A 288,358-nucleotide genomic window follows, 5' to 3' on the forward strand; every position below is an offset into this window, starting at 1 on the left:
TCCCTTTGGGTACCGGTTGCGCAGTGCTGATTTCAACCCCCGTGAGTTCACCGGGGTTCAGTGGCGAAAGTCCGCACCTACTCACAACGCACCCCCGGAGGGCCGCATACGGCCAGACGGTCGGGGTGCCTCTGAAACCCGCCGAGCGTCGCAGCAACAAGCATGGCGATCTGTGCGCTGCTTTAGCTGTGGCCAAACTGGTCACATAGCCAGAAACTGCCCCTCGAGATCGAGAAACGAGGCAGGCCGCCGGTAGCAGCACCGGCGGAGGCTGAAAACGCTCGGAAGCCTGTACCCGTCATGTCCGCATTCAAAGTTGGAGAGCCAACTAACACGCCAGCGCCTTTTGTTGACCTCGCCGTAGCGGGAGCAACATTTAAGGCACAGCTGGACACGGGTGCAAGCATTTCGCTCATTGGAGACGCGGTCGTTTCCCAGCTCCGACGGCGGTCCGTTCGGATGCGACAGCGAACAACGCCCCTCCTGCTCGCTAGCGGAGAGGTGCGCTCCTGCGGTGACATTCGCCTCGTAGTGCGCTTCGATAAGCGTGTACGCAGAATGCGTTTTGTTCACCTGCCTGGCCTGACAGTACCAATTATCCTAGGCCGAGAGTTCTTGGCTAAAACTGGACTGGTGATCGATATCGCCAGTGGGGATTATCGGGAGAGCCCGTGTGCCCCGCTCAGGCCATTCGCCGAACCGCCGGTTACAACGCAGTCGTTGTTAACGCGCACGGCCGATCCGCTCGCAGACGGGAGGCATGCCTCCTATGAGCGCTGTTCGCCCCCCCGACCGAGCTCGGTTAGGGCGGCCCGTCTCAATGCTCCCTCTCCGCAGTCGGAGAAGAAAACGCATATAACCCCGGCCACTGCCGGCGAAAAAAGAGACAGTGGGTTTCCATGTCAGTTGCCGCGATCGGCAGCGGCGGCCTGTCAGCACGCTTTTCATCCGCATTCGGAAAAGAAAATGCAGAGATTGCTGCCCGATGCCGGTGCGCTGACAGAGCACCAACGTGACCGACTCTTGTCGTTGCTACACAACTTTGACGAGATGTTCACAGACCAGCCGGGATGTACCAATCTGGTGCAGCACCGCATAAATACGGGTGACGCGCTGCCCTGGAAATGTAACCCAAGGCCCGTCAGCGCTGCTAAAAGGCAAGCGATCGATGAGGGGCTCCAGGTCGATGCTGGTCTTATATGCCGTTCTCAAAGTCCATGGGGGTGCCCAGAGGTGCTCGTTCCAAAGAAAGACCGCACTTGGCGTTTGTGCGTGGACTATCGGCATCTGAACGAGGTCACGGAGAAAGATGCATACCCCTTTCCGAGAATAGACGAGATTGTTTCCAATCTTGGCGGCGCTCAGTTCTTTTCGATATTTGACGCCAGCAAGGGGTATCTGCAGGTCGAAATGCGACCAGGCGATGAGTACAAAACGGCGTTCTCATGTCACAGAGGACTTTTCCACTTCAAAAGAATGCCCTTTGGATTGTCCGGCGCTCCGAGCACATTCCAGAGACTAATGGACCGCGTACTCGGCGATGCCCGATGGCAGCACGCCCTCGCCTACCTGGACGATGTGATCGTCTATTCCTACACATTCGAGGAACACCTCGATCACCTCAGAGACGTTCTGGGAAAGCTCAGGTCCGCTGGCCTTACGCTCAATCCCGCAACGGCGCAGATATGCCAGGCTCAGGTGAGCTTGCTTGGATATCGAGTTGAACGGGGGCAGGTGACTCCTGATCCAGAGAAACTTCGGGCGATCCTGGAGTTTCCTGCGCCTACAGATGTCAGCGCTGTTCGCCGATATCTCGGTATGGTGGGATACTACCGACAGTTCATTCCAAACTGTGTACGCCTGCAAGCGCCTTTGGCACGATTGCTAAGAAAGTCTTCCCGTTGGCAATGGGGAGATGAGCAGGAAAGGAGCTTTCACCAGCTCTCGCACGCCATCGCTGAGACAGCAGCTCTGAAGCTGCCTGACCTAAACAAGCCATTCGTTATCCAGACCGATGCCTGTGATATCGGAGTGGGCGCTGTACTCCTCCAGATGGATGGGGATCAGCTGCGACCAGTGTCGTTTGCGAGCCGCGCGCTCTCGCCGGCAGAACGCAATTACTCAGCGACGGAAAAGGAATGTTTGGCCATTATCTACGCACTGCGACGTTTCGAAATGTACGTAGAAGGAACAAGGTTCACGGTCGAGACCGACCACATGGCCTTAACATGGCTGAAACGCCTGCGCGAGCCCAGCGGTCGGCTTGCGCGGTGGGCCCTGACACTACAACGCTTCGAGTTCGAAGTGCGCTACCGAAAAGGGACTGCCAATGCAGTCGCGGACGCGCTGTCACAGGCGCCGGTCACTGACACCCAACCGGCAGGCGAAGACGAGGAGGAGACGGAAGGGCAGCTGTCTCCCCCTCTGCGTGGGGAGCGCGCAGCGGGCAGCACCCCGCCTGCGGAGCCCCGAAAGCACGTGCGCTTTGTGGGAGCAGTAGTCCCCCTCGAAGTTGCGTTCAGCAGAGAAGAGCTTCTCGAAGCTCAGCAGGAAGACTCGTACTGTCAGGAGTTAATCAATTGCCTTAGCGAAGAGACGGATGCTCTGACAACTCAGGCCAAATTGCGCTGTGAAGCCACTGGTAGTGTGGTTGGCGCTAACTCTAGTGTAGCTGGTATTGCTACGAGTGAGTTGGAGAACTTCCTGCTGGACTGTGAAGGAGCTTTGCTAAAATACGTGCCAGACAAAGAAGCCTCCAGTGAGTGCTTTAAAGTTGTGATTCCGCGCAAACTGCGCCGCGCCGCTATGCGGCACTATCACGACGCCGACGGTCACGGGAGCGCCCCAAAGACATGGCGGAAGCTTTGTCGGTTCGCTACCTGGTGCGTATTAGCAAACCATATCCCGTAGGAGCACTCGAGCAGACGACGCTCTGGCGCGTGATTCCTCTGAGCAGCGCCACCAGGCGACAAATAGTGGATATATTGTCTAAATGAATAAGAATACATTTAAAGGCTACCGCTCCCATCGTTTTGGTGGCGCAATGAATTAACACCACGCATCTCTTCACTGATGCTACTTAAACATGCGTTCGACTCCTGTGTTGTTGTTTTTTCTGTTTGTTTCTTTTTTTACAAATCGCCTTCACTGTAATTATATCGTGCCTTCAGTGAGTGTATGTTACCTTTAGGTTGCGTTTACAGACACCTTTAAGTAACAATCGGTACGACAACAGTTACACTAAGCAATTACCTTCCCCATAATCATTTCCTGCCTCGGTGAGTGCGTGTTACCTTTAGGTTGCGTTCAGACACATCTTTCAGCAACAATCTCCGTTTACAGTGAGTGTATGCTACCTTTATGTTGCGTTCAGAGAGATCTTTCAGCAACAATCGCCGTTTAACTCGCTGAAGGCGTCGTCTGTTCCAGTGCGCCTACGGGATATGGTTTGGCAATACGCGGCCCGGAATGAAGGCTGACGTATGTCGTTACGTGCGAACATGCCACATCTGCCAAGAGAGGAAGCCTCGAGGTGGCAAACCACCTGGCTTACTCCAGCCCATCATAAGCACGAAGCCATGGCAAATCCTGGCGTGCGATTTGATGGGGCCGCTGCCGCGCAGCAAAAGGGGGTACAAATACGTGCTCGTCGTTACGTGCCATTTCAGCGCTTTCGCTGAACTGTGCCCGCTGCGGAAAGCTACTGCCCGGGAGATCTTGGGAAAGCTGTCGGAGGTGTTTTGTCGTTTTGGCTTTCCAGAGCGACTGATAACCGACAACGCCACGTATTTCACGTCGAAGGTGTTCCGTGATACGTGCGCGGCAATGGGTGTACGGCAGCAGAAAACCACGTGCTATCATCCCCAGTCCAACGTGAGCGAACGCCGCAATCGGGATATCAAGCCGCTCCTGGGCGCTATCGTGAATCACGGGTAGCGTGGTGTCGGAGTGGGGAACCGCAGTCAAATTGACGATGGGAGACGTAATTATGAAGAACAAAGGAAAATAGCTTTATACATCTATTTACAACATGAACAAAGAGCACTCGGAGAGCAGGACGGCAGCCTGCCTCCGTTGACAGCTTCTCGAGCAAGTCTCTCGTCGCTTCTCAACCTTCTCGTCCGGAAACACCCTCACATTCCTTCTCCTCTGGCCCCGCCCACACAATCACATTCCACTGTCAGGCCGCAGGTGGTCAGGGTGCAGCTGCAGGTCTCAATGTCGCAGGAATGGAGCCGCAGATCCCGGGACCTATCTTGACGCCGATGGTAACAAGCTGCGCACACTGAAGCAGTCAGGCTGGTTTCCTATCCCCCGCTTGCCGAGGTCGCGTTCCTCCCGAAACCGCAAACGCAGGGGGAGAAGAACAAAGGCCATCCCGCGACACGGCGGCGCCACACAGCCCGGTGACGCGGTGAAGCTTGGTCGGCCCAAATGCCCGAGGGCTTTAGCCTGCCTGGCACAACAGCGCATATGCGCGGTCGCATAATGATTGGGATGAGCACTTGGACGCCATATCCTTCGCTCTGCGCACGAGTGTAAATCGCTCGACCGGCTTCACGCCGGCTTTTCTCATGTTTGGCAGGCAGCTGAACACGCCAACGGACACGGTTCTGACCCATCGGTCGGACGATGTTCGCAAAGTCGAGGCCAATGTCGACGACTACGCACGGCGATTACGAGAGCGTTTGGCCAATGCCATTAAGGAGGCGAGCCGCAGCCGTGAGAAGGCCAGGGTAAGCCAAAAGGCGAGCTACGACCAAGCCCACAGGGACCTTGAGTTCCAGTTGGGAGACACGGTTCTGAGGCGAAATCATGTTCTCAGCGATGCATCCGCGGGATTCGCGGCCGGCCTTGCGCCCCGATGGGTCGGGCCCTTTGTGATCGCAGAGAAACAGTCGCGGCTTATTTACCGACTGAAAGACCCGCACTCGGGCCGAATAAGCGGACCCATTCATGTGGGAGAGCTGAAGCAGTATTTCCAGAGAGATGCTGCGGAAGCGGAAACGCCTCTCGCTCCGGAGAGCGCCGAGGCGGGCGATGCTGAGAGCAGTCTCTACCGGCATCGCTATAACACCCGCAGCCAGCGAAATCATTGAGGCCGCATGCGTGAGAGCGCACTTGCAGGCCTCAAACACGGTCCTTGCTTGCACAGTTCGCATTCGAGCTGTTGAAGGAGGAACGCCAGACGCGCGAGTTCGCGCGCAAGCACATGCAAGGGAAGGCAGTCCTTTCCGCGATGTTACAGTGCGGAAGGTAGGCGAAGTCGCCTAATGTAAACCGCAAGGGCACGAGAGGTCTCGTGTTTATCCGGCGCGCGTCGATACACAAGCCGGCAGTGTTCCTTTACGCGAAGCCTGTGCTGAGCACGTTCAGAGGGACCTAGCCCGCCGACTGGCCTTATTTATGACACCGGCACTCCGGGCGCATGGGCCACGCTGTCTGCGTTCAGGCGGCGATGAACGGCGAAGGTGATGTTTAGTCTGGCAGCCCAGTGGCTGCGCAGTCATACAGTGGTTCCCGGAACAGCTCGCATTCGAGCTCATTCTTGGAGAAGCTTGCATTCGAGCTCGAACGAATATATCACAAGCGGGAGGGCGAGGAAATGCTAGTGCACTTCGACCCTCCCAGCGCAATCCCGGAGCTCGCAGACGGAGGCCCGCCAGCTAGACTCGAGCTGGAGATGAACAAGAACGCACCTCTTCGAGAGCAGAGCGGCAGGGCTGGTGTCGACGGCCATCGGCGTCCCGCTGTCCAGCGATCCAGGGATGGCCGGGGCCGCCACAGCAGCCGGGCTGCCCAGCCAGGGCAAGCCCGCAGCGGCCCACGCTCGCAGAACACCAGCGCGGGCCAAACGGGTGGACCCCGCCGGTTTAAACGCCGCCAGCAGAAGGAACGATCGTCTTCACACCAAGGCGCTCGCCGGGCTGGGGACCGCCCTCGCTCGCAGAACACCAGCGCGGGCCAAACGGGTGGACCCCGCCGGTTTGAACGCCGCCAGCAGAAGCAGCGATCGTCGTCCCGCAGCGTGGCTACGTGGACCTCCCAGGAGGTGGGATCGCCGCCGCTGAGCTACTACAGCGACGCCCCGTGGAAGGTGCAGCGAAAGGTGGAAGCCAGGCTTCCCCTGCACGCCGTATCCCAACCCTTCCGCGGGCGCACCTTGCGGGACCACGAGAAGGCGTTCCCGAACTCGGGAATGGCACCTGACGCTGATGCCAGATACTGCGGCCAGTGTGGAGGGCTGCTGCTCTCTAAACGACGCCACCAGACCTCAGAGCTCCACACCGACGGGCGCCCAGCAGTGGACGCCGCCTGCGACAACGGGCAGGCGGCGGAGGCCGTGGCAGCCGCTGCTGCCTACACTGCCCCTGCGTTTACGGACGACGCGGACCCCGTGCATGGGCCTGCCAAGGAGTTTGCTGACATGGATGACCTTCTGGCCGATCTTTAATCGCGCGCGGGGGAGGCGTCCTAATTAAGGTAGGAGGGGTGTGGGAAGGCACGTATTATCCCCTCCTGGCTATATATAGCGAGGCGGCGAGGGTGAGGCGCTGCATCTCCTCTCCACTTCACGTGGCAGTCTTCTCCCCCCCCTCTCTCCCTCGACTGCGGTGGCGAAGGAGGCGTGCGCTGTGTGTGAGTGTGGTGGTGTGCGGCCTGAACACGGAGAGCGGACCGAACGGGCCAGCAGTGCGGACGCGTCCGGAAAAGACTGGAACCAGGTGAAGTGCATTGCTTGATCGCGCGTGCGCGACTGAGGAAAACAATTAAACCGGTTACCCTTTGGTCCTCGGTATTCGTGTTGTTCTTGGGGGCCACCACTGTGGTCTGAGCTAGCGGAGCGCTGTTTGCTCTGAGAGCGGAGCCGCAGCCCCGTAGAGAATCCCGCAATCTATACATTAAACAGGTTCGAGCTGTGTCAGTGACACTTCAGCTTTTCTTTGAGGCTGAACAGATATTTCTCATACCTGCTTTGATAAGATTGGTGCTGTTTTCCTGTTGCCTTGTACATGTGCACATCAGCAGTGAAAGCTATGCATCGACTGCTTTCCCCTAAATAAACAGTTGTAGTAAGTACACGTGGTGTCTTCTTTCTTGTGTGTGTCTGTGTTATGCTAAATACCTTTTTTATTTCTGAAAACCAACTATCTCAGCAGTTACCTTCCTTCTTTTTATACCAGCAGAATGTGAAGAGCAGCACCGTGTGCAACACTGAATTTTATTCTCTTTTTTTTTTTGCTGTGCCTTCTGTACTCCTCGCAAGCTGTTTGCTGCACTACAAAAGGTAAGGGCAGTTCGTGTCATCATGGCTGGTTCATGCTGCCCTTATCTTTTGAAGTGCTGCAAACAGCTTTTGAGATGGAATATAGTGGTTGGTATGTACAACGACAGGGATGCAAACCTTTTGCGCCTTCCTTTTTTTTTCCTTATGGTGCCTTCTAGTGTTTCTTGTAGAGTGATGTATGACCCTTACCTGCTACCTTTTCCTTAGTGCTTTTTAGTTATGATAGTAGAATATAACTATGACAGGCATGCAGCCATTGCATTTTTTTTTTCAGTGCATTCTAGTCATGCTAACAGGAACAGCAGCAGTGAAGCAGTCATGGCTTCTTTTTTTGCAGTGTAGTTTTTTAATGGATTTGATGTCGTGCCTAATGCTCAAGTGCTTATACAGTTTCTACAAGATGTATCTATGACCAGCATTCAGTTGGTGATACACATATAGTATTATGAAATGCAACACTGTATACTGAAGCTTTTTCATTCGAATTTGTTGCTTTGTTTTATTTTGTACAAACATTATGCAGATAGTTCGTTTAACCACTCAACCAGTCTTGTACACTCTTACATACCTATCCCTGTTTATTTCTAGTCATTTTCTGTTCTTGTTTGGAGTATGGATGTTTTCATTGTTTTGGTAAAGAGATCATTTTAAGCTTGGAGAGAACTGCATTATTATTTTGTCATTTTCATACCACTTGTAGTGTCTAGTTTCTGTGCTTTTAACTTCGTAGTGCATTGTTGAAAAAAAAAACAAATATATGATTTGCACATTTTGTTTCCCTAGCACCTTTTGCAGTTATTGCCGAATCTCCCAAAGAGCACCCAATCATGGCTGTCCACCGTGCAGTGTGGCATGTTTTGTAACAAAGAATGTGTACAGATCTCACTTACTGTTCACAGTTTTAATGTCTGTGAGAATGAATGACAATGTGCATCATTCTTTACATGTCATGTGTTCATGAGTTGGCTCTTTCTGGTGTTTTCTTCCTTGGTACAATATTAGGCTTCAGAGAACCACATTTTTTCATTTGCATACTGTTGCTTGTGGCTTTCTTTGCTTTTAACATGCGTGAGATTGTTTAAGTTGCCTATTTGCAATGTATAATGTTGAGGAAATTAAAGAATTCTGTATACTCATGTCATTTTCTAGCATTGGGTGCAGTTACTACCAAACTTTCCAAAGAGCACCTGATGGCCATTAACACTGAAATGTGGCACGCTTTGTAATAAAAAACATACAGTTCTCATTACTAGACAACAGTTGTAGTGCATGAGAATTAATGATTTACAATTGTACATCAGTTTAGCTTGCATCATAACTGAATGTGTGAAAGAGCACTGTGGGTGTGTGACGGCAATGCAGCTTTAGTTGTAGTAGCATCTGATGTGACTATATTTCATGTCTGGCAGTGGTGTTGAAAACCTGCAAATACATAAGCATTTCAGACAGTTTTGCGAGAAATAGCAGGGAATAAATAATTTAGAGCATTGCAGGAGATTCTAGAGCTCATTTTAGACATTCAGAATCTATTTTAATGATTTCTAGATGACAACTTGCAAGACGTCTAGCAGCTTAAGAAGGTGGGTGCATTAGCTGAGCTAGAAGGCAGCTACAAGATGTACCAAGACGTATAAAAACGTCCTTCATATCTTGTCAAAGCATCTTTTAAATGTCTATCAGCTGTCTCGGGTGCCACTTCAGATGTCTGTAAGGTGACTTGTTTATCTTGGGCAAGATGCCTTATAGTTATCTGCTAGACTGACTTACGTTTAGTATGTTATTTGTCTTCCAGATTTCTAGGAGATATCTTGCAAGACATCTTGTAGCCTAAAAAAGTGGGTGCATTAGCTGAGCTACAAGATCACTACAAGAAATATCAAGACATCTGGCAATATCTTGCATATCTTCTCGAGACATATTATATACGTTTAGTAGCCATCTCAGAGGTCTACTGAGACATCTATCAGGCATCTTGCTTGTCTTGGCAAGACAGTTTATAGCCGTCTCATAGATGGGCATAGTTTTTCAATTAATAAACTACGGTCAATAGTATCGACCGGTTTTTTGAGATCTAAGAAAAGCGCTAGTACGATTTTATTACTGCGTATGGCTATGTTCACATTCTCCGCAAAATCTTCATGTGGTGGTGCTTTTCCCACACACAAAACTATGCTGAGACATAATGAAGTCATGCGCTTATATATTTCTTTCTCTAGTACGCATTCTAGACACGATAGAATGGCTGTAGGTCTATGATTTAGACACTGTTGCTTGTCAGGTACACAATGACGGTGTACCTCCTTCCACTCGTCTCTGTTATTTTGCGCTGTTGCATAAACATGGCGTTGACGGACCAGTCCCAGCCCCGTATGGCCAGGAACAGCCACCCTTCAACCGAAATTGGCACACCTAGTAGGGAATCCTAAACTGAGTCCAGCCGGTCGAGAGCTATCGCGCGGCATCTCTTCTTACTTTCTTTACTTTTGTTTTTTTCGGAGGGGAGGGGTATATGGGCTATATCGTGTGGGTTTCGTAAACCCCATTTGTCGGAAGGTGACGAATTTACGATTATCAGTTTCGAAACCGAAAGGCTTTAGGTGTTTCTTGCTCCGTAAATTGTGCTATATGCATAGCAACATAGAAATTATACATAATAAAATCATAAAATAGTCTCTCTATAAGAAAGCCAGAAAAGGTATTAAAATCAGATTCAATTTGTATCGTCAGTTTCGAAACCGAAACTGTTGAAGACCGAAATTAGAATTATAAGGTTTCAAAAATTACTGAAACAATTTCAAACCATTAAATTGAACATGCAGCGAAAACGTTTTAGATAAGTTTTCAGTTATTACAAAAAGGTACCTCGAGTAATTTCCATTTTGCACAAAGCCAACAAGAGCCATTGTCATAGACATGGTCATAGATGTCTGCACAATAACAATGCAGCGTGTTTACGGCGTGAGCCGTCTCATGCGTCGCATGCATTCCATTTAAATAGCGAAGTTTACTGTTTTAGTTCTCGATCATCAAGTGCCCGTAAAACTGAAGTTTAGATTTCGTTCACCAGCTGCGCGGGAGGAGCGAGAAGGATGCCACGGACACCGAAGCAGAGCGCGGCCTGCCGTGAATATTCCATTGAGCAATGGGTAAAGTTCTGATTCATTCTTGTACTTGATTGCAGCTGATATGCGAATCTGCAGTCCTTCTTATAGCCAGCGTTCACTAAGTTTGAACATTTTGTTTTGTGCGACGTTGAATCGATTCCTTGGCAGTTAATAAGAAAGCAGCGCTGGTGAAAGAATGATCAAAACTTCTAAACACTCTTCCCTATGAAGCTGAAGCTGATAATTCCTTGATTTTATTAGATTCCTTTCGTTCTCAAATCGTTTTAGTAAGTAAGATATGTAATAAGCAACGCCAACGAGGAATTCGCTGAAACGACATTTGTCGTCGCTTTGTTTTGCGCTATATGTATGCGTCGACAATTTCGTGACTACGCGTTAACGTACAATGGCACAGTCAGGTAAAATAATTCTTGATTCCATAAAGTATAGCCAGCTTATGTGCAGCTGGAGTATGAACAGTAGAAAAAAAAAAAAAAACACGTCGGTACTTGAAGCAAAAACTACCTTTGCGTGCGCGCGTTAAAGCACAGCAGGGCTCGTGGTTTCACGCAATGAATACTGTAATTTTCCTTCTTCTTTATTCACAGTATGATCGCTTTTAGGTATTGTTTTCACACATACAGTTTAAAAACGACTCCAAAATATAAAACTGTTCGTTCAAGGTGTGGTCAGGCCTAGAGTTTCACATCGAAAAGAGTGAAATCCAAAATTCAATTCCTGGTTTTGTATAAATTACTGCATAACATTTCACTAAATTCCGATGTTAAGTTTAACTATTTAATGCACCATATTCGCATCAGCTGGCTCGAATGGTCACCGTGTGAAAAAAAAAAAAAAAGTACATTGGGCATCTCCACAGTTTAATTTTTGATGGACTTAATGGAACTGATGATGAACTGGCCCGAATGGTCATAAATATATAAAAGATATAGGTTGAGCATCTCCATAGCTTGTGCTCGCAACTATCTTTCACATATTTTTCAGTTTAATTTTTGATGGACTTGGCTCACTTCGAAAAAAAACAAAATGGCATTTTGCTTAGACAAACTGCTGCTTTATATATTTTTTTCCATACCTTTGCCATCAGACATAGCGAAAAATAGAGCGGGAAATAGGAGAAAGGTAGAAGTAGTGCATAGTGGTCTTTCTTAAAAATTTGAAAAGTTCCCGATAAACTGATTATCTAGTGTCTACTTGCGGTAGTCACTGTCACACGGACACGGCTGAACTCCTTTCAACTCCCTTCAACCAAGGTAGCCATTACCTCGAGGGAGATACGTGCCGTGTCACACGGCAGTCCATTATGGAAGGAAGTTAAATGGAGTTTTGAAGCAAAGGAGATCGACGATCTCCATTGATGGGCGAAGGGAGTACTCTCGTTTCCAATGTGCTTTGCTTCCGAGTCATTAAATAACATATTTCTTCAATAATGTAATTTTTACTCCTAAATATATTAGTTTTATTGCATAAAATTGTATTCTAACTCGGTTAGTTGCGTTTAATTGTCGCGACACTGCACCACGTATTGCACAACGCCGCGCATGGTGTCCAGCAGAGCGGAAAAAATGGCTATGTTTAGAGCATGGTCGTTGTTTTCAGCAAATGTGTGTTCTTTTATATTGATATGACTAAAACTAATTGCATTTTGCGAGGAAAATAGTAGTATAAAAAATATTTCAGTTTGTTTTGGACATTATTTTTTATATCTTTGTGCAAAATAAACAGCGCCTAATGGCCCCCTGTTGGCTGCTCTGAGAAGCTCGTTGCAAGCCGTGTGACACGGGGACAACTCCTTTAAGGCGAAACTCCCTGCGACTCCCTTGCGCTCCTTTAGACCAAGGAAGTTCAAGGTAGTTCCGAGTCGGCCGTGTGACAGGGATATTAAGGACCCACCTCAGACCTGCTTTCCTTAGGTACCACTGTCGCATGAATGCCATAGCTGCACAGGTCCACAGCGGATGTTTCATACTGCACAGTTCCAGTGAAGCACCAAAATACGGGCATTTGCTCCAGACAAGCTGAAAAGGTGACAGGCTGCATCCAATCTGCCGGTAAAGGTAGATTTCATGTGGGCACTCAGATCCAAATGTTTATAAGCAATTTTTTAAGGACTTGCTGCTCATTTAGTTATTCCAATGTAAAGCTGTGGCAGCAGCTTTTTTTTTTCCCTACTAAACCAGTGCGTTACATGCAGGCGCGGAATAGTCGGAGGGATTTGCAATGCGGGTGTTGGGATCTGTGCTTTTTCATACCTAAAGATATCAAGATACAAAAGGTGCTGCTCTTTGTCACATTGTAACACTGCGGAACAATTACAGTAGAACATTGAGCCAATTGGTCTTGTGACATGATGAAACACGCAGCTGAATAGGCGACAATGCACAGAAGAGGCACACACACGTAGACAAGGACGATGCTGCACTGACAACTAGTGATGTATACCCACACTCCTTCTTTCTCTTCTTCTTCCATGTACTATCGGCGTCAAGTGAAGCGCGAACAGCGGAACGCGTGGCGATAGGCCCAACTGAGGCCGCCTGCCTGTCGTTATCATAGAGAGAGGCGAATTTCTGGTTCGCTATAGTTTGCTTCTATTTTCTTTGCCGTTCGTTTTCTTGTTTTGCCACTGGAGTGCCACATTCATACTTACCACCGATCGCAACTGCAGTAGCGCGATTTCTCTGGCAAAAGAGGCTTATCAGAAAACAGAGTGATTAAAAAAGTCACGTCGTGCACCAACCGTTCCCGATCGGCCGCCTGTGCTGTTCGCATCGCAACCAGATGCTGATAACATGGCATTGGTGGAAGCACAATCAGACCTCCATGCAAGGTGTAATCGGTGCTAAGTATGAATGTGGCACTCCAGTGGCAAAGTAGAAAACAAACACCAAAGAAAATAGAAGTAAATTATTGCGAACCGGAAATTTGTGCCTCTCTCTGATAACGACAGGCAGGCAGCCTCAGTTGGGCCTGTCACCACGCGTTACACTGTTCGTGTTTCATTTGGTGCCGATAGTACACCTCATGTCATCCGTCACTGTCCTCCCAGTGATCTAGGAATTCCTTCTCCTTCTTCATTAAGGAAACGGAAGGCATACTAACATATTGTTTAGCAGCCACAGTTATCGCCCAGGCTTCCAAAATCTCTCTTGTCAACTTATCCTTGTTCTTTCTCAAAACCTCTTTGTTATGAAGGTTGTTTTTTTGCATAAGCTAGTCTTCACAGTGGTGCGCACCATAAGGTTGATTCATACTTGTCCGATATTGCAGTGTCGTGTTCTGTAATCCTGTCGCTGAATGGATACATCCCCCAGTCTGGTCAATGTATTTTCTCTCACAGAACAGAGGAATCTCATATGCTATCCCTTGGATGCATTCTGAATATCTCATTCGGGGCACTGTTTTAAATCTTAATTTATTATTTTCCTGTTCACTTGCGCAGAAAGCTTGGTGTTGCAGAAGAAGCAAAAATGAATAGGGAATGGACAAGTGATGCAGAGGAAGAAAAGATGTTTGGTACCCTATGTTCGTGGTTTTACCCACAACTTGATGAAGATTGGTCAAAAACACGGCATTCAGATCATTCCTACGGCTCCCAATAAAGCTAAATGTATGTCTGCATGAGTGAATGGGAACAATAATAAATTAAGATAGAAAACAGTGCACCGAATGAGATATTCTGAATGCATCTAAGGGATAGTATATCAAATTTCCTTGTTCCGTGGCAAGAAGTACATTGGCCAGATGGGGAGATGTATCAACGATAGAATTAGAGAGCACGCCACTGCAGTAACACAGCAGTTTTCAGAAAGAACAAGGATAAGTTGAGAAGCGAGGTTTTGGAAGCCTGGACGGTAACTGTGACTTGGGAGAATATGTTAGTGCACCTTTTGTTCTCTTATTGAAGGAGAGAGAATTTTTAGATCATTGGGTGGACAGTGAAAGATGAAGTGAGGTGTATATGGGAGGAGTTGAGAAAGAAGAAGGTGTGCGGGCGCGAGTATTAGTTTTCAGTGCAGCATCGTCCTTGTGCCCATACCAACATTTCCTTAAACCTTTCAAGTTCACAGATAGTTAACCTAACAAGAAGACCATTACAGTCTAGGCTGAGCAAATAGTTTGTGGTGTAAAAGTGAGTTGGAGTGAATTTTCTTAATACTAATGCTAGGTGAATGAAACCTGTACTACTCAGAGAAACTTAATCTGCTGGTACTGTTCCTAATACAGAACTTTATCCCCTCCAAATCAGTTTTAAGAAAGGTGAGTGTTTTCATGTTCCAATGCAGATTAAAAACACTGCTTAGTTATGGAGCCTGTGGACATGGTAGCAAAAAGAAGTTTGTCTTTTCGCTACCACTCTGCTGGGCGCCACTGAAGAAAATTAGTGTCATTCCTTTATCATGGACAGCATTGAGATGATTTTATATCTGATGCACTGGTTCTCAATGGCCGTTGCCTCAATATTCATAATATTTGGAGCCTTGAAGGTATACTCATTGCACTAGAGTCTATGTAGCTACATTCTATACACTTCATAGTTATGCAGTGCCAACTTTATGATTTGATTAAAATCATTTGATTAAATTAATTTGATTAATTTGTACAGAAAAGGCTTGGCCCATAATAAGAAGTTCCACAAAGCATGATTAAAGGTTGTGAAAAGGTGTAGTGGAAAGCCTGTCTTTGGCGGTGAAAATTTTATTTTATTATTTCATGAGAGTGTGAAGCAGCAAAGATAGCCCCTGAGAGAAATGCAGGCCTACCAGCTTGCACAAGTGTGGCTGAGGATGATGCCATGACTAGTCGTATTATGCAATATATCTGTGCGTGCGTGCGTGCGTGCGCGCGCGCGCGCGCGCGCGTGTGTGTGTGTGTGTGTGTGTGTGTGTGTGTGTGTGTGTGTGTGTGTAAGCATGTGCAAGAGGAATGAAAAACAATGAAAAACACAGTGTCAAAACAACAAGACATATTTTTAAAGCAGCATGCCATTTTTCGATGTGCATGTCCCCTTATGTCGAGGTAACTCAGTCAATGTCTGCACACATAAAAGCATTTTAGCTGTAAGAATAAACTAGGGAAAATATGCACTGAGATTTTATGGTTCAGTGTAAGAGCAAGTAAGCGGGGTGGTTTGCATAGCCTTCACTGCAAAGCTGTGGCATAGTTGGTGCAGTTGAAGTGAGTTATTTTTTTAGTCACTTCTTGGTAATGAATTTAGATTCTGAGCACATGCAGCGGGTGTATGCTGGGAAATTTCTGTAATTGTTTTAGCCAGGGCTGTTATGACTGTCATTCATATGAGGAGTGACTGTTGAGTACAAGATAATGTTTGGGTACTACAACCTGGTTTCATGCCACTTTCACAACCTGTTTCTACCCACACATGGAAGCCATATTGCATCTCACCATGGGACAAGTTCTTGTTTCATTTTTCCAGCAGGGCTCAGCAAGGCCTCGGGGGACATCTTTCAGAATACAGTTGTCTTTTTGCACTATCCTAATCGCACCATTCTTCCCGCTATTAAAGTGTGCAAACCCCCATTCTATGTCATCCCTGTGCAGAGGGCACTCCTGGAGCGCCTCACAGCCCCATCTGGGCCCCAGCCTGCTTCACGCTCTGCCACAGCAGAAGGTACGTCCAAAGAAGTGTGGCTGAGGACCCTGCTTCTGCTTTACTCTGCAGGCTGCCTGGCACTGCAATGATGCTGTCCTGACTGCCCACAGCTCAAATTGTTCTTTACAGGCATGTTTCCTTAAAAGTGGATGGGAAATTAAACACTTATTTTGGCGCAAAGTGCTGTGCCCCAATGTGATGGCTCATTGGTTAGGATGCTCATCTGCCGAACCTAAGGATGCCACATTTCGATGGAGGTGATTTGCAAGGTGCCCGTGTACTGTGTGACGTCGGTGCGGTCACCAGCTGGTAAAAATTATCCGAAGCTATCTGCTATGGTGTCCCTCATAGCCTGAGTCACTTTAAGGCATTCTACCCTGTAAACTAAACTAAAGGCAGAAAGTACCACAATTTACTTACAGATATTTTCCTTCATCTGAGCATCATGGCCTTAAGGAAGCACAGTTTGATATTTTTAATGAATTTTAATCAAACTGTTTTGGCGTGTCAATAATGCTTTTAAAATGAGCTGTACAAAGGTTCAGCAATGTATACAATAATTTTTCTTTTCTTCTCACAAATCCTTTCTGTTCAAAGACACTGTGAAAATCCTTGAGACTCAACGAAATGCTGTAAAAGAGAGAATTTGAATGCATGCTAAGCGTAATGACAGTATTATTTTGTTTTTTGGAGCCACAAATATTTGTGTTTTATTTTTTCGTACTGTAATTGACATAGCCAGGCCTAAACTGTAAACAAAGTATCACTCCAAGATTGCCAATCCATCAAAATGAGAAATCGAGATTGGCTGTGTATATATTGATGCTTTGTGAATGTGCTAAATTGAACGGCCTCAAAACAGGCTAGGTGATCATGGAAAAATCCACTTCGCAGGGTTAGCATGGAGCCTTCTGAAAACTAGAACATGAAAGAAACGGCAGTTTTTTTTTTTGTCACCGCTTTCTCACCATGCAGTGTAATTGTGGCTCTAGAAACAACTTTTCCTGGCATATTTCTCGATGGATTTGAGCAGTGAAACTTCGGGGCAGTGTAGGAAACGAGGCCTGTGAGGAGCCATAACCATTTTTTAAAATATGGATTTCTTTTTGCCTCTTGAGCACTGTTTGAAAGCCTCTTCCTCCCTTAAGTACTGCTAGGGAGGTGAAACTTGTGTGGTGGAGCTCTGTGGTGGCAATGGATGACATGATGGTGCAAGGTATAATTAGTGCTTGATCTCAGGAGATCTGCGTTTGCTAGACGAGTCCGTGCTTTCTGCTCTCAATTTGGTCTGCATAATATCGCAGCTCACTTTCCATGTATATGGTGCTATAATTGTTAGCAAAGATAAAGGGTTTCCTTGGCGGTGCAGCTGCTTCTTTCACTCAAGGCGGAAAGCTTGGCTAGTTGGTGTGTCATCATTAATAAAAAGACTAGCGCATGTAACAAGCAGACAGACATAGAAGAAGACAGGGTGAGTGCTAAACATCAACTCAGGTTTTAGTACTTACACAGAAAGGTACATGAAAGCACTTCGGTGGTGCATGCGCACACTATGCCAAAACCATACATGCAAAAAGTAATCAGAATGTGGCAAGAGTGCTTTTATGTACCTTTTTGTCTAAGATAACCTCAGTTGATGTTTAGCGCTCGTCCTGTCTTCTTATATGTCCGTGTCCTTGTTACATGTGCTAGTCTTTTTATTAATGATGCTTCTTTCACTGCAGGTTCAGTTAGCTGCTTAACTTGTTCTGCACTCTCAATATTTAAAGGAAGTGTAGTCTTCTCCTTTCATCTGAATTGTCAATTAGTAATCACTATTACAGGGAATCTGAAATGTTACTTGCAATAATATTTAAATGCTAGAAATTCATACTGGTAGTTCCTCTAATTTCCAACCAAGTTTCAAAAAGTGCTCTTGGCAATCGCTTGCAACCAATTAGGGCGACACCTCCCCATGCGCCCCCTTCTCACTGATGGCAGGTGGGCTCCCTGGGTGTGCTCACTCATTAGATGCTCCCAAGTGATACCAGCAGAACAGGGCACAGTGCTTTCTTAATTTTGCTTTCTTGCTCATCACCGGGCACTGAGATTGGTGTTAGTGGCGTTAGGTGTAAAATGCCTGCATTGCGAAGAGAACTGATGGATCGCAAGGAAAAGCTCATGCTCTTTTTCTGTTTCTAGTAAATAAATAGCTTTTCATGGTCCCTTTACCTATACTGTGGGCACAATGGAAAGATGCTCCCACTGTGTACTCATACACTTATAATTCTTGCAAATCATCTGTGTTCGAAGCAGAAATGCAAGATATTGCAGATAAAAGCATTTTGGAGTGTCGGGGACCAGAAGACTGTGTGTTTGTGGTGTGCAGAGGAGCGGCGGGTGACCAATGGTCGTGCGTGCCTCCTGGCACGGCTGGTGCAGCGCCTCTGTTGCCAGTACCAGTGGCGGACGGCTGCACAAGCCCTGGAGGTGCTGCTGGCTGGACGCTACCCGGCCGACCAGTTCTGCTACAAGGTCTCAAGCTCTCTTCTGCCTCGTATCAGTCGTAGAGCCACTCTTAGAGGTCTAGACCTCTCAGCTGGATCTTGGCTTGTGGAAACTAGTGAACAGTGATAGTGGTCATGAGCTCTTCATTTAGCTTTTTGGGAACACCCGAGCACTTTCACGTATACATTGAGGACGACTGTGTGTTTGGCTCTCCCAACGGTCGGAAGCAGTGGTTTTGCCACCCACCTATCCAACCATCCTCCAACCATCGCCCACCTCTCAGGCCTCCAGTTTGCTATACTCGGAGACAACAGTCTGTAACTGTGATGGGACCAGTCACACCCTTTCAGACACTACAGTGCATGTCACTGGCCTTTTATTTTTATATCGAGACAGCATCATGCCATTCTGATGCCTGCTCATATTTTTATGTCTTGCATCTACATGCTTCCTCCACTCTTTGAGTACCCTAAGTTCACTGGAACCATTGTAGCAATTTGAAGGTGCTGCACCTCATGGTATACGGTCCCTGTGGTGAAGCATACTCAAAACTCAGTGAGGCCATTTGTAACGAGGCCCCATTGCTACAGCGTCACATTGCAAAGAGGGCTGCAGTTGAAATTGTGATCTTGAAGCGATTCTTCGACAGTCCGGACAGTGTGCGCAAAACAAAGCACTCAATGAACTGACGAAAGATCGTCACTGTAGCTTACCTTTCATCTCAAATTTTTAAACAACCACATTCCAGGTGTTCATCAATATTGGCTGTGGTGCAAATAGTTTTCGGCAGTGTTTTAGGGCAATTGAATAATTTGAACATTTTTCCTGAATGCTGAATCAATGAGATTTTACTGTATTTGCCGTCTGGCTGGCTTTCTTTTCTGACCTGATTCCATTATGTGTACGTTTCTGAAATTTTTCTTTTCATACAACACTACTTTCTTTCATCATCATCATCATCAGCCTGATTATACCCACTGCAGGGCGAAGGCCTCTCCCATATTTCATTTCATTTCATTTATTTGTCCCTTAAAGGCCCGAAGGCATTACATAAGGGGGGGCGTACATACAGGTTGGAGGGTAGTAGCAGAGAACACAAAAGAAAGAAAGGGGAAAAATACACGGGGTACCAAAAAAGTGTAAAATAATATACAAACTAAAAGCAAGAAATAAACATACAAAAAGAAAACAAGGAACAGTTGGCACTTCGGTGTCGCAGTATGAATATGTTTATGAGAAGTGATTAGCCAGTTTCTCGCGGAAAAGGCGGCGATCGGAGCATGTAATTACGTTGTCGGGAAGGCCATTCCAGAGCACTATGGCGTCGGGAAAAAATGAACTGCTCATTGCGGAGGTGCGGGTTTTAATGCGTGCGATTGGGTTACTGTGGTTAAGGCGGGATGACGTACGTGGGGGTGGCTGAAGCAACAAATGTCTTGGTGAGCGATAAAAGAAAGAGTGAAAGAGGCATAGCCGGGAAATAACACGGCGAGTTGCTAGTGTTTGAAGGCCGAGGGATCGTTTTAGTAATGTTACGCTGGTATTTCTTGAGTACTGCGATGTAATAAAACGGGCGGCGCGATTTTGAATGGCTTCAAGGTCTGAGATGAGATACGATTGTGATGGATGCCAGACAGATGACGCGTACTCCAATTTAGGACGTACGAATGTTATGTATGCCAACTTTTTTACTTCAGGTGATGCAGATTTTAGATTGCGCCGGAGAAAACCAAGTGTGCGTGATGCTTTGGAACAGATGGTCTGAATGTGTGTTGTCCATGACAGCGATGATGTGATGTGTACTCCTAGGTATTTATAAGATGATGTTCTCGTGACGGCGACCGATTTTATGTTGTAAGTGCTATCAATAACTGTGTTTTTGCGGGAGAATGATATGTATTGGCATTTATTTAGATTAAGAGGCATGTGCCATTTGTCACACCACGCTGAGATAGTGGTTAGATCCTGTTGAAGAGCGGCAATGGCGCTAGCGCCGTGGATGGGGGTGTAAATTACGCAGTCATCTGCGAATAAGCGTAGCGTTGATTTTACGTTGATCGGTAGGTCATTGATGTAGATGAGGAATAAAAGAGGTGATAAGCCTGCACCTTGAGGTACGCCGGATGTTACGTCGGAAAAAGCTGAGCGACAGTTATTAACACAGGTGAACTGCTTACGTCCTTTAAGGAACTGCTCTAGCCAGGAGAGCAAGGTTTGTGGAATGCCAAGCGATGACAACTTAAAAAGAAGAAGATTATGAGAAACACGATCAAATGCTTTTGAAAAGTCGAGAAAGATAGCGTCGATCTTGACAAGGTTATCTAAGTATTGTAGAATGTCGTGGGTGAATTCGGCGAGCTGGGTCTCACATGACAGCTGCTTCCGGAAGCCGTGTTGATTCGGATAGAAAAAGTTCATTGATTCTAGGTGGGTCATAAGATTGGAAAAAATAATGTGCTCAAGTAGTTTAGACGGTATACTAGTGAGGGAAATGGGACGATAGTTGTTAGGGCACGTGTGGTCATCCGCTTTAAATATGGGTGTAATTTGAGCTTTTTTCCAATCGTCAGGGACAACCCCGGTATCTAAGGATTGCGTAAAAATTAGATGCAGTACCTGGCTAGACAATGAAATGGTATTTTTTAGTAGCTTGCTGTTAATTTGATCTCAGCCGGCAGATGTAGATATTTTCAGTGAGGCAGTAAGCTTTGATACACCATCAGGGTTAATTTCGATTTTTGGCATTTCTGAGAGTGAGATTTCTGGAATGTGTTCATTAGCAGTAACGTTAACAGCGGAAAAAACTGACGTAAAGTAATTGTTGAGCGCGGTCGCACAGTCATCGCTTTTGATTGGTTCTCCATCAGCATCTAGGAGTTGTACATGGCGATCTTGTGGTTTATTAGATAGCATGTGCCAGAATTTGTTGGGGTTAGAGTGAAGGATTGATAGTAAATCTTGAGAGTAAAACTTATCTTTAGTACTTGTCAGTTCTGTGGTATACTGTTGGGCGGACAAGCGATATTTTTCCCATGCTAAGTGACTATTTTGAAGTTTTGCTGTTCGATACAGGCGCTTCTTTTTGCCAAGGAGAGACTTGAGGCGTTTGTTAAACCATTGATTCTTGGTATCTGATTTAATAAGTAGTGTTGGAACGTGCTTACTTTCCAAATGTAGTAGGGTGTCTTTGTACAAATTTCAGTTCGAGTTAGGTGTGCGATTTAGATAAGTGCAACGAAAGTTGTCGAAAAATTTTTCAAGATCATTGTTCATAGCATCAAAATCAGCCCTTTTGTAGTCTTTTATCAGTTTGCTGGTTGGTAATCTCTTCTTTAAAGGTAGCGTCATAGAGATGTGAACAAGGTTGTGGTCGCTTAATCCAGGAAGGACAGTAATGGATTTTACGTCGTCCGGGTGACTTGTGAGCAAGAGATCTAGGATGTTGTCTCCTCTCGTTGGACTTGTTATCACTTGCTGAAGGTTAAAGTCAAGGGTTAGTTCTAGAAAAAGTTTCTGTTCGTTTGCAGGTGTCGAACTTAGTGTCGAGATCAATGACCAGTTAATTTGTGGGTAATTGAAATCACCAAACAGAAATATGGGTGCATTGGGATACTCATTCCTCATAATCGTTAATTCATGGCGTAGGGAATCGGGGAATGATACGTGACTGTCTGGGGGTCTATAGCAGACACCGAAAACTAGCTTTCCGGAGGCGTTGTGAAGGCATACCCAGATCATTTCTAGGATATTATTATGCCGGATAATCGAGGACTGCAGAGTGTTACGAACGGCTATTAGAACTCCTCCCCCTTTTCGGTTAGTGCGATCTTTGCGGTATGTGGTGAAATGGAAGTCTGAAGGGAACAATTCGTGGTCTTCTATCTCTGGGTGCAGCCAAGTTTCTGTGAGTATGACCATGTCGGCGTCTGTGACTTCAATGAAACTGAACCTGATGGCGTTTAGGTAGAATACTCCGTGTATTAGTAAAAGCGATGTTGATGAGTGCGGGTGAATGACGATTGCTTGGCGGAATCGGTTCATGCAGTTCAGTAGAGTGTCACTTGGCTTGCTCTGAGGCCTGCTGTGTATTGTCCTGTGCTCCGTATATCTTTGCCGCGGGCTTAGTGTTCGTATCTGTTTCTGTTATGGTATCAGAGGCATGATCGTAGGTGTAATATTTCTCGCCAACGATAAGTTTATCATATCGAAGCTTAAAGCGACACCCTCGGGGCTTAATGAATTGAACCAATTTGGAGCAAGCGAGTCGAGTGGCGAATTCGAAGTCTTCTCGGATAACGTAAGGTGTTTCTTTCAATTTACGACCACATGCAAGCACGCTATCTTTTGCCTTGTAGTGATTCATTTTAACTATTATTGGTCGCTTTTTTTCCGTTGAGAATTGACCAATGCGGTGGGCGCGTGCTATTGCGCTTGGTTCTAGATTCAAATCTAGTTTTTCTTTGCACAGCGCAATAACTTTTTCCTCTGATTCAGTCCACGATTCTTTGTCGCTATCATCTAAGCCGAAAAAGAGCAGGTTGTTTCGGCGCATTCTGTTCTTTGCGTCTATGTTGGCGGCCTTTAGTTCAGCGATGTCCTGCCTAATCTGGCTAGTCTCTACCTGTTTTGATGGTGATACTGTTTTACGCTCGTCTAATTCGAGCACTGCTACTCGGTTTTAAAGTGCAGCTAGTTGTGTTTCATGGCTGATTTGGGTTGTTTTCAATTGATCAAGGTCGGCACGCATGGCTGCATGGTGTTCTTCTAGCCGCTTGAGAGCATCTAAAACATCGTTAAGTTTGGTTGGTCCGGGGCCAGGATTAAGTTCAACATCTCCCGAAAGCAGCAGCATTAGCTCAGATAGCAAATCAAAGGCAAGTATGTCACATAACACACGCAGCGCAGTGCACCATTTCAAGTCGTAGGGGCACGACACCGCGAAAAGACAACGATCGCTACTACGAGTCTCCTTAGCGTAGTCTAGGTAACTAACCTGGAAGGCCAATACCGGGGTGAACATCGTGCAAGAGTCGGTGTCGTGCCCCGCCGAGCTGACGGTGTGCCGCAGATTAAATACTGTTGCCTCTGGCCATGTGATTAATGACATAGTCGATGGCGGTGGTTTCCAGGCGAAGGCGTCGAGCGGCGCCAAATATGGGCGGTCAGGTCCGGTTGATACAGCAGATGACTGTTCAGGCATCCACGGAGCCAAAGAATCCGGGAAGTGCAGTGTAGGTGATGGGCAGGGGTCCAGGCCACGGTGCGTACCAGTAGAGAGCCAGTACGACAGCACCTGGAAGGCCAATACCGGGGTGAACATCGTGCAAGAGTCGGTGTCGTGCCCCCATTTCTCCACTTAACCCGGTTCTGTGCTAGCTGCATCCACTTGACCCTTGCGAACTTCTTAATCTCATCCGCCCACCTAACTTTCTGCCGCCCCCTGCTACGCTTTCCTTCCCTTGGAATCCAGTTTGTCACCCTCAGTGACCATCGGTTATCCTCTCTTCGCACTACATGTCCTGCCCATGTCCATTTCTTCTTCTTAATTTCCACTAGAATGTCGGTAACTTGAGTTATTTCTCTGACCCACTCTGCACGCTTTCTATCTCTTGATGTTACCCCTACCATTTTTCGTTCCATAGCCCTCTGGGTTGTCCTCAACTTAAGTAGAACTCTCTTGGTTAGCCTCCACGTTTCAGCCCCATAGGTGAGTACAGGCAAGATGCAACTGTTGTATACTTTCCTCTTGAGCGATACCGGTAAGCTGCTAGTCATAATCTGCGAGTGCTTGCCAAATGCACACCATCCCAATCTTATTCTTCTTGTTGTTTCTTTTTCATGGTCCGGATCTGCGGTTACTACCTGTCCTAAGTAGACATATTCGCCTACTACTTCCAGTATTTCGCTACCTAATGTAAACTGCTGTTCCTTCCCGAGGCTGTTGAACATTACCTTAGTCTTCTGCATATTGATTTTCAAGCCTACCTTTCTAGTTTTTCTGTCTAGGTCATCAATCATTATTTGCAGTTCATCCCCCGAGTTGCTTAGCAAGGCAATGTCATCAGCAAATCGCAGATTACTGAGGTATTCTCCATCTATCCTTATCCCTAACTGCTCCCATTCCAAGTCTCTGAATACTTCCTCTAAACAAGCTGTGAATAGTACTGGGGAGATTGTGTCTCCTTGCCTAACACCTTTCTTTATGGGAATTTTGTTACTTTCTTTATGCAGAATTATGGTTGCTGTGCAGCCACTATATATATCTTCCAGCACTTTCACGTACGGGTCTTCTACCCCCTGATTCCGCAATGCCTGCATCACTGCTGAGGTTTCAACTTTCTTTCATACAGCTCCTACTTATGGGGCACATTTATGCTTTCAAAGCATTCCATTCTTCACTGTGGCATGGTGCCATTGAATGTCTTACATTCTGAAAAGGCCAAAGTAAGTGTGGTGGTGCATAAACAAAGCCAACAAATTATTTTGAGTAGTCCAGCCCTCCCCGTCTTCGAATGTCCACCTTTAATATTTTCTCGGGAAAACTCTGACTGAGGCCATTTTTTTCTTGGCATAGTGAGATGCAGTTCAGGTGTTCAGTGAAGCTGTGCCCACATTTGTGACTGCCACGCACTGTTTCTTCATGGTTCGACAAGCTCAGTTGTTGGACGAGTTGGTGACAATGTTTCATATCTACAGTGTCGTTATATGTTTTCTTTCTTGTCCCGTTTATTGCACTGTAGATATGAAATATTCTTCATGGTGATTGAATGTGCTGTTACAGCTTTTCTTCTTGCTAGAGCGAAAAATTGAGACAAGGATAATTTGAAGTTTATTTAAAGTGGTGCTCCAGCCTTTGGATCATGGGCCTTTTGTTGCCAACTGCTGTCTCCTTAAGTTGCACGGAGCATTAGTAAGATCAATGACTTTTGTTTCCTTATGACCCTCTGGACAGCACTCGAAGGTGCATGTAGCTCTGAGAAGTTGGGAGACTGAATCAGTCATTTCTGATGCCATTGAACATAATATTGAGGCACTGTGACCCCTTGCTGGATGTCAGTGGCAGCATAGTCTATGCTCCAATACTTGCAAACTATCATATTTACACGATTGTAAGAAGTCAACCCCTTTTTTAAAATTCGAAAATTCGAAGTTGGGGGTTCGACTTACAATCAAAACAAAGCATGGCACTGCTAACATGAGCAAGACAAAACCCACACCAGGAAGGTTACGGCGAATTTGTTTGCTCTACGGTTTTATGTGCTACATTCAGTTACTAAGTGTGCTTGTCTGGAAGAATTTTACTTTTTAAACTTTTATTGTGCAGCACGAACTGCAGCTGCGGCAGTGTCGATAGTTTACGGAAGAGCCGCTGTTCGAATCGCGGCGTTGTTCCCCTTTTGCACATCAGTCACATTGGGTGACTTGACACAGTGGCACTTCCAGGGAGTGTCAATAGTTGATGGAAGAGCCGACACCGATCATTCGTTGAGTTCGCGCTCATTTTGCATTTGCACTTTTGACTTTATGACCGGCTACATGCTTCGTCATGAGCTCTCCAGTCCGAAAAGCACCCGGTGCTTGTTCCGTGCAGCGTTCAAGGCGGCGCCTATCATTTATGCCGAAGCAACAACTGCGCTGTAGGCCGCAAGTTTTAAGCTTCTAAACGGGTTCTAAGGAGGTGGAGGACAAGCTTGCCGCGTATATCGCCTAATTACGTGATTTGAAGTGGCGACGAGTTGTACAATCGGGCAGTAAATTTTCGTTGCCGAGAGCATCCACTGCGGACATGCGATTTGGGGGGTTCGTACATTCGAGTCGACTTACAATCTGTAAATACGGTAACAGTTGCTGCAGTTTTCTTTTGCAAGTAGCCTCTGGCAGGGGTGCTCATATATTTCTTTTCTTTTGCTGGTTTTGAAGCTTCTTTGCTTTCAAAGAGAGAGAGAGAGCTTTCAGATAAACTTCATTCTCAACTACGCGAACCCCAGTGATCAGTTGAAGTTGTTCCAAATCAACAGATTATTGCTGTCAAATAACAAAAAACCTGTTTTCGCTGGAAATGAAGCCGCTATGAGCCAGATAAGGATGCTAAGTGAAAGATTGGTTCTCTCACCTCAAGCCATTCAAGCAACTGAATGGCATTCACATTGCGGGAGACTTTTTCTATTACTTGGAGGAGAAGATAATGATCATGGGCCACTTGATGATTGACACAACCTTTTCTTGCTATCTGCTGGCGGGCAGTGTTGTTCAGCAACTAGGACGAAGCACAAAACACGAAGCAGAGCAGTACCACCCAGTGTCACAGGTATAAATTGGACTGGCAAGAGAACAATATTTCTTCCTGAGCATAAGCCGCTTGCTACCAACGAAATGTTAGCATAATTGTGAAAGACCACTCTTAAGATATTAACAAATTTTATTGTTTATTGGGTGATCGGACATCTGTTGCAGTTATTGTGCAATAGCGTTTGATTTTATTTTGTTTTATCCGACAATTCGCTATATCCGTGTTCAGTATAACGAGGTTCGACTGTACTGACAATGAACCCAGAGTTTGATTGGTCTATGGTTTATTTCTATGGGAGTTCTTTCTGTATAGCGAAAGAAAAATTTAAATACTTGACGTTAGATCGGTTATAACGAAGCAGTTTTTTGCATTAAAACAAAAAAAGGCATAAAGGAGCCGGAAAAAAACATCAAAAATGCAATTTTTCAATCAATAGAATCGCCCGCCGCAGAAGTTTGTTTAAATCGGCCGCGCGCTCACGTGCCGTGCCATTTAGCGGCGGCAACAAAAACTACCGCCAAAGGTTTATCGCCTTCGAGATCACACCCCCGCATGCTGTGATCTCGAAGGTTATGGTGCCACGGCCCGACTCGAGTGGTGCTGCCGAAGTGTGTTTAAATCGCGTGCTCATTCGTGTGCTGCGTCATCTAGTGGCAGCAACAAAAACCAGTGCCAACGGCCTATAGTCTCTGAGATCTCATCTCCACGAGTAGTGATTGCGGAGGTCATGAACATGAACGACCATAGCCATACTCGAGCGTAGCCGCCGCTGTCGCCGCTGCTCGAGTCTGGCCATGCAACGGCTGACAGGCATGGGACTAGCATTCCATCACCATTGCCTCGCCATGGAGTGAGCCCCTACCGCGCCTCTGCCACTGCAACCGACCCGTGTGCGTGCCCTACACTGCCCGAGCCCTTTGGCTCTGTTGTGCAAATTGTGCGTCGAGGCAACATCCCAAATTAGTATTCATTTTTGCTCTCAAGGTTTCGGGCTTATATCCAGTTTTTAATTTAAAAATTGTGCGTTTGTGCACCTTTGTGTTGTCCATATTAGTGCGCATTTTTCGTTTTATTACCAAACTTATTTACAGGAACTTGGGCGCACACTTTTATAACGAATATCGGATATAACAAACAAATGTTTACGAGGTTCGACTTTATTGCCTTGACTCTAAGCTGATGCACCTCACACTTATGACAGATATTACATAGAGGTGAAGGTGGGCAGTGCGTGTCTAGTGTGGAAATGGGGTGGAGAGTTGGGGAAGGCGGGGGGGTTGTGCTATCGATTCTTAGGAGTGGGGAGCTGGCTGGCGCTTCTAATCAATTCAGCCTGCTTAACCATAATGCGGGCCAACTAGCCGAATGATTGCTGTTATCATGTTTCTGCCCAGTGTTCAAACTTGTGTGTGTGGCTTTGCAGGACAAGCAAATAGACAAATTGACTTTCAGTAGCTTCACCATCAACAAACAAGCCATTTCAGTGGTGGCTTCCTTTGTTCTGCCTTTGTGCAGGCGGGGATGCTGCTGCATGAAAACCTGGCTTCACCTGAGAAGACCAATTTCTTCATCAGGTACTTGTCTTACATGTCCACAGTGGTTCACTGCAACCATTATTCACTGGGCACATGCTGCTGAAGTGGCTGGAATGTGTGAACATGTGTATGAATGGTGAAGTGTTGGTTTATGTGGTTTGCTTTCCAGTTGTGCAGTGTAGCACTCATCGCAGCTGCGCAGTTCTAAATCTCTTCGCTTCACCGAAAACCCTTGCCTCACCTTTTAGACCATTTTTCTCTCAAGGGTGCAAAGTACCACTCGTAACAGCTGCAGTTGTCGCAAACACTTGTTTACGATAAAAGTGGGTTGGACTACCATCAGAATATGCTAACTGCTCGCAGATACATTGTACAATCGTAGTCGCTCACTGAGTTATCTCTTTCAAGACCGTGAAAAAACGGGCGCTTCTGAAGGTGTATTTGTGTATTTGAACTACAGTGGTTTTCAGTCATGCACTATTAGCGAATGCATGCTTATTGTGCCTTGTCTTGGTGTTTGTGAGTGTGAAACACTTCAGTGGGTTTCCTTGTTAACTATGTTTTGTGTTTTTATAGTACGTTAATTTCATTAAAAAGAGAAGAGCACTGGTTGCCAGTGGCACCAAAAGGGTTACAGCCTTGCACCAGTGTGTACCACTTAGGTCAAATTTTCGGTTTTACAGCAGAACATGCCAGAGATCTTTTGCTATCTTCCAGATCTTTTTCTGTCCTGAACAGTTAGCAATATGAAGAAAGTTGGAATTATTTTGTTAGCGGTAAAAACAAGGACAGAAATAACACGATACACAAGGGACACTAGCGGGTGTCCCTTGTGGTGTCCCATGTGTATCGTGTTTTTTGTGTCTGTGTTTTTAGCACTAACAAAATAATTCCAACAAGAAATTACCAACTAGCCCAACTTGAAGTTGTAACAAAGAGAGTTATTGAAACACCCAATTAGCTGAATTTGATTGTAACAAAATTCTAGACATTGAAATCAAGAAGAAGAAATGGGCTTGGCCAATACATGTAGTATGAAGAGAGGATAACCGATGGTCCATGAAGGTAGCAACTTGGGTTCCAAGAGAAGGGGAGTGCAGCAAGGGGCGGCAGAGAAAATAGGTATTTAGATGAGGTTACTAAGTTTGCAGGTGTCACGTGGATGCAGCTAGAACTTGTTCTAGCTGCATCCAATTGAATTGGACAAATGTGAGAGGGGCTTTCGCCCTGCAGTGGTTATAGTCCGGCTTGTGATGGTAGTAATGTAACGAACTTTCATATACTGAATTTCTCAATATTACAAAGTTTCTTATTTCCTCAATGCTGCCTTCATGGAGGTTCCTGTATTTGAAAACTGTATGTAAGAAACGTGTTGCAGCAGTAGATATCGATATGACGAACTTGCCACGCCGCAACCGTCTGTCATTCAGTGCTTAGGTAATGCTTATGTGGTAGAACCAGGGAAAGTTTCATGGCACTAAAGCATGAACTGACATGAAAGGAACATATACAATTACAACAACTGACTGCTGCTAATAAAACGCGCTGTGCTCCATTGCCAACAACGCATCTACATGGAAAACGCAGCACCTTGGCACCTTTTAAATGGGAACCGAGCCAAGCAGCCCGATTTCGACATTAACCCAGCGCTCTCCCGAGAAGACAAGACCGGATTCGCACTCTTCTTGAAAACTACAGCGAGTGCTTTTCTTCTGTGTCGAAGGTGCAGCAAACTCTGTTGGCAAAGCATCACATCATCACGAACGAAAACGCTCGACCGCTACGTCAAAGCCCCTACCGTGTATCGCCACGTGGACGCCAGGCCATACGCGATCAAGTTGACGAAATGCTGCGTGATGACGTGATCCAGCCATCAAACAGCCCCTGGGCGGCACCAGTCGTTTTGATGAAGAAGAAAGACGCCACACTTTGCTTCTGCGTTGATTACCGCCGCTTGAATAGTATTACTAAGAATGATGTCTACCCGCTTCCCTTCATTAACGACACCAACGACCGGCTCTGCAATGCAAGGTACTTTTCATCGATGGACCTGAAGAGCGGATATTGGCGAATTGAAGTCGACGAAAGAGATCGCGAGAAGACCGCATTCATCACACCGGACGGTCTTTTTGAGTTCAAGGTGATGTCATATGGCCTCTGCTCCGCACCAGCCGCGTTTCAATGAGTAATGGACAAAGTCCCAGTGGGCTTGAAGTGGCAAATTTGTTTGGTATATTTGGACGACGTTGTTGTCTTCTCGTCAAACTTTCAAGACCATCTAAAACGACTGCAGACAGAGCTGGAAGCCATCAAGGACTAACGCTAAAAGCAGAGAAGTGCCACTTCGCCTACAGAAAACTGCGGTTCCTAGGTCACATCATTAGCAAGGATGGTATTCACCCATACCTGAAGAAAACAGCTGCAATCGCACAATTTCTACCGCCTGCCAATAAGAAAGCTGTGCGCCGATTCCTTGGGCTGTGCACTTATTATCGACGATTTGTTAGAAACTTTTTGCGCATCGCCGAACCGTTGACGCAGCTTACAAAGGCTGACGTACCCATTCTAAAACAGCGCAAAAGAACAGGGACGAGAGAACAAAACGTACAACACGAGCGCTGTGTTGTACGTTTTGTTCTCTCGTCCCTGTTCTTTTGCGCTGTTTTAGAATGTATACATACCAACTCGCCCAGGCTTCTATTTTGGCTGACGTACCTTTTAAATGGGAAGCGTCGCAAGGAGAAGCCTTCAACGAACTTAAGCGCCACCTGCAGTGCCCTCCTTTACTTGGCCACTTTGATGAAAACGCTGAAACCGAAATTCACACCGACACGAGCAGTGTGGGCCTAGGAGCCGTTCTCGTTCAGAAGAGTGCCGGACAGGAGAAAATAATCGCGGACACTAGCAGGTCCCTCAAAAAAGCCGAAGTCAATTACTCGACGACTGAGAAGGAGTGCCTTGCGATCATCTGGGCAAGTTTCGTCCATACCTATACGGTCGACCATTCAATGTAGTAAGCGACCATCACGCGCTCTGCTGGTTGGCTAATTTGAAAGATCCCTCCGGCCGCCTTGCCAGATGCAGCCTACGACTTCAAAAATTTGACTTGACTGTAGTCTATAAGTCAGGCCGGAAGCATTTCGACGCAGACTGCTTATCCTGCGCTCTCATCGACGCTTCACCGAAGGGTGATGACGACGGTGCCTTTTTGGGACCAGTAAGCGCCAGCAGTTTCGCAGAACAACAGCGATCAGACCCTGAGCTGAAAGCGCTAGTCAATTACTTAGAAGGAAAGATCGCTTGCCCTCCTGCTGTGTTCAGGCGACATTTATCATCATTCGCGTTAAGCAATGGCCTCCTCTGGAAGAAGAACTTCGCACCCAACAGGACCGCGCAGCTTCTTGTAGTGCCTAAAAACCTCCGGCAGGAAATTCTGCAGGCGTTGCATGATGAGCCCACAGCAGGCCATCTCGGATTCGCACGCACATTGCATGGAATCCAGGAGAAGTACTACTGGCCGCGACTGCCTGCCAAAGTTGCCCACTACGTGAAGACATGTCGTGAGTGCCAACGACGCAAGACGCTGCCCATCAGACCAGCAGGACTATACATCCGATTCCGCCCCCAGACCTGCCCTTTCAACAAATTGGGATGGATCTCCTCGGCCCCTTTCCAGCTTCGTCTATGGGTAACGAGTGGATCATCGTGGCCACTGACTACCTTACCCGTTACGCCGAAGCAAAAGCACTGCCCAATGGTACCGCGGCGGAAGTTGCCAAATATTTTGTCGAACAAATTCTCTTGCGACATGGCGCCCCAGAAGTGCTCATCGCGGACAGGGGAATGGCTTTTACGGCCGAGTTGACGCAAACCATTCTGAAATACAGTCATACAAGCCATCGACGAACTGCGTACCATCCCCAGACCAAGGGCCTTACGGAGCGCCTGAATAAAACGATCGCGGACATGATCGCCATGTACGTCGACACTGAACACAAGACCTAAGACACCATCTTGCCGTATGTGATCTTCGCGTATAACATGGCAGTCCAGGAGACGACCAGAGTGACCCCCTTTAAGCTTGTGTACGGCAGGGAGCCCACGAAGGCGCTCGACGCAATGCTGCCGCACGTAACCAACGAGGACAACCTTGACGTCGCCGCCTACCTGCAGCGTGCAGAGGAAGCTCGACGACTCGCACGGCTGCGTATTAAAGACCAACAGCGCACCGACAGCCGACGATACAACTTACGACGCCGCCACGCAGAGTACAAGCCAGGAGACCAAGTGTGGGTTTGGACACCGATTCGCTGTCGCTGACTAAATGAAAAGTTGTTGTGTCGATATTTTGGGCCGTACAAAATCATTCGCTGCGTCGGACCATTGGACTATGAAGTAATTCCCGACGGTACGTCAACATCACAACGGCGACGCGTACATCCAGAAATTGTACATGTTGTACAACTAAAGCCGTATTACTCGCGTTAAAGAATCTGTGGTGTTTAAACTTTGCAGTGTTTATGTTTAAGTTGCTTTGTTGTGTTTATGTTTAAGTTGCGCAAGTCAGCCCAATTAAGAACTAAGCAACTCGGCGGTGCCGATAGCGACAAACGTGCTCGTCAATTGTCGAACAAAGAATACCCGTTGCACTCGTAAACACTCAATTTAAAGGCTGCTCTGAAAAATCTAGATAATGTCGCAAATAGTTACCAGCCTAGGCTGGAACATTGCAAACAGACACACGAGGGGCCGGAATCTTTGAGACAGATCTCAGTGCATCTTGCGCTACAACGAAACTGATAAAGGTGTAACTCGCGACATCGAGCATTAACAAACAAAGAATACAGAACTGATATGCGATCCAGAATCAGAGTGATAAGGCCGTATGCTGGCGGCTGTTAAAGAACAACAAATACAGTTTTGAAGGTTTCGCGGCAATATGACCTGTGATAGATCGCAGTCTATAATTAAATAAATAAAATTCGAGCCTAAGTGCTCGTAAATGCTTAGAAGGGCTGTATTGCCCATTGAAATCCACATGAGCCTGCTTGCTTTCTTTGTCTGGCACTGTAAAACTCGCTCACACAGACACCCACTTTTTTAGAAGTATATTGATGGTCACTAGGGTCTGCTTGTGAAAATGGTGGCCATACCTGTATTCAATTTTTTATCCATACTTGTAGTACAGTGCCTAGAAGGTACTGGCTAGTGTGCTGTGTGGCAGCAGTTCCCCATAGAAAAGGGTGGCCTTTTTGCAGTGACTTCCACCAGTTGCCAATTGAGGACGCCGCTCACAGTAATTGTGCTGAAGCACCATCATCATTGTAAATGAGCACAAGTTTGGTATAAAAGGTTTTATATTTCCTCTCTATATTTTTTCTGTGGCTTAAACCTAGTACTTTATAATTTCTTGCTATAAAAGGGAATAGCCATATCAGCCTCAGCCCTCAGCAGGCGACCTTGCTTAGCAGACGGATGTCGCTTGTGCAGCTGGCATTGCCGTGTGCATGAGTACATAGTTATGTCATTTCTTTGATGTGTGTCTTATGTGATGTGCATTCATATGGGACAGTGATTACTCATCCAAAATGCTACATCGCAAGAATATCCAGGTAAAGTAGCCTTGCAAAGAATGGGCACGTTTAATATGAATGTGCAGAGCAGATTCCTTTTGAAGCAATGGAAATGTGTCCTTGTTCACGGCCCCGCTTGCCGCTGCACGACTTGAAGATTGGGTAAAGGCATTAGCGGGCAGATCGAAGATGTATACATGCTGAAGGAGTCGCATGAGTCGAGAGTGCCTCAGCCGATTTCCTGGTGCACACGCACACTCCTAAAGCTGCTGTAAAAACCTTCTGCACACTCACTGTCAGCAGTGCCCCCTTGCGGCAGCTGCTGGCAGTCATTGCTTACAATGCCACCTCAGCGCCCTCGGCCAGCACACTGGGTGGTATACTCTAAACAGTGTAGTATTCACGATTCCAGCAATCCATGTGGCACCTGGTGCAAAACCATGCAACGCGCCAAAGAGGTCCAGTAGCAGACGCCTCTCGCTCGCGCTATGTTGTTGTTGTTGTTATGAACTTTACTTTTCCACCGATGTAGGAGGCCCCCTACTCCCCGCCCCCGGCACGCAGGCCTATGGGACGGAGGCCGGGGCCTCCGCGACTAAACACAGGCGAAGTGACAGTGTTTCTTCGCGGCTTCAGCCGCCAGGCGGACAGCTTGCTGCTGGTTGGCGGGGGACTTGCTCCGCAGTAGCAGTTCCCAGGCTTCTCTACTATTTATGTTTTCCTTGGCGCCAGGGGAATCAAGGCATTGCCAGATTATGTGATCCAGAGTACCCCTTTCTCTGCAGGTTTCGCATTTATCGTCCGCCTTTTCCTCCACTTGCGTGTGGAAAAGCCAGACGGGACTTGGGAAATTCCCAGCTTGCAGGCGCCGCCAAGCGACGGCCTCCTTGTTAGCGTTCGGTCCGGTGGTGGCAGGGACCTTCTGCTAAGTCTGTAGTGTTCTAAAATTTCCTTATAAGTTTGCAGCCTCTCGTCCATCCCATCACAATCAGGCGGCTCTACGGCTGCCCGGAAGTAGCTCGTGCGCCGCCTCGTTGCCGGGGACAGACTCGTGCGCGGGGGTCCAAATAATTCGAATCTTTCTTTCAAGTTTTCCTTTCTCTAAAATTTTGGCTGGCTCCGTCAAGACCCTCCCTTTTCCAAAGTTCCAGACAGCTGTTTTGCTGTCACTAATAACTATGCTGGCTTCCGTTCCAACGCAAGCGAATGCTATTGCAACTTCTTCAGCCGTGTCTACATTTCGGCTTCTAACGGACGCGGCGGCGGCGGGCACGCCGCGGCCGTTGACGACCACAGCCACCGCCGCTCCCGACTTCCCGCTAGCCGCGTCCACGTAGGCGACCTCCCCCGGCTTCATTTTCCCCGTTTTCTTTGCGAGCGTCTCGGCCCTCTTTTGTCTCCTCTCCTTGTTGTACGTAGGGTGCATGTTTTTAGGTAGGGGGGCACTATTATATATTCGCGACACTCTCGTGGAATGAAACCCGCTAGCACAGCGCTCGCAGCACCGCGAAAAAGGAAAAATGCCAATGGAAAACCAATTCAGCAGCGTTCTACAGTGCATTTCAGCACAGTGGCACATAGTTTTATGTATTTCCTTCGTGCTCCAGCGATCGGTGCCAGATAATCGATGCATTTCCAATCTCCGCCGAATGCACTGAAAGTGCCGTCGACAATTTATATATAGCCTCGTCAGTTTTCGTTGTACGATTTCTGGTATCAACTGCCTTCTACAGGCACGGAACACCTACAGATAAGTACCAGTAAACAATACGTACTGCGCAGCTCGACTTCTCGCGTCTTGTACATAAGTCGATATCAGCGCACGTATGAACAACTGTTAGTTGTGACAGCTTGATCATGGCGCTTTTAGCCTCTTTCTGCTGCGCGTAAGGGAGCAGTCTACAACGATGGGCTGAATTCTTCGCCGCGTCAAGCAGGCGTCTTGAGATCTGTAGGCCACGCAGCGCGTGACACTGTGCTCAATCTTGGACGGCGCACGTTACGAGAATTGGGCCCGTTGCGGGATCATTCGCCTATTTTGGCTGCTCACTTTCCGCGTCGTAGCTTATCACACTTGAATAAGATCTCTGAATCGGTGTAGTTTTGTTGGCGACAGGTCTGTGACGACTGCACACGGTGAACCGATCGAGCCGTGGCACCTCTTTCTTTTTTTAATGTATTCTCAAATAAACGGTAATTCGCCAGGGACAAATCCCGCTTCTGGGCACTCATTTGGTCAAGTGCCCGCATGCGTATCACACCTCGCCAATTACCAAAGGAGCAGTGAATGTAGTTATACATGCATATACATACACACATCGGATCCAGAATTATCTTAATTACTATATTAATCAAACAATCAAGGGATCGTTGAATTAGCTCCAAGTTCCTGATGGCCCTTCATACGTCTTGCCACAATCAAGTTTAGTTCTAGTAAAAGTGAAGTAAACATTGCACATTAAGAAAAGAATATCAATAAAACAAATAAATGATTTTGCAGGTATATCCACACATCACCTCGTCAACTGTAGCATAAATAACCCCAGTGAATAAGTGAAAGTGAATGCAGATTAGCCATACAAAACTTATGCACACAACCTTCCTTGCATATACGTAGAGTGTGCTTTCTTGGGCACCTAGCAATTAACTGCAAGAAGCGATTTGCAGCTGCTCTAAAGGCTGTCTCATAAAACAGCTATTAAGTAGAGTGTTATCAGCTGTACGAGCAAGCCAACATTCTCATTAGTTTTTCATGTTTGATGACACACTATTAAAGGAGATGGCTTTCTCGACAGCAGCTAGTATTTACTTAATTCCACAACTTCTTGAACGTTTTTCTGCATATGCAGTGCACAAGAGTATTGCAAGTGTGCATAAGCACTCACCCGAATGAGGGGAACATGTATACACAGTATCAAAGAAAACCAAACAAGGTTTGAGCATGAGCCTCAGTTTACAAGCAAACATTTCAACAACAGGATCGGTCTTCACCTGGACGAAGAGAAGTCCTCTTGTTGAAATGTTTGCCTGTGAACTGAGGCTTCCTCTCAAATCTTGTTTTTCTTTAATACTAGATGTCCAACGCTTCCATTTGTCACTTTTCTAATGCTCTATTTTTGCACTGCTAAATACAAGGTTAAAGGCACCTCATCTGGCACAAGCAGTAATTGCCGTGTGCCTCCTGCACCTGATATCAGATTGCTTGTTCTCTTTGCAGCAAAGCATTTTCAACATTTACACCCAGCCGCACATTCCGCTGCAATATCCTGCTAAGCGCTAAATAAGCCACACAGTCTCGACAGCAAGTTAGCTCCGAAAGGTGTCACAAACTGCTTTCAGTAAACTTGCACACTTGTGTTAACAAAGCACGATTGCATCAATGTCTAAATAGTAGCGACATACTGTACATGACTGTGTCTGCGCCCGACATATAGTTCTCTTGAAACGTATTGCTTTCTGCACCATTCTCACTTTTCCAGTGTGCATCTTTTGAAACTATGTAGGCAACAGCAGCAAGCTTGGCATTGTTCGAGTTGCGTGAAACTATAAATGAGCATCAGGTACAGAAAGAACATGAGATACGGCAGCTATGTACCATAAAGCATAAGTACACATTATTAGTTGCCCTACCGTGCAGCTTATATGAAAGGCAAAACTACTTACCACATATAGACAACATAATCAGCACAGCCCTTGGCTGGAACATAGTTTTTCCATTGTCACTGAAGCCACACTTCATGCTTTCACTTGGGGTTAGCACATGAGTATTATCTATCAATGTTTAATTTTTAGAGCAGTGTTTTCCTGCTACAACTCCGTCATTGCTGCGATCAGCTTGCAGTGAGCAGGAACTGTGTTGTTTTCTCATGAGAATGCACACTCAGACATTACACACGAAATATTTTTATTACAAACCAGGGAATGATAAACTAGTTTTCTCCGTGGCAGTTGCACTTTTCTTCTGTGTCCTGATCTTTGAACAGCTATGACAAACACATAAAGTGTCTTCACTTTCATCAAGGAGCACAGTGCTATTCAGTGTCAAAGGTGTTATCTTCAACAAACACCAGAATACATATCAGTTGTGTAGTTCAAAATGGAAGACCAGGAGGCATGCTTGGAAATGATGGTAGCAGAGCATATATTTAGAGCATAATATATATTCAGAGTAAAACTGGAAGGACCAAAAATGAGTTAGCAACAACAACTACTTTCTGCTACTTAACTGGTTAGGACCTAAGCACCTAAATGGTTACAACCTAACCATGTTACATGACTAAGCATGGAGTCCAAGCTCAGAGTGGAGTGAACGACCCTTTCTTCAATCACTTCGTTAACAAAGAAATAAGGGCAGCAATTTCCAGTGGCCTGGCCTACAAGTCAACTCGTATTGCTAGCCTGGCCCTACCCAGGGCCCCACTATATGAACTACTTCAAAAACAAATACAACAGCACTTTCTCCGGTAAGGTATAGAACCCTTTCCCATCGGGAGGCTGTCTTCCCACTTGCCTCCTGCACCGTGTAGCCCCATCGACACACGTGTTGCTAGTTAAATTCAATTCCTATTTTATTTCCCAGAATGTTATGGTCGGCTGCCTGGGCTAAAAGCTGCGAGTAAACAGCTTGACGAGACCCACGCAGCTGTTATAAGGCAGGCAAGCATACAATAAAATAATATACGTACATATCAAGAAGCAAATACTTTTTTTTTCATGTCTTAAATGCAACTAACCGGATCACTAATGTAAGTAATGCAATGGAAATATAGGTATATCACAACAGCATCTAAATATCAGTTCTGCAAGCAAAACAAGCTAGCAAATATATTCACAGAATCACCAAAAAAAATGACCACAGATATTGCCAACTTTAACAACGCTTTAAGTGCGAAATTATAACAGAGGCCATGAATGAAAATAAGAGAGAACTTTATAACTGTGGAAGATACCAACGGGTTACATAATTACAAAACACTGATGCAGTGCAGCTTTAGTGGACTGATTTATGTCTTTTAATTAATTTAAAATTGAGGTAAGAGTATATCCTAATGTCTGCAGCCTATAGTCCATGCAAAAAAATGGTACCAGCCACTTGTCTGTGTTACGTGTGTTCACTAGATGCTGATTTTCTTTCAGCAAGGTGGCATCTTTAATCAGAGTTCTGAAGCTGGAAGGAAAATAATACAACATAACAACTGAACTCGAAATTCATACTTATTTTGAATCCTTACTACATTATATGTCTAGAGAGCTTGTCGAGTATGGGCTAAGTAACCAAGATTTGCTATATGGCGAATGGTTTTCTTTTCAAGGAGATAAATTTTCTGTATGTTTGTTTTAGTAGTTGTGAGTCAAACTAAAGAACAATAATTCATACGCTAGACGGATAATGCATTATATATCTTAAGTTTTATTTTAGAAGGAAGAAAAGTACGGCAACGAGAAATTGCACTTGTCACTGATGAGAGCTTATTAACTCCTGAACATACGAATCCCAGGTCCACTGATTCTTTCCACTGATGTGCTTCCACGTGCCATTTATGATTGTATTCTGCCAAAAACAACATAGAGGGCTTGGAGCAGGAGAGGATGGGAGATTCTAGTTGCCATGCTTTGTACTATGCCAGAGTGATGTTTCAACTGGTTCCTCAGTAACTGTCGCCTCATCAGAGAAGGTAAGGAGAATGCGCATTTCCTATGGCACTTGGTTGTATTGTTACGAAGACACCCTTGTTACAAAGTGCTATTACGTACCCCTGAATGGCACCCATGTTAGTCCATGCAGCGGCAGGGGTGGCTGAACGCCTTCCCAAAATTAGGACGGGGGAGGGGTGGTTTGCTCATAGTAGAGGAAGTTGCATAGGCAGGTACTGGAGACATGCATCTGTATGTTGTTGTTGTGGCTGTAGGAAGAAGGAAAAGAAAACGCACGAGCCTGCTACTGGCTCTGTAGCTGAGCCACCTCCGCTGCCTCGTGCAGACAGAAGAGAAAATAGAGAAGAAAGAAAAGGAAGAGAGAGAGAAAAACGCGCCGCAACAACAGCCGCCATCCACCACCGAAACGGTGGCAGATGCAATGACGGCCTACAACAGATAAAAATTCTGTGGCAGGCTAGCCCCTGTCGCAAGTGGCGGTGACCTGCCTGTTCCAGCCCCATCAGGGGATACTCGCTTGCATGCATCTGTATGTGAGTGCAGACCTGCAGAATCACTACTGCACAACAATAACATATTAATTGGAAAAATATTATTACACTCACCAAAGTATTGTTTTACGAATGAACACCAATCTCCATCAGCAGTAGCCATGCAATATTCGTGAAAATCCAAGCACAAAGAAATGTCAAGAGGATGAACTACAGTGTAAACTTCAATGAAGCAAACCTTTGCTGGGCTTATCAAAGCCAACAGCAGAAGGTTTGAAGGAATTGAGCTAATTATTTGAACAATATATGAAATGCAGAAGAGGTTTGCAATATAAAAACGTATGAAGCCTGCTTATCTTCATAAATCATTTTTAAGTTAAGAAACCAAGCTTAAGACCATAAGCTACAATTTGTAGGGTACGTGAGGTACCAGAAAATGTTTAATTGAAAAATTGTCACTGTATGTCCTACAGATTTAAACTTTATGTGGAGTGAGGCTTTAATGTACAATGTTGTGAAGTACTTACAATGATAGATAAGCACAATACTGAGTTCCAGAGAGACTAGTTTGGCAGTCTAACAGTTTGTGAACTACTTTACTGAAGATCCGGTGCCCAAATAAATATTTTCACCTCTTCCCAGCATCGACTAGGAATGCCTGACAGCCTTTGTGAAAGAACTGTGATAATTTTTGCATAGTACACTTTTACAAACAAGTCTTTGGGTGCCTAGAATGCAGCACCATCATAGCATAGATTCACAATATACAATAATCATCACTGGAAAAGGCAAAGTCGACTATTTTAGATAGCGTTCAGGCGAGTTGTGTCACCCACTCACCATTCAAGTGCTCCATAATTGAATTTAATTTACCAGCTTCATATGTACAAAGCGCCCAGTGATAGGAAACTGGAGTGACGTGATGCCTATCTTGTGTATCACAACTCAAGACAACTCAGTGCATATTACAAAATTTTCTTTTGGCATTCAAGCAATCGTGGTTAGAGTACAGACAGGTTTACTTTTAAGATTCGAGTAAGCAATGGATAAATGTCTGATAAAAATTTTGCATGAAATGTGTTTGCACAGGCTGCAGATGCATAGTTTGTAAAAACTGACAAAGCATCAAATTTTATTTCTAAGTCATGCAATACAGCACCATGCTACCTCCAAGCTCTAAACTTCTACAAGGTAAAGAGCACCCTTTTCCTCAAATTATAAGGTGTTCTAGTCTTTGGGGGTGTTATTTGGCATACACTAAGTGGCTGAGAAGCAAGCCTTGTTGCCTGGTAAAGATGGTATGTGCGATAATTGCAGTGATGCAATCGTTTTGGTATCTGAGTCACTCAAGAGAATGTTTAGTGTCATTGACGACTGTTTTCCTGTCGCCCTCTGTGCCGCATGTTCCACACACAGGCATCCGCCGGTCCACTTCAGCGCAATAGGTTGATGTGGACGGCAGGCCTTTTCAGCTGCATTGTTAAAAAACAATTAGAACAATGAAAAATACTAGCACTAAATGAAACGAGCAAAATGGTTCATAGAAATTGTATAAACATAAAAATATGGTGAAGAAAGCCTCTGCAAACTGAGTACAAATAAAATAACTTCACAAAGGAGTCGGCAACTAAAATTGGAGAAAAAAATTGCTCTGTTGCTTTGCTAATGATGTAACATCTTAAGAAACATGTTTAAAACAACAGATTAAAATAACAATCATATGCTGTTCCACAGTGTGGTAAAAAGGTCTACCTAATTAGAGAAAGGACAAGTCGCTCTTATATATTAGCACCAAAAATGCGTAGAAGCATATTCTTCCTCAAGCAGAACTTTTTCTCTCCTGAAATGTCTTCCTAGTGGTACTTGCAGCCTATAGAGAACAGATTATATATCATGTAACCAGAAGAGTTCCAAACTTAGAAGCTGGTGCCATAAATAAAAAAAAATAAAACCTCTTGCCACCCATCCTACACCAGCGGTGCCATGCTCCCCCTGAAACCAGGCCAGTGGCAAAGTAATGGGTGAGATACCATGTAACACATGTTATGATCCGAATGATTTAGGCACACCGATTTAGGCATCTGCATGAGAAAGGCACACACATCCAGGGCTTGTGCCTTGCAAGAACTGCTAACTACTTTGTATAGTGCACAGTAGGGGAGCCAAAGGGGCCACAATTACTTCATTTTCATTTCAGTTGTTGAATCACTTTACTGGTTCAAGCATCAAAGGAGCAGGACGAAATTGAAGGTGACGAACCATGCAGGCCAACAGAAAGCAGTTTTACGATTTACTTTCCTGTCTGCCCTTTTAACAACTTTCTTGGCAACTTTTTTTTTTTTTAACCCTAACTGGGCTGGAAGTACATCATCGACAGGTAGACACAAGCCAGGCGGTCCGAGAGCGGGTGAATACGACACAATACGGAATTTATACTAAGAAACGTCTCGATCACAGACTGCCTGAGGGAGCGAAAATTCTCGAGGGCCTCGCTAGAGAATGAGTTTATAATATCCGGTAGCCTAGATGTAAATACACACGCGAAAGAGGTGATGCAGCACGCAAGCTTTTCGAAGGCATCACTTATTACGCTCGCACTCTCGAGAAAAGCAAATGCATACGTGCACGTCACACAGACAGTCGGCGTAGCGACATAACACGCAAACACAAGACACCTGCATGCTCAAATTGACACCTAGCAATGCAAGCGGCACCATCAATCACGAAAGAATTGTTGCACTAGTTCAGTGAAATGCGCTGTTAATTTAAACTGCACTATTGTGCGCAAGCCAAATCTCATCAGAAACAAAATTCGTTTAAATAATCATGACGACCCTTCTCGTCACTAATAGCTTCTTATTGTCACATTAGGCGGTGCATACGCATAAGGAAAGAAGAAGAAGACTCTCGTGAGTTTTAGAGAAGACGACGTTCAACAGAGTCGGCTGGTGTCTGCAGAAAACGTCTGTTTGAAAGCCTTGTCTTTCGTGTCCGCCCTCTGCTCCAAGCTGAACTACCCCGTAACAGTATTATTCTTGGAAACGATAACATACCGCAGACTGGAAAAAAAAAGTAAAAAAGGTTATACTACTGATCGCTGTCAAAAAGCGGCAACAAGCTCGACGACCGTAGGCTCGTAAGATGAGCGTGGCGCCTTTCAATTCATGCTGAATAATTGTGAAATCGTTGCGGTCCTTACCTGTAGTAATATGTAAACACAGTGCAATGCCAACGTGCTTCCGTAGAAGCATCGGCGATGCAGTAGCACTTCGCTTTTCTCTACGGTAGATTTCATAAACACGTTCATCAGCTGATCACTATTTCTTGAGGATCTCCAGCGACGGCGGCATCTGAACTTTGGTCTGATAGTCCCTAGGGAACTTGGGGCATATCAGAATGAAGCGAGAACCATCACAAATGCGACCACTCTTCACAAAACACCACAACTTTCGTCACAAGCAAAGAACAGCAATACATTTTAAAAGGACAAGTTGTGCGCAGACCTCAGTACTGCCGCCATCTTGCCCAGTGTGGCCAGACTTCGCAGCGCCCCCTGTTGTTCATTAGAGTTGCGAATAGCTTTGAAAAGTTCTATATCTGAGTGTAATTAGCTTCACCAGCAGTGATTCTTTGAGGCACTGCACTCCTTTTAGGCACCTGCGGTGCCTCCTGGTGGCTGACAAGAAGGAGCTGGCCCTGGAGTACATCGTCTACTGCCTCAAGCGAATGCACCACGCGCACCTGCGCACCTTCTTCCAGGTGAGGATTACACTGAAGGGGGATGAAGCCTGATGGGACGAGGTTGCCGTCCCAAGATGAAGAGCAGAAATTCAGTCAGCCTGCACAAATTGTGTAAATGCAAACACCTAGCTGCACTTTTCGAAAATTGCAGAACCTGCGCCTATCATGCAAATTCTTTTGCCAGTCGCGATTGCGGAGGTGTTTGCAAACATTCCTTATTAGGGGCTATTTTCATACACCTTGTTTTGTAGGGGTGTGAATAGGGCGTGAATGCTGGAGACTTCATTTACAGCCTTCTCGGCCGGGAAGTCAGCTTTCATCTGGAAAAAAAATGCTGGTAGTACTATACATTCCTGAAGGGTAATCTGTCATTCTAGTATAGCTGCATGCATTTGTAGTTGTTTTTTTTTTTCTTTAGTTTCCCATTCAGTTTTGGCACCATAGATTGCTTTGATGGTGTCATTTTCTCTGAGCCTTCTACGGCTGTGTTGTGCAAATATGGCTGCATTGTGAATTCTTAACAGTTCCTGGACGTGGTGGCCATTGTTTGATGAAGGCAAAAAGCAAGGTGCCCGATTGCTGTGCGATATCAGTGCACATTAAAGAAACCCGGATGCCAGGCTATGAGAGACGCCACAACGGCGTCTCTCATAGCCTGAGTTGCTTTGGAGTGCTAAAACCTCCTAAACCAAACTAAGCCAAACTGTTGCCTTCAGAAATTCTGCCTGCCCTACACCCCGGGACGAGTTTAGAGCTGATCCCCCTAAGGGGATCGGTTCACCCTTGTGTCTTACTGAACAATGGCATTGTCAATAGCAAGTTTTAGTTAAGGTATTAAAAATTAGTCGCATAATTGAATGTGTTAGACAGTGGATTTATTTTATACACTGTGTTGTAAAGGTTAAGTTAGGGATTTGTTGATATTAGTGTAGCTGTTCAGAGAACCCGAAAGACACTTGAAGGAGCCAGAGTATTTTGGAGGAGGTAGTAACTCATTTTTTGAGAATCCCTGTTGCAGACATTGCTTTGACCGTGTTGACGTGACATCTATACGGGGCACAATTGAGAGGTGCAGTGGCAGCAGCGGATAACTTCCTAAATTGCCAGTCCACTCTTACCAGGTACAGACTGCTTGAGAGGTGCATGACGTGCCTGGTGGCTTCAAGTGCATGCATCATGTCCATGTGTGTCTTCTGCAAAAGCAGTTTCCTTCTGCTTACTGGATTACCTTTCCATTCTATGCCATGATAATCAAGTCACCTTGAATGTTTTGATGTCAAGAACACAGCTTTTGCAAGCTATTAATAATAATGATAATAATAGTAATAATAGTTGGTTCACAGGAAGGGAAAGGCACAGTATCTGTCACACTTTTTCCTGTCGACACCTGCACCACACCATAAGGGAAGGGAGGAAGGTGGGAGTGAAAGTGGATAGAGAGAAGAGGAGCCGTAGTGGAGGGCTACAGAGTAATTTCGACCAGCAGTGGATCTTTAACCTGCACTGACATTGCACAGCACAGGGATGCCTCTCTGTTTCACCTCCATAGAAACGCAGCCACCGGCGGTCGGTATCTCGAACATGGGTACTCCGGCACAGTAGTTGGGCATCTTAACCACTGCACCGCCGCGGCGGGGCCAAGCCATTTTCATCATGCTTTTTCCAACATGCCTTCTTGTATGCCCTTTTGTATTTTGCACATTATTTCCTGCACTGAATATCTTTCTAAGTTATGCTAGCTTGGGTACATCACTCAATATTACATTTAGACTGACATTATTGATGTATATTTATTGAGAAATAATGTGGAGCTGCAGTGTTGAGCAATGATTCCTTTGCCAGCAAGTTCACTACTTTGAATGCATTTTAGAGAGTGCCCATGCAGAATGCTTCAGACTTGGAGGAGCTTGCAGGTTCACCTCATTGTGAAGGTGATGTCTGCTTGGCTGCAGTCTGCTTTTTGTTCTAACGATGTGCAGGAGCACCTGAAGGTTGACCGGAAAGTGCTTCGGCCCAACGAAAAGCTGGATGCCTTCATCAGGGGCTACCTGGGCCTTCTTGACTACCTCCAGTGGCTACCTCATTCTTCACGCTCCCGCTGCAATGATGTCACAGGTAAGATCTTTGAGTGAGTGAATACAGCTGTTCCTAAGCACCAGCGTTACAGACTTTGGTCTAAGAAAGACCTTGGCATAGCAAAGTGCGTTACTTTTCGTGACCTCTTATTCGTAGAGGGACCTTCACCATGATGAATTAATGTTGCTACGCTCTGAGCACAGCAGCTTTTTGGTGGCTTTAGAGGGACCCGAAGAACTTACTAGAAGTGCACTGCCAGCTTGTGTGGTGGTTTGAAGGGAGCTTGCAACCAAGAGGTGCCTGGAAGGTCCTTTGGTGGACCTGCACCACCTGCCGTGCCATCACAAGGTTGCCAAACGGGGTGCTGGTCATAAGCATTGGCTCAGTTTGGGCCCAGCCGGGGTGGTGCGCCTGCCTCCGAGGTGGGTGCATGGCTGGGCTGGCCACTCTGGCAGCATTAGTGGTGGCGAACGCCAACACCTCAGGAAAGGTGACCATAGCGCAGTACACTTATAACAATATATCAGTTAGAACGATGAGTTGACTTACAAGTACCAATTTTTGCTTGAACTTGTGAGAAAAACAACGACATAGCAATATGTACCATATAATGATGCAATAATTACAACTATTTTTGCCTTCTGCACAGCGTATTTTATGTTGAGCATGACATTCGCGGCGCTAAGTTCCTTGAACAATGTCGAGTCAGGGCGAGAATTTGTCTTGCGCGAGTTCGCACCTGCCGCTGAGTTTCTTGCGCTCATCAATTGAAAAAAGCCATGTAGAGCAAAATCATTGAGAGTTGGCTTTGGCACTGCAAAGTGGCGCCACTTGCTTCGAATCACCGTCTCTGTATTGGCTCCGTTACATGCGGTACATAGGGTAGAGGCAAAAAAAGTGAAATGGGGCAGCCCTCACCCGTGAACCTGTACAATAACAAGTGCGAAAGAAGAGGCAGTTGAATCAATTTTCAGTTTCTGTCAGTTTGCTCAGCTTGACTAAGCAACAAATTTTGGGAAATTTTCATTGTTGGTTCAAAGTGAGCACCCTCACAAAGAATCATGGGCAATCATGATATTGTTCTGGAATGGCAACAAGGCCATCGACAAAAGAAGAGACTGGGATTGCACTGAACTGAGCTCTTGTAAAAGAGTTCTCTGTTCCATTCTGTGTGTTTCTTTTGTCTTGTGTGTGTTTTGTACTCAATGATATTGCCGCATAGAAGACGACGCAAAAGAGGACGACTATGGCAACACAAGCGCGAGCTGAAAGAAGAAGGAGGAAGCTTGATCGCAAGACTCGTTCTAGGCCAATAATCAAACCGTCTTATATTTCGACCCTCCTTGGCGTTCTGTCGAGACGTGACACTGGTGGAGCGCGCTGGGGTATGCATAAGACTCCTTCCGGCAGTCCACAGCGGATCCCAGACATCGACACTCCTGTCCATCGCACTAGCCGCCGCCTTCTAGGCCTAGCCCCGGAGTACAGCCATCTGCCGAACGACTCTTCTTCAAACGCCCAAGTTCGTCAGGTCCCCCAAGCCATGGCACATACCAACCTTACGCCGGTGACTCTTCAGAACACCAAGGTACCAGAGTGCTTTCGCGGGGACGCTTTTGAAGATGTCGAGGACTGGCTTGACCAGTTTGAGCGAGTGGCCAAAATCAATCAATGGAGCGCAGACCAGAAGCTGTCCAATGTCTATTTTGCCCTTCAGGATAATGCTAGAACGTGGTTTGAAAACCACGAGACCAGCTTATCCACATGGAATGACTTTCGCCGCCAGCTGGTAGATACTTTTGCGAGAACGGATCGACGAGACAATGCGCTGCGCCTGCTTGAAGTGCGCATCCAGAAGCCGAATGAGAGCGTGGCTATGTTTGCGGAAGACATGGCTCGCCTTTTTCGCCGTGCCGACCCTGATATGAGTGAACCAAAGAAGCTACGGCATCTCATGCATGGTGTCAAAGAACAGGTGTTTGCCGGCTTAGTGCGCAACCCACCTAAAACCGTGAGTGAGTTCATTAAGGACGCTACGGCTATAGAGCGAGCCCTCCAAGATCGGTGCCGCCAGTACAACCGACCAGCCAGCTGTGCCCCGACGACTGCGGCGACGCTGACTGCAACAGATCAGACCACTCTTCGAGACATGATTAGAGAAATTGTCCTTGAGGAGTTGCAGCGAATTACGGTTACGAAAGCTCAGTCGTCAGAGGCTCTCGTGCAGGCTGTAAGGAATGAAATTCGGTGCTCCCTATCACCGTCTGCCCAGTGCAACGAGTTTCATCCAGTGGACAACGCGGCAGCCATTTCCGAACCACCATACCACGTTCCACAACCGATCAACTACACGGCCAACATTCCTGCACCTTATCACGAGCCACAAACTGAGAGCTACGCCGCGGTCCTACGTCGCCCGCCTCCAGACCACGCCTCACCGAGCTCACCAAGCCGTCAGGAGACGCGATTCTTCCAGGGGCCTCAGTGGGCGCCTTCCAGGCGCTCTCAACTACGCCGAACGGACAGGTGGCGCAGTTATGACAGCCGGCCACTCTGTTTCTACTGCGGACAACCTGGCCACGTATATCGGTACTGCCGTTACCGCGAAGAGGGGCAGGCCTTTCCGTCTGCTTCTGCTCGCCGCCGCTTCGACGCTGACACTGCCCAAACCGAGGACGGCCTTCCGGTCAGCAGGGAAACCGAATCCCCGGGCTTCCGCCGCCGCTCCTCCCCATCGCCACAGCGTTATTCTCCGCCGATGCGTCGTGGCAATTCTGACGTTGGCGGACGGCGGTCCCCTAGCCCTCACCGGGGAAACTAACAGCCGCAACCTCGCGAGGGGAGGTTGCACACAGTCTAAAAGTGTCAAAACCCTCACCACCGCCGCAAATGCCGACACCCCGTGCTTCTGACGCTGCCGTTAGTATTGACATTGCCGCACTACCGCCGAAAATGCCGACTACATTACCACCAAAAATGCCGCACCAGATGAGCAGCCCCGACGACGAAGCTGACACCGCTGACCTTGCCGCACTTCCGCCGAAAATGCCGAAAGAGACGAGCAACCCAGATAACATTGTTAGCGCTGACCTCGCCGTTTCCATTGATGGGCTGGAGGTACATGCTCTGGTGGATACCGGGGCGGATTTTTCAATTATTAGCCAGAAACTGGCTAACACGCTGCGAAAAGTAAAAACCGAATGGACTGGGCCAGTAATAAGAAGTGCTGGGGGCCAGCTACTGGCACCGACAGGGAAGTGCACTGCCCGGATAGGAATAGGAAACGCGGTGTTTGTTGGCAGCTTCGTTATTCTCCCTGACTGCTGCAAAGACCTCATCTTGGGCATGGACTTTCTGCGTCTTCATGGGGCTGTAATCAGCATCCGTGACAGCATCGTTGCCTTCACCAATAACCATGAAGACCTTGGTTATGCGCAAGTACCACTATTGCCCTTACGCGTCGCCAATGAGACGGTGACATTACCTCCGAGATCATGTTCTCTTGTTGAAGTGAAATGCGACGTGGCGCATACAGGCGATGGCGTCGCCGAACGGGCAGTTACCCTGGTACTCAGCCGAGGTGTTTCTATAGCTCGAGGGCTGGTCAACTTGACCAATGGGCATACCGAACTGCTGCTGACAAACTTCAGCGACGAGCGTCAGCAAATTCCGAAAGGCACAACTGTGGCCTTTTTCGACAGCCTCCCAAATGCGCAGCACTGTTGCTTACTGCAACAGAGAGGATCAGTGTGCAAGACACCCGTAACCATCGTTGATGTGAGCCCAAATCTGTCTTCTTCAGAGCGGGACCGCCTTTTGGATCTCATAGATCAATTTCGAGACTGTTTTGCTTCAGAATCGCGGATCGGCCAAACGCCTTTGACAAAACATCGAATTATCACGGATGACTCGATTCGCCCGATTCGACAAAATCCTTACCGTGTGGCTCCGAAAGAACGTGAAGCCATTCAGCGCCAGGTGGCCGAAATGCTTAGAGACGACGTTATCCAGCCGTCACAGAGTCCCTGGGCTTCCCCCGTGGTACTTGTTAAAAAGAAAGACGGCAGCTTACGATTTTGCATAGACTATCGCAAGCTCAACCAAGTGACCAAAAAAGACGTGTACCCTCTCCCTCGCATCGACGACTCCTTGGATCGCCTACGAAATGCACGTTACTTCTCGTCGATGGACTTGAAAAGTGGATACTGGCAAATCGAAGTGGATGAGAGGGATCGGGAGAAGACAGCATTCATCACTCCCGACGGATTGTATGAGTTTAAAGTCCTTCCGTTCGGTTTATGCTCGGCGCCAGCAACATTTCAGAGACTGATGGACACTGTGCTTTCGGGACTTAAGTGGCAAACATGCTTGGTGTATCTTGACGACGTGATAGTGTTTTCGGCTACATTTGAAGAGCATCTACTCCGTTTGCTAGCTGTGTTTCAGGCCATACAATCTGCGGGCCTCACATTAAAACCCGAGAAGTGCCACTTCGGTTACGAGGAGCTGCAGTTCTTAGGCCACGTCGTCAGCCAAGAAGGTGTTCGGCCGGATCCTGAAAAGCTCTCCGCAGTCGCCAAGTTCCCAACACCTACGGACAAAAAGACATTGCGGCGCTTCTTGGGTCTTTGCGCCTATTACCGTCGGTTTATTGCTGGCTTCTCACGAATAGCCTGGCCATTAACTTCACTGACTCGTGACAACGCTGTCTTTCGCTGGGGTGAAGAACAGCAACAAGCTTTCAATGAGCTGAGGAGGCGTCTACAGACACCACCTGTCCTGGCGCACTTTGATGACGACGCCCCTACACTGCTTCATACGGATGCCAGCAACGTGGGCTTAGGTGCTGTGTTAGTGCAGCGCCAGGATGGTGTGGAAAAGGTAATTGCTTACGCCAGCAGGACCCTATCTAAAGCAGAAGCGAACTACTCGGCAACCGAAAAAGAATGTCTTGCAGTGGTATGGGCGGTTATGAAATTCCGCCCTTATTTGTACGCTCGCCCCTTTCAAGTCGTCAGTGACCATCACTCTCTCTGTTGGCTGACGAACTTAAAGGACCCTTCAGGGAGACTCGCGCGTTGGAGCCTTCGATTGCAAGAATTTGACATGGCAGTTATTTACAAATCTGGAAAGAAGCACACAGATGCAGATTGCCTTTCGCGAGCGCCGCTCGAACCTTCCACTATGACCGATGAAGACACTGCGTTTTTAGGTGTCATAGATGACGCAACGCTTTCCCAACAGCAGAGAGAGGATCAGGAATTGCTCCCTCTTATTGATTTCTTGGAGAAGCGAACTACGGTTGTTCCGAAGATTTTCGCCCGAGTAATCTCTTCATTTTTTATTCGCAACAACGTCCTTTACAAGAAGAACTTCCGTCCTGGGGGAAACAGTCTTCTGCTCGTCGTCCCATCGGTTCTCCGCACTGAAGTTTTGCAAGCGTGCCACGACGAGCCAACCGCCGGTCACCTAGGCTACACCCGCACGTTGGCTAGAGTACAGCACGGATACTACTGGCCAAAACTGCCGGCGACAGTGAAACGCTATGTACGTACGTGCATTGACTGCCAGCGCCGTAAATCACCCCCTGTAAAACCAGCTGGCCTACTCCACCCTCTTCAAGTGCCAGCGACACCTTTTAAGCAAATTGGCATGGACCTCCTGGGACCATTTCCGACGTCTACAGCCGGGAATAAATGGATAATTGTCGCCACTGATTATCTGACCCGCTACGCGGAGACCAAGGCTCTGCCAAGGGGTACCGCCGCCGAAGCAGCTAGGTTCTTCATTGAGAACATTGTCCTGAGGCATGGCGCTCCGGCACTTATTATAACTGACCGAGGAACTACATTTACGGCCGAACTTTTGGAAATCGTTCTTCGCCTCAGTGGTACCAGTCACCGTAAAACTACTGCCTATCACCCTCAAACCAATGGGTTGACGGAACGCCTCAATAAGACCCTCGCAGACATGCTTTGCATGTACGTCGACGTAAACCACAAGAATTGGGACGAAATACTTCCCTACGTTACGTTCGCCTACAATACGGCCCGCCAAGACACCACTCGCATGACACCATTCAGCCTCCTTCACGGGCGACCAGTAACAACTATGCTGGATGCAATGTTGCTCCCGAATGCCGACACCGATGATCTCGATCAGGACGCCGAGGAATTCGCTCAGCGTGCAGAGGAAGCTCGCCAACTAGCTCGTGTGCGGATTCAAAATCAGCAGGAGCACGATGCACAACGCTACAATCAGAGACACCGGCATGTAATGTACGAACCTGGCGACAAAGTGTGGGTCTGGACACCTATTCGCCGCCGTGGACTCTCCGAAAAACTATTGCGACGATACTTTGGACTCTATGTTGTTCAGCGACGTTTAACCGACGTCACTTATGAGGTGATGCCAGACGGGGTGTCGACATCAAAGCGACGCCAGCACCAAGCTGACGTCGTCCACGTCGTGCGTATGAAGCCATACCACTCAGTCTGACCTCAACCTCCTACTTCCTTTTGTTCTCATCGGGACGATGCTTCCTAAGGAGGGGGGCAAATGCCGCATAGAAGACGACGCAAAAGAGGACGACTATGGCAACACAAGCGCGAGCTGAAAGAAGAAGGAGGAAGCTTGATCGCAAGACTCGTTCTAGGCCAATAATCAAACCGTCTTATATTTCGACCCTCCTTGGCGTTCTGTCGAGACGTGACAATATTATTATAATGAACTCTTTTATTGACCTTGGTCGCACCTGGAAGAGAACTAGGCAGACCGGAGTCGGCGATAGCAGCAAGCATGCTCGTTGGTCATCAGAACTACGAGTGCCCACAACAGCATTCGCAGTGCTCAATATAAATTTGGCAAAGGAACATCCAACCAAAGGAAACTGGAAAAGCCTGGAACAATACGGAAACAGTTCTGGTTGCCTACAATCATTTGAAGCTGATTTCAGTGCATCTCACGCTTCAGAGAGAGTGAGAAAGCCGCATCTTGTGACATCGAGCATGAACATACAAAGAGCACATGATCATTCCATGTGCTACAATCATTGTGATAAGGTGACACTGTTAGCTGTTGAGAACAGCAAATAAAAATTGCAATGGTTCGTGGCAGTATATATTGTGAAAGTGGGGAGTGCAGCAATCATGAAGGATGGAGCCAGCAGTCATGTCAACTAGCGGAAAAGGGTCAGAGGCCCTATGTGGAGTGATATTTGTGCCAGTAGTTCCTCACTACCTGCATGCAAAATGCATTCATCAACGGGGACAATACTGGCTGTTAAGGCAAAGGAGTCCGCTTATTTTGGAAAGAGAATTTCGAGCCTGATGGAGACTGAATTGAGTGGTTTGAAGAGCGGCATGTCATCTCTACAAAAGTACGGTATTAGATATGGAGGAAAAGCAAAGAGTGGCTGCGAATGAAGACGCCCACCTTGTTGGAGCGCTGCAAGGAAAGAGCCTTATATAGCTGCAGTGAAATGGAACTTTTTTTTTCTCTTCAAAATGCTGTTGTAGAAGGCCCAGGCTCTTATAGGCGATCCATGTCCTGGCGGGAAGCACTTCCAAGTGATGGTTAACAATATGTTTTGCGCCAGCATGGATGGCAGTCATTTCCTCAAGCCCTTCGTGACAGGGCGATCTAAAATGCTGAAATGCCTTAGAAACGAGTACACACTGGCCGGCAATCGCTGAAGTAAACAGCAAGAAGGCCTGGATGACTCGCAACCTTTTTTGCGGAATGAATGCATTACAACATCAAGAGGCAAGAACACAAATTGGTTTGGCTGCTTGACAACTGCAGCATTGCTAGCACTTGAGCTGATGGTGCTGCTGCCCAATACTACAGCAGGCCTGCAGTCGTTGGATGACAGCATCATCATCAGTTTCTAGGTTTGGTATCAGTGCATGCTGGAGGGGCTGATCTTAGCCATCGGGCCTGCTGAAGGCTGTGCACTTCGGTATTAAGGCAAAAGCCTTTAATGGCTCATACTGTCATTGACAAAACCTGTCCGCGCGAGCGGCGTACCTGATTGGTCGACAGAGAAGTGACGTCACCGGCCGCCAAATTCGAAGCGACCAACCAGAAGTCTCATCTTCTCTAGCATTTCCGCCATCTGCAATCCCACACTTGAACGCATGCCAAGGAACACCACGCGACAGGAGCGATGGTGTACCGTCCAAACGCACACTTGTCGGAAAACGTGTGAAAGATGCTGCGTCTTTCCTTTCCTGTAAACCAATTATAATTATATATAGCACTGCAGCGAACGCAGATAAAAGGCAAACAATGAGAGGCAAATGATAGGCGAGGTTCGTCATTCTCCTCTTAAGGGGGGACACGGCCCTTTGCGGCCGACAATCGGTCTAAAAATCTATTTTTTTATTTCTTAATTTTTGCGGTCCCGAAAAGTTTCCGCAACTATCTGCAAATTTAGGTTGAAAAATACCACCTATTTCGCAAGTTACAGCGCTCCAAAGCCGCAACTATCTGCAAATTTAGGTTGAAAAATACCACCTATTTCGCAAGTTATAGCGCTCCAAAGTTGCGAATCGGAACGTTTGCCCCTTTAAATTGAAGTCAAATCGCGCCGAGTTTTGATCGGACGCAGATCGAGAAATGCGCGCTCCACCGGCATCGTTTTGGTCTTGTTAGAAAGATCGTGATTCAGGCTATTCCCATGCCATGATCGGCATCTGCGAGTGAACACCCGAAGCGGAAAACAAAGTGACAAATTTGCGCGAAACGCACGCTGCTATTGGGCTCCAAAAGCACGTGACCCAAACGACCACTTTTGTTTGGCTGCCGGCGTCAGCTGCTTGCGGCTTGGCGCCATTTTGAAAAGGTCGCGTAGTTAGGCCTAGCTGGTTTAGCGACGTTTCGTCGTCATGACCACGGCGTAAAACGGGGAAAATTTAGGTTCGAGCGTCATATTAGCCTAAAAACCAAAGAAAGGTAGAGAAAAGAGCCGCGCCGGTGACGTGGCATCCTGTTATCAGCAATCAGTGACGAAGCACCGACGCTCCACGATGGGCCGATAAGGGCGAAGCCGATGGTGCTTCGCACAACAGATAAGAGAGCAAACAATTTCCTCGAGGAGATTCCTGCCGCGTGTAAACATCGTAATCACGACAATGCAGATGAAAAAGTGGTAGCTAAGCAGTTTTCATGGGCGCGAAAGATCGAACACTCGAAAAAGTTAGTGGCGCGGCGGCAGCGGCAGTCGCGAAACGGCATCACGCACGGCATGCGGAATAGCAAACTTTGTCGAAATAAATTTGCGTCTGGGTTGCAGGGGCAATTATCTCAATGGAAAATGGTGCATTCACACCAATAACCAGTCATAACTCATTTTATCGAGTTGCTGTTAGCCTTAGTAATTCAAAAATATGCCCAAAACGTTTTTCGCAGATTTCTCAAAATTGAATTTTGGACACAGTCAGTTCAGTTCAGTCGTGTCCGACTCGTCGTGACCCTATGGACCATGTCACGCCACGCTTTCCGGTCTCTCACTATCTTCCTAACATCACATAACTTCTTCTGCAGTGCCTCGAGGATACCATCTAACCATCGCCTTCGCTGCCTACCCCTTCTCCGGCGACCCACAACCTTTCCCAATATCAAATCTTTCTCCAGCGACTCCTCTCTTCTCATCAGATGACCAAAGTAGCTGAGCTTTAACTTTAGAATTTGACCCTCCAATGAGCAGTCAGGGGTTATGGTCGACAATATCGACTGATTTGATCTTCTGGCAGTCCAAGGAACTCTCAAGAGTCTTCGCCAGCACCACAATTCAAACGCTTCAGTTCTTCGGCGGTCAGCCTTTTTCACAGTCCAACTCTCGCATCCATACATCACAACTGGAAAGACCATAGTTGGCAGACTAATGTCTCTGCTCTTTACTAGGCGGTCAAGGCTAACCATTGTTCTCTTTCCCAGAAGCAGGCGTCTCCTAATTTCATGGCTGCAGTCTCCTTCTGAGGTAATCTTGGAGCCCAAGAAGAGAAAATCTGTCACAGCTTCCACTTCTTGTCCATTGATGCTCCAGGACTTGATAGGGCAAGACGCCATGATCTTTGTCTTTTTAATGTTCAGTTTAAGCCCAAACTTCTCACTCTCTTCTTGTATGCGCATCAGAAGTCTCTTGAGTTCCACTTCACTTTCTGCCATTAAAGTGGTATCATCCGCATATCTAAGGTTGTTGATACGTTTTCCAGCAATCTTCACTCCAGCTGAAGACTCGTCCAGACCGGCCTTCCTCATGATGCACTCTGCATATAGGTTAAATAGGCAGGGCGACAGTATGCAGCTTTGCCTCACTCCTTTCTCGATCGGAAACCAATCAGTAAGACCATGCCCAGTTCTGACTGTGGCCTCTTGCCCTTCATACACGTTCCTGAGGAGACAGATGAGGTGAATTGGAACTCCCATCTCTTGGAGAGCTTGCCACAATCTGCTGTTATCTACGCAGTCAAACGCTTTCGCATAATCAATAAAGCAGAAGTAGATGGGTTTCTGGAACTCTCTTGCTTTTTCCATGATCCAGCGAAGGTTGGCAATTTGGTCTGTAGTTCCTCTGCCCTTGCGAAACCTAGCTTGCACGTCAGGAAGCTCCCGATCCACATACTGATGCAGCCTACCTTGGAGGATTTTCAACATCACCTTGCTAGCATGCGAAATAATCGCGATCGTGCGGTAGTTGGAACAATCTTTGGCACTGCCTTTCTTCGGAATGGGGATGTAAACTGACCTCCTCCAATCCTGTGGCCACTGCAGGGTTGTCCAAATCTTCTGACATAATGTATGCAGTATGTTAACAGCGTCATGGTTGAGGTTTTGAAGCAACTCAGCTGGAATGCCATCAATTCTGCTAGCTTTGTTCTTAGCAAGACTGGCTAAGGCCCCTTCAACTTCACTCTTCAGGATGCCCGGCTCGAGATCAGTAATCACAACCGTCACAGGCAGTGGACACAGTCAGCAGACCATTATTTTTGGTCCTGCTCTTGCTACAGTTATTTTCTTTTGCTAGAAAGCTAGCCTCTGTTATCTTTTGACACCAAGGTAAATGTAATAACAGTAGGGGAAAATTTACTGAAAAGATTGTCTTGGCACCAAAATGGACTGCCTTTATTTTGAGTTTTTTTTTTTATGGTGAACTTTGACTCAAATTCGGATAGAACAATAATTTTTGTTTTAATTTACTTTCCAACCATTTCTGATCATACACTGATATGTCAGACCTTGCCATAATTTAAATCTACATGTTCTGAAATGTTTTTTCCTTGTTTTCTCAAAAACAGCATTTTTGATGGGGCTGCAATTTTGGAGGAGATCAATATCTCCGGTCCTGTACTTGCTATTGCTATAACTTTTGTTTTTTTTAGAAAGGGAATCCTGCCACTCTCATGAAACCAAGTTAAATGCAGTGACCACAAAGGAAAATTTACTGAGTAGGTTATCTTGTCTTGGGCACCGAAATGGACCTTTCCTTCAAAACATTTCCTATTGCACAGCTTTGGCTCAAATTGGCATAGGCCATTAATTTTGGCTTTGGATCACTTTCCACTTGTTTCTGATATTATTGTAATATCAGTCATTGACATAATTTACACCGACATACTGTGAAATGTTTTTCCTAATTTTCTCAAAACTGCAATTTTGAGGATGCTGCAATTTTGGAGGAGAGATATCTCAAACTATTTGTGATGCAGCTCTCATTCTTGTCTTGTTAGAAAGAAAAACTCTTGTACAGTGCAATAGGACTAAAATATGTACAGTTATTATGCGGCAACATTTACAGAATTAATTATCAATTTTAGGTGCCAACTTGGGTTTTTAGTCATAAAAGTTTGACTTTGTGTAACTTTGGTTCAAATTCTTCTAGCACGTTAATTCATGGCTAGCGGCACTCTATGATCCTTCTAGATCACTCTGGCAGGTCTATTGTCATTAAAGTGTTTAGTAATTAACTCACCTCCAAAAGAAGAACATGAATTAGGTAATATTTTGAAAACTATTTCGTCTACAAGAAAACTAATCAGATATTTGAAATCAGCATGCAAAAATATATTAACCGTGCAAGTTTCAATCAGATCCACCCATAAATAAGGAAACAAGTTTTAGGAGGGGCGTCCTCCCTTAACAGACATCTAAAAGACCCTCTAATTTTTGGTGCTTGGTATAAGGTTAAGGCCTCCGCCATAAGGAACTGCTATAACTCTTTCCCTATCGGGCCCATTGAGCATCGTTAGCCCGCTAACGTTGACTTCGCGTGCCGATTTTGAATCCTTCCACATCGCTAATGGACACGCTATTATATCTAGTGTGTACTCACATATCTAAACTTTCGATTTTGGTGCTGTGTACATTTTTCCTGGGAAGCAGCTATTTTTGAACGCGCTCCAAGTACGCGGCAGCGTCGGAGTCGCATGCGAGAATGGCGGCATCCTTATCGACGACGCGGCATCCGCATCGACCACGGGTGCTTCAAAACGTCGCAAAGCTCATGATTCCGCACTGTGTACGATCGATTTTATCGGTGACCCGAGCAGCAGTGACTCTGAAGATGCTTCCTTATCGTCAGAATTCAGTTCCGACTCCGATGACGAGGAAAACCAGCCCGGAACATCGGTGGTCACACTTTGTTGGCCTGTTTTGGATGCGTCTGGGACCGCTCTGGATGTTTTATTTTTGTTGTTGCTGTCATTTATCTCATTCCCAGGGTATGAACATCATTTGGACGTGATATCTTGCCTCTTGCAAAACAGAGAGTGGCGTTCTGCCCAAGAAGGGAACCGGGCATCCATTTCAGCATGGCGCTCTGCAGCGGCCCTCGTTGATTGCTCATTATGCATCAAAAATACTATTCAATACTGCACTTTTATTTTTTCACAGGGAGTGACCAATATAATGCTCTGCATTTGGTATATACAAAAAAAAATTTTTAAATATTTGTTGTTTCATTTACAAGTGCATTTCGTCAAGTTTTGTTCAATTTTTTTCTAAAATCGGGTTTTTAAGAAATTATATTGTGTTACCACCCACAACTTCATATTCAAAGTTGTATGCCTAAAAAGCAAATCTATTTAGCTTTCTTTTCGTGTATTGTATACAATTTCTTGAAGTGATAGTCTTTACAGAAAAAAAAATCAACTGAAACCTGCAGAAAACGGCCATTTTGCCCATGGTAGGGAAAGATTAAAGAAGGCAGGCCTTTATGTGCCAAGAAGACCTTTCCCCCTCTCTCTCTCTCTCACTTCATGTGGAAATCGACACGGTGGAAGCTGCAGACATTGCCTGGGGACACGCTGAAGATGACGAAAGAAATGCGTTCATGGAGGAATTCCGCAGCAAAAACATAGCTGCTGTTTTCTCCAAAGAGCATTGCTGAGGCAATCTCCAGGAATGTGTCACAGAGTGCAGCATTGTGCGATGGCAACATCTCAACGACAGCGATGATGAAATTGATAATGGTGCACGTTTGGCACCGATAACCATGCAAGGGGTGCTGTCTAAGATTGAATTGCTCATCGATTTTGTGGATGCGAAATGTTTGCTGCCAGTGTGCACACAAGCCAGATCAATGCCCACAGCAGTAGGGAAACTGCAGCTGCTGCACAAGCAAGCGTCCCTCTCGAACTACTTTAATGCACCTAACACTTGAGGGGCTTGTTAAAAGTCAATGAATAGACGCTTTGCTTCTCAAGGCATCCATTTTCATGTTTTTCAGCGCTAGTGGAATTTGAGTCTGGAGCTACACTCATTTTTTATGGCAGTTCAGATATGACGATGATTGGTTATAATGATACTTTCGTTCTTCCTTGACTACAGTAAAACCTCGTTAAAACGTACCCGATTTAACAGTAGTTTCGTTTTAAAAGCAGTAAAGTCAAGTCCCCGACTCGGCGCCTATCGTATCATTAGCACGTACCATTTTCACATTTCGTCGTACAATTCACAGCGGTAGTCATCATCATCATCATCATCAGCCTGATTATACCCACTGCAGGGCGAAGGCCTCTCCCATATTTCTCCACTTAACCCGGTTCTGTGCTAGCTGCATCCACTTGACCCCTGCGAACTTCTTAATTTCTTCCGCCCACCTAACTTTCTGCCGCCAACTGCTACGCTTTCCTTCCCTTGGAATCCAGTTTGTTACCCTCAGCGACCATCGGTTATCCTCTCTTCGCACTACATGTCCTGCCCATGTCCATTTCTTCTTCTTAATTTCCACTAGAATGTCGGTAACTTGAGTTATTTCTCTGACCCACTCTGCACGCTTTCTGTCTCTTAATGTTACCCCTACCATTTTTCGTTCCATAGCCCTCTGGGTTGTCCTCAACTTAAGTAGAACTCTCTTGGTTAGCCTCCACATTTCAGCCCCATAGGTAAGTACAGGCAAGATGCAACTGTTGTATACTTTCCTCTTGAGCGATACCGGTAAGCTGCTAGTCATAATCTGCGAGTGCTTGCCAAATGCGCTCCATCCCAATCTTATTCTTCTTGTTATTTCCTTTTCATGGTCCGGATCTGCGGTTACTACTTGTCCTAAGTAGACATATTCGCCTACTACTTCCAGTATTTCGCTACCTAATGTAAACTGCTGTTCCTTCCCGAGGCTGTTGAACATTACCTTAGTCTTCTGCATATTGATTTTCAAGCCTACCTTTCTACTTTTTCTGTCTAAGTCATCAATCATTATTTGCAGTTCATCCCCCGAGTTGCTTAGCAAGGCAATGTCATCAGCAAATCGCAGATTACTGAGGTATTCTCCATCTACCCTTATCCCTAACTGCTCCCATTCCAAGTCTCTGAATACTTCCTCTAAACAAGCTGTGAATAGTACTGTGGAGATTGTGTCTCCTTGCCTAACACCTTTCTTTATGGGAATTTTGTTACTTTCTTTATGCAGAACTATGGTTGCTGTGCAGCCACTATATATATCTTCCAGCACTTTCACGTATGGCTCGTCTACCCCCTGATTTCTCAATGCCTGCATCACCGCCGAGGTTTCAACTGAGTCAAATGCTTTTTCGTAATCAATGAATGCTATGTATAAGGGCTGGTTATATTCCGAGAATTTTTCTATCACCTGATTGATGGTGTGGATATGATCGATAGTAGAGTACCGTTTCCGAAACCCTGCTTGATCCTTTGCTTGATTGCAGTCTAAGGTTGTCCTGATTCTATTAGCGATTACCTTAGTAAATACCTTATACGTAACAGACAGTAAGCTGATTGGTCTGTAATTTTTAAGGTCCTTAGAGTCCCCTTCCTTGTGAATGAGGATAATGTTCGCATTCTTCCATGGTTCCGGTACCGTCGATGACACCAGGCGCTGCGTATACAGCGGTAGTACTGCCTCACAAATGACTGTTTGACTAGCATTGTGACAAACCTCCATAAATGCGACCAATGTGATAGCAAGCTACGTAGCCAATAACAAATCGGAGCAAAGTTTACCAAATGCAGCTGCGATGATGATGATAATACAACTAGCGCCTACTTGCGGCGAGCACGCCAATCCAAACCGTAAACTAACTGTGGCCTCTTAGCGCCGTGCCGCCGGAGCTGATCACGGAGTCATCCACATACTCCGTCCTCCTCCTAGGGGGCCCTATTTTGGACCAGTCCGAGTGACCACCTCTTCTTGCTCTGTGCCCCTTGTACACCTAGGTCTTGGTTCACTTTCTTTCGCACGTGTGACGAGGTGACTTTGAGCGGTGCGCATCGCGAGTTCTTCATCCGTCTGCATCATGCCGAAGCTTGGACAGAAACATCAGGTGCTTAGTATAAACGACAAGGTGGAGATTGTCTGTGCCATCGAGACAAGGGCAAAAAACTTTGTGCTGGCACATGAGAGAGACTTGCCGCTAACTACTGTGTGTGGCATTTGGAAATGCCAGGGAAAAGCTACTCGGCAGTGCTGCCGCGAATGCAAAGAGGTGTCGAGTACGAGGATCAACATTTCTGGATGTGGAGGAGGCACTGGTGCGATGACTGAAAACAGATTGGTCGGAAAACCTACCAGTTAGCGCACCTCTCCTCGTTGAGAAAGCCCTAGTTTTCGCCTCGCAGCTCAACCATGACAACTTCGTGTGCAGCAATGGCTGGCTAGCCAGATTCAAAGCAAGGCACGGAATAAGCACGAAGACCATAGCTGGAGAAGGTGCCGCGGCTAACACTGAAGGCGCAGAAGATTGGAGGAATGGCCAGCTTGGACAAATTTTGGAAGACTATGCACTTGACGACATATTTAACTTTGAAGAGCTCGTGCTTTTCTTCAAGCTGCTACCGAATAGAATGCTTGCATTCAAGGGAGAACCGTGCACCGGCTGCAAGCATGCCAAGGACCGCATTTCAGTTGCATTCGCATGCAATATGTCTGGAAGCGAGAAGTTGCCACTTCTCGTCATTGGCAAGTCAGCCAAGCCAAGGGGCTTTAAAGGCGCCCCACTGCCATCAGGATTTATTTATAGGAATAGCATCAAGGCATGGATGACTGGGAAGCTTTTTGAAGAGTATGTGTGTTTCATTGACTGCCGTTTTGAAGCGAAAGGAAGAAATGCTGTTGTTATCCTTGACAACGCATCAGCGCACGCTGCAGTGGATGGCCTCAAGGCGCTGAAGCTGGTGTTCTTGCCACCAAACACCACAGCGATTGCCCAGCCCTTGGACCAGGGCATCATTAGAGCTGTCAAGTAGCTCTACAGGAAGAACCTGCTGTGCAAGATGCTGCTTGCACTGGAATGTGGCAAGATGTACGCCATTGACCTGCTGGGTGCGATTCACCTGCTGGAAAACTCATGGCGGCAGGTCGAGTCTGCTACCGTGCAGAACTGTACACAGGTTTTCGCGAAGTGTGCGCGGGTGACGCAGACGACGCAAGTGATATCACCGGAGTACCAGACCTAACATGTGAGAGCCTGCTGACCGAAGTACTTGAGAGGGAAGGTTCTTCAGAAGGCATTACCTTCTCTCAATTCAGGGACGTCGACAACGAAGTGGAAACTTCGCCAGACATGTCGGATGAAGCTATCATTGCCTTAATGGTGGCGGAAGTGGCTCCAACTGACAGTGACGACGACGACACAGAAAGTGTAGAAGACCAGGGCCCAACAGTGGCAGAAGCTGCGCGCGCTGTGAGGGGACTGGCCGAGAAGCTGGCTCGTGGCCTGAATGAGTCTGAAGCTGCGGTTGTCGCTGCTAGAGCACCGCGGCGTCAGACTAAGATTACCGACTTTTGCAGTGCAAAAATAAAGGCTGCATTTTTTTTTCTTTCAGCCTACTGCCCGTTTCCGCTTATTTTTTGGCAGGTAAGTGGGCAATTTTACGCTACTCCTGTTAAGCCGTAGTACCATTTAGTACGTTCTTTTTCAGAGTTCCGGCCGACTACGGCTTAACGAGGTTTTACTGTATTTCAATATCATTATAACTGAATTTCACTGCATATACAGTCGAACCCGGATATATCGAACCCAGATATATCGAATTTTGGTTATATCGAACTCACAGAATATCCCCTTGAAAATCCCATGTAAAAGTATAGGAAAGCCGCATCATATATCGAACTCAATTTCACCGATATATCGAACTTTGTACCACGCACTAGAAAGTGTGCCTTCCCCAAAGACTATCGCATCACCCTCGGCCGTTTGCTGCGTGACGTTTTCAAGCCACGCGCGGAAGGAATGAGAGGGACAGATAGGCGACCGCTGGTCTAGGGCAGCGCCGCACCCATTCCTCCAGGGCGCGTGCATCTGCGATTTTCGTTTCCGGCACGCCAGCACGTGACGTTTGCAAGCCATGTGCGCGAACGAACCACCTAGAACCAGTGGGAATGAGAGGGGGAAAAACGTGACAGAGCGAAGCGCAAGGGTGTGCCCATTCTTTTGCCGAGATCTCTCCCTCTTTCCCGGCCTTCGTTCGCAGTAGCACGCGCTACGCATGTGCCAAGCCAGCTCAGCCCGTTTTCAGACAGAACGTCGGACGCTTTCTCCAGCGTGTGTTGCGAACTCTGTGCGCGGCGGCTGATGTGCTATGGCGCCTGCGGACGTTAAAAGCGGCAGTTTTTTTTTTTTTTTTTTGCGGGAGTCGTTCGCTCTTATCGTTGGGCTGTATGCGCGGCGTAGCGTAAGATATGGCGTCTGCGCACGTTAAGAAGCGGCAGTTATTTTTTTTTTTATTTTTTTTTTGTGGGAGTCGTTTATTCTTGCATGTATGAACCAACAAAAGCACGCGGTCAGCTGCGATCATGACACTGGCTTTTAGCATTTTTTGCTTCAAACCGCATTTAGCTATCACGCTTTCCAATGATTTTGCGGAAGTGGACTACGCCCGCCCCAAGCGCGGCGTGATAAATCGAACCAGGCTTGTGCAATCAAGCCATCACGGGCACTCTGCCAAGTTCGCTCCCCGCCGCCGCAGGAGCTATCAAAAGATAAACACGCCCTGACATTGCTGCGCAGCATCTTGGTGCGCTGCCAAGAAGTGAGCTGTGGATGAGACGACCGAAACCGAGTGGCGCGCGCCATCGACATGCAAGCGAAAATGGTCGCGATTTCTGCCGCGGCGAAACAGAAACCTTGTTTTGAGCTGTCGCGGTGGCTCGAGCTGCGAGAGGGACGCAGTTCAAAGTTGGAAATTTTTCGCTCTGTCGCTGCCGCTCGTCGCTGAGATCGCTCAATCGCTTGCATGTGGGCGAGCTGGCCTTGACGTTTTCTTTCTTTTTTTTTCTTTTTTTCCCCCCAAATTCTCGGGTGCAAAAGTGGAGGGCGGGTTCATTATGGGAGTGGGTTGATTACGCAACAAATATGGTATCGTTTTTTTGCATCATAAGTGCCGTCACGAGCCAATTTCTGTATATCGAATTATCGATATATCGAACTATTTCGCGATCCCCTTCGAGTTCGATATATCCGGATTCGACTGTAGGTACATATTGAGGAACCAATCTTGAACAGCGAAAAGAAGAGAGCTGTTGCTGCTTGATTTGGAATGCTGTCAACATTGTCTTGCTGCATTTTTGGAGTTGCTCTCGCCTTCCTGAAGGGGGGAACAAGCCCCAAGTTGAAATGGTTAAAAGATGCTGTTCAAAGTTAAGCACAAGTCCTTGTTCTTGTGGCTCTGCCTGGCTGGTGCCCTTCAGCAGAACAGCAACATTTTCATGTGCTCGCTCTGATTGCCTGCAGCGCATGAGTTCCCGGTTTTAGCAGATAACGGGTCCACACTGACCTTTGCTTTGAAAGTGACAATGCAGGTACAACACTCGATGATACGAAATTTCAGCCTTGCTTTTTACACTGCAGAAAACTTGACATCTGCGTCATCAGCAGTCTGAGTGAGAATCGTGCATTCGTTTTGTCTATGATGCAGTCCCACAATCCACAGTGCTTCCAGTTACCTAGCAGCCAATTGGAGAAGATTTAGGAAAACTAAAGATTAAACATGCTACTTTTCGATTATTCTGTCATACAATGCAATTTGCTCTGCACTTCTCAACATGAATAGCAATAGTTCGAACCCCGTTGTTTTGTTGTTGGTTTTCTTTTTTTTTTTGTTAAGGGGTTTGTCATGATCTCAATGCTGTAGGAAGTTGCAATGCACCAGATATTCCTGGCAGTGCCTCCTGCAATGTCACCTTAGCAATAGAATAAACCATGATAAAATGACAATTGATTGCCATCTTTTACTGGCAAGCTTTTTTCAGAAGGTGTTTTCTGTCACGATCTTGAGTTGCGTCCTCACTGCTAGTGACCTGACAGTCTCGTGAGCAGGTGGTTGCCAGAGGGAAGGGATGTTGTCATGAGAGGCCCTCTTCCTGGAGTGGGGTTGACGGGGTTTGGTGGCAGTCATTGGCTGCATAAGAGCACGTTTCCACATGAGTCTTGATGTGCTCAGATGTGGAGGGCCACGAGGTGGGCGAGTCCTACGAGGAGCTGACGAGCGTTGCCAGTGCCCTGGACAAGTGGCGGCCACTGTTCACCACGGACGAGGAGTCTGCTGCGAGGGTCTCCCAGGAGACCACAGATATCTTCCTCACCAAGACTCTCGAGGTGAGCATCTCTGCAGTTGATCCCGTAGCCTGGAGGAGCTTTGCCTAAAGGGGTGGGCTGATGTTCAGTTCAGTTCAGCTTTCAGTTTTTATTCCTTAAAGGCCCCCTTTTCAAGGCATGCTACATAAGGTGTGGGAATGCACTTGAAACATTAAAAAAAATAGCGATGGTTATTTAACAGCTCAGATGATCGGTTTAGTTCTTGAAAAGCAGGTGACGATGCGATGACTACGATGTTGTAGGGTAGGCCGTTCCAGTCTGTAGCTGCTCGCGAAAAGAGGGAAGAAGTAAAGGTGGTAGTGTGTGATTGTGGGCACGCAACTTGAAGTGGATGACTTGTGCGGTGAGATGTGTGTGCAGCGGCTTTTATGTATGGTGCTTCATTGAAAGGTGAATAAAAAACTTGTGAAAAAGAGCAAGGCTTGCAGAAGAAAGAAAGAAGTGGCAACCTGGATTTTGCTTTCAATGCTGAAACACTGGTGTCATACGAGTACAGTCAACGACTGATTTTTCGGACTCTCAACAGACCACGAAAATGTCCGAAAAATTGGGCAGTCCGAAAAAACAAATGTGCACCAAAAAAGCTCAATTTATTGCCTATTATTCACTTTGAGGCCGGAAAAAGTCATGAATGCTTTTCTGCACCACGCTCCGCTTCCATGCTAACAGGTCCACCTGAATTTCGCTTGCATCAGCTCAGCCTGCGTCGGCTGCGCTGCTGCAGGTGAGTCATCATCGCCTCGCTCTCAGACTCTACAAGCACTTGGCGAAAAATTCCTGTATCTATGAGCCCAGCGCACAGTTCCAGCTGGTGGTCCATGTCTGTGAACTATGAAAACGAGACGGTCGATGGAATTTCGACACCAGCAGTGCGAAGGTCGTGAATGAACTGCTCGCTGCCTGACAACTGCTCGACGACACTCTCCTCGTCCAAGGCAGCCGACCCGTCATTCAGCACAAATCCCGCGTCGCGGAAGCAATTGCGCAGCGTTGTGGGTGCTACAGACTTCCACGCATCGGCGAGGGTACTAAGTGCTCCAAGCAAATCGACAAAGTAGGTTTTCCCACTGTCGAGGCACACCACAACCACCAAACACTGAATCATAACACCGACTCCGTTGAATGCCTTCTCGCTGTCGCGTTGCACGAAAAAAAAAAAAAATCTAGGCCTACACGGCAAACACACAGAGGAACAGGCAGTAGAAGCGATCACGCTAAAAGAAAAAAAAAAAAAAGGCACTCTGGCAGTGACGTTGTCCCGGAAATCGAGGCTGCTAGGCAAATATTATAGCCTCGATCCAGCGTTATTAGCTAAAGAGCGGCACGCAAGCGGCACCGGTTTCGAGGCTATCGAAGGAAAAAGTAAACAAACAAGATGGCGGCGACACCGCTCAAAATGTGTGGCAGTTGGCCCGGCTGACGCTTGGAATGTCCAAAAAATCGAATAGCCCTCCTTAGAGTATCCGAAATTTTGAGCAGTGTAATACATTGACTTTATAAGGTATGTCCTGGGGCCGGGAAAAAGTCCGAATAATTAAGCATGTCCGAAAAATTGGGTGTCCGAAAAATCGGTCGTCGACTGTATAAGGAATGATTGAAGTGGACGACACAATTTTGAACAGATTCCAGTGCAGTGATTAGATATGCTTGATGTGGGCTCGAGGTGGTAGATGGTATTCTAATTTAGGTTTTTCAAGCGATTTATATGCGCTCAATTTTACCTGAGATGGAGCAAGGTGGAGGTGGCTTTTAAACCTAGAATGGTGCCGGGAAAAGCATTGTAAGGGGATGCCCGTGTGGAGCGCTGAAACATTTCAACCACGGTGGAAAAGGCTGTCGTTGCTAGGGGCAGCACATGTAATTCTCCCTGCTGATTTCACTGGTCTGCCTATGGAACAGTGGCACGCACACTGAAATTTTGCCATCTCTGTCAGCATTCAAACACCCTACCTTTGACATCTAGTAATACTGCCAAGCTTTGAATGAAGGCCCCTGGCAGGGGTGGGCATTACATAAATATGATGTAGGAAGGAAAACCTAGAAAGGCAGTAATGTGCAAGGAAATGCAGTAGCCTGATGCCGATCAGGAGCATACGTGAAGAGAGAGAGAATGCATCTTACACAAAGTCACACCTTGTATACAAGTGACATGTGCAATGTGCACATTAGTAATGGCATTGCAACAATACAACACAGGCACAGAAAGGCATGAATAGCCAGTGTCATCATGTGTTCTCAAACCTCATAGAGGGACGACAGGTAACCGTAAAGGGGATCCCGGGCCTCTGTTGTAAGTGGTCCATATTTTGCTCAAAGCCAGGTGTTTTCAGCTTCAGTATAACAAAGGAAATTTGAGTGCACTTTCAATGTACCAACCAGAGGGAAAGTTGTACTGTGAGTGTGCACCAAAGCCTTCTAACAAAAAATATGTTGTTTGAATTAAGTGAATATCATACATCGAAATCAATTGGCAGGCATGTTCCTAGAAGTGCCAGCATAGTGAGTGAAGTCCTCCAATGCCCTTCTTGCAGCCGTGCTGGGTGTAAAAGCTGCACAAACTGGCTGTGCCTCGAATCGTCATCAGACCTCCCATATTTCTTTCACCTGAAGCATTTCACCAAACATAAGTGAGGGAAGTTGCGTAAGGAACCTCTTTGGAAAAGGTGTTATTCCATGTACGTTATGATTACTCACTTCCAAGCAAGATTAAATGGGGCCTGTATGGTGGGGAAGGAAAACAAGCGTTATTCAGACGCTAGCTCCTGCACTGCACTAAAGGACAAGCACGAGGAGGCCATGCCACTGTTGTCTTTAATTGGTGGTAACTAACAGCAGGCTTATCTTCAGAGATGCATAGCGCATTTAATGCAGAATCAAAGGCCTCCTCTGCATTCTTGCTAGGTTACTTTCTGGCCTGTATGCCATCTGTCATAGCAGGATACTGTGACTGCCAGAGCAGCAACTCAGGCTAGAACAGTGCATCCAGCTGACAGGGGGAAAATGCCCCACCCCCCTTAAACTTTTAAGAAATATAAAATTTTCTTGTTCACATGATAGAATGTTCCCTCTTCTTTCTGAACAACATTTAATGCTTAGCTTCCACACCAACAAATTTTTAGCACTCAAATATTGACAATTTCAAAAACTGGGCTGTGACTAAGTATGATCCGTTTACAACCGTGTCCGTGTGTTGGGCCGAAAATAAATAGCAGAAGAGGTACAGTGATTATCTTCAGGTTTAGAGAGGGATTGTCAGTGTTCATTTGGCAACAAAGCATGCCTTTATGGCATTTTGTTTTTAGGGAATGATGTTAGTGAATTAATGGATGCAATTGACCCTAAATGCACACTTCATTATTACGCAGATTCAGCATGATTTCATTCAAAATATTGATTGTTTATTCTGCTGCATGGCTCTCGTGTAACAGTTTTTGGAAAGACATGCTGAGGAAGTTGTTAGGGGCACAATGATTCTGTGCTGAGAGAGAAAGGTTTTTAATTGAAGGAAAAGGGGAGAGATCAGTCGGTGGTAAAGAGAGCCTGCTACTCCACAAAGTTCTACACTAACCAGTCTGTGGTGACCATTATGGAACCGTCACAATGCTGCCAAATTCAGAATGCCACTTTTAGTATATGGTCGCTATTTTTAACACTTCTCGATGTCAGTAATGTGCACAGACAAGCTAAAGGTGACTTTGTGAGCTTGATTGTACCATAACTATACCTGAGCTGGGTGGCAAAATGCATGCAAAGAGTGTTGGTTTGCTTGCCTTGGGATCGTGTTCTTGGTGTGCATGTGACTGTTTAGGCTGGTCAAGTCCGTGGCTGCAGGCCTGCGCATGCTTTATGGCTTACTCATGATCCTGTCCATAACGATGGTAATGAATGGCGTCCATTGCTTCGAGGCAAAGCATACGTGGCAGAACAAGAGGACAGGTCACGATGAATGGGCCACATACACCAAAAGTGGGACTCGTGCTAACAGAGCCTACAACAAGTCAGTGACCAGTCTGACACTGGCAGGCACTAGGAGCCACCCAAATATGAAGAACACGTGTGGAAGCTTAAAGGGACACTAAAGAGAGAAAGGAAGTGGGTTTGCATCGATGGAATGCCAGTTCCTGATTACAAAAAAACCACTCTTACTGAAAACAGAGCTGTTATAAGGTAGTAAAGAAGAATAACAGAAATACAGGTATCGCCACCACAGCCAAACGGCCGAGGCTCACAACTACAAATCACGTGACGCGCTAGGGATCCCGGAGGCTGACAAATGCGAATTACGTTGCATGTTTGAATGCGGTAGTACGTTTTTTCTCAAACATGATAACACGCTTTTATCATACGTAAACGACGGCGAAAAGACAACGTAAACGTTGCAAGGCAAATACAAAAATATACTTGGAGGCGCCACAGGCGCCCACTTCAGTTTTGGTTATGTTTCGGCTCAGGCATTTCGTGCACACTCGGATAGTTTGTTTGAACCTGCAGCACCTGAATTACGAGCTTGGAGCAGCAGATGGGCCTTGATGGTTTCCATTTGAGCATTCGGAAGCACGAGCGAGCGAAATCCGCTACCGCTGACACGCTCCTTCGTTCACATTTCTGCGCCAACATATCGCCGCCGTTGCCGCTTCGACTGCTGCCTGACCGCTTGACTGCAGCTACGTACGCCACGAAAAGCGTACATATGCTAAGTACCGAAGGAAAAACGCATTATCATTCAATTGTTCACTAAATCATGGCACATCTGACCAACATATACTGCGTCAACAAGACCTTCAACGTGCTATTTGCAGGCGTCGTAAACAAAAGGGGCATACTTGCTGCTCATACCAAGGAGAGCGTCGATATATTGCGCTCTTCGCCCGGCGAAAAAAAGGGCCTCGGGTAAAAAGTAAAAACTAAAAATAACGAAGCACCAGAAATACATTACAAAAGGTTAAAAAAAAATTATTTGTAAAAAAAAATAAAAACACCGCCAGTAGCGGTAAGACTCGAACTCGCTATTGCTTGCTCCGTAACGTTCGGTGCTAACCGCTCGGCTACGGCGCGCCACGGGAACCGTGGAAATCTTTCTAGTTTTTATGTCATGGCCCCATTTGCAATAAAGTGTTTCTGCTGCCGGTCTAAAAATTAGAACTTCATCATCGGCGCATGCTGCCTGCTCTCACGTCTTGCAACTATTGTTCTGGATGCCTATGCGCACTATATTGTGCGCTGGATCCATTTTAACATGTGGAATTTCACAGCGCTGGCAAATGTAGTGGCGCCGGCACTTCAGTCATGTTCTGCTACTGTGGACGTAATTTTCGCTGAACACGGAGCTGTAGCACAAACCTTGAAGGAAAAAAGTGTGACGAAGCTTCAAAACTGACAAGCGCAGCAGCGAGGACACTATTTTGCTGGTAACGAAATCTTATTTGTATGTAAACATGTCAGGAAGCGTTGCAATGACCGAGGGCTCGGTTTGTTTATACACAGTGCAAGAAGGAGCGCAAAAGCTTGAGAAACATGTAAAGTATTGTGCATTACAAGCGCTCTATGTTTTTTTTTTTCTTCCTTTATGGGCCCATCGCTCGTTTTATTTATTTCGGCTGAGGCCGTTATTGCGAGTACGCTGTTGCCATGTTGGCCCATGAGGGATGCGACGCCGCGGGCCGCGCCGGCTCGCTAGCTATCACGTAGTCTCCTCTTACGTCATAGTGTGCGTCACTCAACTCCGACTACTTAGTCGGACGGCAAAGTTTGAATTCGACCGGCGGGAACAAGAAAAAAACCTCAACTTCTTATCGCAATATCTCAGCAATTATTCGATTTTTTGCTGCCGGATATGCGGCGACAGTGTCACCAAATGTAGTTTATTAGATTTTCATACCATCTTTGGCTGTCTTTAGTGTCCCTTTAAAGACAGAAATGTGTTCAAATGTGAAACAATGTTATTGCTATAAGATGTTTCAAGACATTGCACGCAAGCAAAGCACTCCCTCTTACTCGACCGCTAACTGAAGCAGGCTGGCAACCCAGTGGTTGCACTGAAGATGATGAAAACAGCAGACAACTTGCTGCCTTCATTTTTGGCAGCGAACACACCTTCAAGATGGATAATTCTCATGTGTTATAGGTTGTGTGCTTCTGCAGCCTTGTCATTACAATTTTTGTGATTAATGGTGCACTTTCTTCTCATAGCTTGCAGGAGACAAGGTGGCCACAGAAAAAGTTGCTTTTTTTGCCAGCCACGAGGCCCTAGTTAACCTTACATCAGCGCACTACTAATTGTCTTTGTTTATGATGCACAAAAGAGATCTTGGTTTTGAGACAGGCTTTTAGCACAAGTCACACGCTTTAAGAAACAGTGAGAACATGCAGTATATAATGGTGAATGGTTATAGTCTGAACCACATTTACAGAAATATATGAAATGAGAACAACATGCGGTTGATTGGGGATATCGACTCACATATCACTGTATACTGTATCAAATAACATTCACATGCCACTCTTTAGATGTGCCATAAGAAATAACTCACTTGTACTGTTGTGGCAGAAAATTCACAGATACGATGCGGCTGGAGAGGAAGCTGAGGCCTGCAATCCTCAATGCTCGCATTCAGTTAAGCTTGCTTGAAAGCCTTGTTCAGTTCAACATGAGCCAGCCTGTTGTGTCCACTTTACGTACTGTGAGGAACCAGCATGTGAAATAAATCAAGGCATGGCTTCTTCATTAAGGCCTAAATATGTATACAGTGAAATCTAGTTAATTTGAGCCTGGGTAATACAGGCAATTTGAATCTGCCTTTTTCACAAAATGTGGCACCCTCTGAGAGTGGTTGAAAATTTTTCTTCTAGTGCTTGAAAACACCCTTGGGAGACGCAGCCAGCTGTGAAATGGCAATGTGTGTTCTTGACAGCTACCACCATCTGTCGCACACGTATGCCATGAATAAAAACTGCATATGGCCTCCGAGATAGGCTCAGGTAGCGCAGATCGCGGAGGCTAAGGACTGCGCATGTGCAGCTGGGGTTGGTGGTTTTTTTTCAACCAGGGGAGAGGCGCGCATGCGCATAGCAGCCTTGTGTAAAAGACTGATTAGGAGCGCTGTCCTCGCCGCCATCTATGTACGTCTGTGGCTTTGGACGCTCCTTAGTTGGGACAGAGGCAGGCTCTCTCTGGTTAATTAGGGCAGGGTACACGTGTTGAGGATTGACCCTTGTAGCCAGTGATTTCCCAGATAGACCTCCTCAAACCTGAATTACATGGAACAGTGGTGCCCACATACAAATTGAACAACAAACTTATTACACTCCTATTCGAAATTTAGAGTATTTGCAGATTCTTACACAACATGCAAATTATCCAATTTTCCTGGGGTTTGTGTGTGAAGGGTGTGCTTATTGGTCTTATCGGATGGTGAAAACACTCAGTATCAATGTGGCTCCCAATTTCAATGGTTGCAGCAATCTCCGTGCGGATATTTTCAAGCCAACTGGTGTTCCACCAGGTTGCTCCACGGTGCAATGGTTGCCCAGGGTGAACCAGCAATGGCTTTGCTTTGTGGAAAGGGCTACACAGTTGATCACAAAGGATGCCTGAATATGAAGCGGAGCAATGACAAATAATGATTGCAGAGATGAATACCTGGCTGGTGGTTATTGGAATCCTACACTAATGACCATTTGTTAAGCATATATTTGTAGTGCAGTTTTTTTTTCTTCGCTTTAAAGCTAATTATCTCAAAGGACAAATTTTTTCAACAAATAACCTGTTTTCTCAGGAAGCACAAGTATTAGAAGCATTATTTTCACCCAGTACCTAGTGTAAATAATGACAGTGGTTGCTTGCTCGCAGCTCTTTTTCTGCAGTGCTTGGACTCACCCGTGCAAGCGACACTAACCCATTCAGTTTTTATATTTTGTAAATAATGTACAAAGCTCTGTGTGTCCTTTCTTGCTATCACTCCCTTCTGTACTTCTCCTCGTTATCCCTCCTCTAATCCTTTTCTTTCCCACCGGCCGCAGCTCGGGTGCTTAAGATATTCAAAAGCAATTGCTGGCAACATTCTTTTCCTTCCATTTTGATTATTATTTTAATCAAAAACTCTCCATCACCTTTGTTAGGTGATGGGGAGTCTACTGGAAACTTTTGCAGGAAAATTTGTTGCACAAGGTGTTCATTGCCAATTTGGTCCTGAAAATTAAAAGACTTCACTAAGAAACTCAAGTAAAATAGCAAACTTTTTCCGAGCAGTGCTCCTAATCCAGTAAGAAGAGCACAAAGGGCAAAGATAATAGTGTGTCGGCTGAGGAAAAAAAGAGGTCACAAATATATCTGTGGGAGTGTATAGGTGCAGTGCCTAGGATATGCTGACTAGTGTGCTGGCCCTAGGTGGTACCAGGAACAGTGACTGCCAGCACTGCGGGCATTCAGCATGCTAAAGGCTTTCACACAGGCTTGAGGAGTGTGCGTGTCTGGCAGGCAGTCTTCCGAGGCACTTTCATTTTTACCGTGAGACCCTCCTTCAACATGTGTGCAGCTTCTGTCTGCTCTGCTGGTTGTGAAGGGTCCGGCAAGGCCTTTAACAAAGGCAGGTTTTCGCCGCTTGAGCGATATCCACCCAGGCAAATTGGTACGGAGCATGTCCATTCTTCGCAAGGCCACTTTATCTGGGTATTTTTGCAATATGGCATTGGGAGGAGTAATCACAATGTAAATCATATGACACGTGCCAGAGAAATGCACCAGTGAACTTATGCACACGGCACCACCAGCTGCGCTAAGTCGCCTGCTGAGGCCACCATTCTTCTTTGTAGCAACTAGCCGCGGTTTGCAGTGTTGTAGTGGTTATGGCGCCTGATTGCTGAACTTGAGCATGCAGCATCGACTCCCCGCATCTCGGTGAAGGCAAAAAATAAGACACCCGTGTGCTGTGCGATGTCAGTGTACCTTTCGAAGAAAAGTTACCTGCAGCTGGGGCATCCCTCATAGCATGAGTTACCATGGGGTGTCCAACTCCATGAAGCCTAACCAAACCAAAACCACACTCATTCCTCTTGTGCCATGCTTTGCATATTCAAGCTTCTCGTCTTGGTCAACAGCTGTGATTCACTAACTGCAGCTCATTACGAAATGAGCCACAGTGCGCATAATGTGCCAGCACTGAAGGGAGGCCCTAATTTCATGAAGATAGCTACATTAGAGTGGGGTCTAAGAAGCTCTGCTTTGACAGCCCTGAAAGTGGGGTGACAGTGTCAGCATCAGCCAAATTGGAGAACCTTCATTAATATACTCTGTGCGCTTTTTAATGACAGAAAAAAACAAATCTTTGGTGAAAGTACTTTTCTGTGTTCTCGGTTGAAATGGTAACATGCCTATGATGTTATCGTATGGTGCTGGATGCATAATTTGGGTGCTTCTTACTGTCTTAAGAGCTATCTGCTTTTACTTGATGCTAACTAGTGCCTTGCATTCTGTTACTATTGTGCTATGTGCAAAGGCTAATTTATCACCTAAGACTGTACCTATGCCTACATTATTTAGCTCCACTCCGTAGCCAGTCTAGTATTGGCCATTGCCAGGACATTGCCAGTTTTCACTTCGTCCGCGATAAAAATTTTATGGGACGCACCATGAGCACAAATGATTGATTTCATTGCCACCTTTGCGCACCACTTTGAACGGATCTGTACAACCTATTTTTGACCTCCTTATAAAGAAGAGAAATCAAATTCTGTTTTCAAAATCGCTTTGCCTAAAATCTTGACAGCAGGTGCTTTGTGGGCAGACAGCTCTTTTGCCACCAGTTGGCCTCTGAAACCTCGCTTACCTCTGTTGCTTGTACTGCATTCTTGGAACATTTTGTTCTGTCGCTGTTGTGAGGAATTTGTCATGTTCTCCGCCCTGGGCTGAGAACCATTCATGCTGTGTTTTTGCAGCTTCTGCTCCGGTACGACCGCACGGACGAAGCAGAAGACATTGTGGAGGGTTACTTGGACAGCCGGTCAGATGACTGCCTGCACGCTGCCCTCTTCGCCCAGGCCCTGTCTCAAGGTCACAGGGACGCACCCAAAGAATCACCGGATTCTCGGAGGCTGGAGATTCTTGAGGTGCCTTGCCTTCAGTGTACCTTGCGCACAGGGTTTGGGGCTACCTGCAGAAGATGCAGAAGGCCTTGCTGTAAGGGTAGCCTTTATAGCTGCTGGGGTTGGTGAAAGTCCATCTCTTCTGATCAATCAAAATAGCAGCATTACCTCATGGCTTACTGCAAATATATACCTTTCCACCATGGATATTGTAATTGGGAATGGCCAACTAATCTCACACTAGGGAATTTCACAACTAGGGAACCCAGCCGAAGACAAGTCCACTTGTCGAAACCTTGGCTCAACCTGCAAACTGAGGCCCCCCCACTTAACCCTTGTTCAGTGCTCCTTCATACCTAGGGAACTTTGGTTATTTTTGGTGCCATAGGTTCCTCGTGTTCAGTTTAGGTGTTTTTCGAAAGCTGCCAATCATTGAGACCGCCATTCTTACTGATGCTAATTAGGTACGGCCAAATAGTTGCGCCGATGTGGCAGTGATCCGTTCCGCCATCGGACAACAATAAGCCCGCCTCGCGCGGCAAAAGCCCATTATGTGGCCCTTTTTTTTTTTTTTTTTCGTTTTGTTTTTTTAGGACTGCTGCAGCTGAGGCTCTAAGGGAGCACTTCAGGTGAGGGTCAAAGGAAGTACCTTTGCAAGACAAACAGAACCACCTTTGCAGGCTGCGAGGTTCGAAACTGGGTTTGGGCCCACTGCGGAGGAGGGGCGCGCAGCGGGGTTTACGGAGCTTCTCCCAAACGCACGCCCCTGTAAAAGCCGAGCACCAGGCCGGGGGACGCTTGTACCCATTTTTACCGGTGGGTGTCCGGCGGTGGGTTTCGAACTGACCACCTCCCGCAGCCGAGACGGGCGCTCTAACCACTACGTTTATCGCCTGGTGTTTGGCGCATTGTGGCCTTGGTTGCAATTGTACCACTTGGTAATTGCCAATTGAAGCTGCCAGCGTATGGTCCACACAACTCATAACTTATGCAGCCATGTCACCACCGAGCTCTGATCAAACGCAGCTGCTGGCCAGACTGTTGCCATGGCACCACAAAAATAGTCCGATAAGCGGGGTCTGCTGTGTAGGTTGTCTGTTGGTCTATTTCTGTTGAGTGCCACTTCTGATCCCGTGCTCAACGTGCAATGACACTGCATCTAGCACTAACTGGGCAAATTAGGCGAAGCTGTTTCATTCATGGCAGGCGCTTCCTTGGACAATGATTTGATTAACCACTAGTTGCATAATTAGATGCAAGGCTAGAATTTTCTGAGTCATGTAGTTGTCAATAAAACTTATTGCCGGGCTAGTTGGTGATACACTCTTAGTTCGTGTTTGTGTCCCTTCCTCCGTGCTCGTCCTTTTGCACTACCTTTTATTCTAAGCATGTAGTGCTCATGCTGATAAACCTCGGAAAACCAGGCGGGGTTTGATTTGTGAGCCTCCATGAAATGAGGGTATATTGGAGCAGACAGTGACTGCGCATTTGGTTGTGCTAGACAATCCGACACTGCTCACAACTGTTCCTCAGGAGTGGCATTTTACTACAGAAATTTTGGCTGCCTAGGCTGGCTGGCTGTTTCCACACAGCATGAAGTGTTCCAGTCTAGAGGAATGACCACTGTCTCTTCACACTGAGTGCTTTTTGCAGCAAATGTCACTACTAAACTGAATCATGTGACACTGCATGAGTCATGCTGAAGATGAATAGGATTTGCTAAAAGGGATGCTAACAAAAAAATGCTAGCTGTAATTGTGTAAAGTTTGTGCCATAGATTGAGGAATTGGTATGTTATGGAGATGCACAACATATCCTGCCTTTTTTTTGTGTGTGTCTCATGCACATAATAATAATAATAATAATAATAATAATTAATAATAATAATTGGTTCACAGGAAGGGAAAGACGCGGTATCTTTTGCATTGTTTCTGTGGACACCTGAACCGCACCATACGGGAAGGGAGGAAGGTGGGAGTGAAAGTGGATAGAGAGAAAGAGGAGCTGTAGTGGAAGGTTACAGAGTAATTTCGACCATCTGGGAATCTTTAACGTGCGCTTATCATGCACGTCTCAATTTCGACTTTCAGAGAATATGTGAAGCTGACCCGACCAATCCACAGGTTCTGGAATATGTGCAGCTTATCGAACACAGCGGTAAGCATTGGATTTTCGCCTTTTTCTTTCTCGGCTACTGTGCGCATTCGGCTAAGGCAACTTCCAGCTGTGATGGGAGCAGTTGCAGAGTGGGCACCTTTGCTGTCTGCCTTGCACCTAGGCACGACAGAAGGCCCCGAAAGTGTAAATTAAAGGTCCACAGAAATGGTCACCAAGAAGGGTAAATAACGCCATACCACTAATAGATATTGAACCACCCATCATTCTCCCGCAAAAATTTTCAATCTAGCTTCTGCAACACCAGATATTGGCGATTAAAAATGTCCCTTCCAATTTTCCCTCTCAGCTCGTACGCCGAAGGGAGTCATAAAAAAATAAAGAATACAAGCAAGTTCAAAGCTCCACCCAGAAATATGTCACTTCAACGAACTTCTGGTTGCCGCGCGCGCGCTCGCGCGCTGCTGGTGTACTCAAGTCAACCCGTCCTCGCTCGCACACGCCTGAGGCGCCTGTGGAGTTCACTAGTTCTCCTGTTACACGGGCAGGGTTAACCACGGTTAGCCTAACCGCGGTTACATGGTTACCCATGGTTACACCGCTAACCGCGGTTATCTGAAACCGAGCTTGGCGACCTCGGTTTGCGTCGCTAACCGAAGTTACGGTGGAGTCTGTTGACGAAGGCTACTCGTCGGCGCCCGAGTGTGTGAAACGTACGGGCGGGTCTGCTTCACAAAGTTATTCATTTGCCCACTGTATCACGCTTAAAGATCGATGTATAGAATATGGTGCCGCCCGACGTCTTCAATTACGGCCGACAGCGCAGCGACTGCGTACTGAAGCCTTGTCTTGCCTGAAGTATCATTTGCACAGCTTGTTGCTAAGCAGAACGTCAAAAAATGCGTGGACTTAGCTGTAATGAAAGCACATGATTTTGCAGCGCTTGCTGCACTGGATGCCGCAAGCAGGCTGAGGTATGTTACACCTTACCGCGGGGGTAGGCCGCGCGAGCGCGGCGAATGACGGCGCCGTGCGTGACCGTCCCTAGTCTTCGCTAGGCCTAAATTGTTTCGCTTTGAAGCTGCGGCGGTCGGCGCTTGGAACTGATCAACGCTGTCGTAAATCGTCTACTTATGAAACTGCCTTATTGTGAATCCTATCCTGCCATAGTAAAAGAATCATAGGATTAACTCTAGCGACTAATTAATCGCAGAGCTAGTATGAGCAGATCAGATGAGCCGAAATGCACCGGCGGCAGCTGGCTTGAGCAGAAACTTGCTTGTATCACGGCTATCGCTCTTACCTGAAATTTGCTGCTGGTCAGCGATCCTCAAGAGGGCTTCATAGTTGATATTCGGCTCAGTATTCCAAACGCCAACAAATTTTAGCACGCTTTATTTCGAACATCGTTACTAACGGTACGCCGTGTCGTTCGCATACGGTATGCCGGAGGAGGGGCCACAGCGGCGGTGTTTATGGTGGTCGAGGAGGTGCTGCCATCGTGTGGTGCTTGACCGTGCTGTTGACGCCTCGTCGGACGACACTCCTATACTCCTGAAACCACGTTATATAAACAAGATATTTGTAAATGCAGCTTCGTTCTGCCGATCCCTGCGATGCTTCGGTTGTTGCACTTAATGGGCAATGGCCACCTAACCGATAAGGGCGGTGAGCTGTGTAACAACAGCGAACTGCGCAGCGCATGAGCAGACGACTTTTGCAGCTACCGGAAGTGTGTTCGTGACGTCATGGCTGCAGTGGCCGCAGCGAATGGCAGCCTCTAGCAAGCCTTGCCAGTCAACTCACCCTTGACGTCACGGGTTAAAGAAATAGTTCCATGCGACACCACCAAGCGACAACCTCTCTTACCCGCGAATTTCAAGAAATGCTGTTGTTAAAAATTAATAATAAATCACTGGCTTAGTTTCAAGGAGTTATACTTTGGGCTAATGCTCAAGAGGATTCATTCTAAATAGTGAACATGTTTATCAGTGGCTTCTTGGTGGCTGTTTCTGTGGACCTTTAACAGTGCCTCTGAAAATCATCCTGCACTTGCTGTTGATGGTTCTTAGCTTAATTAGCATAAGTGACTGAAAAATAGGGAGGGGTGTTTTGCCTGATAGCATTTATCATTCTGCACTATCCTCGCCCCTGGCAATGCACTTGCACCATCTACAGTTTGCCCCTCTCTCAAGCAAAATACTATACCTGCTATTCACACAGTCACTTAGCAATGCCAAAGTTCCTCATGATTGAAAAAAAGCAAAAATATTTCCCGTTTTTGAATCGGGATAGATCAAAAGACAACTATCGACGAATTTGTCACCTTGAATCGCTCAACCACTTTTATCCACTTCAACAGGGCTTTCGTAAGTTTCTATCATGTGAAATACAACTCTTGGAATCCACACAACACCCTTCAGTACTTGACGATTGGTTACAAATTGACGCCATATTTCTCGACTTTTCAAAGGCATTTGACCGTGTTCCGCATAATCATCTACTAGTTAGACCTGCCTCACTTGGTATTTTGCAGACATTACTCATCTGACTTGAGCACTTTCTTAAAGGGCATGTACAGTTTACGTCCTCCAACTGTCATAATTCATCATGAATTGACGTAACATCAAGTGTCCCTCAGGGTGCTGGATTGTCACCATTCATTTCATTTCATTTATTGCACCCTCAGGGCTTTCGCATTACAGAGGGGGTGGGAGCAGTGAAACAAACAGAATCAAGTACAAAAGGAAGCATGACACAAAACAATACTGTTGAAAATAGCTCAAAACGAAATTAAACAAAAAGGAATATACTAGTATACATGGGTCAACAAAAAGCAACCAAACAAATCTCATCTGCAGAAACAACCTCTCAGCTAACATAGAAACAAAACTTTGACTTTTCGTGGATGACTGTGTCGTTTATAATGCTATAAATGCCCTGAGGACATCATTAGGCTACAAAATGACATCACCACAGTTGTATCACGGTGTGAGCAATGGCACATACCACTTAACCTAAGCAAATGTCAACTCATGTCTTTCTCTCGTAAGCACAGCCCTGATAACTGCACATACCATACCAATTCCACTCCGATTGTTCGAACTTTATCCTACAAATACCTTGGCGTCCACGTGGCATAAATTTTATCTTAGGTTACTCACACTGAATCAATATGCTCACAGGCTTCACATACTCTTGGTTATCTACGAAGAAACCTACCATAAGTACCACTCTAAATCAAACAGCTTGCATTTCGAACCTAAAACTAGAATACACTTCATCTATCTGGTGCCCTTCACAAGCATACCTTAGTAATGAACTAGAAGCCATCCTAAACTGTGCCGCATGATTTATCATGTCACAGTACTCAAGTGAAACCAGCATCACAGCACTAAAACATAGTCTTTCCCTCCCAAGCCTTCACTCACGTCGTATCAAGAGGAGGACACACACACATGCGCTCTGTCGTCTGCTATAGCGCTCTTTCTCTGACAATGAATAACCAACTCGCCCAGCAACATACCCTGCTCTTCCTCCTTCATTGTTTTTTTTTACCACCCTCATAGCCGGCACCCTCCCCTACAACCTTCGTCAAGAATGTCCCGTTGCCTTAACCATAGTCATGCGATAGCTCTGATTTTTGGCTGCACTTCAGTAATGAAGAACTCTCTATTTCATATACAATAACAGAATAGAATGCTTTACCAGATGATATTGCTTCATGTAAAGATTTCAAACTTTTCTAAACTCAAGTAATGAGTCACATTCAATGTTCTATCTGAGAATGCCCACTAGTAGTCTGCTTATATATTTTGTTCCTCTTTGTTTTGTTTCTTGAACTGGTGCGTTGATATGTTGTTTTACAATGTTATTGCCCTTGCCTTTTGTTATGCCTTCTGGCCTATAAGGCTTCCAGTTTGGTTCCTTCTTGAGAGGTGACTCAAGAGTGAGCCTGCAGTAGCAGGCAGCCTCTTTGCTTGCTCTTCCTTAACACGTGGCAGAGTCCATTGGTGTGTGCGGAGGGTAGCGTTCCCGGTTTCCCATTCACTGTTGCCCCTGTGAGTCAGATGAACCATGACTGCATGTGTTCCCTTTTGGAAGGATCAATTTCCACAGCCAGGGTGCTCAGCTCCTCAAAAGCGATTTTGTGGTCCATGTGTTCGCAGTGCTCGGCGAGGGGGTTGCTTTCCGAGTTCATTAACCGGGCATCAATTTTGTGTTGCCTGATTGACAACTCTGTCGGTAGACGCCATTTTTGATCATGAAAATTACAGTGACCTCTGGTGAAATTGAGATTTTGTGCCTGACAGCAGTGTCATTAGACATTTTCCTCGCTTGAAGAGTGTAATAATGACTGCCTTCTAAATTGATAGAGCAGCATCACAATGCTGAACTTCTTTCTTGAACCGAGATAGGATTTTTCCAAACAGTGGCAGAGGCATCAGCACTGTGGAGGCTTCGACGAAGCTGCAACAGCTGTTACTAGCAGCCAGGTGTTGAAGATCAAGCTGTGTCTCACTGCGGTAGCTCTATGGTATGGGTGCTTGATTACGGAGTTGGGCAGTTAAATTAAAATAAAGTTAAATTGGTTCACAGGAAGGGAAAGGCACAGTAACTGTCACACTTGCTCTGTGGACACCCGAACCGCGCCGTAAGGGAAGGGAGGAAGGTGGGAATGAAAGTGGAAAGAGAGAAAGAGGAGCCGTAGTGGAGGGCTACGGAGTAATTTCGACCACCTGGGGATCTTTAACGTGCGCTGACATCGCACAGCACACGACGCCTCTTCGTTTCGCCTCCATCGAAACGCAGCCGCCGCGGTCGAGTTCAAACCCGGGTACTCCGGCACAGTAGTCGGGCGTCTTACCACTGCACCACCCCGGCGGGGCAGAGTTGGGCAGCCCAGCTTTGGTTCCGGTGTCCACCTTTCGCTGAAGTTGGGGCCAGTGTGTACACACGTTAAAGAACCACAGGTGGTCAGAATCATTCGGAGCCCTCCACTGCGGCATTCTTAATCTGAGCCACGTTAGGAACCTAACCAAATTAAAACCCATCTGTGGGACCACACTCTCATGCTTGGCCCCAATGTGCTGTGTCTGCAGAGCAAGGGGAGGACAGTGTGGTGGAGTGCCTGCGTCTCCTAGCAGACTTTGTGGACTGCCCGGACAACAAGGACAGTGTGGTGGCCTGGAGGCTGCTGTGCCGAATCACACTAGGTTCCAGTCACAGGTGATACTCATGGATCAAATGAAGTAACTTGGTGCAAAAAGTGGTCTGACGACAGTTGGCAATGCGAAATTTGAGTGCAGCTATCCCAGTATTCCAGTAAGATGAGGTAAAAACCTTGAGGGACACGTTTCTATATGTGTGCAGTTTGAGCCTAGTCAGTATTATTGTCCCTCGTAACCATTGTGCCAATGGTACTGAGTCCTTACTCATTTCTTGATTTTTATGCAGTAATTTCGTTTGTGGATCTGCCCCTCTATCAAGATGTTACGGGGAAGATCCACAAGCGATAGCGCTTTGTACGTTGATGGCAGCTCAAATCTGTCCACTCTCAGCATTGTTGTTTTTAGGCCAGCTGTCGCACTTCATCATCCTCTGGAGCATGACCAGAGAATACCGCTAAGTTACATTACGTTTACGTAGGCCCCTCTCCTGTTAATTTGGAAATTGGGTAATTCGAGCAGTCCCGGCTGACACTCATATAAGTCCATATATGTCCTAAGGTATACAGACTCATTTATAACTATAATTAAGAGTGTTAATGTTTTAAATAGAATAGCGAATAAATAAGCTAAATAAACCCAGTAGTACTATCTCAGACAGATGCCAACAACCATTTTTGGCTGTAGCAGTGCTGCCAGTGGCAGCACAGCTACAAGTGTAGCTGCAGCTACGGTTGTAAAAGAATCTCCTCTTTTGAAAAAGATCGAATTAATATGGACCCCAGCTCATGCGGGGAATCTAGGAAATGAGGCTGCCCACCAATACGCTCTAGAATTAGCCGGCCAGGCGGTGGCGCAAAATCAGGAACCGGAACCCTTCGATGAGCAAGCCGTATCATACCACGAGCTCACTGCATATTACAAAGCAATAAGAAGAGCACTCCCACCACCCTATAAAACACTGACCAGACAACAACAAGTCATATGGAGACAGCTACAGATGGGGACCCTCCCCAATCGAAACTACATATCAAAATTTATAAATAAGGATATGAATCCCTTCTGCCGGTTTTGCGGGGAGAAAGACAACTTCGAGCATATGATGTGGACTTGCAAAGCCCATAAGCCTCCCTCAGAACTCTTGCCTGATCTCTGTAAAGAAGTTGGGACAAGCTAAGGTCCAGCGATGACCCTGGTATTCACTTCAAGGCCGTCGAATGGGCTGGCGCTGCCTAAAGTCCCCACAGCCTGCAGCATGCTAGCTGACTTCCCCTATTCCTCCCACTTATTGGGAATAAAGTTTTATCAGCCTCAGACAGTCTCTTTATGCATTCAATGGACATTTTTTCTTGTCCCATGAATGCTGAATTAACGAGTTTTGTCCATTCAGTAGTGATAGTGCAGCTGCACCCAGTTCCATGCAGGCCTGACCTATACAAAAAAGCGGTTTACAGAACTCTGTAAAAATTTATACCAGATTTTTCAGCAGAGCATGCACTATTTCATTGAATATACTAAATGTGAATTCTTAAATAAGGTGAACAATGTTTGCTGCTTTTTTAATTACCATTTTCTTTTTTACTGATCAGATGTTCTATACTCAACTTGATAGTCAGAGGCATTTTTGTTTTCTGTATTTGTATTCGATTCATATTTGATTCATATTCGAAAATTGCAATATTTGCATAGCCTTAGTCCATATGAAGCCTTGGCATAATGTTGAAATGTAGAATAACTTTGGACACTCTGGGCTGCTACCGCGGTTGCTGCAGTGAACATCACGGCCTGGCACCATCATCCGCTCAAATCTGACTTTCTCGATCAATTTAAGGTATAAATTGCTGCCGTAGCTGCGATTTCTTCTGTCGATACTGCCACCAAATGGTAAGATCTACCAGAAATATGTGTTTACAGTAGTCTCTGGCAGCAAACTGTTCTGTTAACTTCACACCATCCCGCAGCTGCCATTGGGCATGCACATCAGCCAGTCATGCCACTTTGAGTGCTCCTTGGCGTGTTTCTTTTCTTTTTTTTTTCTGTTAAGGTGTTGTAATGATGTTCTAAAGCTATGCAGGTATCCCTCGCATGCATCCACATGCTGCTGTCAGTGGGCTGAGAGTGTGCGCTCGTCACGCGCAGTTTCACCGAACTGTGCACTTCACTGCGATGCTTTGCCGCGTCGACTGTGCGATGAAGCATCCTCAGAACACGGAGAGGTGGTTTCTGAAGAGGCACCGCTGCGACTGTATCACACTGTGAAAACTGTAGCTGCATTCTTTACCGTCTTGGAGCAGTTCCCGAATGTTTCCACGGTATGTGCACAGCAAAGCACCGGACAAAACTGTGAGAAACCATCGTAGTTTCATCTCAAATTCATACAGCCATCATGCAGGTGTTCATTGGGTAGAATTACGGCGATGCAAATGGTTTTCAGCAACTTTTGGTCTATACAAACATTTTTACTGGTCTATTGAAGGCCAAATTAACTAGAGTTTACTGTACAGAAGGCTCTTTTCTGACAACTGCCAATGCTGCCTCTACATTCCGGTGACCTTGCCTCAGATGGAGCGTGAGCAACATGGGCACATGCCTTAAGCTCTGCCCTTAAGGCTCATTAATAGCTCCCATCTATGGCTCCCCTTTCTGATTTGCATTCCTGCTAATGCACGTCCCTGGTTGCCATATCCTTACTCCTTTAGTGTGTGCCTCTGTTACATCGCACCTTTATTCTTTATTCAGTAAGAAACCCCCAATACGGCATTATTCCGGAAGATACAAGTCTTTATAAAACAAATGCGCCGTGCTTCGTCTCACTACTTCACTTGGCAATACATTCCATTCCTTGATGGTTCGTACAAAAAAAGAATACTGGTCCTTGAGCTATACGGTCGCGCTTTGTGACTATCAATTCATGAAGATATATAATGCGGGAGGTGCAAATATGCTTTGGATGAAACTCCTGTTTGACTATGATAGATTCTATAAAAGAGCTTTAAACGTAGAGCCCTGCGGCATTCACTCAATGAAACCCAGCCCAATTCCTTTTTCATTTTACTTGTGCTAAGGAAGCGGTCGTAGAGGCCTAGGATAATCGCGCAGCGGCAGATTTTATGCGCTCAAGCATCTGTACATGAATACTCTAAACCGGATCCCACACAGGGCAGGCATACTAAGATGGGTCTGACGTATGTTTTGTACACCGCCTCTTTAGCATTCCTATGTGCGTGTCTTAAATTGCGCTGGAGAAAACTGAGGGATTACCTGCATTTCTTGCTAAACTATTGACATGCGCCGACCATGTACCATCCCCGGACAAAATAACAACTAGATACGTCGCTTTTGATTGAATTTATTCTTTATAGAGGGAATACATATTGATATAACAATTTATTTTTATTTTGCCTGGTGAAGCAAGCGTGACCGCATTTTTTACCATTTAGGGTATTGATGTTGCACCAACTCTCAGTGCATCTGAGGTCATCCCTGAGCTGTGTGAAATCCGTTTCACATGACACTCTGGTGTATAAGGCACAATCGTCCACGAACAACCGCACTCGAGACTTAATCCTGTCAACAATATCATTTATAAATATGAGAAACGACAGTGGTCCTAGGACAGATCTTTGGGGCACTCCCGACGTGATTGCCACAAGACTAGAGCACTTTCCGTTTACCAATGCCCACTGTTTCCTGTACTTTAATTAGTCTTCGATCCAGTTATACACGGAAGGGTTAATATTTAGTCGACCAAGTTTTTGTAGCAGTGTTGAGTATATAGCATACATTTTTAAGCTGCCACATTATGGGAAAGGCTCCCTGACTGAACTATAAAGGCCCACTTTCACTAAACTATCCCAATATTTTTATGCAGCCTAGAGGCTGTCCGACACAAGGTCCAAAGGTGCTGGATTCAATTTCCATGTCACCTTGCCATCTGAAAGCGGCCTTGTTGGCACACGTGGTGCCTGCACTGCAGTGACCTGTCAAAGGCATGCTCATGATTTTTTGCTCACTATGCCTGTGGCACTTACCCTCCTTCTGTGCTTTCCATCTTCCCTTTTCTGCCCACCTCACTGTCCCTTTGCTGCAGCAGCAGTGCCATTCACAGTGCTTGCAATAGGGTGCTCACCCAAGCCATCCTATGCTGGGTGCACTTCAGCTTCTCCTTTGCATGTAAGACGCAGTAGAGGGTCCCTCAGAGTCCCAACACTCCCATTCATGACACTGTACCAGCAGACTGCGGGAGGTGTACCAGTGTCAAATGTGCCCCTGGGCCAACCTATAGGTGAGTGGCAATGCCACTCAAGGCAGGAGAGGGCACCATACAGTTTTGCTCTAAAAAGAGAGAAAAGTGCTGAGGACTGCCACCTCCAATATTGAAGCTCACCCATGTGTCATCATCATCAAAGGCCTCTGCCATATCCTTCTAAATACTACCTCATCTGCACGCCTAACTTTCTGCCGCCCCTGCTACGCTGTCCTTGCCTTGGAATCCAATTGGTTACCCTATGCAATGATCAGTTATCCTCTCTTCACACTACATGCCCTGCCCATGCCCATTTCTTCTTGATTTCCACTTGAATGTCAATAACTTGAGTTATTTCTCTGACCCACTTTGCACGCCTCCTATCTCTTAACGTTATCCCTACCATTTTCCGTTTCATAGCTGTCTGCATTGTCTTCAACATAAGTAGAACACTTTTTGTTAACCTCCACGTTTCAGACTCATAGGTCAGTACCAGTAAGATGCAGTTGTTATATGCTTTCCTCATGAGTGATACCGGTAAGCCGCAAGTCATAATCTGCAATTACCTTCCAAATGTGCTCCATCCCAATCTTTACCTCCTTGTTATTTCCCTTTCACGGTCCGGATCTGCGGTTACTACCTGTGCTAAGGTGGCATTCGCCTACTACTTCTAGTGCTTCTCTACCTAATGTAAACTGCTGTTCGTTCCTGAGGCTGTTTAATGTTACCTTACTCTTCATGTTGATTTTGGGCCTACTTTTCTGATTTTTCTTTTTAAGTCATCAATCATTCTTTGCAGTTCATCGCCTGATTTACTTAGCAAAGCAAGAGCAGGCAGGGGAGTTGGCGTGCACACGTGCGCATGCTGGGTGTCCCAGTTAACTTGTGCCAAGAGTTAAAAAAAAAAATTAAATATTTGAGATAGGCCAGAGAAACTAGTTGCATACAGCTTCCAGGTGTCTTTCGCACCAAAGAAACCTCTTTTTTAACAGGCATTGTACAGTACAGTCCACTTATTACGATACGAGATATAGCGATATATCGCTTATAACGATCAAATTCCTGAGATTTGTCGTTTTTCCAATTTTCCCCTATGTAAAAATAAACCAAATATAACGATCGATTATCGGCGGTACATCGGATACGATAGCTTTATCGCCGCCCGGTAGGTGTTTACCACGAAAAGTTGACTGATTATTCAATAAAAGTTAAAATATTAGGAAGACAATGACGTGAAAACTCAACATATGTGGAAAAAACTGAAGGAAATGAGGACTATCATCACCGCAATTGCTGCCGCGCAAAGGGTGCTGCTGCAGCCATATTGTCATCACCATCGCCGATTCTGCATCTGTGGAAGATGGCAGCGACCACATTGATGGACGGCGCGATGGCTCACGTGATGAAATGGCAGATTCTTCAGGATTTTTGGTAGGGTTTCAAGGGTGGAAGCCTCGTGACAAAATAGGGACATTCGCACTCTACGAATTTAACAATCATCAAGGCTGGGGATGTCCTTCAGTTCTTCTAGTTTCTAATTGGTTTAGTGCACGCAAAAGGACTGCCGCCAGCGTACACGCTACTGGAAGTGATACTCACGGCGATTGTCAAGCTTCAGCTGCTGTTGAAGCGAACACAAATGTCCGATTGCTTTAAGTATGCTAAAGTTATTTTACGGCTATTGATGTGCTCTTCACGATGATTAGCGTGTTCAACCAGATTTACTCATGGCTAGTAAGTAGGCAAGCCCACAGGCATGGGAAAATACCTGGGTGTGTTTTGTTTTGTCATTTTTCTTTTTTTTTTTTTGCCAGTCCAGATATAACAATAATCGGTTATAACAATTAAATTTTCAGGTTTTCTCAATATTGTTGGACTGCACTGTATGTAGAAGACAATCGGCTATGAAGGACAAGTTAGCCTCGACTTCTTGTACTCAGTCTCGCTTGTAACAGGCATTTTAACATTAGATGCGGCCCATCTATCTCCAGGTTCAGTTGCAGCCACGGTGAAAACAAGCGAGAGACATCTACGCTGTCATTATTAATTACAACCTCAGCAAACAAAGAGTAGGTCAGTCAGCTATGAAACGACTAAAAGAAGCACCTGCAGTGGGAAATGAAAAGTAGAGGAGCTCTTAAGGCTTGCCGCAAAGAGCACAAGCGCGAATGCACATGTGCACGAGCCTACTGGGAGCGCGCGTTGGGTACTCCATTGAGTGGAGCTTTGTATGAAGAAGCACCATAAGTATTCTGTCTGCTAGTCTGAAGAATACAGCAGAAATTGTCTATTACCCTACATTTCAGTATAAACAACAAATCTATCCGGTAATTGTGAAGAAAGTGATCAGCTGGTGATGCAAACAAGCCATTGTGCCAAGAAAGCAAGATATAGCCAAGCCAAGGCCAAAACAAACGACATAAAAACAGAAGTGGTTCTGCTTTGGCAAGGACAAATAAATAGCTCTGCTTGCTATTCAACCACTTCCAACTCCATTCACAAAGCCTTATTTGCTTTTTATTTTTTGTCAGAGTAGCAACATTCACAGGCTTGTTACTCACAGCCTCTGTTACCATTTGTCAAACAAACATAAATTTCTGACCGATATTTCTGCTGATGATGTTTCATAGTTTTGGCTGCTTCTGGCACCTTGGTGGTAAGCTGGCTACTTTTATGATTTCAAGGCACTTGTTTTCTTGTAGTGTTACCAAACACATAACGTTTTCCGTAACTGCGAATCGCTAGTTGTGGGGCCACTTCAATTGTGATGGCCCTATACTACAATCGTTGCAGACGCAGTTTACCAACATGTACAGCTTTGGCCTAGCAGCCATGAGGCTCTTCGCCTGATTGTCAAGCTCGAAGAAGCTGTATTGAAAAATAGCATCAATGTAGGTGTGAAGCGAATATTTACAACTATTTCAAAGCAAATCAATGTAAGAAAGTTGCGAGGTGTGTTCAGTGTGTGTTAGTCCACCAAGCAGATGCGATATGCTAGTGAAAACTATAATAACACTTTTGCTATAGGATATACCCTTCTTTTTTACGTATGTTAGCCATAGGATGCTTAGTCGAAATAAGCTCTGGTTAGCAAACTGGACTGTGGTACCCTGTTTATAAGGGGCCTCTCATGTAAGAGACAAAAACTGCTTCCCAGTGCATGTCCTTTATAAAGGGGTTCAACTGTATTTAATGTTTTAACCCTTGGCACAAGTTAGCTGGGAACCTGGTATAATTATTTATTTGATATCTCAAAGGCCCCTGGCATGGGGCATTACATGAGGGATGGGCATGACAGTTAAACAACAGTGGTCTTGATAGCGTTCTTAAATTGGATGGCGTCGACATGATGTATGGTGTCCTGTGGTGGATCATTTTAGTATCGGAATGACGTGACGAAAAAAGATCGAGAATGAGCGGAAGTTCTTGAGGAGGGGGCGTAGACGGTCTTATGGCGATTAATACGGTTTGAGAGGCGATAAGCAGGTGATATGACTGATTCTCCTAAACATGAATGATAAAACACATGAAAGAGGCACAATAGAGAAATTTTTCATCGGGTTTCAAGGCTAGGTAAATTGGCTCTAGATTTTAAAACAGACACACTAGTATAGTATGAATAATGAGATTAATTGAAACGGATAGCACGATTTTGTATTTTTTCTAAGGTTAAAGAGAGCTTAGGCTGGTGAGGATCCCATATTGCTGAAGCATATTCTAGTTTAGGACGGACAAAAGTTAGGTATGCTAATGATTTGATGGATGGGGTGGCAAAACGAAGATAGCGCTGTATGAAACCAGGGTTACGATTAGCCTTATTAGCGATGTTCATGACATGAGATAACCATGCTAAGCTTTGTGTTACAGTGATACCCAAGTACTTGCAGGAAGAGACGGATGACACTTCAGAACCAAAAAGAGCGTATTTAGAAAGAGTATGCATCTGCCGACGATGAAACGAAATCAAACATGTTTTGGAAATATTAAGAGACATTAGCCAACGTTTGCACCAAGCTTCGATTTGGTTAAGATCTTGGCAAAGAATGACAACGTCAGTACTGTTAGTGATTGGGCGGTAAATTACACAAACGTCAGCAAATAAGCGGATAGTAGAGGAAATATTGGAAGGAAGATTGTTAATGTATATCAGGAAAAGCAAGGGTCCCAGGACTGTACCTTAAGGAACACCTGAAATGACCGGGCTACGAGGGGAAGAACAATTGTTAGCATAGACAAATTGCTCTCTGTTAGTCAAAAAGTTACACAGCCATTCTAATACTAATGGGTTAAGATTTAGGCACGATAGCTTTAGTCTTGTACGCGTTACTTTATCGAAAGCTTTTTCAAAATCAAGGAAGAGAGTGTCAGCAGAAACATTTCGGTCAAGGTTGGAGCTTAGGTCGTTAATAAAGAGAGCCAATTGGAAGTCACATGACCGTCCTTTCAAAAAGCCATGCTGGTTAGTATAGAAAAAATTTACGGAGACAAGGAATTTCACTATGTGCGAATAAATAATATCTTCTGTTAGTTTCGAACAGACGCTTGTGAGGGAAATGGGGTGGTAATTTTTACATGAAACTGATGAGCTCTTTTTGGGGACCGGAAGAATCTTATCAACTTTTCTATCTTGTGGAAGGACACCTCTTGGTATGGACTGTTGAAAGAGGCGGCACAATATAACAGTTACAATGTTTTTAATACTTTTTAGAATTTTAGGATTTATGCCGTCAGCACCAGATGAAGATGTAAGTTTCAATGAGTTTCATGATGCCGTTATCATCAAATGTAATCTGTGGCATAACTGGGTGGCTGAGAGCTGGGAATTCTGGTAAGTCATCATCCAGTTCACTTGTAAAAACTGAAGAAAAAAAGTTGTTAAGAGCATGGCTAGATCCGTGTTTCGGGATAAGGTTGTTGAAGTCGTCATGTAATGTTAGAGGCTTAGAATGTGATGGGTTTATAGCTTTCCAGAACTTGGGGGGGTTGGTGCGTAACATGGAAGCTAGAACAGACGAGAAAAATGTACGTTTAGTTTTGCCTGATAAGGATAAGTATGTTCAGATCGCAGCAGTGGCGTAGCGGTAGAACATCTGCCTCGCATGCAAGAGGACCGGGGCTCAAATCCCGGTGCCATGCAATTCTCCACCGGATGAAAGAAAACAAAATAATCCGCGCGTCGATGGAATCCGCCTTTTGTGGGAGGATGTGGCGCCATCATGCGGGAGCGGGCGACAAACACATTGGACGACACTGTAGCAGGCGCGAAAGCGCACCATACGAAATGGCCACGGCAACGCAGGTAGAAAGCGAAAGCTCCCCCTTTTTTGGCCTCGGGACGGAAAGTAGTAACAGTGATTGCCGTATATCATGTTCACGCAGTATGGGGGAATGTTAAAGCGTTTTCACAATGCACTCATAACGCACGCATATACTATCTTCGTATTGTAAGAGCGTATAGCGCGGGCTGTGTTCGACAGGACAGAATGAGACGCTCTCAGCGTGCAGGTTCTCGACAGACAGGAGAGCGCGGGGGTAGAGAGAGAGAGAGAGGGATCTCAAAGGGCAAAGCAGCCAGGGGTTTGTTGATACTGCAGAGCTAGGTGGAATCATCTCCTGTGACTTACAAGCGGCGCATGACAGGCAGGACAGGGTGTTGTTGCGGGCGCACCGTGGCTTGGCGTTCTAGTTTGCCTCTGATGGTAGTGAACACAACGGTCGTAATGTAAATAATGTAAATAGTGTAAATAAATTCATCAGTATACTCATTCGTGCCAAGAAGTCTGCCCATCTGTCTCATCTCCTCTGCAACGTGTCGCATGCCAAATGGACCGCTCCTCCATCCCGAGGACCTGACGTTGCAAAAGGGCAACAAAGAAGAAGGAGACCAACGAAGATTAACTGGAGCAGTTAGGGATAAGGGTAGATGGAGAATACCTCAGTAATCCGCGATTTGCTGATGACATTGCCTCGCTAAGTAACTCGGGGGATGAACTGCAAATAATGATTGATGACCTAGACAGGAAAAGTAGAAAGGTAGGCTTAAAAATCAATATGCAGAAGACTAACGTAATATTCAACAGCCTCGGGAAGGAACAGCAGTTTACGTTAGGTAGCGAAGCACTGGAAATAGTAGGCGAATTCGTCTAACCACGTAGTAACCGCAGATCCGGACCATGAAAAGGAAACAAGAAGAAGAATCATACATATTGGGATGGAGCACATTTGGCAAGCATTCACAGATTATTACTAGCAGCTTACCGGTATCACTCAAGAGGAAAGTATACAACAGTTGCATCTTGCCTGTACTCACCTATGGGGCTGAAACGTGGAGGCTAACCAAGAGGGTTCTACTTAAGTTGAGGACAACTCAGAGGGCTATGGAACGAAAAATGGTAGGGGTAACATTAAGAGATAGGAAGCGTGCAGAGTGGGTCAGAGAAATAACTCAAGTTACTGACATTCTAGTGGAAATTAAGAAGAAATGGGCATGAGAAGGACATGTGGTGCGAAGAGAGGATAACCGATGGTCGCTGAGGGTAACAAACTGGATTCCGAGGGAAGGAAAGCATAGCAGGGGGCGGCAGAAAGTTAGGTGGACGGATGAGGTTAAGAAGCTCGCTGGGGTCAAGTGGATGCAGTTTGCACAGAACCGAGTTAATTGGAGAAATATGGCAGAGGCCTTCGCCCTGCAGTGTGTATAGTCAGGCTGATGATGATGATGATGTTTTTTCTGCAGAATAATATCTTTCCTATGCATATGCGGTGTCAAAACGTTTTGCGGATCGAAAAAGATTTTTCTTTTTGTTTCGGAGGCGTTTCAGCTCTTTGTTGAACCATGGCGACGATGGGATTTCAGTGACGGTGACAGTAGGGACGTGTTTATAAGTTGATGCATCTTGCTTCTGAAAAGGGACCAGTTATTTTCATTTGATCGCTGGGAAAATTTTTGGAGAAACCACATGCAGAAATCAGTTAGTTCGGAATTAATGGCTGCATAATTGCCTTTGTTGTACAGTGTTAATGTTTTTCGTATTTTTTTTTTTTTTTGTGCATGACAGCTGGCAGGAGTAGGTGGCTTGAATTACGGAATGATTACTGAGTCGGTAAATGAAGAAGTGGCGGAACCTTATCAGGGTGAGAAGTTAATACGAGGTCGAGTATGTTGCAGGAATGATTGCTTTGCCTTGTCAGGTTTGGTACGGGTTGGGACAGACCAAAGGTTAGACAGTTCAGTTCAGTTCAGGCGTTCAGTCGTGTCCGACTCTTCGTGACCCTGTGGACCATGTCACGCCACGCTTTCCGGTCTCTCACTATCTTCTTAACATCACATCACAAGGTTAGACACGTGTTAACAAAATCGCTTTCAATGTTATCTCTACATGTTGTGGTGGAAAGGTCGGACCAGTTTATTGCAGGAAAGTTAAAGTCGCCGAAAAGAACAATCGGAGTATGTTGATGAGCCGCGGTTATCACACGAAGTGCTTCGTGGAAATTAGCAACAAAAGAATCGGTTAAATCTGATGGATGATAGCAAACGCCAATGATTATGGAAGGAAATAAAGCATGTGAAATGTGGATTTAATAGCTGGTTCGAACGTCTAGCGCTGGCAGTAATTCGGGCACAGCAGGATCGAACTACCAGTCGCAGGGCACAGCTTCAGCGCGAGAGAGATGGGCGCCGGAGACAAGCGATGATGATGGCGATGCCGCAGCGTTGTTTGTTCTTTGTCTTCTTTACATTTCCCCTGCGTGAAGAAGTCGCCATCCTGGCGACTCACGGAGAAGAGACGACGAGAGGGTCGTAATACAGCTTGAGGCGGCTAACGTGGACAACCTCACGGCCACGGCGGCGGTGGTCGGAAGAAGGGGCGACTGGCTCGATGATGTAGTTAACAGGGGATGTGCGTTCCAAGACGCGATAAGGTCCGTGGTATTTTGTTTCTAGTTTGCTGGTGGCAGGAACGCCTTGAGTGTTGAAGGTAAACGTGCGAGCTAGCTGACGGCATTCCTCGGCCTTCTGTACAATATCGGACAAAGCACTGTACTCAGAGGCATCTGGATTGTATGGCAAAATTGTGTCCAGAGTGCAAAATGGTTCACGGCCGTATAAGAGAAAGAAGGGCGAAAAACCAGTTGTTGCTGGGGGGCAGTGTTGTACATGAACGTTACGAATGGCAGTACCTGGTCCCAGTTGGAGCTCCCAGATTCAGATGTAACATACATTGCGAGCATGTCCCCAAGCGTACGGTTGAAACGCTCCGTGAGGCCGTTGGTTTGCGGGTGATACGCGGTTGTAGCCCGATGTATTGATTTGCAAGACGAGACTACTTGGACTACTTCGGAAAGAAAGACACAACCTCTATCACTCAGTAGCTCGCAAGGGGCGCCGTGTCGAAGAATGAAGTGGTGCAGAAGAAAATGGGCTACCTCTCGGGCTGTCGCTGTGGGAAGTGCAGCAGTCTCTGCGTAGCGGGTCAGGTGGTCGACGGCGACGATTACCCATCGATTACCGGCGGTACTCCATGGTAGCGGACCATAAACGTCGATTCCTACGCGATCAAACGGGCGAGCTGGACACGGTAAAGGCTGGAGAGGGCCAGCGGGGTGGCTAGAAATCTTGCGTTGTTGACAGGCGGTACAAGAGCGAATGTAACGACGTACGAAATTGTACATTCCCTGCCAGTAATACATCTGACGAATTCGATCATAGGTTTTCAGGACGCTGGCATGAGCGCTTTGCGGGTCAGTGTGATGGTGTGCACAAACCTCGGAGCGGAGGTGGCGCGGAATGACAAGAAGCCACGTTCTGCCGTCTGAGTTGTAGTTCCTTCGGTAGGGGAGGCTGTCCCGAATGGTAAAATGGGAGGCCTGTCGGCGGAGTGCCCGAGGATGCATAGCCGCAGAAGTAGTGCCTAGGATATTTAGCAGGTTAGAAACCCAAGGATCTTGTCTTTGCTCGAAAGGCATATCCTCAATGGTGAGTGCTGACAAGGATGCTTGAGGAGGGGATGATGAGTTAGGCGAACGTACCGGTGACCGAGAAAGAGCGTCGGCGTCAGAGTGCTTGCGTCCAGAACGGTACACTACACGGATATCGTATTCCTGAAGCCTGAGAGCCCAGCGCCCGAGACGGCCAGACGGATCCTTGAGAGACGCGAGCCAGCAGAGAGCGTGATGATCTGTAACTACCTCGAAGGAGCGGCCATACAAGTAAGGGCGGAACTTTGTTATAGCCCACACGATTGCTAGGCACTCCTTTTCGGTAACGGAGTAGTTGGACTCGGCTTTGGTAAGAGCACGGCTTGCGTAGGCGACAACGTATTCGGAGAAGCCAGGCTTGGGCTGGGCGAGGACAGTGCCGAGGCCGACACCACTGGCATCGGTGTGAAGTTCTGTAGGTACAGTAGGGTCGTAATGGCGAAGGGTTGGCGGTGACGTCAGAACATTGCGCAGTGTCGCGAATGCATCATCGCAGGCTGGCGACCAAGAGGAGAGGTTAGGGGTGCCTTTCAAGAGCTGTGTAAGGGGGGCTATGATGGTTGCGAAATTCCAAACAAACCGATGAAAGTACGAGCAGAGGCCTACGAAGCTTCGCAGTTGTTTCAAATTGGTCAGTTTCGGAAAGTCAGCAACGGCGCGCAGCTTCTCAGGATCAGGCAGAATTCCATCTTTGCACACATGTCCGAGTATTGTGAGCTGGCGGACACCGAAGCGGCACTTTTTGAGGTTCAGTTGAAGACCGGCGCGGGTTAGGCAGGTGAAGACCTGGCGAAGTAGGAGTCAGGTGGGTCGGGAAGTCGGTTGTAAAGACGACAATATCATCATGGTAGCATAAACAGATGTTCCATTTCAGGCCACGCAGTACGGTGTCCATCATTCTTTCAAATGTGGCTGGGGCGTTACAGAGTCCGAATGGCATAACATTAAATTCGTATAGTCCGTCTGGAGTAATAAAGGCGGTCTTAGCGCGATGCTCCTCTGCCATGGGCACCTGCCAATACCCAGAGCGCAAATCAAGTGAGGAAAAGAATTCTGCGCCTTGAAAGCAGTCTAGGGCATCGTCGATACGTGGGAGGGGGTACACATCATGACGAGTAATTTTGTTGAGGCGGTGATAATCAACACAAAATCTTATGGAGCCATCCTTCTTCTTAACTAGGACGACAGGAGACGACCATGGACTACAGGATTCTCTAATTACTCCGCGTTGCAGCATGTCATCGACTTGTTGGGCAATAACACGGCGCTCAGTCGGGGACACCCGATACGGCCGCTGATGTAGAGGTGGGTGAGCGCCAGTGTCGATGAGGTGGGAAACGGTCGTCGTGCGGCCCAAGGAAGATTGCGGAATGTCGAAGGAGGCGCGGAATTGGTGTAGAAGGTCAAGAAGTTGCTCGCGGTGACGCGGTTCTAGAGCGCTGTCCACAGAATGGTCAAAAAGGTCCCGCTGTAGTGGATCTGAAGTCACATGAGTTGGAGTCAAGGCTTCAACTTGGCAAACAGGGAATGACACATCATCAAAGGCGAACAGAAGGTCCACGGGCTCGATGCGGCCGAGGCACTCCCCTTCGATCAACATAGCGGGAGATGCAATAGGATTGGCTACCAGAAGTGTGCAAGCGCCGTTGTTCATGTCAAGGACGGCAAACGGCAGCGGTAAGTGGCGGCGGCGGCAGACAACGTTAGAGGGCACAAAGAAGACTGTAGTGGTGGTAGTAAAAGAGGCAGTGAGGGGAACTAGAACAGCGCTAACGGGTGGGATGGTTGTGTCATGAGCTATGAGGAGTTTGGCTGCAAAATGAGGATGCGACTCGTGGAGCAGGACATCAGACGGTGCACTTGGTTCAATGAGCTCTACTTCAGGATTGGCGCAGTCAATAATAGCATGATGCTTGGACAGAAAATCCCAGCCGAGAATGACGTCATGAGAACATGTGGGGAGAACGACGAATTCGATGATGTACTAGGCTGCAGCAATGACGACGCGAGCAGTGCAGACAGCTGTCGGCTGTACGCTGTGAGCTGATGCGGTACGAAGCGATAATCCCTCGAGAGGCGTAGTCACCTTTCGGAGGGAGCGGCAGAGTTTTTGGCTGATAACTGATACAGCGGCACCGGTGTCAACGAGCGCGAGAGTATGAACACCTTCAATGATGACAGCAGTAACATTCGCGGGATTAAGACGAGGACTTTGAAATTCTGTCGAATACGCAGTTCGTGCCTCGCGAACTGCGGCGGTTAGTTTTCTGGCTGAGTAGCGGGTTGTCGGCACATTGGCGAAATGGAGCGGCGACGTGGTGATGGCGAACGACGAGGCAGGAAGTCCGGAGGGTCAGGGGGTGCTGTTGGAGGACCCGATAGGACGGGGAACTGGGGGGCCAAATAAGGTGGCGCAGGCCGTGCAGCAAAGGCCATATTTATTCGGCGCCGGCAGTAGCGTGCAGTGTGCCCAGGGATGCCGCAGTGGTAGCAAATAGGCCTGTTGTCTGCAGTGCGCCATGGAGATGGTGTCTGACGCAAGGGGGGAGCAAAAGCTGTTGGTGCCGAACGCATAGGGGGCGAAGCATAGGCATATGCTGGCTCAGGAGGTGGACTTGAACTAACTTCGGCATACGTGCGACGCAATACATGAGGAGGAGCCGGCGCGAATGCTGGAGCGTAGCTCAGTGGCGCAACGCCAGACGAAATTGTGGGCGTGGGGAACGGCATTGAGGATGCGACCGGAGCTGATTGAGGAGCAGGATTAGGAACGACTTCAGATACATGTTGCTGGATTGCACGGCGAAGCTCCGGAACAAGGCCAGTTGGTGACGACTCCTTAACATATGGCTGCAGGGACAGTTGTCGCGCGACCTCCTGATGTACAAAAGCCTTGATGTCTTCAGAGAGGCTAGATGACTCCCTCTCCGCGGCTAGTTCAGCAAGTGATGCTTGAGACTGGCGAATCACGTAGCTCCTTGCGGAGTTCGTCGTAGCTTTGACAGAGGTCGTAGATTTCCTTGACCGTAGTGGGGCCTTTGGCAACGAGCATGTTGAAAGCGCCGTCATCAACTCCTGTGAGGACATGACGTATCTTAACGGCCTCGGTCATGGTCGGGTCAACGCGGCGACTCAAATCAACAATGTCCTCAGTGTAACTGGTGAACGTTTCACCGGGCAGTTGCAGTCGCGACCGAAGACGCTGTTCCGCGCGGAGTTTTCGGATGGCGGGGCGGCCAAAGACATCAGAAAATTTGGTCTTGAAATTCGGCCAGGTGATAAAGTCCGATTTGTGGTTTCGAAACCACAGATTAGCCATGTCGCTCGAGTAAAAGATGACATTATTGAGCTTACGATTGTCGTCCCAGTTATTGTGACGGCTGACCCGCTCGTAAGTAAACAGCCAATCGTCGACGTCGTCATCGCTGCTTCCACTGAAGGTAGCGGGGTCCCGTTGACGAGGGGCACCTGTGCAGGTGACTGGCGGAGGTAGGTGCAGTGAAGTAGGCTCCATCATTGGGGCAGTCAACGTTCTGCTGCGAAGTTCCAGGGCGAGATGGGTACAGGGAACTTCAGATTGACCTCCACCAAGTGAAATGTGGATTTAATAGCTGGTTCGAACGTCTAGCGCTGGCAGTAATTCGGGCACAGCAGGATCAAATTACCAGCCGCAGGGCACAGCTTCAGCGCGATAGAGATGGGCGCCGGAGACAAGCGATGATGATGGCGATGCCGCAGCGTTGTTTGTTCTTTGTCTTCTTTACACATGGCTCTGAATGCACGATATTTCTAGAGGGGATGGAATTTTAATTTCAGAACAAAGAAGCGAATTGTGGGTTTCTATTAGCACGCCTCCTCCCCGTTTATCTGTTCTATCGCGACGGAAAACAGTGTATAGTTAGGAAAAACGGAAAATATTTCAGTCATGTACTGATGATGTTAGCCAGTTAGTATGATTATGTTGCTATCAATTGTGCGCGCAAGACTTTCAAGGGCATTAAGTTTGGGCAGTAGGCTACGGATATTAAGTGTAAAGGAAGGACAAGGAGCAGAGCTTCGGACTGACAGGAGGTTCATGCAGTAGATATGGCATGTGGACGGAGGGGGGTGGGGGGTGGCAGGGAACAACTTTCTTTGAGGAACGGTTGAAAATTTAGACAGTGTTATCAATGATTAGTTTATCATGGCGGAGTTTGTATATTTTTGGTAGAAGTTTTGCAAATTCTAGTAATCGTTTCCTGATAAAGAGAGTAGGTTTTGAGTAGTCTACCGAGATTCTGTAGTCTCAGTTTTTTAGTTCCTTAGCGCAGGAAAGGACTTTCTCTCTAGTTTTAAAGTGAGCGAATTTAACGATGATCAGCCGTTTCCTGTCGCTTTGAAACTTTTCAAGCCTGTGAGCTCTTTCAACATTCATGGGGCTGATTGTGACGTCGAGTTTGTCCCTACATATTTCTGAAATCCACTTTTCAGATTCGGCCCATGTTTCTTTGTCAGTGTCTGACAAGCCGAAAAATAATAAATTGATTCTGCGTGATCTATCCTCAAAATCAGCCATTTTTCAAGAGAGATTTGCAATTTCATCCGAGTTTTGCTCCGCAAATGTTCGCACATCGTTAACATCGTCCCGAGTTGTGGGAAATGATACACAATCTTCAATTTTGACGAGCCTTGTTTTAATTTCTTCGAATGTTTTATCATTCAAATTTAATTTCGAATGAATGCCTTTTATTTCGTCTAGCAAAGCTGCTTGCCCAGAACGTAATTCGTTCAAGGCTTCCACGATTTCATCAGTAGAGCGGGTATGTGGAGGCCCGGGATTTTGCTCGACGTCACCTGCCAAGATTAGTAATTGATGGATGACACTGAGAAAGTCATAAGCAATCGTTAAACAACATTGTGGGCTTTGCAGCACAAGCAACGCAGCATGACTAGTACAATAATAGAGTCGAACATTGAGCTAGTTGGTCACACATCTCTTGGAAGAAGGTAGCAGAGCAGATAACAACACAAAGCACACACAAACTGACACACACAGATGACTGGTACGCTTTGTAAATAGTTGGTAGCAGTAATTTACCTGAGCAACAAAAAGGCGACGCAGGTGAGCAGATGTGGCCATCGCTCTTAGGGAGGTATCCGTAATAAGAAATCACAGAGGAAAACCACACTATGATTATAGGGTATGTGTTTTTTGTGCCAAGTGGTGGCTAGCAAAAGCTGAAATTAGACCTCACTTTTCTGAGCTGTGGGCGCATACTCTTGGTCACCATTGCTGAAATATGTGGTGCGGCTTGGTGCATGTAGTGATCTGTGATGCACTTGACAACATCTCATGGGTAAATGGCTGAACTGCTGCTGTTATGTAAGCACTCTGGGAAATGTGGCTTTGTACGTGTCACAAGTTGCAGAGGGAGTTTCCTTCACAGCCATTTACTGCAAAGCATGAAACCATGCGAGAGAAGTGTCATCACTTGGCCATTTGCACTTTCTAATCTCACTCCTGTAGTGTCCTGCACTCAAAATGAAGAAAATTGAGCATCTGATTGGGGCAGCAGGGATTTTCCTCACATGTCTGTCTGTGGTTACGCAACAAAAATACCTCCAATAGGCACTGTGCATTTCTTTGTTGCACATTGTCCACACGGTGAATTGCTGTATGAGTGACTCTTAAGTACAGTAAAGGAGAAAGTTTCATCCCCTCAAAAATTATCCATAATCTGCGTCCTCTGTAATAACAGGGGTCATACAGTACAAACTATGTGTGTATGCGTGTGTGTAAATACGACTTGTAAACTAAGTTTTTCAATAAAAGGAAGCAACAAAAAAGCGTAAAAGAATGTGGGCATCAATAATCAATTCAAATTTGTTGTTCCAAAGATAAAAGAATTCTCAAGCAGTACTCTAGGAAGTCTATGAATGGCAAAAAGGACACCAGAGTGGAATTTGCTTCTGGAAAACATGAATGGGGAAATTCTGGGATTGCGTCGGTTCGCAACAGCAGAATTGATATAGAAAGTACTTAGGATCCAATGTAACTCTACTCATCATTTTGCAGCAAGACTTGCTCAATTCTACGTGTGGTTCTTAAATTTTGAGCAGGTTTGTTGAAAGAATAAGTCATTTGACACTTTGGAAGAAAAAGCAATATGCACTGGCTTTCAGTGACTGGTTAACACTTCTGCGGGAGAGAGGCTTCACATGCCACTGCCATTTTAAGGGAATTCCCCTCTTACAGTTGACGCAGTAAAGCTGTCTTGATGAGTTTACAGTTTGCTTGTGAAGTTGGCATGTGGCAGTCATACCTGTATTTCATTTTTTGATCCTTGCTAGGTAATGAAAGCTCTGTTTTCTATTAATGTAGTGTATTTCTCTTCTATATGTGTTGATCTATTGGTGCAAGTCAACTTTGGTTTGTTTTTGATTGTTGTGCAGCCAAGACATGGCGATGTCCACCTGTGGCAGCCGCCTATGGCATGAGCGTGGCGACTACTGGCTGCCCTACCACTTCTCCCCGCTGCTGGAGGGTGACCCGCCAACTTGGCTGCTCAAGGCCATCTTCTTACATGCACTGGGTCAGACGACTGGCAAGGCTGGTGCGTCCTTCATTTATTTCTTGTTTCCTTCCCCAAAGGTTACCACAAATGCATTGGCAGAGGCTCGCTGCTACAGTATGTGTCAGGCATGCCAAAGAAACGCAAAATGACTAGAGAAAATAATGTGCTACACATGAGATGATGGCGATGTGCAAAGGCCCTCTACTCTGTGGCTGTGTATTGTTACAGAAACTATTGACTGAAGGAGCAGCTGTGCTCCCATGTTCTTTCGCCGCAAGAACTGAGCTCTGCTTTTGTGGCTCTTTTGGCCGTCCTGAAGGATTATGCAGACCTATTCAAAGAGACCACTGGTAGCATGAGAGGACCACCAGTGCATATGCGTATCAAGCCAGGAGCATGACCAAAGTTTTGAAAGCCAAGGAAAGTACCTTACAGATTTCATGGCAGAGTGTCAGATGAATTGGACATGCTTGTGGCATGTCCAATTCATCACTCATGCAGAGTGGGCCTCTGCTGTTGTGCTAGTTCTGAAGAAAGGTGCATAAGTCTGCCTATATGAGGACTCTAAAGTTACGCTGAACAAAGCTTGCGAAATGGAGCATTACCTTTCCCCATTGATTGGGGATTTATTGCTCAGTTGGAGGAGGCAGCAATTGAGCATACTGGACTTTCATGATGCGTACAATCAGATGATGAATCCTGCTAGCTGGCCATTATCAACGTCCAGGAATGTCTGCAATCACTTGCATCTTAGAATTGTGTGTGTACCGGCCATATTTCAAAGGCGTATAAAAACGATTCTGCAAGGCTTGCCTGGCATAAAAGTGTATCTGGATGATGTCCTGGTTGCTGAAAGGGACAGTGATCAAAGTCGCACCTTCAGGGAGGTTCTTGAACACTTCCGCCAGCATGGCATCAAACTGGTGTCGATTTAGCGAGTCAGTGGCTTATGTTCCACACACGCACAAAAAAACAACTTTTCATGTTAGCCCCTGCTCCCCAAGATGTGAGCTGTGCACTCTTTCCTGGGCATGGTAACATTTTACAACAGGTTTTTGTCTGACATGGTGTTTCATAAAATGTTATCAAATGACGGAAGCAAGTGAAGCCACTGAAGGTTGTAAAACTTCAAGGTCACTCAGGCTATTCCATTCAGTCACCATTCTTGGAAAAAATGAATGCTTATAACAGCTATTACGAGGCTGAAATGGAGTTATAGTAAAAGCATGCTTTCTTCTACAGTCAAACCCGAATATAACGAACTCGGATAGAGCGAATTATGTTTTATATTGAACACTCGAATTTCCGCTAGCATTATGCATATAAAATGTATTTTTTATAACGAACTACACATCGGATATAGCGAACTCAGCGCGCGCGATCGGTCGCCAAACGCCCGCCAACGGGCGGGCCTTTGTGCCGGCTCCGAGTTCTCTCCGGGCAGCCCACGCTGCCGGGCCGCAATACTTCTAGCGCATGCCGTTGTCAGATGGGAGGGGGATTGGCGACGGCTTCGTTCCCCAAGGTCTCACACAGCGCATACGTCATCACGCGCCCGCTAGGGTGCTTCTGCTGCTTCTGCGCCGATGCCACGCTTCCGTAAAACGCAGGAGGGGCTCTCTACAGCAGCTTCCAGGAGGGACCCTCCTGTATGCATGCGCGGCCGTCGCCCTGAGTAGCGTGAGTAGCCTTTAAAATCCGCGCCATCGGCCAGCCTCTCTTTGCAGCGCTCCTATTTGGCAGCTGCCTACCATGTGATCAAAGACGTTCGAGCAGCTCCGGACCTATTGCGCTTCGAGAAAGAAGCAACACCGGCCAGAACTGGTTTCAAGTTTGGGCGAAGGGAAGGCAGCCTCCGAACAACGAACGCGTCAGTGGCGAACTTTCCCGCATCCTCGGAGCTTTCTTTGTTCGCGTTTGCAAGTCGTGCTGCTGCTATCCTCACGATTCCGGACGTGCCTACGTTGCTGCTGGCTTGCATTCCGGCGCTACATCCTGCAAGATGACGACGAAGCAGCGGCGTGCCCTACCGCTTTCCGACAAGCTGGAGATAATTCGCCGCGTTGGCCGCGGCGAAAAAAAGTCTGACGTTGCCGCGCATTTCAAGATTCCGCGGAGCACGTTAAGCACCATTTTGAAAAACCAGTTGGCCATCAGAGGCAATGCACAGGAACGACCGAATTGCAACGACCAAATGGTGACGGCTTTCGCCACCGCAAGCCGGCTTACGACCAAGTAGAGAAAGCGCTGTACTAATGGTTCTTGGACGTTCGCGCGCGAAATCTGCCGGTCTCTGGCCCCGTGCTACAACAGAAGGCAAAAGATTTTGCCTTCGTCCTGGATGTCGAGGGGTTTACAGCGGGCAGTGGTTGGCTCCAACGATTTAAAGACCGCTACTCCATCACCGGGAAGGTGGTTGCAGGTGAAAGCCAAGCAGTGGACGCTGAGAGGGCTGAAAAGTGGGTGCAAGACGTGTGGCGTGCTGTCACGGAGAGATACGAACCGTGCAATATTTTTAACACCGACGAGACTGCCTTGTTTTGGCAACTGCTGCCGAGCAGAACCTTGGCGCTAAAGAATGAGAAGTGCCATGGCGGCAAATTGAATAAGGCCCGAGTCACCGTTCTTCTCACGACAAACATGGACGGTTCATCAAAGCTGCGGCCGCTTGTCATAGGCAAGTTCAAGTCTCCTATGTTCCTGCGAGGATGCACTTCACTCCTAGTCACATACAACTCAAATTCTAAGGCCTGGATGACCAGAACGTTGTTCGAAGCGTGGCTGCGTGGCTGGGACGAGGAACTTGCAACGAGCGGGCGAAAGATTTGCCTCCTCCTCGATAACTGTTCTGCGCACCACTGCGGCGTCACGCTCAAGAACATCGAGCTTTGTTTCCTGCCACCGAACGCAACAGCGGTTTTGCAGCCCCTCGATCAGGGGATCATCCGCGCTTTCAAGCTGGGCTACAGGAAACCTGTCGTTGAGCGGCTGTTGGTGAAATTGCGGGTTAACGACGAGCTCAAGATTAATTTGCTGGCCGCAATAGAAATGATTAACCGTGCCTGGCAAGACGTGACGCAATCCACAATCCACAACTGCTTCCACCATGCTGGACTATGTCGAGAGGATGCAGAAGCTGCTAGTGAAGCGCGCACTGTGCAAGATGACAGCAATGTTGCCATGCTGTGGGAAGAACTCGCTGATGTTCCGGACGCTGTGCCCGAAGAAGTTGCCCTGGGGGATTTTCTCACTGTTGACGACAACGTAGCCGTGACAGCGAGCCCGTTGGACTCGGAAATTGTTGCCGACATGCTGGCATCTGGTGCGAACGAGGAGACCGAGGAGCCGCCGCCGGAGGACGATCGCCCTCGCCCGACGTTGCACGAAGCCCTCGCTGCTACCGATCTGCTGCGCCGATACTGCTCCGGAATACAGGGAAGCGGACTGGAGTTTGTGGAAATGATGTCGCGTGTGGAAAGTGCGATTCTCGCTGATGGAGTTAAATGCAGTGTTCAGGCGAAGATCACTGCCTACTGCAAATAAGTGAGCATTTATCTGCAATAAATTTCTTTTGTAGATTCATGGTGAGTGGCACGGTTTTTCTTTAGTTAGTGTGTTTTCGCTGCGCTGTCTGGACATCGTGTATAACGAATTTGGTACTGAAGTTCGTTATAAACGGGTTTGGTTATAGCGAAATACTTTATATAGCGAACAAATTGCGTTGAATTACGCAGTTCGTTATAACCGGGTTTGACTGTAGTAAAATAGCCAGTTGAGAAGGAGATAGCTTCAGAGAGGTCAATTTTATAGTGTCCTTTAATTAATTGAAATAAGAAATAAGCATACTTTGTGAGCATAAAGTAAGTGGTGCCGGAAGACACACATTTGAAGACCATGCATCTTGCGTTTGGAAGGAGCAAGTGTCACACACCCAACATGAAGCACGGTTCGACGTTGGTATGTTCAACCGTGCCGGAGGAAGATTGTTCGCAGCTACGGCGAGCATCGCCTGCCCGACGTTTGACCATGCCGGATGATGAGTGTTCCAAACCACAGCAATCGTCACCTGTCCCATCGCCTACCCTTCGACCATGCCGGAGGAGGATTTTTCGAAGCCTCGGCTACGTGCCACATCCTTGCTACAGGATTGAGCCTTGATCCCCCTGCATGTCTTGTCGACTCGGAGATCGCTTGTGTACGGAACATGCAGTGCAGCATGGATTCTAAGCCGGGAACAGAGCGCAAATTCGGTCTCCTTGAATTTTGATCTGGTGCACTCAGTAACTGAACTGGGGTACTAACTTTGTCAAAAAGGACATGGCTGTGCTGAAGCAGCTTTTTGCGGAAGTGTGCCAAGTCCGGGTTGGCTAGGCTCGATTTGAATAAGTCCGACAAGCAGTATGGACTATAGCAGTAAAACTGGAGGCGACTTTCTCGGCATGCTACTATTGTGCGACATTTTTTGTTGCCAGGGGCTAAAGGATCTGCCAGGTTCACACCTTCACACCTTTTGAGGTGAACTTGAGGGCCTTGAAAAAAGTCCAGAGTATTGTAAAAGACGGCTCAGCTCTCTATGATTTCTGTGCTGGAACAAACCTGTCTCACAGAGGTCTCCACCAGAAAATGCTTAAAGCTCGTCTAAGGAAAATGGTTGAGGCTTGGGAGGTACTGCAAGCAGCCTCTGAAGCTGCTAGTGTCAGTGTCATCGAGGACAGATGCAAATGCCTTTATCGGGCTCCTAATGACATTGATGTCCATGTTGTCCTTTGTTACTTTTGTCTTGGATGCAACTTTGGCCCTAAACCTTGTGGGGATTCACAATCCCCTTCCTCCATTATCACGCCCGCGCGTAATTGACAAGCATGATTATGCGCGCTGGTAGAGAGGTTGGCTGAGGAGAGGGTACGCTGGCCACCCCCTGCCGCCTCCCGGTCTCCTGGTGAAGCTGCCGCAGACTTCCCTCTTTCCTGCCAGCGTAACTCCTTTCCCGTTCCCTGTTGAGGAGTGCGACTGTAGCAACTCGCTCGGGGTTCTTCGGCGATTGGGCACACACGCACACGGTTCATGGTTTCCGCCGAGGAGACCACCGCCATCACCGAGAATCGCCCATTGGCCGTAGACACTTACCGCAACGGGATGTGAGCGCGAAGCCGTGTAAGGTGAGAAGATTCTTCCTCTCACCTCGTTGGCGCGCTTCCCCACTAGGTGGTTTTTATTGCACCCCCGTACGCAGCGTTCGCTGGCTACACGGCGGTTGTATTTGTGTGCTGTTGATTTGCCGTGTATAATTACTCGGACAGATTAAAGCTCGTCCGAGTGCGCAACTCGTGTTTGTCCCCTCTGGCCCGAACCCGCCGCAGTGGCGATTTCTCGCACCGCGGGTTGGGGGTCACAGCTCTGTCTGCTAGGGCTGGCACGTCAGGGCTAGAAGGCGACTGTAGCGTCTAGCCTTGCCGTGGTGCATTCTTGCGAGAATTAACCCCCATAACCTTCAGAGGAGGACTGGGCAGCAGAGTATGAGTGTCGATTGCAATACAGGGCAGCCCTCCTGGTGTGCGAACATTCACTCTTCAAAAATGGGCTGTGCCACACGACAGTGGAGACAGCAGCACATACTGCGCCTTGCAGGCAGAAAACTTGTATGGATTTGTTTCCATAGTAAAAAAAAAAAAAAAAAGGATTCCCTTAAGTATGTGCTCAAGCATATGGGCACAGCATTACAAAGCTTTGTGGGGAAAAAAAGCGCCCAGGCCGAAACACACTGAGACCGAAGGAAATCAGCCATAGAAAAAAAAGAAAAAAAACATTTCTCTATCTGCTATGGGTACGCCATCTTCCGCAGCCACACACGACGGGCTGTGAATGAAAAAGGCAGTGCACACCATGCTTCGACATTTCTTCGGCAGACAATATTCTTGGGCACATCTTGTTGTCTGATGGCTCGAATTTGTGTTGCAAATACAATCGCACTATTGCGAATGCTGAGGAGCTCACAAAGATGCTTTATCAGCCTCCGTCTGCACAACAGTAGAGGCAGTGTTTGTTCGACTGAACGATGATGCCTTCTGGAGAAGTGTGCAGATGCCAAGGCACAGAATTCCAGTGAGTGGCTGCGCTCTGTGATTTGGCCACAAGGGTCCAACAAGGGCTACGCATCACTGCTCAGCATGACTGGAGCAGCTGCTGAAGCTTTTGCAGCATTCAACCAAAGCAGGAGAGGAAACAGAGTGTGGCATTAGCCAGAGCCTCAAAAAGGGCCTGATGAGGCTGAAGAGATCCATAGTAGCCTTCATGAGCAACAAATGTCTCTCTTGGAGGCACGAGGGAGACAGATGTTCTGACCACAGCCCTGGACAGGTGTAAATCGCCGTCAACACAAACCACTCCAGACTACAGCCCAGGAGGGGGGTAAATCGCCACTAGCATTAACGAGAGCTGTTTATTTAATCATCTTTTGCAGTGCTCGTGCAATAACTGGCAGGACGCTATCAAAATATTTCTAATTTATTGGCTACACTTGAAGCCCGCAAATAGTTTTGCTTAATTGACATAGCCAGAGTCCAAAGTCAGTTTCAGAAATGGGAAGAATATGTTATTTTTGGTGTGAATATCACGCTGAAGTTACCAACCATTCATCTTATAACATATGATCAAACTTCAAAAACAGTTTTCTCACTATTTTTGGCTGATCTCAACCTTACGCAGAGTTCTTTTTGGTTCACAAAAATAACATCGGTATCATTTTCTTCGGAATGTGCCCGATGATATTCTTAAGTTTAGAACATGCATAATAGCAGTTTTTAATTAGCTTAATGAGTTCTGGTGTCAACTGCTGCACCCTTTTACTCTTGACATAGGATATCAGGGTGACATGCCTTTAGAGAAAAACGACTGTCATAGGGTATGGAATTTCGCATTTAATTACACGCCGCAAAATGCAATGAGAAATTTCATTAAAGGTGCCTAAGAAATTGCCTTATTACACTGTAGACTTTGTAGGGTAACTTTTGGTCTAAGAACACCAGCTGAGTTATGATTACATTTTTGGAATCGGGAGATAAAAATGCATCTCTGTGCATTGTTTCGCGAGATTCTACCCACAAATAAAAAGTTAGTTTTTAGACTCTCGTGCCCCATTAAGAGTGAATAAAAGAGGGTGTTTGCTATGAGGAACAAAGTATGTTTGCAGTGGTTTGAAGCAATTTGATGTGGTTGACTGCCTGCTAGTGTATTCAGACCTCACTTTTTGCAGTGTGTGGTCTACAGTTACATTACATTTTATTTTTCATGGTGTCTGAGGCAGCTCCTTTGTGTTATGCATGTGTTTGCACAAGATACATGAAACCCAGTGTTTTGCAAATAATTGCACTGCAGTTCATCATTGTGTAGAGTTTTTCTCTACAGCCAGTCTGTAGTTTATTATTTATTTATTTGCAAGTACTGTTAGCCCTTCCGGGCTGTTACAGGGTGGGCAATGTACATTCAAGCAGCACAACAAATTTCCAACTCTTTCTCAAAAGTTTCTAAAGAACAAGTTTTTTCAAATACGCTTTGGTCAAGGTTGCTCCATTCAATGATTGTTTTAGGCAGAAACGAAAATTTAAATACATCAACTCTTGGCACATACGACATCACTGCAAAGGAATGATTAGTGCGAGATGACAGTCTCCCGGGCGGCCCCAAGTACAAGCCGGAATCCAAATTGAGTTTATTGTTATAAAGTTGATAAAGGAACTTGAGCCTAGCAATATTTCTACGAATAGCCAAGGTTTGTAGCTCAGCAAGTGAAATAAGTTCGGTTGCGGACTGTGTTCTTCGATAGCGAGAAAACACGAACCTCACTGCTAATCTCTGAATCCGTTCAAGCTTATCTATGAGATATTTCTGGTTTGGATCCCAAATTATGCTCGCGTATTCCAGACTTGGCCTTACCAATGATTTATAAGCTTTTAGTTTTACAGCCGGTGGCGCATCTCTTAACTTTCGCCGTAGGAATCCAAGCTTTCGTTGGGCTGCCCCACAAATATTCTGTACATGATCACTCCAGTTCAAATCGTGAGAAATCGTAACACCTAAATATTTTAATCTATTGGAACGTTTTATTTCAATGTTTTATAATTGTATACGGAAACACTAACGGGGTTTTCTTGTTCGACACAATCATAATTATTGACTTTTCAAAATTGATTTCCATGTCCCACTTAACACACCATTCATACACAACTTTTAAAGAGTCATTCAAAGGGACTTGGTCTTGCAGGCTTCTTATGCGGCAGAATAATACGATGTCATCAGCAAATAATCGAGCTTCAACGAGAGGGTGTATGTCCTTTACAATGTCATTTATGTACAACAAAAATAATATGGGACCAAGAACGGACCCCTGCGGTACACCGGATGACACTGGTGATGTTGATGAGTAAACATTATCAATAGCCACAAACTGTTCTCCGTTCAACAAGTAAGCCTGAATCCAACTGATAATTTGCACGTCGATACCGAACTCTTGCAGCTTGTGCAAAAGTTTCGTATGACACACTCTGTCAAATGCCTTCGACAGGTCCACTGTAATCACATCAATTTGTTCTCTGGAGTTTATGGCTGTCGCAAAGCATGAGTAATTTCAAAAAGCTGTGTTATTGTCGATAGACGACTCCGGAAGCCATGCTGCTTACTGTAAAAACGTCTATTGCTTTCAATGTATTCTACAAGATATTTACATATTATATGCTCAAGCGTTTTGCATGCACAACATGTGATAGATATTGGACGATAATTGGAAACAACAAATTTGTCGCCAGATTTGAAAACCGGAACAACTCTTGCTAACAGCCAGTCACTCGGTACAGTTAATTATTCCCTCTGGCATGTTTTTATGAAACGCCTCGGCGTCTGCATTACTCTTTGCAAGCATAGTTGGTCAGAAAGGGACTTGAGATTTGCTGGCATTGTCTGAAATCTGCAGGTGTACTCCCAGTGCTGAAAACATTGTGTACTCATGTAGCACTAGTATTTCTCTTCCTATGATAATTGCTTCCAGTATGGTTTTGTACCTGGCCACTGTCACCACTTTGCACTCTCCCTCGAGCCACAGCAGCCATTTCTGGTCGTGAAAGTAGTCCTGCCACATCTCTGGTTCCTTTGCTGTGGCTTTGCATTATGGGGCAAGGCCACACATTCAGCCCTATTGTCACCACTTCTTTGGGAAGAGTGGCCTCCTAAGCGCATTTCCAGGGTTGAATATGGCACAGCACTGTTACTTCTGGGGTTGTAGAGAAGGCTATTGAGTGTGAACTGATGCCAAGATCTGTTGCTGCAGGTAGAATACAGAACCAGTTTTTCCACTCTGTGTCATCTGTGATTACCAGGGCTTATCCAAGATAAACGCATGAACAGTTTGTTCCCAAGAGGTAGGCCAAATGGATCTGTTTTTCAAGAGAAGCATTATTAAAGCAGGTTGTTTTACCTCCCATCTTGGGCATCATGGCTTGGGATGCTCTAAGCAACATCTGATGCATGTGGCATACTGTGATGAGTTTGAGTGCGCTGTGGTTTTCTTAGCAACCATTGCACGTGCTGCTGGTTGGGAAAGGAGAAAGAATGGACTAGGTAATAGCCTGTAGAGTGTCCCCGCTGTGTGTCCGTTCCGTTCCATTCCTTAGGCACTTCCTCGCTTGCCTCGCGTGATTGGCGCACGTGCTCCATCAGTTGCGGCGCTTTGTTGTCATTTTCGTGTGTGTGGTCTGAGCGCTTCGTCTGTCGGGCCTGAGTTGTATAATTCGGGATGGCGGACGGGAATTGCCTGCCTCCAGCGGTCACGAAACGAAAAGCGCTGGACATGGCAACGAAGCGAGCAATTGTGACGGAACTGTCTCAAGGTGCTAAAAATTGCGAGCTGGTGAGGAAGTACGTGTCGAAGTCAACCATCTCGACAATTCTGAAGAATAAGGAAAAGATCGCCAGCTCCGACGCCAACACAGCGGACAGAAAGCGCCTGCGGAAGGCCACCTATGCGGACGTAGAGGATGCGCTGCTGAAGTGGTTCGTCGACGCAGTACCGGATGTCGGGCCTGATGCCTCCGATGATGATGATTCCGACGGCGATTTGTGGCAGCGCGTCGTCGACTCCGACGTGGGAGGCCCTGGTATTGGTTGGCAGGATTTTATTTCTGTGGATGAAGACGCGAATATTGCGGAACCGTGCACGGACGAAGGCATCGTTTCTGAAGTGCGGGCCGAGAGCGACGCGGAAGAATCAGATGAAGATGAAACGTCTGAGCCGGCACCCGTAAGCACATGCATCTGCACTGCAGAAACAGACGAGCATCACAGACTTTTTTTGCTAAGAAATAAATTTCGTGTTTTGACCGCCAACTTTTTTTTTTTTCTTTTTTTTTTAGTTTGTGGTCCAGTTACTACGAACTTCGGGATATAACGAACGGACACACACCGCGTGACGCTCAGGTTCGTTATAAGCGGGCTCGACTGTAGTTCAGCTAATATAGTAGGGTTATTATCAGGATCAGGATTACTTTCGACGTCACCCGATAACATGAGTAAGGAATGAATTACATGAGCACACTCAACAGCAATGGCAACACAGCACTGTGGGCTCGGAAACTGCACCAGCATATAGTTACCCGAGTTTTTAGCGAAGAGGGCATATGGTTTATTGACCTGCATTGCACGTGCTTTGGCCAGAACCAAGACACTATTTCTAATTTTCCAGTTTTTTTAATTAATGAGAGGTGAATTAGCTAGCAGGAACTTCCATTATAGTACTACCACAAATGCCACCATATTTCGTAGGAACAGTTTATGTGATGTGCAGATTCCAGGCACAGTCTCTGCTAGCAGCTTTCAGTCTTTTCATTTTGTTGCTACTGCGCTTTAAAATGCTCCTATAAATACTCTTAAATTAAAATAAAAAAGGCTGTAATATGAACTCTGTGCACTTTCTCACAGGTGGCTTCATGTCGGCAGTCGAAGGCAAGCTCCTGGAGCATGACATTGAACTTCTGGAAAAGTTCAAGGAGGCCCAAGAGCAACTACTGCGTGTTCCCGGATCCAACAGCATCCTTGAGGAGGTTGTGCTCATCGCTCAATGTTTAAAGAGTTGACAACCATACGTCTTCTGGTTATCTCGTTGGCATACATGTGAGGAATATACTCTGGTCTCGGCCTGTAGTGACTCTCCACAGGAAAAGTTTAGCAGATCAGGTGTGGGACTAGGTTTTTAAGAATATACGACCATAGGCCTGGCTTGAAGCTGGTGGTTGATTACACCTCTGATGAGTAGTGCCAAGCCCCTCTGTGGGAAGCATAACACTCAAGCACTTGTTAGAGAATAAAGATGATAATGAAGTTGACTGGCTATGAAATTTTTTAGTTTTTACACACATACACATGCCTGCCAACCATCGCGATTTGCCCAGGACACTTTCAATTCTTAAGCAAGAAATGTTGGAGGGCTGCGTTGCACATTGATAAGCAAGAATCAGTCCTACTGAAAGCTTCCACTAACCTTGGCCGTCATGAGCCACGCTGATGTCACGTTAAATGGAAGATGTTTACCTTTGCTCGACGCCACTAATCACGTAAATTTAGAAATATAACATTGCAGAAATGCTTGCAAATAATCTTCTCAGGCTTTGTAGTGTCATGGCTTTAAGCATGCCAGAACCCTAACTTTACACTTTGCACTGCACACAGGTGGCCTAGCTAACCCTAAAATTCATGCAGGCAACAGCAAACATGAAATGCAGTGAGTTAATGCAATTTTGTGTTTGTTGTGAGGGGCAGCCAGTTTGGAACATGCTTTGTGCAAAACTGTTCCAGCGGATTTTTGAAGCTAGCAATGTCTGCTATGGCAAGGTTTGTGCAAAAGGACTCTTGACTGACACCGCCCTATCCTGTTGACATGAATGAAAAAAATCCTGATTTTTAATATTGGCAGGCATGCATACACTGCTGTCAGCCTTCAAAGGTTTTGACATCGTTTATTTTCTAGAAACCAGTTTCCTCCTCATCACCGCGGCCGTTCACCACCACCCGAGCAGCGTCATGGCAGCACCGGCTGGGAGAGGAAGTAATAACCTACCCTGGGGGAAAGAGAACCAGGAATGGGTGCGCCATCAAGACGTTTAGGCAGGATTCCCCCGAGAAGACACGGAACTTCTGGATCCAGCCGGCCCCAGGTGAAAATATTGAACTGGTTTTCAGCTGGTTCAGCTGGAACCATTTTAACTGGGTTATGGAACAAACCTCAGCTGGAACCAGTTGCTAGCTAGTTCCAACTGGAACCAGTTTGCTTCTAGTCGCCTAACACTACGACATTCCTTATTTCCACTGTCGCCAGTTGTAGCTTTTCTTTTTAGTTGAACGAGTAAAACTGCGCGAAAAAGACTGGACGTTTCTGCCTGTGTGTTTCTTACGTCCCGTCTTTTTCGCGCAGTTTTACTCATTCAGTTAGCATGAACCAACTAGCCCTTCAGAGTGTATTTATTACTTTATTTTTAGCTTTTTATGCTTGGTCTGTACATAATGGTCAACATCACTTTAAACCACATAATGAGATTACATGCATATGTAATTGGTGCAGAAACAATCACAAAAGGCACTTTTCACAGAATACAGTGAAATAATTTATTAACAGAGTTAAGAGCGCTACAAATATGAGCACTCGGCATCAGCAGTCCTTGGCTTTATCCCCGGGGGGGACGAGGTTTAATGGCTTTCTTTGCTTGTGAAGATTTTGAATGAAAAAACTAATAGCACTACATTCTATTGCAATATTCGACACTAGCGACATAACATAGCCAACACATACAGGCTGTCGATTGTTGAATGGCGGTTTTCTTTTTATAGCTGCCGAACATATTTTGCAAAGTCCGAATTTATGGGGAGTGCACTCAGTTGACACTTGAAAGAACACAAATGTCATCAGTGTTGAGCTGTGATGCATGGGATTTTATTTTTTTGCCATATTTCAAAACAACAAACATTATTTGCAAGCATCAATTCAGGGAAGTAGTAGAATGTACCGAGAAATTGGCATACAGAAAATGTGATGCATAAATTTATAGGGCTGGGTATTTTTAGACAAAATAAAGTTGGAAGACACGTGTTTGCTCATTCTTGTTTTTACTGTGATAGCTGCTGCTAAGTGCGATAAGGCTCGCTACAAACGATATCGCTTCGTGGATAGTGTCAAATGGTTAATAGTTTCAATCCCTACCTCATTACACTGTTTTGATGGTGCGCGCCATGAAGGTTAAACGAAATATGGCATTATTCAGTAATATGGATGGGAGACAACAAAACTGGCATAGTCCAAATTCAGGCGCAACTCTTTTCGATGCACCTCACATAACTCGCAGAGAAAAAACTCTTGCACTAGTAAAATAAACAGCTCGGTGATGGCCGTCACTATAGCAACAACGATCATGCGAACTTGCGGTAGACGAGAGCAGCTAAATGGTAGAGGCAGTTGCTGCCACGTATACTTTGAGTCATTTCTTTTGCAAGTTGTGTTGTATAGATGCATCTCGACAACTGAAGCCTGGACGTAGTCAACTATATTCAATTCATTGATTAATCGGATGCTTAAAGACATTAAAATATTACGCCGGAATTTAGGAGAACAGTCTGCCGCCATTGAAATGCTGAAATGTGTTCTATCTGGATACCTGGACGTATACATACAGGCAAAACCTGTTGACAGTTTGAAACCATAAAAACTGGGATGAGTTGGCGCAACAAGGAAATTTGCTGATCTTTTATGCAAAAAGGTGATGCGCAGTCCCTCTACAGGCAAATTAAACACACCGTGGGCGATATATTTCGTCTGCCTTAGTCCCGAGTATGATTTTCAATCTTCCAAAGCACGCTAAATAAGATGCCATTTTGCCATTCAGGCGTGCCATTGATTGAAAGTGTGCGCGACAACCACGCGAGAGCAGATTAACATAAGCCTAAAAATAATCTCAAGGGATATAACTTGCTGCTTCTTTTCTTCTGCACCCTTACTTTAGTTTTATTATTATTTAATATTATCGGCGACAGCGAGCATTAAGGCAGCCTGCCATGCAATCCCCTACTGTGCCGCTTGCTGCTCTTCAGTTCAGCTACCCTTAAACATAGCGGAAACGCGCGCGGTGGCCGATCACAGCACCACATCATCACCATCAGCCTAACTATACCCACTGCAGGGTGAAGGCCTCTCCCATATTTCTCCACTTAACTCAGTTCTGTGCTAGCTGCATCCACTTGACCCCCGCGAACTTCTTAACCTCATACGCCCACCTAACTTTCTGCCGCCCTGTGCTACACTTTCCTTCTCTTGGAATCCAGTTTGTTACCCCAAGGGACCATCGGTTATCCTCTCTTCGCACTACATGTCCCGCCCATGCCCATTTCTTCTTCTTAATTTCCACTAGAATGTCGGTAACTTGAGTTATTTCTCTGACCCACTCTGCACGCTTCCTATCTCTTAATGTTACCCCTACCATTTTGCGTTCCATAGCCCTCTGGGTTGTCCTCAATTTAAGTAGAACTTTTTTGGTTATCCTCCACGTTTCAGCCCCATAGGTGAGTACAGGTATGATGCACCTGTTGTATACTTTCCTCTTGAGTGATACCGGTAAGCTGCTAGTCATAATCTGCGAGTGCTTGCCAAATGCGCTCCATCCCAATCTTATTCTTCTTATTATTTCCTTTTTATGGTCCAGATCTGCGGTTACTACCTTTCCTAAGTAGACATATCTCCTACTACTTCCAGTACTTCGCTACTGTTACGTTTGGGGGTCGCGAGTGCCGGGGTAGCGTACCGCTGCGGCGCGCGACCCCTCGGTAGCGTTGGCCTGGCGGCTCCGTGGACGGCGGACGGCATCAAAGGTGCCAGCAAAGACGAGGCGTCTTTTAACGAAACAACCTTTACTGTAACATCAGGAAGAGACGGGCAGTGAAGCTGACCCGGAGAGATTACAGACACTCTCACACAGCTGGTGTCTAGCGTCGTGACAACGGCACGTCAAAGTAGTCTCTGTCTCAGCGGAGTCGGCCGCTGCTTTTTATAGGTTTTCCCGTTCACAGGGAAAGGGTAAACCCTCACAGGAAAGGGAGAGCCAAACATGTTGGTTCACGACGAATGACTCAATCGCAGATGGTCCGACCTCATCTCCTCCACCTCCTGCAGATAGGAGAGGGCGACGCACTTTCCCTCGAGCTCCAGGCTTGGCCAGCTTTTGCACACACACGCACGCACACACATTTGGCGCGTGGCAGGAACACGCTGAGACTTGTCGGCGGGAGGAAGCGTTGCGCGGCCGATGAACGGCGTCGAAATGGCCGATCCGCTCGCTGTTCTGCCTGTTGCTATGCGGTGGCCGCGTCAGCTGTCCCACTTCTCAGTGGAGAAACGTAACACTACCTAATGTAAACTGCTGTTCCTTCCCGAGGCTGTTGAACATTACCTTAGTCTTCTGCATATTGATTTTCAAGCCTACCTTTCTACTTTTCCTGTCTAGGTCATCAATCATTATTTGCAGTTCATCCCCCGAGTTGCTTAGCAAGGCAATGTCATCAGCAAATCGAAGATTACTGAGGTATTTCTCCATCTACCTTATCCCTAACTGCTCCTGTTCCAAGTCTCTGAATACTTCCTCTAAGCAAGCTGTGAATAGTACTGTGGAGATTGTGTCTCCTTGCCTAACACCTTTCCTTATGGGAATTTTGTTTCTTTATGCAGAACTATGGTTGCTGTACAGCCATTATATATATATATATATTCCAGCACTTTCACGTACGGCTCGTCTACCCCCTGATGTCGCAATGCCTGCATCACCGCCAATGTTTCAACTGAGTCAAATGCTTTTTCGTAATCAATGAATGCTATGTATAAGGGCTGGTTATATTCCGAGCATTTTTCTATCACCTGATTGATGGTATGGATATGATCGATAGCAGAGTACCGTTTCCGAAAACCTACTTGATCCTTTGCTTGGTGGCAATCTAAGGTTGTCCTGATTCTATTAGTGATTACCTTAGTAAATACCTTATATGTAACAGACAGTAAGCTGATTGGTCTGTAATTTTTAAGGTCCTTAGAGTCCCCTTTCTTATGAATGAGGATAATGTTTGCATTCTTCCATGGTTCCGGTACCGTCGATGACACCAGGCACTGTGTAAACAGGGTGGCCAGTTTTTCTAGCACGATATCCCCCCCATCCTTTAGCAATCTGTGGTTATCTGATCATCTCCAGCTGATTTCCCCCTTTTCATAGATTCTAATGCTTTCTTGACCTCGTCCTTCGTCACTGGTGGAACGTCTGACTGTATTTCCCTGCCGCTAATCCCGTTACGGTCCTGACTACTTTGGCTGCTATAGAGATCACTATAGAACTCCTCGGCTACTTTGACTATATGGTCCATATTGGTGATGACGTTGCCCACCTTGTCCCTTATCGCACACATCTGGTTTTTGCCTATGCCCAATTTCTTCTTTACCGCTTTAAGGCTTCCCCCGTTCTTTACAGCATGCTCGATTTTCTCCATGTTATACTTCCTTATATCAGCCACCTTGCGCTTATTGATTAGCTTTGATATCTCGGCCAATTCGATCTGGTCTGTTGGATTGGAAGCTTTCATATTCTAGCGTTTCTGAATCAAATCTTTCGTCTCCTTAGACAGCTTACAGGTATCCTCTCTAACTATCCTACCGCCTACTTCTACCGCACACTCCGTAATGATATCTCTGAAATTATTGTTCATTGCTTCCAGGGTTTGATAGATGGCAGCAATTTTGCATAAGGTCTCCCTGTACCACCTCTGTGGTACAGGGAGATATGGTCTGGGCATCTTTCGAAGTGCGGGAACATCAGAGTAAAATATTATATGAGGAATGCCTGAGGAAATTGGACAATAACAGATGGGCAGCTAAAGTATTTAAATACCGATACCTAAGAAGCATCGACTCACAATGGAGGAAAAGAACTAGGAACTAACCAGTAAGTATGCTGGTCACAAGGACAAAGAAATAAAGAGCGTTAAGCAACAGGTGAAAAACACAGAAGGAAAAATTGGATAAATTCGATGGAAAAGAAAAAGAGTGTGGAATTATACTGAAAGTGGAAAAGGCAGATCAGAAAGGAAGCTTTATTTGATAGCTCAAGAGGCAGTGCCCTACTTTCTGAAGCTAGATCAGGGTGCCTTAGAACACGCAGCTACAAAAAGAAATTTAACAATGAAGATGACGCATGTGCTGTATGTGGTAATTCCAGTGAAACAATTGACCATAGTATTCTCGAATGTAATGGTATCCCTCTGGAAGTCGATGCAGGCGCAGTCACTCTTCCTGAAGTTCTGGGGTTTAGAGATACCAATGGCCGGGTGAATGAACTGGCAGTAGAAGCTAGCAAAAAACGACTGGAAGATTGGTTGCTTAAAAGCAGAAACGTGACAATGTTAGTAATGTGGAAAGAAAAATTCAATAAATGAAATGATGGTATAGTTAACCAATCTAAAACAATAATTAAGGTATAGAAAAATGAGCATGATAGTGACTGCTACCACCCCGTTTCAAAGGGGATGCTCCTATATTTCTTCCATCCATCTATCCATCCGTCTATATAATGGCTCTTAGTTCAACTTTGAGCCACATGCTTTACATGATTTCTATTTGCCAAGGACCTGTTCTTCGTTTGGATCGGCTTACGTTTGCGAAATAAAATACCAGCTCAACTGTTTGCAACGAGGTACCGTTTGCGTAGCTCCGAAATGAAAAGGAGTGAAATCCCAGATATACTACTTGAGAATAGTGTTACTTCAACACCCCAGATTAAAAAAATATCTCAGTTTCGTATATTCCGTATTTAATGCCGCGACCTCTCGCAGCAGTTTGAAGTTGGAACGCCTTCCTATCCCATCCTCTGTACAAACACCGCGCGTATGTTCTACTGAACAACAAATGGGTAAGAATATATATCAAGCCAGTACCCAAGCTCAGCATAAAATCACACTTCTATAATATTATTCATGGCAGTCAGCGAAATCGAAGAAATTTTTAGAAAAATATATAATTAACTCTGTCATCATTAAAGGAATGGTTCGCCAGAGCTTGCAAGATTTCTTTTGATACTCGCATTCAAAAATACATGTAACACATCATCTGAAACACCGTAAAGTGCTTCAGGAGGCCGTGTCTAGCTGCGACCCCGGTGCATTGAAAAATGAAAAAAAAAAATGCAGCATCTGTTGTCTCTTGTCAGTGCGCGCTTCGCGGGGCACCAGACAAAAGCGCAACCCACGCTTTTTTTTCCTCTCTGTGCTCGCACACCGCCATCTGCTATGTCACGTGAGAGAAGTGAGCGTGCTCACTGGTCCGTGTTTCGTAAGACAGAGTCTGTCGCTTGCCGGACAGCGGCACTGTAGGGCAAAACCTCACGGCGCCGGCCACCCGATTTCGGGGAGTACTGGCGCCATTAACTCCCCTCCTCCGTCAAACGCCGGTGCGACGGAGACGACGGAGGAGAGAAAAACCGGCTGTGAGAATGAGGCCCCAGAGGTGCATTCGCCGCGCTGCGCATGTGTAGTGACGTCATTGCCCTTCCGATACGCCGGAGCTACTGCGCATGCGTGGGGTGTATATATGTGGCGCGGTTAGCCATGGAGAAGCTGAGCTGAGGAGAGGCTGCGAGCAAACCTTTGTACTTCGTTGCTTCCGCAATTCTACTCGGGATGACCATTGGTCATACCACAGCCAATTTTTTCGAGCGACGACCTGTCGCAGTGAGGCGTGCAATCTCGTAGGTCACATCACTGATGCGGTTAATAATCGCGTAATGTCCACCATAGTGAACCAACAATTAATTTCTGATAAAGGCCATGCCTTCGTAGTGGTCGCCAAAGCCAGGCAGCATCGCCCGGAGCGTAACGTGCCATCAGCGCTTATAGCAGCGTTCCTTGAAACGCTCTTGCGAAGCAATGGTCCGCAGGCGCGCCAGTCGCCGAGCTTCTTCTGCCAGGCACAGGGTCTCGGCGATGCAAGGTTGGTTGGTTTGTGGGGTTTAACGTCCCAAAGCGACTCAGCCTATGAGAGACGCCGTAGTGGAGGACTCCGGAAATTTCGACCACCTGGGGTTCTTTAACGTGCACTGACACCCCTTCATGGATCACTGCCTTGTCGTGGCGGAGGGGCTTGCGAAACTCGATGAAGTCGTGAGCTCTGCTGTGTAGGGCCACCCAAGATATACAGGTCACGGCAGAGAGTTCTGACAAAAGGTGATTCACTGGAGAAGGTAATGGCAACCCACTCCAGTATTTCCTGCCAAGAAAACCCTATGGCCAGTCACAATACCATTAAAGATATGGCGCCGGAAGATGAGCCGCCCAGGTTGGAAGGCGTCCCACATGTTACTGGGGATGAACAAAGGGCGATTCCTAGTAGCTCCAGGACGAATGAAGCGGCTGGGCTAAAGCCAAGAGGACGCTCAGTTGTGGATGTGTCGGGAAGCGACCGGAAAGTCCGATGTTGCAAGGAGGTATATCACATAGCAACATGGAATGTAAGATCTATGACGCAAGGTAAACTGGATGTCGTCAAGCGAGAAATGGACAGATTGAACATTGATATCTTGGGTATCAGCGAGCTCAAGTGGACCGGAATGGGACAATTTAACTCCAGCGACCATTATGTCTTTTATTGTGGGCACGAATCCAAGAGAAGGAATGGTGTCGCTCTCATAGTAAACAGAAGAATGGGCAAAGCAGTGCTAGGGTACAACCCCAAAAACGACCGAATGATTTCACTTCGGATCCAAGGTCACCCTTTCAACATAACAGTTATCCAAGTCTATGCACCGACCACTACTGCTGAAGAACCTGATGTTGACAGATTTTATGCGGACCTACAATGCCTTTTAGACCGCACCCCATCCTCAGACGTCGTTTTTCTCATAGGAGACTGGAATGCTAAGGTCGGGAGTGAAGAAATATCCGGAATTATAGGCAAGTTCGGTCTTGGCGAGCCAAATCAAGCTGGGCAGAGGCTAGTAGAGTTTTGTCAACAAAATAACCTGACCATAGCGAATACTCATTTTCAACAGCACAAGAGGCACCTGTACACATGGACTTCACCGGACGGTCTGTACAGGAATCAGATCGATTATATTCTTTGCCAGCAAAGATGGAGAAGCGCTATACAAGCAGTAAAAACAAGGCCTGGGGCCGATTGTGGCACCGATCACCAGCTTCTTGTTGCCAAAATTTAGCTTCGATTGAGGAAAACGCAGAAAACTAGAAGGCCTTTCAGGTATGATCTGGATCAAATTCCATTAGAATATGCTGTGGAAGTGAGGAATCGATTTCAAGAATTAGATCTAGAAGACAGAGAGCCCGAAGAGATGTGGACTGATGTTCGTGATATAATACAAGAAGTTGCTACTAAGGTAGTTCCAAAGCAAAAGAAATGCAAGAAAGCAAACTGGTTATCTGAAGCGGCTTTGCAAATAGCTGAGGAAAGGATGATGGCAAAAGTTAGGGGGGAAAGAGAAATATACAAGGTTCTCAATGCGGATTTTCAGAAAATAGCAAGGAGAGATAAGAATGCCTTCCTGAACATACAGTGCCAAGCAATTGAGGACAACAGCCAATTAAGGAACACAAGAGCTCTGTATAAGACAATCAAAGATATCAAAGGAAGCTTCTGTGCTAAGCTGGGCGTGATAAAGGACAAACTAGGCAAGGAGTCCTCACTGAAGCCTCAGAGATAAAGAAGAGGCGGCAGGAATACACAGAAGAACTGTACAAGAAGGACCCGAATGTGCAAACCCAACATAAGACGGTTGTGATTACTCATCTCGAGCCGGGCATCCTGAAGAGTGAAGTTGAATGGGCCTTAGCCAGCCTTGCTAAGAACAAAGCTAGCGGAATTGATGGCGTTCCAGCTGAGTTGCTTCAAAACCTCAACCATGACGCTGTTTACATTCTGCATACATTATGTCAGAAGATTTGGACAACCCTGCAGTGGCCACAGGATTGGAGGAGGTCAGTTTACATCCCCATTCCAAAGAAAGGCAGTGCCAAAGATTGTTCCAACTACCGCACGATCGCGCTTATTTCGCATGCTAGCAAGGTGATGTTGAAAATCCTCCAAGGAAGGCTGCAGCAGTATGTGGATCGGGAGCTTCCGGACGTGCAAGCTGGATTTCGCAAGGGCAGAGGAACTAGAGACCAAATTGCCAACCTTCGCTGGATCATGGAAAAAGCAAGAGAGTTCCAGAAACCCATCTACTTCTCCTTTATTGATTATGCGAAAGCGTTTGACTGCGTAGATTACAGCAGATTGTGGCAAGCGCTCCAAGAGATGGGAGTTCCAATTCACCTCATCTGTCTCCTCAGGAACCTGTATGAAGGGCAAGAGGCCACAGTCAGAACTGGGCATGGTCTTACTGATTGGTTTCCGATTGAGAAAGGAGTGAGGCAAGGTTGCATACTGTCGCCTTGCCTATTTAACCTATATGCAGAGGGCATCATGAGGAAGGCCGGTCTGGACGAGTCTTCAGCTGGAGTGAAGATTGCTGGAAAACGTATCAACAACCTTAGATATGCGTACCACTTTAATGGCAGAAAGTGAAGTGGAACTCAAGAAACTTCTGATGCGCGTACAAGAAGAGAGTGAGATGCTTGGGCTTAAACTGAACATTAAAAAGACAAAGATCATGGCGTCTTGCCCTATCAAGTCCTGGAGCATCAATGGACAAGAAGTGGAAGCTGTGACAGATTTTCTCTTCTTGGGCTCCAAGATTACCTCGGAAGGAGACTGCAGTCATGAAATTAGGAGACGCCTGCTTCTGGGAAAGAGAGCAATGGTTAGCCTTGACCGCCTAGTAAAGAGCAGAGACATTAGTCTACCAACCAAGATCCGTATAGCTCGTGCTATGGTCTTTCCAGTTGTGATGTATGGATGCGAGAGTTGGACTGTGAAAAAGGGTGACCGCCGAAAAATTGATGCGTTTGAATTGTGGTGCTGGCGAAGACTCTTGAGAGTTCCTTGGACTGCCAGAAGATCAAATCAGTCGATATTGTCGACCATAAACCCTGACTGCTCATTGGAGGGTCAAATTCTAAAGTTAAAGCTCAGCTACTTTGGTCATCTGATGAGAAGAGAGGAGTCGCTGGAGAAAGATTTGATGTTGGGAAAGGTTGAGGGTCGCCGGAGAAGGGGTAGGCAGCGAACGCGATGGTTAGATGGCATCCTCGAGGCACTGCAGATTAAGTTATGTGATGTTACGAAGATAGTGAGAGACCGAAAAGCGTGGCGTGACATGGTCCATAGGGTCACGAAGAGTCGGACACGACTGAACGAACGGACATATCGCACAGCACACGGGCACCTTGCTTTTCGCCCCCATCGAAAAGCGGCCGCCGAGGCCGGGATTCGATCCCGCGTCCTTGGGAACAGTAGTCGAGCGCCGTATAGCCACTGTGCCACCCCGGCGGGGTTTGTCGCTTAGAGAAAACGGCAATATATATGGTGCCCAGGGTGTAGCGTGGTGGCTGGGCGACCAGAATAAAGGGCTGTAACTTGTAATCTCATGAGTCGCTGTATTAAAGGCATATGTGACAAAAGGCAGGATGGTGTTCCAGATCTTGTGGTCCGCAGCCACTTACTTTGAAATCATATTTGTCAATGTCCTATTTATGCGCTCTGTGAAGCGGTTCGTTTGTGGGTGATAGGTAGTGGAGTGGCGAAAATTCGTTGCACATAAACCCAGAAGCTCCTCGATATCCGCAGTAAACGGATAGTCTCGGTCACTTATTAAGGCGAAAGCCTCTAATGCCTCATCGTTATCGACAGAAGGTGTCACACTTTCGAGGGAGATAGTTAAAAATAAATAAATAAGCATTGTCTCCACCAGGAATCCAACCTAGCTCTATCACTTGGATTGCCAGCCGAGCGCTTTACCAACTGCGGTACGACCCGGATTTTTTTTCTATATTGCCTGGGTTTGACACACGACATAATACGAAAGGAAACTCCGATCAAAACATGCAAAAGACACAAGGCATTGTACATGAATGATTGTCATGATCAGCCAGTGTCAGACTGGCCTCGTCACTTTAAAACTTCCGCAGTGACAACAAAGGCTCTACCCTTTAGAGCCATTTGGTAGGTTCTGCAGCCACTTTTATTGCGAAAGCAATACTGCTAGCACTTTTCTGCCGTCGGTGGAGGTCGTTCCTTCGCTCCGGCGCATCACGTGACAGCGTGACGTCACGACCAGAGGAGAGCAGCGGCCCAACTCGTCTCTTCGGCCGTAGTCCTTCCTTCGCTCGGCACAGCGGCTAGCACGTGACAGCGGGACGTCACAACCAGAGGAGAGCAGCGGCCCCAACTCGTCTCTTCGGCCCTAGTCGTTCCTCGGCGCGGCGGCTACCACGTGACGGCCTCCTCGGCCCGCCGCGTGAGGGCGCTCGCTAGGAGAGGATTAGGTTTTAACCTGTCATATAGATTAGGTGGAAAGGCGGTAGAGCAGCGCCTCCCCGGTTTGATGTATGCAGACGATATTGTGCTGCGAGCTGAGAGTCTGGAAGAATTGCAAACTCTAGTTAAGTATTGCGGAGACGAAGGGGACGCTCTAGGCTTCAGTTTCAGCGCCGTTAAGTCGGGTCTGATGATTTTCAACGGCTCAACTGATCAGGGTCTTAAAATACAAGGCCTTGAAATACCTAGAGTAGCAGAATATAAATATCTGGGGGTATGGTAAACGAAGGATTGGCATAGACTGGAAAGCATGAGCAATCACTTAAGGCCAAAGGGCGAAGGAATGCCGGAATAATGAAGCATAAGGCATTGTGGGGATACAATAGGTATGAGGTTTTGAGGGGTATTTGGAAAGGAATTATGGTGCCCGGACTTACTTTCGGAAATGCGGTTTTGTGCCTAAAATCAAAGGTACAGTCGACATTAGAAACAAATCAGAGATCCGTTGGACGACTAGCACTAGGTGCCCACGGCAAAACTACAAATGAGGCGGTACAGGGAGATATGGGCTGGGTATCTTTCGAAGTACGGGAAGCTCAGAGTAAAATATTATATGAGGAACGCCTGAGGAAATTGGACAGTAACAGATGGGCAGCTAAAGTATTTAAATACCTGTACCTAAAAAGGGTTGACTCACAAGGGAGGAAAAGAACTAGGAAACTAACTAGTAAGTATGCTAGTAACAAGGACGGAGAAATAAAGAGCATTAAGCAACAGGTGAAAAACACAGAAGGTAAAAATTGGATAAATTCGATGGAAAAGAAACAGAGTGTGGAATTATACCGAAAGTGGAAAATGCAAATCAGGAAGGAAGATTTCTTTGATGACTCAAGAGGCAGTGCCCTACTTTTTGAAGCTAGATCAGGGTGCCTTAGAACATGCAGCTACAAAAAGAAATTTAACAATGGAGATGACGCATGTGCTCTATGTGGAAACTCCATTGAAACAATTGACCATATTATACTCGAATGTAATGGTATCTATCCGGAAGTTGGTGCAGGCGCAATCACTGTTCCTGAAGCTCTGGGCTTTAGAAATAACAGTGGCCGGATGAATAAACCGTCGGTGGAAACTAGCAAAAAACGACTGGAAGATTGGTGGCGTAAAAGCAGAGAAGTGACATAATGTTAGTAATGTAGGAACAAAATTTAATAAATAGAATGGTGGTTTAGTTAACCATTCTAAATCAATAATTAAGATATAGGGAGAAAAATGAGCATGATAGCTATGCTACCACCCCGTTTCAAAGGGGACACTCCTATATTCCATCCATCCATCCATCCATTAGGTGAAGGCCAAATCACGTGGGAATTCCGCAACAGGCAGACGACCATTGACTATTGTCTAATGTCGCAGGAAATTTATGGCAAGGTCACAAAAATGGAAATAGACAAAGAAGGGGAGTGTAGTCTGGGAAGTGATCATAAACATATTAGTCTGCAGATGGGGCCCTTGATGAAAAGAGCAATGGAACTTAGACAAAACGTAAACGCAAAATTAAACGAGGATCAAATAGCGCAGATAGCAGCAGACATAGAGGAAGCAATAGAGAAAAGCCCCATGGAAGACTGGGATTATGAACAGGTAGAGCTACTCATAAGGAGGAAAATTAAGGAGGTTGAAGTAGCAAACCGCTGGAATGGAAAGAAGAAGCCACGGAGCTGGTGGAATAAGGAAATCAGGGAAGCTATTGAACAACGACGGGCTGCTTCAAGGGAACACCGAATGGCAAAGAAAGAACAGGTATCTTAGGAGGAAATCGACCGAAAATGGGAATCATATCGACAAAAGAAACTTCAGGTGCAGGCCTTCGTCCAAAGTAAAATAAGACAGTCCATCGATCGCTGGATGGCTGATATACACGATGCCTCTAGAGGCGGAGCAAGAAAATTTTGGCACCATATAAGCTGGCTAGGGAAGAATCAAAGAAAGCAGAATCGGTTTCAAGATAACGAGGGAAATTGTTTAAAGGGAGATAACGCAGTGAACTACGTTACATCAGTTACAGCCTAGTCATTTAGGAGCGACGATAGGGTAATCTCCGCAAATCAGGAAGCAACACAAGGTAGCAGAATACAAAGCAGCTTAGAAGTGACCAATCTAAACTGGAAAAAGGCAGAAAAAAATATTCCTAAAAACACATCTACAGGAATAGATGGAATTCCAAATCAAGCTGATTAATGAACTCGGTCCAAAAAGTAAGAAAACGCTGTTAAAAGCTCTGGAAACAGTCATAACGAATAAGCAAATTCCGGATAGCTGGCGGCAGAGTAAAATGAATGTGATTTATAAAGGGAAAGGAGACAGGATGCATATAAAATCCTACAGGCCGATTACCATAACATTTGTTATGTACAGGTTAGCCATGCAGGCGGTGAAATTAAAGGTGCAGCATGGGTTGAAAGTAACAAGATACTCTGAGAAATTCAGAACGGCTTTAAAAATGGTAGGCGCTTAGATGATAGCCTGTTCGTGCTTACCCAATGCATCGAAATATCTAGAGTGAAAAATAGACCTTTGTATTTGGCCTTCCTGGACATAAACGGGGCGTACGACAACGTAAGCAGGGAACTCCTGTGGAACATATTAAAAGAAGAAGGCATCGGTTATGAGATAATAGAGTTCCTACAGGAAATATACCGGGATAACAAAGTAGAAATTACGTGGGAAGGGATAAGAAGTACGGAGGATGTCAAAGTATGCAAAGGATTAAGACAAGGCGGTCCTCTATCACCGCTGTTCATGCTTTATATGATAAACCTGGAACGGAGGATACAAGACACTACCCTAGGTTTTAACCTGTCATATAGATTAGGTGGAAAGGCGGTAGAGCAGCGCCTCCCCGGTTTGATGCATGCAGACGATATTGTGCTGCTAGCTGTGAGTCTAGAAGAATTGCAAACTCTAGTTAAATACTGCGGAGACGAAGGGGACGCTCTAGGCTTCAGTTTCAGCGCAGTTAAGTCGGGTCTGATGATTTTCAACGGCTCAACTGATCAGGGTCTTAAAATACAAGGCCTTGAAATAGCTAGAGTAGCACACTATAAATATCTGGGGGTATGGGTAAACGAAGTATTGGCATACATTGGAAAGCATGAGCAATCAATTAAGACCAAAGGGCGAAAGAATGCCGTGATAATGAAGCATAAGGCATTGTGGGGATACAATAGGGATGAGGTTTTGAGGTGTATTTGGAAAGGAATTATGGTGCCCGGACTCACTTTCGGAAATGCGGTTTTGGGCCTAAAATCAGAGGTACAGTCGACATTAGAAACAAATCAGAGATCCCTTGGACGATTTCCACTAGGTGCCCACGGCAAAACTACAAATGAGGCGGTACAGGGAGATATGGGCTGGGCATCTTTCGAAGTACAGGAAGCTCAGAATAAAATATTATATGAGAAACGCCTGAGGAAATTGGACAGTAAGAGATGGGCAGCTAAAGTATTTAAATACCTGTACGTAAAAAGCGTTGACTCACAATGGAGGAAAAGAACTAGGAAACTAACTAATAAGTATACTAGTAACAAGGACAGAGAAATAAAGAGCATTAAGCAACAGGTGAAAAACACAGAAGGTAAATATTGGATAAATTCGATGGAAAAGAAACAGTGTGGAATTACGCCGAAAGTGGAAAATGCAGATCAGGAAGGAAGATTTCTTTGATAACTCAAGAGGCAGTGCCCTACTTTTTGAAGCTAGATCAGGGTGCCTTAGAACACGCAGCTAGAAAAAGAAATTTAACAATGGAGATGACGCATGTGCTGTATGTGGAAACTCCAGTGAAACAATTGACCATATTATACTGGAATGTAATGGTATCCATCCGGAAGTTGGTGCAGGCGCAATCACTGTTCCTGAAGCTCTGGGGTTTAGAGATAACAGTGGCCGGGTGAATAAACCGGCGGTGGAAACTAGCAAAAAACGACTGGAAGATTGGTGGCTTAAAAGCAGAGAAGTCGCACAATGTTAGTAATGTAGGAACAAAATTTAATAAATAAAATGGTATAGTTAACCATTCTAAATCAATAATTAAGATATAGGGAGAAAAATGAGCATGATAGCTACTGCTACCACCCCGTTTCAAAGGGGACGCTCCTATATTCCATCCATCCATCCATCCATTAGAGGACGGTCCTATATTCCATATACAGGATAAAAAAGGCGCAGCATCTCCATTCTCCGGGGACAGATGTACCATGATTTATTTATAGGAAGGGAAAGGCGCGGTAACTGTCTCACTTGTTTTCTGTGGACACCACAACCGCGCCGTAAGGGAAGGGAGGAAGGTTCGTGTGAAAGTGGAAAGAGAGAAAGTGGAGCCGTAGTGGAGGGCTACGAAGTAATTTCGACCACCTGGGGATCTTTAGCGTGCGCTGACATCGCACAGCACACGGACGCCTCTTCGTTTCGCCTCCATCGAAACCCAGCTGCCGAGGTCGGGTTCGAACCCGGGTTGTAAAGCCCGGGTTCGAACCCGTAAAGCCTCTATGTTATTGAATACCTGTGTAATTGCATGCTTAGCGTTTGTTACTCTGTGAACCTCTCGTCTGTGCATTTCAAGTGATCTTGTTTGTTCCTTTGTATGTCTGTTGCTGTGCATAAATTGTGTTTTGTTTGTTACTTCTGACTCCGATCCTTTCTCTGGTTTGAACCGGCGACCGCTGGGCACCAAACGACCTCCCCCTTCTGTCACTACAAGGTAGTTGAATTCCGGCTGAGCTTGCCACGTAGGTCGAGGGCATCTCCTTTGCGACCGAAACAGGTACCCCCACTCACTCGAAGGGTGTCTGGGAGTGTGCGTACCGTTAAGGGCGCATCGTTAATAATACCCCCTAATTATTAACGAGTGACAATTATTCTGGCGTCCGCGACAGGACGTTTGGTGCATTCAAGCTCAGAGGACGGAGAACGAGTTAGAAGAGTTTACGTAGAGCTCGTAAACTGTGTAGCAGCAGAGCGGTAGCGAGAGGTAGTGCCGCGCGGAAGCGTTTAGGCGAAGTTCGCTAAGCAGTGTTTAGGCTACACCCAGACGGTTCGCGCTTCAGATATGAATCTGAAAGAGTTGATTGAGGCTGGCACCCAGCTGGGGTTGTCCGGTGCCGAACTGCGCAAATGGGTTAGCCAGAGAGAAAAAGAAGAAAGAGAGAAGAAAAGGAACGAGAGAGGGCTCGAAAGGAGCGGGAAGAGGAATTTCAGGGAGAAAAGGAATGACTTACTATGAAACTTCAGCTCCAAAACTCAGGGAACAACAACGGATTAACTGAAGTGCATAGCTCCAGTGAAGGACATAGCAGCTTGCGGATAGACGCAAGTAAATTGATTCCGAAATACGACGAGAGAAGAGACGATCTCGACGCGTTCCTCTTGCGTTTCGAAAGGATCGCCATAAGTGCAAATTGGACAGGCAGTGAATGTGCTACCATCTTGAGCACCTGCCTCAGCGGCGAAGCATTAAGTTGTTTGGAAGACTTCCTCCTGAGGATGCAGGCAGCTATAACAAAGTGAAAGCTGCATTACTTAAAAGGTTTAGATTTACGACGGATGGGTTTCGTGAGAAGTTCAGGACTGGAAAACCTATGGACGGTGAAACGGCAACACAGTATGTTGCGCGACTGAGTCATTATTTCGACCGCTGGACTGAACTCTCAAAAATTAAACTAGAGTATGGCGCACTTCGCGAACTCCTAATTAAGGAGCAATTCCTGGGCAGCTGTCACCCTGGTCTGTCGCTTTATTTAAAAGAAAGAAAAGCGAATAGCCTGGAAGAAATGATGGACAACTAGGCCATCATGCACCTAACTGCCGCAAACTCGCAACCAACAATTCAGGCTCGTGTTGGAAATGCGGACAGAAGGGCCACAAAGCAATGTCGTGTCCCGACGCTGACAATACAGCACCGCAAGCGGCAGGCGCGAGGACTCTGTCAGAGTCGGAATGTCGTCTGGAGGAAGAAGATGCCGATGGCTTTGTTGAGCTTAAGAACGGCAAGGAAGTCCGCGTGGTGCACGGCCAAGAGGAGGAGGAAGCAGAGAGAGGGGTTAATCGGAAGGACAAGAAAATCCGGGTGGTGAACGCCGTAGTACATGCACAACCTGGATCTGCGGTGAATCGGATGCCGGTTTCGAGGGGAAAGATAAAAGGAAAGTCAGTTTCAGTGCTACGAGATACAGGTAGCAGTGCCGTAATCGTGAAACGAAGTTTGATTCATGAGAATGATCTGACTGGCGAGAAATGCCTTGTGAGGCTGATTGACGGCTCAATTCAGCTGCTACCTGAGACAAAATTGGAAGTGCAGACGCCATATTATTCTGGAAAACTGACAGCCCTGTGCATGGAGCGTCCTATCTACGATTTGGTGTTGGGAAATATCAAGGGCGCAACATTTCCCGAGGATCCTGAACAAAGTCCCGCGCCTGTGCGTTGCAAGGAATCTAAAAAGAAAAAGGCAAGGCGAGGAAAGCAAGGCCATGAGAAGCCGGAAGAAAAGCCTCGAGACATGAATAAACAAAAGGAAGCCTCTCAAGAGGAAACCGAAAAGAAAGGGACGGCTCAGAAAATTAAGTCAGGAATGCCTAGGCCGTCGTTGATGCAGGTAGCCCAAGTATTTGTCCTACTTATGGGGGCGTTACTTAGGATATTTCACCTTCAGCGGAAGGAATACCGGTGCCTAGGAAAGAACACTATTACAGTGATTCTTTTTGTTGGACTGTGCACGTTGGCACAGGTTTCCGTATATCCGTCGGCGCTACTGCTTGTAGGGGCAATTATCGGCACACATTGGCTGTGTGATTTGCTAGAGGATAAGTCATGCCTCAGGGAATTTTCAGTAGCCCGATCGGGGAACATAGAAGCGTCTCATATGCGAGAGCCTAGAGCGAAGGCAGAATCCCTGGCGGACAGAAGCGTGTCACGCACTGATCGCGGGTTGTAATTACGCTCGGAATTTAGGTTTGTGCGCTTCGCATTTGAAAAGCGGTGTGTTGTTGATTCTTATGTGTATCTGACGACAGTGTGGTGCTATGTTTGAAAACATCATGGCATTGATGTGTGAATTTTGTAATGTGTTATCGCAGTTTGTGAAATTTGTGCACTGTGTGTGATGTGGACATTTGCCCATCTATTTGTGAGCGCATGCACGAGCGCGCGATGTTCGTGGTTGTTGTGAATATTGTGGGACAATATTCTTTAAGGGAGGGGCAGTGTCACGAAATCGGCGCACATTTTCGTCAAGCCGGTACGGCGCGATGCCCGCGCGGCGTCGCGTGGAAAGCATGGAGAAAATAAGCCTCCTTCCCCGCGCGGGAGAGCGCGTAGCTTTGTACGCGTTACCGTCACTCTCTTTCCCATTGCCCGGGGAGGACGGTGGTTCATCGGACTGGAATACGCCAGAAAATTCCGGAATCTTCTATGGGACCTAGCCAATGACGACGCGCGGCTCGACGGGAGGAAGAGAGAGCGCTCTAACCAGCGAAGCTAAGTGTGTGTGCGCGCTAGCTTTGGCGCGTGTTAACAGACAGACGCGGCGCGCCCTATTTAAAGAGACCGCGCCGCTTGTGAGTCAGTCAGTCAGTCAGTCAGTTCGTCCGTGTTTTGCGACGTATTCGCCTGTGCTTCGGCTGGACTCCCGGGGATCACCCGCTGGGCAAGCCCACGGACTTTCAAGGGAGCGGCGCTCGTCTCGTATGGCGGCCACATCGTGACTCTTGAGGCGTCGGACTGCAACAGTGCCCGGTGAACAATTTGGTGTTTGTTTATGTAACTCTCTTTGTATCGTCTCTTGCTGTGCATAAATTGTGTTTTGTTTGTTACTTCTAACTCCGATCCTCACTCTGGTTTGAACCGGCGACCGCTGGGCACCAAACGACCGCCCCCTTCCGTCACTACAAGGTAGTTGAATTCCGGCTGAGCTTGCCACGTAGGTCGAGGGCATCTCCTTTGCGACCGGAACAGCTACCCCCCACTCACTCGAAGGGTGTCTGGGAGTGTGCGCACCGTTAAGGGCGCATCGTTAATAATACCCCCTAATTATTAACGGGTGACACCGGGTACTCCGGCACAGTAGTCGGGCGTCTTACTACTGCACCACCCCGGGGGGGGGGGGGGGGCACATGTACCATGCACGCCGTGAAGGAAGGAAAGTGGGCGTGAAAGAAGAGAGGGAGATGGAGGTGCCGTACGTGTAGGGCTACGATCCACCGTTCCTCGGCGGCAGCTTTTCGGTGGAGGCGAAAAGCAAGGCGCCCGTGGGGTGTGCGATGCCAGAGCACGTTAAAGATCCCCAGGTGGTCGAAATTTCCGCAGTCCTCAACTACGGCGCTCTCATAGCCTGAGTCGTTTTGGGACGTTAATCTCTTTCCACTTCCACTCCCACCTTCCTCCATTCCCTTATGGCGCGGTTGAGGCGTCCACAGTGAGACCTTTCCCTTCCTATAAATCAATCACCCGGGAACGCGCATCGCATCAGCGTCTGAAGGGCCACACTGTTAATTGGTTTACTGGAAAGGCATATATGTTACACTGTTTCTGTGGACACCTGAATCGCTCTGTAAAAGAAGGAAGGTGGGTGTAAAAGCGGAGAGAAAAAAGGTGCCGCAGTGGAGAGCTATGGAGTAATTTCGACCATGTGAGGATATTTGAAATGCACCAACTCACACAGCACACGGACGCCTCTCCGTTTGTAACACTGGCTCCTTCTGTCGATCCTTGATATGTATTACAATCACACACCCGATTATGTATTTGTCTAAGGGCACCTGCCCATGCATGGAGGGGACCATTACTTTTCATTTGTCAGAACTGAAATGCATGATCCACATCATTCCTGTAATTCAACTGCCTGCTATTTGAACTGTCCAGCATTGATGCAAGTTTCAAAGAACTGCAATAAGTAAATTATTCTAAGCAGGAAACCATGCCAGGAACTACTTCGGTTTCGTCTGGAGGTTTTTGACATTATTATAATCTAGTAAAATTTTTACTATTAATTCTCCTCTCCGTCCTAACGCGTTCTACAAAACTTGGGTGCCGTACGATCATCCGTTCGCGCGCAACACGACTATAGTGCTCTAGAATATTGGGCAGTGTGACGACCGGCGCCGGAGAGCGGGCCGCTTTTGCGATGACAGGAACCGACTACCGCGAGAGGGCGCGACGTGCAACAGGGGTGCCACGTTCGCCGCTCGGCGCGTAGCGGCCGCGGGGATAGCGGGGGTACAGAGGAGGGGTGCGGTTCTCTTTGGAGCTATTTTGACAAGCTACGCAAATGGTTTGGTTTGGTTTGTGGGGTTTAACGTCCCAAAGCGACTCAGGCTATGAGAGACGCCGTAGTGGAGGACTCCGGAAATTTCGACCACCTGGGGTTCTTTAACGTGCACTGACATCGCACAGCACACGGGCGCCTTGCTTTTCGCCTCCAACGAAAAGCGGCCGCCGAGGCCGGGATTCGATCCCGCGTCCTTGGGAACAGTAGTCGAGCGCCGTAACCACTGCACCACCCCGGCGGGGGCTACGCAAATGGTGCGATATTTAATAAAGGGGCTAGTTATTACAAGTGCTTAAACTCATCCCTGCCATTCCATTACGTTAATCTGGAGACGCCGTGCTCGCTTGGGCAGTCCTACGGAGCAGCGCGCGATGTTTGAATCGCTATTTCAAACTCTTTCAACATTTGGAGATATCTCTCTGGAGATATCTCTCTGGCTCCAACCAAGGCATAAATGGAGTACTAATAAATGGCACTTTAAGCTGTGAACCGAAGTCAATCGCTGAAGCCTTTAATAGCTTCTTTGTATCTGTATTTACTCCAAAAAGAGACGAACCTTTGATGAAAGCGTCAGACCGGCATTACAGTGATGGTATTGTCATATCACGGGAAGGTATAGTCTCCTTGCTCTAAAAGCTGATTCAAAGAAATCACCTGGTCCTGATAAGATTCCTAATGAATATTTGAAGCGTTACTGTGAATGGGTTTCCTATTTTTTAGAAAAGATATTCGTAGCATCGTTACGTGACTGCACTGTACCGAGTGACTGGCTGTTAGGAAGAGTTGTTCCGGTTTTCAAATCTGGCGACAAATTTGTTGTTTCCAATTATCGTCCAATATCTATCACATGTTGTGCATGCAAAATGCTTGAGCATATAATATGTAAATATCTTGCAGAATACATTGAAAGCAATAGACGTTTTTACAGTAAGCAGCATGGCTTCCGGAGTCGTCTATCGACAATAACACAGCTTTTTGAAATTACTCATGCTTTTGCGACAGCCATAAACTCGAGAGAACAAATTGATGTGATTACAGTGGACCTGTCGAAGGCATTTGACAGAGTGTGTCATACGAAACTTTTGCACAAGCTGCAAGAGTTCGGTATCGACGTGCAAATTATCAGTTGGATTCAGGCTTACTTGTTGAACAGAAAACAGTTTGTGGTTATTGATAATGTTTACTCATCAACATCACCAGTGTCATCCGGTGTACCGCAGGGGTCCGTTCTTGGTCCCATATTATTTTTGTTGTACATAAATGACATTGTAAAGGACATACACCCTCTCGTTGAAGCTCGATTATTTGCTGATGACATCGTATTATTCTGCCGCATAAGAAGCCTGCAAGACCAAGTCCCTTTGAATGACTCTTTAAAAGTTGTGTATGAATGGTGTGTTAAGTGGGACATGGAAATAAATTTGGAAAAGTCTATAATTATGATTGTGTCGAACAAGAAAACCCCGGTAGTGTTTCCGTATACAATTATAAAACATTGAAATAAAACGTTCCAATAGATTAAAATATTTAGGTGTTACGATTTCTCACGATTTGAACTGGAGTGATCATGTACAGAATATTTGTGGGGCAGCCCAACGAAAGCTTGGATTCCTACGGCGAAAGTTAAGAGATGCGCCACCGGCTGTAAAACTAAAAGCTTATAAATCATTGGTAAGGCCAAGTCTGGAATACGCGAGCATAATTTGGGATCCAAACCAGAAATATCTCATAGATAAGCTTGAACGGATTCAGAGATTAGCAGTGAGGTTCGTGTTTTCTCGCTATCGAAGAACACAGTCCGCAACCGAACTTATTTCACTTGCTGAGCTACAAACCTTGGCTATTCGTAGAAATATTGCTAGGCTCAAGTTCCTTTATCAACTTTATAACAATAAACTCAATTTGGATTCCGGCTTGTACTTGCGGCCGCCCGGGAGACTGTCATCTCGCACTAATCATTCCTTTGCAGTGATGTCGTATGTGCCAAGAGTTGATGTATTTAAATTTTCGTTTCTGCCTAAAACAATCATTGAATGGAACAACCTTGACCAAAGCGTATTTGAAAAAACTTGTTCTTTAGAAACTTTTGAGAAAGAGTTGGAAATTTGTTGTACTGCTTGAATGTACATTGCCCACCCTGTAACAGCCCGCAAGGGCTAACAGTACTTGCAAATAAATAAATAAATAAATAAATTTCTTCCTGCGGACAGCCATAAATCGTCCAGATGAGCTTGTACTTAATGTTTTCAACGAAGCGTGTTGTTTTGCATTCGTTCTTCCAGTAAGGGAATAAAGGCTACTGCCGAGGAGCGCTATTAACACGCGGAGAAAAACAGTATACATGTGAATCAAAGCTTGTGCTTCGTAAGGTCTCTTAGGAACAGCTTATTTTTTACGAACCTTATTTACGAACACCTGCTCACATTTTGCAGCTTGTGCTTATTAATACATGACAACGTTTATCATAAATCGTCAGTAATTTGTAATATATCTCTTTAATAGGTGTTCTTTTTGTGCCTGTAATCACCGCTTATAGAAATTACAAATACAGTGTGCGAGCAAAACACATTTATTTATTACCGTTCTAATATAAAGCACTGCGGTATTTAGCAGCAAAAAGAAAAAAGAAAAGAAAAATATACGCGACTCAAGCATTTATTCTCTGTTCGTGATTAACAAATACATATATCGCGGACATTTGTTTACGTGCCGCTGACCAAAGGGTGAACCAGCTGTTTAGATTTAAAAAATGTCATACTTCAGATAAAATATGAGAAATTAAACCTGTCACATACGTATACAAGGGAATACGTTCATAGTGGGCACTTGAGAGCGGACGCTTTGCTGGCATCAAATGGTACAGAGCAAAAAAACAAAAACACTTACAATTGCGCGTCGTATTGGCAGATATGATGCAGTTCTTGGCGCGCACCGCAAGAAAACGAAAAACGCGAAAACGGTAACGGGCACCAAATGCACATGCGATTAATATAAGGCCGAATTCAGATGCGGACACTAATGCGTGCTTATTCTTCGAGTGGGTGGTATGAAATGTGAGTAATCGACTGGATACGCTCGCCATTTACTGCTTGCCGGATTATAATCGGGCTACTTGTTGCGGGTACTCTTTGCAGAACTAATCAGGCTATAATTGTTAACAAGGTTGATATTACACGTGGAATACTTCCAAGAGAATTCAATTATTCCCTTTGAGTACTCTTGTCGTGGTTCGCTTACTTTGCAAAGAGCGAAGCCACAAAAACACATGAAATTTCATTAACTTCAAGTGTGAGCTTTCTGGTGCTCTAAGTAGGTAAACTTTTTGAACCTCCACATTTTAAATGAAGGTTGCAAAATCTGAAGTGCAAAGGCGTCCAAACAGATCGTACACTCGAGCCAAATTTTTGGGTAAATTGCGACTATAGCTTGGAGCCTATGGCGCAGTTTTTGTTCGTGGCGAAAAACCGTGCCGGCCTCACACCCTCTCTTTCGCTGGAGGATTATGTAGCGGAAGCGAATTAGGCGTACAGTATAGCCTCTGCGTCCTCTATTTTCCATCGTTCTTTTTTTTTTATTTTATATGTGCACCAAAACAGGACTAAAGCGATCTTCTGGGGTCAGTGACTTGCATGTTACCGGTTGCTTGAGCACGCACAATAAAAACTACCTAGAAGGAAAACATTTTCTGGGACATTTGAGTCATTGTCAAACTATATTGCACTAAGATTAAATGTCTTAAGTATAGCGCGCATCTTTGGGTACTTAAAGCTACCCGTTACAACAATGTTGCAATTTATGAAAAGAAAATAAAATGGTTTGTTCTTATATTAGTGTACAGTTTTACGAAGTTGACTTAAATTTCGACGCTTATATCTACGCGTTCGATTGCAGCCTTTTTGCGCACTGCTTTCTTCTTAATTCCCAGGCCTCCATTTGGTTCTTAAACTCGATTGTTTCCCTTTTTTTTTTATTGCCTGTCATATCTCTCCATTTTTCTTCGTCTTTATGCCTGCTTTCTTCTCCGTCGTGCGTTTGCCGCGCCGCACGGCAATTCCAAACCTTTGTTGACATTCGCGGTCGCTCTTTTCACGGCGCTGCGTGCCTCCTTTCTCCCTCCCTTGCAGGCGACAGGTTTCTTTTTTTTTCTGTGCATCCTTTACTTCCCACTTCTTCCACCTTTCCTGACCTACTGTGTTTAGTAGCCGTTTACCTGGTGTAGTGTCGTTCGTTTTTCATGTCCCTACCTCTATGCGGGGTAGTCCATATTTAATTCATTCGAACTGAATGCCGACTTTTCTTGTGGCTTCAGGTAACTTACTGTAGTCGGCATAGTCTGCGCGTGAAACAACGGAATATACCATTTTTCACTGTTTTGATAATGGGATTACTGTGGCCAGCTTTAGTCAGCGCTCGAACGCACATGTTGCATGTTTGACTTCTTCATACATATCCTGTCTCCACACTGCCCTCTTTTCAAAACGAGTGCATTTCTGGACGTCAATTAGGTGCTTTAGGAATGCTAAAGCAAGCTGTACGGCGAGTGAAGCGTGGTGTGCGAGTCTGAATTTGTACGCCCTCTCCAAGCTGTTTTGTCATGTTGCTTCTGCGAGGTGTTGCCGACGGCCAAAAGGGAAAATAAATTAGGTGATTGCTAACAGTACTGAGCCCCATTAACCGGCATATTTATAAAATCTTGTTGCGAACAACTCGAGACGACGCGCAAGCAAACAAGAACGTACAGTGCGCGCGGTATTCACTCTGCTGCACAGCGCGCATACGCAGGCGCCCGGACGGCTGACACACCAGTTGCTGGTGGCGCCCTCTGCGTTGCGGCGCCTCCGTTATAGTGCTCTAGAAGATTGGGCAGTGTGTCGACCGCGCCGCGAAATGCATGGGAGCGAGGGGCCGCTTTTGCGATGACGGAGGCGCCGCAGCGCAGAGGGCGCCACCAGCAACTGGTGTGTCAGCCGTCCGAGCGCCCGCGTATGCGCGCTGTGCGGTGGGGCGGGTACCGCGCGGACTGTAGATTCTTGTTTGCTTGTGCGTCGTCTCGAGCTGTTCGCGACAAGAATTTACAAATATGCTGGTTACCGGTGCTCAGTACTGTTAGCAATCACCTAATTTATTTTCCATTTTGGCCGTCGGCAACACCTCGGGGGTGTAACATGACAGGAGTTGGCTCCGAAGAAAAAAGCTTGGAGAGGGCCGGCGTACGACTCGCACAGCACGCTTCACTCGCCGTACAATTTGCTTTAGCATTCCTAAAGCACCTAATTCACGTCCAGAAATGTAGTCGTTTTGAAAAGAGGGCTGTGTGGAGGCAGGATGTATGAAGAAGTGAAACATACTACACGTGCGTTTGAGCGCTGTCTAAAACTGGTCACAGTAACCCCATTATCAAAACAGTCCAAAATGGTATATTCCGTTGTTTTTCATGCCAACTATGCCGACTACAGCACGTCACTGAAGCCACTAGAGAAGTCGGCATTCAGTTGGATATGAATTAAATGTGGACTACCCCGCATGGAGGTAGAGATACAGTAAAGTAAGGACATGAAAAACGAACGACACCACGCCAACTGGCTACTGAATAACGGAACACAGTGGGTCAGGAAAGGTGGAAGAAGTGGGAGGTAAAGGTTTCACAGGAAAATAAAAAGAAACGTGTCGCCTATTAGGGAGGGAGAAAGGGGTTGGTGGAAGGCACGCAGCGCCGTGAAAAGAGCGACCGCGAATGTGAATAAAGGTTCAGAATGTTCGTGCGGCACGGCAAACGCACGACGAAGAAAGCAGGCAGCTAAAGACGAAGAAAAATGGAGATATTAAAAACAATAAAAAAAAAAAGGAAACAACCGAGCATAAGAACCAAATGAAGGCCCGGGAAGAGGAAAGCAGTGCACAAACAGGCTGCAATCGAACGCGTATAAAGATATAAGCGTTGAAATTTAAGAGACAACAATTCGTGAAACTGTACACTAATCTAAGAACACACCATTTTCTTTTCTCTCCATAAGCTGAAACATTGTTGTAACGGGTAGCTTTATAAATACCCAGAGATGTGCGCTATACTTAAAACATTTAATCTCAATGCGTTATATTTTAACAATGACCTAATTGTTCCAGAAAATGTTTCCATTCTAGGGTGCGCAAGCCACCGGTAATATGCAAGTCATTGCCTCCAGAAGATCGCTCTAGTCCTGTTTTATGTACATACAAAATAAAAAACAAATGAATAGCTTTGAAAAAGAAATGACGGAAAATAGAGGACGCAGAGGCTATAGGGTACGCTTAATTCGCTTTCGCTAGATCATCCTTCTGCGAAAGAGAGGTTGTGAGGCCGGCACGGTTTCTCACCACGAACAAAAATAGCGCCAGAGGTTCGAAACTAGGTCGCACTTTACTCAAACATTTGGCTCGGATGCACGGTCCTTTTCGACTGCTTTGCGCTTCAGATTTTGCAAACTTCCTGTAAAATGTGAAGGTTCAAAACGTTTACCTACTTGGAGCTCCAGAAAAGCTCCCACTCCATGAAATTTAATGTATTTTTGTGGCTTCGCTCTTTGCGAAGTAAGCGAATCACGACAAGAGTTCCCAAAGGGAAAATAATTAAATTCCCTTGGAAGTATTTCACGTGTAATATCAACCTTGTTAACAATTATAGTCTGGTTAGTACTGCAAAGAGCATCCGCGGCAAGTAGCCCGATTATATATAGTCTGGTAAGCAGTAGTTGCAAGTATATCCAGTCGATTACTCATATTTCCATACCACACACTCAAAGAATAAACACGCATTATGCCCGCATTTGATTTCGGCATTATATTAATTGCTTGCGTATTAGGTGCTCGTCATCTTTTTCGCATTTTTCCGCTTTCTCTCGGTGCGCGCCAAGAACTGCATCATACCTGCCAATTCGATGCGCAATTATCAGTGCTTTTATTTTTGTTTGTTTGTTCTGTACCATTTGATGCCAGTAAAGCGTCCGCACTCAAGTGCCCACTATGAACGTATTACGTATGTGACGGGTTTAATTTTTCGTATTTTAGTTGACGTAATGTCCTAGCTGTACTTGACTTTTTTTTTTTTTTCATCTAAGCAGCGGGTTCACCCTTTGGTTCAGTTCAGTTCAGGCGGTCAGTCGTGTCCGACTCTTCGTGACCCTATGGACCATGTCACGCCACGCTTTCCGGTCTCTCACTATCTTCTTAACATCACATAGCTTCATCTGCAATGCCTCGAGAATGCCATCTAACCATCGCGTTCGCTGCCTACCCCTTCTCCGGCGACCCTCAACCTTTCCCAACATCAAATCTTTCTCCAGCGACTCCTCTCTTTTCATCAGATGACCAAAGTAGCTGAGCTTTAACTTTAGAATTTGACCCTCCAATGAGCAGTCAGGGTTTATGGTCGACAATATCGACTGATTTGATCTTCTGGCAGTCCAAGGAACTCTTAGGAGTCTTCGCCAGCACCACAATTCAAACGCGTCAATTCTTCGGCGGTCAGCCTTTTTCACAGTCCAACTCTCGCATCCATACATCACAACTGGAAAGACCATAGCACGGGTTATACGGATCTTGGTTGGCAGACTAATGTCTCTGCTCTTTACTAGGCGGTCAAGGCTAACCATTGCTCTCTTTCCCAGAAGCAGGCGTCTCCTAATTTCATGGCTGCAGTCTCCTTCCGAGGTAATCTTGGCGCCCAAGAACAGAAAATCTGTCACAGCTTCCACTTCTGGTCAATTGATGCTCCAGGACTTGATAGGGCAAGACGCCATGATCTTCGTCTTTTTAATGTTCAGTTTAAGCCCAAACTTCTCACTCTCTTCTTGTACACGCATCAGAAGTCTCTTGAGTTCCACTTCACTTTCTGCCATTAAAGTGGTATCATCCGCATATCTAAGGTTGTTGATACGTTTTCCAGCAATCTTCACTCCAGCAGAAGACTCGTCCAGACCGGCCTTCCTCATGATGCACTCTGCATATAGGTTAAATAGGCAGGGCGACAGTATGCAGCCTTGCCTCACCCCTTTCTCAATCGGAAACCAATCAGTAAGACCATGCCCAGTTCTGACTGTGGCCTCTTGCCCTTCATAAAGGTTCCTGAGGAGACAGATGAGGTGAATTGGAACTCCCATCTCTTGGAGAGCTTGCCACAATCTGCTGTGATCTACGCAGTCAAACGCTTTCGCATAATCAATAAAGCAGAATTAAATGGGTTTCTGGAACTCTCTTGCTTTTTCCATGATCCAGCGAAGGTTGGCAATTTGGTCTCTAGTTCCTCTGCCCTTGCGAAACCCAGCTTGCACGTCCGGAAGCTCCCGATCCACATACTGCTGCAGCCTACCTTGCAGGATTTTTAACATCACCTTGCTAGCATGCGAAATAAGCGCGATCGTGCGGTAGTTGGAACAATCTTTGGCACTGCCTTTCTTTGGAATGGGCATGTAAACTGACCTCCTCCAATCCTGTGGCCACTGCAGGGTTGTCCAAATCTTTTGACATAATGTATGCAGTGTGTTAACAGCGTCGTGGTTGAGGTTTTGAAGCAACTAAGCTGGAATACAATCAATTCCGCTAGCTTTGTTCTTAGCAAGGCTGGCTAAGGCCCACTCAACTTCACTCTTCAGGATGCCCGGCTCGAGATCAGTAATCACAACCGTCCTATGTTGGGTTTGCACATCCGGGTCCTTCTTGTACAGTTCTTCTGTGTATTCCTGCCACCTCTTCTTTATCTCTGAGGCTTCAGTGAGGTCCTTGCCTCGTTTGTCCTTTATCACGCCCAGCTTAGCACAGAAGCTTCCTTTGATATCTTTGATTGCCTTATACAGAGCTCTTGTGTTCCTTAATTGGCTGTTGTCCTCAACTGCTTGACACTGTATGTTCAGGAAGGCATTCTTATCTCTCCTTGCTATTTTCTGAAAATCCGCATTGAGAACCTTGTATCTTTCTCTTTCCCCCATACCTTTTGCCATCCTCCTTTCCTCAGCTATTTGCAAAGCCTCTTCAGATAACCAGTTTGCTTTTTTGCATTTCTTTTGCTTTGGAACTACCTTAGTAGCAACTTCTTGTATTATATCACGAACATCAGTCCACATCTCTTCGGGCTCTTTGTCTTCTAGATCTAATTCTTGAAATCGATTCCTCACTTCCACAGCATATTCTAATGGAATCTGATCCAGTGGCACGCAAACAAATGTCCGCGATATACGTAATTGTTAATCACGAAGAAAGAATAAACGCTTGAGTCGCGTATACCTTGTTTATTATTTTTTTTGCCGGTAAATACCACAGTGCTTTAAATTAGTACGGTAGTGAATAAATGTGTTTTGCTCGCACTCTGTATTTGTAATTTCTATAAGCGGTGATTAGGGCACTTAAAGAGCACCGATTAAAGAGATATATTATTACTGGTGATTTAAGATAAACGTTGTTATGTATTAATAAGCGCAAGCTGAAAATGTAAGCGGGTGTTCGTGAATAAGGTGTGTAAAAAATAGGTGTTCCTAAAGAGGCCTTACGAAGCACAAGCTAATTGATTCGCATGTACACTGTTTTTCTCCGCGTGTTAATACCACTCCTGGGCAGCAGCCTTTATTCCCTTACGGGAAGAACGAATGCAAAACACCACGCTTCATTGCGAACATTAAGTACAAATTGCTCATCTGGACGATATGTAACTGTCTGCAGGCAGAAATGTTGAGAGTTTCAGATAGCGATTCAAACATCGCGGGCTGCTCCGAAGGACTACCCAAGCGTGCACGATGTCACGATGTCTCCCGATAGACGTAAAAGAATGGCAGGGATAAGTTTAAGCACCTGGAATAAGTAGTAGTGGTTGATTTATTTTTTTAAATAATCAAAAAGAAGGAAAAGAGTATTGCCGGCCGCGGCAACTGCTATCTAAAAAACTGAAGCACTTGAGCTGCGGCCGGCGGGAAGGAAAAGGGGATAGGGAGAGGATAGCGAGGGGAAGTAGAGAGGGGAGCGATAGGAAGAAAGGACAGGGGGAGCTTTGTACATTATTTACAAAGTAAAGGCGGTCAACGAGTTCGCATCGCTCGCGCGCAAGTGTCCGAGCACTGTCCACAAATGCCTGCGCGCGAGCGGCCCCTGCAATTGTTTACAAAATATATACACATATATATGTAATACCATTGATCTCTTTATTATTTATCACACTAATTGCGTAGCGTCTGAAAATAGCTCCAAAGAGAACCGCGACCCTTATCTTTACCGCCACTATCCCCGCGGCCGCTACGCGCCGAGCGGCGAACGTGGCACCCCTGTTGCACGTCGCGCCCTCTCGCGGGAGTCGGTTCTTGTCATCGCAAAAGCGGCCCGCTCTCCGGCGCCGGTCGTCACACTGCCCAATATTCTAGAGCACTATACCTCCGTCATCGCAAAAGCGGCTCCCCGCTCCCATGCATTTCGCGGCGCGGTCGACACACTGCCCAATCTTCTAGAGCACTATAACCCGACTTTAAGGTATGCCGTTTTCATGGCTTAAGTTGAGACTATTTCTGCGGGCAACACTGAGTTTCTGACGTCACAAACAGTATACCGGCCTTACTGTCCACTTCCCGCGTGATTATGAAATTGTGAGGCTTATATTGAACTACCTCACATTTTATGCTGTGCGTCATGATTTTCATGCTTTATTTTCACCATCCGACGCACGTACGAGTGTTTTTATAATACCGAGTGGGACGTCACCATTTCGTCAACTGGGACGTCGTTTTTGGCACTGAAGCAGTTTCGGTTCCGATTTGCTGTTTTTCCTTTTTAAAAATACTTTTAATTGGAATTTCGAAAAACGGTATCTTGTGTTGCAGTCAGGACGTGCCGAGGAATGTAATTCAACCAAAAACGTAAAATGATGAAAAACCACCGGAGTTGCCTTTTAAACCACACAAACCAAACCAACACAACTGCGCTATAAAGGCTTTCGCCTCATCGCACTTTAGTGGTCCAAGGTGCCCTCTAGAATTTTTATAATCCGCGCGTAGGATCACTGAACGGAGCAGAAAGAGCGAGATTTGGTGTGCTGTAGATGGGATAGTCGCTGTTTCGCAGAACCGCGTAAGATAATCGGTGCAAACAACAATCCAGCGGTTGCCAAAGCAAGACTTCGGAAATATACCCAACAGGTCGATGCCGACTTGCTCAAACGGCATGCAGGGAGGTGACACAGGGTGAAACAGCCCAGCGAGGGCAAATGTAGGGTGTTTGTGGCGCTGGCATTGTGTGCAACTGGCCACATAATGCTCGATAAATGCCAATAAAAGCGTTCCTGTGCACGGCGGAGCATCCGAGCTGATCCCGCGTGATCGGCTCGGATGCTCCGCCGTGGTATCGTCACGTGGGATCGTCATGCAGCACGCGCAAAACAGACTAACAGAGGGTTTGGGAACTACACGTGGTAAATGTGGGCCCACTGAAGAATGCTACTTTTTCCACAGGATATCATCAGTTACTCAGAACCGGCCGGCACATCGACGGGTCAGCGGGGCGATGTAGAGAGTCGTGAAGCCCTGATCGCTTTGCTGTTCCGATTTAAACACTTGAAGGTCCGAAAACTCTGTAACCACAACCTGGATGTAATCGTTGAAGGTGTCCGCGTCGTACTCAGGTGTAGCTAGAGGAAGACGTGGTAGACAGTCTGCGTTGGCCTGACGTCGGCCGCTCTTATACACCACCTCGAAAGTGTATTCCTGGAGGCGAAGGACCCATCGCACTAGACGACCATTGGCACGACCGCTTGATCTCCCTTGGGAGCGGCCCGCCGAAAGCGCCTCGTGGGCTGTGATTGCGGAAGTGTCAGTTTGAACCACCAAGGCGGCCGTGGCGCTGGGTGTCGGTGAAGGATAAAGCCCGTGAAGGACAGAGCACGGCCGATCTCGAGGGAGAGCTCGCTTCTCTTTTCTTACGGCTTCTCCAATGGGGTCTGTTTCCACCGCCCCACTGCTGCTCCTCCGCTACAGCCGTTCACGCGCAAGGGGAAACGCGCACTCGCTTTTAGCTTCGCCCGCGTCGGTTGCAACCGGCAGGTCCTGACATTTCGCCCCTTATGGTTTATACAAAGGCCGTAATCAGCATCGAACATTTATCGTGTACGAGGAATAAAATACAGTCAACAATCCGCTTATGCGCGCCTTCGCCTATGCGGCCGTACACGGTCGAATGAAAGCTTCGGGTACACTTCAACATTTTTTACCCCTAAGTTTTGTACAAAAATAAATTTACCAGGCTATGCAATGTGCCTTTGAATGTTTTAAAGGGCCCATGAAAAGCTTGAAGCCGTGCTTAAGAAAGGCGCACGAGCGGTCGGCGTGCCTTCACTAGTCAGCAAAGCGCAAAAAAATTTTAGGCTAACATCTTTAATAGCGCAGATATTCCATATTAAAAATGACGCTCCTCCTCTCCCGTCACTGTAGCCCTCAACTCATACACGCCGATGCGCCGGCCAAAAAAAAAAAAGAAAATGTCCGGGCCGACGCCCCGCCCATAATGCGTCACGAAGTGACGCCACCGACTCTCGGTTTGTTTACTTCCGGTAGTGCTCCGATTTCTTCCCCTTCGTGTTTGCGGCGGTTCGCGTGTCGGTCGCCATGGATCGCATGGATCCCGAGCTCGAAGCGAGGCCTGCGTGAAGCCGCTGCCGAGCTGGACTTTGATCCATATGATTATACTCCGTTTCGTGATCCGCTAGACAGCGACGACAGCAGCACGCCATCGACTGGCCCTTCTGAACCACCCGCTGGCAACGGAGACGACGGCCTACCATGGTGCGTTCCGTGGCGCACTCGCCACTGCACATAAGTTATTACAACTTTCTTACTTCACGAAATGCCGTTTCGTGTTTGCTTCGCGGCCTTTTCACATTTTACTTATGCGCAGGTGCCGCTGCGAAAGCATGCCCACACCTGAAGAAGATGTGTGCTGCCGCAGCATGCCGGAGGTGCTGGTGGTGTGCCGGCAGGACGGCGGCTGCATTACGATCCACCCAGCGTTCCAAAGCGTGTGCCTAACGCCCGAAGTCCTTCGGGCTGTGCACATTGCACTAGAGGAGGAGGGAGCGAACATCGATGGAGACGGAGATGTAAACAAGCAGGTAGTGCGGAAGCGTCAGGTGACAGATTCGCATTATTTTTTTTTTTTTTGTGTGTATGATCCGTTTACTGTAAAGCGTGGTATTTTCAGGCAGCACCGCTTCATAGCCTACCGCTTGTTTACCATGTGGATTTGGGGCAAGCTGGGCGAAGGCAACAGGGTGGTCCTGCCAGCCTGCGTCGTTTGCCGGGTTCGGCGTGAATTGCCGTCGGCGAGCTACGTGGGATTCAGGCACCCTCCCCTTTAATCTCAGGTGATTGTCGCTTCACTGCATGCTGTATTCTAAACTTTATCACGTGTGCCAGGCGCACTGCTTCGAGTGGTGCATGGAAGTGCGTTTATTTTTAAGGTGGAAAAATAGAGAATGCTATTTTATGAACGCCAAGTTATGCACTGCGTCAAGTGTCTATTTTGTGGCACTGTTTAAGAACAGACATCTCAGTGCCAGAACTTGTAGATATCTAAGCAAGAAAGGTGTAGAACTGATAGTAAGTGAAATATAAAGCCTGGGAAGAAAATTCAAATCCTAGTAAAAAAAAGATACACATCCAAAAACAATCCAGAATGGAGGACAATGCTGAGCATCGCCAAGTCTGCTTGAGCACATGCTTCCAAGCATCTACCATAAACATTCATTTATTTGGAATGGAATTTTATAGAAAAAAAAAATTAAACTCGAAACACAGAATGCTTGTGCCGAGGCAGCACAAGCATTCTGTGTTTTGATTGATACCGAGTGTGTGAGTGCTCAATACTGACACAATGAAATGAGTGCTTGAAGGTTTGTTTATTAATACTCCTAGCCGTGAATACATGGCAACAGATCGCAGAATACATCCATTCCAGCAGTGGAGTAATACAGGTGAAGCACAGATCAAACCACAACTCTTGTTCCTGCATTTGCTGATCTGAATTATTAATTTGAATTTATTTACAGTCTAATATGCTTGCAGAGTGTTACATTTCTTATCTCCAAGCTGCAGTAATAGCTGGTCCCTTTCAGGTGTGTTTGCCAAAGTGTAGGGCCAGCACTGCATATTTTCAAAACGTTGTGCAGGTTCAACCGTCCTTGAACCAAATTTCATGAGCGTTAGCCATTGGCAGCAGTCACAGTTGCTGCTGCCACTTCGATCTTGGCTCGCTTGCACTCTTGCTCAGCTTTTTGGCAATGGGCTAGTCTGGCTTCTCTTTGTTCAATGGTCTCGGCAGGCTGTCTGGCATGGTTGCAACCTCCGTCTATAGTGAGGTGGCGTATGTGCATGGTGTATTTCCGTAAGTTTAATGAAGGAGAAGGAGTAGATGAAACATTAAGACGATGATCATTGTAGCGCACGAAAATGTCTTGCAATTAGAAATTGATAGAGGCGATGTTTACTGTACAGTGCGAGAGGGTGTTGTAGTTTTACTATGAGGTGTGATAGGTTGTGGCAATAGCATAGTGCTCTCATGTCTAAGCTATAAAGATGACATTGTTTGCTGCACAGCGTGAGAGTTCAAAGTCAACATTGCATTCACTTTGAGGTTTGTGCACGGGAGAAGTAGAGCGAATGCTCTAAAAGCCTTATATTAGCTGTCTCGGCTATCACCAGCTGTCATGCCTGGACATAATCCCCTATTTCTTGATTATCAGCTGTATCTAACTGTGCATTACATCGCTCTCCTTTCACAGTGAATATATGTACACAAATTCTGCCAGCTAAGGTAGCCACTGCTTCTCATTTTGTGGCCTGTACCGCAGGAATCACTTAGTTGGGCTGGGAGACCTTGTCATTGCCTGTTCTAATATTGATCCCTCTGGCATTTTATAGAGCGAGGAGCTTCTTTCATGATTCATTCATTTGGCACTGTTGATAAGGATGTTTTTAACTTGTTCTCTTGCAATTTCTGGGGCCTGAACTTTGTCGACAGCTTGGCTTGTTATCTTGCTTCCTTGAGATCTGTGAATATGTTTCTAGTTTTTACTGTCGCTTTTCTATCCGCATATCTCCTCTTCTGTGGCTTCTTTTCATGGTCGCTTTTTCCAGTGTTGGTGTTTACATTTTATTCATCTGTGCAGGATAGTCAAAGGAAAACGAAAGGCAGTATAGAACAGAGCACCAGATAGAAGGAACAGAACTGAAGAATTTACAGCTTTGCAGAAAAAGACCACGATGAAATTTGCAAGGAGAGAAGAAGGGAGCACTTATCCAAGGGGAAGAGGTCACCTGCCTTGGGGCAGAGCATTCCGACCAGTTACGTGGGTGTGTGATGGTGGGCTGTCGGCTTTGACGGTTCCAAGCGGCCTCCACTGGCTTCTGCTTTGGTTATGTGGGCTGAGGCATTCCCCGTCTACGGTACGAGCAATGCACTTTGCAACACACTCTCATGCTGTGCAGTAAGCATCATTCTCTTCATCTAGTTCAAACTACAACATACTGTTCAGCTGTGCGGCAAACATTGTGATCTTCATGAAGTACCATCTGCACCACTCCTTCATTTAACCTGGGTAAATATGGCATACACGTACGCCATCTGGATGAGTGCGGCCGAGGTTTGCTAGCGTAATGTCGGACCAATTTAAGCAGTGTGACATAATTCGCAGTGCTTTCACATTACTGCACCTAAGCAGAATTGAGTGCACTCATGCAATTTCTTTGGGGGGGGGGGGGGGGAGCAGTTCTTTTCACTGAACTAGAGTGTGCAGGTTGTGCCACAAATTTTTCTCAAAGTTGGCAAATCCCATGAATCCTTGCAGCTCATTGACCTTTTTGTAATTTTTTAGCATATGTAATACCTTTCCTGCAGTTTTGGTCTGTTCTATATTGTCACAAACCCCGCCTTAACGATTAACAGAGGCGCGGGATCCCCTTTACGGTTACCCGTCGTCCCTCTATGAGGTTTGAGAACACAGTTAAAAGATAGGCCGGTCGACCAGTGAAGTGCGTGTGTTGGTGTGTGATCAAGGAATAAATTTATGCGTCACTTTTTTAACACACAATGGGAACATATATAGGTAGTAGTCCAAATTACACTGCATAAAAAAATTAATAAAACACCAGGACATGATAGTAATAAAAAACGACTCAATAAATGACAAGAGAAAAAACCGACAATGAACAAACGCTGCGGTAAAGAAGACTATAAAATAACAAAACAAGTATTCCAGAGATAGTAAGTAAGGGCGAGAGTTACACAAAAACACAGCGTAAAATACTAAGCCAGGTCAAGGTTTAAACAAAGGCAAAACGAATATTCAATTAACAAAATACTAAGCCAGGTCAAAGTTTAAACAAAGGCAAAAAGAATATTAATTAACCGACAGTCTGTAGCAAAACGGATTCTCACAGCCTTCTTATCTAATGAGGTATCGTAATCGCAAAGTTGGTCGGTAGCGGCGGCCGTACAGGGAGTGGGGACGACAAGTTGGTCGTGGGCTCGGTGAAAAAAACAAGACACTTTCCTGGAGCAAGCAGCCACGAGAGTAAACTTTTTTGTATAGCAGGCCATCACATAGGCATAGGCAAAACTGGCTGTTCGAGGTTGGGCCTTGAGCAGCAGCTAAGAACGACTCCAGATGCTGATCGGTGTGTTCCTCGGTTGAAAAGGTATGAGTATTTGGAAATCTCTGAGATAAAGCAGTGACGTAATGATCAAAGTTGTCCGCGTCGCATTCCGTCGTGGCAGGTGGCAACCAGGAAAGGCAGTCTCCATCTGCGTGCCGTCGGCCACTTTTGTATGAAATGCTGTAGTCGTATTCTTGCAAGCGAAGTGCCCAGCGGGCTAGGCGACTAGACGGATCACAGAGATTGAGTAGCCAGCATAGGGAATGGTGATCGGTTACTACTACGAAAGGCTCTCCGTACAGGTAGCAGCGAAACCGCTGCACAGTGAAAACAACCGCGAGACATTCCTGCTCGGTGATAGTGTAGTTGTGCTCAGTCTTGCTTAGAGTCCGACTGGCATAAGCAATCACATGTTCACAGTCGTCATAGCTCTAAACGAGGACAGCACTGAGGCCTATGCCACTTGCGTCCGTGTGCACTGAAGTTGGAGCAAAAGGGTTGAAATGCCGTAAGATAGGATGTGATGTTAGGAGGAACCTCAGTTGTCGGAAAGGACTAGTCGCATTACCTCACCGACTTCAACTTGTGCAGTGTGCAAAATGGCTCCATTCTGCACAGCTAGTACACTGCAAGTCATGTACTTTGCGCTGTAGCCTGGCGAGTCACAGCGATCATCCCCTGCCAGGTCTGTTGTTGTCCCTACAAGCTCACTAGCAAGTTCTGCTTGCCTTTGCTGAAAAAGCTGCAAAGAAGGAGATGTTCAATTTAGAGGCTACAAACTTGCAGTCATGTGGTTGCCTTAATGCATATTAGGATGAGGGGGGCAGGTTTCAAATGCTGCATTGCTTTTCACTTTTCTCACAGCACATTTACTAAAAAAATTGCAAAAATTATGCCTTCAGTACTAGAGCATGCAGCTGGTCTATTAAACATGTAGCCAAAGGCAACAGAGATGTGCAGTAGCAGGTGCATTGCACTGCAATGCCTCCGCTGTTGCATATATGCTGCATTTTATATGTTTTATATGTTGCATTGTAGCTTCAAGTTGTTGTCATGAAAGGATGCGACATCTAGTTATCGAGTTAATGACATATACTTTGACTTGAATGTTGTATGAGAGATATCCTTATTGTCACACCTCATTTCTGGCAGGTAGCAAGTATGCCCGTTGGTAGTTGTAGTTGGTCCTCTCTGTGATGCCTTGCACCCCAATGGATTGCAGGAACCGAAGAACTGAAGCTATACCGCAGCCAGAGAACAAGATGCCTGCAGCCAGGAGGACATTTCTTGCTGCCTTTCCTTCAACCAGTGGTTGGCTTTTCCAGAGGAAAGAATGCTGCAGTGAGCATGTCCCCTTCACAGTCACAAGGCTTCCCGCTATGCTAAAGTAAAGGGTTCTTGTTTGCCCGCACATTGTTCAGGTCTCAAGAAGCTGCCGCAGGCAACCCTCGAACACAAGGAATTTTCGCTCTTTGTAGAGGGGTTCCTCAATCGCTGACTGGGCCATTTCATCCTGATGGTCGCTGAAAAAGAAGTGCAGTGATGTCAGCGATTGGTGCCATGTGATTGTTAATATTATGAACTAATACGTAGTAGCCGTGGATATTCATCTCGGAATGTCTTGGCTGTAAAATGTGCTAAATAAAGCTGCTGTCAAAGTTTATAGTAGGTATGCATTTTTTTTTTTTCATTCTATCAACAGGGAACAGAAAAATGCCATGGCAAATTAGGTACACTTTAGGGCTACGCAACCTATATTTTTTTCACAACAGAATCAAATATCCTTGTGCATCTTAGTGACTTGTTCAAATATTTGTGCAAAATTAAACTTCAAAGTGCATGTGATGGCTCCGTAGTAGCTCTAAAGACAGCACTAATGTACACTAGGCAGACACAGCATGACCATATTATGTAAGGAAAAATTGCCCTTTTGCTACCTGACGCAACTGTGAATATCCTAACACCACGTCCGAGATTAGTGGTGTGCAAGGTATGTATGAGTCATGGTCTCTATAGACTCATCAAGGCAATATTTGTTGACCCATTGTGAGTATTACCACATCCTTAATCATGTCAAGCCATGCATGAGAGTTATGAACGCTATCATTCGAATGGACTGTGTCACAGGGAGGGTATATTTGCAGGTTTGAATGAGTGAATATGTGACACATAGGTGACGTATTTCGTTAAGTTTTCTTTTTTTTTTTTGCCTAATGAACAGTGCTTAAATGACAAATTTTCTTGCCTGGCATAGCCAGCAAATGCACAAAAGTGGATGAAAGAAGTTCTGTTCTAACGAGCGGCCAGTGATAGCAGTAACTGGCCAGTGATAGCAGCCTGCCACCGACTTCTCTGGTGGCAGGCTTCTCTGTTTGAACCTTGGTGCTGACTAGATATTTAAGTACAATGGACACCTGTGTGCCTGGAAAAATTTCATATATTTAAAATTATTCGCAAGCACCCCATCTACGTTTAATGTAATCAATCATATAGCTCTTTAATACATTTTCACAACACTACAACATCTTTATTAATAATGACTTACCAACAGAATGGCACTCCCACATTGTGTTGCCACTGTATGCGTGCGAGTAGTTGAAGGCCCTGCTGGTGATGCTTCCTGCAGACAGATATTCATAATTATAATGATGGTTGCACATTTGAAATTTTTCATGCTTTCATTTTCAGGTGCTGTATAGAGTGAACTGCCCGTAACAAAATGCAAACATTGTCAACTTGCTACACATACACAAATATTCTGAAAGTGGAGAACTGATATGACTAAAAAATTTGCACAGACAAGCTGTAGTCTGTGGAGTTTCAAGAGCCCTGAAAAATTTGGAGGCATGTTAGCAGCACAAACAAAAGACGCAGTGCAGGACAATCGACTAATACACTGTTCCATGAACCAATCCAGCAGCTCATTATTTTTGAACGTCGGGTCTCCCATGTTAATCCAGTTAATATAGGTGCTCCGAGTTTCTTTTTTTGGTGCGCCAGTGCACACCAAAGCCTTGCATCATCCACTAAACAAAATTAACTATTTGAACTCCAAAATACTCTCATCTATACAGGAAGAGCTACATTTTAATTGCTTCCAGAAGGTGCCTCAAGCGATGATCGAGCTTGTGCATGGAAGCAGACATAACATTTGCACTAATTTGCCTAGCTTACTTACTCGGGCAATAGAGCCATCATATGCAATATAATACAAAGCTGTTCAGTACAGTTGAAAATTAAGCATGTATGTATGTCAAAAGACTTGCATCATCCACTGGACAAAATGAGCTATCCAAAATATTCTCACCTCTACAGGAAGAGCTGTGGTATTTGGATCACCTCCGGTAGGTGCCTGAAGCAATGGTTGAACACGTAACTAACTGCATGAAAGCATAATGACATAGCAACAGTTGTGCTAGTTTATATAGCTTCTAGCAATAGAGCCATCATATATGTGTGCAACATTATTCAAAGTTATATATGTGGCCTAAATATACATAAATATAAATATAAAAGTATATATACATTGTTATTAATACCATGATAACAGTACTAACCTGTCCAGAGGAAACCTGTGTAGTGCTGAGGTCTTTCGGGCTTCCTGGCAATGATGGTTTGCCATGCTAGGAAAAGAAAGGAAATTTGTGCATAATCAACATATTGTGTTAATGGCAGTTTTATTATTCTGCACATGAATGAGAATGAAAGGAGACAACAGTCTGCAAGTGCAAGGTCATAGGGGATACCTTCTTTTTTTTTTTTTTTATCTATATACCACATATTATTTTTCCTTCCACTTGGTATTTGATTATCTTTCTGCCTAAATCGTTACATGACTAATTCTGATCAATATCAACCACAAAAGTGTTTAAAAGAAACCTACATTTACCTTGGACTCGACTGTTGGCTCATTTCATTAATTGTATCATAACGAGCCAATTTCCCCTTCAATTTTCCACTTCATGAATGAGAAAGACATGCATATACAGGTGTTAAAAGGCAAAGATCAAGAGTAGACTAAACGCACTGTAAAATAAGCATATCTTTAGGTGGATGGGGGGGGGGGGGGGATGCAGTTGGTCTGTATTGTTATTAGTGTGCTGGTATTTTTTTTATTACAAGTCAGGCTTGGTTTATGGGGTTCAACGCCCCAAATTCGACTCAAACGAGGCGCCGCACAGCACTGAGTGACATCGCACAGCACATGTACAGGTGAGGACGTAAGTTAATGGAGCAGCTAGGCTTTTTCAGTCAAATTAAAATAACGCCTTCCTCACTGGAGATCAGGAAATATTTGTCCGTGAAAGGGCACTTGCGTCTACTACCGGTCCACGCATACCACGACTACCAGTTTCAAATATGCACCGAGTGAAAAATGAAGAAAAAGCGTGCTCCGTTTATTTTTGTCCGCACCGGTACGCGGGCACCTTGCTTGCGCTTCCGTTAAAAAGCGGCCGCTGTGCCTTGGGCACAGCAGTCGACCACCCTAACCCACTGCACCACCCAGGCAAATTATACTGCGATTGTTGTGATCGCGTACACGTTAGTGTATGTTAATTCATGGTTTCATGTGCGCAGGTCGCCTTATCTTTCTTTTCTTTTCCTTATCCGCGCGCCGCAGGGCGAGAGCTCCCTTTCATACATTTTCAGCGCCTTAACTTGTTGTGGTCCTCCCGCAAGAGCGGTTTGCGCGCAAGGAATCTGCGCCTGCAAAACTTGCGCTAGGCTTCATGCACTTCCATGCGAGACTCCGAGCCATGCTACGCGTGTTTCCACAATAACTCGCAACCCAGAAAACTTACCATTCCAGGGAGAAACTGCGTCAGCAAAGCGTCGGACTTGAGGCGTTGACGTCTCGCGTTGAGGCCAGTTTGCTGCGCCAAACTGGGATTATGCGTCACGGGAAAAGTGGCGGCCACAAACTCTGAGCTCCTGGCGCTTGTCCGACGATGACAGCCCGACGCGTTGGAGCCAGCTTTCCCGCGTGACACCTTGCTTTGTAGGGACACGATGTCGCATTATAACATCTTTCCTGTCCTCGGCTTTACAGCCAACTACACAGCAATGGTGGTCCATTGCAGACCAGAAAAAAAGCAGCAGCAGTTGGGATCGCGAGATTTCAAGACTGACAACCGGGCAACACGTGCTTTTGCGAGCAGACGGATCTCTCTCGGCCGGAAGTGTTCCGCTTCTATCAAGATGCGCGCAGAATTCTTACCTTTCTTTAATGTACAATAATAACTAACGAATAAAATACTACTTTCAGGAAGAATAGTGCTAATTTTAAAATCTATAATTGCAAAAATTACACGTGACGTCATATGGCCATGGCCAATGATAACGCTAACCCCAATGACGTCGCATGGGCTGGGCGGCTGAAAACGCACGGTGGTGAGTCGCCCAAATCGGCTGCGAGCGGCAATTTTCCAAAATTATTTGTAAATTACAGCTAACACGCAGAGCTTTTTGAATGTGATCTCGATGCTCACTAAGACCACCTCTAAACACATGTAGCATCAAAATACGGCCGTAAATGGCGTTTCAGGGGCCCTTTAAGTAAGGGTAGCGCGACCTGACGTGAGTGCATGGTGAACTGCTGGGTGGAGATTCTGTCAACCGCTACCGTTTTCGTTTAGATCAGAAGAGGCACCGGCAAAAATTCATGGCGCGTCCCAGATTCAGAGTAACGAACAAAAATTTACTCATATATTAAAAATTTCACTTGTCTAGTGGAGTGGGCTGTTCTAGCTTCGTTCAAAACAAATCACTCGGTTGAAAGACCGAAGATGTATATGTAGTCTCGCGACTATTTTTAATCAAGGAAACGGGCATAAACTGTTAAGCAGAATCGAAAAGAGCGGCAAACATTAAAAAAAAATTGTCCTTCAGAGTTATACATTGCACTACATATTCATCAATTTATCAAAATTCGACCTGCGTCTAGAAATTCAGTCTCAAAATCTTCCTGCACGGTTTGTGCACATAAGGAGTTGGCCTCTCGGTCTTCTCTGTCACTTTCCTGGTATAATTAATTAAGAAGAATTCTGAGAAATTTTTTATATATCAAAGAAGCGGACCTAATAACATAGCTGTTGTCAGTTCCGTGCTGCCTGAATTAGGATCTTAAGTACTTCGAGAACATTTGTGTGTAGTAGCTAGTGCAGTAGCTAGTGTCCGAAGTAGCCGCACTACCCGAGGTAAGGACGTGGCAAGCTCCACTGCGAGCCAAGCAGGCAATCGTTAAAACTCGCATGACTGCCGAAGTGTCAGCCACCGTAGGTCGGACGCCGCTAACACCTACGCCCGTCGTGGCTATCAAAATCAGCACAAACTTCCTCCTGATCGCGGCGGCTATAATGGGCGCTGTAGTGGTTCTCGCCATACTCGGTGGGAGCAAGACCGGCCCTTCGGTCCAGAACGCCAACTCATTCTGTTGTCCAGACGAAGCACTCGCGGTACTCCGTGTTCTCAACCTTAGTGCCGATCCTTGCCGAGACTTCTACGCGCATGTGTATTCCAGGGCGGACGCTGGGTAATCCGAGCACCTCTCGCCCATGTTTCGGGTAGCCATGAAGCGGAAGCTCGTGTCCTCTTAGTGTGGGAACCAGCGCTGCTGGAAAGTCCTCGTCGCTCCGAAGAAAAGAACCATCGCAGGGGTGAAGCTTCTTGGAGAAGACGTGAGCGACTTTGTGACCGCCATCGCACAAGCCACAGGTTTAGTCAAAGAGATGGAGCTCTTTAACGTGACTCGCATCTTCGCGGAGCTCAGCATGCGGTATGGCCTGGAATCCCTCTTTTCTTTCTTTGTCTCGGAATCGAACACAGTGGTGAAAATAGAAATAAATGAAGGATGTGCCTTCGTTTCAGGTGGCATTGATAATCTAGGCCCAGCGCTTGATGCTTTCAACAAGATCTTGAATGAGGCCGTAAACATTAATCACATCCGGCTACTGCGCCATAATTTGCTGATGCCACAAGTTGGGCGACATTCGAAGGTCGCATCTCGCAGCATTAAGCGTGGCCCGCATGGAGCGTTTTTCCGGGCGATTCGCCGGCGTCGACGGCAGCGGAGCGTTTTTTTGCCGCCGGAGAGGACGATTTTGCCAAATCGTCGGGATCTGGCTGAACAGATAAAAACGCCGACGACGCGCCGACGCCAGAAGTCGGCAGCGGCAGAGGGCCAATGAGAGCCGGAGCTGCCGCCACGTGATTCCGGTCGGAGCCACGCCCACGCCGGCCGAGAGAGACTCGCTCGCGAGAGCGGAAAGAACGACGGGGGTTTGGCGCTCCGACGACGCCGAGGGTTTCGGGTTTTCTCGGCCGAAACGGCCGATCAGAGCTCCGCGCACGAGGCGATGACAGCAAGGTCCGGGCATCGGGTACCGTGCATTTCCTTTTTTTTTTTAGGTTTTTAGGTTAGAGTTCGGTGAAGGTGGGCCGTCCGCTGGGGCTACGAGTGTTTACGCTGAGCTCGGAGGTTGTTTATGAGCTGCTAGCCTTGCCAGCGGACCTCTGATACCTCTCTTGTGCTATGGCTTCTGCGTTTAGATCCATAGCTGTTGAAAGTGATGTCTGTGCCTGTTTTCTTCACACACCTGACCCAGAAGAAAGAGAGGAAAGCCCAACTTGAAGCTCGCGGCGACAGGGAAATAAGATGTGCGCGACCTCGACGCACGGCCGGATGGGGGCACGTGCGTCGCGCAACTGGGCGGCAAAAAAAAAAAAAAAAAAAAAAAAAAACGCCACTCGGCTGCTGAGGAGTGCTCTGCCCTGATCGGGCTGGTGCAGGTGGGTCACCGCTGCTTGCGGGCGGGGGGGGGGGGGGGCTGGCCTGGCACCGAATTTTTTTCTGTTGTAGGCCGTCATTGCACACGCCACCGCTGGTGGTGGACGACGCCTGTTGTCGCTGCGCGCGTCTTTCTTTCCCTCTTGCTTTTCTTTCTTCTCTATATTCTCTTCTATCTGCATGAGGCAGCGGAGGTGGCTCAGCTACAGAGCCAGTAGCAGGCCCGTGCATTTTCCTTTCCTTCTTCCTACAGCCACAACAACAACAACCATGTGGGAGTGAAATCGTCGACGCCGGCGCGGGCGTCGGGTGTGCGACGCGTTTTTGCGTGTAAAAAACGCTCCATGCGGGCCACGCTTTACACTCTCACTATTCTCTGGTCTGTCCGTGCAAGAATGGGCATCAATATTGGAGCACCTTATCTGGTCTTTACATCCAAACGTTACGTTTTTTTGGGAACACAGCGCGGAACAAGACGCAACACAAGAAAACGAAGGTAGACAGGACGGAGCGCTGAACTGACAACTTTTATTTGAAAAGAAAGAAAGTGACGCGTATTTATGCGGTGCCCATCATAACACGTGATCAATTCAGGGGGAAAAACCCTGCTAAAATACCTTTCTTGAAGAAAGAATTGGCCAGAGACAGCTAAAATGTTAAGAGGGATAAGCTCTGATAAATAATTTGCTACATGAAAGTTATCTCCAGTGCTGATAACCAGAAAAAAGAGATGAACATTTAAAAGCGCAAACACGACAATGTTTCTACAAACAAGAATGTGAACATGGTACTAATCGCATTGAAAAGAGGTAAACAAGTAATTTTGAATGCTAGAAATAAAAACATTGACAGGACTGTGAGCACGACGATAACAGGATAAAAGCCCAACAAAAACACGGCAAAAAATGATTGACAATGATAAACTAGTAATTTTTAACGCTAGAAATAAAAACATTGGCAGGACTGTGAGCATGACGATAACAGGATAAAAGCTCAACAAAAACACGGCAAGAAATGATTGACAATGATAAACAACTAAAAACACAACCAAAAAGAGGTGAAAGTTTTTCGAACTCTGTTAAAATCTGTACTCACTTGAGAGAAAGGCTACTTCTTTTTCTGACAGTAGAATTGAAGGCATGCTTACGCACTGATCATTCATCCTTTTTATGCTGGTAGCTTCCATAATCTCACGCGTTAGCTTATCGACATGTCTCCCTATCACTGAGGTTTTTTCGAATTCTGGTAAGCATCCTGATTCCGTATGGTCACAGTCCCTACAATGAATGCCCAGATGGCGCGAATTTTGAACGGTTACACTGTATTTGTGTTCTTTCAATCTCTCGTTTAGGCAACGACCCGTCTGACCAATGTACTTTTTGCCGCAAGACAGAGGAATGGAATAAATAACCGACTTTGAACATTGAACAAAGGGCTGCTAGTTGCGAGTGGTGCAAATGTTCCTTACTTTTTTAGGTTTATTTACACGATTGCAGAGACGTGCTAAACGCTCAGGGGCACTGAAAACTACTTCCACACCAACTTTTTTTCCAATTTTTCTCAGGTTGTGGGAAATTTGGTGCTTGTATGGCAGAACAACCAAATTTTTTCTGCGCATCTGTTGTCTTTCAGCTAAAGGTCTTTTTGACTTATTCAGCATACCCTCAGCAACAGAGGCCAACAGCTTAGGAGGGTAGCCTGCTTGTTCTAATCTGGCTGTCTGCCTTAAGAAGCTTTTTTCAATGCAGTGATTGCAAGATTTTGTCAATGCGTTTTTTAAAACAGCTTGAACAATATTCCTTTTTACAAGCTTAGAGTGAGCTGAGTCAAACGGAAGGATGGGCTTATTGCCCCTTGGTTTGTATGACCAACATATATGATCTGTCTTAAATTCGAGACTGAGTTCAAGGAATTGTAACACGTTCTCTGTTGATCCGTTGCAAGAGGTTGCCTTATTAGCCACGGCATCATGCAAGGCAAGGATGATAGGCTTTTGCATGCGCCACAAATTTCTGCCGCCTGAAATCTTACGTCTGTTCGGCAATGGAACCCCGTCACCAAGCCATGGCCTTCGAGTATGCAAGATCTTGAGAGCCGAATGGCAACACCAGGCTCGTCTTGACAGAGACTACCTCCGCCTTCTGCTTCCAAAACAGCCTTCCGGCACCTCAAGGAACAAGTGGCGAAACATCAACAACATCATCAACAGGACCATAGAATTTCTATGGCTTCAGGTTCTTTCGCAGCTGCGAACATTGGTACCCAAGAAGAAGGTGGTGTGCAGGAACCCCATACACGTAGGCGAAGGAGTATCCCTACCTGATGACGTGCGAGGACTGCTCAGCCGAGGCCCGATGTTGGCCATTGAACCAAAACTGTCACCGGCAGAACTTCTGACATCGCTGAGGCAAGTTTCTAGGCGTGCTCCAAGTGATGAAGCAGACCGGTGCATTTCGGAGGGAGTAGACATGCTTAACCGCTGCGAAGGTGCGATCAGAAAGTTCCCTTTGAAAAGAACTGTGGATTTTTTGAAAGAACAGGATTTTATTTTGCTGACGGCAGACAAAGAAGGTGGATTCAGCGTTTTAACTCGTCAGGTATACTTATCGAAGGCTTCGGAAGCTATCCAATCTTCCTTTGACGTGCGCTGTGGTGAGTCTGTTTTGAAGGCCAAAAATGAAGTGAAGAAAATGTGCAAAAAACTAAACCTGCAACAACTTTGCAATTCTATTAAGGGTAGTAAAAAACTTAGCCTAGAAATGTTTTTTACATCAAAGACGCATAAACCAGGTGTTCCTCTCCGTGTTATCGTGTCAGAAACAGGAACTTGGCAAAAGTGTGTAGGAGAGTTTCTGCAAAAACATCTTAAGAATCTACCTCTTTTAGACCTGTTCTTGGTAAAAAATTCGGGCGATGTTGTTGACTATTTGAAAACACAGCAGAAAAAAACAATTCTAGGTTTCTCGGTAGACGTCAAGGATCTTTATTATTCCATTCCCCATGATGACCTTCTCAGATGTATTAGTGAATGCATAGATAATTATGGCGCGGTTGCCTTTCAAAATGAATGTGGCATTCCTGTAGTAGGTTTCTTGGATCTTTTATCAGCGTACCTTCAATCAACTTTCGCCGCGCGGAATGACCTTGTGTTTCTGCAGAAACAAGGTATCTGCATTGGATCTGTCATAGCGCCGGTTTTAAGAAACCTGTATCTAGCTAAATTTGACAATGCTATTAATAGACGCCTGGAAGGAACGAAGATCCTTAAGGTCTTCCGGTTTGTTGATGATTTTCTGGTGCTCTTTGATTGCAGTCATGAAGTGTTTAATCTGGAAGTAGAAGCAGCCTTAGATTTGTTTTCACAGTGCCTGGCACCCTTAGTTTTAACCCATGAGCGGCCCGAAAAAGATGTGTTACAATTCCTTGAACTCATTCTCGAATTTAAGACAGATCATATATGTTGGTCATACAAACCCAGGGGCAATAAGCCGATCCTTCCGTTTGACTCAGCTCACTCTAAGCTTGTAAAAAGGAATATTGTTCAAGCTGTTTTAAAAAACGCATTGACAAAATCTTGCAATCACTGCATTGAAAAAAGCTTCTTAAGGCAGACAGCCAGATTAGAACAAGCAGGCTACCCTCCTAAGCTGTTGGCCTCTGTTGCTGAGGGTATGCTGAATAAGTCAAAAAGACCTTTAGCTGAAAGACAACAGATGCGCAGAAAAAATTTGGTTGTTCTGCCATAAAAGCACCAAATTTCCCACAACCTGAGAAAAATTGGAAAAAAAGTTGGCGTAGAAGTAGTTTTCAGTGCCCTTGAGCGTTTAGCATGTCTCTGCAATCGTGTAAATAAACGTTAAAAAGTAAGGAACATTTGCACCACTCGCCACCAGCAGCCCTTCGTTCAGTGTTCAAAGTCGGTTATTTATTCCATTCCTCTGTCTTGCGGCAAAAAGTACATTGGTCAGACGGGTCGTTGCCTAAACGAGAGATTGAAAGAGCACAAATACAGTGTAACCGTTCAAAATTCGCGCCATCTGGGCATTCATTGTAGGGACTGTGACCATACGGAATCAGGATGCTTACCAGAATTCGAAAAAACCTCAGTGATAGGGAGACCTCAATGTCCTCGACCAAGCCTCAAGACATCCAATACTTCGTGGGACGTCCAAGAAAGATATCACTCAGGAACTTTACAAGCTGCAGTTGGTGCTTTCAGAGGAACTCACCGCCTCGGATATCCGCGTTCCTTCCTTGTCGAAGACGTTCGCCGCGAAGCTCTTGGCGGCATGTTAATACGTTTTCGAAGTTAGAAAAGTAAAGGTGTCGCGCAAGATTCCCAGCTCCGACACCCTCCTTCTTCCTGGTATTGTGAGACGCAACACTGTGATCTACGTGCCGACGAACGTATATGCTCTCCTTGGCCAAAAGCCAATCAAGGCAGGTGCTCTTGCATTCCTGTAATGATAATGGATATGGCAGCCGAAATGTAGTCTTACCTTCTGGAGCGTCCATGGCGGGACACATTACGGAGGAACATCAAGACTCACCTGGAATGCTTCAGACAAGAGCTTCTCAGACACCACCCCCGCTGACTTCCTGCGAAGGGCTGCTGTCGCCTTGGGTGTGGAGTCGGCAATTGACGCCATGATTACGACGTATTTGAGCAACGTTGCTACCGTCAATGATACGGGTATCTCATTAGTACGGGTAGTGTATCTTAGGTGGGTATACGACAAGTGTGCCGCTGCGCCGGAGATGGACTCTAGTTTGGATGTTAACTCAACCTTGCAACTTTCGCCAGCTTTTGTAGAAGCTTTCAGCTGTGCAAAGGGTTCAGCCATGACTTCCCATAGCTTCTGCCTTAAGTCGTGCTAAGCAGCTTGCAAGAAATGATTGCCGAAGGGCTGCACGTGTATCATGGAGCAGCTATATTAATGTTTTTTAATGTTTCACTAATCCAAGGACTTTTTAATGATGGTCACGTAGATGCTCGCGAGCATACATTTCGCTTTGACATCATGTATAATTTGACTACAAATGCTTACACATAAATACTAAACCGTGTCAAGCCGGAACGATCGCGAAAAAATAGTATTTACTTGTGAAACATGTAACCAGGAATGAACATGTTTTAGCCATTACAATGAGGTATTGCCACTAAATGCAGTCATCCTCCGATAATCGATTTTGTTGCATTCTTTCATATATGTTCTATACTGTGTGCGAGTGCTACGGCTATGGCGGACTGTTCAGCCGTCGTATTTGAGCTGATACCCCGAACGGAGGCCGTAATTTTAACTAAGACTTTGGTATCTGCGAGCGCTAGGCCCATAGCGCCTCGTTCAGATGGATATTTTGGAGCGTCGCCATATAGTAGATTTTTTTCACGGCTGCATTGGCGTAGGAGGGTCTTGACTCTTGCTGTCCTATGGCCAATGTGGAGCTCAGGGTGCATATTCTTTTGGAACTAGCGCTACCCTGATTTTAGCTACGAATTTGGGCGGGATGGCATGACACCTCTGCTGCAACGGAGTGGCCTGCTCAGGGTAGCCTAATGGGCGCAGAACGCCCCGACTCGCTCTCGTTTCTCAAAGACGCGTAAGATGGCCTGTCCTTTGGGCTTTGATAAGCTCTTTCGCCGTGTTGTGTAGGCCGAGCTGGAGCAGGCGCTGTGTCGAATTGTACGGAGGCAGTCCGATGGCTATCTTGACTATCAATCTCAAGAGGACATTCAGGCGATTCAGATCACTTCGATTCAGCCATTGATAGGGTGCATGAAATCACACAATGCTGATTAACAGAGCATGTACGATTCGCATCGTGTCACTTTCCTTGAGCCCCCCTCATATGTTGGAAATACGGCGGATTAAGTGCGCCACCTGCGCTAACTGCCTCTGGAGCAGCTGTATGGTAAACGTCACTCGGCCATTAGACTGCAGGTGCAGGCCCACCACTCTTAATCTGTCCACTGTGGGGATGGGAGTTCCTTGGAGTGCGGGGTCTATTTCTGGGAGGACTACTGGGGTCCTCGAGCGTGCGCGAATGACAAGGAGCTCCGACTTCTGAGGCGCGTATGTCAGCCCGCTTTCGGTCGTGTAGTGCTGTGTGACCTCTATAGCTTCTTCGAGGCTATCTTGGATGTGCCCGTCGGAGCCTTGCGTCAACCCTAACGTAATGGCACCGGTGTAGATGGTATGGCGCACATTAGGAATTCTAGAGAGCAACTGAGGAATTTCAGCCATCGCTACATAAGCAAAGTAGGCACAGCATCATACTCTGTAGGGTGCCTCGACCGCTAAGATGAATTGGTCCAGATCGCACATCTCCGATGCCCAGGGTTTGATCCGACAGGGAGGCTCTCTCATAATTATAAGTGAGCTCGCCACAATGGGACATTTCTTGACCGGCCAGGATTGCATCAGGTGATACATTATCAAATGTCCCTTTGAAGTCTAATGCCAGTACAGCACAGGTCTGGATTTTGCTGGTTTATTGATCACTTCCTCTTGAGCTGCAGATGCACGTCTTGGGTCAAGGGATGCGGCCTGAACCTGAACATGGTGTCAAGGAAGAATATGTTCGTTTCCGAGTGTGGGTGGAGCCTATTGAGCAAGACATGTTCCATTAGCTTTTCAACGCACGTCTGAGATATCGGTCGAAGATTCTGGAGAGAAATTGCCTTGCCTGGTTTAGGAATTAGGCTGATGTCAGCGTGGCGCCATACTTGTGAGAGTATGCCGATACTCTACACTTCATTGTAATATTCGGCCAGTGCGGTTATGGAGCTTTCGTCCAGGTTCTCGAGCATCATGTATGTAGTACCATCCGCCCCAGGTGCTATGGTGCTCAGGCTCGCGAGCACCGCACGAACTTCTGATTCAGTGATGTTGTCGTCGTGGAGGGAACGTTAGTCCCGATGGGGATAGTCCCTATAATTCGTTTTACCGAAAGCAAGCCGGAGAGGAGGAAAACACTCTCTAATCAGGTTCCCTGCGTCTGCTCACTGTTGCCAGTCCAGGGTGGGGTGTGCATTCGCATGCTTCATGCATGGCATAGCAGCCTTGCTTCTCAGTATTTTGAAGTTTAAGACTTCAATCTCTTTATTAGTGCCCTTCCTTGGAGTAGCATCATCGGGACAGCAATACGTGCTCTTGGACTGCACATAATAAATGTAATCGAAAAATAACTGCCGAGAGTGGAAAGCATACAACGACAGTCCGAGTGCGGCTTGATATGTTTTTGCTTCATAAATTTTTTTCTTGATTCTGATTTAAATCCCCTGAAACTTTCGTGCAAACCAAATAGACTTCGTATCAACCGCGGACTCTCGAATGGAATAACTGTTTCACTTGCTCCACCACCGTAAGCGCCATGCCGGCTGTGCCTTTCGCAAGCCCCGCGCCAGCGATACGGTGGATACCTTGCCTCAGCGTCAGAAGAGCGTGGAAATCCTAAATAATAAGCCGACTGCCAAAAACAAATCTTCCTTGAGGACCGCTCACCCATGCGGCGTTGTTGGTAGGGGCGATAACTATAATGAAAGAAAGTTTCTGCTCACAGACGCCGGTACGGCGCATCTCATCGCGCGCCTGTTTGCTCGCTGGCCCCGTGCTGTATACTGATTCGTCACAGAAACTAAGCATATATTTCTTTTATCACATAAGTCAATGGGATTGGTAGTAAGGTAGTTTTATGAGAGACCATTTACTCTAGCGGAGAGCAAATCAAAAGTGCCATCCAATGTGCCTTTTTTGCTTAGCAGTTTAGGCCTAGCGACTAGAGATAGGGTACGGCGTGAGCGCCGTCGTCCACCGTGCAAGCGGGCGGCACCACTTTGGTAAGCTTGCGGCATCTGCTCTTGCACCTTTTTCGATGTTCAGCTCAACAACACACCGCGCGAAGGATGTGGCAACTACGGTACGGGGCAGCGTTGTTGCGCCGCCGTCAGACGTACTCAAAGGATGAAGAAAAACGTCGTCGGATTGTAATCTAGACAAAGCTTGCTTAACGTGCTTTTCTTCAAAAGTGATTTAGCATAAAATGTAAGCAGTTGAAGCGAGCAAGCTCGATCGTATGCTTTTCGCACTCGGGGGCTGGGGCGCTATAGGCACCAACGTCCGCCAAGCTTGATTCGTGTTGGCAGCGGATAGTGGTGTAACCGTGGTGAACGCTGCCCGTGCATAACAAGCCACAAATCCTTTAATGCGATATGAAGACAGCGCAATATCGAATAGGCGTTTGAGGAAAAATACAGCAGATTCAATGGGTCGCATTTCACTGTAACTCACTGAGGCAATTAATTGAAAACATTTCTCGCAGTAAATCTTGCGTTCGGTAGCTGTCTGTACTGTTCATTCGCTGGGCGTTTCAGCCTACATTTATCATTACAATTGTGAAATATAATTTCAAACAGAGGAATCCTCTTAGTTAATTCTGACACTCATCCCTAATAGTTCTGGCTGCGGAAGCGCAGTTTCTCGTAGTCGGCCCGGTCGCTACTGTTGCTCCCTGTAGCTTCCATCATGCGGAACGGATGGTATTGCCTGCTGTCGTGCTAAACCAAAACACAAAACAGTCCCGCGATGCCGGACAGCTTCCACGAACAGGCCGCAGTAGCTGTTGAACGCTGCAGCTACCGCTGCACCAACGGCGCACGCACTCGGTGCGCACTTTCCCTGTTTGGCTCATACGGGGCGTCACAATAGAATGAAGATGGCGGCGCCCAGGCATCGAAACTAAAGTGGCAGTGCGCCTCCAAGGCTCGCAACAGTGTGGTGGTGTTCTTTGCTTCCATATGCAGGAGCTTGGCTACCAGCGGTTAAAATGGTCTCTCTCTCATTTTAGACGGCTCAATGAGGCCGCAGAGGAGCGATCACGTTGTGGCTGTGCCAAATGTTCCCTGCAGCCTGGCGCAGACTGTGTAAATTGGAACTCTTCAGCTCATCCGCTTAGTGCTCTGCCGAAATAGTGACTTCACCTATACGCTTGCGTAACTTGCGATTGTGTCGCTGTTCAGGCCTTTGGGTAAGCCCTCTTCGAGCCTCCTAGTGGTGGATGAGGTGCGGGGTGATCTCAGGACCTTTATCTGTGGCCTGCAATACGGGCCTGACCTTCTTTATGTCCGTCTGCAGTTTTAGTACCCATTAAGCCGGTGAAAGCCGTTCGCCATCATTCGAAGCTAGTCTTTGTTGTCGGTAGATGTCCCAGTCTGTGAGATGCAGCTTACGCTCACGCACCCGGCCCCCATGCATGGTCGTCTCAATGATGAAATGGTCGTTGCATAAATTCACCTCCAGGTTGGCCCACATGCACGAGTAGTGCGCTCGAAATATCGCCAGATCTTGGCTTGTATCCCGGTTCACGCTTTTTCCCTGTCGAGTAGGATGGTCGATTTCAGTAAGAAGAGTCAATTGGTGGCGGGCAATAGCCAGAGCCAGCTTAAGACAGAAGTTTCGTTCATTTGGCCCCACGAAGGATGAGACAAGTTGAAGTCGTCCACTATAAGGAGTGAGTTCTGACGTGGCCTGAGGAGCTTTAGAGTTGAAAGGGCTCTTAAAATACGGTCATCTTGCCTTTTTTGGACTGTAGACGTTCAAAACGAAGACGCTTGCCTGATTTCTTTCCAGAGGTAAAAGCTCGAGCAAGACGTGCGAAATGTGGGAGTGCATCGAGTGGTCAATCACGGTCAGATTCCTGGTGACTAAGTGGCTACGAGTGCTGCTTCGTAACAATCCGATGCTGGTGACATGAATATTTAATATCCTGTTAGCGATAGTGTGCGGTTTCTTGAAGGGCGATCAGGTCGGGTTTGCATTCGCGGGTATCTAAGAATTGCTGCAGGCTGCTTCTTTTGTGGCGAAAGCCTCTGGAATTCACCTGCATACAAGCAGGGTAGTAGCCGATGGTGTGCATCTGGAATGTATTTTTTTATTAAGGTGTGCTGCCATAATTTTTTCCGGCTCGAATACGGGCGATTTTTTTCTTTAAAGTAGGATATGTTAACTGCCGGCAGGATGACTCAAAGTTCGCCCGGCTTGACGACATGCCGCGCAACAAACTGCGGTGTCCCGCGCTCGTATGCTGCAGGGTGTGACGCGATGGGGCCCAGCACAACGCGTGCAGACGGCTTTTGAGGGATCTTTAGCGTGCGGGCAGCGACTCAACCCGCCTCCATAACCAGAACAATGTCTACAGAGGGGAACGTGTAGATCCTTGAGGACTGCGACTGACGGCCAGCCAAAAATGACACTTCTGGCTACCATCTCGTGGCGAAACGCAGCAGGATCCACTTCAATAATGTGTGCATGAGTGCCGCCTCTTTCTTTGTAGGGAACACGTACTTGACAGGTGGTAGCGCATAGCTGCAGCAATGGGTTTCGGCGGTTTAGGGCACCAATCAGTTCCTCAGTGGAAACGTCCGCGTCCACTCCAATAAATTTCACATGAGGATGTCTCTCCTGAGAAACCCGACGGTGATCGAAGCACGAGTCACCTCGATGCGGCTGACCGCCTCCCTAATACGGTCGAGGTCTGAGCGGTCCTTGTAAATTAATGTGATGCCACGCCGAGTGCGCTGCAACGGGACTGCTCCGATGCCCTCAGCCTCAGTAGTGATGTTAGCCTTGAGGACGGCGTCCACGGAATGGGCTGTATAGTCAGAGGGCTGAACAGGTGCTAAAAACCTGACATGATCAGGACTGGGGATCATGGAGGACAAGTTGTCAACAGAGTCAGCAGGAGCAGTAGACGGAGTCAGCTGGCGGCATCTGAATTATTATATTAACGCGAAAGCTTTACTTCGCTATGTTCACAGATTTCTGTCCGCAGACCGTGTCCGCAGGCCGCGTCTGCAAAATCGTGTCCGCAGCAGTTGCGAGTAAGTAATTAGAGGTAATTATTAGTGTCAATCGATAGAAGCTGACGTAATGTTGCTACAGAAAGAATATTTAGGCCAAAAAGGTAATTAGGTAATTATTTACAGGCAAAAAATGTGCAAGTTGTCTGCTGCAGTTGTGAGTAATTCAGAAGTGGTAGAGGTTAATGAGTGGTGTCAATCAATAGAGGATGACGTAATGTTGTTTGATGTTGTGTCAAATAATAATTAAATTAATAAACTAATTAGGCAATTATTCGAGGCAAAACACGCAAAATCGCGTCCGCAGCAGTTGTGAGTTGTTGAGAAGTGGTAGAGGTTAATGAGTGGTGTCAATCGATTGAGGGTGATGTAATGTTTGCGAAAAAATAATTAGGCCAATAAGTTAGGTAAATAATTAGAGGCAAAAAATGAAAAAGTAAAGGCGAAAATGGTCTCATTAGCCAATAGCTTGCCGCCACAGTTGAATATATCAAATACTAAAATATTTAATTAAAACAGATAAGGTAACGTCAATGATGCGACGTCACGCAAACGGAAGTAGAGCCGAAAAAGAGCATAGGAAGGAAGTGGCGCGTAATTTGAAAGTACCAAAGACTGAAATGAATAAACAAGAAGTGAATTAATGTGACGTAGATGGTGTGACGTCGAGCAACCGAAGTAGAGAGAGAGACAGAGAACTTTTATTTGTCCAACAGAGTAACTATCCCGCTCTTCGGGGTTAGACCCGGAAGGTGGGATAGTCCGAAGTAGACCGAAGTTCGCTGAGTTGACGATGAACCAACACGCCCAAACATTTTCCCTTCCGAAGTAGAGTCGGAAAAGGGCATAGGAAAAGGGCCAATGTGCAAAATAGTGTCCGCAGCAGTTGTGAGTAATTGCGAAGTCGTAGAGGTTAATGAGTGGTATCAATCAATAGAGGGTGATGTTATGTTGTGAGGGAAAAATAATTATGCCACTATGTTAATGAGGTATATAATTAGAGACAAAAATGAAAAAGTAAAGGCGAAAAAGGTCTCATTAGCGAATGGCTTGGTGCCACATTTGAATGCATCAAATACTACAATAGTTAATTAAATCAGTCAATTAGAGTGACATCAAAAATGTGACGTCACGCAACTTGAAGTCGAGCCAAAAAAGGGCATGTGAGGGGATTGGCGGGCAATTTGAAAGTAAAGTAGTTAAGGCAGTCAATTAGGATGACGTCGGGAGGTGACACCACGCAACGGGAAGTAGGGTCGAAAAAGCGTATAGGAAGGGATTGGCGCGCAATTTGAATGTACCAAAGACTAAAATGAATAAACACGAAGTACATTAATGGCATGTAGAGGATGTGACGTTACGCAACCCGAAATAGAGTCGAAAAAGGGCGTATGAAGAAATTGGCGCACAATTTGAAAGTACCAAAGACAAAATGAGTAAACAAGAAGTGAATTAAGCAGCTAGAAGCCGCTACAAGCAACCAGAAGCAACAGCAGCAGCATCCGTGCTTTCGCGTTAGTCCAATGCAGATTCTGCAGAGCTCTTTAATTTTTCTCTCCCGGAAACTACGTCTGAAAACGAACGGGAAGCCGCTGGTTTATTGCGTTGAAAACACAAATCTTTACAGTCTCCGCGATCGGCATTCGCTGCTAGGCAGCCGAGGCCTTCACAGTATCAACCTCACCGTCTCGTTCACTTAAACTGGCCAAGGACTAGGCGTAAAGTGGCGATATATTTCATTTATAGCCGTGACAGCGCGAACAGTAGCCTGTACATTTGTGTGCACATGTTTGAATATTGTGTCGATTATTCCCTCGTAGAGGGTCATAACCTTTGCAAAACAGCCGTCTTCAAGCCGTTGAAGGGATTCAGCTTGTCTGCAGGAGAATGATGCTTAGTACCGGGAAGTCCATAAAGCTCCAGTACGTCACCCGAGAGAACCCGCAGCTCAGGTAATTGAGAAGCAGTAGTGGCCCGATGAAGCTCGGGTAGTGGCCCGGGTGGTAGAAGTCCATCGGTGCAGCCAGGTAGATCCACCAGCAGAGGCGTCTGCAGAGTTAGATGACCGGCCGTGTAATTCATGCTGGGCGGGCATGCTATATATGCTTCACTGGTAAGAGGCCCAGCTGCCTAACCCCCACCGTAGCAAGGTAAACACACTGCCGACACAATTACCGCGCCAGAGTGAGCCTCATGGAAGGTCCTTGCTTAGGTGAAAAAGTTGTCTAAGATGACTCGAGTGAAACACAGAATAATTCCAATTACTGCAGGAAGTGAAAACGGGGATATCGGCCTATTCTTTTTTTCTTTCTTTCTTTTCTCTGGAAACATGAAAACGAAAGTCATGGTATCTTTCACTCGCGGAATCCCGCAGACGCATCTCGCGGACAACACAGCAACGCTCAGGCTTACGCATGTCTCCAGTGCAGATTCTGCAGTGATCTCGGAAAATGTTTTTTTTTTTTCACGCTGTAGCGTTTACGAACCGAATCTTGTGATCACTATAGCAAACTTCCCGGAGTTTCTTTGCTTGTTAATAAAATTATACATTGGTTGTGAAAGGAAAGGGGCAGTGTCTGTCACACCAGAGCTTTTGGATAATACTAGTTGCGAAACTCCGTTTTAAAAAGGGACCGAATTTTGTATGAATTGTTTGGGTGCTTATGGTTATGTCCCACCTTCTGGGAGCGGTTAAAACCTTTTTGCAATTGCCTTTTAGAGATGGCATTTTTCTCTCTTCTTTTCCATCTTAATTAACTGTATGGATGTTATCTTTAAGAAGTTTTGCTACTGCAAGTCTTAAGTTTATTTTCCACTGTAGGTATGCAATTATCAGCAACCTGAAAGTTTACAATTTAGACGAAGTTTCCTTTAATGGCCGCGGGCGCCGCCACCATTCGTGTACACCCGAATTTTGACGAATCAAAACCGCCAGTTTTTGATACATGAGCCCTATGGGAGGTTTTGCAAAACAGCCATACATAACTTTGCCCGCGGACGCGTCCATCCTCCCGCGGGGCAAATATTGAGAATGTGCACCCTGAATTCTGACAGGCGTATTGAGCTTATATGGGTGCCGGCTCACTCTGGCAATCCTGGAAATGAGGCCGCCGATAACATAGCCCGAGGACTTATTAGCCGGGCAAATGGTGACCCATGCCGGGATTTCTCGAGGGAGCGGGCACATACATTTTCTGAGCTCCACAGCAAGCACGCCTTGCCCGTCGACTCTACCCTCCTCCCCACTCCCACCTGTCTCACTCCCAACAAATCCTCTGGAGGCGTCTTCAAACCCAAACGCTTCTCACCCCTCAACGCCTATCCTACTACCGACCCGTCTCCCCTGAGTGCACTCTCTGTGGAGAGTTGCACGCCACGTTGGACCACATTCTTTTCAGCTGCCCTGTCGATCCTCCCCCGCAGGGACAGCCCGCCATCGGATCATGGGAAGAATGGGAGGCCCTCCTTACGTCGCAGGACCTGGACATACAACTTCGCTGTGTGGACTGGGGTGCCAGTGCCATGGCCCTACGTGACCTGGGCACATGCACGTAATGTGAAGGCCGTGCGGTGGCCCTGGGCCCTTGAAGGGTCCAAACTCGCTCGTTTAATAAAGTTTTTTCCTCCTCCTCCTCCTTGCAACTGATAGTATTGAAGAGCTCTTGGTCACAAGGGGGTTGTGGCTGTAGGAGCCCCGCCGGGATGGTGCAGTGGTAAGACGCCCGACTACTAGGCCACCAACGGGACGGCGGCAACGTATATTTTTTTTTTTTGGCCTTCACTGAATAAAGTTTTTACCACCACCACCACGGGTGTTGTGGCTGTAGAAGAGAGAGAGAGGGAGAGAGGAACAACTTTTAATGCCAAAGAGTAATAATTAAGGCATGTCGGCCTGGCGTGGCCCCCAGGGGGGGGGGGGGGGGGGCGGTGCTCTGGGCCCACGAGACAAGCGCCAGCTGCGCCTTCTTGTCTGAGCGCGTAAGAAGTTAGTCCCCGTTCTCCTCGGAGGGAGCTGGAAGTAAAGTACGAGGGGGTGGTCTTCCCCTACATCCCCAAAGGGCGTGTGCCAATGTGGCCGTTACTGCACAGTCACAATTGGGGCAAATGGGGTCGTAGTCCCCGTCCGTAGTCAGTGCCAATCTCGAATAGCTGAATTTGTTTGACGTTTACGCAGCATGGTGGCTTGCGCTCTGTCAAGGTCAGAATGGGGAAGCGGGAAGCGTCATCTCGTCTCTCTGTGTAGGTTGATGATTTCGGCAAAAGTCAAGGGGGCCGGCGCCAAAGCCTCTGGATCCGCGGAGCCGCTTGCCCGGTTTGTTAGACCTCGGGCTAGTCGGTTGAACCTTTCGTTCCCCGAATTCCCCGCGTTGGCGGGTACCAAGACTAAGTGGATTTTACGATCGTTGTTGTGGCTGTAGGAAGAAGGAAAAGAAAATGCATGGGCCTGCTACTGGCTCTGTAGCTGAGCCACCTCCGCTGCCTCGTGCAGACAGAAGAGATTGTTTTTAGGAAGGGAAAGGCGCGGTAACTGTCTCACTTGTTTTCTGTGGACACCTGGACCGCGCCGTAAGAGAAGGGAGAGAGGTGGGAGTGAAAATGGAAAGAGAGAAAGAGGAGCCGTAGTGGAGGGCTAAGGAGTAATTTCGACCACCTGGGGATCTTTAACGTGCGCTGACATCGCACAGCACACGGAGGTCTCTTCGTTTCGCCTCCATCGAAACGCAGCCGCTGAGGTCGGGTTCGTGTTGTTGCGGCTGTAGGAAGAAGGAAAAGAGTATGCACGGGCCTGCTACTGTCTTTGTAGCTAAGCCTCCGCTGCCTCGTGCAGACTGATGGGAAAATAGAGAAGAAAGAAAAGAAAGAGGGAAAGAAAGACGCGCGCGGCAACAACAGCCGTCGTCCACCACCGAAGCGGTGGCGGGTGCAATGACGGCCTACAACAGATAAAAATTTGGAGGACGCTTAAGTTTCACCTTCAAGAGTGGAACGCGATAGCGTTATTGCACCTCGTCGAGGAAACGTATTAAACGCAAGGGTATTGGGGCATCCTCGCACCGGTACCCGCGCGGCCCGAAGGGGAGAAGCGGGTGAGCGAAGATAGTGATCTAAAGAAAGGAAAGACGCTTGATTCTACAACCCGTGAGGGCGCACGGCGAAACGTCAGGGGCGAGTGGCGCGCCACGTGTCGGGGCAGCGCCGCACATTGCGAGGAGGGATTCTTCTGTTGGCCGCAAGATGGCTCTGCATGTGCGCAGAGCGCAGAAGAAATGTAGCGGAAACGTACTTCGCTACTCGTGTAACTGCGGCTTCTGTAAGTAGCATGCTCATAATTACCGATATACACCGCAGTATAACGTTCTACGGCACGTTTCTAAGGCAACACCGCATTCACTAGAAGCGCTTTTGTACCGCTTTCAAGCGTCGAACTCGTGGAGGAAGAAGAAGAGGGGCGTTCTGGGCGGCTGAGCCTGAAAATGTTGCTTGCTGGAAACAGCGCATCGGCCGTTGGCCGTGGTCTTTCGACTCCTCAGGACACTACCGAAACGTACAAAGTTGTCCTTCCACGCCTGCCCACCGGTAATGTTGTCCTTAATACCGTTTTCCTGCATGCCGACCTTAAGGGTCGCCCGTACCGAGCACCTGACTTTCGAGACGCACTTGCACAGATTTTGGACCTCCGGGAAATTTTGTGCATTGGTCAGTACCAAATGAGCCACGTGTGGATGGTTACCTGCGAGAGTAGTTCTTCAAAGCAGAAGCTAATTAACAAAGCAGAGTTCCCTGTGAAAGGACTTCGGTGCATGGTGTTCGACCCGGATACAAAGAACGTCAAGGTTAAGCTCCTTTGGCTTCCCCGCTATATGGAGCACCGGAGGATTGTGGAAGCTTTCGAGCCTTATGGAACGATTCAATCTGTGGAGCGTGAAAAGTGGCGGTGCCCAGGGATGGAGCACATGGAAACGGCGAACCGTGAAATCTCCCTCACGCTCAAGGACGGAGTGTCAGCAAGTACAATTCCCCACACTCTTAATGCTTATGGGGTGCAGGCATTAGTGCTTATCTCAGGGAGACCTCCACTGTGCCTTCGATGCAGCCGGGTAGGTCATGTACGGCGTCAGTGCCGAACGCCGCGATGCACCCAGTGCCGGCGCTTTGGCCATACTGTGGAGAACTGTGTATTAAGTTATGCCGATAGACTGCGTCAAGGCCAGTGGTCACGAGAAGATGACGTGGCGTCCGAACATATCATGGATGCGTCAGAGGTTGTTGATGTAACTGGTGAGTTAGGTCGTGAACCTCAAATTGATGGGGACCAGAAGCCTTCTGCACTTCACACCAACTCAGAAGAATCTGCAGTGACTGGCCATCAAGAACCAGCGTCTCCAGAGCCAAAACCGCCGGACCCGGGCCCGCCTGTGAGTGCCACTCAGAGTGCTGCGCTTGCTGCCCAAGAACCACCTGTCATTGAAGGACGTCTGGATATGCCTCCTGTGGAATCAATGGGGAAGATACTGCCAGTGGATGCTCGCCTATCCTCCTTCGCCATTGATTCTCCTTCGTCGTTGGAGGGTAACAGAGAGCCTTCTGTGGCGCCGATCTCTGGTGCGTCCGGTTCTCTGTCGGCTGTCAGTATTGCAGCGAGCGATGTGCTCCAATCAGGTTCGTGGGCCGAAGCCTTGAGTGTCTCAGAGGAGGACATGGACAACACAGTGCCTTTGAAGCTTCCCGCAGATGATGAGGTGTGTATCGATGGTGCTGGCCAGAAGGCACACTGTGTAGAGGCCACAGGAAGGGTGACTTTAAAGAGGAGGGCGATGTCTGCCCGAAAGGCCGCCAATTTGCAGGCGGGCCACCCCATTCCAGGGGATGATGTTTAAAAGGACTAGTACCAAAAATGGCTAGAGTCGCAGCATATCAAGTCGCTACCCTTAACGTCAGGGGTATGCGTAACCGTCGGAGACAGCAGCAGTTAAGACATCTGTTAAAGAAATGGAGTGTGTCTGTAGCAGCAATTCAGGAAACAAAGTTGTCCTCCGATGAAGAGACGGAAGCTGCTCTTGAGCCGTTTTTGCCGGGATATAACATTATTGTTAGCCACGCTAGAGGCTTGTCCGGAGGGTGTATGCTATTCCTGGCCAAACACTAGAGATGACAGCCATGTCTTATTGCATAGATGGCGAGGGACGACTTATATGCTGTGATCTCACAATCTCAGGTGTGCAGTGGCGAATTATTTGTGTTTACGCCCCTGTAAAACAGCGAGACAGAAGGCATTTTTTTCTTTCATTAGTTAATCATTTGTGCACAATCGCAAAATTATGTTGGGAGATTTTAATTGTGTTTGTAGGGATGAGGATCGATCAGCATTATGTAAGAGATATGACCCTAGTGCTGCATTACTTAACGATTTGGCTTGTGAATATAACCTTGTAGATGTGGGGCAGGAAAAAGGCGACAGTATTCATTTCACTCATTTTCAGTTCTTCTCTAATGCCCGCCTTGACAGAATTTATGTTTCTGCAGACATGTTAGCAAATTTGTTTGGTTACTGTGTGCGGCCCATCTTCTTCAGTGACCATTGTATGGTGTCTCTTCAGGTGGGGAGGTACAGTCGGCAGATACTTCACCTTCGGTGGGAACTGTGGAAAATGAATAACTGTCTGCTCTCAGATGAAATCTTTAAGCGTGCTGTACCTACTTGTTTGAAAGACATATGGTCACGCCATGATCTGTCAGTTTTTCAAAAATGGGACTTGTTCAAACAGGAAACCAAAAACTTAGCAATTGAAGCCTCTGCAAGAATCGCGTTCCTAAAGAGACACCACCTTCGTGAGCTTGGGCGCACTCTAACTGAGCTACATGAGCTAGAGAGGGTTAGCCCGGGTGCCTATGTTGAAGAAATTAATAACGTAAAGGCAGAGCTTCAACAAATTGCGACGGAAAGATACAAGGGGGCCCTAATAAGATCTAGGACTCAAAGGTTTCTTGACGAGCAACCTTCACGTCGGGCCCTCAGTGATGAAAGAGAGAATGCTCTTACGAAGGAAATATTGGAAATTCAGTATGGTGGTTGCACATATAGGGATGCTCCTAGTATTCTTGCTGCTTTCTATGATTATTATCGAAAGCTGTTCGGCGGTTGTAAAGATCCAAATCGGGGTTTCGATTATAATTCCTTACTTGAGAACTTTCCTCGACTAGACGATGAGAAATGTGCTGTAGCAGAGGGACCCATCACTTTGGAAGAAATTAAATCAGCCATTTCAGACCTTCAGAACCAGAAATCTCCTGGCCCAGATGGTATTACTAGCGAATTTTATAAAACATTTTAGCCTTGCCTAACGCCTGTTTTGATGGAAGTATTCCAAGCATCTTATGATGTGGGTTTCCTGCCTCCCACTTTCTATTCAGGCTACACAATATTAATACCCAAAAGCAAAGATACTAATCGGTTGAAAACTGTTGAAGGATATCGTCCAATTTCCCTCTGTAATGTTGATTACAAAATTTTTGCCAAGGTCCTTTGTTCTCGTTTGCAGCTGGTTATCATGGACTTGATAGGTTCGCATCAGGTATGTGGTATCAGAGGGCGCAGTATTCAAACACACATCCATATTGCACGTTCAGTAATCGAGACAGTATCAGATGAGACAGGCCAAGTAGCTCTGATTCAAATTGACCTGGCGAAGGCGTTTGATAAAGTTCGGCACAATTTCTTGTTCGCGGTCTTGGAGAATGCAAACATTGGTGACGTTTTGCTCAAAGGCATAAGGCTGTGCTATATGAACTCGTATACAAGACTAATTGTTAATCAGGAGCTAACGAAACCAATACTACTGGAATCCTCTGTTCGTCAAGGATGTCCACTGTCTCCACTGTTGTTTGGCTTATATCTGGAACCCCTCTGTCTCAGTATAATTAACAGTGCAGCCAGCCGTGGTTTCTCTCTGGCTCAATGTGAAGTTAAGATTTTAGTTTACGCGGACGATATCGCCCTCTTTTGTTCTGACAAAAAGAGTGTACTTGAGGCTTTACACTTGACTGAACAGTTCTGCGATGTATCAGGCGCGGCCCTTAATTTAGATAAATCCAAAGGTTTTTGGTTGGGACACTGGGGCACTAGACCAAGCCAGTTTGGAGGCATATGCTGGGACTGTAGTCCTCTTCAGTACCTAGGGGTTCCGCTGCACCAAGTTCGTAACAGCGCAGCCTACTGGGATTCACAAATCGTACCTATGCGGCGACAAACGCAGGCTTGGATGGGCAGGGAACTCTCAGTGTTTGCTAGGGCACAGGTCTGTAACATATTTTTGTTTGCAAAGCTTGCGTATGTCCTTCAAGTCCTGCATTGTGCGAGGAGCAAAGTACAAGTTATACACAGAATATTTGCAACATTTGTGTGGCGCTCTCAATGGGAGCGCATGCGGCGTGACAACTTGTTTCTTCCCTTAGAGTCTGGTGGAGTGGGCCTTGTTCACTTGTTTGTGCATCAACTTGTCTCCCGTTTTTTCTTTTTCAAATCGGCAAACCATCCGTTTCTTGTAACTGTGCTCATTAGGCGTCTTAGTCCACATTTGCCTTACTTATTCGCACCAACTGGGCAGGCTCGTGAGGGGCGTTTATGGGGATTCCTTAAGGAGGTTGCTGACACTTTCAATTTTCTCACTGTGCGTTTCTCTGTAGATTACCTGTATAGCCTCTCGAGAAAGCAGATGACCCAGGCTCTCACTGAGTCTTTGTTCCCTACACCGTTGTATCGGCAGCCTTATCTGGGGTTTTTGGACACCACTGTTCTAAAGCGTGTTAGGCAAATGTGCATTCAGGCAGCTGCAAAAACGTTCTTTTTCAAATTACATACAGCGACGTTGCCTGTCAAGACATTTCTTCACAATAAGGAGATGTTTGTGCCCTGGTCAGTAAATTGTCGTCTCTGTAACGTGCCTGAGACAATTGATCATTGCTTTATTCTGTGCCGTGATGCTATGTTCTTTTGGGACATACTACAAAGAACTCTTAACAATGACATTGAAATTACGCCTTATACAATTAGATTTTTGCCTCCTGACAAAAACTCTGTCGTGCCTTACGATCTATTTGTTTTGATGGGACTGTTCAGCCTTTGGAAAAGCCGCATGATTGACAGGCATGCAGAGCCACCAAGATCGTCGAAATCCGTGTTTTGGGAGCAGTGTGCTTTGGTGAGAAGTGTATATGCTGCACGTGAAGAACCTCCAAACTGGATGCCGTATCTAGACGCATGTGTATGTCTCCCAGACTTTTGATGTTCTGATGATTGTGCATTGTCGGGCTGAGGATATGACGGGTTCGTAGTAAGCAGCCCGGTAACTTTAGACATGGACATGTTTAAGTAAGTGGAGTTGTTCCTTTTTACGGAAGTTTTTCCATGCAATAAAGAAAAAAAAAAGAACTCGTGGCTGAGTGGTAGCGACTCCGTCTCACACTCCAGAGACCCTGGTTCGATTCCCACCCAGCCCATCTTAGAAGTTGCTTTTTATTTATGAAGTGCATGTTTAATTATGATGTGCATGCCGGGATTTATCGCGCACGGCCAACGCCGCCGACGACACAGGCTTTTCTGCGACACGAGCTCCTTAACGCTACCGCGTTAAAATTCGGTGGCAGGCTAGCCCCCACCGCAAGCGGTGGTGAACTACCTGACCCGGGTACTCCGACACAGTAGCGGGGCGTCTTACCACTGCACCACCCCGGCGGGGTCGTGCGGAAAGATAGAAAACAGAGAAGAAAAAGAAGAGAGTGAGAAAGACGCGCGCCGCAACAGCCGTCGTCCGCCACCGTAGCGGTGGCGGGTGCAATGACGGCCTACAAGAGAGAAAATTCGGTGGCAGGCTACCCTGGTGTAAGTTGTGTAAGCGGCGGTTGCATACGGCGGTGATGTAAAGACAAGCACGGCCTTGTGGTAGAGCATCCGCCTCGCATTCGGGAGGTGCCAGGTTCGATCTCTGGTGCCGCTGGGTACCCACCGGTTTTCCAATATGTACAAGCTTTCCGCCGGCCTGGTGCTCTGCTCTTTTGGGGTGAAATGCTAGGGAAAAGGGCCATAGGTCCCAAATAGCTGCGTGGATGGGACAGTGATCTGTTCCGCCATCGGACAACAATAAGTCCGCTTCGCGCGGCGAAAGCCCATTATGTGGCCCTTTTTTATACCGAGTTGGTGGCCCAAAGGGCTCATACCGCTACGAAGAGCCTCCTCCCAGGCACTCTCCCTGAGGAACCCGGCCGCAAGGTCGGGGAAAAAAAGTGGGGGGAAGCCTGTACCAATTTTTATCGGCTTGGTGGCCGGCGGTGGAATCGAACCATCCACCTCTCGGAGCCGAGGCAGGCGACCAAACCACAGGGCCAGGACCAGCCACCTTCCGCTTTCACACGAGTGTTGTGGCTGTAGGAAGAAGGAAAAGAAAATGCACGGGCCTGCTACTGGCTCTGTAGCTGAGCCACCTCCGCTGCCTCGTGTGGACAGATGAGAAAATAGAGAATGAAGAAAAGGAAGACGGAGAGAAAGACGCGCGCCGCAACAACAGCCGTCGTCCGCGGAGTCTTGGCTTGGAGCTTGACACGGACGCTTGGTGTTCGCATCAGCTCCTCCAATTTTCGACCGTGAGTGCGGAATTCTTGACTGTTCATGTTTCGAATAGCCGCAATCGCCGCATGAAGGTGTTAAGCACCTGTTCACCCTCTCTTCGGGGCCGTCTTCCCGAGTTTGCGGATAAACTTTGAGATTGTTCTGGGAGCCGGCCACCGCCACATTAGGCATAGGCCTAACCCTTCACTCCCCCGACTTCACGGCCCACCAACAGCGGCATGGTGCGCACTGAAGATGGGAATACTGATACTGCATCAAGATGGGACCGGGCCATGAAGGCTCGACGTATGGCTTACCCCGATGTCCTCTCTGCCCAGCAAGCCCCCACGAGCTCGACTCATCAGCCTCCGACCGGCACAGCCACACCAACGCAGCCTACGCAAGGCAACTCTTCCACGGTTCTAAAGCGTCCACCACCGTTGCCCAAGCTCCCGACACGAGACCTTAAAATCGTGTTCCGCCCCGGTGGAGGCCTCGACCTATGTAAACACAACGGGGGCTATATACTGTCTCTAGTCACCAGCGTTCTGCAGCTACCGATAGACGTAGTGCGAACACAAGACACCATCCGAATCAACCCCAGGCACAATTCATTCACTATCAGCACGTCAGCCGAAGACTGTGCCCGCAGATATGTACAACTAGAATCTATAAAGATAATCGACCAAGTCTACCCAATGAAAATGTATATCGCTCCTCCGGACAATGCCATTCGAGGCATCATTTGTAATGCTATCTACGACCAGACATCTGAAGAAATTTTTACAGAGCTAAAAACGTTCAACCAAAGCTCCTCCTATCTCAACCGATGCACGCCGACTCGGCCACACCAAATAAAGTCTGGTCACCTTCATAAATACCAAATCAGTACCTAAACAGCTGCGCTTCTATGGAGCAGTCTACCACTGCCATCCATTCATCGCCAAAGCAGAAGCCTGCTTCAACTGCCGTCGTCCGGGACATCGCAGCGACGTGTGCACGGCACCCAAAAAGGACTTATGCCAACGATGTGGGGAGACCCATGTACCGACCGACCCTGCAACGTGTCCACCCCAGTGCATTCTATGCGGCGGCCCCCATTTTACGGTCTCCCGCGATTGCTCGGAGCGATTCAACAGACCGGGCAACAAGAGACTGACACCCTCGACAGCTGGTGCAGACGCCGAGCAAACAACCGGCCATCCCGAAGCAAGCACTGGACGAGTTCCACTAACCGCGTCCGCTCCAGGTCCGCCGCTTCGACCAACGCCAGGAACCGCTCGCCATCTTTCCCGCCCCTGACCGACCAGCCTCCGCCGGAAAATAAGGTGAGCTGGGGCCCACGATCGTCCTCCCTTGTCCGAGAAAATAAGCAACTTAAAGAAAAGCTAGAAACTCAGGGCAAGCAAATTCAGCAACAGAATGATCAAATAAAAAAACTCAATGATCATATTGCAAAGCTCACTCAGCAAATGCAAACGCTAATTCACAGGCTCTGCCCCGCAGAGGAATGGAAAGTTCTTCCACTCCCCTCCCAGGTCGTTCCACCCCACTTCCGCCTCCTCCTCCCACATGCAACAACACAGCATCTACTACTAAAACTCATACACCCGCCAAACGGAAGGCACCTCACCAAGACATTCTTACAGTGGTCGACTCCCAAAAGCCTGATCTGGTCGCCTCCAGAGCTTTACTCGAAGAGAAGCTTGCGGAAAAATTTGAATCTATGACCACCAGCACGAACGCATGGGCAGCTAGAGTAGACGCGCGGTAAGCGATGCTCGAGCAGCAGATGCAGCAGCAACAGATCCAGATTCAAACTGCTCTAGAAAAGCTACTCTCTACCACAGTATCTCAAATGATCCCACCCGAATCTCAGCCCCAAGATGGCAGGACGTCGACAGGACATTAAGGTGTGGCAGTGGAACTGCAGAGGCTTTCGTTCCAAGCGTAGTAATCTGCAGCTCTACATCCAATCCCTTCCGGCCGATGAAACACCAGTGGTAATCGCACTGCAGGAAACAAACTCCCCTGTAAAACTGCTCAATTACACTCCTCATACACCAACAAACTGTCCTCGGTACAGAGTGGCGACGCTGGTTCACCGCAACTACACAGCAACTGATCACAACATGGACGTTGCAGATATCGACTTCCATTTGATAGAGCTACTTCCCAAAGAGCGGAAAGGAACGAGTCTATTAATTTTGAATATCTACAGCCCCACAAAAGGGAAAACTGCTCCTCTAATGGCGGCTATGAAAAAAGCCCTTTAAATCAGCGCTAACCAACCATTGATAGTTGCAGGAGACTTTAATGCCCGCCATATCACATGGGGATACAAAACGACTTGCATTAAAGGCGCCCGACTCTGGACACTTCTCCAAAATGAGGACATAACCCTTGTCAATGATACACAACAGTACACGCGCATCGGCAACAGTGTACAGAACAACACCACCCCCGATCTTACACTCACGAAAAACATAACACAATGCTATTGGACAAACACGCAAACCTCTGTTGGTAGCGATCACTATATAATTGAGACCTCTTTCTCACTATCCTCCATAACCCCCCGTGTAAAGAGGAAACTCAAAATCACCAACTGGGATCGCTTTCACGATCTTCGTACCGCGGCCCCGAAGCAGATAAACCACCTTACAAATTGGCTGGCTAACCTGAACAAGGACGTGAACATGACCACATCGGAAATGCCGTGCACACAAACCTCGGAGGTGATTGACAGCCGATTACTCCACATGTGGGAAGCTCACTCGAGCTTACAGAAGCGATGGCTTAAAAACAAACACAATCGCGCCCTGAAGCTACGCATCTCCGCTCTCATAAGGGAAATGGAGACGCACGCGGCACAGCTCAGTCACCAGCAATGGGGTCAAGTATGCGACCGCCTTGCTGAAACCTAGGACTTAAGGACACGTGGCGGTTGCTACGATGCCTTCTTGAACCCGATCACGCCAAGAATGTACAGAAAAATAATGTGACGCGTCTTATCCATGGCATAGACATGGACAACGACAACATTATTCAATCCTTAAGAGATACATACCTCACAACCACACCGAAGACACCCTTACCACAGTACCTTGGAACCCAAAACCATGAGCTAGACGAAGACATCACAAAGTATGGTCAGAGCAGCCATGCTCCAACTCCGCACTACGTCTGCTCCAGGAGCCGATCAGGTCACGAACAAAACACTTAGAAACCTCGATGAAAACTCCATCCAGGCAATAACGGAACTCTTTAACAAACACTGGCAAGAGGGAAGGCTTCCCTCAGAGTGGACGCACGCTCAGGTTACCTTTATACCTAAACCCGGCAAACCGCTCACTCTTTCAAACCTTAGGCCCATTTCGCTAACTTCATGTCTTGGTAAACTTTTTGAACACGTTGTCTTGAATCGGCTACATACACACATGCAAACCCGCGACCTTTTTCCTCACACAATGCTGGGTTTCCGCAGCCACCTATGCACCCAAGATGTCATGCTACAGATATCAGAAATTCTCCATCCCCGACACTGCAAACGCACAAGAGCATAGCTGGCTCTAGACTTGCAAAAAGCATTTGACAATGTCTATCACTTCTCTATATTGGATGCTCTATCCACTCTTAATGTGGGAAGCTGAACACATGCTTACATTTCAGCATTTCTCCGGGATCGCACAGCAGAAATTCGGTTCGGTCCCCTAAAATACCTCACTTTTACCCTCGGTAATAGAGGCACCCCGCAGGGATCAGTCCTTTCCCCTTTTTTATTTAACATCACACTCATCCCCATGGCTAAAAAGCTGTCACAGATCCCAAACCTCTCCCATTCTCTATATGCAGATGATATCACCCTGTGGACCACCACTGAGAATGTAGGTAGCATGGAAGAAACTCTTCAGGAGGGGGCAGACATGGGGTCGAGATGCGCAGCTTCAATAGGCCTTGCATGTTCCTCCACCAAATCCGAGCTCTTGATACTCCACCCAAGTCCGCGGAAACGCCACCAACCCCTATGCTCATCACCGTAGATGGTCAGCCAGTACCACAAGTTCACAAACTCCGAATACTAGGTATGTTCATACAAGACAACGGCCTTAACACGGATACACTCTCCAGACTGACTAACACAACACATCAGATCACCCGCTTAATCAAACGTATAGCCAACAAGCCCTGTGGAATGCGCGAGCATGACCTCAGACGCTTAGTACAGTCATTTATTATAAGCCGCATTGTTTACTCGATTCCGTATTTATATCTAATAAAAACAGAGACAGACAAGGTGGATGCTCTCATCAGACACGCTTATAAGGCAGCTCTCGGCTTACCTGTTCCCCCTAACAAAGGGCGGCGCGAAACAACACTGATGTGCCGTATGTGGCTCGGTGTTGCATTCACCAAAAATACGCTTATGTGATGAGAATGGCGGATAGCCCTAACTGTGAGAGATGCGGCTGCGAAGAGACCACACAGCATCTCCTTTGCGAGTGCCCTGCTTTTTTAAGCGAAAGATATGCGCTGCGTTCGGCTCTGGACCATCTTGACAGCCGTCCTTTCACAGAGGAGAAAATCCTCGGCCCATGGCCACAGAAGGCGTCTAACGGCAAAGCCTTCAAAGCACTTATGTGTTTTATGAGAGACACAAACTTGATTGAGAAACTGTGACTGTGCTCCTCGCCGCCTTACCTTTCCTATCATTCTCTTCTATCTTTCTCCTTTAAACTCCTCATTCCCCTTCCCCAGTGCAGGGTAGCAAACCGGAAGCTTTCCTGGTTAACCTCTCTGCCTTCTCTCTTTTTCTCTCTCTCTCTCGGCTTACCTAAGCGCACCCCACCTATCGACTCTTAGGCATGGGAGTTCATAACATCCTCAGCGAACTGGTGGAAGTCCACCGCATCGCCCAACTAGGACGGCTCTCCACTACCCCAACTGGTCGCCACATTCTTTCCTTTCTCCAACTTAGAATGTTAGGTGCCCCTCCAGTAGAAACTTATGCAGTTCCAAAGACAGTCCGCGATCACCTCACTGTCCACCCACTTCCCAAAAACCTGCATCCCCTTCATAACCACGCCAGACGGAAAGCGAGAGCACGTTCCCTACACAGAGCACATGCGAAACAACCCGATACGGTCTACGTGGACGCCGCAGAATATCCACACCGCTCAGCTTATGCGATATGCGCGGTATCCAGCCGCTTCGAACACATCACATCAGCCTCTATCATTACCCGAACGTCCGTAGAAGCGGAAGAATCCGCTATAGCCATCGCGATAGTCTCTTCCACTGCCACCCTTAACCTCAGCGATTCTAAAACTGCCATACAACATTTCGCCCGAGGCCAGCTACATGCTGCCTCTCATAAAATCTTAACTACCAACGTTCAAACACCCCGACCCATAGACCTTGTCTGGGTACCAGCCCATTCGGGCAACCCCGGTAACGAAGCGGCCAATTCTGCTGCTCGAGCATACGTCGACCGAGCAACAGATACCGAGGACCTATGCAGTGCCAGAGATCAGCTGATCACCTACAACGACATTACACTACACTACCGGTATGAAAGACTTCACTACCCTCCCCCCACACCCCTCCTTAACTAAACCACAACAAATAACATGGAGACACCTTCAAGCCCGCACCTTTCCCTCCCCAGCACTGCTGGCACTCTTCTCCCCCTCTACTCATCAGTCCGAATGTTCCCTCTGCGAGGCTCCGAGAGCTACATTCGAACATTTGTTCAGATGCTCGGAGTTTCAACCACCGGCCGAATGGCGCCTTACGAACAACGAGGCTTGGGAGATCGCGGTCTCCAGCTCAGAACCGGCTCCACAAAGGAGACTGGTCGACTGGGACTGCGGAGGAGGGGCGCGCAGCGGGGTTTACGGAGCTTCTCCCAAACGCACACCCCTGGAAAAGCCGAGCGCCAGGCCGGGGGACGCTTGTACCCATTTTTACCGGTGGGTGTCCGGCGGTGGGTTTCGAACTAACCACCTCCCGCAGCCGAGACGGGCGCTCTAACCACTAGACCACGGCTGGGGGGGGGGGGGGGGGCAGTACCTGGGTCGACTGGTCGCCGTCAGGCACTGCCTGCTGGCCACCACCCGTGATCAGGAGCCAGCCCAGCTCTTGTAACGAGTATTTCGCGGCTCCACCAAATAAAGTTTTCCACCACCACCACCGTCGTCCACCACTGAAGCGGTGGCGGGTGCAATGATGGCCTATAACGGATGAAAATTCGGTGGCAGGCTAGCCCCCGCCGCAAGCGACGGTGACCTACCTGCCCCAGCCCCGTCAGGGGAGACCTATTCACACACGAGTGGACACTGATTGATTTATAGATCGATTTATAGGAAGGAAAAAGCGCGGTAACTGTCTCACTTGTTTTCTGTGGACATCTCAACCGCGCCGTAAGGGAAGGGAGGGAGGTGGGAGTGAAAGTGGGAAGAGAGAAAGAGCAGCCGTAGTGGAGGGCTAAGGAGTAATTTTGACCACCTGGGGATCTTTAACATACGCTGACATCGCACAGCACAACGCTTAACCCACGCGTACTCCCCTGATGGGGCTAGGACAGGTAGGTCACCGCCGCTTGCGGCGGGGGCTAGCCTGCCGGATAATTTTTGCCTGTTGTAGGCCGTCATTGCACCCGCCACCGTTTCGGTGGTGGACGACAGCTGTTGTTGTGGCGCGTGTCTCTCTCCCTCTTCCTTTTCTTCCTTCTCTATTTACTCTTCTCTCTGCACGAGGCAGCGGAGGTGGCTCAGCTACAGAGGCAGTAGCAGGTCCGTGCATTTGTTTTCCTCCTTCCTACAGCCACAACAACAACCATCGATGCACTCGGCCATAAAGGAGGAGGTGGTGAAGGGTGGCAGTTCCTGGCCCTACGGGGCTGGGACGGTAGGTCAACGCCGCTAGCGGCGGGGGCTAGCCAGCCACTGATTTTTATCTGTTGTAGGCTGTCATTGCACCGCCGCCGCCTGGGTGGTGGTGGACGACGGCTGTTGTTGCGGCGCGCGTCTTTCTCTCCCTCTTCTTTTCTTTCTTGTCTATTTTCTCTTCTGTCCGCGCCCCGCCGGGGTGCGTATTTGGGTTTGCTCGGTACAGTGGCTCCGCAAGGGACAAAACGACAGAAGAGACGAAGAAAGCAGGCTGTTCCGACTAGCATCTACCGCCCCCAGGAGCCGAGCAGCCTAGCGATTAGCGGCGCATGCTTTTTCAATGGGCTTCATGTTGGACACGGCACTAGCTTGAGAAAGCTTATAATACTACTACTACTATTACTACTACTACTATTATATTATTATTATTATTATTATTATTATTATTATTATTAGTAGTAGTAGTAGTAGTATAGAGGAAGACTCGTTTCACTAAGTTGGCACTGAATTGAACAGCCGAATTAACTGGCTAAATATTATCTTCACAGTTTTAATTAATAATAATAATAATAATTGGTTCACAGGAAGGGAAAGGCGCAGTATCTGTCACACTTGTGTCTGTGGACACCAATGGATGAAGGTGAGAAGAATTGGTTCACAGGAAGGGAAAGGCGCACAAACAAAAGGGAGGAAAAGAGAGAGGAGAGCCGTAGCGGAGGGCTACGGAGTAGTTCAGGTGTCCACAGACACAAGTGTGACAGATACTGCGCCTTTCCCTTCCTGTGAACCAATTATTATTATATTATTAATTAAAACTGTGAATATAATAATTAGCCAGTTAATTCGGCCGTTACCTAAAGACAATTCAGTGCCAACTTCGTAAAACGAGTCTTCCTCTATACTACTACTGCTAATAATAATAATAATATTAATAATAATATTTAGCAGAGAAATATTACTGTGTATTATTATTACTTAGTAGTAGTAGTAGTAGTAGTAGTATCCTCTATACTACTACTACTAATAATAATAATAATATTTAATATTAATAATGTTTAGCAGAGAAATATTACTGTGTATTATTATTATTTAGTAGTAGTAGTAGTAGTAGTAGTAGTAATAGTAGTAGTAGTAGTAGTAATAGTAGTAGTAGTAGTATTAGTAGTAGTAGTAGTAGTAGTAGTAGTAGTAGTAGTAGTAGTAGTAGCAGTATTATAGGCTCTGTCAAGCTAGTGCCGCGTCCAACATGACGCCGATTGAAAACGCATGCGCCGCTAATCGCTAGGCTGCTCGGCTCCTGGGGGCGGTAGATGCTAGTCGGAACAGCCCGCTTTCTTAGTCTCTTCTGTCGTTTTGTCCCTTGCGGAGCCACCGTACCGAGCAAACCCAAATACGCCGCCGGGGTGGTGCAGTGGTAAGACGCCCGACTACTGTGCCGGAGTACCCGAGTTCGAACTCGACCTCGGCGGCTGCGTTTCGATGGAGGCGAAACGAACAGGCTTCGTGTGCTCTGCGATGTCAGCGCACGTTAAAGATCCCCAGGTGGTCGAAATTACTCCGTAGCCCTTCACTACGGCTCCTCTTTCTCTCTTTCCATTTTCACTCCCACCTTACTCCCTTCCCTTACGGCGTGGTTGAGGTGGAAAGCAAGTGAGGCAGTTACCGCGCCTTTCCCTTCCTATAAATCAATCAATCTCTTCTGTCCCCACGAGGCAGCGGAGGTGGTTCAGCTGCGGAGCCAGTAGCAGGCCCGTGCATTTTCTTTTCTTTCTTCCTACAGCCACAACTGATTGATTTATTTATAGGAAGGGAAATGCGCGGTAGCTGTCTCACTAATTTTTTGTGGACACCTCAACCGCTCCGTAAGGGAAGGGAGGAAGCTGGGAGTCAAAGTGGAAAGAGAGAAAGAGGAGCCGTAGTGGAGGGCTGCAGAGTAATTGCGATCACCTGGGGATCTTTAACGTGCGCTGACATCTCACAGCACACGGACGGCTCTTCGTTTCGCCTCCATCGAAACGCAGCCGTCGAGGTCGGGTTCGAACCCGGGTATCCGGCACAGTAGTCGGGTGTCTTACCACTGCACCAACCCGGCGGGGCCTTACAACCACAACTGATTTATTTATAGGAAGGGAAAGGCGCGGTAATTGTCTCACTTGTTTTCTGTGGACACCGCAACCGCGCCGTAAGGGAAGGGAGGAAGGTGGGAATGAAAGTGGAAAGAGAGAAAGAGGAGCCGTAGTGGAGGGCTATGGAGTAATTTCGACCACCTGGAGGAGGAGGAGGAGGAAGAACATTTATTTCCGCCGAATATGGTGCAGCAGCCACCTACGAAATTACTCCGTAGCCCTCCACTACGGCTCCTCAACAACAACAACCATAAAGGAAGAGAGGAAGGAAGCATTGAAAGATGAGAGAAAGAGCTGGAGGGCTCTGGAAGGAGGGCTATGGAAAATGGTGGTTGCTCACTAAATTTAGCGGCCGTAGTTCGCAGTGTGGCTGACCCACCAAATGGACTTGCGTTCCAGACGCGGAGCTGAACGGACGTGCGTTGCATGAGCTCCAGGGCTTTTGATCTGTTCTACCGGTTCTCCCCAACCTTTCCACACGAATCTTCACGGATGCATCCGCGAAAGTGAGAGTTAAACGCACAAAAATGTTATGTTTTATTTCATAATGAAGTATCAGCATTACATAAACGTAAACCCACCATCCGTCTTGGATCTCACAGCCTTAAGTGCGAGCCAACTATCAAATTATTAGGGGTTGTTTTTGATTCGTACCTTACCTTTATTCCCCATGTAAATCAATTGCAAACTAAAACTTTGGCCTCTACCACTAAACACCCCGCCGGGATGGCGCAGTGGTTACGGCGCTCGACTACTGTTCCCAAGAACGCGGGATCGAATCCCGGCCTCGGCGGCCGCTTCTCGATTCAGGAGAAAACTAAGGCGCCCGTGTGCTGTGCGATGTCAGTGCACGTTAAAGAACCCCAGGTGATTGAGTTGCTTTGGGACGTTAAACCCCACAAAACAAAACAACAAAACTCTACCACTAAGCTCCTTAATTGGCTTAATTTACACTTTCGCGTTTCACCTTCTAATTTGCGTCAAATTTATCACCAAGTCGTTCTCCCCTTGATTGCATATGCTGCCCCTGCATGGTGGTATCACTGTCCTCTTTCTCGACTAAGAGATCGCGTCCTATCACAACAACAAATACCACTCCTGGCTCTTACTGGCGCCTGCGCAACCACGCGAACAACTGCACTTTGTGTTCTTGCAAATGTTCCATTGCCTATTCTTCTAGACCAGTGTGTGTCGAGTTCAAGCCTTTTACACTCCGGCAAAATATAGTATATGGCAACGTTACATAGAACCCTTCTGAAACGCAGCCATGGTTCAATCCCTGGACTGATCATCCCTCAAAGAAGTGTAAATGTAATTTTATTAAACTCAACTACCACGAAGCCATGTTTTGTTCTTCTCAACGCGCACTGGATATCTATACTGATGGGTCGTTCACAAATCACTCCACGGGCGCAGCTTTTGTAGCGCTTAACTCAACCCAAAACATAGTATTTGTTCATCGCCTTTCTTTGCAGCCACCTTCTAGAGCGTATTAAGCGAAACTTATAGCCTTTAATGCTGCAGTTGATTATGCATTTACCAACCCTCCCACTACGCCTATTTATTTCTATACAAATTCTGTCTCTGCTTTCTGTCATCTCTTCAGTAAATTCGTTTACCCCCACAATTCTTACCATTAAAAAGAACCAGTCGCGCTTATCGTCTTTCGCTCCGTTCATTATCTCGCTCCATATCCGGGGCCACTCCGGCATTTATGGCAATGAGTTGGCTGACCAAGCAGCTGGTAGCGCCGGCCAGTACGGCCGTTTACATCCTTCTACCCTTTCAAGACGTTATGTCCGTTCACGTTTACATTGTTCTTTCCTTGTTTTGTGGAGCACATATTGGCGCGAAAATAATGGCGGCACAGAATTATTTAATTGGATACCTGATACCCTCAATATACCACGCATTTGTCCGCCCCGTAATGCGCTAACAACTCTAATTACAGGGCATGGCAGATTTCCTTTTTATTTTAAAAAAGTACGTCTATCCTTCTCTTTACTTTGTTCCTGTGGCAAGATGTGTAATGACGTCCGTCACTACTTCCAGGACTGCTCCCTTACTGCTCCTTTTGTTTCTCGCCTAAAGTCTTTTTGCTCATCTGATATAACAACGTCTCAATACCCGACGCTGCTTCGGAATCCTGTTGCTTGTGCAATTTTAATTCAAATGGTTCAACACATAAGCAGCACTATACCTTACTATTGTCGCTCATATTCTTCTCTTATGTGAACTATTTTCTTGCAATTTCACATTCTTTAAATTATATGCTGCAGGTATTTTTTTACATATCTCCTCTGAAAGATTACCTATGTTGTTTTCTTTTTCTATTTATTTCTGTCCTAATTCATTATATATATATATATATATATATATATATATATATATATATATATATATATATATATATATATATATATATATATATTGTAAGGAAGAAGACGATACAGCGCCGAAGCTAACGACGATGAAGACGCCGATCAGCTGGCGCGCGCACTGAGAGCTCGGACCGTCTTGTTCGGACGATACTGTGCCTCTATCTACGATCGTCTTGTGTCACCGGTCTCCGTCTCCAGTCCTTCAAATAACCCCCAATAAACCCATCTTCATTTGGTGGAACGTGCCGAGGTACGACCCTTAAACGGTCACCGTGGAGCTCCGCAGCCGTACGATACCTATGGCGACAAACGAGGTAGGCCAACAGCCAGTGGCAGCCCCTTCGCAGTCCATCTCATGCTCCGGTACCATTCGGTAGCGAGATCCCGCAGTTTTCAGCGGGCAGGGCGACCAGGACCTTGAAGATTGGTTGGCCTCGTACGAGCGGATGAGTCGTCATAACAACTGGAATGAACGCATGAAGCTCAACAACGTCATCTTCTACCTGAGTGACGCTGCTAACCTCTGGTATCGAAATTATGAGGCAGACATGCCAACTGACACGAGGAGGCCCATGACGGAGGACGACAGCGTGGAGAAGAAAGAACGAGACGTCAGCGGCGGTGGCGGAAGGGATGGCGGCAGTTTCACAGTAACGCGTGAGATGATCAACGCACACAATGACCCAACGATTGCCTTTGGACGAGCGGGGAAACGGGTATATGAGGTCAACACCCTCTTGCTCATATGGTGTGGTCGTTTGTGTCACCGGATGTAAGCGGCCCGGCGGAGAAGTCGTGGGGAGCTTGAACCGCTGGCACAGCACGCAGGAGTTCACGTAACGCTGAGTCGCTCGACGCACATTTGGCTAGTAGATACGTTCCTTAATGCCGGTAAGAGTCCTGACAAACCCCAAGTGCCCAGCTGTAACGTCATCGTGCATAGCGTGTAGAACAGAGGAGTAGCGGCTAGCCGGAACGACTAGCAGAACGCGCGCACCGCCAGACGAGCAATCTTTTCGATACAGCAAACAATCGCGAATGCATAAATGGTTCGCAGATGCCGGATAACGAGCTTTTTCAAAAACGGGTATACCAAGTCTTGATCTTTTTGTTGTTCTCGCTGGAAAGTGGTAACATTCAGAAATTGTACGGAAACGGCGGCAATATAGTTGTCAAAGTTTTCATTGCAGAGGGTAGTTTCGAGTGGCAGCCGCGAGAGGCAGTCAGCGTCAGCGTGTTGGCGACCACGCTTGTACGACACTGTAAATTTGAACTCCTGAATTAGTTTTTCCCAGCGGGCCAACCGACCGCCGGGGTCGCGTAGAATCACCAGCCAGCAAAGCGAGTGATGATCGGTGATGACTGTAAAGGCACGTCCATAAAGATACGAGGGAAATCGCTGTACGCCAAAAAGGACGGCAAGGCACTCTTGCTCCGTCACGGTATAGCTGCGTTCAGACTTGCTGAGGGTGCGACTTGCGTAAGCGACAACGTGTAGGTTTCCGTTATGCCGTTGTATGAGCACAGCACCCAAGCCGTTGCCACTTGCGTCAGTGTGGAGTTCAGTGGGAGCTGTCGGGCTGAAATGACGCAGTATGGGCAACGAGGTAAGAAGAAACTTGAGCTGGCGAAACGCAGAATCACATTCAGGAGTCCATTTGAAAGGAATATCTTTCTGCAAGAGGAATGTGAGCGGGTAGGCTACGTCAGCAAACTTAGAGATGAAGCGTCAAAAGTAAGAGCAAAGTCCCAGGAAACTCCTTAGTTCTTTCCCAGACTTGGACTCATTGACGCAGCTGACAGCTTCAATCTTCTGTGGGTGAGGCCTAACACCGTCTTTGCCAACCAAATGCCCAAGCACAACGAACTTCAGCACTTCGTAGAGTTTGGCTCGAGACCCGCTTTCTCCATACAGTTAAGGACTACAGCTAAACAGCTGTTATGCTCGGCGAATGTGCTCCCGAAATTCACTACGTCATCTAGGTAACACATGCAAATTTACCACTTCGGTCTACGCAAAAGAGTCTCCATGAATATTTCAAAGGTAGCCGGAGCGTTACATAGGCCGAAAGGCATCACATCAAATTCATATAATCCATCTGGAGTCACGAATGCCGTCTTCTCTTTTCTTTCGGATGCATCGGTATCTGCCAGTATCCGGACCGTAAATCAACAGATGAAAAGTAGGAAGCTGAATGGAGGCAGTCAATGGCATCATCAACACGCGGGAGCGGGTAAATATCCTTTGTGACAGTATTGAGGCGGCGATAGTCCACACAAAATCACCACATGTCGTCTTTCTTTTTCACGAGAATCACAAGGGCGGCCCATGGGCTAGATGATTCGTCAATACTTCCTCTTTGCATCATATCACGGACTTCTTCGTCAATTATCTTACGTTCTGAAGGTAGGACGCGGTATAGCATCTGTTCAATCGGGTGTGCAGATGTCACCCGTTAATAATTAGAAGGATTATTAACGATGCGCCTATAACGGTGCGAGCACTCCCAGACACCCTTAGAGTGAGTGGGGGTAGTTGTTCCGGTCGCAAAGGAGATGCCTTCGACCTGCGTGGCAAGCTCGACCGCAACTCAAATACCTTGTAGTGGCAGAAGGGGGTGGTCGTTTGGTGCCCAGCTTTCGCCGGTTCAAGCCAGAGTAGGAATCGGAGTCTGAAATAACAAACAAAACAAACTTTATACACAGCGAAAGACGATACAGAGGAACACACACACACTAAAATTGCACAGACGAGAAGTTCCCAGAAAACTAACGCTGAGTATGGAACTACAGAGGTATTAACACAGAGGCTTTACAACACAGATCAAACACGAGAGAGTCACATAAACAAACACCAAATTGTTCACCGGGCACTGTTGCAGTTCGAAGCCTCGAGACTGACGATGTGGCCGCCATGCAAAACGAGCGCCGCTCCCTCGCAGGTCCGTGGGTTTGCCAGCAGCGGGTGATCCCCGGAAGTCCAGTCGAAGCACTAGCGAACACGCCGCAATCACTGACTGACTGCTAAAGCTGCGCGGCCTTCATAAATAGAGCGCGCCGCGTCTGTCTGTTAAGGCGCGCTAAGGCTAGCGCGCACACACACTTAGCTTCGCTGGTTAGAGCGCTCCCTTTTCCTCCCGTCTAGCCGCGCGTCGTCATTGGCTAGGTCCCGCAGAATGTTCGGGGGACGTCTGACATCTTCCGGACTGATGTATCACCGTCATCGCCGGGTGATGAGAAAGAGGGTGACGGCGCTCGTACAAAGCTACGCGCTCTCTCGCGCTGGAAGGAGGCTTTTCTCGAACCTTGTGGAAATTTCGATGCAGCGCCGCCTCGCGCCGCGCTGACTTAATAAAATGCGCGCCGATTTTGTGACAGCAGATTCAGTGTCGATCATGTGATGGGTACGGAAAGATGGAATCGGTGGTGGCTGATCTCGAGCAAAGTCGAACACCTCCGCATGTTTCATAAGAACCTCCATCAATATTCGGCGGTCGTTGGTGGGTAGCGATTCGTTTATCAGGGACTGAAACTGGGAATCGGCATGATCGGGACGTCTAGTTGAACGAGCAACGTCGTCACTGAACGCGGCGATGTGCATAGAAAGGCGTTCTTCTTCAAAGTCGGCGAGTTTCAAACCACGCGGTAATAAGGCAGGTTTGTTGGAATGGTTGACAGTCCAAAGCGTTGCACGGCCCTCTTTCACTCGAACAACGCTGCGGGGCACCAACACACTCTTTTTGGCGCCGGAAAGGGAAACGGGTTCCACCAGAGCGTCGAAGGCAATTATTGGGAAGCGCGCGAGGACACAACTGGGACGAAGATGGCGGACATCGCCGGAACGATGGTATCTTCGAAGACAGAAAACGCTTGGACAACCCGCGGCGATTCTTCTATGAGGGCCGATAGAAGGCTGGGGCTTATTGATATCTCGCCACTGTTGAAGTCGAGAGTTGCGCCACACTGCTGTAAAATGTCAACTCCTAGAATATAGACGTCGTGCGTTGAGCGAGGGAGCACCGTAAATTCAGTTCTAAACTCGTGTCCAGCGAATGCTACATTTAAATAACAAACACCAAGCGGAACTAACGATACTCCCCCTACAACTCAAAATATGACAGTTCTATTCCAACCAGACATAATTTTGCGGCCGAGGCGGTTCTTAAAATCTAAGCTCATCACGGAAACTGTTGTACCCGCTTCCACTAAGGCCATAACACAAACACCATCCACTAACACCTCCAAGCGGTTCTTTAGCATAACGACCGGAAGATGAATTGGCAATATAGATGACCTGGCGACCGAGCCTCTTACGGCCGCCCACGCTAGTTTCCCCGTGGCGGAGAAGAACGGCGGGGAGAGGGCGAACGTCGGGAGCGGCGGGCAGGAGGAGTCAGGCTGCGGTCAGATATATATAGACGTCTCTCATAGCCTCAGTCACTTTGGGAGGTTAAACCCCACAAACCAAACATACATATAGGACATTAAGGGACCAGGTACGGACGTGAAACTGCACCACTACGAGCAGAAGGTGAGTGGGTTACTCCCACCAATTTTGGTTCCCCTAGCTCCAGCCAAAATATCGAAAACCGTCCGAAAGCGACTCAAGCGGCACTGCCGCCGCGCTAAGCCTAGCGCTTTGGATTGCCACCGAACTGCCGTGCACAATGCAAGTGCAAGTTGAGGGTCAGACCCTCAAAGAGGGAGACTTTAATCCCTCAGAATGGACTAACGTGCTCAGTACCTACCAGAAAAAAGAAACATCACGCAACCAGGCAGACAACGCGGGATCCGCGTCGTCGTCAGCGTCCGCGTGGAGACCGACGTACAAACCCAACAGAACGCAGTTGCGCGCCACAAGGATTGTTGAACGCCGCAACAGACAAGTAGCGTCACTACCTCATCAAGCATACAAGGTCATCTTCCGCTCACAAGGAGGGTTATATCTCCCCACAGTGCAGCCACAGCAACTGCTCCGAAGTATTTGTGCAGCAGCCAACACACCACTGGGAGATCATGTACAGTTACGCATCCATCCAAGTAACAACACTTGCACGATGGCCACAACAAGCAAAGAGGCCGCACTTCAACTGGCGCAGGCGAAGATTATAACGCACGCCTGCAAGGAGTACGCAGTCACTGCGTACATAGCGCCAGCATCGGACGCTGTCCGAGGCGTCATTACGAATGCCTTTTGGAACGAAGCAGACCAAGAAATCGTTCAAGATCTCCAAAGACGAAACCCAGATGCGGACATTGTAGCCGCTCGTCGTATGGGACGCACTAAGTCTATTCTAGTGACTTTCGCACAAGGCCCACTTCCCCGGCAACTAATTTACTTTGGCGGTGTACACCTGTGTACACCATACCGTTCAAGGCCAAAGGGCTGCACCAACTGCCGGCAACCGGGTCATCGCTACGATGTTTGCCCGCATCCGAAGCAATCAAAATGCCCAAGATGTGGCGTCGACCATGGAGCGGACCATGAGGGACTCTGCATCCCCCAGTGTATACTGTGCGGTGGTGAACACTTAACGGGAACAGGATGGTGCAAGGCGAAGCAACGCGTGACACGGCTCCGGCACAGAGATTCCGTTGGACAGCCTCGCCTCAGCGGAAGCGATTCCAGAGAACGCTCTTCACGACGGACGCGTCAAGGCGACACAACTGACGAGAAGCGCATGGGAATCACGTGGGCAGAAAGGGTCGCCCGCACTCCAGACAGTCAGGCGGAGGAGATGGCCCGGCTCAGGGAGGAGGTAAGACGCCTACAGCAACACCTCTCCCACTCATCCTCAACCTTATCCCCTTCATTGCACCCAGATACCAACTCAAATGTTCCTCCTCCCACCACCCCCCTAACCACACAAACTCCATCCCCTCCTGCTACTCCCCCGTCTAAAAAGAAACGCATAGAGTCAAACAGCGACACCGATCCTCTAGCTGAACTAGAAGCCCGCTTAGAGGCGAAATTTCAAGCAAAATTCGAACTCTTCCAGCAAAAAATGGAAGAACGATTCCAAACCCTAACGGCCCAGCTAGAGGCGCGGCTAAACACATTCTGTGACCATCTAACTGTTAAAGTAGAAACGATGGTAGAGGGGGCAATTACCCGCATAATGAAGGTAGTTGACGCCAGATTGGCTACACTCCCCATCCAACCATCCCCCACTTCTTTCTTCCCAAGCCATCCCTCTATCCAACCACCAATACCCCCCTCCGTAGCACCCCAAGTGCAGCATGATGGCAGCTCATCCTCACTCCCTCTCCAACCATCCCCCACTTCTCTCTTCCCAAGCCATCCCTCTATTCACCCACCAAGCTATCCCTCTATCCAACCACCAATACCCCCCTCCGTAGCACCCCAAGTGCAGCATGATGGCAGCTAATCCTCCAATTCTTAAGGGCAACAACAACCCACTAATAATCTGGCATTGGAACTGCCGGAGCATTAAGCGAAAGCGGGATCCTCTAGTGCAACTTATTACTAGCAACTCGTCACCCCCAGACCTTATACTTCTACAAGAAACTCGTATAGCACTCAACATACCAGGATATACAGCATACCATGCACCTAGCGTGGACAAGCCCGTGGTTACAACCTACATCAGACGCACACTCAGACACACAATACACGACTATGAACACGAGGTAGCACACATTACCGTAGAAATTATACCGAATGATGTTACTAAAGAATCATTAATAGTCTCCAATATATACAGCCCTCCTAGTAGCCCCGCATCTCGTTGCGCGAATCTAATTAGGACCATAGCAAAGGAAGCCAAGAAAACACCTTTATTAATAGCGGGGGACCTAAACTGCGCACACGCTGATTGGGGATACAGCCGTACAAACAGCAGAGGAGAGGTTCTGTCCAATCAGATACAGCAGTCACAGCTATCCGTACATAATGATTTTGAAATGCCCACCAGACAGGGTACAGTTGGTATTATGGATACCAGCCCAGATCTCACGCTCGGCAGACACATCCCGCACCTGAAATGGGAACGAACCGGACACACATTAGGCAGCGATCATTATATCATCGCCCTAACCCTTGAGGGACCACAGTGCACGCCAAAGACATATAAGCATCGTTTGGTGAACTGGGAAAATTTTCGAAAACAACGACAAAACACCCCTGCTGAAGACAACATAGAATTAAGGCAATGGGTGCGACAACTACTTCAGGACCAGGAAAATAATACGCAGGTCATTGATACAAACGAAGATGTGCCAACGTTAGATGCCAGAATGGCGCATTTACTTGAGGCCCACCGTAGTTTAAATAAACGGTATGCCACACAGAAGCACAACCGCAAACTTAATCAGAAGATTAATGATCTGGCCACCCAAATTGAAGACTATGGAGCGCAATTGTTTCAGCAGAATTGGACACAAATATGTGAAGGGCTAAAAGGAAATCTCACCACAAAGCGTGCATGGCACCTACTTCGGCACCTTCTAGACCCAACCCAGAGCAAGACATATACACGAAACATAATAGCTAGACTAACCCATCAACACAGAGATGACACAGATGCCCTACTAGCTACTCTAAAGCATATGCACACCACCCCGGGTCAACCACAATCCCTTCCTTCCTATGCAGGAGGACCAAATGATATATTAGATGCTGCAATAACGACATCAGAAATACGGGCAGCACTTCACAAGCTCAAGAACACAACGCCAGGCGAAGATCAGGTTTCAAATGCGGCGCTAAGAAATTTAGATGATAAATCATTGGAGCAACTAACGGACCTCTATAACAAACACTGGGAAGAAGGGACACTCCCAGCAGAATGGACACACGGGAAAGTAATTCTCATACCAAAACCCAATAAGCCAATTTCCCCAGCGAATATGCGCCCAATATCGCTCACCTCAAACTTAGGAAAACTCTTTGAACAGGTCATACTAGCTCGGCTAACTGCATACATGGATGACACGGACCAATACCCGCACTCAATGGTCGGTTTCAGGCCCCGTCTATCTACGCAGGACGCTATGCTGCAGCTAACGTCAGCAGTGCTTGACCCACATATACCAACGCATACTAAGGCGATATTAGCAATAGATCTCAAAAGAGCGTTTGATAATGTACAACACACAGCAATCCTACAGGCACTCACGAACATTCAAACTGGTCCTAGGCTTTACAACTACATAAGAGCCTTCCCTCAGCACAGGACAGCCACACTTCACATCGACACTCACGAACATTCAAACTGGTCCTAGGCTTTACAACTACATAAGAGCCTTCCTTCAGCACAGGACAGCCACACTTCACATCGACAATCTCCACACCTCACCGTACACGCTTGCCAACGTGGGGACGCCGCAAGGCTCCGTTCTTTCCCCGTTTCTGTTCAACATTACCCTTATCCCCTTAACCGCAGAACTACAGAAAATCCCTCACCTCGGTCACACCATATACGCCGATGACATCACACTCTGGACAACACACGGATCAGACGGTGAAATCGAAGACACGCTACAAACAGCAGCAGACACGATAGCCAAGCTTACCGCAACAATCGGATTAGAGTGCTCCCCAGAAAAATCAGAATTACTAATCATACCCCCTAAAGGACGGACCTACCAAAGCCCCATAGAAATTCGAATTCAGGGAAGACAAGTACCACAGGTTCATACCATCCGCATTCTGGGACTATACCTGCAAAAGGATGGAAAGAACGTCGACACAATTAAGCGGCTCAAAAAGGCCGTTGCAAACACCACACAACTCATAAAAAGGGTGACAGGACGCGCACATGGGCTTCGAGAGGCGGACACACTTCGAGTAGTGCACGCCTATACCCTCAGCAGAATTCTTTATGCTACACCATACCTCAAACTATCATGCAGTGAGGTCCAGCAAATAGACTCATTAATTCGGCAAGCAACAAAGGCAGCACTTAAATTACCGAAAAGCACTAGTAACGAGAGACTACTCGAACTTGGAGTCCATAATACAATACATGCACTTCGAGAGGCCCATTTACAAGCACAATACCTCAGATTAGCTGCTACAACTACCGGACGACATATACTCACTAAGCTAGGCATCACTATTCCTGCAAACAATTCATCCCTATTAACACTTCCTAGCCAAATTTACACTTCAATCTATGTCAAACCATTACCGCGGAACATGCACCCCCACTATGACCAAGGTCGCAGGAAGGCGCGCGCGGCAGCGCTCCACAAATGGCACGGGAATGAGCCCGATGCCGTTTGGGTAGATGCCGCCTGCGATGAGAGCGGAGCCACTGCAGTTGTCCACAACCCCCACACTTCCCCCTTAACTATTGAGCTTCCTTCAGGCACGACCCCTGAAGAAGCCGAGGAGACCGCTATAGCTATTGCTCTGGCATACACCGATGCCAGTTACATACTCAGTGATTCAAAAACTGCCATTCTAAATTATGCCAGGGGCCGGGTTCATCCTCCGGCGCACCACTTGCTGCACATGCCCACCTCCCACCTCCCCCGACGGATTGAGCTCATCTGGGTGCCTGCGCACTCGGGAAATCCCGGCAACGAGGCTGCCGACTCCTTAGCCCGAGGGTCTAGAAACCGGGCACAGGCGGACCTCATGGGGGATTTCTCGAAGGATCGTATGCACTCGTTTGCTGAGCTCACCGCAAACTCCCGCGCTGAGCGCCTCATCTATCCGTCACCCCACCCATCCCTCACTATCAGAGAGCAGTCAATCTGGCGTCGTCTGCAGACACGAACTCTACCGACACCAGCTCTACTTTCGAAATTTCAGCCGGTATCCCCCATATGCACTTTGTGCTCCCACCCCAAGGCCACTCTTACCCACATTCTTTTATCCTGCCCTGCGTCTCCTCCCCCCGCCGGGCCGGTGCCTCTCCGAACCTGGGAGGACTGGGAGACCTCACTGCGATCAGCGGACCCGGCCAGGCAGAAGATCGTCGTCAGCCGGGCCGCATACGTCATGGATAAACATAATATGAACGTTTAGATCGTGAGTGGGGTCGTGCGGAGACCCAGGAGGCCTGCGTGCCTCGAATTCTTCAGCAAATAAAGTTTTTTCCTCCTCCTCCTCCTCACATGACACACCACTTCCAATCCAAACACAGAGCACACTCACGGGATACTCAATTGAATACACACAAACGACCCCAAATTACCATATTACAGGCTGTTTATGGTGGTTCATGCAGTGGTAGAAAATCACCAGCTGTGTGTGGGTGAGGATAAAGCTGCATTTGCTTGCTTGCAGAGGAAATGTTGGACTGCATAATTAAGTCACTAGGAAAGATGCTGTCAGAATTACTGCTCATTTTTTTCTCGAGGTCAAAACTATTTTGTTGCGTATTCTACATATCTCATAGAGATTGGTGTTAAGGGGTTAAATATCTCAATAAAGTCATGTTTTGCAAAACGTTTAAGCTCAGCATTTAGCTGATATGCCATTCTTCACACTTCTTGCAGTGCATGTTTGTGTCTCTGCGGAGATTTCTGTATTGTCGCAACAGCTTAGAGTGTTTCCATATGACTATATGAGATGATGAGATGGTTGTATTTTAACGTACAGTTCAGTGAAGTGAAATGTTCATCACATTTTTACTGCCGCATTAGCGTCCACCAACCTCACTGCAAGTTGTATTACTCAGGTGGATCGCAACTGTTTCAAATTATGGTTGCTCACCAGAGGCATCTCTGGAGGTTGTACACAGACTCAGTGTATGCTCTAATGATCCTGTGTTAAGCATGCTTGTTGATCTTAAAGCTGTCTCGACCATTGCCTTGAAAACTGTTGTATTCGGTATTGCTTTATCAATAAAAAATTTAAAAATGCAAATATCACTAAATGGTTTACATCATACCTCCACTTTCGCCAGCAGTATGTTCAAATAGGGGAAAGAAAGTCAAGCTGCAAGCCAGTTTTGTCTGGAGTACCTCAAGGCAGCGTATTGTGGCATCTGTTATTTCTGGTATTTATTATTGATTTGCCAAGCGTTATTGACTTTCCTCTAAGGTTATTTGTGGATGACTGCGTTATATATAAAAGGATTGAATCTCTATGTGACCAGTTATACCTTAACACTAATTTACAAAAAAAATATCAGCTGGTGTAATCTGTGGCAAATGAACTTTAAGAATGTAAAATCTGTTTGCGTGACTATAACGAGAAAGAAGACGGTCCTGAATTATAAATACTGCATTTGTGCACACGAACTAAAAAAAGTAAGAGAATGTAAATATTTAGGTTTATTATTTACTTCAGACATGAGGTGGAACGCCCACATAAATGAGGTGTGCAGTGAGGCAAACTAAATTCTTTGGGCCTCAGGCGAAGACTATACAGTGCGACCTCTGAAGTTAGTAGCCTTGCACATAAAATGCTAGTAAGACCAACTTTTGAATATGCAAAGATAGTATGGGACCCTGACACTGCAACAAATCGTCATAAATTGGATAGAGTTCAGCGGCTGGCTTCTAGCTACATTTTTAAAAAATACCAGCGTGTGCATTCTCCAACTGAACTATGCAAGCGTGCAAACCTCACCCCTCTAAAATTACGAACCACTATCGACAGATTGAAATTCCTTTTTTTAATTATATACAACCAGGTTAAAATTAAATTATCTAAATACTATGCAATATCACCGGATCCACGCTCCAGACATAGGCACAGTTTGCAAATTCAGCCACCGGTTACGCGCAATGATGCGCTCAAGTACAGCGCTCAAGTACTACAGAGTCTGCCGTAAAGTCTTCTTCCATAGGCGTCTTTACAGATTGGTTGGAAGCTCCTTTTTCTGAAGATCCACTGTCCTAGGATGTTTTATTGTTTTTTTTTAAATCCCACAAGAAGTGTTCTGCAGCGCATGCTAAACTTTTTTTGATGCATACAAATGATTGCAGTGATATCTTTTTGTTTCCTGTGACGTGACAGCACAACTTTGTACCTTTATGCTCAACCAATCCTGTATTGGCCCTCTCTAGGGCTTACAGTACAACAAACAAACAAAGAAAGAAACAAACAAACAAAAGGTGAAGCATTTAAATATGAAAAGTTTTTCCAGTGCTTTATTTTCCACGTGTATTTTGATGCACCTACTTTCATGTAATCTTTATTACAATTGCAGCCGTCATAGCTTTGTTTTCTGTACATGTTTCTTATCTGGTGATGTTTTATGACACTTGAAGACTTTTTCATGTCTCAGCTGTGATAATTAAGATTATTAACCTGCTTAAACAGCGCTACTGTTTGTGCTGTCTGTGATATGCATTTTTATTGTTGCCTTTTATGGCTGTAGTTGCTTGGTTGATGTAATAAACCATGAGTATGAAAACCATAGTTGTACACTTAAAGCACTGTTGCGAACTGGGTTCGCAACTGGGTACGACTGTTGGGTTGCACCATTGTTTCTGGACCACACCTTGCTGGGCTGAGGGACAAAGTACATGGCCAATGTACCTTCATGACTTGGAGCAGTATTTGAATTATGAATGTGCATGCTTGGGTTAAGTTTGGAAGTGTTGCTGCCTTTCGATGCCGCCACCTTTGTCAATCACTTCTATTGTGCTAGAGCAACTGCTCATAAACATGGCGTAAACATCAGAAACTCGATTTTTTTTTAATGCAGCGCATTACGACGATGACGAGAGGGGACTCGTCCTCGTCGTAAATGCGCTGCAGCGATAATGTCTAACCAACATGCCGAAGCGTCTACTTTGTCAGACACTCGAGTTCTTTTAGATGGAAAAAGTTGGCACGCGTTGAAAGGAAAGAAGTTTTAAAAGATGCAGGCTCGTCAATGCCATGCGGCGGTTTTATAAAAAGACTTGTTATAATTGATGCCAAAGTAAACGTATGCGTGACGTAATTCAACGTCATTCCCCCGAGTTTTCATTGGGCCCTGGAGTCCCATGAGCAGCCATGCTTTGTACGTATGGGCGTCTAGGGAGCCTCAGCTACCATAGTACACATATCTTGCTTCTTCTGCGTTCTTCAGCACTAACCTAACGGTTTGCCATTCACACACTAAAACCGTAACGTAACAATATGCGACAACTGCCTACTAAAATGCTGCGTAGGACTGAAATTTACGTGATTCTTGACAACGCACCTGTTTCATTTCATGTGTGTTGCAGATATGGGTATCCGCGAACTTTCCCGCCCGTATCAATAAACTTTTTATCTCGTTTTTTATGTTGCTGCCTGTATGATGCGCTTCCTCCATTTTTTTTGTTCCACTTTTTTATCAAGCTCTTATCACCTGTCCTGGTTTCTTCCTTTCCCTGGAATGGAGTGAAACCTCACTTTGTAGATTCCGCTTCACCGTGTCGGCCTTCTTATTCCTGGCTTCGTCAATCTGGGCAGCGCATGTACTGGTTACTTTCCATTTCTGCACCAATCATGACAGAGAAGCATGATATGGATATAAAAGCAAAATATTACATCGACCCGTGCCATCATTTTCTCGCATTCCTGATCTACGTTCACTGTATAGACATGCGCAAAAGAACCGGCAGGTATATTTAAGACAGGATTGAAATAAAGACGTGCATTCGCGTCACTTTACCCTATTAGTTTTAAGGCGTTTCGTCAAGGCGTCAACTGCAACGTCCTTTCGTGGCAAACGATGTCAGTGAAAGAAATAAGGCGACTGCGTGGACTGCTTTTGAAATTCATTTCTTACGAATTGGTGCTACTGGACCAGGAAAACGTAGCGTGGCTTCCACGGCTGCGGGACCTGAATCCGCGCAACGTGCCAAACGCGATTTGCTTTGCCGTCAAGGCCGTCCGGTCGGAGCGTGAGCGCTTGCGTTGCATTGCGTGGATTCGCTGTTGGCTTATGCCCCTGAGGGACGCTTGGAAATGGAGGTTCTATCGTTTGCGGGAAACGCCGACTGTGGATGAATGCACCTGTTTGCTGCGACACATGGCACTGGGAATTGGACCTGCCGACCCTGGCTATGGCGGAGTGCATCATGCGTACATGGTGCGTGGAAACACAGTCTATGCCTGTATCCTGACACAAGCGAAGACAAGCCTCATTGAAGAAAGAAATGCCGTCTACGTGGCCATGTGGACCACACAACCCCTGCTGGCCACACACTGTTCCAGTGATAGCTTTGAAGTTGCAGTTTTTGTGACTGTGCTTTATGCGCTTCGTGGACACATCGTGCTTCTGCAGAGACTGTATCAAGGCAGCCTCGAGGCGACCCTTCAGGAAGCTCTTAGGGATCAGGACCAATCGTCAGCCTAAACAGAAAGCCTACCGTGCAGCAATCATCGTCAGTAGCTTGTGGCATATTCGGTGCAGGTTTCGACAACGAACAGCTATTTCTTCTGGGAAGCGCACATGATCACTGGAATTAGCATCTAAGCTTCCTTCTCAAATGTAATTTTCCTTAGTGAGAAGACTGAATGCAAGATATCGAATGAAAAATAATTGTTGGCTTCTGTACCAAGATAAGTCTTCGATTGCTCTTGAGACATGCAGGGGATCAAGTGGCGACAAGCCTTGCAAGAAGGGAATAACTTTGGGGGTTCGCACTTTCATCATATATAGCCTATTCACATTGCTTTGGTTTTTGTTGTTTTTGGCTAACGCTAATTTTTACAGCGCAGTGGTATTTGCGTCGGGTCCTGCTTGTCCATTTGGATTATTCACACTTCGGGGACGGGGATATTTATGGTTTGGTACAAATATTTTTGTGTGACTCTGTTTGGGAATTTTACATGAGCAGGTGATATTGACCTATGCTTCTACAGTAAGGGCAGGATTAAGCGTTTTTGACTAATATCAACTTGGGTCAATAGTTTTACGCACCAAATACGCAATGAAGCTATTTTGCAGTTTTAGACCTAAAACTAACAATGTGTGAAAGACACATTTGCAAGGGTTATTAGCCTCAAGGAAAAAAGAATTAGTAGCTTATTGATTTGGTTCAATACATGTGTGAAAACAGCTGTTTCATCACGCTGTATATTATTGTTCCTCTAACATTTGTAGGGCGTTAACGTAGTCAAACGATAGGATGTGCGAAAGATTTGGGCATAGATGCAGGATGTTGGAGACAGCAACGCGCAATGCTCAGCGTTAGAGTGCGCTGCAGTCTGCACGCAGGGCGATCGGCTGCGGCGATGGCTACGATGCTCCATACTTGCTCCCGCAAAAATTTCTAGGGTATAAATGTGTTTAAGTATATATACTTCGCTCCGACCTTTTTATCAATATGCGATCTCTACAAGCGAACATGTAAGCTTTAGACGATGTTCTTAAACTTTTAACTTCCGGTTCTGTGACTTGGCAAATAATAATTGTTTCGGAATGAAACGCCAGCGGCCTTTAATTTTAGTGGCAGGGTTTTCATATTCTGACTTGGTTTTTGTTCTGGAGACCCTCAATTAATATTTTAACCTTACGAAATAACAAAAGGAGGTTGATCATCGGAATCACCAAAAACTTTTGGTTTTGTCACAGGTTTTCAAGATTTCACACAGTCTCAATAAAGTGGCTATCAGGCACGCCATACCTGTTTCTTAACTTCCAACAAGATGAAAGGTTTCGCACACGTAATTGCAGAGCCGATGAAAGCGGATCTCGAAAAGTACGTATTAATTTGTTTGTAATATGCTCCACAGGAGCAGTGTATGCTATTTCCATGACGTATAGAAAGATTTGAATCGGCCAAACTGTATTCTCGATAAACAAGCTTTCCAGGGTCACGCCCGAAATTGTTTTATTTACATAAAGAACGCGCACATTTGGTCGCGAACTTTAGTAAATGCGTAGCTGATTTGGTAGAGAATAAGATTCTCGATACAATCTCCGATAAAACGGTGCGTGTAACCTTAGAAGGAAGCTTAATCTTTTCTAGGCATCGATAATTTAGTTGATTTGTTTTTATATGCTTTCCATTCTAATTCGTTGAAGTTGCCTGCAGTCGCTTGCGTTCCTTGATTCGAGTTGTCATCGTCAACTGATTGATCTCTGCTATTCTCTCCACCCTTGTTCCTCGTCCAATGTCAGGTGTCTTTCTTGAATCACCAATAACAAGAGTAAATCTTGTTTACGTTTCTGGTTGCATGCATTAAAGCTGTGATTTTTCAGTTCCAAGTACAGCAACATAGAGCCCTATTTAGGATATATCAAGACTGATATTTTATGCGTTTATCGTGAAAGTTAATGCAAGTCTGTGACTAATGCAAACAGATGCGATAACCAAGTAATGCTTCATGACACTTCGATCGATATCGATTTTAGAGTGGACAGTCGTCTTTTGGAATACTGTCCCAGCTTTCTGCTATGTTCAACTTGGTACCTTGTACCTTTGTCTATGCAACTAAAGCTTTCATCATAAGGGCCATCGACCTGCTTTAGATCACCAGCATTACCCCGCCGGGGTGGCGCAGTGGTTACGGCACTCGACTACTGTTCCCAAGGACGCGGGATCGAATCCCGGCCTCGGCGGCCGCTTTTCGATGGAGGCGAAAAGCAAGGTGCCCGTGTGCTGTGCGATGTCAGTGCACGTTAAAGAACCCCAGGCGGTCAAAATTTCCGGAGTCCTCCACTACGGCGTCTCTCATAGCCTGAGTTGCTTTGGGACGTTAAACCCCACAAACCAACCTAGATCACCTGCATCAAGAGTTGTTTTCTTTAATTCCGTTTTATTGTACAAGTGTTGTTTTAGAAACGTAAGCAGCATTACAGTATGACGCACTATTTTATTTTGTACCCCGTTATAACATAGATCATTACCTGGTATCAGGCCAGCAGCTGCTTCACTGCTTTAGGCTACAGCGAATCGACTCCAGCATAATATTCACAGACTGTCTTGGCGCATGTGGAACGGGTGGCCTAACTAGGGACTGTAAATAGCTGAGAGGTTCATGAGAATTTTAGGCAAGAACATCGCCACGGTTGCAGCGACAGCGAAGGCTACAGTGTTGGCCGAGTGGTACGATGTCCGCGATTCAAATCACTGCGGCTCTTTGAGTAGCGGATCTATTCCAGGCTAAGGGCCACGGACAGCCTTGTACACCACGGCGGACTGCTTAACGCGATCCCAGCTAAAAAATAAAGTGTAAGCAGGGGTGACCTGGATGGCTGCTCATTCACATGCATGTTAAGGGAAATAATCCAATTGCTTTTTGAAGCCTGGCAATTGTTTGACTGAAATGCTTCGGAGTACTTGATTGAGGTACTACCTGTATCCTTGCAAAACGTGCCTACCTGTATTTGCGGATACGAAAAATATTTGAACTTTCACATGCTAGGGGACTAAAATAAGAAACTTCTGATCCGCCAGGGAGTTTTGAAACTGCGCCGAGGAAAACAAGTCGGCTTCAAAGTGCACTGCCTTGGACCGATCCGTCATAGCCGATGCCGCTTGCATGCGTTAAACCCGGGCCAATATGCATTTCTTTTCTTTTTGTTTTTGTTGTTGAAGGCTTCTTTGCATCCGTAAAAGTTTTAGTGAGCACATTTTGCTTTAGAGAAATGCTCGAATGTTTGAGAAACATATTCCCTGCACCTAATTCTTACCCTAAATATTAAATAGTACACCTAGATTAATGTACTTTACTGGTAGCCTATTATAATCATTATAATGCCTTTTCGCCCAAGTGCTGTCTTCCAAGCAAACTTGTTGTTTCTGACAAGGGGAGTAAAACAGCTTCATTCGGGCTTAAATATCAGTGTTTAGTTCGGGAATAAATACATCTTTATAGTCGCATGTTAAGATGTCCTCCATTTCTTTCGGAATAGTTTTATATCCGGCATCTGTTTTGGAAGCAACCCTAACATTTTAATTCGCATAAGATTTAGTCACTGCTAAATAATTAGTGATAAAGAAATTTTCAGCCTGTAAAATTGCTTCCCAGAACATGAGAGTGCTCATGCGCAGTTTATAATGATGTCTTCGCAGCGAGTAATTCGTAGCTTGCACTTTAACGTTACTGAAAATTAATCGCTGATTATTGTAAATTCTGTCAAGTGTGTAAACGTTCTCTCACACGGTGAAATTTATTGGCATTGCAAAACAAAATAATTACACTACTAATTTACCGTTATATATTAACATCACACACCTCAGAAATTCCTTATACTTTCCTCAGTTTCAGAAAATCATTTACAGTTAGTGGCGCATGCAGTAATACACTATTTTATTCTATGACAGTGGCCGCAAAAAGCATCTCGGCAAATTCAATCCACTCAGCGCTGTACACGTGAACAATCAGCTTTCCTTTGCGGCGAGGTTTCTTGTACAGTGTCGGCGTGATCTCTATTTTGGGGAATACTTGTGCATGGTTGTCTGGGCCAGAGTTGATGTGCACTCAGTCTAAAGCAACTAGCCATGCAGTGCGCTGCCAATGCTACATTGAACCTGCTTAATCCTCGAGTCAAGTACGATATAATGAACCAGGCTTTCTCGATTCAATCTTAAGTACTGCAGTATCTGCGTGGGCTTGACACTAAATTCGCCGGTCTCACTCGCATGAGACACGCGCAAACTGTTTAAAAGTCGATAAGAAAAACAAAGCTGTCATTAGGCAGGCCCAAGCATTAGGCGCGTGAGCGCGGTACAGCGAAAGAAACGTGCAAAATAAATCTAGAAGTCTGGTGGTTGCGTGCTTTGTTTTCCTAAAATTCGCTCTTCTTCTGCTGCATTGGCGAAATCCTTGGATTTTTTTCTGCAATATTGCAGAAATACTGCAGAAGACACGTTTTCATCGCCAACAAACCCGCCGTAAACTCGGAAGCAGACCTACGCAGCGTGCGTTTCTGCGAGCGCCGCCGGCTGCCGATCCACACTACCAGAGTGACGGTGGCGCCACCTCTAGGTTGATCTCGCGGCGAATAATCTTTGGTACTTTGAAATTGCGCGTCAGCCCCTTCCTATGCCCCTTTTTTGGTTTGACTTCAGGTTGCGTGACGTCACATCCTTGACGCCACCTTATTTGACTGACTTAACTAAGTATTTGATACATCGAATTGTGGCGCCAAGCCATTGGCTAATGAAACCATTTTCGCCTTTAGCTTTACATTTTCTGCCTCTAATTAATTACCTAATTACCCTTTGGCCTAATTATTTTTTCAAACACAACATTACGCCACCCTTTATCGATTGACATCATTCATTCATTCATTCATGACACCACTTGTCAATTACAACTACTACGGACAAATTTACAGTTTTTGCATCTAAATAATTACCTAATTACCTTAATGGCCTAATTAGTTTCCGGCCACAACATTACGTCACCCTCTATCGATTGACACTACTCATTAACCTCTATCACTTCTCAATTACTCACAAGTGCTGCGGACACGATTTTGCGGACGGGGTCTGCAGACAGAAATTTGTGAACATAGCGAAGTAATGCTTTCGCATTAAAAATCATCGCAATATCCGAGAGAAACAGCAAGGCTTGCAGCTCAGAAGTCGCGTTGTTACCATTGAAGTGACTAATGTAGCCATTTCTTCGATGGGTAGAATTACAAGAAAACAAAAACAAAGGCAAAGTCTATACGAAGCCTCCACAGGTTTCTTTGTGCACATCGCGTAAACTCAGCCATAGTTAACAGTCTTGAATAAACCGCTCCCACCAACCGATCTGCGCATGGACTGGCTTTCTGAAAGTTGCACCGTCGAGGCGACAGCTGAAATTGGTTAGTGAGCATGATCACGTGCAATTGCACCGCTGCGATCTCCGATCTACAAGGACCAGCTGCACATTTCTCAGATGCGATCGCCGAGAACAATTCGTCATGTGAGTGTTTTACGAAATCGCATTCACCATTCCATGCCAAAGGAGTTTTCCAATGTTCCTTTTGAAATTTTATTTTCTTTCTTACTGCTTGCTTGTGCGCTCAGTATGAAATTATTTTCACCTATATGTAAATGATATTTGGTGTAAGTGATTTTTTAGGTGTGTTTTTGACACGCGTGGTTATGTGGTGCGTGTAATCTCGTGTAGCATAGTAACGGGTATCGCAAGACTTTCACGTTGGTAGCCGACAGTTCAGAAAGGCGGCGTGATGTCGTAGTAGTGGTGGTAACAGGGGTAATAGTGGTGTTGACAAATCCTTAAGTACATCATGGGGCGCCTTTTGTTCTACCACCGCGAAAAGAGCGAGGCTCCAGAAATAACGCTAGTTCCGAGGATTATCCGTGAAAGTTTACCTAATCTTGGACCAACGAGTTGGGCTAAACCGTTTCAAATCTTCCTGGGAAGCAAGTTACGTCGATAGAAAAATTAATGTACATCTGCACTACCTCCGGGATAAATATGTGAAAAGTGCACCGTCTACGCGCCGTGCTCTTGACATTGGTTTCCAACGCAGGTATAACTGGGTAGCGACAAAAAGTTGCTACAGTGATTCATGACGCAATAATCTACAGATCTAGCGCCTTTTTTCTTAACAGGTGCAACTACGATAGCACGAGATGTGAACGACGGAGGAAAAATACGCAGTGCAGTTCGAATTTTATTTTATCGCTCACTACGTACGTGGCTTACGTTGCTTCACTTAGAGCGCAGGACGCAATGTTGCGTCTATAAGTGGGTGTTTACTACCGGCATTGTAACTGAAACAAGGTAAGCCAGGAACTAGCAAAGCAGATATGCAACGAAAAGCTGTGAGTGTACTGCAACCACAATGGTGCGGCTGCTAATCCAGTCGCGAAATAGCATAGAAAAAAAAAATGTGTTCAAAATTGCAATGCTCTACTCTTGGTTTTTAAGAGTAGCTGTCTACTGAAAAGTGAGACAAATACTGCTTCTTCATTTCGTCAAACACGCACTAAAAACATTACAAGAGTTTAACGCTGCTGAACCAAATATTGAGCGAAAGCATTAGCTTCGGGTGACCGAGTGTTGTTTTTCTCTTTCTATTCTTCCGCAGCCCACATATAAAGCCCCTCTTTAACCGAACCGTATGAATGTGCCTTAGTGGACTATAGGGGTAGCGTGAATGCCAGGGTCCTAGCAGGCTGATTGTGACATAACAGTCCCATGTTAAACTAGAGACCCAAGTTGGCAGCTCTTGCGAACTGAGCCGCGGCTCCGACTGCACCACGCCGATCGCTTGAGTTGGGAGATCATCTCTCGCTTTTGTGTCACGTGGGGTAAGACGCCACAGCGTCATGTGGGTAAGACGTGACTATCGCCGCGCTACTCCGACTGCTTGAGTTGGTAGCCCAGCTCTCACCCTAGTGTCACGTGGGGTGTGACGTCACAGCGTCACGTGGGTAAGATGTGGCTACCGCCGCGCCGCGCTGAAGGCTCGAAACCTAGAGTAGTATTGCTTTCGCAATAAAATTCTATATTTTGTGGAACTAAGCTTCTCGGCTGACGCGTCTGCCAGCGTGAGCTAACTGATATAGCGTGAGCTAACTGAATAGTCAGACGGCTGCAGCCCTGCTACGACATTGCCGACCGCATCTAGACAGGGAAAGAAACGCGGCTGATTCATATTGTTACGAGGAAGATCGGCAGTGGCGCGAGAGGAGCCCTCGCGCTAGGCCAACCATTAAATCATCCTTCACCCTATCGCCATGTTGTGCTGTCCTCTTCGCTTGTCGCCACGTAACATTTTGGTTGGAGGTGCGACGTAACGTCATCCCCATCCTCGCCTTGGAGCATCGACGCCATCAGTAAGCCAGGACCATCGACCGAGGGTCCAGGGATATCGCTGAGCAGCTTCACCCCAGCCCTTCCAGCTCAGACCCGACCAACTACCACCGCCCAGCCCCCAGCCCGGACCTGAAGACAGGGAGAACAGAGACCAACCAGAACCGAGGCGAAGGACCCAATAGACCCGAATGAGCCGATGGACACGAACACGCAACCCCCGCCCAAGCCGCCCGACGTGACCTCGATCCATCCCTCTGGTGACGGATGGTTAACAGCTCCAGGGAAGGCGGATCACCCGCGCATCAGACATCGTGGTGGCACGCAAGTCATTCACTCCTGTCTTTCCTTGAACATCCTCACCGTCACGTCACCATCAACTTCAAGCGAACCGATCGGGACGATCGCTCGGTGGCCCCGGGAAGTGTTACGAAGAAGAAGATCGGCAGTGGCGCGAGGGGAGCCCTCGCACTAGGCCAACCATTAAATCATCCTTCACAACTTCAGCCTATCATCATGCTGTGCTGTCCTCTTCGCTGGTCACCACATAATAATATTCTCTATTCCTCTTTTCATCACAGCAATGACGCAGCTCTTAGCACAATGCAGTAACTGCCCGCAGCCTCGGCACGGTTGTACAAGAAACTCGGGCTACAGGTTCAGCCCAAGGATTCGAAACACCCGTTGCGACGACTCCGTGCTTTTGGACACGTAATGCAGGTGGTGCGTCCTGATTCTTTGGTTGCTGTTCATCAACCGTGCGAAGCAGCACGGTTGATGAGGGAAGGTTCAATTTGAAGCGGGTTTTGTCCCAAGCGTGCAACCTCCTCGCGGTGCGCTTCTTCGCACATGTGGTGCAGGGAGCAGACAGCACTCTTGTTGTTTACCAAATAACATATGACGCACACCCGGACGGGGGATCGGCCAAGTGTTGGGCAGCAGAGGAAGTTTTTGATGTATACTTACTTGTCTAAAAAGAATATGATTGGAGATTTAGAGGAAAAGAAGTTCACTTCTACATCGCACATGCACCTGCCTCTTCTTCGCATACATAGCAAACTTCATTCATGCCTGTACATATCGCTGGTTTCCGCTTACAGCCGCAAGTGACGTCGTCACTTAGCTATGCTCCTCACTGCGCATGTGCAGTGCTTTTGAGCTGCATCGACGTGGCGGGAGATATAAGCTTGGAACAGCTACTCGCTTGCGAAGACGTATATACACGCCAAGAATTGCGGCAGAAATTGCAAGAGTCGCCATTGCTGAGGCAATAAAGCATAGCTCGCTACCCTCGTCTACAAGGTGCATCTACTCATCCTGCCGACATGGTTTCCCATGAAGAAATAGCCTGTAGGACAAATGAAGCGCATAACTAAAAGAGCGAGGGAAACTCCTGAAGCGGGAGAGGAGACTAGCAAAGCGACGAAGCAAGGATGGGTAGAAGTAGGTGCGACAGGAACAACAACACGGAAACGATTCGATCTTATCTATGACTAATACTGTAAGGCCGCGATAAATAGCGGCTTCCTTTTTTTTTGTTCGTTGGCTCTTACACGCGTAGCCTGCGCCACGTTGAAAGGGCAGCTGGACCCCGCTCCATGAAGGCAGAATTGAAGCGTTTTTTTTTCTCGCACTTTTCCTCCTGTGCCGGCAGCTCCCCGAGCACGCTTGGAATGCCGGAACCTTTTGTTTTCATCACCTCCCAGGCGTTGGAAGACTTTAAGGAGAGAGAGACAAACTTTTATTTCCAAAGCAGAGATGGACAATAGCTGCACTCCCCTCTGCTTGGGAGGGTCTGTTTTCAAGAAACGCTGTGCGGTAGAGCTTTCTCGGCGGTCCCCCACGCGGCGCAGAAACAAAGGAATGCGACTCTTAATGAAGCTGTTCAACACATGGCGCTTCGAAGACATCTCAGCTGCGCTCTATTCAGCCAGAAAATTGGGTGCGCGGGACGATGCTAGTTAGAGCAGTTTCGAGCTTTCTCCTAAACGAAAGCGCGATCTGACCTTACCCACCCGGTGTGCCTCTCAAGGTGCTGGCAGCCGTGACGAGAACGAGCCCCTCCTGCTAATGACCACTAACTGAATTGTCACCCTGGCCCCGTGTGGCTAACGGGATGGCGTCCTCGTCTCAAACCCCGCGGCGCTTCTTCGAGAAATACGGCAGCGGCGTGGCTGGTTCCCCATGTGGACCGTGAGATAGAGAAACGAGGACGAGCGCCTGGTGGCAGAGGTTGAGAGTCTCGAGTGGAGGGAGCGTGCAGCGTGTATGCAGCATTTTTATTTTAAGGAATTAAGGACATGGGTCCAAGATTATGACCAGCCCAGATGTACCCTTTTACTAGGGCGGTGGCAGCTCTGTGTGAGGCCGCCTAGTGTAACCTCAGTTATCCAGTGTATATACTCAGTGTAAATATAATCTTATTGCCTCCCCCTCAATCCGTTGAAGACGTCATAACATTACTGGGACTGTGCGACGGGATTCGGCACCGTGTACCGCAAAGAAGCAAGAAACAAGGCCTCGGGCAGCAGCAGCAGCAGCCAAAGACGACTGTGCAAGCTACTTGCCGAGGACGATCAGCCAAGGCGTGACTTCTGGGCTCGGTGCTACAACTCGCAGCGACACTGAGGACGGATGAGTGGGATTTCTCGCGTCTGGTCGAAGTTGGCTTGCCTTGTGCTAAGGATTGTGATGGAGTAGCGTTAAGGACGCCAGATATGTATGCAAAAAAAAAAAAAAGGCTTCCTTCCCCCTAACGCAGGAAGAGCGTCTAATAATTCAGCAACAGGAATTGAAATTTGAGCGAAAAAGACTAGAAAGTCTGGGAGAGGAAGAGGAATTGATGAGAGCGCTGAGGTCCGAGCGTGCGGGCGGTGGGAAGGCTAAAGCTGCGCCCGAAGCAACGGAGCAGCGAGAGTCAGACCTTGGGCCAGAAAGCACTAGTTCTGTTGAAAGCTGCGCCTCCTGGTATTCAAGGAATACGGAAGCCCAGGACGAGCGTAGAATTGCTAGTTAAGGGCAAGGAGCGGCGAAAACTGACAGTGCAGCCTAGCACGTGCAGCTAGAGGAGATAGCGTTAAGGGGCAAGACGAACCGCATGAACAGTGTCGTAGCACGGATTGAAATTTGCGAAGAAGCGAACGAGCCGTTAGCAGGATAAGCTATGGGTACTTCTTGCTCGTCCGTTCGAGAATCAATCGACACCGAGCTGCCCACCGCGAACGGTGACCAACAGAAGTTGCGATCTGAAAGAGGATTGGCATATCACGCGGGCCGGGATCGGAGCTCGACAATGGTCACGCGGATCCTGCGGATAGAAAGTTCGCCCCCGAAGTGCAAGGCGACCAGCCGACGGAAGCGGTATGTCGGGCTACGCGCAACGGGCGTCGAAGCTGTGCTTACGGATAGGGCCCCATTTGGAGCGGAGGGCGCGGTAACGGATTCTTGTCAGTTGAATAACTTTAAATAAGAAAATGGAAACGCTGATCTAGAGCAGAGCAGGGGCAAGGAGCACGCAGGCAGGCCTCTCAAAATTCGCACTGGCATGGCAGCGATGGGCAGCCTCAGAAAGTCGAGGCTGCCAAACGTGAGAGGCTACGACGTGCCAGTTTCGACAAACAGTCTCCCATCGAGAAACAGGGCGAATATCTCTAGTGTTAGGGCCGCGATTGGCAGCAACGGCGTGCCGCAGGCTCTAAAGACCACTGCTGCACGATAACGCGAGCGCCGAGGCGCGCACGAGATCTGTAATGTACCGGCGTCGGCTGATAGCACGCGCCCGCCCAACTCACTTCGTCTGCACAGGCAGCGTCATGGGCTAGCGCCGTCAGGCAAGCCGCCTTACAAATCCTTCGCGCAGTGTCGTGGTAGAAAAAATCTGACGATCCGCTTTTGGATCGTCAGGTTTGAGGCTGGCCTGACCAGGCGTAAATATATCTGCACACTCAACGGGTGGCGTGCGCGGAACTCCTTTGTCATCTTTCTTCTTAACATTTAGCGCATGCTCCCTGAGTCGCTTATTGATACAGAGGACAGTCTGCTCGACGTGCTTTCCCTTAGGAAAGTGGGATAGAATGGACCACTACAATAGCGCATGGAACATGAGTACTTCCGTGCCTTATTTGGCAGCCAAGCCGTCCATCACCGCACGTGCGGGAGGAGAACTAGGATTTGTATGTTCAGAGCAGAAAACGCCTGAGAAAAAGACTGCTATGTTCTTGAGATGGTGTGACACCTTATGAAAATAAGGCACCACCATTTCATGAGCTGTGTAGGGAGGCTTTGATGGATGCGAAATTTTGAACAAAACGATGAAAGTACGAGTAGACACTCACGAAGCTTCGCAGCTGTTTCAAAGAGATCAATTTTGGAAACTCAGAAGCGGCGCACAGCTTGTCAGGATCAAGTAGAACTCCATCTTTGCGCACCACTTGTCCGAGCATTGGGAGCTGGTGGGCACTGATGCGGCAAGTTTTGAGGCTTAGTTAAAACCGGTGCGGCTAGGGAAACAGAAGACCTGGCGAAGTCGAGTCAGGTGGGTGGTAAGTGAGTTGAAAAGACTGCGATATCATCCATGTAGCATAAACAGATGTTCCATTTCAGGCCGCGTAGTACGGTGTCCATAATATTTTTCGAATGGGGTGGCGGCGTTGCAGAATTCGAATGGCGTAACGTTAAATTAGTATTGTCAGTCTGAGGCAGCAAAGGCGGTCTTCGCACAATCCACCGCTGCCATGGGCACCTGCCAATACCCGGAGCGCAAATCCAGGGAGGTAAATAATTTTGTGCTTTGTAAGTAGTCTAGGGGATCGTCGAATCTTGGGAGAGAGTACACATCTGGACGAGAAATATTGTTTAGGCGGCGATAACCAATACAAAAGTGAATTCAGCCATGATTCTTAACTAGGACCTCAGGACGCGACCATCGACTACAGGCGTCTCTTGTAACTCTTCGTTGCAGCATGTCGTCGACTTGCTCGACACTAACACGGCGTTCAATCGGGGACGCACGATACGGCTGTTGATGGAGCGGTGGGTGAGCGCCTGTGTCGACGAGGTGGGGGAAGGGGGAAGGCGACGTTATCCGAATGCGCAGCTGCGAGTTGCTACATCAAAGAAGTTTTCTGCCCAAGGTTCCACATCCCCTGCCTGCAAGGTGCGGTCTTCCATTTTCTTGCTCCCATTTCATTGAGCATTTTGAACTTCTGTCTCGAACACGCGAGGAACACATTTTACCGAAAATTTTGGATTGTTAAATTAGAGCCAAGTGCTGCTTTAAGTACGCGAAAGCATCTAAAGGCAATGGAGAAGCAGCGATGCGTCATTACCAGCCCTTTTAGAAAAAAAGTAACAATCAACTTCCATTTCGGTTCTACATTGCATCAATTGCTGCGAAAAATTCTTTCTTGTGTCCGGTACTGCCATAAAAATTGTGCGCAGCCGCTCTTAGCGTCCCGGAAATAGAAATGCATTATTCAATATATTATCTGTCACCAAAAATAATCGATCTGGGTAATTGATAGCGCCAGAATTAAAAATGGAACCTTGTACATGGTCTGGTTCGTCGAATATATCTCATGCAAATACGTGCCCTGTATAGTAGTTCGATCACCTGATATACTTCAAGTTTCGATCTGCTTTCGTGTTTATTTTTTGTTTTCTCCTTGGAAGAGCATTCTTTAAAATTTTGACTAGTACTCAGCGATAGTAAGGCAAGCCTATATATTGAGAAGCAGCATTTTTCGAAGTGTTCTTCAGATTACAAGTGTGGCGCCTCACCTCAATTCTTCGGGTATTTAAAATTGTTTACTCAAGGAAATTAAGGCTAAGGGCAGTACTATTTATTAGGGGGGTCGAAACTTTGGCGGCCGATAAACACGCAAAGCCATTTTCCAAATACTTGGCGTCAGAGTTGTATATATATAAATACGAATATTCTTTCAAATCATTGTTTCCTATTGAATTGTTGTCTTAACTCTGGAACATAAACATCCCGCATACGGCCTGCATAGAAACGGTGCGTTTAAAATAATCTCCCTCATGAACTGAAATATGCTGCTGTACCACCATAGATTCTACATTAAAGCATAAAAAACGCCCCTGAAATTCCTTGCAGAAACTACTCCAAAATTTGTGAACCACACGTGGAATGTTCAAAAACTTCAAATAAATATAAATACTTGCTGTGTTGCTAAGTGTCATGCTGACGACTTCCAAATGGACATTTACATTAAAACGAACTTCTACCGAACTAAAGTACTTCCTTTTTGGAACACATCAAATACATCTTTGTAGGAGACCAAGACCAGTAGTTCCTTCTTTAATATAATGAAACACTTTTCTGAAATGCGCATATGAAAAGACATTCACTTCGTTCTGTCTATTTATAGGGATCTTATTGTTTGTTTCTGTCCTGCTTTATTAATGCGTACGCATGTATGGCTATGTCCACTGTTTTCAGCTACAAGAATTTGACATTCCGATTACCGTCCAATGAAACGAGTTATAAGAAAAATACTGGTCGCCTTAGTTAGAGGATGAAAAGTCGCGCAGAGGAATCATTTAGCGCACGTGGGTTAATTAAGTAATGGATTTGAACCAGTTAGGTAAATCAGACGTCGAAATAGCCGGAAGGGTAATTTCGACATTTAGATGGGCTCACGTGGTACGCAGCTTCCGGAAATGGGATTTCAACTTCCGTTCACACGACACATCAGACGTCAAAGTTGCGGTGTAGTTATGGTGATCTCGAGATGGGACGTAATTGTTATGTCAGAAAAGCGGAAGTGAACAGGCTTCGACATGACTGAGCCAAATAAACGAGTGAAGGTGATCAACAATTGTGTAAAGTCTCATTTTAGCCAAGACAAAATAAAGAAGTTCCGAGAGCACCGTAGATTCTGCAGTGGAGAAACGCGAAATCCTGAGCGTTGCTGCTGTCCCTTGTCGAGCACAATCATCGTTTTGTTGAATGCATCAAAGTTCACCGGCGTTATAGTGTGACATATATGCCCCGCATCGCTGGAAGTGGAAGATAATTACGATCAGCAACAGTGACGCAGAAGAAGACAAAGTGGTAGCAACGATTGATCCTAGAATAAGGTGTTCTGTGTGTGGTGCCAGCCTGGACTAACCTTCGTGGACTAGCCTTGCCACGTATCATCCCCGTACGCGCCGATTAGTCCATTTACGCTGCCAGAAGCTGGATTTACGAAGCGGCCGCCACCTACCTGAGATCACAACCACGTCTCAAACAGCCACGATGACCTCCGAAACAGCCCCTACCACCGCGGGAACATCGGCTCAGCCAGGTCTTCTAACTAAAATTCGCCACCCTCCCGTCTTCAATGGCGACGACAATCCAGACGTCGACGATTGGCTTGATGAGTATGAGCGCTGTAGCCGCAACAACCACTGGGACGCCACCATCAGGCTCGCTAACATCATATTTTATTTGGCGGGAACAGCTCGAACATGGTTTCAAAACCACGAACTCCAAAACCAAGAGCTCGTTACCTGGGATACCTGCAAGCGCAAGCTTAAGGACTTGTTCGGGAAACCAATTGAACGCGCTTTGGCTGCAAAAACGGAACTTTCTTCTCGTGTTCAATCCCTACCTCGCCTGCATTCAGGATGTGCTTGCGTTGTGCCGCAAGATTAACACCTCCATGCCGGAAAGTGACAAGGTAGGGCATATCCTCAAGGGTATCGCGGATGATGCATTCCACATCCTATTCTGCATGGATTGCTCTACCGTCGACTCGGTGCTCCAAGTCTGCCGAAAATTCGAGCAGGCTAAACAAAGACGCCTCGTACATCGCTTTGAGCGTCTTCCGAACACGGCGGCTACCTCATCCTGCGATGACCTGGCCCCTTTGCACCAACCCTCCCATCCCACGACAGTGACTCGGATCGTCCACAGAGAACTTGAGGCCCTAACTCCTGCACCACTCTCGTCTCCGCTGCCCGACTCCGTTGCCATGATACAGGCCGTTGTCCGCCAGGAACTTGCAAACGTCGGCTTCTCCTCTAGCTCCGTGCCGTCCCCACCACCATCGCACCCTGTTCCTTTAGTGTCTGCTACAACCGCCAGCACAGCCTCCCCACGTCGCTACCTTGGTCACAACCCTGCAGAGTGGCGCACCTCAGACGACAGGCCAATCTGCTTCATTTGCTGTCGAGCCGGCCACACTTCGCGGTATTGCCGTAGCCGTACTTTCCCCACCCCTCGCTTTTATTACAACGCTGACCGTCGGTATTACTATGGACCTCGACGCTTTGTCGCCCCACCAGAGGAGCCCCGCTCCATCTATGATCGACCTACACACTCTCCTCCTCAACCAGATGAACCTCGCTCCGAAACCGTCCCACCTGCTCGTCGCTACAGCCGATCTCCATCTCCCCGGGCTCATCGATCCCGTTCACCGCTACCTGGTCGCGGCTCCTCTCAATCATACGCCGGCACCTATTCGGGAAACTAGCGAATGCAGCGCCCGGAAGTGACGCTGCATTACCGACCCGGACTGTCAACTCGGAACTGACCCTCGCACCCAGGCGTAATCTCATTGACATTCTTGTGGACGGAGTCTCAGTTTGTCCCCTTATTGACACTGGCGCCCACATTTCCGTCCTCAGTTCCTCGCTCCGTCAACGCCTCAACAAAGTCCTCACACCCGCTCCCTCATCTACCGTTCGTGTTGCTGATGGCAACACAGCTACTGTGATTGGTATGTGTACTGCGAGAATCACCATTGCCGACCGCCATATCCCTGCGCTATTTACAGTCCTCACCAGTTGCTCTCACAACGTTATATTAGGACTCGACTTTTTAACTGGACATTCCGCGCTCATAGACTGTTCTTCTGGACTGCTTCATCTGGACCTGCCACTCTGTCCTGACAAACAGGCCTCTGATACTTCAACACTGCGTCTCTGCTCCTCTACATTTACTCGTCTGTCACCAGAAGCTGCATGTATGTGCTCATGACGCCTTTCCCCTCCGTTCCTGATGGCGACTACGTTGTTTGCCCCATAACCGACGTGACACTGCAGCGTAGAATCGCTCTCACTCATAACATCGTGCACGTAGAAAATAACAACGCTTATATTCCAGTCTTGAACTTCGGCCTTTTTGTGCACGTTCTTCCTGAGGGCATTACTCTCGCCGAACTGACCCCACTGTCTGATGTCACAGTTGCCGCTCTTTTGCCTGACCCTACTGCTAAAGTGTCGACACGACCTGCACCGTCCCCATCTCCGGAGGCTCGCATATCAGGAATGGTTGCACCTAGTTTACGCCCTAACCGTGCTACAGCACTTACGAGTCTTCTGAATTCCTACAGCGATATTTTTGATTTTGGTGACCGCCCCATAGGACAAACGTCTCTCGTTACACATCGTATCGACACCGGAGACGCCCGCCCAATTCACAGAAGATCTTATCGAGTCGCCATTTCAGAACGACGCGTCATACAAGATGAAGTGGACAAGATGTTAGCAAAAAACATTGCAGAGCCTTCGAGCAGCCCCTGGGCGTCGCCTGTCGTGCTTATCAAAAAGGACAATACCTGGAGATTCTGCGTTGACTACCGACACCTCAACAAAATTACAAAGAAAGACGTTTACCCGCTCCCCAGGATAGATGATGCCCTCGACTGCTTGCACGGTGCCAGCTATTTCTCTTCCATTGATCTTCGTTCCGGTTATTGGCAGATCGCAGTCGACGAACGGGACCGGGAGAAGACCGCCTTCGTCACTCCCGATGGCCTGTATCAATTCAAGGTGATGCCTTTCGGCTTGTGTAATGTGCCCGCAACATTCGAGCGCATGATGGACTCTCTCCTGCGCGGCTTGAAATGGACGACGTGCTTGTGCTATCTCGATGGCGTTATTGTATTTTCCTCTACATTCGAGAGCCATCTCCATCGCCTTGATGCCATTCTTGGCGTCTTCCGAAGAGCTGGCCTTCAGCTGAGCTCGAAGAAATGTAGCTTCGGCCGACGTGAACTCAAGGTGCTCGGTCACGTGGTCGACGCCCGTAACGTTCAACCCGACCCAGACAAAATACGTGCTGTAATTGCATTTCCTACACCCCGTTGTACCAGTGACGTACGTAGTTTTTTTGGGCTTTGCTGCTATTTTGGGCGGTTTGTACCCAACTTCGCGGAGACGGCTCGACCACTCACCAATCTTTTGAAGAACGACACTCCATTTTGCTGGGACCAAGAACAATCTCAAGCCTTTTCTGCGCTCATTGCAGCCCTCGTCAACCCGCCCGTCCTGGCACACTTCAATCCCTGGGCCCCAACGGAGGTACGCACCGACGCCAGTGGTCACGGTATTGGTGCCATACTTGCCCAAAAGCAGATGGGTCGCACTCGCCTCATTGCTTATGCTAGTCGCCTCCTTTCTGCAGCTGAACGGAATCACTCGATCACAGAACGTGAGTGCTTAGCCCTCGTGTGGGCCATTACAAAGTTTCGCCCCTACTTGTTTGGCCGCCCGTTCTCCGTCATCACAGACCACCATGCTTTATGCTGGCTTTCTACGCTGAAGGACCCTACTGGTCGCCTGGGCCGTTGGGCCCTCCGCCTTCAGGAATACACTTTTTCTGTCATCCACAAGTCTGGCCGGCTGCACGCTGACGCCGATTGCCTGTCCCGCAACCCGGTAGATCCACCACCTGCGAGCGAGTGTGACGATGACACATAATTGTTGGCCATCTCTGACCTTTTAAACATTTGCCATGAGCAGCGCTTAGATCCGAAGCTTAACAGCATTATCAAACGCCTCAGCACTGACAACTTTGACGCTACCCTAGCTCTGTTTGTGCTCCACAACGGCACCTTATACCGACGGAATATGCTACCAGATGGCACCGAGCTTCTGCTCGTAGTCCCCGAACACCTGCGTACCACCGTTCTTCAACAGCTGCACGACGCACCTACAGCGGGTCATCTTGGCGTATCTCGTACGTACGACAGTGTCCGCCGCCGCTTCTTTTGGCCAGGCCTCTATCGCTCTGTCCGTCGTTACGTGGCTTGTTGTGAACGGTGTCAGCGACGGAAGAAGCCCTCGGTTATGCCAGCTGGATCCCTGCAGCCGATCGACATCCCAGTAGACCCGTTTTCCCGAGTTGGTCTTGACCTTCTCGGGCCTTTCCCACTTTCTGTATCGGGAAATAAATGGATTGTGGTGGCCACAGATTATACTACGCGCTACGCTGTCACCCGAGCGATACCCACCAGCTGTGCAACTGACGTGGCTGCGTTTCTTCTGCACGACGTCATCCTTCTCCATGGTGCTCCACGCCAGCTGCTCACTGACCGTGACCGTTGCTTTCTTGCTCGAGTAGTCGACGAAATTCTTCGGTATTGCTCCATCAAGCACTCTTTTACCACCGCTTATCATACACAAACGAACGGCCTCACCGAACGCCTCAACCGCACACTCACGGACATGCTGTCAATGTATGTCTCGGATGATCACCGTGACTGGGATATTACTTTGCCGTTTGTAACGTTTGCGTACAATTCCTCTCGTCACGACACAATGGGCTACTCACCCTTTTATCTTCTATACGGCCGTGACCCTCCCCTTCCGTTTGACAGCGTACTGCCTCCCACCGCTAACGCCAGTACCTACGTTCGTGACGCCATATCCCGAGCTGACGCCGCCCGTGTTATCGCTCGCCGCCGACTAGCTTCCTCACAAAGTTCTCAAAAACGGCGCCATGATTCTCGCCACCGGGTGTCCACTACTCTCCGGGCTCTCTCATCTTGCTCTGGACTCCCGCTCGTAAAGTAGGGCTGTGTGAGAAGCTCTTGCCACGATACGCAGGACCCTACCGTGTTTTACGACCAGTCACTCCTGTGACACACGAGATCGCCCCTGCACATCCGCCGCAACAGTCCTCTATGCCACGCACCGAGATTGTTCATGTCGCCCGGATGAAGCCGTATTACCCCTGTAGTACATCGTCCTAGTGCGCACCGGGACTGTGCTTTTCGTGGGGGGGGGGGGGGGGAATGTGACATATATGCCCTGCATCGCTGGAAGTTGAAGATGAAAACGATCAGCAACAGTGACGCAGAAGAAGACAAAGTGGTAGCAACGATTGATCCTAGAATAAGGTCGACGCTGCTGTGTTTCTTGTGTTCTGTGTGCGGTGCCAGCCTGGACTAACCTTCGTGGACTAGCCTTGCCACGTATCAATATAATTGATTTACAAGAGAGGAACGGTGCAGTATCTGTCACTGGCGGAATCTCGCTGACAAAAAACAAGATGGGCAGCTTGCTACACAATGTCTTCAACAGAGCAGTTGCTATCATAATTGACGCAGTGGGAAATCTCTAAAAGGGGGCGCGATATACCGTGCGCAGCAGCGCTGGGACTTTCGACTTTGTCCAGTGCAGACTCTGCTGTGCTCTCGGAAATTTCTTCTTAGTTCGACTCAGCCTGCATTGAACATACTGACATTCCTTGCCTTTTACAAGGGAAGGTAAGCGTAGCAGGGGGCGGCAGGAAGTCAGGTGGGCGGATGAGGTTACAGGTTCGCAAGAGTCAAACGAATGCAGCTAGAAGAGGACCAGGTTAATTGAAGGAATACGAGAGAGGTCCTTGCCTGTAAGGGGTATCGTTCGGCTGATGACGGTAATGATGATGATTGATCTTGTCAAGCATTATGTTTGCTATAGAACTTTTATTTTAAGAGCACAACAAAAACAGTGCGTGTTTCAGTGGAAATCAGATCTGCCAAAATATTGTTCGTTATAGCCAGTTGGAATGTTTTGCAAGATAGCGAAGAGTAAATACCATATATCACCGGCTGCTAGCAAACCGCCATCATGTAATTTTTGTTTTTAAATGAGACCGCGTTTAAAAAGCTTCCCAGGCCAATTCCTACATAAGCAAGGCAGTAACTCCCGACAAGTTTAGGTAAATAAATAAATGAGTTTAGAATATTGTCAGAGATAGAATATGTTACCATAAAAACTAAATTATTTTTCTCAATTTAATCGGGTTTACATCGGTGTAAGCTACTGGTAGGAACAAGTAGATGGGAAGATTATATGCCTCAGGCAAGTTAAAAAAGCTTGCTTTGCTAATTTGACGGGAAAGAATATCGGAGCCTGTACTTTAAGTCTAGCAACATCGCCGCAAGGTCGGCTTAACCGGTAGGCAGCACTAAAAGCTACCCAGGGGCTATAGATGGAGGGGGCAGACGCCAGGCCGGGTCTAACTGCGTTCAACCCCAATCCCTTGCTGTCAGTATATGATGCTCCCAGTCCTCTTCCCGCCCTGCAGTTCCAGACATCTTGCTCCACCTCGTTAGGTTTGTAAATGCAGGTGTCGATATCCAACAGCTGACAGCCTATCACTGTTGCCACTAACTAACGTCAGGTGGAGTTTTGAAGCTAAATATTCACTACGCCATGTAGAGCTAAGGTCGCCGTTCCTGCCGCAGGCTCCAATCGCGCATGCTTTCTGCCTTCTTCCCTTCTTTATTATTCTTGGCGTCTTCTGAATCTTCTGCCTTTCCGTCTTCTTCTCTGCATTTTCCGAATCGACCGGCTTTTTCTGTAAATAAACAGCTTTGACACGTGTAACAATTAAAAATGAATGAACGAATGAACGAATGAACATTTATTAGTGGAGGAAGGCCCGAGGCCAAAGTTAGGGGATGAGGAATAAGGGGAAAACGTGCGTACAAAGGGTACAAGTCGCAGTCAAGTTCAGAAAAATCCACTATGCAGGCTGAGAAGCGCCGCCTCACACTGCTCGTTTAAGATAATGCTGTCTACATTAGGCAGCAATGGCCTCTCTAATGATGTTAAATCCAAGCGAAAAAAGTTGAATGAAGGCGATAGCACCAGCGGATGCTCCATGTTTGGTAACCAAGGCGTCTCTGCCTCTATCAAACAAGGCGTAGTGCCAAATTAGATGGAATGGGTATAGCTTGCTATTAAGGTGGCCGTACGGGCATTCTGTTTAACTTATGTCTGCAAATTTGCACAACCCTACTGTGGCCACAGGATTGGGGGAGGTCAGTTTACGTCCCCATTCCAAAGAAAGGCAGTGCCAAAGATTGTTCCAACTACAGCACGATCGCGCTTATTTCGCATGCAAGCAAGGTGATGTTGAACATCCTCCAAGGTAGGCCGCGGTAGTATGTGGATCGGGAGCTTCCGGACGTGCAAGCTGGGTGTCGCAAGGGCAGAGGAACTAGAGACCAAATCGCCAACCTTCGCTGGATCATGGAAAAAGCAAGAGAGTTCCAGAAACTCATCTACTTCTGCTTTATTGATTATGCGAAAGCGTTTGACTGCGTAGATCACAACAGATAGTGGCAAGCTCTCCAAGGGATGGGAGTTCCAATTCACCTCATCTGTCCCCTCAGGAACTTGTATGAAGGGCAAGAGGCCACAGTCAGAACTGGGAATGGTCTTACTTATTGGTTTCCGATCGAGAAAGGAGTGAGGCAAGGCAGCATAATGTCGCCCTGCCTATTTAACCTATATGCAGAGTGCATCATGAGGAAGGCCGGTCTGGACGAGTCTTCAGCTGGAGTGAAGATTGGTGGAAAATGTATCAACAACCTTAGATAGGCGGATGATACCACTTTAATGGCAGAAAGTGAAGTGGAACTCAAGAGACTTCTGATGCGCGTACAAGAAGAGAGTGAGAAGTTCGGATCTAAACTGAACATTAAAAAGAAAAATATCATGGCGTCTTGCCCTATCACGTCCTGGCGCATCAAGGGACAAGAAGTGGAAGCTGTGACAGATTTTCTCTTCTTGGGCTCCAAGATTATTCCAGAAGTAGACTGCAGCCATAAAATTAGGAGACGCCTGCTTTTGGGAAAGAGAGTCATGGCTAGCATTGACCGCCTAGTTAAGAGCAGATACATCAGACTGCCAACCAAGATCCGTATAGCCCGTGGTATGGTCTTTCCAGTTGTGATGTATGCATGCGAGAGTTGGACTGTGAAAAAGGCTGACCATCGAAGAATTGACGCGTTTGAATTGTGGTGCTGGCGAAGACTCCTAAGAGTTCCTTGGACTGCCAGAAGATCAAATCAGTCGATATTGTCGACCATAAACCCTGACTGCTCATTGGGGGGTCAAATTCTAAAGTTAAAGATTAGCTACTTTGGTCATCTGATGAGAAGAGGAGTCGCTGAAGAAAGCTTTGATTTTGGGAAAGGTTGAGGGTTACCGGAGAAGGGGTAAGCAGTGAACGCGATGGTGAGATGGCATCCTCGAGGCGCTGCAGATGATGTTATGTGATGTTAGGAAGATAGTGACAGACCATAAAGCGTAGCGTCATATGGTCCATAGGGTCACGAAGAGTTGGACACGACTGAACGACTGAACTGAACTGAACTGAACGGATATTTCAGTAAGCTGTGGTCATAAGAAATTGGCAGTAGCGATCGCGGGAAATGCGGTGCTAGCCATTTGTGGAGAATGTGAGAACTGTAGGCAGCATTAGCACAAAGCTTATTAATGAAAACTTGTTCAGCCCGAGAGAGCTTGCAGGTGTCCGTGAGAAAACCCTGAGGGGTGGTGTCATGGAGCCGACGGCAACTTGCGCTCTTGAGGTTGTTCAATCGAAAATGGTGGATAGAAATGTTCATCTGATCGCATGGAGCTTCGGGAGCCATGCACGGGATGCCTTAATCAACAGGGTCCAGCGGAGGAGTAGAAGTGAGTAGACGCTCCCTGGCTGCTTTATGAGCGGACTGATTCCATGTGCCAAAATTCGTGTGGCCTGGAGTCCATACTCCCCGAAAGCAATGCCCACTCCTCGAACATTGATGCAATCCAATGGAGCTTGGTCACGGGTAGGTTTGCAGCAGTGCGTTCATTTAGTTTAAGTTTGGCAGCATGGCAATCTATGATGAGTCGGATGTGGAGTGAGGTTTGGACCATGGCTGATATAGGGTTCGATTGTAGGTATTTTAGCGTATCAGAGTTCCAGAAGCTAAGCGTCGGTCAGAATAACCCATGGAGCGTAACGAGTGCGAGTGCCATTGAAGGACGGGTACTCTGGGCAAATCCAGGCTGCTGATAGCACATGGTCTCTTGGGATGCATCTACATAAATGTCCATTCCGTCAGCAGGTTTAGTTGGCGTTTTTCGGTTTACTGCTATGCGGCGTCGCATCGGGCGGTCACGCGGAATTGTTCAGCATCGAGTTGAGCCCATGTACGAGTCTTGCGATGAGAGTACGGGAGCCCCTGTGAAATCGGTGAGAACAGGAAAACGACGAGCTCAGTCATCTAGTAATGAAGCTTTCATAGACACACTACGTTTAATTAAACTAACCTATCAGCATTTTTTTGTGCTACTGACACCCCATAATGGTAATTCGGAAAGCTAATGTTTCGGACTACTGGTGAGTGCAATTCTTAACCTCCTGAGGGATGCCTTAATGGAATCGCACTTACCCCTCAAGTAGGAAATTAAATTCACTCTTGTGTGCATGGATTCTACCCCACTTCTGGTAAAAACGGCCAACCTACAGTGCAAGCTTCTGCTTGACATCAGGAAACATGTCATGGTCATACGACGCTTTGATAGATGCATATTTTCAGTGCAGGGAACCAAACCGCATAGCTCTTAAAAGCGAAACTGAGTTTTCTCCAAAATTTTTGTGCCACGTTCAGAAAAATGAAATGCTAAAAAAAAAGCAAGCAAAAGTCACGTCACCGGTAATGGAGTTAACTGGTCGAAATGCCTCGGACTTTGGCATGGAATGTGGCCATCTACGACTGAAAGGTTTGCCAATGTGCTTGGACGACGACACCAGATAGGTGCTTGGGAGTTCCGCTGATGGCTCACCGTGACAGTGAACAGTATTGGAGAGGGAAGGCTAAAGAGATAAAGGACAAAGCTGAAAAGTGGAGAGGGACCAACCTATCTATTTTTGCCAGGGCCACAGTTTGCAACATGTTCTTTATCAGTAAGCTCTAGTATGTTATGCAGGTGTTGCATTGTTCACGGTTAAATATCCAGAAGCTGCACAGTAATTTCGCCGTACTTGTCAGGGCGCCTGAATGGGAGCGCTGCAGCCAGACCAACTCGTGCAAACGAGTAAAGGATAGTGGGCTAGGATTGGGCCACCTGTTTTTGCGACAGGTGGTGAGTCGTTTTTGTTTTTTAGAGACACGACTGGACCCTTTCTTACGCACAGTATGCCAAGTCCGACTGAGGCAGCTGCTGCTAGATTACGTTGTTTCCACTGAAGATTTTTCCACAGGGACTAAGGGCTTTTATAAAGAAGTCGCAAGAAGCGTTCGTTTCCTTTCTGCGCGGTTTTCAAGTGATTATTTGTTAACAATAAAACGAAAGAAATTGTACCCTGTATAGTGTGACATTATGTTCCATGCGCCTTTGTACAGGGCCTTGTACAATGGAGGCCTAGGTGCAGATGTGTTAAAGAGTTTAAAAAGAATGCAGGCGACGCCAGGAGCAAAAACATTATTTTTTAAATTGCACACCGGAACCTTGCTGGTAGAAACATTTTTCGAGGAAAAGGTAATATTTATACCCTGCTGATCATACTGTTTAATATGCAGGAAGCCAGAAACAATAGACTATGTTTTTTTACACAGTTGGGAAGAAGTATATTTTTGGGATGTATTGCTAAGAACGCTAATGAAATATTTTCCGCTAGACCCGCATGGCTTTCGATACTTATGCGTAGAAAGTGAGGATGGGGTACCATTAGATTCAATTATGCTCATGGGCCTCCACTGTATATGGCGCTAAAGAATGGCGCGTTACCATTGCGATAAAGATGCACGGTCTGCCAGAATTTATTTTCGGGAAAGCGTGGACAGGGTTTTGGCAATCCAGAAAGCTGCAGCGGAACCTCCCGAGTGACTCTCAAGTCTAGAGCCTTTGTTGTGTATTCCTGAATTTTAGTGTGTCATATGTAAATAGCATTTGTGTGATATTTGTTGATTTTGGTCTCGTGAAATGCAATGTGTCAAGACAAGGCAATAAAAAAATAAAAGCGAAGAAAAAGCGGGCAAATGGGTTGATAATACTGTGTTTTGCCTTCAAATGCGCAGCTCTGATATACTGCGGCACGAAGCCTCCAACAAGAATAGCCGCGACATAAGACTGCCAATACTGCTACGGCGCTCGCCGGATCTGCAAGATAGACTGGAATTCAGTAGAGCGAAGATTTCGGCGGATTGGTATGTATTTCGAACATAAAGCTAATTTAGCCGTAAAACACAGAGAGAGGAAGCAAGCGCTGTGGTTTGTGCTTCGAGAATCGGCCTCATTTTTCTATTGCGTCTGTCTATAGAACATCCGGTTATAATTAGTCTATATTGTCATGTAGTAGGGACAAGGCCGTAGACACCAAAAAAGGACAGATGCGTGATAGTACCGATATTAACCCTATTGGGTTGATTTGCACCCGCAAAAGAACTAAGCAACTCGGTGACGATAGAAACAAACGTGCTCGTCGATTGTGGAACTATGAATGCCTTTCGTACACGTAAACGCTCAATTGAAAGGCGGCTCAGAACCATCTAGATAACGTAGCAAACTGTTACTAGCAAAACCTGGAACATTGTAGAAACATACTCCAGTGGCCGTATTCTTAGAGTCAAATCACGGCGCATCTTGCGCGACGAAGAAACTGATAAAGGTGCGTCTCGCGACATCGAGCATTAACAAACAATGAATTAAGAATCGATATGCGTGGCAGAATCACACGGATAAGACCGCATGCCGGTGGCTGCCAAAAAACAACAAAAACAGGGGCCGCATTACACACCACTCTCCTCTCAAAATCGCTCTCAAGTTTGAGATTGTGATGTCAAAATGATAAGGCCCAGACATGTGAAGTGTGACGACATCACTGCTTTAGCCGATTACAAGTAAGGCTATGGTACTTGATAGCAGAGCCCCGCCCGGATGTTTTCATTTTCACGATAAGGGGCCGTGTGCAAAGATTTTTCGTGAAAACCCAGCAAATAAAATTATAAATGTTTTATTTACCTAAGAGCATTGTTTGAGGCTAAAAAACACGTATACTGAATATAGAAACATTTTTGGTATTACAGCTAAATGTGCTCCTAGGTAACTATTTTCACCGCGAGAGTCCGCTGACGACCGCGAGGTATGAGCATAACGGCCTGCAAAAAAAAAAAAAACAGCCTATTTCCCGGCTAGTTGCTGCTTTTTACTCGTCATCTAAAGTCGCAGTCCTGTGCGGATGTCATTAGTAGCCGGAATAATCTGAAAGCAGTGAAGGCTACCAACCTGTAGTGAACTGCTTGGTGAAAGTGTTTGTCACGAAATTCGACTAAGTCCACTTACTGGAGAGTCAGTGTTTTCCATGAGTGCTCACCAGCGAGGACAAGAGCGACGAGCGGGAGCCATCTGATATAAGAAAATACAAGAAAATGAAGGCTACACTGTTACATGTGTCGACAGATTGAAGCTGGCAGTATCAGTAAAGTAGGTGGCAGCTGCAGTGCAAGAGCAGAGGACTGCAGTGCGGGGAACGAGATCTGACGCACGAGCCTCCACCACTGACTTCTCGTGCAAGCCACGGTGACTCACTGCAGTGGTTCACAACCAGTTGACTTCGGGCTCATTGAGCTTACTTCTTGACATTCCGAGTGATGTTGCTGCTGCTCCATCCGTTCATGTTCAGTTGCTGATGTTGTTCAGGCTGTGTAAGGTATAAAAACTGATGTTTATGCTGCGTTTGGTTTGTTCCAGAGAAAGAAAACCCTTTATTTAGAAATAGTTTAACGTCACTTTATTTAAAAAGAATTTTTATCATCACAAGGGGGAAAACAAGTTTGTTCTACCAGACATCAGTTTAGACGCGATAAAGATAGGCTTGAACAGCGATGTGTTTCGCACAGCGGGAAGTGTGATGGTGTTGGTCGCACATTGTTGGAAGGCCTCTGTGACGGTGTCATAGTGCGTGTTCGTGATGGACGGTATCCACTCTGTCGGCGAAATGCAAGCGTATTAAGAGTGCTGGTGCGTGATTATTCAAGTAAGCTGGTAAATCGGCTCAATTTCCGGGATCCCAATATGACAAAGAGCCTACCAGACAGACCAGGTAGCACATGCGACCGGCCCGATATTTGAAATTGATTGGGGACGTCTGGCCCGCCAGCGGCCCGGCATTGCCAATGCGCTACCAAGAATGGTACCGCCATGCGGTAACATTGACCACTCTCGGACCAGTCATTTACATGTTCCCTCTATGATTGGCATTCATGGGCTTGTAATGGGTAATAATGATTTTGCGTATAGAATTGCTTGCCCACATTGTATCCACAATGATATATGATGGCCATTATTACCCAGCCATCGGCAATGTCTTCCCCATAATTCGCGAATCATGGCATACATTGGTAAATATTTTTCTGTCAGTATATGTGGCTTGTCGACACTGAATATAGATTGCTATTCATTGGTCAATATTATCCCGCCTGTCTCAGTGGCTTGCCAACATTGTATGCATCTTCAGTTACAGTGGCCGATATTGCCCAACGAGTGGTAGCCACTGGTATACATTGGGCATATCATGACATTCATTGGCACATATTGTCCAGCCAGTATTGATGGCTTCTTAACATCGAATATATCTTGACATACATTGGTCAATATCCCCCTACCAATCGTGACAGCTTCCCAACATTGTGTATATCTGTGTACAAAATAGTCGACGATGGCCTACAATGGTAAATATTGGCCTGTCAGTATAGCCGGCTTGTCGAAATTTAATATATCTTGGTATATATTGCATATTATCCCACCTGTCTTAGTGGCTTCCCAACAATGCCTATTTGTTGGTTCCAATGGGCAATATTGCCTAATGAGCTATGGCGACTGGCCAGCATTGCACCTATCATGGCATACATTGACAAATATTGCAATGCCAATACTGATTGCGTGCCAGCATCGAATGTATCTTGGCATACATTGATCAATATCTTCCGCCAGTCGTCATGGCTTCCCGACATTGTAGATCTGCAACTACATTGGTCGATGTTGCCTGACAAAGTGTAATGGCTTGCTAAAAACCATACATGTTTACATAGGTTAATCAATATTCCCTTGCCATTATTGATGGCCTGTTACCTCTTAATATTTGCTGCAATATGATGGTCAATATTTTACTACTAGTTCACATGGTTTCCCAATATTGTATCTATCATGGGTTATAGTGGTCGATATTTTATGGGCAGCTGCGATGACTTGCCAACATTGCACGCATCATTGTATGCCTTTTTCATTTCATTTTATTACCCTCAAGTGCATACGGAGAGTGGTAGATTATATAATATAGAGAGCACAGAACACTAAATGAACAAAACATAACAACGGCTAAACTAACAAGGGAATACAGAACAACGAAAACAATCTTACAATAAAGGAAGATATACAAGTGGAATAAATTGAAAACAATCATAAGTGGTGAGAAAACAGCTTATACAGCGAAAAGAACAACAGCACTGGGAGCAAACAAGCATAAAAAACGAAAAACTGAAATAAGATTATAGTAAGGAAAAAAAAGTGTCACGGATCAGCTTCAAGATATTGCATGAGTGATGAGCGAAATGAATCTTGATCTTGGATTAATACGATATCGGGCGGAAGGCGATTCCACTCTACTGACGTAAGAGGTAGAAAGGAATGAAAAAGGGCATTAGTATTGCAAGTTAGGACATTTACTTTGTAAGCATGATCGACGCGGGAGGAGCGATACGATGGCTCCGAAATGAAAGTATGCCTCAATTCGTTATGATGATAAATTTTGTGAAAAAGGCTACGACGTGAAATTTTCCCTCTAAGCTCGAGAGGTGGCAAATATAGCGTTAGATTCATTGACGTTATCCTGCTAGTGCGACTGTAATTGGAAAGACTGAAAAGCGCTGAATAATTTTGAACCTACTCGAGTGAGGATGTTAAGTTCGTGAAACCGGGATCCCAGATTGCAAAAGCATATTCAATCTTTGAACGTACCAATGCTTTGTACATAGTCATTTTAGTCGAAAGAGGTGCCTTCGAAAAGTTACGGCGCAGATACCCAAGCATGCGGCTACTGTTGTTAATAATGTAATCAATACGTTGCTTCCAGCGGAGGTCATTAGTGATATGTACACACAAATATTTGTACGAAGTAGCAGTATCTAAAGGAGTGCTATTCAATACATAGCAAGCAGGGGGGTGATTAGTGCGCGACACTAGCATAGCTTTACATTTTTTAACATTTAAGTCCATACACCATGTGCTGCACCATTCAGTTATATTATTGAGGTCAGATTGTAAAGCAGAAACATCAGTCATCGACAAATAAGTGGATAGGGGAAGTCACACAGTTAGGAAGGTCATTAATATAAACTAAAAAAAGAAGGAGGCCCAAAACGGACCCTTGTGGTACACCTCACGTAACGGGTGTTGACGGTGAATTATTGTTGTTAACAAAGACATGCTGTGACCAACCGATAAGGAAAAATTCGACCCAGGTAAGAAGATGTCCGTCAATATTAAGGCACTTCAGTTTAAGTAGTAAAAGACGATGGCTTATTTTGTCAAATACATTAGAAAAATCCAAGAAGATACAATCAGCCAAGGAACGGTTGTCAATAAGGGTTAGCATGGAGTTTGTAAAACAAAGTAGCTGTGTCTCGCATGAGTACGATTTCCTGAAGCCATGTTGCGCTGGATTGCAAAAAAAAGTTCGAGTCAAGAAAACTAGCTAGGTGTGAGCAAATGACATGTTCAAGAATTTTACATGGTATGCGAGTAATAGAATTGGGGCAATAATTAATGGGAGATTGCTTGTTACCGGATTTATGAAGTGGAATCACCTTCGCCTGCTTCCAATGTACAGGAAGAGCACCAGTGTGTAAAGATTGTTTAAATATTTTTGCCAAGAGGACAGTGGAGTACATGTTTGTTTCTTTAAGGAATCTTGCAGTTATATTGTCAAAACCAGAAGAACATGAATGTTTTAGTGTTTCAATGAGCTTTGCAATTCCGTCGGCCTCTATTGATATTGGATGCATAATCGTATAGCCCGAAAACGAATGTGTAGGCAGTTGAAGATTAGTTGCAGATGAGAAGTTCAGTGCGATTATATTGTTTAAAATCGATGCGCACTCTTTGCTAGGCACAGGCAAGTCGTTCTGGTCAAGTAAAGAAATCTCTGAGTTGCTCTGGGAGTTAGTTACGATGTTCCAAAATTTGCTAGGGTTATTTGTGAGCAAGGATGGTAGAGTGTATTTCAAAAAAGGAGATTTTGCAGAAGCGACAGTTTGAGAGTAGGTGTGAGATGCATTAGTGTATGCCTGCCACCGTGCCGCAGTCTGCTGCCCGAAATAAGCGTTTTTTTTCTGTTCGAAAGTCGATTTAAGTACGGATTATACCATGGCGATTGTCTATGTACTGTTAGTATTTTCTTGGGAATGTATGCCTCAGTTAGATATAAAATTTGACGAACAGGTCCTAGTTCTCTTGGACAAAACGATGTTCAAAACCACGAATATAGCTATCAAGGAAGAGCGAAAGTTCTCTATCTCTTCAAAGTTTGCCTTTTTCTAATAGAATATAACCTTGCGTTTTTCCGTAGCTGAAGACGCGGTAAAGTTTAGTTCGAAATGAAGTAAAGAATGATCACTGAGTCCCGGCATGGAAATTATTGGGCCTATCATATCAAGTTCATTTTGAAGGTAGCGCGAAAAACGAGGACCAAGAGTAGGACACAACACGAGCGGTTCTACTCTTGGTCCTCGTTTTTCGCGCTACCTTCAAAATGAACCAGATTCAACTCGCCCAACTTTCAACCTTACTATCATACCAAGGTTAGTGGTGAGGATCAGATAAAGAATGTTAGCAGAACTGCCGATAACACGCGTTGGGCCATCAACAACCTGATCAAAATTAAAAAGGGAGCATATATCTAGAAAAGCTTGACAATTCGAAGAATACGGTGTACAGGTAGGCGGTGTCGATGTCCAGCTTATTGAGGGATAATTGAAATCGCCTAGAAGAAATACCGGGGAGGCTGAATAACGAGTGACGACGGTGTTAACTGCGTCATGTAATTCATTAACGAATGTGATGTCTGCATTAGGTGGACGATAACAGACGCCAATGATGTGTACTCTATTGTTTAAAATGACGCCGCACCAGACAGATTCCATGTTGCATGAAACATTAATTTTGAACGATGTTAGGCTAGTAGAAACTGCGAGCAGGGTTCCACCCCCTTGTCTTCCATCTCTGTCACAACGATAGACATTGAAAGGCTTGGTGTGAGTAAAAATTTCGCTGTCGCTTACACGAACATTTAACCAAGTTTTAGTGAGCGCTACAAGGTCGGCATCGCACGAGTTGATAGCTGCGCTGATATCATCTCTTTTGCCTAAAATGCTCCGGATATTAGTATAAAGGACCGATATAGGGCGCCGATAACCACTACCCTTGGCTAATTGTTATGAAACATGAAGCGTGGGACTTGAACTCGAAGTGTCTCCCATCGCGCATGCGCGAGCAGCATTGGATGAAGTTAGTCGAGCGCGTGCAGATGAATCATCGGATGGGCTATGAGAAGGAGAATGATAGCGCAGCCATGGCAGCTCAGTGACACTGTCTGTTCTGGGGTCATAAATATATTGCCTTTCATTTACAGTTAGTTTGTCTTAGCAAAGCCTAAAGGATGGTGAACCAGGCAAAGATTTTGCGAAAGCAGTTAACCTTTTGCGAGCGAGCCTAGTTGCTGCACAGTAGTCTCCAGAAACTGAAACGTTATTCGTTTTCAGCTCATCACAATGTGACATCATTTCTTTCGCTTTAAAGTGCCAAAATTTCAGTATCACAGGTCGGCATTTTTCTTGAACAAAAGGGCCACCAAGGCGGTGTGCTCGTTCTGTTTTGTCCGGTTCAAATTCTGACCCAAAACAGGATGAAATCAAACTAATAACGTTTTTTTCTGTGTCATTTCACGTTTCATAGCTATCAGAGACGCCATAAAATATTAAATTATTTCTGCGAGATCTGTCCTCCAGATCATTGATGCGGGAAAGAAGCGCATTATTCTGTTGCGTCAAGTCATTAATGGTGTCATTTGTTAACAGAAGTTCTCCTTCGACACTACTAACAGTGTTGACTTTTGTTTCAACAGAAGCGAGTCGAGTATCAATATTAGACAGCCGCTTTGCTAAACATTCTTGATTGGCTTTTACGTCATTAACAGCCTGCGCCAACGTGGTTTGGGCCTCCGCTGAAGCCTCACAGGCGCTTCTAATAAAAGACAACGCAGCCATGACTTCATTATGACGATGGGCGCACGACGTGCCGTCTTCATCAGCTACCTGAGTCTGCCACTCTGTAGTGTGCTTGCGATTAGGCTCGGGGTTTAGCTCAACGTCACCCGAACATAGCAACAACATACGCAATACCTCTCTGCAGTCGCAACACACGTCACAGGGCACTTGTGGGCACGGAAGCAGCAGTAAACGATTTGATGTTTTCCTAGCATGTAGAGAGCACGATTGACCAACCTGGATAACGTGAAGACGACGATCGTTAGCCATGTGCTCTACCGTGCTGTTTCCATGCCCACTGACGTGTCGCGGCTGGCTGTTGGCTTTTAAGGCAGGCGTGGATGATGTTCATGTCGATGCGGCTGAACCGATGAACAAGAATTCCGATCCAACGAAGGCAGCGCCTGGGTTAGAAAGAAGGTCGCACTCCTGAACACGGCATGGCTGCAGGCAAGTAGCGACGTACGGGTCCTGTGCTGTTGTGGCCAGGGACGGTAGGAGCCAAGAGAAAACGTGTCGCGGCTGGCTGTTGGCTTTTGAGGCAGGCGTGGATGATGTTCCTGTTGATGCGGCTGAACCGATGAACAAGGTTGGTTTGGTCGCACTCCTGAGCACGGCATGGCTGCAGGCAGGCAGCGACGTACGGGTCCTGTGCTGTTGTGGCCAGGGATGGTAGGAGCCAAGCCAAAACCTGGATAACGTGAAGACGACGATCGTTAGGCATGTGCTCGACCGTGCTGCTTCCATGCCAACTGATCCTGTTAGTATAGCTGGCTTATCTACATTGAATACATTTTGGAATACAGTGGTCGAATTGGCCCCGCCAGGATTTGGGACTTTACAACAATGAATATGACTGGGTTATAGTGGTCGATATTGTCCACTGATTTTTAATGGCTGGAAAAACACTGCACATATGATGACATATATTGAGGCTAAAAAACAGCGCTAACAGAGACGAACCTGAGATAGGAACGCGACGCTGACAACGTTGTTAGTTAGCGTCATGTCCCTGCCTGCTTTGTCTTTGTTAGTGCTGTTTTTTAGCCTCAGATCATGCATCAACCAGCCAAAATGTCCACCCTTTTGACCACGACATGTGTTGGCCGGAATTGGCTTACAAATAATAAGGATCACATCTCAACCTGTATATCTTGATATATTTTTAACATCCCGAACAATACTGTCGTGTCCTTCGATATGGCTTTCAAGTATGTTTTATACATCGTCAACGATATAGTAGTAGAGAACATTTATTCAAGAAAAAATGGCTTAGACTGTAAGGGCAAGGTTGTTATAGGGTCCTCCCCCATAGCTCTGGTGGCTGAACCCCTTCCGGCGTAAGGCTTTCGTTTTCTTGACAAACCCATGCCACGAGATTAAGGCAGATATTCTTGAGCCAGAACATTTAGAAAGCCCCGAAATGAATGATTGGGTAGCACTACGCATGCAAGCGGGGCATGCTTCGTGTAATGTTGCCATAGAGTCGGACGCGTGGCTTATGCCGTTACTGTTACGCTGTTCTCAAATGTGAAGAAGTTTAGTACAGAGATGGAACGCGCAGCAGTTAGAGACCCTACCATTCATTCTATACGTCTTCAGAGTGATGCGTAAGGCTACTCATACGTCAAAAGTTTAAGAATACTTCGTCGCCCTCCTCGATAAAATCGCAACAAAACAGACGAGTAATTTTTTTTAAGCTGTCAACCCAGTCGGAAAAAACTACAGAAAATTTTCTGACGTTACGACACAATGTCTGTGCGGTTTTTGACGGGAAACCTGTTGTGACAACTAAACGTTCTGTCTTACATCAGAAATTTCCATAGTTACAACATAAAAGTGCTACAAAACTACAGACAACGGAAATATCTACAGAAAAACTACAGAACTACAGAAAAGTGCCACCGAACTACAGAAAAATTTGATGGTTACGACAGAACTACAGGATATTTTGTCGTATTTTTAACACAGTTCTGCAGTTTTTTTTTCGACTGGGAACTGTCGCTGCCTATGTATAGAAACACAATACGCCGGAGTATACAAGCGTACACACTTGTGCAATCTGCAGTAGGGCAGTAAGACGCAGCATCTTCAAAACCATATATACTATAGGCTGTCAGCCCGGGTTAATTTGTAGCGATGAGGTTTTACATCCGCGTCCTGAAAACTTTTGTCCATGACGGGAAATAGAGACATAAATGCTTTATTTAAAGATCAAATGCTGGAAAACAGAGATTGAAGAGATTGTGCTAGTGAAGGCAAATGCTGCACCGTTTCGTCATGTACGCTATCTGACTCCTCAACGAGGCGCCAGCATCGGCTGTATTGCGCCGTAGGTGGTCTTGTAAGCACAGAAGACGGGCTAGCTGCAGCATATTTTGTATTGTAATTTACATCAGCCATAAACTTGCTCTTAATTACTATATGCCGGTGTGCTCTGCTTTGAGTTATTCAGCAAGGGACGAATGATGAACAAACCCTTATTTTTATTTATTTATTTATTTATTTACATGATACTGCAGACCTGTTTGGTCCAAGGAGGATGGGCAAAAACAGTGTTAAGAAGAAATAACAAAGAAAAGGAGAAATATTTGCGTGTCATGCACAGATACACTTCTACAAATAACCTGGAAGCATGAATTGGTACAGATGGCCATTCTGATTATGTCGCTAGCAAAAAAAAAAAGAAAAAAAAAGACAATAACTCTCTCAGAGGTCAAAAACATTGCAAACATCCGGACAAAAACTCTCTCAGTGGTCAAAAACATTGCCAATGGCTTCCCTGAATTTTTCACAATTTTTCACAGGCTATTGATGCAGCATAGCTGATAGTCAAAAGGTAGATCCGCCCACATAAAAAAAATAAAAGCATTATTTTCTCTACGTTTTGTACCTTCGCCTGGCAGAGGAAAAAATCTAGCTTTCTCAGATGTTCTAGAATGAAGTGTATTTAAATTCAATAGCATTGCACGCTGCCCAACTTTTTCCTACAAGTTGTGTGCTTGTTGTGGTAGCTGTTTAACTAGTTCGGACTTAACATTTACTGGTAAAGACATACAAGAGAAAATACTGAAGAAGCTTGAAGCATAGCAACCCCACAACGTGGGTCTGGAAATAAGTCAAACAATTTTTGTTTTCCAGAAACAAAAAAAAAACATGAATGCGTGCTCATCACAGAAATATTTGTCATAAAATTATTGTTGCCTGGTCAAGCTGGTCATTGTCAATTAAATTATTTTTGTCCGAAAGCTGTATAAGCACGTGTATAACTCTCATGACCTGCCGTCGAATATTGTTTCAAACATCACGAGTTTAAAGACTTGTTCCATGCAGTAGTCTGGGAAGATTCTCCATGCTATTATGGGAGTATTATCAAAACATATTGCGAACAGACCGAAGGTATTTCAATTTAGAAATCACGTTTGTTCACTTTAGCAGTTTAGGCAAAACGTATGTGCTTTCTAACAGTAATAAACAGACGGCTATTTGCAATGCAGCCAACGCAGCGGCGCGAGCCTTCACCGTGTACGTTCTTCGTTCCCACGCCTCAGCTGCGGGCAGTGAACGTCGGTGAAATTCCTACTTGCGGTGTCATATGAAACCATGCGAACAGCCCTGCCGCGCTCGCCCGACTGGCGCCGCTGGCACGCTCTCTCTCTTCGCTCTTAACTCTTCTCTCTAGCAGCGCAGGTGCGCACCTCGCTTTGGCTGCTGCAGCCTAGAGAAAGAGATTGGTAAAGTGCGGACACTTGGCGAAAACTGGCCCCAGGAAATGACGCGCGACTTGTTGCGCTGCCGCCGATTGATGGATGGCGTCACCAGCGCGAACGCTTGCGAGGAGGCACTCGCAGCAGCGGCAAGGCGGATGTAAAATGGTGGCGAAGGCTGGGCCCAAAAACGGTCTAGCGCGACAGCAGCACAGCCACTTTGGGGGGGCCGAGACACTTAGATAATGAAATTCAAAAGCACAAATAAAAACGCTATAAAACAACGTAAAGAAATAAATATTTTAATGCCACGTTTTTTAAAATAGGTAAACTATTTCAGCAAAAACATTACGCCGCATTTTTAATTTTTTGCAACGTTCTTGTTACGCCCCCTGTTGATGCGTGTGCGGTGCATTTGCAGCTTGACTTTGCAGGCCTTGTTTCGGCACCCGGCCACAGTTGCCGCGGGAGCTCACGAAGCGGTTTCTTATCGCCAGCTGTCTGCAATAGCGCGCCTGGTAAAGCTAATAAATTTAGCTCGCCGGTCTCAAAATGCCCCTTTTGCGAAGTAAGTTTTCGTCGACCTTGCGCGTCGCTCCTCTGTCACCGTTTTGTAAAATTTGCACCCCGCCGCACCGCTGCGGCAGTTATCTCGGTTTTGTCGTTTCCTTCGACGTGCGGCCAGTGCGAAGTCTTTTTCCGTCTTTGCACGCTTCGCGCTGTTCTTTTGAAGCGCTTAGCGCTTTATTTCAAGATGAGCTTGAGGCGTGTGAAGAAACGATGCGCCGGCACATTGCGACAGCATGGACAGTACCGTCGGTGTCAAGCTACACCGCTTCCCGTTGGAATTTCACAGGTGAGCTCTTGTCAGTGTGTCGTCTGCTACAAGGCGTCTACTCTAGGTATGCTCCGAATGCTTTCGTTGGGCTGTTCGCTTCTGTTTCTGTAACCAGTTCGTGCGCACATGGCTTCATTTTTTCGCGAAAGAGGCTCACCATTTGTCGGATTTATGGTGAGTTTCATGCAGCCGGCTATCACCAGCGTTAACTTGATACCGGCTCTCAGGAGCAACCACGCGCATTCCACTGACCGGAAGGCCAATTTAAAACCAATTGTGCCGCCTGACAAGTCTGAGCACAACACTGTTTAGTTTTCCAACACCGCGAAGCCAATTTGACCCTCGCAACTGGTATCGAAATTCAGCCACGTGTATATGCGCTGCCTTGAGGGTGCTTTAACTGAATTCACTCAGCAGGAGTTACTGCCTGTATTGTTATTGCTATTCTGCATATGCATGACCGTTAGGGTAACTTTAAACGAACTTCATTCTCGTCAATCTTAACCATGTAAAAGTATAGCTACCCGCATGGCATGAGGACGAGCGTACATAACCGCACTCTTGGGTGCTGAGAGCTTGGGGCGAACATTTAATACCATAGTTCAGATATAATGGAAGTATATGGTACTGCAGTTAGCATTGACAGGAATAATGACGCATTGGCGTTTGGAGTATGCAGTATTCCTTACGACGCAATTGTGAATAACGTGCACGTTGCATCACGTCCAGGTGCCGAGCGTGGGTGCAGTTCTGCCACAGTGTCAGCCTAGAGAAGACACTATGGCAGCTGCGAGACTTGCGGGTTTGTTCCAAGCACTTCGAACCGTCTGTGTATCTGTCGTCAAAATGGCTGCGACCCGTGTTGATGCGCCTACTTATGTCATGTCATGTTTGCCTCAATTGAAGTTGTCTTAGCACTGTCTTCTATGCTTTTCAATTTCCTACCTGGCAACGTTCGTGGAACTGCAGGGCTTTTTTCTATCCGCACTGTGACCATTGAGATGAGTAGCCAGCTTAAAGAAACTACTGCTTGAGCTGCCTGTGACGCGTATTTTTTGTTGGTGTGCTTTATCACTGTATTTGTTTGGTTGCTGTAATAAACCATAAATATGAAAACCATACTTGCCGTACACTGTATTGCAAACTGTGCACTTGAGCCTGTGCTTTGTGCATCATACCTTGTACTCAAAAGTACTAGCACCAGTATTTGCACAAAGGTTTCCACTACGAATCATGCATGATTGCATGCTTAGCCAGCCAAGGTAAGCCAGCGTCTGAAAGTGTTGCTGCCTTTCTATGCTGCCTTCTTTGCCAGTCACTTTCATTTTGTTCCGAATTGCACATTAACAAGGCCATAACTAGCAGGAACTCGAGCACATCTGACTGGCAAAGGCTGGTTTGCAATGAAAGGCAACCTTCATGAGATACCGGCTTGAAAATGCGGGTTCTATAAAAAGACCACTTTAAAATTCGCAATAAAAACTTACGTATGCGTGACGTCATTCAACGTCACTCATACGTAGTTGCCCCCCAATATGGCGGTGCCCATGAGCCGCCATTTTTTGGACCAATGGGCGTCTATGGAGCCTTCGCTACCAGCGGTAGCCTGCCGGAGCAGACGACAGCAAGTTGTCGAAGGGGCCTGTTATCTGCGCGTGCCTCGGCTGTGAAGCACAGACAGCATATATCTCTCGTGGGCTGCTGCGCGGAACAACTGTGGTTTGGAACGATGGCAAGGTGAACGTTTTTTGCTAAACTACGCTGCATTTCAAGCAGTTTACGCTGACCACGCCGGTCGGTGCCAATTAAGTTTCGCAGCTCGTAAACAGGCGCGCCGGCTGTTCAAGCATAGAGAAGTTCAGGAGCAGTTCGTGACGCTCCGACAGTTTCCAACCGCGGCGAGGTGTAATATGTTGTGTTCCTGCGAAACTGCGCTGCATTTCGAACAGTTTAGCTCAGCACGCTGGACAAAGTGGCATGTGAAGGCACCAAGGCACGCCGTTCGCCGGCCGGTGTGGCCAGGCCTGAAGCGGTGCCAGGGCTGACGCGGTTTGCCAAATGGCTAGTTTTGCTTAGTGTCGCGTTTAACAAGGCAACCGCAAGGTGAGAAATGTTTCCTTCTTGTCAAACTGTGCGGCATTTCATGCAGTTAAGCTCAGTACGGAGCTCTGCGCTTCACAAAATCGCGTATGGAGTGCAAGCCAACAAGGCGTGCTCGCCGGCCGCGGTGAGGCCAGGCGGCGTTGGCCGCGCCTGATGCAGTTTCGCGAACGGCTAGTTTTGCGCGGTGTCACGTTGCATTAACGGGATAATGTTAAAGTGAGAAATGTTTTGTTATGCTGCAAGCGTCACTGCTTCAGCTGTTCAGTGCTTCTGAGGAACATTGTTACTTTAGTGGCTGCTACTCCACTCACTGTAGAAATGCATTTCAGATAGGTTCGGTTAGACTGCATTTCCTGACCTGCACGTTCCAGCAGTAGCTTTTATACCAATTTTACAAATGACAGCTTTCATGTTCTGGACCATAGCTGCTGCTCACCAAGCTTCAGTAGGCACCCACATGCACAGATGTGTGCGCGGTGCAGTGGCCTTACATTTCATTGCAACCTTCTGCATCATGTTCATTCCTTTCGCAACAGCGCTGCATGAACCCGAACTGCAGCCGAAGCACGGCAGATGCGACGACTGAACGGTGGTGGTGGTGGTGACTATGGTTTATTTTTGGGGAGGGGGTACTGGTCACGTCTTATGTTGGCCATCTTTGTGGCATCACTCTTGGTGACCAGGGGGAAGGGGAAGTTGGGTTTAGGGGAAGGTTGGGGAGGGGAAGGTTGCTGACGCCGCCTATGTCGCCGCCATTTCCGCACGAAGCACTATGGGCCCATGCAGGCCTACAGAACAGAGCTGAGGCCAGACTCCTCCAGATAAATCAGGAGGAGCCGGTGAGCAGAAAGTTGGTTCCGAGATGGGAAGAGCAATTGCCCTTCGGTATCAGCAGGGAGACCAAGATTCCGATAGCCATTCAGAAGTTTCTGGCGATGGCCAGCGGAGGCTGGACACACGAGGAGCAAGTGTCCCAGTGTGCCAGTATTGCCGCAAGAGGGACAGGCTGGGCTGGGAGCTCGGCCACAGGCATACATGCGGGACGGAGTCCACGTGCAGCCTATTCGAAGTCGTAGGAGGAGGGATTTGTCCTTCCGTGAAAGTTTGTCAGAGAGCCGTTGGAGATGTTCACCAGCGGCAATACGACGGTCAGGATGGAAAGACCTTATCGACCTTCTCAAGAGGGGTCTTGAAAAGTCAAAAGGTGTGACAGCCTCAGTGACTGGGGCGCCGTTGTCATGCGCCGCTTTGGCCAAGGCATCCGCCTCTTCATTGCCCTGGACTCCAGTATGTCCTGGAACCCAATGTAGGGCCAGTTGATACCCCGAGTCCTGAAGGGCTAGGAGACGGGCTCGGAGAATGTTCACCGAGAGGTTGGTGCCGTGGTAGATAGTCAGGAGCTGCAGAGCAGATCTGGAGTCGCACAGAACATTCACTGTGGCCTTTCCCCAAGTGTCACTACTCCTCTCTGCCCTGAACAATACAAGTTACCCTTGCTATGGTAGCCGCGACTGTGACTGTGTAGTTTATGTATCTTGCCTGTTTTTATTTGCCATAATTCATCAACGTCATGCTACTTTTTGTCTCTACTTTAGTGTTGTTTCTAGCTTTGTGTATATTTAGTTTTGTGTACTGTGCACATCGCCTAATGTGCGCTAAGTTTTGTCAATGCTTCCGTCTAAATCTGTTGCATCTCTTATGTGTTTTATATGCAGCAAAAATATTCATTTCATAGAGCCCTTGACCACTTTTCTGCAATACTGTTTTGCAAAGGCTGTGGCGCAGATGCGTTGATGGCCAGTCTAGAGAATTGGGGTCTATTTTTCATGTTGGTATGCATGCTGAAAATAGATACAAACATTATCAGACCATATAAAACTAAACTAATGCGCCAAAAGTGCAGGTAAGGGCGCAGCGCATGCTAGCATTCACATCGCGCGCCTTTCACCAAGACCGGATATAGTTGCCGCCGGCCGCTTGGTGCGCTACAGTCAAATGGGCCGCTGAGCCCTATGGGAGTGTCCGCGCTTTACCAATCTCTTTCTGACTGCAGCTCCGCTCGCACTCGGAGAATAAACAGTAGAACCCCGACATGCGTCGTCCTGTTTCGCGGATCTTACAACACTCCGCGACTCAGTGTGAGTACCACTGAGCCTTTATTTTAAATTATATGTTCGCAACAGAGTAGGTTATGGGGAGCATATGTTGCTTTATTGGCCCGCCTTGTTGCTACACTTCCCTGCAGGAGTAGAGACTCAAGATTACTAGGATGGACCATTGTGTGGCAATTTCCTCTTGGCTGCTTCGGTTGACGCTGCATGCAAGGCTGTGTTTTACGACCGGTAACATATTCATTTTTATACAGTGCGGCGTATTAACTGGAAAGTAATCATTTTGTCAGTCATTGGCACCTAATAATTAAGAATAACAGAATGTGCTTATCTGCTGTTTATTTACGCCGAGAGTAAGAAAAGCTTTCGCTTCAACTCTATTACACAAAACAGAAAATATGCATTCTTCATAAATTCCAATTTCAGCACACTAAATTGGACAAAACAATTTTGTAGCAGTGAAAAATTTCACTGCTCATGAACGGTTTGCCCAAGCGGTATTGAAAAAAAGAAACAATTCTGCATAATATTGCCTCTTATTTTTGTTTTCGCTTTCAGATGTTTCTACGAAAGGGAAGATGGTGACTGCAAGCTGCTCGAGCATATATCGGCAAGGGTTGCTGAAAGCTACTGTCCTTATAACCAAGAGAAAAAAGCCCATGCTAGAGATGCTGGCTTGGCAGACACTTGAAGCTGCCTTTATGGCGGCGTCTTCCTACAACCTGGGGTCTGCCAACACCTTGTCAATGGACCCAACCAGAGGTGAAGTCCTGGAAGTCTGAAAGAATTCTGCCTATATTTTTTTTGCTATGTACCACATGCGCACCTAATAAATATCCATGAAACAATAGAGAAAGCTATGTGTTTTACGAGTAAAGGATACAACCATAGTTTTGAAAGAATTGAGGGTAAGTCGACTCTTCGCACACCAATCAGAAAGCGCAGATATGTCCGACTGCAACAACAAGCAATTTTGAAACGAATAAATTACCTTTAATATTTTTATATCATCAGCATAAACAAGAAACTAGGAGTTCTTGATCGCCGAGGAAACATTAATAAAAACGGAGAAGAGAAGCGGGCCTAGTACTGAACCTTGAGGAACTCCACTCGTTGCAGGATAAACGAAAGAGGTCTGTCCATTGACACTGACAAAGCAGAAGCGATCAAGGAGATAGTTGCGTAGGAGGGCTACGAGTAAGACTTCGACGCCAGAGAGTAGAAGCTTTTCAAGAAGTAGTGAGTGAGTAACAACATCGAAAGCTTTGCTCATATCACAGTACACAGTGTCAACCTGACCCCTACGAAAGACTGCTGCAGAGGCATACGTCATAAACGTGACTAGGTTGGTAGAAGTAGAGCGATCCGATATGAAGCCATGTTGATTCGGTACTATCATGTGTTTGAGATGGAAGGAAAGTACGTTGTGCAAAGCTAATTCGAAAAGCTTAGAGGTTGCAAATAGAAGAGAAATCAGACGATAATTGGAAACATCATATTTGTTTCCTGACTTGATGACAGGAAACCCGCGTGCCATTTTCCACACGCGAGGAAAGGCAGCATTTTTTAAACAGTTATTAAATATGGCAGTAAGTGCTGGTACAAAGATATTACTGAAGGCTTTTATTATGGCGGCTGGAATGCCATCATTTCCAGGAGATTATCAACTCCTCATCAAAGAGAACGGAGTTAGATAGTGCACCAGATGGGAGAGGCAAACGGAATCACAATGTGGATGATTGTAAACGAAGGAAAAATGTTGGGCAAAACTGTCGGCAACATCCCGAATTTAATAATAATAATAATAATAATAATAATAATAATAATAATAATAATAATAATAATAATAATAATAATAATAATAATAATAATAATAATAATAATAATTGATAGTAATTACTATTATCGCTGGACCGCTAGGCTCTCTCAAGCTAGTGCCGCGGTCAACGTGACGGCCATTGAAAAAGCATGCGACGCGAATTGCTAGCCCACTCGGCTCCCTCAAGCTTGCGCCACCTCTTGGGGCGGTAGATGCTAGTCGGAACAGCCCGCTTCTCAGTCTCTTCTGTCGTTTTCTCTGTGGCGGAGCCACCATCCCCAGCAAATTCAAATACGCTTCCGGGATGACGTTGTAACTTTTCCATCGTTTTCCTTCCCCTCCTTTTTGATATCTATCACCAACGCCACGCTGACTCCAAGAAGGTCACTCACTACAGCGCATGTTTCTTCCACGCTACGCTCCGGGTGCTGATACCTCAAGCGAACATACGCATTTCTTATCATCTCCCGTCCGCAACTGCAGGTGATACGGCCGCTCTTATTCTTCTCGTACCACTTGCGAGGCATGGACTTTAACTCTCCACAATCCCCATTCGAGAAGGATGAAACGCAATCTGATGTCACCTCGTAGGGCTTCACGGCGGAAAAGAAATGCAGTGAAGCGCAGAACAACAAACCGGTTTCGTGAAAACTCGACTGACTGAAATTCACCTTCAGAATTCGGCATCTTACCTGTTGTACTCCGATGAGCGAACCACTATTGATCGAATTGAGTAAATGCATGTATTTCTGCTGGAACTCACGAAGCATTTAGGCACTATTTGGCAGCATGGACTCATTCGAAGATACAACTTTCCAAGCGCTACTCGTAGGTGCAAGGCGGTCAGCCGTGACGGGATGGTATTGCTCGGCAGCTACTGGTTTGGGGGTCCTTTGATAGCTGGATGCCGCTTTTTTCTTAACCTGTATCAGACTATATGTCCCAGGCGTCTTGTCCACCCTTTAAGTCGCTAGGTTGGTTCTTTTCGTGGCCGGGGGCCATGGTAAAGAAGAAGACGGGCTTGCGCTCAAGCCGCGTGGTCATCGCCTAGATTGCTCGCTTGGCTGGTCTCGCTGATCGGTGATTGCTTTTAGGCCTTCTTCAGTTCTCAATCCTTGTAAAAATAAACCCCCACCTTACAAACGTTACACTTCATAACCGCTTCAAAAGCACTGTCACACTATATAGGCTGGCCTTAAAGCTGCCGAAATATATATTACCAAAATAAAATTAAATGTAATGAAAACAAAAGGCATAAAAACTGGGAACTAATTTAAGAGTTCTTAAACATGACTGCACGTCAACCCACCATGACTAACCGTAGCGATGACACCGACACCTTCCCAAGTACTTAGATATCGTCACCGCTTTTCATCGCAGTTTCAGCGCTGTCACAGCTGTCAGGCACTGTAACGGCTCAGTTGAAACAAGGCAGAGATTTATATAAAAAAACACGCACACCTTTCGTCGCATCAAGCGCATGCGCAAGCGCAGACGGTCGCGAGGCGAAAGCCGCGATTCACAACTTTTTTCGCTGAAGTCTGAACTGATGTCAAAAATGACAGAAGCTAAACACTTTCACTTCCGCACAACAATAACAAAATTCATAAAAGAACACCCATCCAAATTTTGAAAAACATTATTACCCTCTTCCCCGTGACTCTGTATCCTTCGTTATCAACGATCAGCCTTGCACTCATCCTATAAACATCTCTGAAGCCTTTAATAACTACTTTCACCCTGCCTTTCATCTTCATGATGGTGCCAATCATCCTTTAATTGATGGCTCGGCTGGTTAACTGGTTAATCATCCTCGAAGTAAGGTATGCCGGGGGTCACAAGCTGTTAATAAATATTGACTTAACAAATTGTGGGGTCAGATGTTATACCTAATATGTTCTTAAAGAGGTACTCCGAATGGAGTGCCCGTTAGCTTAGTCATTTTCAATAGATCATTTGACACATTCTTCGTTCCCCAGGCTGAGAAAATTGCCAAGATCATCCCGCCCGGTGTTTAAATCTAGCGATAAACAACAAATAAGTAATTACCGACCAATCCCCTAATATCCACTTAAGTTATACTTGCTACAAGATTCTTGATCAAATTATTTAATTGAAAATTATTCAATACTTAATTTGTCATAACCTACTCTCACACTATCACATGGTTTTCGATCTGGCTTTTCCACTTTTACTCGGCTCATTGAATTTACTCACGACATAGCTTCCGCTATAGATACCCGCGATCAAATTGACGCAATAATTATACATTATTACAAAACATTTGTCATGGCCTGCTATAATAAGCTTCTTCGTAAACTACGTACCATATTTAACGGCAAGATATGTTACTCGACTGGATAATCGACTACTTACATTTAAGATCCCAATTCGTCACTTGCAACAATGCACAATCATCGTCAGTCACTGTAACTTCAGGTGTGCCCCGAGGATCGGTGCTTGGGGCGCTTTTATTTGTAGTTTTCGTTATTGGTATAGTAACTACTAATAATGAAACTGCACTGAAGGTACGCCTATATGCCGACGACTGCGTGCTTTATCGCAACATTGGTAATGCCCATGATCAGCATTTTTAAACAAATGTTTTCATTGTTTTGTAAATTGAGTAACGCAAGGAAAATGAAAATTAATTTCAATAAAACAGTCGCGATGACTTTCGTTAACAAAAATAATCGACTGCGTTTCTCTTACATTTTAAATCAAAGAACATAGCGCGGAAACAAAAACGGGGACGACGACAAGACAGGACAAGCGCTAAATTTCAACTGAGGCCGGTTTATGCTTTTTGATTTACAATGTGTAACCAACACGCCCAGTCTTATTCACTTCCACTTACAGTAATATTGGTAACTGCTAGACCTATGTCAGAGAGTCCTAATACCTGGATGTTACTTTTTCACGTAATTTGAATTGGAATACTCACATTTTTATTATTACTGGAAAGGCACTTCGCAAACTTGGCTACCTCAAACGAACCTAAAAATGCCACGAAGGAATGTAAATTAACCTCTTATAAACCACTAGTTCAACCGATACCGGAGTACGCTTCAACCCTTTGGTCCCCTCATCACGCTCGCGACATTGATCGTTTACAATCAGGGAAACAAAATTAGCTGGGGCTTAGCTTTAGTTAAGCCCGGCAGGTTGCGAAAGCAATAATAGCATGGCTACTTTAGAGTTCCGTTGCCGTTCTTCTGTTTCTTAAAAGCGTCGTTGCCGCCTAGTCGAATTTTTACGTTCTTGACTACTGAGTGAACACGTCGACAAAGAGTCTTCACTGTTCAAAGCGACCATTAAATTTCATTCGAAGTCGTCACCTTTGATACCGTATTGCCCGTTCTTCTAGTTCATTAGCCGCCTGATTAGCACAAATGGAATGTGTGGAGACAGTATTCGTTCAGCCACTGGATTTAAATATGGTAGGCCCTCGGGAATAGGTGAGTAACGATAACAGTTTGACACACGGTAGAGGGGGGGCGTTTTGGTCGTTAAGGCTCGCTCGACACGTTCTACACACCACAGAACTTCATACAGTCTCCCCGTCCCATTCTGGATAAGCTAGGTGAAGAGCATAGGTCGGCGGACTGACTCATGGGTCGACTCATTCGGGCTCACTTAGGCTCACACTCAGATCATGATGAGTCCGTCTTGAGTGAGTCCGGACTCATACTCAGATTATGATCTGAGTCGTGAGTGAGCCCGGGCTCACATTCAGATCAATATCTGAGTCGTGAGTGAGTCCGGAATCACACCCAGATCGTGATCTGAGCCGTGAGTCCGGACTGACACTCAAATTATGACCTGAGTTTGAGTGAGTCCGGACTCACATTCAGATCATGATCTGAGTCGTGAGTCCGGACTCGCATATAGGTCCTTATCTGAGTCGTGAGTGAGTTCGGACTCGCATTAGGATTATGATCTGAGTCTTGCCGAGTCCGACCTAGAAAGTTCCTATGAAATCAACTGAATTCTTGCTCAGAGGTTGCAGAATCATGATCTGAAGTGATCAAGTGAGTAATGGGCACAATGGGCATTACTCACTTGATCACAACGAAGTGATCAAGCGAGTAATGGGCAATTAGATCCTAGCGGACTCAAGTTGCTTGTGTGATTCTAATAATAAATAAGCTTCTTGGTGAGCTTATGATGTAGAGTAACTTCGTTGTTTTTGTTACGCAGTTATTTTGACTGTGGCGATTAATGCAGGTTAATCGAACATTGGTTCTCGTTGGCGTGCTGTTTGCGGTGGCTATATAGTTCTTCTTTTGCTGTTTATTTATTTCGGCATATCTCGCAAATAATTTCTCGCGTTAGCTGCTCATTAGTGCACAGCGATGCGAACGAGCCAGGCTAGCCGTGCATAGGCAATATTATCAGGCTAAGTTCGAAGTGACCATTGTGTAATCATATTTTTAATGTTATTTCTTATTGCGAAAGAAGTCACAGGCTCACCACCGCAGACCAAGAATTTTGTCCGATGTTTCCTTTTATGTGCCGTTGCTCTAATTGGGTAGGCTGTCTGAGGAGGTCACAAATACGTCGCTACGTAAGTTGGTACTTTAAACGCATTCCGGTATGCTGAAATTTTGCTTCGGTCGATTTGGTCCAAAACCTGTCCAACATAATTCGCTTACGGCGACCACGATGGTGACCTCCAGGGCCGCCTTATATTTTGCCAACCCAGCGCCGAAACTTGATCTCGACTGATTTGGGCAAAACTTTGTCCATTTTAATATGACTATGGCGAACAAGATGATGACCTCCAAATTTGTCCGGGCCCACTCTCATATTTGGTCCCCTCCACCCCTGTAGATTGACCAGAGCCGATTTAGGACCAAAACGAATGGACAACATAATTCGATTACGGCGAACACGATGGTGACCTCCAAATTTTGGTTTGGGCCACACGCGGTTTACCAACCCTCTAAATGTTATTATGGCCAATGTACATCAAAAACGATCAGTTCCTAATTGCATTGACCATCCTCGACACTATGGTTACCTATAAAGTTGGGCATGACCATTTCCAGAATTTGGTTCAGGCCGCCTTTGAAGTTTCATCTTTATAATTGGTACCCAACCATTATTGACTGTGTCCGAAGAGACGGCAACCACCAAATCAGCCATAGCCATATAAAGATTCAGCCCATGCTGTAGCTAAAAAGATCGAGCTTTCGTTCTATAATCAGCTTAGAAGAGATAATCCCTATCATATTTTTCCTTTTCTTGTAACCTTTCAACTCATTCATTACTGAAGAAAACAGTCTAATCATGTAACGTAACACATTTTTTTTTTAAATTTATTTCCCGCGTTTTCTCTGTACTGCCTTCCGCTTACCTATACAATTTTTACGACCGTCACTCGTTGCTTGTCGAGAGTGGAAATGAATGAGTCTATGATGAGTGACTCCCGATAAGTCGAAACGAGTGAGCTCAAATGGCTCGTGAGTTGAAATCTGTGAGCCCAGACGAGTCTGAGTTCAGATGAGTCGTGAGTCGAAGTGAGTGAGCGCAGAATAGTCGTGAGTCCAAAATGAGTGAGTCGAGATGAGTGAGTTCAGATGAGTCGTGATTTGAAATGAGTGAGTCCATGATGAGTCTGTGTTCAGATGAATCGTGAGCCGAACTGAGTGAGTGCAGACGAGTCGCGAGTAAAAAATGAGTGAGTCGAGATGAGTGAGTGAGCCCAGATTAGTTATGAGTCTGAGTGAGCCCGAGTGAATCGCCATCATGCGTGAGTTTGAGTTCAGGAGTCTGAGTGAGCCTGAGTGAGCGCACGTGATTTTGCCGACCTATGGTGAAGAGTAGGATATATGAGCTCACCTATCGGAGTCAAGCAGTTTTTATGCCATAGGCGATCACACACCGAGAACACACTTCCGAAAGGGTTTTTCGTGAATCGTCTATGAAATTCACGCGTAGCTGAGTCCAATGCACTCTTCTCGCATACTCTGAACGTCGTTGCTCTTCCAAGTGCCCCGTTGACACAGTGAACACAAGCGACGCTTCCCGTCTCTTTTTCAAATGTACAGCTCGTTCTTGCGACATCTATTCTGCACGCCGTTTCCTCCGGGTCTCTTTATAGGCAAGCGTCATGATTGTAAACAAAAGTGGCGCTGCGATCGGCAGCGACAAGGTGTGTAGGCAAAAACGCAGCGTGTCTACACTGCTCCAAGCGACGCCGCCTTCGAAACCAGTTCGCGCGTGCAATTATTCTGAAGCGTAGCCTTTGCTTGTGCGTAGAAATGTTTGCTTTACGCCTGGAGAATAGTTCAGCACATTTTCAGCCGATTACTGCTGGAATTAACCGGTGAAGAGCTACATTGGCTTCCTTCGCCGTGGTCTCAACAGAGTACGTCTACAGTGGGCGGCTGTAGTGACTGATCAAGTTAAATGAAAACGAGAAAGCGCAATGAATAAGAGAAAAAAATATTAGTCAACGCTCTTCAACTCTCGGGCCTATTACTGAAAAGGAGTCCACAGTTCCGCGAAATGCACCAACTAGCCCAGCAAATGGTTTTCCCGTGCGTATTACTGACGCTGAAATGAACACGATATGAATGACTGGATTGTGCTTTTCATATGACGACTCTTTTTATGGGCTTTCCGCTGCTCCAAGCACCTTCACTCTAATGAACATTACCGGCAACTACAAGGAACTAGAAATCATATTTCTAGCTCACTGTACCTGTGCCTTAATTGACAGAATTTCATCGAATAAAAAGATCTCTGTCTTTTAGTTCTTTCTTTGTAACATTCGTCTATAGGGCGCTGCCAACTTGGATTATCTTCTTCGATAAAAAAAGTTTCACGTCTGTTTCATCGTACAGACGCCTCAAAGTCGTCTACAGTTTAATATATACGTGAAGGCTTTTAAGAATGCCCTCATTTTTTTTTTTTGCTGTATTGGAGAGTTGCATGAGCGCAAATGCAACGTTCTCCAGGATCACTTGCAGCGAAATTTAGGCGATCTGCTGATAATTTTTTTATAAATATACATAGAGAACGTTTATTCAAATGCGCGTCATCGTAATGTGCTTATTTTGCAGCCCTCACAGCGGCATCCAATTTAGGACATTAAACTCTTTACACATACCACAATTAAATAGCCTGCTCGATCAGAGCTAGGTTGTACGTGGATATTTATTTCGTTCCTCAGTTTCCTAATGACCCTTAAAAGAAAATTTAATAACTGAGAAATAATACTGCGTGACTTTGCAAATATCCTAGCAAAGTTTACTCGCTTTCTTTGACCGGTGATGAAGAATCCATAAAACCATCCATAAGCTCCATAAAACTCCGGACCTCAGTCACCAGCGGCTGCGGAACAACTGACCACGGCGGCGGTCAGACCTGTGACGCAGCAGGGGGTGCTAAGAATGCCTGGCTCCGCTGGACAGGCCACCATTGGAAACTGACCCTGGCAACGTTTAATGCTAGAACCATAGCTAGTGAAGTTAGTTTAGCAGTGCTGTTAGAGGAACTAGAGGGTATGAAATGGGATGTCATAGGGCTTAGTGAGGTTAGGAGGCCGAATGAGGCATATACTGTACTGAAGGATGGGCATGTACGCTGTTATCGAGGTTTACCAGAGAGGCGACAACTAGGAGTAGGTTTCCTTGTCAATAAGTATATAGCGGGTAATATAGATGAATTCTTAGTATTAATGAGAGGGTTGCAGGCATCGTAATTAGACTGAATAAGCGGTATAAACTGAAGATTGCACAGGCCTATGCACCTACATGTAGTTATGATGACCAGGCAGTTGAAAGCTTCTACCAAGATGTAGAATCGGCAATGCGAAAAGTAAAGACGCAGTATGCTGTACTAATGGGCGACTTCAATGCCAAAGAAGGGAAAAAGCAGGCAGGAGACCAGGCAGTAGGTGACTATGGCATTGGTTCTAGGAATAGCAGGGTGGGAGTTACTAGTGGAGTTTGCAGAGCGCAATAACCTAAGAATCATATATACCTTCTTCAGCAAACGGAAGAACCGGAAATGGATATGAAGAAGTCCTAACGGGGAGACTAAAAATGAAATTGACTTCATAATGTGTTCAACCCCCGCCATTATGCAAGATGTAGAGGTGATCGGGAAAGTGCGATGCAGTGACCACAGGGTGAGGTCCGGAATTAGCCTAAATCTGAAGAAGGAACGCAATAGATTAGTAAGAAAGAAACACATCAACGAATTAGCGGTAAGGGGGAGGGAAGAAGAGTTCAGGATCTCGCTACAGAATAGATTTTAAGCTCCAACCGAGCATGGCGACATTACCATAGAAGCAGTGAACCATAATTTCAGAGATATCTTTACTGAGTGTGCGGTAGAAGTAGGTGGTAGGATAGTTAAGGAGGACACCGGTAAGCTGTCTAAGGAGACGAAAGATTTGATTAAGAGACGCTGCAGAGTATGAAAGCTTTCAATTCAACAGACCAGATCGAATTTGCGAGATGTCAAAGCTAATCAATAAGCGCAAGGTGGCCGATATAAGGAAGTGTAACATGGAGAAAATTGAGCATGCTGTAAAGAACGGGGGAAACCTTAAGGCGGTGTAGAAATTGGGCATAGGTAAAAACCAGATGGATACGATAAGGGACAAGGCGGGCAACGTCATCACAAATATGGACAAGATAGTCAAAGTAGCCGAAGAGTTCTATACAGATCTCTACAAGTAGCCAAAGTAGTCTGGACCGTAACGAGATTGGCGGTAGGGAAAAATAGTGAGACGTTCCAACAGTGACGAACGACGAGGTCAAGAAAGCATTAGAAACTATGAAAAGGGGGAAATCAGCTGGAGAGGATCAGATAACTACAGATTTGCTGAAGGATGAGGGGGATATCGTGCTAGAAAAACTGGCCACCCTGTATACGCAGTGCCTGGTGTCATCGACGGTACCGGAACCGCGAAAGAATGCAAACATTATCCTCATTCATAAGAAAGGGAACTCTAAGGATCTTAAACATTACAGACCAATCAGCTTACCGTCTTTTACGTATAAGGTATTTACTAAGGCAATCGCTAATAGAATCAGGACAACCTTTGACTGCAAGCAAGCAAAGGATCAAGAAGGTTTTCGGAAACAGTACTCTACTGTCGATCATATTCATACCATCAATCAGGTGACAGAAAAATGCTAGGAATATAATCAGCCCTTATACATAGCATTCATTGATTACGAAAAAGCATTTGACTCAGTTGAAACCTCGGCGGTGATGCAGGCATTGCGAAATCAGGAGGTAGACGAGCCGTACGTGAAAGTGCTGGAAGATATGTAGTGGCTGCACAGCAACCATATTCCTGCATAGATAAAGTAACAAAATTCCCATACAGAAAGGTGTTAGGCAAGGAGACTAAATCTCCCCAGTACTATTCACAGCTTGCTTAGAGGAAGTATTCAGAGACTTGAAATGGGAGCAGTTAGAAATAAAGGTAGATGGAGAATACCTCGATAATCTGCGGCTTGCTGATAACAGTGCCTGGCTAAGAAACTTGGGGGATGAACGGCAAATAATGTCTGATGACCTAGAGAGGAAAAGTAGGAAGGTAGGCTTGAAAATCAATATGCAGAAGACTAAGGTAATGTTCAACAGCCTTGGGAAGGAACAGCAGTTTACATTAGGTAGCGACGTACTGGAAATAGTCGGCGAATATGTTTACTTAGGACAGATGGTAACCGCAGACCCGGACAATGAAAAGGAAATAACAAGAAGAATACGATTGGGATGGAGCGCATTTGGCAAGCACTCGCAGATTATGACTAGCAGCTTACCGGTATTGCTCAAGAGGAAAGTATACAAAAGTTCCAGCTTACCTGTACTCACCTATGGGGCTGAAACATAGAGGCTAACCAAGAAAGTTCTACTTAAGTTGAGGACAACCCAGAGGGCTATGGAACGAAAAATGGTAGGGGTAACATTAAGAGATAGGAAGCGTGCAGAGTGGGTCAGAGGAATAACTCAAGTTACCGACATTCTAGTGGAAATTAAGAAGAAATGGGCATTGGCCGGACATGTGAGAAGAGAGGATAACCGATGGTCGCTTAAGGTAACAATTTGGATTTCAAGGGAAGGAAAGCGTAAAAGGGGGCGGCAGAAAGTTAGGAGGGCGGATGAGGTTAAGAAGTTCGCAGGGGTGAAGTGGATGCAGCTTGCAGAGAACCGGGTTAAGTAGAGAAATACGGGAGAGCCCTTCGCCCTGCAGTGGGTATAGTCAGGCTGATGATGATGAAGAGTCCCTCGTTGAAACTCGCGAAAGTGGAATAAGAGAAAAACTACTTCACAGGACCGGGACTGTTTCGGCAAGTGGGCGCGGGGCCATCATCGACACAATGTCTCACGCTCCGAGCTGTTACGCATTACAGGTGTTCCTGCCGTTCTTCCTGCTGTCCAACGCAACTTTTCCTCTCGATGTGCCTGATTGCCCGTCAAGCCGGACGCGACCTATGGCGCATCGTTATCTCCTGCACCCCGTCAACTGCACCGACGCGTTCGTGATTCCCATCTTCTGCGCATCATTCAAATTTACTGTGACGTCAACTACCACCGAAGATATAAGAAGCTTCCTCCGTTACAGTTCCTTCAGTGGGCGCGGGGCCATCATCGACACCATGTCTCACGCTCCGCGCTGTTACGCATTACAGGTGTGTAATGTTTTTTCTATGTACGCCCGAAGGAGCGACGACCGTTTCCTATTTTTGTTCCGGCGCCCACGAGTGCTGTCTGATATCGCTGTTGATTGTTTTTCAATGACTTTTTTACTATTGTGTTCTGGAGACATTGAGTTGAACCCTGGTCCCCCGACCCGCTCCCAGTCCTTGGCTGAACTACCGTCTTTGCCTGATGATCCATCTGAGCAGATGAAAGTCATACTTCATATTATAAAGGATCTTCAAGCTCGATCCGTACAAGCAGCAAAGAGCCAGACCGACATGGTCACCGACATAAAAGCTATCAAAGGCAGTCAGAAGAGCATTGAAACAAAAGTGGGCGCTATCGAAAAAAGGCTGGATGACCTGGAAGATAAAACCAACTCCCTCAACCAAATCGATGAGGTCTTTGCTACCGTCGAAAGCTCAGCAAAATCATCGGCCTCTTTGCAATCACGGCTGACCGATCTTAAAGATCAATCAAGACGTTGCAACCTTATCTTTTATGGAATAGATGACTGTCGGGAATCGTGGGCAGAGTCAGAAGAAAAAATAAAAACAGTTCTGGCTGGTGTGCTTGACACTCTTTCAGATACAGCTTTCGAACGTGCTCATCGCCTAGGGAAGTACTCGCCAGGCAAACAGCGACCAATAATTGTTAAATTTTCGAGCTTCAAAGTAAAAAAAATTGTTCTTTCTGCCCCCAGACAGCTAAAAGAGAACGAACGATATCACTGTCAATGAAGATTATTCACCCGCTACACGTCACGCTCGGAAGAAATGAACAAAGTATGCCAAAAGGGAAGCTGGCGGTGGTCCGTTTCAGCTGCGATACAACAAGCTACTAATGAATAAGAAATACTGCGTGTATGATCGTGAATCTAACACCGTTAAAGAGCACACGCAGCAACCACCCTCAGTTGATATTCATCCCACTAACTCTGCTAAAGAGCACGTGCATAAACCCGCCTCAGTCGATGGTGATTCTGTCAGCTCGCCGCAGGGCAGTTCGTAGGAACGCGCGCGAGGGGATGTAGACGTTCGTCTTCACAGATATCCGTTATTTTTACTAACATCCGCAGTATGATAAACAAACGTGACTGTCTTAACTCCGCCATCGACACGTGTAGCGCTGATATATTAGTTTTAACGGAAACTTGGTTGCGTTCCGAGATTCGAGACAACGAGCTTTTTCTTCTCTCAAATACTTTCTCTATCTATCGCTGCGATCGCGTTTGGAGACAAGGAGGAGGTGTTTTACTTGCCATCACGAAACGTTTCACTTTGCAGTGCATCCATATTAACACCCCTTTAGAAACTGCTTGTTATTATCGGGGTCTGTTATCGGCCTCCAACCTACATACAGAACTTCGTTAACGAATTACATGATGTAATCAACATCGTTTTGTCTCGCTACCCGAACTGTCCATTACTTCTGCTCGGAGACTTCAATATGTCAAACATAACCTGGTCCAACCCCGTCTCTACAATGCAACCACCTTCCACACTAGCAAAAGAGTTTTTAGAAATGTGCGCGGTTTTTTCTCTCGAACAGTTGGTCACTAATCCAACGAGAACCACTCACTCTGTCGCAAATACACTCGACCTCGTTCTTACTTCACAGCCCGACTTAGTTTCTAACATCACACACGTGCCAGGAATGAGTGACCACTCTTTACTTTTTTTTTTCAATTACATTTAGCACAACCCAAACATGTCAAAAGAACAGTAAGTATCCGTAAAACAAAAACGCAGACTTTGACACGATTAATAGCGAGTTATGTTCATTTCTTGATATCTTTCTCAAGGGTTTTGACCTACGTACCGTGGAAGCTAACTGGACGATGTTCGTTCAAAAGGTTGCTTACCTAACCGACAAGTACATTCCCATTCGCACTTTAACCCAAAAACCGGACGCACCTTGGTACAATAATCACAAAAGACGACTATCAAATAAAAAGAAGCGATTGTACAGGTCAGCCAAGCTTTCATCGAGTGAAGCTCGTTGGAATGCCTATAAATTAGCCTCCAGCGAATACGTGTTGGCGCTGAAGAACGCCAGGAATAAATATCTATGCCACACGCTGCCTTCCATGTTAATTAATGATACTAAGAAATTCTGGCGCGTCATTAACCAAAAAGATAACGACACTATAACCCTCGTTGACAGCTTTGGAAGTGTTATACCCTGTAATCAAACCACGTCCATTCTTAATGAAACATTCACCCGAAACTTTTCTGCAACCCGTAATGTCTCGTTACCCGCTGTACCTTGTTACGACTACCACGATATGTTTCCAATCACAATAGACCCATGTGGCGTTGAAGCTGTGATTAATTCATTGCGTCTTTCCTCTGCTCCTGGTTGTGACCTGATTACTGTGAAATTGTTGCGCAGCACGGTTGTTTATTCATCCAATGTACTAGCAAAAATTTTTCAACAATCACTTGATACAGGACGCCTGCCCCTTGACTGAAAAGTCGGGAAGGTGATTCCACTCTACAAATTGGGAAACAAGCAGCCTCCTCTCAATTACCGACCTATCTCACTCACCAGTATCCCGTGCAAAATATTAGAACACATCCTACATTCATGTCTTGCAAATTTTCTCGAATCTGACTCATTCTTCTCCAGCTCGCAGCATGGCTTTCGAAAATCTTACTCCTGCGAAACTCAGCTCGCTTCCTTCACACATAAACTAAATCTTATTTTTGATAATCGTTTAATGGCAGACTATTTTTCTCGACTTTTCCAAGGCTTTCGACAAAGTGTGTCATAAACTGTTACTTTACAAACTACAACTAATGAACATAGATCGCAAGCTTCTTACTTGGATTGCATATTTTCTTACTAACCGTTCACAGTACGTGTCAGCCAATAATCATAACTCTCACTTCAACCCTGTTGATTCCGGCGTTCCACAAGGCTCCGTACTTGGCCCTCTTCTTTTTCTAATTTACATTAACGACTTGCCTTTTTCCGTTTCCTCACATATTCACTTATTCGCTGACGACTGTATCATTTTTCGAGCAATAACATGCAGTGACGATGTAACCACCCTCAATCAGACCTGAATGCTATAACTTCTTGGTGCAAAACATGGCTAATGGAACTCAACATCAATAAAGGTAAATCCCTTCGCGTATCCAGAACTTCGACAGTACTCCCACTTATTTTCTAAACCATCTTCCGTTAGAATCGGTACACTCATATAAGTACCTTGGTGTACACATCACTTCCACTCTTACTTGGTCTTTACACATCACACACATAATTAACAACGCTAATCGTATGCTGGGTTACATCCGCCGCAATTTCGCTAGAGCGCCTTCCTCGCTCAAACTTTTGCTGTACAAAATGTTAGTACGTCCAAAGATAGAATACGCCGCACCTATCTGGGACCCTCATCACGAAAATCTAATTCATTCGCTAGAAATGGTTCAACATAACGCTGCCCGTTTCATTCTTTCAAACTATAACAGGAGCGCCAGCATATCTTCAATGAAATCAAGCCTTAATATGCCACCCTTAACTACACGTCGTATAATGTTTCGTATCTGTCTGTTCCATAAAATGTTTCATCATCTGCTCTTACGTATTGAACTTATCCCTCCCCCGCATCACGTATCATCAAGACTAGATAACGCCTACAAAGTCGGTGTACCATTTTGCAGAACTAACGCTTTCTTTCAGTCCTTTTTACCTCGCACTGCAGCAGAGTGGAATCACCTTCCGGCACCAACAGCAACCATCAAAGATCATCAGCTTTTCAAGGACGCCTTAGCTAACTTGTATGATTAACCACATCTGTAACCTTTCGACAATTGGTCCACTTTGTTTATTTAATTTCTATTTATGCCTGTAACCACTCCCCTCTCTAATGCCAACGGCCCTGAGGGTACTTGAAATAAATGAAATAAATAAATAAAGTAACTTCGCAGAAGCAGCTTTCGCGTCCTTTTCTCTACGAACATATACACGGACAGTGAATGCCCGTGTTTATGCTGCAGGTGAATGGGATGTCACAGCGCGGCTTTCCTGCCTTCGATTAAGATCCGTACATATCACTTCAAAACTTCTTATAATTTGATAGTATATACAACGAATCGTGCAGATGCCGCAGGCATTTGCTATTGCGCTCTTCATCGTGAGGCCGAAAAGCAACCACGAAAATTAAGAGTTCCACACGAACAGATCTAGTTTCAATGCAGAAGGCACTCTGTCGCCGAAGGGTCTACTTGTCGCGCTCAACGCCGCTGCCCTTCGCTCTATCTTTATCCGACCGGAACAAACATAGAAAAACAGGTTGGTTGGTTGGTTGGTTCATAGGAAGGGAAAGGCGCAGTATCTGTCACACTTGCTCTGTGGACACTTGAACCGCGCCGTAAGAGAAGGGAGGAAGGTGGGAGTGAAAGTGGAAAGAGAGAACGAGAAGCCGTGGTGGAGGGCTACGGGGTAATTTTGACCACCTGGGGATCTTTAACGTGCGCTGACATTGCACAGCACACGGACGCCACTTCGTTTCGCCTCCGTCGAAACGCAGCCGCCGAGGTCGGGTTCGAACCCGCGAACTCCGGACAGTAGTCGGGCGTCTTACCACTGCACCACCCCGGCGGGGCAAGAAAAACAGGTGCCATTTTCATTTTTGTGTCTCGTGACGCTACCCACCACACCACAGCGTGCAGGTGGGTTCAGTGTCCCCTTCAGGTGGCCAGGTGAGTAAACACTTGAAGATATCGATGTTCTTGATAAATTGCAGATTTAGACTCGCAACAATCATGTTACTTGATAGAACGACAGAAAGATTAACTATTTATTTACACATAAATAAGACACGACACAAGCAAGGAGAAAACTATATACGTGACTGACTCGTTGGTCGGACAAAATCAGCCCTGGCTAAACCAAGAACACTTACTTTTAAACCATCTGTCTCCGCCCTTGATGGGGACAGCAACCAATAAGCAAAAAGGCAGCTTTTCTCACCAATCAAAGACTGGGGAAATGATATTAACTAAAGAAACACTTGGGAAAGAAGAGGTCCCAACCAAACATACGAATGGCATGCACTGGCGTCACTGCGTTCCGAACCTGTGCTTTCCCTTGTTTTCTTTTTCGCACACGTGCATGCAGGACCAATGTATGACGTGTGAAAAACAGCTGAAGTTCTTTATAAAAAGCAGAAAGCTGTCACTGAAGGGTCGAACGCTACGTGGAAACTCCCACTTGAGCGATCGCTTCTTCTGAGCACCTGCAGCTCAACGACCCATTGCACCTCATCGCGCACTGGTCAGCCACCGCACACTGCTACCCCATAAAGGCTTTATGCACATGAGCAAAGGGAAAGACGCGCACGTAGCAATACGAGAATGCATACAAAAGAAAAATGTCCACTGGTCCCCGATATGACATTCAACACTGAACACTGCATAAAGTGAAAGCTATATTAGGAAGGCAAGACGAGAAGGGAACGAGCACTCAGCAGCGGCGAGTGACGCCGACAACAATACAGCAGCCACGAGCCTCCATTGTGCGTCCGCGGTTCCACCGTTTCGGTAATTCTGTGGGGACAGGTGCACATCACAAAGTATCTACCTCGGTTCGTACGCTCGGACGCTTGCTGTCAGTGTGAGATTTCAGTTCAGCCACAGTTTCTAGCATCACTGCGCGCGCACACAGAATTCGTTTGCTTCGCGCACACAAGGCTAGGACACCAGTCAGCACATTCCAGAACTTGCCATGTCTGGTCTCTGCATGCCAACTGTCAAGCTAGCCCATAACCTTCACTTCCCACAGTGACTACCGCCGAGAGCTAGTCAGGAACTACCGCACAGCCAATCACACATACTGAGACAAAAAAATTAATCTCACATTACTCGTTTGCAGCTTCCAGCAGAGAAAACGCGCAAGGAAACAAAAACAATCTCCTAGGGCGACTGTTCGTCGCATTCCCGACGAGCGGGATGCACAACCTCAAGGTCACCCTTCGGCCATATAAGCAAGCAATGCATCAACTGCACACGAATGGGCGCTGGACGGGTCAGGTAACTGAACGGCTTGTGGTCTGTGGCGACCTTCACTTTAGCACCGAATTGTCCCTTATCGAGCTTCCCAGGTGCCCACATGACTACGAAACCTCACTCTCTGGACACACTTCGTTTTCAACTGGCATGAATTCCCTGCTGGACAATGCGATCGGATTTAGTTATTTACCTGACTGAGACAAGCATGCTCCTACCGCTACCCTCGAGGCTTCTGTTGTGAGAGGAAGCACCTCTTGACTAGGCGCGACCATCTCCAGCAACGTCACTACACTTCTTTCTTCGCAAAACGCTTCTGCAGCCTTGTAAATCCAAACTTCTAACTAGACGTCTCGCTGTTCCACCTTTAAATTTTGGAAGCTCGACGTAGTTTTTGATACTACTTGTTTTTGGCATACTGCAACAGCTGGGAGCACTTCTCGCACCTCATTCTCGTTTTCCACAAACTCGAGTGAATCCCCTGTTTTCTATACACCCAACTCGTCTGCAATGTTCCCCTCTTGCTCAAGAACAACCCTCTTTTATGCCTCTACCACCTGCTGTCGTTCTATTTCTCGGGGTAGTGAATGTTTTTCGAATGTGAGCACCGCACCTACACCTTCGGCTAGCTGTGCGGTTACCGCACATAGCATTGTCACCTACTGATCGATGACTGTTTCTTCTTCTCGTACTAAATACGTCGGCACATACGTTGAATCAGCGTCCACGCTTTCTCCAACTAACCTCTCAGTTCTATTTTACCAGAACAATCATCGCGATACGAGACCGGTGCAGCCTCCGTCCTCAACACTGTAATCTCAGCCCCTGAGTCCACACAAGCGTTTGCCAGGCTATCCTAGATTTCCAGCCTTACCAAGGTAAGGGGGTCAGGCTTAACCAACTGCTCGGGCTTACCATCCCTCACAGCTCCAGGGACGAGCACACAAGTTTGGACTACAAGTTTGCTTGCGGTCTGTTTAGAATCTATTGTGTCTTTTGCTTCCTGTGCCTTCGGGCAGTTAATAGAGATATGCCCATATTTCACGCAACGAAAGCATTTTACCCGTGCACGTCGGTTTTCGCTTCCAGCATTGGTATTTTGGCCTGACGTCTGCTTTTCTTGTTCCTTCCCTCATTCCTGAGGTGGTTCAGAACCTTCGAAAGTGTGAAATCACATTTGCGCCAGCTTAATCTTCTCTAGCTCAATTTGGAGCTTCAGCTTCTCAATTTCAGATCATCATCAGCCTGACTGTATCCACTGCAGGGCGAAGGCCTCTCCATATTTCTCCACTTAACCCGGTTCTGTGCTAGCTGCATCCACTTCACCCTTGCGAACTTCCTAACCTCATCCGCCCACCTAACTTCTGCCGCCCCCTGCTATGCTTTTCTTCCCTTGGAATCCAGTTTGTTACCCTAAGCGACCATCGGTTATCCTCTCTTCTGACAACATGTCCTGCCCATGCCCATTTCTTCTTAATTTCCACTAGAATGTCGGTAACATGAGTTATTTCTCTGACCCAGTCTGCACGCTTCCTATCTCTTAATGTTACCCCTACCATGTTTCGTTCCATAGCCCTCTGGGTTATCCTCAACTTAAGTAGAACTTTCTTGGTTAGCCTCGACGTTTTAGCCCCATAGGTGAGTACAGGTAAGATGCAACTGCTGTATACCAATTTCAGATACTTGAGCCTTATGCTAGAAGCAGAAAAGAGGCATAATGCTCAACTATCTGAAATAAGGCAATTTCAGATAGTTGAGCCTTATGCTTCTTTTGTGCCAACAACGCTCGCGTCATATTTCCTGGTGCCTGCTTTGTCGCTGACACTGGCTCTGATGACGCAGGTTGCACGATAGGCTCTAGACCATTCCCGCGGCATCCATTCCTGTATCCGTCATTGTAGCTACCTATAGCGTACGATCATTACACAGACATGGCAATTCGGAGGATGCAAAAAGGTGTCCTAATTGTTTCGATGCTCCGTCGACCGCACTGCTGTCGCACTGTCGCACTCGGCATGATGACAGCGGGATCCCAGGAAGGTAGATGCCCACGAGTTGATCCTGCAGTCCCTCAGCAGCTCACCGCCTTGGACCTTGCTTGACTTGGTCGCCAGGTTTTTGCTATGAACCCTTTGATCTGGACGCCTGGTTCCTTTCAGCAGCTTGCTGTCTCGAACCCTCAATGGCTTGTCATCCAGCTCCTTCAGCTCCTCGCAGACCTGAGCATCCGACGTCCTCTCGAACTCGACCAGCGATCACGAAGCTTCTCGACGTCAGTTTTTTGACGCAGTTTCACGTTTTCTCACTTTGGGACGAACTACTCTGCACCTTGTCCACCGACTTGTCCTTCTCACCTTCCGTCCAATGCCTCGAGTAGACAGATGTTGCGATCCTGTCGGCTGCACCAGTTGTGTTTACCCTTCAGGTGGCCAGGTGAGGAAACACTTGAAAATATTGATGTTCTTGATAAATTAAGATTCTGACTCGCAATAGTCACGTTAATTTTTGGTACGACAGAAAGATTTACTATTGATTTACACACAAATAAAACAAGAAGACACAAGCGAGGAGAAAACTATTTCCACGACTGACCCGTCGGTTGGACGAAATCAGCCCTGGTTTAACCCGGAGCACTTACTTTTAAACCATCTGTCTCCATCCTTAACGGGCACAACAATCAATAAGCAATTAGGCAACTTTACCCACCAATAAAAGACTGGGAATAGGGTATTAACTAAACAAACACTTGGGAAAGGTGAGGTCCCAAGCACACATATGAATGGCACTGACGTCACTGCATTCCGAACCTCTGCTTTCGCTTGTTTTCTTTTTCGCACACGTGCATGGTGGGACCAACGTATGCCGCGTGAACAACAGCTGATGCTAAAGCTCTCACTGAGGGGTCAAACGCTACGTGGAAATTCCCACGTTATCAAGCGCTTCTTCTGAGCACCTGCACCTCAACGACCCTTTGCGCCTCATCGCGCACTGGTCAGCCACCGCACACTGCTGTCCCATAAAGGCTTTATGCACATGAGCAGAGGGAAAGACGCGCACGTAGCAATACGAGAATGTATACAAATGAACACGTCCATTACTCCCATTCTACATGACATTCCATGACATTCTACATTGAGCACTGCACAAAGCTGCGCACTGGAGTGATAGCTACGGTAGGAAAGCAAGACGAGAAGGGAACGAGCGCGCTGCAGCGGTGAGTGACACCGACAAGAATAGAGCAGCCACGAGCCTCCATCGTGTTCGCAGTTTCACCGTTTTGGTAATCCTTCGACCGGGGACAGTTGCACATCTCAAAGTATCTACCTCTATTCGTACGCTCTTTGCGGTAAACCGATGGCGCGAAAGTTTATCGAACTTTACAGCATCGTTGCGCCTTGTTGCATTCCAACTCGCCTTGTCAGATGGAAGGGAGGATGCACCAGGTGCAGTACTCTTGTGAGGGTACAAACTTTACCCAGCGACCATCATTATCCTACGGCAACCCCAGGCAAGGCCTCCCGCACCACAGGGGGGGGGGGTTGTTTCGGGGAGCGGGCTTTTCCCAGCCACGGGGCTCATGCAATCTGGCTTATTCCCAACGGAGCGGAGTCGCAGTGCCAGTGCACCACGTCCGTGCCACCCCGGTGGGCAGAAGTCTGACGCGAGCAAATCTTCCAACATCTGACTTCGATTCTTTCATTTTCTTTTTTGAAAACTATCATGGAGATGACCCCATTTTTCATAAAACTTTTTCTTGCTGAGCTGGCGTCTTTGCCATTCAAGGTGAAACCACAACTCCTTCCCGATTTTCTTCTTCACCTCGAGGAGACAGAATGTTTTCGAGCTGTAGACTGCTTGGCATCTTGTGATCCAGATTTAATGACTTGTTTCAACAAGAGTCAAGATGAATTGCTTTCGTGCTTCGCTGGGCAGCGAGTTGAGATACCTGACGGTGGCATATGGTATTCCTGGCAGCTCAAACAGTTCTTTCAGGCGATCCAGGAGTGAGGCAGGGAGGATACACTCGAGAAAAATATGTTCCGCAGTCTCCCGCTCTCCAAAGAAAGGACATGCATCGATGGATGCAGACAACGTCGGCACAAAGGCTCGGCGGCGGATCGGTAAAATACCGCGAGCATAGCGCCACATGAATGACGTGCGGCGTGCATCCAGGAAGTGCGCAGAGATGTATTTCCACACGGGATTCTCGGCGGACATTAGGTCTCTGTGTAGATGGTTCCGTAGAGGTGGGGTCAGTAGGCTCAGTAGGCTCTTTCTTTCACTCCTCTCTCAGCAGTAGCGAATCCACCGCAGCCATACGACAAAACGTGAGCGGCGTCCCAGCGCGGGGGGGGGGGGATATGCGGCAGGGGCTTCCTGGTAAAAGCTGTGAGACTGGTTGATAAGAAGTAGGTGGTGAACATTTTTGTCATTGGTATGTCGCACCCTAATGCTCGCGCTACCCATCTCACGTGCAACGCTCTAGTCAGGGCCGTGAGGTCTGGGACGCCGAGGCCACTCGTCTTGATTGGCGGAGGACAGGACGATTTACTTTGCCTGGAGCGCCCTGCCACAGAAATCGGAAAATGCTCTGTCCATAGTTTTTTCGTACTTGCAGGAAAGTACGTAAGTACTTTCGTACCTACGTACTTTTTTGTACTTTTTTATACGTACTTCGTACACGCTTAAGGAGGCAGTCATGGGGGAGGCTATAATACAAATCCTTGACATCCATGCTGAAGCCAACACAATTTATGCCTCCTTAAGCGTGTTCAAATGTGCATTACTGAAGACAATGATGAATGTGACTTCATTGACGCCTCAGGTGTAAGTGTTGGAAGTTTTCTTGAACTTTTGAGGTTCTACCTGGAGTCCGCCTTCACAGGCTGGAAGAACAAGCTGTTGTTACGACCGTGCATCATCCGCACTTGCGCGCTCTATTGTTCGCCTGTGGGCATGGATAAGTGCTGTGGATATGTGCTGTTGGTACAAGGGCGCTAAGTGAGCCTGTTTCCAGGAATCCTTTTGTGTAAGCCTGTTTTGCTTTGTGGACACCCTGCAAATGCCAAATTGACCCTGTCAAGAGAACGTCTAGAAAAACACAAAGAAAAGTCCCCCTGCGGGAAATAGCCGGAAGTGCTTTCGTTCAATTGTTCACCCTTCCCGTCGAGAAGCACTATGGTCAAGTATGGAATGCCTATTGTCCAAAGGAGGCGACAGAGTGACACGTCCGCTGACGTACAGGACAAGAAAGGAGCAAGGCGATTACGGCCATTAGAGGATTTCCCGGGAATGCAGAAAAGATTTGCAGTTGCCGGAAAGGGACAATTCTGGGAGCAGTAAGCGGCGCGCACGTGCACTTGGGTTTCTGAGAAGTAAATCCACTTGCCGGAACCAGCCTATCGATTCTTGGCTGAAGAATAGAAATGCACCTCCTCGCCGTTACCAAGCTTTTCCCGCCAACAAGTGACCAGGCCCAACGAAACAATGCCGGGCCAGTCAGTGCTTCAGACCATCAGTGCAGTGATGTGTTCGATTGGATGCCGATATCTGAGGGGCGTGCCCTGGATTTGGTTGGTCAGCATCTTCAGAGAGGGGCTGGACATAGGGGGTTTTAAGGACGTTGCAGAGCACGAAATGTCGCTCTGAGCCCTGGGTAAACGGCTCATCCAGATGCTTCTCGCTATGAACTTTTAACGCTTGTCATCTTGCTGTTATACCCTTCTTTTTCATGTAAATAATCATGTAAATAAGTTTTCTCAAAGTGCCATTAAACCTGCTTGTATTTATTTTACCAACTTCGAAGATTCACTCCTTCTTCAACCCCGAGTCTCTGCACGCTACCAAGTGAAGGCCGGGTCGACTTAGCCCCAGCGTCACGACAACTGGTGACCAGCGGTGGGATCTGAATCTACAAGCCACAACATCTTGTGATCGGAGGTGGCATCTCAAGCAACAAGCAGGAGCAACAATCGGCCAACAAGAGGGCAGCTCGGATCATCGATCGCATGTGTGGGTGAGTGCTTGGCTTTTCTTCTGATGTGGACCAGGTTCTAGAACAGGGTTAGATTTTAGAACTGGTAAAGAGAGTGTGGAAACGCCTTTAGGTTTGGTAGTTTGCACAGTTGTTTTGGAAGTAGCCGACACTCGGAGCGATCATGGACCTACAAAAGCTGCAGAAACCGGACCTGTTGCTATTGTGTGAGGAATTGGGAATTGATACAAGTGGTTTGGCACGAAAACCCTTGATTATAAAGGCAATCACTGATCTGGGAACCGATGATGAGGAGCTCAGTGAAGCATGGAACCTCATCGGTCAAAAAAAGGAACAGCTCAGACAGCAGAAAGAGCGTGAAATTGAAAGAGAAGCAAAAAGGCTGGAGCTAGAAATTGAGCTCCGGAAATTAGAACTAGAGTTGAGCAAGAGGTCGGGCAATTGTCCCCAGCTAGCGGTACCTCTTCTCAACAAGGAGGCAGATTTCAAGATGTCAAAGTACATGCAGCCATATGTGATATCAGGGGATATCGGTCTGTATTTGGCTAACTTTGAGCGAACCTGCGAAAAACTGTCCTTCCAGCGAGACACTTGGTCTCAGAGATTATTGACGGTTCTGCCCTGCGAGGCAGCGGAGGTTGTCGCGCGGCTAAGCAAGGAGGACGCGGACAACTACGAGAAGGTTAAAGCTTGCCTTCTGAGAAAGTATAGGCTTAGCGCCGAGGCGTTCAGACAACGTTTTCGGAAAGCTACTAAGTCCAGGGACGAGAGTTAACCTGAATTCCTGTACAATTTAAGAGTCAATTTGGGCGAGTGGCTAAAGAGCACAGATTCCTACAGTGATAGGGACGCTGTAGTCGAGCGAATTCTTTTGGAGCAGTTTTATAACTGCCTCCCAGAAAAAGAAAGAAATTGGTTACAGGACCGAGGCGACATTAAGTCGGCAACTGAAGCTGCCGAACTCATTGAGGAGTATGCTTCGCGCCGACAATTCAGCAACCCAGCAGTGGATAGGCCCCGCAATCCCAAGTTGAGTGTGAATAACCGTCAGAAAAGGCACTTTGCTAGATTTGCAAACGAAAAAAGGAAGGCTTCTTCAGGCAAACGCCCTAGAAAGGACGGCAGTGAGAAAAGTGGGGAAGTGACCAACGCGCAGAACACAAAGAACAAGCTTGGGGCTAGGAAGCCGCTCACATGCTTTAGGTGTAATGAGCAGGGTCACATTGCCGTCAACTGCCGGAAAGAAAAGATTGCTTTCTCGTATGTCAGTGACTGCGATGAAAATATGCAGCTTTTGGAACCCTACCTGCATGACCTAGTAGTCAACGGGAAGCCTTGCAAGGTACTGCGCGATTCGGCCGCAACGATGGATGTTGTCCATCCGGCGTATGTGTCGCCTTCCGACTATACAGGACGGTGTGCATGGATCCTCCAGGTAGTGGAGGAACAGAGTGTGTGCTTGCCAATCGCGAACGTGGTCATCGAGGGCCCTTTCGGCAAGTTAACAACCGAGGCTGCCGTTTCAGGAAAGCTTCCTAAGTGCTATCCGTATTTGTTCTCCAACAAATCGGACATGCTACTGCGAAAGAGGGGCATCCTTTTCGGAGACAGAGTTGTGCAAGCCTTAACACGTTCAAAGGCGCGAGAACTAGCTACACTGCTTATTCCAGAAAAATCCACAGCGGAGGAAACGGCAGTTAAAACAGTGGTAGATGCGGAAGATAGCAGGTCAGAAAACTTTGAGAGCGAGGCATCTCAGATAAGTCAACTTGAAAGTGGCTTGATGAGACGCGGAAGGAGGACGTTCTTGAGAGTAACCTCTTGCCGCCAGTGTCTAGTAATCTCACGAGACTTTTAAGTGGAACCCGAGAGGACTTAGCTATGGAGCAAGCCGTGGTAAATCTAACGTTAAACCTTCCCGAGGAGATGGGGGACAACTTGATTTCCCTCAGCGGAAAAGGAAGCAACGCTCAGGAGCTTTTCAAAAAGACGGAGCAGAGATGAGAACTAAAGAAATCCCAGCTGTCCGATCTGGGCGAGATAATAACAGAGTTTGAGGCCTGCTTCGTGGACAGGCCAGGCAGGACTGATTTGACTGAGCACGATATTGAGCTGACTTCAGACGTGGCAGTGCGATCAAGGTGCTACCGATTCTCTCCAAGGCAAAGAGAAATTCTGGATAGGGAAGTAACTCGCATGAGTAATAAAACCCTCGGAAAGCGATTATGCTTCACCTATGATCTTAGTAGAAGCTCCAGGTAAAGACCCTAGGCCTGTGGTAGACTACCGAAAGCTAAATTCTCTCACCAGGGATCAAGTGTATCCTATTCAGAATACTGAGGAGAGAGTAGAACAGGTCAGTAGAGCGGCATATGTGACTACGCTGGATCTTACTCGAGGATACCGGCAAGTACCGCTCACTGAACGTGCCAGCAGATACGCGGCTTTCGTCACTCCGACGGGCAGCTACCAGCCAACAATGATGAGTTTCGGGCTCAAAAATGCTCCATTTTGTTTTTCCCGACTCATGGATAGGGTTTTAAAGGGGTGTGAAACATTCGCGGTGCCTTATTTAGACGACATTGCGGTTTTTTCCGACTCATGGGCGGACCATATGGTACATCTAAGAGCTGTACTGAGCCTTTTGCGTCAAGCTGGACTAACCGTAAAGGTCGAGAAATGTTGCCTGGCAAGGGCGACCGTGGACTACTTGGGTCACAATGTAGGTCAAGGTTTCAGGAAACCCAGCGAGATTAAGATTTCTGCGGTAGCAGACTACCCGCGGCCGAGCACGAAGACGGAAATTCGAGCATTCCTGGGTCTGACTGGGTACTACAATCACTACATCCCTAACTATTCAGCTTTGGCTAGCCCTCTGACCGACGCTCTCCGCAAGACAGAACCGACAAATGTAGTCTGGGACGAACAAAAGGAAGCCTCCTTCGTAAACCTGAAGGCTGTGCTGATTAGCCGTCCGGTATTGCGAGCTCCAGACTATGGCCGAGAATTCACGGTCCAGTGTGATGCCAGTGATCGAGGGTTAGGTGCTGTTCTCTGCCAGAGAGATGACGACGGTAATGAGCACCCCGTGCTCTACCTGAGCAGAAAACTGAGTTCTAGAGAGAGGGCTTATTGCGCGTCAGAGAAAGAGTGCGCTTGCATTGTATGGGCCATTCAAAAATTGCAGTGCTATCTTGGAGGGGCCAAATTCACCGTAGAGACGGACCATTGTCCCCTGGCTTGGCTACAAACTGCGACATCGAAGAACAGTCGCCTTCTTAGGTTGAGCTTGATTTTACAGCAGTACAATTTTGAAATAAGATACAAAAAGGGGAAATTAAATGGGAATGCGGACGCGCTTAGCCGCTGTTTCTAAGCGGTCCGAGGTGTTCCTTACCATGCATCCAAATTGATAATCAGGTTTTTTTTTTCTCGTGCACTTGTACATGTGTGACTATGTAAAGCAGCACATTTGGTTTTCTAGGAATACGTGGGTCCTGAACGTCTTGAGAGTGGGCTTTTCTCGAACAACAATGGCAGTTTTCTTTTAACCTGGTCTCTTCAGACGGGAGCCGAGTGCTTGCTTCGACATGTGGTTGAGTTTCAGACAGCTCGAGCAATTTGGCCTACGACAATCAAGACAACGCGACAAGCAACAGCGAGCTTCAAGCGTTCATGTGCAGGCCATTAAGTCGTCTCTTCATGCAGCAGCTGCGACTGCTGCCCTCCGAGACTCTTCTGGCGGGGGAGGAGGCTGTTACGACCGTGCATCATCCGCACTTGCGCGCTCTATTGTTCGCCTGTGGGCATGGATAAGTGCTGTGGATATGTGCTGTTGGTACAAGGGCGCTAAGTGAGCCTGTTTCCAGGAATCCTTTTGTGTAAGCCTGTTTTGCTTTGTGGACACCCTGCAAATGCCAAATTGACCCTGTCAAGAGAACGTCTAGAAAAACACAAAGAAATGTCCCCCTGCGGGAAATAGCCGGAAGTGCTTTCGTTCAATTGTTCACCCTTCCCGTCGAGAAGCGCTATGGTCAAGTAAGGAATGCCTATTGTCCAAAGGAGGCGACAGAGTGACACGTCCGCTGACGTACAGGACAAGAAAGGAGCAAGGTGATTACGGCCATTAGAGGATTTCCCGGGAATGCAGAAAAGATTTGCAATTGCCGGAAAGGGACAATGCTGGGAGCAGTAAGCGGCGCGCACGTGCACTTGGGTTTCTGAGAAGTAAATCCACTTGCCGGAACCAGCGTATCGATTCTTGGCTGAAGAATAGAAATGTACCTCCTCGCCGTTCCCAAGCTTTTCCCGCCAACAAGTGACCAGGCCCAACGAAACAATGCCGGGTCAGTCAGTGCTTCAGACCATCAGTGCAGTGATGTGTTCGATTGGATGCCGATATCTGAGGGGCGTGCCCTGGATCTGGTTGGTCAGCATCTTCAGAGAGGGGCTGGACATAGGGGGTTTTAAGGACGTTGCAGAGCACGAAATGTCGCTCTGAGCCCTGGGTAAACGGCTCATCCAGACGCTTCTCGCTATGAACTTTTAACGCTTGTCATTTTGCTGTTATACCCTTCTTGTTCATGTAAATAATCATGTAAATAAGTTTTCTCAAAGTGCCATTAAACCTGCTTGTATATATTTTACCAACTTCGAAGATTCAGTCCTTCTTCAACCCCGAGTCTCTGCACGCTACCAAGTGAAGGCCGGGTCGACTTAGCCCCAGCGTCACGACACTGTATACGCAGAAGGCTGGTGTATGCATTGGAACGAGTGTTGCACCGGTCTTGAGTGACATCTGTGAATGTACGTGGACAGACACCTGAAGGATAACTTGGAGGGCTTACGTCATTCCACCTTCAGGTATGTGGATGACTTTTTAGTATTCACAGACCGTGAAGGATTCAATCAACGAATGAAGGACGTTATGGGTGTTTTTTACTGAGTGTAGATCCGGGCTGGAATTCACTGTTGAAGAACCAGTGGACGATCGGTTACAGTATTTAGATCTATTAATTCAATTCGGTGATGATCATGTTTGTTGGGAATACAACCCGAGATCGATGAAGCCGTTGCTAAGCTTCAATTCGGGGCATTCCAAATTAGTGAAGAATGGGATGATCAACACATGCTTATTAAATGCGTTGAAGAAATCTTGTTACCACGGCATGGGCAAGAGTTTTGAAAGACAATTGACAAGAATTGCAAAGGCCGGTTATCTGGAGTCGCTTATTATTAAAGCCAGTTGCCGGGTACTGAAGAGCCTTACAAGAGCGCACAGAGTGAAATCCCTGCCCAGCATGGGTGAGAGGAAGGGGAAGGTTGCAGTGGTACCATATGTGCACAGAATTTCGCATGGCCTCACAAATGTAGGCAAGAGGTATGGTCGTGACGTCGCATTGACCGCCCCGCTCAAGATGAAGAGGATCTGCCCGGCTATTCAAAGGTAAAGAGACGCGAAGAAGCAAGAATGTGGGGTGAAACATAGAAAGCCATATGTTGGACGCAAGACAGCTGTTGTGTACAGGCTTCCACTCTCTTGTGGAGCCACTTATATAGGCAAAACAGGACGATGTATTAATAAGAGACTACAGAAACACCGGAACAACTTGGAAAGTGGAAAGGACAAAACGTTTCTGGTATCACATTGCCATTCATGTGAAATAGTGAAGAAGGAGAAGAAGAAGTGCACTCCTAAGTTTGACAAGGTTAGGATTTTGTATCGCCAAAAAGAGAAGATGACGAGAGAGATAGTGGAATCATTTTATTTAAACGGACAATAAGTGTGTCAGCAAGACTTCTCTTGCTCTTTCAATCAAACAGGTGTCTTTTATAAGTGATTTTTTGTGCGACAGGTGAACCCAGGGGTTGTTTCACGTGACTGTTTCGTCTTCTTCATGTTTGTTTTTTCTGGGCCTTGGAGTAAAGGGCTTAGGCATAGTTGTGAGTCAGCGCTTGTACTGTGGCTTTCTTTTATCTTGTCCTTTGTCTTCGTGTTCGCACTGTTTATATTAATAATGAATAGCAATGGTCCATGCTCAAGCGTTGGACACATATAAAATCTACACTATAGACAAAATTTGCTTTCAAAAATTTTGCTACCTTTACTGGTGAAGGACATCAGCACGCAGATGATCAACAGGGCAAGTCGCAACGCCAATGTGGTCGCAACAATTTCAGTGAGCGCAAGCGTTACCACACCCTTCTCACCTGCAGTGATGTTTAGTTACTTCGTTGCCAATCTTCGGAGGATCTGAAACCTCTCCAAAAGTGGTCATTCGGCAATGAAGAAGCAGAAGACGATAACGGCACGTCCGCGTCACACGGCAGCTTCAGTCCCTTAAGGACTTTAGCGCATTGGGAGACTGGATCGGGCCCCATTCGAAGCTGATCGTCAATGTCTGACCTTAAAGACATCTGCCCGCTTCCCGCTATCGCCATTGCAACCGCTGGATCTAGCCCAAGTTTCTGTAACTCTAGGCGTTCCTGTGAAAGAATTTTCAATTTTTCCAGCTCAAACTCTAGTTCCATGCTGCGAATTGCAACCGCATCAGATACCGACATCTCCGCTACTTCACGTAGCGCTCCTGCTACAGGCTGAGTTGTCGCTTGCTGCGACTGCTCGCTGTCATCTGTTATATCTCCCCCTGTCTCTCTCTCGCCTACGCTCGCCATCATGCTCCGTGTTAAAACCACACGCCACTTTACACTTGAGCCATAGCCACTTCAACAAAGCGCAAGAAATCCCGCTTACCCGTGCGGGTGTCGCCATTTGGAGCCTCCGTCCCTTGGTGCCGCAGCCTCGTCAAAGTCCTTCCCCAGAACGCTGCCTCTGGGTCGGGGCCTGGATCACCTTGCTAATTCTGGCTGGACGTGCGGACGCTTGTTGCCTTGTGGGTTCCCAGGGCCTGGGTACTCTGGGTGATGATCGTGGTCGCTGGTTGCCGAACCCTGTCGTGCTGCGCCAGTGATGTTTAGCTGTTTCGTTGCCAATCTTCGGAGGGGCTGAAGCCTCTCCAAAAGTGGTCATTCGGCAGTGAAGAAGCAGAAGACGATGATCTGATGATGGTCAGGAGGAGATATATATTTACAGAAGCAAAATAGTATAGATAGGCAATGTTACAGCAACAAGTCACACAGACTACTTTAACTTAAAAGAAAATGAAGACTCTCACACAGAGAAGTCACTTTACAGGCCCTTACTTTCCTACCGAGCGTTTCGGTTAAAGCCTAGGGGGTGTAAATACGTGCTAAGCACGGAGCCTCAATCTTGACTGTCGAACATGGTCCGAGGACCGCTTTTTGATACCGGACATCAACAAAGACCCAAGGGCGGTCACCTTAGGTGATCCGCCCCGAAAATGAAGCAACCAATCAAATTATTTAAAAACATGCCACAACTCCCGTGGGTTGCGAATAATCTTTGACCCAGGTCGTTAATTACGCCAAATAAAAATACAACATTCAAAACACACACTCTCTCCACTCGCTGGTCCCCAAACCCTCTCACACGGCGCCGGTCTTTGCCTTCCTTCCTCAGCGTGTTTGCGACGCGACCTTGCAGCTGGCGCCTTTGTGAAAGAAACGCCGCGGGGGATCTGGAGACTAGGCCACCCAGCCGTCCCGTTCGAGGAAAAGGGGGGAGAGGGGGGCACTGTCCCAGAGCAGTGTACAGTCACCTTGCTCGGACCCAATGTCTCGCGACACAGCGGGAGGCCGCTGGGCTGATTGCCTACTTGGGAGGGCCAAGGGTCGCGCCTATTGTCGCCTTCTGCAGGACATTTAGTGAGCGCTTGCGGCAGTGCAAAAAGCTTCATTAACGGCGTCTTCCTGCACCCATGCTCGGCGCCACGGCGGGACATCGCTGGACGAGCTGGCCTTTAAGTGGTTCGCAGAAGCGGGCTGCTGTTGTTCCTGGCTGATAAGGATGCGTCTGCCGTTCGCTTCTTGGCGACGCCTCGGGGCGAAGGGGCGAAACAAACCAAGCCTCCCGCGCTCCCGCGCGCCCGCGCCCAAGAAAAGGGGAGAAAAGGAGGAAAAACAACAGCGCTCGCTCCTTGGCCTCGGCGCGTGGCGGGGTTCGACCGCCAGCTCGACTCCACGTGCGAGTCGCTTTTCACTGCGGCCTTACACGTCCCTCCTAAGAGGGTAAATGAGCTTGGAATCCGGTCATTTCAGCCTAATACAACAAAGGCCGCAAGAACCCGCGAAGAAAAAAAACATGTAAGACACTTCGCACTTGAATGGAACACCAAATGAATCTCGCAACACAAGATGGGTATAACACAAAACAAATCACACATTCGCATCGGCGGACCGGACAGTGTTCGTGAAAGTCCCGCCCGCGAGCAATTGGATGTCCTCACGCCAAGTTCACGCGCACTCCACCGTTCACATCACACATTGCACCGGGTACGCGGGAACATTCACGCGTCGCCGAAAGGCCATGGCTCAAGCGTGTGCTTGCTCTACGCCCCAAGTCACATTGGGGACACGGGTTAACGCGTCGGCGTTACCATTGCTTGACCCCTTCCTGTGGGTCACCGTCACATTGTAGCGCTGTAGGGCCAGCGCCCATCGCGCGAGTTTTGCCCCATGAGGCGTACTAGTAGTGAGATAGGAGAGGGGGTTGTGGTCGGAGACCACGTTAATTTCTGCCCCGTACACCCAATGATCAGATTTCTTTAGTGCCCAGATAATGGCGAATGCTTCCCGCTCGATCGTAGACCAGCTGGTCTGCGTTGGCGTGAATCGGTGGCTGGCAAACGCTATCGGCCTTTCCCGTCCCTTGTCTCCCATCTGCGCCAAACAAGCCTCCGCTGCAACGTCGGACGCGTCGGTGAACAGCCAATGTGGCCTTTTAATGTCGGGGGTGTTCAGCGATGCAGCTTCGCACAGAGCTCACTTGAGCCTGTCGAGGGCGTTTTGCGCTTCCTGGCTCCACGGAATCGTGTTAGGTACACCTCGCCTCGTCAAAGACGTGAGTGGTGCGGCCACCTCGGCGTATCTTTCAACGTAATCGCGGTAGTAACCACATAAGCCTAGCAGACTCCGTAGCTGTCTCTTTGTTGCGGGGGCACGAGCCCACGAATGGCCGATATCTTTCCTGGGTCGGGCCCATGGGTTCCGCCTCCCACTACGTGTCCTATGCCCCGTTTTGAGATGTTTTTTTTTCGGGGGAAAAAAAAACTTGGGGCCATGACACTGATGCACTCTTTCGGAGGACGACAGCACACCACTACACTGCTGCACCCATCACTGCACACCCCACAGAGTGGCCACACCATTGCTATTGTCTGCTGAGAGTCTGAGTTACTCGCGCACACAAAATAAAAATAAAAAACATTCGTACTAATACAAGTAACATTAACACTCAACACTTGTCAGAAGAAAAAACTCTTAGAAACATACTATGAACAGCACGACGACACCTCCAGAAGACAGCACAGAGATTAACATTGTCTCCCGTATCATTTTCGATTCAACAGTGACTATTCTGTATCGAGTCTCGGTTCCCCAGTCCACTCTGGGACCAAGGCTCTTCACTGAACGTTGACAACGGAGTTTTCGACTCGGCGTTATCAAGAACTACGAAGGATGATGTTTGTAGGGCATTCACTGGCTGGCGCTCTTCATAGCTTTTTGTGTTAATGGACCTGCGTCCTAATGAAGCGTTCCTCAGGTTTCCTTTCGGGACAGTCCTCTGACATGCATCGCACGACCTCACAAACCGCTTAATGTCAGCTTGCACCCCTGGCCACTAAAAGTTATCAAGCACTCTTGCGGTAGTTTTTCTGACGCCCTGGTGGCCGAGAAGTGCGCTCCCATGTGCCTGCACGAGGACTTGACGGCGCAAAACCTTCGGAACGACCGTTCGTTTAATTGTTTTTCTTGGACAAGGTTGATAGGTCCGGTACAAAATGTCTTCACTTAGATGGAAGGTGTAGGCCGTCTGCCCTTTTCCGTGATAGGTTTTCTTAAGCTTGCGACGACACACGTCTAAGCTGGCGTCCTCTTCTTGCTTCTTGCGAAAAAACAGACCGAGATAAGTGGAGTATGCTTTGAGTGGTATCCAAACCAGTCCCTGAAACATTCGCCGCTAGAACCTGGACAGAAGCACTGTACCCATCATCACTGGCAGGTATGCTTCTCTGGCCCGTCAAGACTGTTGGAGCGTCGGCGAATGGGACACTTGCACCCGGAACGTTGCCGATAATTACGTCATATGATGGCGTCGGCAGGCACCTAGCAATAGCTGTGCCTATGAAGTATCGCGACTTGATTATAACCTCCGCCTCAGGCGCTTCGATGTCAGAACCATCCACTAAACGTAAAGATGCTCGCTCCCCGGTATATGCAGCCTCGGGCACCAAAGCCTGACGCATCAAGATGCCATTAGAACCAGTGTCGCGCAGCACCGACACTGCTTGTCCGAACACTTCTCCATGCTTCACTGGCATGTTGTTAATAATCTGAGATGGACTAAGAGCCGAATCGTCCCTTCGAACATCTAGACATGCTCTTCCCAGCTGACGACCAGTGCGGGAATCTCGAGGGGACGTGCAGCAAGCAGACGTCTCCCGGTCATTTGAATTTCCGTATCGACACAACTGGGTTTCATGCCCAGATTTGCGACATAATGTGCATTATGGGGGCTTCGGTTTTGTACAGCAATCCGCCGACCTATGTCCGATCGCTTCTCAGATGAAGCATCGAATTCTAGTCTTTGGGTTTGGGGCTGCGTCCTGCGGTGTCGCAGAATTCTGCTCAGCTCTATCTTTAAAAATCGCGAGGTTATTCTGTCGCTGAGCCTCAAGAAAGTGATCGGCGGCATCAGCAATCTCGTCCACCGTTTTACAATCACGTTCTCGCAAGAAGAGAACTAAAGGATTGTGACAGCTGTTTAAAAACTGCTCAGCCACTATCATGTCCCGAATCACTTCAAACGTGCGACCTTGTCCTCGCATCTCAACCCAGCGGTCAAAAAAACTTAACAGCCTTGTGGTGTACTGGGAAGCTGTCTCACCATCTTGCGGCTTGCTTCCACGAAACTTCTCTCTGTAGCCCTCAGCCGTGAACCGAAACCTCCGAAGTAAGGCAAGTTTCGCTACATCGTAATTGAGTCCTCAGGAGAGAGTCGTCCAAAGACTCTGAGAGCTTCTCCGCCGAGGCACAGACTCAAAGCCGTGGCCCACTTCTCTTTCGGCCAGCCTTGGCCAATGGCGACATGTTCAAACCGCTTCAAATACGCGTCCAAATCGTCCCTTTCCTCATTAAACAGTGGGATCAATCCATGAGGACTAATTGGGAAAGACGAAGCTGGTACGGTACCGTGCTCAGCGCTTCCAGAACTATGGGCGTTTTCTCCCAATTCCGCAAGTCGTACTCGTAGCTGCAAATTCTGGTTTTCTTGCTCCAAGCGCTGCTTCGCCGCTTCACGTTCTGCAGCTCTCTCTTCGCATTCCGCAGCTTTGTCTTCCCTTGCCTTTTGCAATTCTTTCTCCACCCACTCGCGCAACTCGGCTCCCTGCAAACCTATACGTTCCCCTACCGCGAGCAGCTCTGGTGCACTCATTTTTCTCCAATCTCTAGCCGCGGGAAAATGTTGCTTGGCAGGCCTGGTCCTGCCGTGGACGCCAAAATTGTGAGGTTCTTTTCTTTAAATCTTCTGGCCACCTTATTCTGTGGCTTATTCCGAAACAGCAATCTAAATAGACGACCAGACTTGCCAATCTAACAACGAATACTTTTATGTACAGACATGGACGGGCCGAGAATAGAACGAGCAAGTGGGACGATGGCAAAACACAATTTGTCAAAAAGTCACCAAGTTGTTGGATGGAGAAGCCGGTGCAGACGTTCCGGGTATTCAGAGTTTTGAAGGGTCGGTGCAGTAGGGCCTCGGTAAGCCCAGCGGAAAGCTAGGCCACCGGACGGGGCCCAGTAGAGGCAAGAGGCCTCGAGTTGCCTTTCCACGGCCGATGCGTCAGGCCTCCCCGACGTGCCTGGGCTCAGCACGGCGCCGAACGCTCGTGCCAGTGAAGAGCTGGCGTTGTGGCACTCCCGGGCCCGACCACCGTTCCGAGTTTCGCGGACGACAGGACAACAGGACAGGATACGGCCGGCAGGCCCCAGGTGTGGATCCTCGGGTCAGGCCTGGCAGAAGACGCACCGCTCCGAGCTCCTTGGACAGCCGATCGGCTCCGCTGCTCGCATGTTCTCCCATGCTCGTGCCTCGCGCTCTTCGAGCAAATCTCCACGTTTTTCTCTTCTGCTTTCTCCTTTCTTCGTCTTTGATCAAATTATCACATGTTCTTCACAGTACTTAATGTGGGCCTGTGCAACCTGACACTTTTCCCGGCTCACTTTAAGCTTGGCGTCGCGCAACAAATAAAAAAAAATCTCTAAGTGCCGCAAGTGTTCAGTCCACGAGGAAGAGAAAATGGCGATGTCATCGAGGTATGCGGCCGCATAAGCCTGATGTTTCGAGAGGAGGGCGTTCATTATCGGCTGAAAGGTGGCCGCGGCGTTCTTTAGCCCGAACGGCATGACGTGCCAAGCATATTGTCCCTCGTGAGTTACGAAGGCGGTCAGACGTTGGCTCTCCGGAGCTACCGGCACCTGCCAGGTTCCGCGTCGCAAGTCGATAAGAGTGATATACCTAGCGCGGCCCACCCTCATGATGAGCTCTTTAGGGGGTGACATTGGAAAGGCATCCGTGCGCGTCGCTGCGTTTAAAGCGCGATAGTCAACACCCATGCGCACCGATCCATCCTTCTTACCCACGCATACAACGGGATGGGCGCACTCGCTTTCCACCGGATACACCAGGCCGAGGTCTAGCAACTCGTTTACCTGGCGGCTCACCTCACTCCTTAATAACTCCGGCACGCGATATGGGAAAGTGCGCTTGAGCTGGTGGCCTTCGTGTAGCTCTATCTTATGTGCCCCAACTCGTGCGACTCCCGGCGTTTCGCTGAACAAATCAGCGTATGCGGCAAACACCTCCGAGATCTCGAGGCGGTCCTGAGTAGGTAGGTGTGCGAGTTTCTCCGCATCTATCAGACAACCACCACATCTCTCAGGCACAGACCGAGGGGCATACTCGATTTCACCAAACTCCTCGTCTTCCTCGAAAACTACTCTGACATGGCTGACACGTGCGTAGGAGGGTCGCAGCCTGTTCGCATGCACTATCGCTGTAGCCTTTTTTCCCTTGTCGATCCTGTACGAGTTCTGCCTCTCTTGCGCGGTTACGACGAATGGACCGAGCCATTTGGGGGCCATTTTACTGCCAGGGTCTGTGCCAAAGAGCAATACCTGGTCTCCGACGACAAACGTCTTGCTCCGTGCGCGCCTGTTATACGCCTGCGCGTAACTTCCCTGACGTGCGCTCGCCGTCAAACCCGCTACTTCTGCTGCTACTTCTAGCTGGTCGCGTACTGTCGCAAATACTTCGCGAGTTCTTCCCTGAGTGTGTTCGGGAGGGGTTTCTGGCCTGTCCATGTTCGCAGCAGAATTGCTAGCGGTCCGATAGGGTTTCTACCGAATAAGAGCCGGAACGGCGCCACGCCTGTAGTGTCATGGGGGACTTCCCTGTACGCCCAGAGAACGAACTGGACCAGTCTATCCCAGTTCTTGGGATCTTTCTTAATAACATGGAACAACATGTTCTTCAAAACGCGCTTCCACCTTTCCACTGTCCCGTTGCTCTCCGGATGCTCAGGAGTCGAAAAACGCGGTGCGCATCCCAGTCTTGCTAACATCTCACACGTCAGCTGCGCCGTGAAGTTCGTTCCCTGATCTGAACAGACTACCTCAGGTATGCCTGTGCGGCTGAAAATCGTAAGCAAGGCGTCGCAGGTTGCCCTAGCGGTTAGGAATCGCAACCAGACTACCTCCAGCCACCGCGTGCACAAGTCAACGAAGCAGAGAGCGTACCTATGACCCCTGCTCGACGGAACATCG

General features: G+C 46.9%; 2 protein-coding genes and 1 long non-coding RNA gene across 7 annotated transcripts; 2 read left to right on the forward strand and 1 right to left on the reverse strand.

The window, feature by feature from the left end:
* The first annotated feature begins 10,205 nt into the window (after positions 1-10,205).
* On the forward strand, positions 10,206-174,725 carry LOC146175200 (uncharacterized). The gene is made up of 14 exons (XM_084584642.1): positions 10,206-10,434; positions 15,976-16,045; positions 18,396-18,541; positions 28,320-28,378; positions 43,712-43,817; positions 45,779-45,914; positions 65,775-65,929; positions 75,863-76,033; positions 78,100-78,166; positions 83,227-83,353; positions 102,950-103,110; positions 114,037-114,158; positions 115,082-115,268; positions 174,598-174,725. Exons 1-14 carry the CDS (start codon positions 10,378-10,380, stop codon positions 174,708-174,710), a joined length of 1,677 nt encoding a protein of 558 aa, XP_084440768.1. The 5' UTR covers positions 10,206-10,377; the 3' UTR covers positions 174,711-174,725.
* LOC146175201 (uncharacterized) lies at positions 148,353-154,193 on the forward strand. Of its 5 annotated transcripts, none has more exons than XM_084584639.1 (5): positions 148,353-148,663; positions 148,776-149,007; positions 149,079-149,241; positions 151,045-151,473; positions 153,753-154,193. In XM_084584639.1, exons 1-3 carry the CDS (start codon positions 148,386-148,388, stop codon positions 149,187-149,189), a joined length of 621 nt encoding a protein of 206 aa, XP_084440765.1. In that variant the 5' UTR covers positions 148,353-148,385; the 3' UTR covers positions 149,190-149,241; positions 151,045-151,473; positions 153,753-154,193. The 5 variants fall into 5 exon arrangements, 4 of the variants coding, with proteins under 4 accessions (XP_084440765.1, XP_084440767.1, XP_084440764.1 ...); XM_084584641.1 differs by having other exon boundaries at positions 148,776-148,989; XM_084584638.1 differs by having other exon boundaries at positions 148,776-148,989; positions 149,083-149,241.
* LOC146175202 (uncharacterized) lies at positions 155,087-158,069 on the reverse strand. The gene is made up of 4 exons (XR_014701884.1): positions 157,333-158,069; positions 156,088-156,153; positions 155,838-155,910; positions 155,087-155,150 (listed from the first exon to the last, which is right to left on the reverse strand). It is a non-coding gene; the product is annotated as an uncharacterized LOC146175202 (long non-coding RNA).
* Positions 174,726-288,358: the final 113,633 nt, after the last annotated feature.

This window comes from Amblyomma maculatum, chromosome 11, assembly GCF_055883805.1.
Source record: "Amblyomma maculatum isolate TAMU_Amacu chromosome 11, ASM5588380v1, whole genome shotgun sequence".
In the NCBI taxonomy this organism is placed as follows: domain Eukaryota; kingdom Metazoa; phylum Arthropoda; class Arachnida; order Ixodida; family Ixodidae; genus Amblyomma; species Amblyomma maculatum.

What these genes read in the sequence shown, in the direction of transcription:
- LOC146175201 (XM_084584638.1), top strand. Translation starts at nt 148,386, where the DNA reads ATGCGTCACGAAGTGACGCCACCGACTCTCGGTTTGTTTACTTCCGGT. An exon ending in GGAGACGACGGCCTACCATG is followed by an intron (nt 148,664 to 148,775) that starts GTGCGTTCCGTG and finishes ACTTATGCGCAG; the next exon opens with GTGCCGCTGCGAAAGCATGC. An exon ending in ACGGAGATGTAAACAAGCAG is followed by an intron (nt 148,990 to 149,082) that starts GTAGTGCGGAAG and finishes ATTTTCAGGCAG; the next exon opens with CACCGCTTCATAGCCTACCG.
- LOC146175200 (XM_084584642.1), top strand. Translation starts at nt 10,378, where the DNA reads ATGCCACGGACACCGAAGCAGAGCGCGGCCTGCCGTGAATATTCCATT. An exon ending in ACACTAGGTTCCAGTCACAG is followed by an intron (nt 83,354 to 102,949) that starts GTGATACTCATG and finishes ATTGTTGTGCAG; the next exon opens with CCAAGACATGGCGATGTCCA. An exon ending in CTGGATCCAGCCGGCCCCAG is followed by an intron (nt 115,269 to 174,597) that starts GTGAAAATATTG and finishes CCTCCCCCGCAG; the next exon opens with GGACAGCCCGCCATCGGATC.